Genomic DNA, 275,402 nt, shown 5'->3' on the forward strand with positions numbered 1-275,402 from the left:
ATAGATTTGAGTATCATTCTTATATAAATAATAACCCAGTCCAAAGTTATGAATAATATGGTCAAGGGGAAGCATGTAGATACAGAAGAGCAGAGGGCCAAGGACAGAACTTTGAGGAACTCCTTATGTGACTGGTGTTGAGTTGGACCTGCTGTTGCCAAGACTAACAAACTCTTGACTATCGGTCAGATAGAACTTAAACCACTGGAGGGAAGTGCCAAAGACATCAAGAATGTTCTCTGTTATGAAAAGTAAAATATCATGATTCAAAGTATCAAATGCTGCAATATGATCCAGCAGAATTGATATGCTGATTTGCCCAGAGTTTGCTGCCATTAGCAAATCACTAGTTACTCAAAGCAGAGCAGATAACATAAAAGTGCTTACCAGTACACTGTAATTACTTATTTATCTTATTAAATAAAGAAATGTAATGTAAATACATAATTTTTTCAAACCCATTTAATCCACTTCATTGACATCGTGGCATTGGAGCCCACCTTGGCAGCACTTGGGTCCAAATCAATTGAGGGGCGTATGCACACACCTCCATACACACACTTGGGACAATTTTGAATCACCAGTTTATCTAATATTTATGTCATCATGTTTTATAATATCTCAGTCTAATCAGCCATAAAACAGACAAAATGGAAAAAACTATTTGGAATAGACATCCATCAGGTAATCTGCAGTCTCTGAGAGACACATTTCCATTTACATGGGAGCTAATCCCTATGTTCCACTTTTGATAACTTGTTGTCCATGCCAAGGATAATGCAGTCTCTTCTGAAAGCGGATGGAGGGTATTATGTATATTAGGTAGGAGGACCTGATAAAACCCCTTCTCCATGTTAACATGGATCCATAAAAATCAGTGCATATCGACTCATATGATCTTGTTGCAGTTAAATTCTTTGCTGCCCATTAGATATTTTGATCATGTTTAAACTTTATTTGCTCCTTGTGTTGCTAATTTTTTTATGTTTTCCAAATAAAAAGGTTAATCACATATTTCCTCTCAGGCCAAAAAATGTTGCTTGACCACATATCCTCTTGAGAAAGGTCAGTTCTCATCATACTGGATGGCCGGAGGAGAAAACTGTGTCAGGAATGCCATTGATATTTATGCCTAGTCCTTTGATTTTAGTACTTGATAAGTTGATTAGATATTCTTTCTAAATAATCCCTTATTTCACTTACACTGAAAAAAAACTGTTTTCCATGCATTTGCATACAATGCGCAAAGCAGCTATTGTTATAGCCATGTCTGTCTATCTCTCTATTCGTCTGCCTTTGCACATGAAACAACCTTGCCCTCAAGTAGACCAATTTTGTTGAAATGTGGCATACTTACTCTTGAAGGAAATTGTAGAGACAGTTAAGTTTTCAGTGAGATTTCTTGAACAAATTGTGCTGCACAAAATATTTGAAATTTCAAAATCTTCCATTGCATTGTATTGGCAAATCTGCCAATGTGTCCATCTTAAAACTGAGAAACATTTTGTGCAACGTCAACTACGGATTGCTTTACTGTTTCAATTTTACCTTGACAGTACTTATATCAGTTAGTATCTTTTGTATATTTTCCTCTTTTTCCACCTCTGATAGTTGCTGCTGTCACAAACAGGTCCCCAATACAAGTTAATGAAACACCAGCAGACCGTGTGTCCAAGGTAGGAAGTTACTTGATGTCATGAGCAGCTTGTTTTGAGCAATTCTACATCCTCAAGTCCAGCTCCTTTCACTTCTCCTAATGCTTTACATTGTAACAGGTGAATTAAATGATCTTCCTAACCTAAAGTATAAAATGTAAGCTAGGGAAACACAGGGTTATCTAGATATGAAAGTACCCATTAATTTATTACTCAGTGTTTACCTTACACTAAATCAACCTCACCACTCTGTTTTCTGCAGTTTATAATAATTTACTATTTCACTGTCACTACAATTAACTAGGGTTGTCCTGGTTGTAACAGGCTATCCATCTAATTAATATTTTAAGTCCCTTGAACATTGCTTAACCAACACAAACATAATCACAATGTATTTGGAACAGTGTGCTCAAAAATCCAAGGGGCAACCCTGTTTGATTAACAACTTTCGTTAAATGTGAACAACATCATGAGGAGGAATAAGAACCACACAGAAACAGAGTACCTCCTTTGATTTGTTTACTCTTCAAGCACTTTGTAGAATCCTATGTGTTTATTTGTGAAAATATTTTTTTTTCCCATGCCCTGGACCCTTGCTGTTGATGATGTCATAAAACCAACATTAAACAAATAACAATGAGCTTTACAAGGGTTTGGGTGCCACATTTGCCTGATATCTGTAATGGTTAGTTGATGTACGGTAATATAGTTTGCCTTTCACTTTTGTTATTCCCTAACATTTGCAAAAACTGAATAGCTTTGCAAGTCCCATTTCATTAAAATCACAATGACCAGACATGCTCAAGCAAAGAAGTAGTTTTGTTTTTTTTTTTAATTTTGGTTGTTAATTGGCAAGTGCAAACTGTCACTGTGTGTGAATATGGTGTGTATGTTTATGTGCATGTGTGAGTAAGAGTGGTCCATGTGATGCACTAGTGTTCTGTGCAGGCCTGTTTTCATCTTTTTGCCCAGTCCCAGTAGGATAGCCATTGGCCCCCACAACCCTGAAATGGATTGAGATGGTTCTAGAACCTATATCTACTCAGACCATTTACTGATATACAGTACCTACACAGCCCTCAGACACACCTGAATGTAACCCCATGTGTACATTTTCTTATTTGCTTCTTAAGCAGGAGCAGTAATAGTGGTTTGAACACAGCATTAAGAATGTCTTGGTTTAGGTGTACAATGCCTGTCCTTCACAGAGAACTGCTGAAAATATACATTGGTTTTGTATCCAATTGCATTTTGATGCCATTTATTAAAACAAACGGAAACTTTTCATTAAGCTGCATTAATCATTTTTTATATTTTGTTTTACTGTTTGCTTATAATTTTGTCATTATTATGGTTACATTATCTTTAAAAAGTTCCCTTTGGGGTTTAACAAAGTATGTCAAAATCAAAATAAAAAACAAATTAGTGCCAATTTGCAGGATGATTTTTTCTTTGGCACTGCCATGTTGTGTTTTTATTTGTATGGGTCCTATCATTTTACAGTATGTGTTTGGTCATTATGATGCCAAGTGGTTGCTAGGCACATAATGTATATGCCACATGACCGATGACATCATGGTGGGCATCTTATATAAAGTGGCCATGTGCTTAAAAAGGTGCCCAAATGTAGGAAAATAAATAATATACCTTGAGAGAAAAAGTTAGTTAGTTCCTATTTAGTTTTTTTTCTTGAACAACAACAACAACACATATTATATAACACATTTTCATACAAGCAATGTAGCACAAAGTGCTTTACAAGACGACACAAAGATAGTTATATGAAAGAAGAAAAAAAGATTAGGCAATAATATTAAAGAATAAGTAATAAAGAAAAAAGGTAAGGTCAGATGAACTTGACGTCTAACTTATGGTCTCCTCACATCCTTACTCTGTAATATCATACACATTTCCCACTGATTTTATCATTTTGGGTTTGGGCCAGGAAAAAAAATGTGTTTCTGAGATACAAAGCCTAAATTCAGAAGTATCAGTTCTGCAAAATAAGATCAGCAACTTGGTGGCATAGGACTGGGTGTCTTCTAACAGAATATGTGTGCTGATTAATGATCAAGCAAACAATAAAACAAAATATGAAAAATAACTAATGTGCTCATGACACCTTCTATGCAGCTTATTGAAAAGCTTCACTTTATTTCATGAATTGCTGCTGCTGCCTCTGCTACTACACCAGCACTGGTAGCTGTTATTAGAGAGCTTTAGATACCATAACTTTAATATTATTTAGGGGACCCTAGTGGTTTCAGAGGGTTTTGTAACCAATGTAAATTATTTTTTGAACTACAGCCAAGCCATTTGCAACAGAAAAACAGAACATATGTAGTGGAAAAACATTTTTAATGGACAGCTCCTCTCTAGGACGGTAATTACTCTTGTAGTGAAAGTCCAGATAGTTTTCTTAGAGAGTTTCAGTCTATTTTGGAAGCAAAGCAGTAGTAATTAGAAGGCTGTTGAATTTAGAACAAGGGACTCATTCAGTTAATGAATACATCATTATTTTAAAAGCATGTTTGGCAGAATCAGATTGGATCAACAATGTCCTAAACACTGCTTACAGATATGAGCTCTCAGAAGAGCTACACGATGACTTGGTCTGCCTAGGCACTGGGGGAAACCTTAATGGATTTTATCGATCTAATTCTAAAGTTTGGCACATGGTTTATTTGAGAGAAAAACAGGCTTTGGGAGTATTTTTGCCCATACTCCTAACAGAAAGCAAAGATCCTGAAACACAGACACCGAGAGGGGGCTCAAGATACAAGATGGGTTGTGCATTTATTGAGCAGGAGCAGGACTTTTAGAAAATTTGTGTCCTAATTTACAGGAACACTGACAAGCTGACCATTTTTAGAAGTTCTCATGATGATTAGAGTTCTTAAACCTTAAAGCCTTTGTTGGTCCGCCATCTTAGAACTGACTGAAAGCAACAGCCTTGGTAGTGTTGGAGGCTGCAAAAATGTATTGGTTGAGCATTGGTGCACCATTAATACTTTGACACTCACCTAACAAAACATAAAATAAAATTTCCATTAATGGGAATCAGACTGGTACCAGATTTATCAAGCATCTTACTGTACCACTGAAAATGATTACTGTGTAAGGATACCATCTCATTCTAACTGATACATTCTGAAAGCCCCAAACCAATATTTTGGGGTCCCTTTACTAATTCTACATAACTCAAAATAGATTGGGAATCTAATTAAGTTAAATCTTTGCAGAAAAGGATGCTTTTCTGAATGTATTTCTAAAATAAACAAAAACATTTTTCTTTCTTAAAAAAAGAGATTCTACAGAATAGTTTGATCAATTCTAACCAGTCTAGTTTCACAAGGGACCATTCCACCCAGGAGGTTCTGTTGACTGTTACTGACACACTCTGCCCAGCTACAGCTACCATCATGTCATCAATTCTTATCGTCCTTGATTTTTCTTTTGCCTTTGATACAGTTAATCATCAGATAACTATTGCCACCTTTTCTAACCTAAGCATCATTGGGGCTGCTCTCAAATGGACTGAATTCTACCTCCGAGGCAGATCCTTCTAATTGTCTGGAGAGGAGAGATGTCAAAATAATGCCAAAAGTTGCAAAGCACAGGGATGCCTCTAGGATTGGTGCTGGGTTCTCTCCTCTTTTCAGGGTGTTCTGAGTGCACAGGTAGAGACCCATGACAGAAAGGAGTCTTTTCACCAAAAACTCCATACTCAATTAAATGATGATGTACCCATTCTCAATAATGATCAAGGGGTACCCTCCACCAAGCTAGATGAAACAATTAAGTCTCGCAGCAAAAGAGTGAGAAATACCACATTGCATTAACCAACCCAGTGTTCATGTGCTGCATTGTTGACATATAATCAACTCTGTTAAGGAGCTAAGTCTCCCAGTTGGATGTGGGGAGTCTTAATTTGGCTTTGCATCTTCTCCTTGTACAGTACCTTACTAGGCCCAATCAACCAGTCCCATGGTTTTTCATATCACTGCTATACCAATTTAATTCATCTGAACGTGTCATTTGCTTCAGAGGACCATGTGATCTCAGCTTGAATCTTGTATATCTCACTAATATCTCTACTTGGATGAAGAAACAACATTTCCATCTAAATTCATCAAAGACTGAACTCCTTATTACCGTTGCAAGTCGATCTATTCAATAAACTATTTTCATAAAGCTCAGTTTATTTTCACTAACACCTACAAAGTTAATACTTATCTTCAGGATGAATGATGATCAGCTATCCTTCACTGACCACACTGCAACTATTCGCCATTCACGTAGATTCAATCTGTAAAACATCTGCAAGACCAGGCCATATCTTATATAGTATGCAGCACAAGTTCTGGCCCTGGCATTAGTACTGTCTTATCCTGACTACTGAAAGTCCTTACTGGAAAGGGTACCTACATATGCTGTGAAGCCGCTGCAGATGATTCTGAACTCAACAGAATACATTGTTTTCAACTAGCCAAAAATAGTCACAGTTTACACACCTCTTTACTTTTGATTGTCAATTTTGTAACCTTGTCCTGTAGCACTTCAAAGCAATCTCCAAACTGATATTTAGTTGATTATGTTGACCTCTTCTGTAAGCTGCTTCAGATAAAAATGTCTCCTATATGACTAAATATGAATGTAAAATGTAAATGTCTGAATTGTTTCCCAGTCTGTGTCATTCCACATGCCTAATTGGGCTGTGCATACACCATGGGTTATTCAGTGCAGATTGATTGGTAAAAATGGCAAATGTATCCATTAAAAATTAAGCGTTCAACATAATAAAGTCTATAGAAAATGAGGGCACTGAATATTTACTAAATCCACTGTATTTAATTAACAGAAGTGGCTGGGGCAAGCTTTCCCCTCACTACGATAGAGTTGTTTCCTTAAGTCTCCTTGCCAAAACATACATTATATCCATTGTAGAGACCTGAAAAAAGGAAAATAGAAGAGTATATTAAATAAAATTTAGGAAATAATTCCATTGTCAATCCAACAGTCCTATTTTGACAGGTTTGTTTTTGGCTTAGAAAAAGCCCATACACTAACTATAGAGTAGTTAGTAAGGTTACTAAAGAATGACTACCCACTGTAGTTGATTTGAACTCTCCTTAGTCAAATAAGTAATTAAATTGCATTTAGAAACTGTATTCAGAAACATATTTGGACCACCTACAACCTCACACAAATCACAAACTGTGTTGAACAACTTGTATGGACACAATGAATAATTTGCTGATGACATATCCTGAAGTCTTGCGATCATTGGTTAATTATGTACTTTAGGATTATATCACAATATATGTACTAGATCAGAGGTCCCAAACTCCAGTCCTGGAGGACCACAGTGGCTGCAGGTTTTCATTCTAACCCCTTTTTTAATTAGTGACCTGTTTTTTCTGCTAATTAACTTCTTTTGAATTAATTTTAATTGACTTGTTTATTTTTTAAGACTAGGGGGCTCTGCCCCTGCTCGCTTTCCTCACCAGCCCCCGGGAGGGCGCTACATGCTAGCTACTTCATGGCTTTGCCGCTCGCATATGGGGAAGCGGATGTACAATTTAAACAGATTGTTATTTTCATGGGAATTGTTACATATGCATAATATACCTAACTATTTTACATTACATTAAAGTGAATAATTAACCATAGTAAAACATAATAAATTGAAAGAAAATTATGTTTCATGTTGCGTTAGAGGTATTCGTTGCATTATACGCTTTCGTTCTGTTTGGCTTTGAAATTAACAAGTGTAAATAAGAAGACAACACTGTCATAAAGGTTTGGGATTTCCGGCCCCGTATACTGTAAATATTCAAAAGAAATTATGGTCAGTTTGCTGACTATCGTCCAAAACAAAGACAATCATCCCTTCGCAGATGGGAACATAAATAAGGTGGGACCGGAAACTGGTGACTGGAATGCTGGGAGGAACCGAAGTGATTTATGGGGCCATGATGTCAACAGGGTGAGACCAGAGGAAGGGGTGGAATGTGGAAGTGACAGTGGGTGGTTTGGTAGAGTCCTGAGAGCGTTTAAGGCGGCGTTGCGTCTGGTTTTCTGTGGGAACAAGAGAAAGAAAGGTTAGTGTGCCATCTCCATCCCCTGTCAGGATGCTGTACACTGCTCGTCGGGTCTTTTCGCAGCTCCCTAAGCACGTGTGTGTGACATGACCCACCCTTGAGCCCAGGCCCATTGGGTCGGGTGGCCCAAACCAAGAGGTCGTGAACCCGGGAGAGAGCGTCAGCATTGGCTTGCAGGTTACCTCAACGATAAGTGATGGCAAACTTGTAGGGCTGAAGGTCCAAAAACCACCTGGTGACTCAGGGGTTCGACTCCTTGTGGACAGCCATCCACTGGAGAGCGGCATGGTCCGTCATCAGGGTAAATTCCTAACCCAACAGGTAGTACCTCAGATGCGTTACCGCCCACTTGATGGCCAAAGCTTCCTGCTCCACCGCAGCATATCTGGTCTCCCGGTCCAGCAGTTTCTGGCTCAGGTAACTTACAGGGTGCTCGACACCGTCGATGCTTTGGCTCAGCACGGCACCTAGACCTGTGTCCGAAGCATCGGTCTGGAGGATAAAAGGTCGCGTAATCCACCATGAGTAAAATGTATTTATAGCCACGGGTCGAAGGCAGCAGGGGCCTACAAGATCGACTCCGATCCTCTCAAAAGGAATATCAATAAGAGGAATCGGAACGAGAGGAGCACGGTCCCTCCTGGGTATCTTGACGTAACTGACAATCCGGACAGGATTGGCAGAAACAATGGACCTCCTCATTAATTCCGGGCAAATAAAACCGGAGTTTGATCCTCTCCAGCATTTTTTCTGCCCCGAGGTTGGTGCCAAGGAGGTGGACGTGTGCCAGTTCACAGACCTCCCGCCGGTAGGTTCGTGGCACTAGCAACAACTTCCACACCTCGCCTTCGTGATCAGCGACTCGATACAACAGATCATTCTCTAAAACAAAGTAGGGTCCCGGTGGTATGGGAGCAAGCGGCGTATTGCCGTCAATCTAAACAATAGCATTCCGGGCAAACTTTAGAGAGTCATCACTCCACTGCTCTCTTTTGAATGATGCCGGTGTGGATTTAAACTGGTTGTCCACACGGCTCAAGGGATCCAGAGGGCTGATGCTGACCTGCCTTGTTTGTACTTCCGGGCCAGGGTCCGTCACCAAAATGTCTCCCCCTCTGGATTCCACGTCATCAGCAGTCGCCGAAGTACACGGCGTGGGAGTCGCGGGGATGGTGCCCTGTCCGTCCATAATAAGACCCAACCCGGTGGTGGGAGTGGTGAAGTTCTTACTGCAGTTGTTTTTAAACCAGTCCTGTCCCAAAATAACTGAAAAGGGTTGGTTCAGGAAGCACGGCAACTCTGAGCCATCTCGGTTCACCCTTCCATGTGATGAAGCAGTTAGCGGACCTGGATGACTTGGTCTTTCCGTGCACACAAGTAACCCTCACATACTGGGATACCCACTGTCACGGTAATACAAAACAGCGAGCAACACTCCATATGTGCAAAGCATAGAATTATTCAACTAAAAATGATATATCGAGCTCATCTGTCTCGCTTAAAACTGTCCAAAATGTTTCCAGGGCAAGATCCAACCTGCGAACTCTGCAACCAAGCTCCTGCCTCACTGGGTCACATGTTTTGGGCCTGCACCAAACTAACATCATTTTGGACCAAAATTTTTAAGTGCCTTTCAGACAGCATTGGGGTCACAATCCCTCCTAACCCATTAACAGCTGTGTTCGGTGTTCTTCCAGCCCAGGTTGAAGTGGAGAAGAACAAGCATACAGTGATTGCATTCACTACACTTTTGGCATGCGGACTTGTTTTGTTAAATTGGAAGAATCCTAACTCTCCTCTGATAAGTCAGTGGGAAACCGATGTTTTATATTATTTGAAATTGGAAAAAATCAAATTCTCAGTTAGAGAATCTGTACAGAATTTTTTCAAAACCTGGCAGGATCTAATCAATATTATTTTAGAATAAGAGAAATAACTATTATCGCATTTATTTTCCTTCTCCATTTTTTATTTACCTATATATATTTCTTCCTTTCTTTTGTTTATTTTTGCCTTATTAAAAAGCCCTAAGCAATTCTCCTTTGGCTAAGCTCTCCTTCTCAGGGGTGGGGTTTGATTTGTCTTCAATTTTTTTTTGTTATAAATTGATCTATTTGTATGGAATGATTACAATAAAATTAATAAGTAAAAAAAAAAAAAAAAAAAAAACGGCAAGCAACAATAGTAATGTTGCTCCCAGAATCGAACAATGCCACCACCGAGTGCCCATTAATTAACACCACTCCCGTGTTCGGAACAGCCAAGGGATTAGACAGAGCACAATACCTCTATCCTTTGACCCGGGTGCAGTCCATGGGTTCCACATTTTGAGGACAGGCGGGCAGGGTGTGCCCGACTTCGCCATACTTGAAACAGCATGGCAAAGCCGGGGCTCTCTCCTTCTGCTTACCTAGAGTCTCTGCATTGCAACGGAAGGGCTCAGGGGTAGTGACACGTCCCTGTCGGGCACCACAAGCAGACCTCTCCACTGCCCCGACTCGGTTCACCGCCAGTTGACGCTCCAATACGCCCAGGAGGCTTTTCATATCTGTAAAGGGGTGTCGCCGGACCTGCTGGGAGAGATAATCTGGCATACCATTGATAAAGCCTTCACAGGCTACCTGCTTGACAATATGCCGAGCCTGGTTGACATCTGGCCTTAGAAATACAAACAAGGCAGGTCAGCGTCAGCCCTCTGGATCTATCCTTGAGCTGTGTGGACAACCAGTTTAAATCCACACCGGCATCATTCAAAAGAGAGCAGTGGAATGATGACTCTCTAAAGTTTGCCCGGAATGCTATTGTTTCGATTGACAGCAATACGCCGCTTGCTCCCATACCACCGGGACCCTACTAAGGCCTTAGTCCCAAAACTCAAAACCCTGAGCTCGGCTGGGGAGATCGGGGTCATACCTCCATTGCCTCCACTCACTCACCTGCTGGTCCGACGTAATGCCGTAGCGACTCAATATCTCAGCCTTGAGGAGGTCATACTGGGCGGCTTCCTTGACGGGTAGGTCGTGATAGGCCTTCTGCGCGATCCCTTTCATTTACGGAGCCAGTATAAACAGCAATTCCGCGCGCGGCCATTGATTACAAGAGGCAGTCCTCTCGAATGTAGAGAGGTACACCTTGATGTCATCCGCATCCGTAAGCAGCACAATAGGAGGAGGGGGAGGCCGCGTGGGCTCCGGTCTAGCAGCTTCGGCTGCTGCGAGCCGGTTTTTGGTCTCCGCCAACTCTTGCTTGGTGGTGGCTTGCTCCAGCTGAAGGTCCTGCAGCTGGCCCGCCAAACTGGTCAACACGCTGTTGAGGTCCTGTCCTTCGCTCATTTTCGGACAATGTATCCTGCTGACTACGCCACTGTAAATAAGAAGACAACACTGTCATAAAGGTTTGGGATGTCCGACCCCGTATACTGTAAATATCCATCCATCCATCCATTTTCCAACCCGCTGAATCCGAACACAGGGTCACGGGGGTCTGCTGGAGCCAATCCCAGCCAACACAGGGCACAAGGCAGGAAACAATCCTGGGCAGGGTGCCAACCCACCGCAGGACACACACAAACACACCCACACACCAAGCCCACACTAGGGCCAATTTAGAATCGCCAATCCACCTAACCTGCATGTCTTTGGAATGTGGGAGGAAACCGGAGCGCCCGGAGGAAACCCACACAGACACGGGGAGAACATGCAAACTCCACGCAGGGAGGACCCGGGAATCGAACCCAGGTCCCCAGATCTCCCAACTGCGAGGCAGCAGCGCTACCCACTGCGCCACCGTGCCGCCTACTGTAAATATTCAAAAGAAATTATGGTCAGTTTGCTGACTATCGTCCGAAACAAAGACAATCATCCCTTCGCAGAGGGGAACATAAATAAGGTGGGACCGGAAACTGGTGACTGGAATGCTGGGTGGAACCGAAGTGATTTATGGGGCCATGATGTCATCAGGGTGAGACCAGAGGAAGGGATGGAATGCGGAAGTGACAATGGGTGGTTTGGTAGAGTCCTGAGAGCGTTTAAGGCGGCGTTGCGTTTGGTTTTCTGCGGGAACAAGAGAAAGAAAGGTTAGTGCGCCGTCTCCATCCCCTGGCAGGATGCTGTACACTGCTCGTCGGGTCTTTTCGCGGCTCCCTAAGCGCGCGTGCGTGACACAAGCAAATACTTTTTAAACTTACACTTTTACTGTAAAACTTCAATAAAAACAATATTTGGAATTAACTTTTCGTCAATATCGCATTGAATTTTGATTCCGTGTTTGGAGTTACATCATGAAAATGCAACATATAACTGCCCATGAGTGAATATTGTTCCTTTCTCTTAAATAAATAAACCGACTTTTTCGAATGTTTGTCCCTGTGATTTGTTAATTGTCATAGCAAAAGCTATTCTAACGGTAAACTGTAACCATTTTAACACGAATGGCATATCAAGATCTCCTTTGGTGTCTAATGTTATCCGCGGAAGTTGTACTACATTACGTTTCTTGTCGCATGTTAAAATTTTACGTGTCAGAATTGTTCGACCAATTTTGATTACAACTAATCTTGTCCTATTGCATAGCCCATCACTCATACATAAATTAAGAGTAACTTGGCTGGTGGAAGACCGGACAGTATTAACGGTTTTAGATATTCGACGGCATATTAAGTTGATGTTTTTATCTTCCACACCTTCACCACCAACTGTTTCAGCATAGTCTATTGATACGCATTTAACCAATTTGCGGTGTAACCATTCAACAATTTTCATGTTAATTCATTTGAATTCATCGTTTCTCTGTGCTAGGATTGTCTGTGTACTCATTTCTTCTGTTGATAACCCTTCGGGATGAAATTCTTCAATAAGATTCGGACATAATAAGTCTTCTTTTATTGGGAACTTAAAGTGAGGAAAACATAAAAATTTATAACAGCCGAGAGCACAGGAACTGTGTCTGACAAAATCATTCACACAAATGAAAGGTGAGATGACCGTGGGCATCGGCTGTTAACTGTATATGGTTGAGAGAAGGGTGGGACTTAAAAAATCTCTTGGCAAAAATCTCGTCTTGTGGAACTTGAAAAAATCTCTTGCCAATAGTTTCGTCTTGTTTCAAGATTTTCTTTTATAATAGAGAGATTTGTTCCCCTGAATTTTTTCATCCTTCCTCTGAATTGCTTAATTTCTTTCCTTAAATGGAACCCAAACAGAAATGAAATGTGAAATGAATGAGCCTACAGAAGGCAAACTAAGTCATGGCCCAAAACTCCAACCAATTTCACTCCAGTTTCCTAATTAGGTGCAGAGTCTTCTCGTTAATTAGACTCATTCTAATTCCATGGCTTGTTCCTGCTCTCATTGTGCAATAGCAAACATTTACAAAATTGTTGATTTTCTTTTTTCTAAGAGCACTGTTAAAATGTTTTGGGGACCTAAGCAGATCAACATTCCTGAGACTTTCATCTTTCTTTATTTTCAGATATTGCATGACGGACACAGTTTGCTGGTCATGTTTTGGCTCATTTTGTATCTCATTATTGTTTGGCAGCTAATTAAGGAAAAAGAAACAATTAAGGAGTCTGAGTCTTCAAGAGCGAGTCAATAAAAATTAATTCAAAAGAAGTTAATTAGCAGCGAAAACAGGTCACTAATTAAGAAAAGGGTTTGAATGAAAACCTGCAGCCACTGTGGTCCTCCAGGAATGGAGCTGGGGACTCCGGTATTAGATTATATCAATGCTATACAAAAGTTCTTCACCTGACATGAATACACACCTAACTTGTGTGCAAGAGGTACTTTTTTGACTGAATTTCATTAGCACTCGGTTCTGTTTCTTGATTATCAAATTTCCTGGCAGGGATTAAAGATAAAGAGTGTACCAAAGTTCAAGTTGTTATGAAATGGCTAGTGTCTAATATATAATTAGTTTAGCGCTTTTTTGACCTTGCTAAATACTACACATGCTTTACTAAGAATGTTAGTATAATAATAGCTCTGATCAGAAATTTGAAAACAAAGGCGCAAAAGAAATTTTTATGGACTAAGAAGGCCAGTAACGCTTTCAAGATGGTTGGGTAGCCCTTAATTCCCCCTTAAAAATGTTTAGCAACATTAGGACTGAATACTTTGACTGACATCAAACCTGCATATTTGAAGGCACTGGAAACACATCCTCTCCAAAGAAGGTGAGCAATTGGTTACTATTTGTACCTAACTCAGTACATTCAATAGTTTTTTGTTTTTATTGCGGACATAATGCACTGCTCTCTGAACATCCGGGAATTCAAAAGACTAAAGAATTAATTTCCCAATACCTATGGCAGCCATTTCTTTGACAGGATAATTAAGATTGTGTCAAAGCATGCACAAAATGCACTTGGCCAAAGTTATGAAATACACATCTAACTGCTCTTCTTCAAACATTGCCATCATCATATGGATCGTGACAGCACATTTCTATGCATTTTGTTATTGTGCTCTCTCCCTTGTAAGGTTACGCCACAATTTTTGTGGTAGCTGATAGATTTTCTAACATTTAATATTTTGTGCCTTTATAGAAACTTCCATTTGCTCAGAAGATTGGCCAAAATCATAGTTCATTTGGTTGGATTATCAAAATCCAGTAAACCAAACTGAGGTGCCCAGTTTGTTTCCAATTTCTTGCAAAGTTTTGTTTCTGAAACTTGGGGTACAATTAAATTCAACTTCTGTTTTTTTTTCATCCAAAGACTAACGTATAGACAGAAAAGGTCAATCAGGAGTTAGAAAAGTACAGTATCTAAGATGAACTATAGACAATCTTCAGTTGAACTGGACAGCCATCTTTCCATTATCTAAATTCTTCAGGAATATACACAGTTCAAGGGCTACTGCAATTTCTCCCATTTCTGTAAAAATAGTGTCATCCTTCAAATGAGATGTAAAACTGAGGTCTTGAATCTCTGTGGTCGTAAAAGAACCCTTTACATCCTTCACAAAGAGAAAGGTTTATCCCAATGTCTTGGCTACATTTCCTATCAAGGCTTGATCATTATGGCCCCCTAATCAATCCCTGTCCCTTACTGGCTATCTATCTTTCTCATCCTTTTACCACCTAATAGCTAATGTGTGTGAGAGTGCTGCCATAAGAAAGGCTGCTGTCACATCATCCAGGTGGGTTCTACATATTGTTTGTGGTTGAAGTGAATTCTCTATGTAAAGGGCTTTGAGTAGTGAGAAAAGTATTAAATAAATGTGATGTCTTCTTCTTCTTCTGCACTTTTTCTTGGTAATCTGAACAGCAAGTGTTTGAAGGTATGCTATTATAAGAAGTTATTTTTAATTCATCAAATTTGCATTTGCTTATTTTTTTCCAAATTTGGCATAACTCTTAAACTTCAGGCAACTATCCTTCTAAGCCTGTTAATAAGTTATCATTTACTTCAGTTGTGAGATATCCTCTCAGTTTCTAAATCTGTTTAATTCAAAGTTAGGGAAGCTAAGGGACTGGGGTTTATACCAGTGGCATTGGGCACAACACAAACAATAACTAGTTATTCAGTGTCTATCTATTAAAGGACATCAAATTTGTTATAATGAAAATAATTATACAAATAACCCCTGTATAAACCCACAATAAAACTAAAACTGATGTTGGTCATCCCCTCATCTCTCACTACACAACTCTTAGGAAATGATAATTTACTTTTGTAACTTCTAATCTATGGAACTCTCCTTCCGAAGTCTGTTACTGAAATGCTCCCAACTATAGTTGCTAATGGGTGACACTCAGTTCACTTTTATTAATAAACTGTTCTTCATACGTTAACTCTGTTATTTTTAATTGAGTCTACTGTCTCACATTTTTTTATTTATAACGTGAAATGTCCACTATTCCCTACTACTCTCCACCCCAATACTCATTTCTTTTTATATTATTGTTATTTTAAAATTGAATTTTGTTAATAAGTGTGAAATCTGTTACAGTATTATAATGTTCTGCTTATGACGTTTTACAGTTAATGAATGCTTTTATAGAACATGAAGACTGATTGACTGATAATATGTTCAGTTGTTTCCACTGCTGACTCCAGCTGCTAGAGCACCTCAAGGTGGCCCACACGCACACTTACTTTGAGATTATTTGGTTTTGTGATCACACTGCTATAAGACATCATAATTGCAATGCACTATTCAATGATCCTCAAGAATATAGCCACCACTAGTGAACCCTCTTTCTGTCTTGTCTTGCCCATTTTCTCCCTCAATATTTTAGTAAGACTTTTTATATTTTAGCACTGAAACCTGACTCTTCACTATCTGGCAATCTGATTGATGAATCTGAGTTTTACAGATGTCAAGAGACACCAGGTCCATACAAACATGGTTTGATGTGTTTGGTGTGGAGGACTTCAAGTGGCCGTCACAGAGCCCTGACCTCAGTCTCACTGAGCACCTTTGGGATGAATTAGAAAGCTGATTGTGAGCTAGGTCTTCTCGTTCAACATCAGTACCTGACCTTTCAAATGCTCCTTTGCGTGAATGAACACAAACTAACACACATACATTTCAAACTCTTGTAGAAAGTCTTCCTAAAAGAGTGGAGGCTGTAATAGTTGCACAGGGGGTTATTCCCAGCTCTAAATTAATCTCCATGGTTTTGGAATGGGATGTCCAAAATGCTCATATAGGTGTGATGGTCTGGACAAACTGTTGGTCATATGGTGTATTAGTATTGTAGGTAACAGAGTGGATGGGCTGGCATCTCAGCCAGGAATGAGGGTGGTTCCTTGCTAAAATAGGAGGCCGTAATGAAAGGCCGAGGATGGACAGGCATCCGGCTGGGTTTGTTGTTGGTGCCTTTCCTATCTGGGACACCATAGTGGATGAACAAGGAGAGATTGTCTATCCAGAACAATTCCTTCCCCAGTACACTAGGTGGCAGCATACCCAAGGTGGATCTCCATGGTTCAGGATCACATAGGAGTTGTAGTAGCAATGGGCATCCCTGCAAGGTGCCTTGTGGGCTGCCAGGGGATGCTGCAGAAAGGATGAGTCCTTAGTTTAAATGGGTTTCGCCTGACCTGCAAATGCTTCCTGAATTCAGTATGGTGGCACCAAATGTACTCTAGGATCAGGCACAAGAGAACCTGCTCAACCTCAGAGTTAGAGTCGCTCACGTGGAGGAGGGGAAAGAGCGATATATTATCTGCAGTTGTGGAGCGGAAAGAGGGTAAAAACTGTAATTCTGGCCACTCTTCTTCCCAGGGGTCGAGCTCCTGGAGGCAGCTTTAAGTCCCTTCTCAACCCCAGAATGACTTTCAAGATCAATAATGCCCTATATTATTCCAGGGACACCAAGTTAGATCTAATTTCTGAGCCACTGAGCTGACTCTTTTTCATCACAGGCCATGTGTAAATGTTAGCACCCATGAATCTTAGTCCCATATGTTTCCAACTGGGAACATGTGACCTCAATCAGTCTGAAGTTGTTACCACTTTAGCTTATCTTTCACATTGATGCTAGGGCTCCTGCTTGGAGCCATTTCAAGGGACTCCTTGCACCCATATATGGTGTGCCAATCCTGGTGGCGTCCATACTATTGTACTAGTATAGTTTTTTGTGTTGCCAATTGCCTGCAAAGTTTAGGCCTTGTATGGCCCTGTCCCATTCAATCTTGTTCCCAACTACATCCCTTCTAATCCATGACAACCCCGATAATACTGAATGTATGCAATTTCATCTCTCCACTTTTTGAATATATTCTGCCCAATACAGAATCACAGGGAGCCTAAGCCTATAACCAACAGGTGCATTAACAACAACCAGCCGTGGACACGATGCAGTTAATTGCAGAGTACACTCATTCACACTGACCTAGTTTAGTAAAACTGACAGCTTGTCTTTGGAATGTAAAATGTAGTTCATATAACATCTACAGAGAGTTGAACCAGGATTACAAAAGCTAAGATATGAAAATCCAATTCCCTGAAATGTAATTACTGCATATGATAAGGACGGAGCTTTGTGATGGATTTGTGCCATATTAGGGTTACTTCCTACCTTGCATTCCAGAATGCTGGATATCTGCAATGCTAATTGGATTAAGCAAATCTAGAAAATCAATGTAGGAGGACCACCCCGACTCCAGTCTCCTCGGGATAGCAAGTTTTGTTAAAAAAATTAGACTTTTGCATTTTTTTACTACAACTAAAAACAATAAAATGTAAACGTGCAGATGATAAATTGAACTGATGTCCCCTGACTGAAAGAATCCTTGCGTAAACCAGCTCCAACCATCAGCTCACTCAAACAAAACATCAAAAGTAATGTTAGATGTTCTACACTTTTTTAAATCAGTTTTCTATGTGGCCTGTAGGGGCTCTCAGGTTACCAAACTCCAGACACAACTTCACCACAACAGTCGTGAGTTCAAATAAACTGTTTTTTAAACAAAATAATTTCCCACGGGCTTCCTTACAATAGACAATTCTCCTCTTCTTCCTTTGCTCCTTTCTTTTCTCCTCCAGTCCTCCCAGGTGAGCATTGTCCTCCTCTCCCAACCCTTTTGAACCCGGACTCGGGAGTACTTCTGGTGCATCAACTCTATAGTGAGAAGCCACTTATGGGTCAAGCAGAATTTCCATTTGACAAGGGGAAACTGGGGAAAACACATAGTGCCGGGAGGTAGACACCCCTGTCCTTCCATTATATCTCCCTGACCTGGGAAGGGGACACCAACCATCCTGGCCAGGACATGCATCTACCAACATTCTCCATCCATTATGAGGGGCTCCCATCCAGGTAACCAATCATCTGTTCCACCCAGGAGGACAGCCCATCTTGAGTTCCATCATAACTGTAATGTGACAGATGAAGCAAGTCTGACTGGTGACATCAGACAGACAATTACACTCTAGCTTAGCCAGGGAAAGGCTTGTTAGTGTTAAAGTTGACACTGAATGTGTACCCAAAAGGAAAAGAAAAGAAGAAATGATGGTGTCAAATTTTAAAGTGCTGCCCAGGGGCAGATTTACCATAAAACTAATGAATCCTGGAGAAGCCCCAAAAATGACTTAAGTCCACATTGCTTCAACATTTTGGGTGTCTACTGTATGAGAAGGGGTTTAAAAAATAATTTTAATAATACAGTATAATTCATAATACAAAATAATAGTTAAAGGTAAAAAGGTTATTAAAGCATCGTGTAGAATAGCTGTAAACGAAAAAACTTTCAAATTTAGGATGTTTCATTCTAAATATATTTAATATAAAAGTATTAGAAATAATTTAAAATACTATTAAGACTTAAGACAGATATAAAAATTAGGCTAGCATCAAATAATAAAAAAATATTTTATTGCTTATGATCATTATAAAGGACAACATTTCAATAACTTTCAATTTACACAAATAACCTTATAAAACCTTATACTTATAATATACTAAATAATATAATATACATATATATATATACTTATAATATACTAAACATATAATACTATTACAACAAATAATAAAAAAATTACCTATGTACAATTAAAATACAGTAAAATATTAAAAGGTAATAAAAATATCTTCTTTGGTAGACAGAAATGGAAGATGACATGTCACACCAAAAAACATGAGCCATTGAAAGGGTAATCACAATGCTAACTAACAGGAATCATGTTAGCACTGTGATTGCCTTTTCAACATGATAGTCATAATGGCAATCTTGACAAGAACATTGTTCAATAAAGTGTTCATAAGGATACAATATTTTATTTACCCTACACAAAAATAAATGTTACATTTAGAAAAACAAGGTATGTAATAAAGGTGAAATAGTGTTAGATTAGGTTAAGCCTATTGTTACTATGAACAGTGGTTACCCAGACCTCATTGCTGGTTGTGAAGGGCCCCCATAACAGTTCAAGCTTCAAGGCTCCAAAAATGTAGGACAGCCATTGGTGCTGCCCTCCAATGGGCTTTAGATTCAATCTGTACAGTGCATTGAGGAGCAGATCTTGAGACTGCCAACCTAGTCAGAATGCGAAGACTATACATGTCAAAGTTAGCACTAACAATAGACTACACTGAAAACAGGTGTGACAATTCAATGACAGAATTAAAAAAACTATTAAGAATTCCTTCTGGCTTTAATATTAGAATATTGTGTGGGATTTGTAACTGCACATATACTGAGTTTGAGAGAGATTTTTCATTTTCATTTGCGTACTTTATGGACAGAATAATGAGTTCAAAGGTCAGAGGTTCTTTAATGTGTATTTAAAGTGTTGCTAAAGAACTAGTGGAAAAAAAGTAATTTATGACCTGTTAAGCTGCAGTGATCATTGTTGGTGATTTTGATATATGTAAACATGCAGATGAAGATTCAGATGCAGCAGGCTTCATTTCTGGAAGGTCCAATTAGTCTGTCTTCTGCCTATCTTTACCAAGCAATAATTGGACCGACCTTCAAAATGTTGCAACATAGTTGGAAATAATTTTAATTTTCACTTTGTCTAAATCTATAAATGCTACCCAAGGGAACATTTACTCTCTGTTAGGTTTAATGGATTAACATTGAATTTATTTCCACAATAATGCATTATTAATAAATATAGCTTTGATTGCACCCTAGAATAATTTAAGATGATACTTAAAGCCATTCCAGTTGCTGTTATTAACCTGAGGAGATTAATACAGTGTGAGACTGGTATGGGATGTAAGGTATATTTGGACATATGTGCAGGGCTTGCAAATGACCCTGCATTTTCTTCTGTCTTAATTATTTTATTTTACTAAATCTTTAACAAGAAAGTCTTTATTGTGGGTTGTTAGGGAGTCTCGTTTTATCTACTTTTAATCCCTCAGGAAGTGTGGGTATTAGGGTGTAGTAAATAAATCTGCCAGCAGGTGGTGATATGATTCCATCACAGCCAAGTATAAAAAAACACACGGAATCAAGCGCAGCAGACATGCACTCTGGAAAAGTCCAAATGTCTGCCAGCTGCCTACCCATCACTTTTCTGTCAAACACTGCAGGACAAGACTATTGCTTCAAGAGCCCAAATGCATTAAATAAAATCCACTCTGCTTCCATCAAAGCTTTGCCTGTAAGGTGGTTTTCTGACATGCTCTGTTGTCCTTTTATAAATCCCTGAGCCTACTAAGTTTATCTGTGCACTAGTTTCAGAAATGGAACATGATATTTCTTCTTTGTGTGGCTCTCTCTTTACAGAAGTGTTTGTCTAATGTTTAAGGCTCTAAAACTAGATGGGGGTTCCTAGAAAAACCTTGCCATCTTTTTTTACCACAATCTGACCTTTAAGATATTCTGTCACAAAGTCCTGGGGTACCACATTAGCAGGGAGGATTGATACAGTCAGTATGTGAATGAAAGAGGTACTTTTAGAGCATTGTGATGAAACCCATGGCCTCTTTATTTAGTCCTGCATGTGGAAGAAACCAGTAAAGGGAAATGTAGCATTATCTGATGTAGCATTGTTTTGGAGATTACAGAATGGTATTTACCCTGTCCAGATTCAGGATGACCACATTAAAGGAAGAATCCTACTGAGAAGTGGACACCATTGTCATAAGTGGGTACTGCTTGACACATCTAACATAACATAACACAACGTACAGGGGATATGCAAAGCCACCAGCTTGCACTCTCATCCCAATTCTGTTGATTAAAAGAAGTATTTGAGAAAGAAGCACTTCAGCCACAACTGAGAGAAAAAAGAGCGAAGTCATAATGTGAACAACTATAGAAGTCTGCTAATCATTTTTTAAAAATACAACGGTTTCATTTGCATTGTTAAAAGAAGTCTCTGATTATTGGTTTACAGGGAATAAATCCTGACAGTCATGGTGACCCTTAAGAAGAGATTTTGATCTCTGAGTAATTATAGAGCATCCTCTAGCCCCTGGCACTTTGGTTTGATTTCTGCCTTGCATGCTGCCACAACAAGCTCCACTCTCTCCAATGCTAAATTTGAATAATTACATTTAGAAAAAGAATGGATGGATGTATACTAGCATGTGGTTCATTGGTTAGTGCTGCTGTCTGATGGATCCAGCATCCTGGGTGTAAATGCCATGTTTTGTGACTATCTATGCAGTGTATGCATGTTCCTCTTATATCTGCATGTGCTTTCTTTAAGTAGTTCAGTTCAACCCTCACATGCCAAAGAAGTGTACTTAGTTAATTGGCAACTACTATATGGTGTGGTAAGAGGGAGTGTATGAGTGAGGGTACTCTGTGGTGGATCACAGTATCATCCAGAGATGGTTTCTACTTGAGCCCAGTGCCACCTGCAATGGGCTCCAGCCTGCTGAGATCTTGTATTAGACTCATAGGTTAAGGAAAAGGGTGGCTAGATATTTGTGATAAAACAGAAAGCCATGTGATTTACCATCCTGAGTTGGTTCCTGTCCTGCATCTATTGGCACGAAAATAGGCTGGAGCATCTATTACACTAAATTAAATTTGGTGGGCATGAAGATGAATTTATGGATTTATATGATGTGAATTTGACAAAGGCAAGGGAGAGGGCAGAGGGTAGTCCAACAAAAAGCTTATGGCATATGCCAGTGTGCAAAGGCAGTAGAACTTGTCATGCATGGTGCATTGAAAGTGGTGCATTGTTTTCTAAGATGTTACAGAGCAGCTGGCCCAGCAGAGATCATAGGCATTCTCCTTAAAAAGAGAAGAAAAGAAAGAAATAGAGAGAGAGAGAGAGAGAGAGAGAGAGAGAGAGAGAGAGAGACCATGTTGGACTAGACCTCCAAAGATAATAGGCATAAAGAAAGTCAGACAGAATACCAGAGAACCTCCAGGTCACTAGAGGGAACTAAGTGGAATAGAAAGTACTGTGCTGTTCCTTTAAGACAAGATGAAGAAGATATGGTGCTCCCTTGAAGACATTGCTCATTATAGGTTATAAAGTCTCAGAACTGTATGGAAACCATGAAACATAATAGTATTTTCAGCCTAGTATGCCTGTAGCCAAAGAAGGGCAAGTTATGGTCCAAGAATTGACCTTAGCAGGGATATTAAAGCCAATTCATGCACATGGGAAGCTGGGCAGATAGCTTGTTGCATGGTTTCACCAGTTGCAGGAAAGGAAGTCAAGGTTCTGAAGAAGTGAGAGAGAGAAAGACTTGGGTAAGAAACAAGAGTGTTTTGATGGTACCAGAGAGGTAGGTAATGGGCAAGTCAGTCCATCTTGTGGACAGGGGCTCAACATACCTTTATACAGTAGGTAAGTCTTTTCTAGTCTCCCTTTTGTGCTTTGTTTAAATTTTGATACCTGTGTCTTTGAAGCTACACAAGATATAGAGAGCCCCTATGAGCATGCCTTTTTTTCTGTACGCTTTTTTTTTAACAAATTGTCTCACCTTCAAAATGACTAGAATTTATTCCAAAAATGACCAAATCTGGCTATTCCACAGCTGGAAGGTCCTAACAGAAATACTAGCAAGTTAAAAAGTGTTATACTAAAATGAAGCATCTCTCTCTGTGTGGAACTAGACATCCATTACGCTCAGGTAAGGAATTTCCTCACACAACAATGTGGAAAATATGTTTGATGATGTTTGAGCAGTCTGAGCAAAATATGTTTTCTCAGCGAGATATTCTTTTTGCATTGTCACCTTCTATAAAAGAAGAATGGGTTGCAAGACAGGGCATTACAAATGTGGACAGTAATGATCCATTCTTACAGACCTGCTTAATCAAATCTGAGTCATGGGGTCTATCTCAGGAGCACAGGGCACAACCTCAGTTGGAGGTGGCCAGTCAACTACTGGTTACACTTACTCACACGGGGCCAATTCTGGAATGAGCTAAGTAGGAGTGAGTAAATGTACATGTACATACATTTTTGAGTGTTACCGAATTTATATAAAAGGTGGACATGTGTGTACATGCCTGTGAATAAGTCTGAGATAAGCTGCACTGATCAATGCCATTTTATTTCAGTTTCAGCTGCACACAGTCAAACTGGCAGCAATTTTATATGGTCATTTCCATCATTAATAATTCACCATTTAATTAAAACACAATAGTCTTTGTGTTGTGCATTGAGCAATTGCCATTGGTGGTGATCCACTTCTCGCTTGGACTGCCTTACAATGATTCAGTGTAAATTCCCTCATAGTTGTGCAGAAAGAATGACTCCAGAATGCTAAAAAGACAGATTTATGAAGGCACAGGCTCCACTAAAGAGTTGGTCAGTACTGGAACAGACTGCAGTTTGCAGGTCATGGGTTCATTGATTTTGTGAGAATGAGGGAACAGCTGATAGACCTGCTGTAGACCCTTAGCCCATCACCCTGAAGATGTCCTCATACCAACTCCTCATCTGCTAACGTTCCTTCAGTGCCGTGTGCTCCTGGATTGCCTATAATGAGCTATTTGGGCATGCCCTGAGCTAAAATATCTCAGGGTCAGCACTGTCAGAGACAAGGAATTATGTTGACAGTTCATTTTGAGGCCTGGGTACAGCACACCTGTCATCAGGAGCTCAGTCAGATCAGAGGTGGCGACTTATGGAATGATGCCTCTAGTCTCACTCCTTCTAACCAAGCAGTCACGCAGGCTCGAGGACACAGACAAAAAAATGTCAAATGTCAAAGAAGTCCCCCAAAGTGCCACATGACACCAGGGCGAGTTTCTAGAGACTTTGAAGATTGTACAGTCTCACATGTGCTACTGTGATAAGAGCACACAGGTTTTGGTTCTTCAAGATACAGTGAACGTGTCAGAAAAGACGTGACCCACACAGAGTTTTGTCAGAGCTCATGTGGCTTTGAGAGATAGGAGCAAGGAGGGGCAGCACTTTATGTGGGCAACTCAGAAATGAAAGATTAAAGACATTTCCAGCAGGTTTACAGGTAGGAACAGAGCCAGGTTTGTACAGAGGTTAATAACTTATTCTGCATCACCAGTTCACTAGTGGTGGGCAAAGTTAGTGTTGGTGGGTGCGGTTGTGTAGGTTTTCATTCCAGCCCAACTGATTGTAATGGGGTCAGTTGGAATGAGTTCATTCTTGTTCTCAGAAGTCTTGCTAGTCACTTGAACTAAGGCAGCTGTTTATTGGCTCATGCTGCCTAGTGTGCGGACTCATGTCATTCCCAGTGTGAACAGTCTGTGAGTGGAGCACTAAGTGAAGAGAACCTGGTTACATAGTGCTCTATCTTTTTTATTCATACTCAATCATTTATTTTTTAATTCACTCCTTTATTCCAATATGGAATGATGGGATGCCAGAGTCTATTCCAGCAGAATCAGGCAAAAGGTAGGAACCAGAACCAAGCCTGCATACTGTATATGGTGGTCCTTCATAAGGCATGCCTCTGCACACACTCTCTTGTGAATCAGATTAGAACTCAGTTCAGAGCCACACACAAATCACCTCAAGAGCACACCTCTGAGATGTGGCAGAAAACTCAGTGTACTTGGAGAAAAAAGACATGCAGATACCAAGTGAATGTGCATATGTCTCATGGGCATTAACTCCAAATGCCTGAACCTGCAAGGAAGCAGTGCTAACTAACCATGGTGCCATCATGCCACCCTCTTACAGAACTATACGTAGTGACCAGGCCAGTCACTGACCCCATATCCTTGGAGCTGTGTGTAAATAATCGGATAATTAGATGCTATACCTGTTACGGACAAAGTCTGCCCTCCCATGCGTCACAAAGGAATCCCCCTACAGGACATTTAAGTGCATTACCATAGACACATCACCATGTTTTTACAACACTAACCACATACTCACAAAACAAATATTTGCCATAAGGCATCTCTTAAATAACTTTTTTTTCCGTGTACAGAAGTAGGTCAGACCATACACTTCATAAATTCTATTTTTAAGTGTCTGTGGTAAACAACAGAATGGGCACACCAGAAGACATTTGCAAACCACAATCATAATAATATCAGCAACACCTAATGTTCTGTGAGGACTCCAAAGATGGAAACCCCATCCAAACCTCAACTCCCTTTTACCTCACACATCTGTGTCTGGCTATGGTACAATATTACCCATGTTTACAGATTCCATTTATTTAACCGGATATGCGTGTTCATATATGTAAATGCTGTACTGTTGATATGTTATATTTGTAAATCTGTGTAAGCGCTCTGAGCCTGCCCACAGTGAAGAGTGTTTTGCAAAAATACACTAAATGGGAACTGGCTTGTTCTTAACTTAAAGCTGGCTTGCATTAACTTGAACTGACACTCTATATCTTATTACCTATCCTGCCATCACTGAGTTGATATTCTTATCTAAACAATTCATAAATCACCTGTAGCTACTCTCACAGCCCAAATAAAGACAAAAAGGTTGATTTTAGCAAATTTATATTGCCTTGATGTGAGTATTCCCTATGCCTAGGACATACCTGCAGTGTTTCATCAGCACGGTGTGATAAAGTTGATATCACTCTGTTCAAAATACATAAGGACCTCAGGTTTCTGCAGTTTTTCATAATTTAATGAGAAAGTAGCTGTGGCTGCTAATTTGACATACTGTAGGTTACAATGTTCTATCTTCTTCATGATGTGTGCACCACAATCTCATGCAACTGTGACATTAAAATGTAGGCATGATTGAGTGAGCATCATGGAAAAGTGTGTGGGGACAAAATTCACTATTTTACAACACAATGTATTACACCAAAGTTACATTTATTGTAGCATGGCAGTAGGGGAGGGTGGATAGCTTGCTAATGATTCAGGCAGGAGCCCCCATTACATTTTGTTTCTCTGGAGAAGCTGAATGTTTTTGTTTTCCTCTACTCCACTGCAAACTGTTGGGTTCTGATATATTTTAGCCAAGGTTTACAGCTGTCTCTATAACTATTCATTTAATTAAATTGGGGCTATTCCCTTTAAAAGCTGCACAGCTAAGTACTTTGTATTTGTTAATCTGTGTAAGACTGTTTTTAATTAAGTTGAGCTGAATATCCATATATGGTGGCTCAGTGTTTTGCACTTCTACCTCACATCTCCTGAGCCACTAGTTCAAATTCCGGCCCAGTGTGTTAACTTTGTATGTTCTGCATGTATATTGTGTGTTTTTCTCCATGTGCTCATGTTTTTTTTTTTTCTTTTACATTTACAGTTATGGACATGTTAAGTTAATTGTCACCTCTAAATTGGCAACTTGTGAATGTATGAGTGAATGAATGTGCACTGAGATGGACTGGCATGCTATTCAGGAATGGGTTCCACCTTCCATTCAATGCAGCTGGGATACTCTCTGTGAGTCTGAGTCAGGTAATCAGGTTAGAAAACACCTAGATGGAAGGATTAGAATTTGATTGGGCTTTAAACCATCTTTGTAATCTAACATGCACTTCCATAGCTATAACCACCCCAAGGTATTTTATGTCTTGTCTGATTTTGGAAAAAAGGAGGTTTCAGATTGTTGTGTCCAGGGTTGGTCACTGCCTTGATGATATGTCTGACTTTGTCTTTGAATTTCTTTCTTACAATTGACCCTCCAGATATTTAGTTCCTTCAGGGATGCTGCTGATGGGAGTTTCTTGTTTTCCTCTCCTCCATTGTAAACTGGCCATACTTCAATTATAATGTTCATGGGCAGATTGTTGGTTTTATATGAGTACATTTGTAAAAAATTTGTTTTCCAGTTCATTTAAACAAATCTGAGGTTTGTAACAAATTTGTTTTCCAGTTCATTTAAACAAATCTGTGTCTTTATGTGTACTAACTCTGTATTTAGTAATTTATAACATTTATCCTTGCGTTTTACTTTGTCTCTGCACTCTGTATCTGCACTCAGTGACGAGCACTAGACAAAAAATAAACTGAATGAGACAAGGATAGGCTCTTACTCTGTGCCACCCTGAATTGGCTTAAGCAGATTTAGGAAATAGATGGGTGACTGCAATTTGAAATTACTTGTTCAAGATGTTGGTGGCACAGGGAAAGTGTTGCTGCCGCAAAGGTCCAAAGTCATTCACTTGGTGTTAGTCTGGGTTTTCCTCCTACATTCCCAAACATGTTAGTTAGGTTGATTAGTAGTTTCAAAATGGAACGGTGTGATTGTATGTCTGAGATGGCTCAGGGTATCATGTCTTAGCCAGGGTTCCTCTCCAAGCTGGAGTTCAAATTCATGTTCTGCGTCTCTTTTCTTCTTTTTTGATTCTTTTATTTATGTTGATAATGTACATCATTCCTTATTTTTAGTTTTGTCTGTGTATATCAGTTGCTTTTGCTATGTTCTTTGTGTTCTGTGGGTGGTCCCCCAAGGGGTGTGGCCACCTGTCAATCACTGCCATCCACCCTATAAATCCAGAGGGTCTTTCTCAGTTCCTTGTAGTTTACTTGTGCCTTTTTCTGTGCTTTTTCTGAATTACTAGATCTTTGACCTGTTCGCTCTGTTTTTGACCTTGTTTTGGATTGCTGTTTTGAGATTTGGATTGCCATTGTTGACAACTGATTTTTGCTTAGTGTGCTCTATGGAGCTTCATGTACATGCATAGCTTTTTGTGAAATAAACCTTTTTATTTCACAAAGATTTGGTGCTTTTGGAACTTATTGGGATTTATGTGCTTTGGAACTCCAAATTCATGACACGGATAAGCTAGTGTCCTGTCTAGGAGTGTTTCCTGCTTTGCATCCATTGCCACCGGAATACATTTTTTCCCTCATTGTCCATGTTTGTGTGGATTTTAATGTAGATTTCTTGTTTTTTTCCATTTTCTACTATGAAGTGCAGGTTAAGTTGATTGTTATCCTTAAATTGACCCCAGTGTAACTGTGGATGTTTGCATGCCTGTTCATGGATGTTTTCTGCCTTGTACCCAAGTGCTGCTAGGTTAGATACTGACCCTGTGATCCTGAATTGGATTAATTAGGTTTGAGAAAGTCATGCTTGTTTAGGGTCAGTCAGTACGTTATTGGTGGCAGCTGAACTGGTGACCTACTACTATGAATTATGCTATTATTATAGTATTAGTTTTTATTTATTGGACTCTTTAACTCAAAGGTGAGTTAAAAATCAGGGTTACATACAAAACATATGAGTGCTTGATAAGCCAGTACAAATATAACAGAATGGCAGACACAATTTCACCACTATAGTACTATTGTTTAGATACATTTCTGGTGGACAGATAAAATGGATAACTGTTCACGATCATAAAGTGAGTCAGTGGTGGGAATGTATCACCCAAGCTTATGCTCCAGACCACACTGTTGTGCAGATACTGTAGCAACCGGACTAAATAGTAAGGGGGGAAGCCATAAACAAGAGCATGGTTAAATGTGACAGTGCTGTTGGAAATGAAGTGGAGGTCCAAGTGGCACAAAGCATCACAGGAGGAAGCTAGCCATTAACTGTTGTCTGAATGCAAGGACTCTAAGCAGTTCTGCTGGTGAGAAAAGGAGAAGTTCATTCCACATATTTAGAACAGAAAGTGACTAGAAGACATTCATGGAGCTCTAGGTCACATCAGAGTTTTGAACTGAACTTGCAGGAAAGGAGTCGTGTGAATGTGACAATGGATAGAAAGCTTCTTGTGGCGGACGGTCAGGGTCCATGCCCGGCTGGGATGCCCCTTTAGTATATGTTCAGGGGGAGCCTTGGAATTTTCAATACCTCCCCCTGGATGCTAGATGGCAACCCCCCTGGGTTGGAGTGGTGCCACGGTTTCCCGAAAGAGGCTCCATGGGAATTGGAGTTGGGTGGAGCCCTGTTGGGTCCCACTAGCGCCGCCAGGGGGTGCTGCAGCTGGGACTCCTGAGCCCTTATGGGCAGTGTTTTCGCCAAACCCAGAAGTGCAGCCGGAACTCGGCAGTCAACCACCTGGAGCACTTCCAGGTGGACTATAAAAGGGGCCAGCAGCCACCACTCAAAGAGCCTGAGTCAGGAGGAGGAGGTCTACGCTTGCCAGGAGGAGTGGTGGTGAAAGAAAAGAAGAGTCTTTGTGCTTGTGTGCTTTACTTGTGGGTTTTGGAACTGTGTTGTGCCTGTGGGTCATGGGGAAGATGTGCCTCACAGGTGAAGAAAATAAAATCAGTTTGGTTTATTTTAATGTGCCTCCGGTTTGAGTCTGTGTCGGGTCATATGCCAATATATAGCACCTTTTGTTACATTCTGCAATAGTGTCCTTAATTAATAGTGACAGTGAATTAAAAAGAATGGATGGATGAGTACTACTTGTCTCTGAATACAGAAAAAACAGAGGAGTTACTTATTGGGAGGAATGATCCAGGTAGCAGCAATATTCTGTCACTGTTTAATTCATATGGACTACTAGCCACTCCTTTTAATGACTCATCACATAATATAGATAGATAGATAGATAGATAGATAGATAGATAGATAGATAGATAGATAGATAGATAGATAGATAGATAGATAGATAGATAGATAGATAGATAGATAGATAGATAGATAGATAGATAGATAGATAGATAACTTTCTTAATCCCACAGGGGAAAATCACATACTCAAGCAGAAGCATACTGATAAAAAACAAAATTAAATTAAAGAGTGATAAAAATGCAGGTATAACAGACAGTAACTTTGTATAATGTTAATGTTTACTCCCCCGGGTGGAATTGAAGAGTCGCATAGTGTGGGGGAGGAACTATCTCCTCAGTCTGTCAGTGGAGCAGGACAGTGACAATTTAAGTGTTATATTTGACACCAGTATGTCTTTTAAAGCACACATTTCAAAACTGTGGGGCTGCTTCACAGTAAGGAGACCAGGGTTCACATTGTGGGTCCTCCCTGCATGGAGTTTGCATGTTCTCCCCATGCCTGCATGGGTTTCCTCCAGGAGATCCGGATTTCTCCAACTGTCCAAAGAAATGCATGTTAAGTGATTTGGCAACACTAAATTGTCAATAGTGTGTGTAGATTTGTGTGTTTGCCCTGCAATGTACTGGTGTCCTGTAAAGGGTTTGTTCCTGCCCTGTGTCTTATGCTGGCTGGGATAGGGTCCTGCCTCCCCCTGCAACTTTGATCTGGACTAACTTGGTTAGATCAAGATATGACATTACAGAATTATCCAAAAATTTTTTTCCATCTTAAAAACATTAGAAAATTAAGATGGTTTCTAAATATGGATGATATTGAGAAATTATTAATTTTATTTCTGGTGGAAGTGACTACTGCAATGCGTTATTGACATGCTGTTCACATTGCAGCTTTAAGTTAATAGAAAATGCTGCTGCAAGAATATTACAAGAATTTGAAAGAATGTCACAATACTCCTGTTCTTAAGTATTACACTGGCTTAGGGCTGATTTCAAAATCCCCCTGCATACATATAAAGCTTTAAACGGTTAAAGCCCTGCTTTACTTATCTGAACTTTTCATTACTTACAAACCAGAGCACACATTGACATCTCAAGATGCTGGCCTACTAAAGATTAAACGGATTAATACAATTACAATGTAGATGACTTGCCCATCATAGGCTGCATTTATAATGGAGATGTGTCAGAGTACAGGAAAGTCATGGAGGACTTTATCTTGTGCTGCAGGGACAACAACCTGCAAATTCAACATTAGCAAAACTAAAGAACTAGTGGTGGACTTCGGATGTGCCATGAAGACTCTGAGACCAGTCACCATTCAGGGGATGTGGAAGTGGCACAGAGCTACAAGTACCTGGGGATTCACATAAACAACAAACTGGACTGGTTTGACAACACAGTTGCACTGTATAAGAAGGACTAGAGTATACTGGCCTTGTTTAGGAGACTCAGGTCTTTTGATGTGTGCAGCAAGTTGCTGGAAATGTTGTACTAGCTTTTAAGTCCAGGCTGAAGACTCACTATTTCGATCTAGAAAAACCCTAATTAGACCTGATTAGCTATACATATTTCACCTGCTTGGTAGTCATTTGTACGAAAATATAAGCATTATAATGATTATGAACTGCTATTAACCTCCTCTGTCCTGTTTCTCTTCTTATTATCCTGCTCTAGCACTAGGTGCCTCTGCGCTACATCCAAGTTGTTTTCCTGCCCATGGAAAGACATCTGGGATACTGAGAGCCTTATAATCAATGGACAGAAAGATTCTCACGTTCTGGTTGACAACTCAACACAGCCTCTACTGTAAAATGCTCAGTATGGGGTGTGTGGCCAGTAGGTCTCAGTCTCTAGGAATGTGACTGTGTCTGACTCTGTCTTTGACTTTGTTATAACTGACCATGGACCCCCCAGAGGTTTATTTTCTCCAGCAATGCTGCTAAATGGAGTTTTTTTTTTCCTCTCTTCTGTTGTCATTTGGCCTTAGTTCAACAATTAATTAATGGACAGATAATGCTGGGCTCCCTTAATGTTAATCATTTTTAAACTGTTTTGTTTTCTGTGTGTTTAAACAAATCTTGTGTCTTTATGTATGCTCATTATGTAATTAGTAATTTGTAAAGTCTGCATTTGTATCTATTTGTGATCTTGTCACAGCACTCTGAGTCAGCACTTGGTGAAGAGCGCTATACAAAAATAAACTGAATTGAATTGAAAGTACTAGAATCTTTAATAAGAACAGACTGATAGCAGCAGCTGGGAGCCATGAACTGCAATAAGACAACAATCTGGATCTTAAGGATTCGTAAAAGAAAGAGAAGCAGGGCCACATCAATGTTCTTGGTTATAACAACACAGCACTGTCAGTAAGGGATGACTAAGCCAGCATGTAGTGTGTGACGTACTGAATTCCAAGACTCATGTAACTGTCTTACTATTATTATAATATGAGGGGTGTTTAAGTGTGTAGCGTCTACCTATATACATGTTGTTTGGAGGTAGAAATTGTACTTTAAATTTGTATTTTTTTAACCTGACACTTTAAACTATACCAATAATGAAAATAACTTGATTCCACAGCTTAAAATAGTTCTACAGCTAGAGTAGTGCCCATCAGTGGGACACGTGTGCTCAGTAAAAAAGCAACTAACAAGAATGTTTTATTTTAAGAACAAAAATAGAAAAATTTTTGCCTCAAATTCAGAAAAGTCTAATGAGGCCGCATCAATATGGTTTCTTTTCCTGTTCCAAGACAAGTAGTTCTTTAAAAAAGTAAATTAAAACTTAATTGCCTTGAATGTGCAAAATAATATTCAGTATGCAAATGTGTGTGTTAAACCCAAAAAGAAGGGATAATTTTCAAAGACTTAGTAAATTTAATTTATTTACATTTAGCTCCACCAAGACAAAGTCCTTATTTCTCCTTTTTTTACCATAAATGAGATGAGGGGAGGTTTTTATGCCCAAACGTGGTCTCTAGACCAATGACATTTGAACGGCTAAACCATTTTACCTCAAAGGTGACTCATAACTTCTTTTCAAAAAACATGAAAAAAATATGTGTATATAACACAAACCTAATTTTAAAGTAATTGGTTTCTCTTCATTTAGGGTGACAGGAAATATCTTATTTCCATCTATATTCCAAAATCAGGTACACATTACCAAGCTTCCCTTCCAATTTTAAGGTATCTTTCCCTAATCCCTACATTTAATGACGATGAGAAGGGAGTTCAAAGAATATCCCCCCAGGGTGAAGATATTTACATGATTGCATGCTCATGCATGAACACGTGTGCACACATGCACAACAGTAATGAAAGCACACTTGATCGATTTGAGCTTAGCTCACTTGTTCAGAACATTAGAAAATTATGTTACAACAATTTTGACGAAAAACAGCTTGGGCAAGGAAACTCTATAAACTGAAACTTGGTAAAATGTATTTCTAGCCAGTTTTCCACCAATGTTATAATAAAATTATTCCTTTTTCACACAGCAACCCATAAAGTGTGGAGTTGCATGTGCATGGATAGGTAGTGTGCAGCACCACAGTCACACAGAGAGTCAGTGGTGGGGTTTGAACTGGCATGTGCATCACCATAGTACCTTAGCACACCAGCCATCACTATCAGGGATGCCCATGCAGTTATAGCTATGGTCTTTTGATGTAGGCACAAATGCCTTGGATGGATTTTCCCATTGTCTCTTTTATGGTAATGAATGAAGAATAGTGAGACTGAGGCTCATCTTATTACAAACTAATGTTTTTCCATTGTGAAGTATACCTTTAAGACACCTATGCCAAGACCCCAAGGACAGTTAATTGGCCTTCTGCTCCCTGGCAGTTTAATTTTCCAAATAAAATAGTATGGAGTGAATGTTATCTCCAGCAGATCACTTACACCCCGCTACACTATACTGACTAAATGTTAGCAATTCTGCTTGTTTTACTGAATTAACATTAATACTACACAAAGATTTGGCTAGATTAGCATGGACACTACACAATAGTGGACTGTACTAGCACTAACAGAAGGTAAAGCTTCACTGCATTATCGACATGTCACAGCGATATTCTGGATTAGTGCTGACACCAGACACATGTTCACTAGATTGATAGTAAGTCTAACAATACTTTTCAGATTATCATGGACATAGTGGATTAGCATTATATTAAACAATGCCTCATTGGTTAATTGTATACACTACACAATGCCTTCCTGGATATGCTGACACCACACAATGCCTTGAAGCGTTTGATCTATGCAAAGCAATTCTGGATTAGCATTACCCTGCTTGCCAATTTACTGCATCAATTTGACACCACTCACTGCCTTGTTTTATCAGGCCTGACACTGTTTAAATCTTTTCTACTTTAGTGCTAGGTCAATTATAATATTCTGTACTCAATTGAATTTGTTTATTTTTCCCATTTTTTTCTATTTATAAAAACACATGAATGATGAGAAAAAGCCATTCAGCCCAACATAGCTCATTGTTCCTTTTTCACATAGTGTTTCCAGCCAAGATGAGAAAGTCACCACAGTGCTATTCTTAACTACGCTACTTGGTAACTTGTTCCATGCATGCACAATTCTCTGTCTAAGGAAATATTTCCTAACATTTCTTGTGAAATTTAGCTTTAACCCCATTCTCTATGAGCCTGTGCATGTCCTTGCTAAGTACAGTTTAAAGTAACTGCTGGCAGCCACCCTACACCCTACGTTCCTCCATAATTTTAACCACTTTTATAATTTCAAAAATATAAACCTCCATTTGTAATATGATCTTTAAACTCAATAAAATTATAAAAGAACAAAAAACCCTTCAGTCTTTTTTCATAACTCTTACTTTTACAAGCTATTAAAACAGCAGGCCCAACATGTCACAGAGTTGGGGTACCATATGGTTGTATAGATGGTGAATGCTGCATTAGACAACCATAAGGTCACTGCTAATGCCATTGTAATAGTTTCAGGTATTTAAATGTGGTTGGGTCTGAAGGAGCTAGAGACAGAGGCAGGTTAGCAACAGGTCTATGTGCCCTCTTCCTGGTTAGGCTCATTCTGGCAGCTGCTTTGCTGTGGTTTTATGTCCTAATCCTTCCCTCTGGACTCTCATACCACATTCACACATAATAAAATCCTAAAATCCTGGAAAATGCTTCATAGCTGTTCTCAGTCTCAGCCATCAATCCATTACAATATCACAAGGAGTTGAAACCTAACATAGCACCAAACATGGCATGAACCCTGGCAATTTTTCTATCACACGGTGCATTCATCCACACACCCACAGTTATTTATACTAGACTAAACAAGATAAGAGATGGAAATTTGCCTGTAATGCAGTGGTTCTCAACCTGTGGGGCGGGCCCCCCTAGGGGGGCGCGAAGTAACAAAAAGGGGTGCACTAAGATGTGAAAAAAAGAAAACAAGAATTGAAAATATGAAAAATACATCTACTGAAACCAAAACAAATTAACTTAAACTACATTCTGATGCTAGAAAAATAAATATAGAGTTAAATAAATGTCGATAAAAGTTAGGTAGGTATAATAAAATATGCATCTATGATATATCATTAATTAAAAAAGAACAAATTGGTATTAGTGGGCTCCTTTCAAAAAAACGTTAGGGGGGTGCGATTAAAACTATTATGAAAACTCGGGTCGCAAATACTTAAAGGTTGAGAAACGCTGCTGTAATGATCACCATTCTGATGTGAAAAGAAAAGAGAACCCCTCACAAATATATTGACTGCCACAGGCCCAGCGAATGAACCCCAGAAACATGGAGCTGTGAGGCAGCAGAGCTAACTATTGTGCCACCACAATCACTGTTAACCAAGCTTTGTTTTGTATAGCACCTAATACAGAAGATGTTTTAGTAGCAGTAGGAGTGGAATTATTGGCATGTGTACACAGTACAGAGAAATTCTTACTATCATGTTTGAGCAACATGTCGATACTCAGTGGTGCCATGATAAACAAGAATGTAGAATCCATATTAAAATCAAATGTCTCAGTTTGGACATTGATGGCTATAATAGAATGATTATCTTTAATACTTTGAAAATGCATTCATTGTTAAGACATAAACATCAGCAAGACGCTTAACTAAGTCAAGTCAGATGTAATTCAGGTACATTTCCAGACTCCTCCTTGTATCCTGTCTACCAGTGTGACATTTTGTGTTTTGTTTGCATTTATATTCACTGTATGGATAGTATTGTAATAACTAGTTTGTATATGTAATGCTGTATGGTAACCTTTTTTTGGTCTGTGAAAAGCCTTATGGTTGTACATGCTGTAATTGTTGCTGTATAAAATACAAACTGATTGATTGATAGATTATTTATTACAAACAGAAAAGTGGACATTAAAACACTGGGATGAAACAGATAATGTCTTGGTACTGACAAAGGACAAACCAAAATTATGAACTCAGTATTAAAAAGAGTTTACTGCTTTTAAAATGAAAAGACTATATACGTCTGTCATCAGCCATTCAAGAAAGAGGAAATAATCATTTAAAAGAAATCGTACATACCCCCTTTTGTTGAATAAACCCATTTAGTCCAGTTCATTATCACAGAGAGACCAGAGCCAATCCTGAGAGCATAAAGCACAATGCAGAAAAACGTAGTGGAATGGACATCAGCCCATCATGTAAATCAATCCACCAATTTATGATCTTGTATTGGGAGTTGTAGAGAGTTGGAGACTAATTAGAACTGGTTTGCAAGGATGCCAATTATATGACCCTAAATTAGTTAATTTTCATCACTGAATTAGCACTAAGCAAAGGAGCACCCAAACCGTTTGATTAGAAGATGGCGTAGCGTTGTACTTTTATAATTCTTTGATAGTACAAAGTGCCCTAATGGATTAAGATTGGCCTTGCTAACTTACAATGATCCACCATTTTCAACTAGATGGGCTTTAACTGCATATGTTTGCATTTGATATGCACAGTTGATTCATACTAAGAGGACAATTAAATAGGACCAACACTCACACCTTGATATTATCTGCGCTGCTGTGAATAAGCTACTCAGTTGCCATAATAGTGCTGTTTTCCAAGCAATGTTTTACTGGAATAACACTTTAAAACACAACAACACTATGCAGAAATTCAAATGATATTAGAAAAATCACTAAGATTTAATTCCCAGGCTGCTGATGCTCATATGTGTGTGCTCACTGCCAGTCAAAGAGCTAAAGGATGCTTGCATCATTGTAGACAAAAGAGACCTCTTGCCTGGGCAGTATTACCCAAGAGGAAGAATGTTAAAGGTTAAAGCTAAAAATAAAAGCAGACAACTTCTGCATCTTTTCCATTTTCAGTGCTGGCTGACTCAATGGCTTTTGCAAAAAAAACATTGTTGTCTGGCAGCAGCCTTCCAATAAATGAGAGAGCAACCAGCTTTCTTCCCACCTTCAGATAAGTCTGGGCTTTGTCAGCACTTAGATACATGGCTTTAGTGATTGTCTTGATGAACTAGAGAAGATGAGGTGACAAGGCTTGCACTTCAGAACAATTAACCTGTACTGGCTGGCATTTGGACAAGTGCTTGACAGAACAATGCACAAAAGAACTTTGCCTACTTACCTCTTCCTGCTCCTTCAGAGACACTGCAAAAACAAAAGGCAAAATTATTATTTCCTGACTTTTATAAACATGCAGCAAACAACAGCCCGAAAGGTCAGGTGAGGCCAGCCTTCTTGCTTTGGGATCTTGAAACATGCAGAAGACAAACTTATGGTGTACAAAGAAATTGTGGAGATGTCTGTTGATATTGAAAGGCAATGTCTCAGACAAACAGCAAGGTGGACCAATAATAGAACTTCTAACCCCAAAGACTACAGAATTTATGACAGGACAAGAGCTAAATTTCGAATTCACAAATTGAGCACTCAGATGGGTAAACAAGAAGTTAAATTAAACTAGAGCTTAAAATGAAGACCTGCTGTCTTAGAGACCCTGGAAGGCAAAGGTGGAGAAACAAACTCCAGGATATTTGGGATAAGTTGTTCGGCACTGCATATAATAGTGGTTATACCTTGAGGTATTTATAATCCATTCATTCTTCCATTTTCTAATTTTCTTCCTCACCAGTTACATAATAGCAGGTAACCCTGGAAGGGACAGTTATTCATCACAGTGTGCCAATTAACCTAACATGCATGTCCCTGGGATGTGAAATGAAACTTGGATTTGCTAGGTGAAAACTCACAAAGACATTGGGAAAATGTACACGTTTTTATGGTCAGTAATGTATTCAAACCCATGACTCTGGGACTGTGTGGGAGCAGTGCTACCCTCTGTGCCAGTCCAGTATTTATAGTGCATAGTAAAATGACTAACATACATTTAGACATCTTCTTCCAGGAATTCTATGTAGTTCATGGTAGGAATGGACTTTCCATAGCCTCAGCCTTCAGAATCACCACCGTGTCCAAATTTTGGACATGGAAGCCTTCAATAAAAAGTTAGCAAAACAATGGCAGCTCATCTTTGTTTTACTGTATGTACAGTGACTTCATAAAGTATATATACCATCATGGATTTTTTCATTTTCTATCTATCTATCTATCTATAAAAGTATATATGTTTTTAATATTTATTTTATATATTGATATAAAAAATGAAAGCATAATTGATCAATACAAAAATACTTTATAAGTTAAACTGAAAGAATAATTTCATAGACATGTATCTATTTTCAAAACCAGCTAATGCATTTCAGGGTGATGGCACGCCAGATTATCTTGGCAATACCATGTGCCACACAGCAACCATCCCTGCATGGTGATGTCATTTAATTACAACAACACTCCAAGACATGCTCACTCACTTATATGCTACGAATCTAAGTCACAAATGTATTTCCTTCAGATACTGGTGGAAAAACAGAGTATTACAGAAAACTCCCACAGGAGACATTTAGGACATACAAACTTCACACACCAGTGATTTAAGAGATTTAATCCCAGGGCTCTAGGCCATCCCAAAAATTGTAATAGTCTGTCAAAATTAGTTCAAATTATGAATCTAAAAAAAATGATTCTATATGTGATTACCTTTCCTAATCATTCTTTGGTAGAAACGGCTTTGAAAGAGTATATAACCGGCAGTCTTTCAAAGTAGGTCTCCACCAGTTTCACACATCTGGACTCCTTAATTCTTGCCAAGTTTTTTCTGTTTCTGAGTAGCCCTCTGCAGGGTTACCATATTTCCTGAGCCAAAATAGTGGAATAGGGGACACAAATATTTAAAAAGGGGTTCTATCAGCACATGCTCCCAACCTCCTCCTTGGAGTTTTTTTCCATGTCAGAACCTTGTGGGGTCGCGTCCTTGTAGTTTCACTCCATGTAAATGTGAGGCGGGGGATATCCCATGTAGTTTTTCTCCATATACAGTAAGAGATGAGATGGGAGAAGCCTTTGTCATTACTGCATATTGTGTGCAGCACATCATTTGAGAACCACTCATCTATGGTATCGCTGTTGCAGGTTCATGTCATATTTGTTAAAACTTAAATGGCAAGTAAAACTTAAGCAAAATTTTGTGAATTGAAAAAAAAGTAAACCTTGTTGGGAATGATGGGCCATAGAGTGAAAAACTCAGACAAATGACAATTTTGTAAGATCCATTTAGATAGGTGCCTAAAATGATTTCTGGACATATGCTAACCCTAGCCCAATCTAAAGTATTGACTTTGTTGTTTTTAAAGCCACAACATTGTTTTCTTGGCCATATTATTTGGGTTTTGTTTTACTGGAAGATTAATTTTTTCTGAAGATCTTGGCCTCTTATAGGCTGCTGCCAGAATTTGCTACTTTTTTTTGTCTTGTGCCTTCCAAAATCACCCAGGCTGTGATCAGAAATGCTTCACCAGATCTCATTGCTGACACTAATATGGGATTTGTTCAACCTTTTGTTCTTCACCTTCTATGAAACAACTTCAATTGTATATATTTAGACCCTTCTACCTTACATATGAAAGACTTTCACTGCTTTAAAGTTACTGTTGCCCTCTTAGTGGACTCCTTTACTCAAGTGCTTCTTAATACATTTTGAAGTCTCCTTTTTAGTACCTTTTCATTATCACATCTTGAAACTTTTCATGGTGACACAGAGGTTAACGCAACTGCTTCACATCTCCAGAGTTTTGGTTTTTAATTTCACTCTGCATTAAGTATGTATATTCTTTATGCATGTATTAGTAATAGTAGCGCCACTGCCTTGCAATAAAGGAGGGCATGGGTTCATGTCCCTGGTACTTCATTGGTGAAGTTTGAAAAGGACTTTGGGCAGCGAGTAAAGTGCTATATAAAGAAAAGAATTATTATTATAGCATGTACAGGTTAAGGCTTCAAACCCTGAGGTTTTGGGTTCAAATCCCACCACTGCCACTGCGTGACCCCCGAGCAAGTCACTTCACTTGTCTGTGCTCCAATTGGAAAAAGAAAAGAAATGTAACCAATTGTATTTCAAATATTGTAAGTTGCTTTGGATAAAGACATCAAACAAATAAATAAATGTAAAACTGGGAGCAATCCTGGCTGGGCTGCACTTCCATCCATGTGCTCCATCTATTATGGCCCCCCAGTGGGTGAGCAAGTGCACTCCATCCCATTCAGGACAACTGTCCAGCTGTTACAGCATCTGCAATATATTGTCAGTACTCTGCAAGATATTGTAACATATTCATCCCTGAAGTATATTGTATCATTCAGGTGGCTGTTGCACATTGGTGGTGGTTGAAGTGGCTACGCCTCTCTATGTAAAGCACTTTGAATGTTTTGAAAAATGCTATATAAATGCAATGTCTTCTTCTTCTACTTCATCTTACTGTAACATTTTAAACTATATTCATATTATTAGCAAAAAATTCTTTAAAAGTGTATTTACATATATTTAATTTTTGAATGAGACAGCAGTAACTTCCACCTTCTCTAAACCTCATGCTCTCTTCCAGTTACCAGGACTTAAAAGACTTGTGAGATGCCATTAAGGTGTATTTGTTTGTAGACAATCACAGAGTATGTGCTGAAGGGAGCAGCCCTGTTGGCCCAATGCATCACCTTTATTATTTTCTTAAAGATCTCTGCTCTTCACTGCAATAAAAAAAGTTTTTTTTCCATTTGGGACCCCACAATTTTGATGTCTCTTCATGTCACTTTTCAGAACTAGGAAACTCTTGGACCTCTGGTCCTTGAAGAAAGGTTGTTCAAGGGCTTCTTAAAAACTCAGCACCCATGGGAGGGATCCCGAAGCCTAAGGAAGCCCACAAAACCAAATCTTTGGTCATTATGACTTTCAGTCAGCTTTTGCAATGTGTCTCACTGTCACAGTGGCGTGCACTCTCAAACTTTTCCTTTTAGCGGTTGACGTTGATATGCTGTTTCTGTCAGCCATGGCACACGTCTACATCACTGCTTGCCGTGAGGTGCACAGACGCATTAATGCCTGCTGTGAGAAGGACTCAAAGCAGAATTTTGAGATGGAGGTAGCCTACATGTCCAATTTATGGGTTGTGTTATGTGTATCAAAGCATAAGCTGTTGATTGAGATAAAGCTCAAGGCTCAAGGGTTCACATGTTTTTGCTTGATAGACAAATAGTCCTTAACATTTTATATACAGTATATAGAAGCAGCTTGTAAAGATAGTTACACCAGAGCCTATTTAAGTCTTTCATAACAGTACATAACTAGTAAGATTCTATTTTTTATTTAAGTATAATTTAGAAGGGGTGGCACAATGATTAGAGCCTCACTGATTCAGTATACTTATCTTTCTGGACTGTGCAAGTTCTCCTATTGTCTGCAAATGTCTTTCTCTAAATAAGTCACATTTTAAAAAGGTACAGATTAATCCAGTTGGAACAAAAGTAATGTAGTTTGTACCTGAAACTTTAAGTCTTTTCTTCTGAATCAATACATATAACAAAAGTGACCTAAAACAGGTGAGAGGTGGACTTCTTGATGTCAGTGTTATCAGTCTGCAGCTGTCATGTGAACAGCTGGTCTTTTTTTCACTTATCGAGACCCCCCTGCCAGTGTGAGGCAGGATACAGCGTATTGCTTCTTATCAGCTGGGCCTTCTTGTACTTCTGCAAGAGAAGACAAGTGCTTATCCAGCAGAAGTTCCTAGGAAGAGGAAGATACTACTGCTAGCAGTAGCAACAAGACTTGCATTTAATACTTCTATCAGAAAAGATCTTCTCCTTTCTGTAACATGTTTTACAAAGGCACCATATAGAAAAGTCAACTTCTCTTAGTGGGGTGATCAGACAAGAACAAAGTCTCTAGATAACCCCTATTCTTCCACGTTTCCCAGGCTGTGGCACAGAGAAGCATCTCAGTTACTAAGATGCCCTTTTCTTAGTGGGCTGGTCAGAGAATGACATGCATTATATGACAAAGGCTAGCCGTCCACCATACTGGTGTTAGGCAATCTTCCTATCAGTAAACTTATTTTGAGGCAGTTTTATCTATTGATATTATGTTTGCATTTGTTCTTATTGTCTTGTTCTTGGGTGGTAGAGATCCCTGCTCTCATATCAAAAGACGTTCCTGTTATATCACACTTTCAGAAATGTACAGTAATATATGAAATTTGTGTAAAGGTTGCAAGTGAGTTGGAGCAGTGAGGTGAATTGAAATTGGCTAAAAATAATTTTAAAAGCTAGAAGAGGATTAAACTTATAGTATATTTGTTATTTGTTTGGTTTTGTTGAAGTTTTGAAGGTCAGGCACAAGTATTTAGTTGATGAAGTGAAACAGAGTAACATGACTTAAGTCTTTCCTTGGTGGAATGAGATGGAATGGAGCAGGGGTAGATTTTATAAGAGAAGACATTGAGAAGAAGCAATGGTTGATTACTGAGGAAAGCAAGGAGACTTGGCAGGAATACTGAGAGGATGCTAAAGGAGTAAACTAGTGTCAGGTTTGGTAAGCAGGGTGTGTGAAAGGCTTGGACCAGATCAAACAGAATAAAACAGTGGCCGACACAAGGCAACTTCAGCTCATTCAAAAGGACAGAAGCCAGTCTGTTTTAAAACTTCCAACCCATTCATAAAGATATTTACATAGATTAATGATTACTGTAATGATCTTTTTGGTATCCTTCAGCCTGTTTTATGTTGTCTTGTTGGTAAAGGAAATAATTGTTTAAAACAAAAAGGATGTTAATAGCCCAACTAGCAAATGATAAGCTTATAAAGGGACAACCAAAAGAGTCAAAGTTGAGGCTGATTCACTAGAATATTCTAAAGAGCCATTTAACCAAAATTGTGACATAAAGTCAAAAGAAGGTAAGTTTGAAATCCAAACCACTAACTGGTTTCTCTTTCCCTAATTAACTCTTTCCAAATGCAGAATGGATGAATGTCCTTTAGTTTAAAGTCTGGGTGTGTGTTACCATCATAATTAAGACTGCAGGAACATCACATATTGCATTAGATGTCATTGCATTAGATATCAGCAACAGATAGCACTGCTATCAACAATATGATGGTGCCTATGAAAGATACCCAGAAAATGGCACCACACGATAAGAAATGTATTACCAAAATGGTCACTTAATGATGTCTAGATAAAAATAAACAATAAATAAAAAATAACAATGATCATTAAGTTCATGTTTGATTGGAGCCAGTTTCAAGTGGATTTGTAAATTAATAGAGTAACAGAGAAGAACATCAAAACTTAAAAAGTGGTTCACGAGAATCAGGAGTCAGATTGAAACACACACTCCATTTAGCATTAATCAAACATACGGCAAAATCCAAAACTGTTATCAAAACTGAAACAACATCAAAAACCAAACAAAACCATAAATGCTGTGATCTGCTTTGGGTCCCCCCTGTACTTTTGTTTTTTGCAGTTTTTGTATTTTTCTTTCTCACTTTTTCTTCAAGATTTATTTCAGTTCTTTGTATTGTAATTATTAATTGGTTTTCAATTACTTTTGTCAATTTTGTTAATTTTCTTTTGGACATGATCAATTATGGTATGTTATGGCATGTTATTTCTTATTAAACTGTGAGATGAAACCCCAGATTAGTAAATTGCCATCAAGTCCCATCATTAAGTCTTTTTGGCAGTACCTGAGGGCTATATCAATCACCTTGTGCCACTGTCTTGTGCTCTCTTCTCCTGCTCTCTTTTTGCTCTTCTCACTTTTGCTTTTTTGCATTGAGTTCTTGTGGCCATTAGTTTTGAATTTACATGTGATTTTATTTCAGTTCAGTTTAGTTTCTTTCTCTTTTCTATTGTTTTTAAATCTTGCATCTTCGATTTTGTTGTTTTGAGTTCATTTGTTTTAATTGTAGTTTTTTTATGTTTTTTTGAAAAAAGTTCAAGGCACGCCACACATTATCATGGTGACCGGAAATACAAACAAGCAGTGAACATGCAACCAAAAAAATCAAAATTGCAGAGTTCATAAAGTCTTAGAATGGCAATGTGATGATGTCAACAAATGGTGATAGACTTTATAAACAAATAATGAGAAAATATTTAATACCTATAGAAAATTAAATAGTGTAAAATAGTAATATGTTTTTAAGTAATACCGTATATGCAAGTCTAATGTTTAATACCCATGAGGACACAGCCTGAATGTTAAGAAGTGTTATGAAATAGTTATATTTTTATTTTTTCTAAAGTTATGTTATCCTTGATGTTTTGCACCCTGTAGAGATTTTGACGCATGTAGACTACAAATGTTATATGGATTTTTATATTGATATTTGAGATGGTGAGAAGTATTTGGTGTCGTTTTCACTGGTGCTGCCATTTCAGAGCATTTGTTTCATTGTTGCTTGGGAAAACAGTTGGAGGAGTGTGGTGAAAGACATTGTAGCAGCGATGAGTTAAAAGGTCAGTGTTTCTTCCTCATTTGAGATTGTGGATAAAACCTTGACTGTGCATGTGACTGGTAATGAAAATGTCCTATTACAAAGACATGTTACTGTTTTTCTTCACTATGATTTCTGGTTATGATTCTGAATTTGGTGACAGTATTTTTGATAACTTGGTTTCAAACCTTGCTTTTGTTACCTGACTTTGTCTCATCTTCTGGTAATTGCTTTTCCTTTCATGCTATTTTTTAATGTAGTACACCAAGTAGAAAGCACAACAAAGATTTAATTCGAAAGCTGTCTATCAATTACAACTAAGGAGCTCATCCATCTTAAATTTTTTGGCAGTATCAATAATATGTCTGTCACATGATAGGAGTACTGGGAAAATAAAAATGGATTACAACCATTACAACCAGAGTGTGCACCAACTTTGTGCCTAACCACCTCTGTTAAAACTTTTAGTACTTTCTTTTCATTCTTTCCTCCATCTTTTCTCCAAATACAAGAGTCATGGTTACTCTGGCAGGAGATGGCCTTTAAACCCCATTCTGTGGATGCTTCTTGGCTACGTCCTGGAATCAAAAATGTTCTATGCATTTCCAGGGGTGACAGCTTACTGTTGCACTTTGCACACCTTTAAGAAATTCCATCCCTGACTTCCATTTGTATTTCTTATGGGCTCAGCATGCAGGACACCTTCTGCGCTTACCTGATCTCTTTATTGGAAGGGAGGCTTCTACTTGTCCCTCATGTGATAACCATACTGTCTTCTGTCAGCTTGAAGGAATTGCATTTCTTTCTCACCAGTCCTCTATGACTTTGATTTGTTAGAGGATCATATGCCCAGAATGTGAGCCCTCTAGTGTCCAAGGGGAATATTGCAGACTTATTTCAAGAACAATACAAGCTCACCATTTGAGAAGAATCTCCCCAAAAGAACAGCCTAAAGTTACAGATCTAAGCACCTTCTAGTGGTAGTTTTCTGTTCATGCTAACACGTAGAAGGCTTTTTCTTTTGCCATAGTGAATTTTCCTTTCACATAGGTTGTTTATAGTCACTTCCCCATTCCATGACATTCTGGTGCCACTTCTGCATTTGATAACTTCTTGTCAGTCTGCTAGCTATGATTATTACCCTACCTTCATAGTCTCATTTGTCTTATATATTTATACCATTGCCCTTCTGACTGTATCTTTGCTCTCTTAATCTGCATGTTACATAATTTCAGGTCTATAAAAACAAGGCTGTAAAATACATTTTCTGCTAAAGTTGTTCTCAATTGTTTTGGCTCATTTCTCCAGGCAGACTTCCACTTCTCAAAACTCTGTCTCTAAACTCCCACACCATTAAGATATTTTGTCCCAACTGAGTATCATTTCCCAAAGCTTTCGTACAAAAGCAGATGCATTTGGGCATCATTCAAATGGCTACATTATATAATCACTGTGTTATTCCTAAAATCAGACGTTCTAGCCACTTATTTTACACTGAGTTAGTTCTACTCTTGACTACATATAGGTGCTTTGTCATTGTGTGAGTCATCTTAAGCAAAATGACTAGCTGATTTCTCAAAACATATAAAACATATACAATTCCATATGAATGTAAAAATAGATTTTCATCTAATCATTTTGAACAACACCTTACAAAAATTAGTTTATTATTCTCAGATGATTCCTCAATGGGCTATTTAAAGAAAAGTTTTCTCAATATAAGATCAACAAATGTGACCATTGAGAAATATACTGTAGCTCACAGGTGCCTTTCACACAAGTGTAACACTTACAAATCTGTTTATTTCTCAGATGAATGTGGTAATTATTTTGGTAAAAATGGAACAACCTGCTAATGCTGATGGAAATGCAAAAGCGCTACAAAGCCAATTGGCTGTCAATGAAAGAGGAAGAAGAGTCAGAATGTGTGGTGGTATGAGAGAAAGACAACTAGACAGAGACATGTGCCTGTTGAAATACAAGCCTCAATTGTGGACCTTGTCATTGTCCTACTATTGAGGAAGCTGGCCAAATAGTGCAGCCAAATGTAGAATGTTTGATCCATAGCTCAAACTTTTTAGAAGTGAAAACAGGTGTGTTGTATTATACAAAATAATGTGTTTTTTTGTTGTTGTATTGTATTGCTACTCTAATTTTGTCCTGAAAATTTTCCTGGAAATAAAAACCTTGTTTTACATAACATTAGAGAATGTCCATAGTAAAAACAATTGATTTTACACAGTTCTCCTAAAAATTGCTCTATACTACTGTAATGCTGTAAAATAAAAATGTAAAAAATTATATACATTGTTTTTACAATAGGACTCCATACCAACCCAATGCTGTTGGCAGAAGAGTGGTTTTGACTCCACAACAGGAGCAAGAAGTCTGCAACATTTTAATTGCAAATAATGCAATTACACTATGAGAGATTTAAAGTACAATTCTAGCAGACAATGATATTTTTCTAAGCATCGCCTTAGAAAGTCTCTCAACAACAGACAGAGTGCACCTACAAGGCACCTTTTGCAAGAAACAGAGATAGGGTGAAGGAGCTGAGGTATCAGTATGCAGAGGTATTTTTTCTTCTTTACAGTAAAATATTTTATTACAGCATTATTTTTGTTTGGTTTTTTTCCATTTTCACTTGTGGATTACTTAGACACTGGCGACTGTGATGCACACACTTATGTCGAACAATAAACCAGCTATTTATGTGTAAGAAGAAGAAGAAGATATATTTTTTAGAGAACAGTGGATTTGGAAGGAAATGAAAAGCCTTGTATCCTTGTGTTTGTTGATGAAGCTGAGTTTAATTTGTCTAAAAGGTGATGATGCAACATCAAAGGAGAAAGAGCTACGATTGTTGTTCCAGGGCAGCATGGGTACAACATTCCAATATGTGCCATTTCTTCTGAAAATGGAGTGAGTACACATATTCCTATCATTCTTTTGTATAACAGCCAACCTCTCCTAAACTTTTTAGACACCCTCTACAGGGATCTTATTTCTGAACATGAAGAAGGCCTGGTAGGGCTTAACCTGCAGCATTACCTACATCTCGTTGTGTGAGACAATGTCAGTTTTCACTGCACCAGCATAGTAGGGGAATGGTTTGCAGCCCCCAACAAATCATGATGGAATTCCTCCCTTCATATTCGCCATCCCTAAATCCAGCCTGGAGGAAGAAAGTATACAACTGCCAACCACACAACCAAGTTTCTCTAATCAATGCCATAAATGATGGCTGTAATAACATCATAGTTTAGTCCTTTATGTAGAAAATGGTTGCAGCCTTCAAGAAGATTCTACCCATAATGCATAGCTAGAGAAAGTACAAGGTGTGAAGCAGATGAAAAACTATGGCCAGATGAACATGAAAGAATAGATGAGCAGTGAAATCACAGTTTTTGTGCTGGCCCATTTTACAGTTCTCTGTAGTAAAATATTTATTTACTATTGAACCAGTATCACTTTATATGATGAAAAAGTAGTTTTTTGTTACAGATTTCAAATATTCTGATGGTTGTGACTTTGCCCTCTTCTATTGTAAATAACTGTTTGTAGTGTTTCAAATAAATCAAATAACTATTTCAAATTTCTAGATTTTATACATTTTATAATTAGTATATTTTTGTAACTAAAAATGGTACTATTGCACTGAAACCCTTTAAATTTTATTTTGACAAGATCACTACAAATTTTGACTACCAAGGCTTACACAATAGTGTGACTTTTTACTTTGGTGCCATTGATTAACAGGGTGACCAAAATATTACCTTTAAAAAAAGTGTTGTGGGGGAAAACCTAATTTGGCTGGAAAAACTAAATGTTTTGCTGCAGCATGTTTTTTGAATTGCACAAAAAACTGCGAGAAGTGCAAGAATGCTTTGAGAAATGAGCCGAGGCAATTGAGAGAAACTGTGACAAAAATTCTGACACACTCAAAAAACTGCTAGATGCTTAACTCATGGTAAACAAATGCATTATAAGTGAATATTTCCAAAAATCAGTATTTGGATCTCTTTGATTTAACGAAGAAAGCTTTAACATATGCTGCAGTAAAAAGAGGAATCAAGATTTTGAATTAAACATGTTCAGAATATTCAAAAAAACATGCAGTGTCACTGAAAAATGTAAATGACAGAATGCATTATGCATTTTGTTTGAAATAACAGTAATTCAATTTATGACAAGGTCATCTGATGATTAAAAAGACAAGACGAGCCAAAGGAACAACACTCAAGGTATAACAATGATTGAATGATTTCTAGGTGTGCAACATGGAATACTTTCCAGAATAAACAACAGATGAAGATCAAGGTCAGTGAGCTTCTTTCCTCAATAGGAGGTAGGATCAGATGCAGTATGTCTCACTTTTAGATCAAAGCATACCTGCTGTGTAATGTTATATCTACATTCAGACTTGATTATTACAGTTTGTCATTGCAGGGGACTGGTGCCTGTCCTGGCATCATAAAAGTTAACCGTGGCATTACACCAATCCATTGCAGGGCACGTCCAGTCAAACTAGAATAATTTAGTGTCACCAGTTAATTTGGCTTGTATATTTTTGGGATGTGGAAGGAGAAATGGAGGAAAATCTACAAAGATATGGAGAGAATTAGCATACTACACATTGTCAATGACCAAGCCAGGATTTGAACCCAGTCTCCCGGAACTGTGTCACTAGTTATTTATTAAGTATTTTTTAATTATCTGAATATAGCACTCATTAAAACTCCCATAGCTACAGAAGCAGTTGCACATATGAAATCTATCTTTGCTAGGCTTGGCCTACTTACAACATTGGAGTCTGACTATCAGACTCAGTATACCAATAAGGAATTTGCCTGGTTCCCCATTATCATTTCTCATCTGGATTACTGCTGTTCATTTTTAATGATCATGCTGCTTGAAATATGAACTGCCTGCAACACATTCAAAATGTAGCTACCAGAATTCTGACATGAACAAAACTCCATGAGCATATTTCCTTTTACCTGGCTAATTGGATAGATAGATAGATAGATAGATAGATAGATAGATAGATAGATAGATAGATAGATAGATAGATAGATAGATAGATAGATAGATAGATAGATAGATAGATAGATAGATAGATAGATAGATAGATAGATAGATAGATAGATACTACTTTATTGATCCTCAGGGGAAAGTCAAATGCTCAAGCAATCATGGGCATAGTGCAAAACAGTAAAAACAAAATGCAAACCAGAACATGAGTGTAAGACTAACAGTACAACTGTATACAAAATATAATTAAACAATAACAGAAAAACATTGTCCCTATACAAATCTTTCTGTTATAACTACCTAGGATAAAGATAGGAATGATGAGAAGAAGCAACATATAGTCTGATGACCGTAGACTAAAAAAGCCCCTGCAGCATCTGTTAACACACCATGATGGAATAAGGCAGTGACTTTAGGATAACATATCACAGAAGATGAAGAAGATGAATGGAGAAGATGAATAGTATTAGCTATGATGGCCTCTAATTTTAGCCAATGTCATTTCTGTATACAGCTAGCTTTGCTGATCAGTTTCTTTGGCCATTTGGCATCCCCTAAGCTGGTATTACTACCCCAGCAGGCCATAGTGCAGAACATTACACTGGCCACATTTCTTCTGGTGAATTCATTTGCAGGCTTCAAATTTATTTTCAATAATGTTTAAAATTTGTTTTCTAAGTTATAAAGTTGATAGCTTCAACACTCTAGATTACATGTAATTGGCGAATATAAATGAGCCTAGTATTTGACCCTGAATTGGATTAAAAGTGTTATCATGTGAAAGTATGAGTGAAGGTGCCCTGTGATGGACTGGTGTCTCTTTCAAGAACAATTGGTACATGGTACCAAATTTCAAAAAACAGCTTCAGAAACTGAACAGCTAGGTATAAAGGTGTGTTTAAATAAGAGAGATGAAAGGACATATAAACAGATAATTTACTATTGAGATTCATGTGGGTCTCTGTAATTATGCTTGCTTGTAGTAAAAGAAAAATGAACAATCAAGGTCTGATTATAAAGCTGTAACATGGTGGACAATCCTAAATTCTAAGCTTTACATGAGATCTCCTTATTCTGGCTGCCACTTACAGCTTGCCATAAATTCAAAATCCAAGTGCTTGCTTCCTTAGCCTTTAGATTCTGTCTGCTGTATATGCAGAGCACCATCACAACATCTGCCTGCCTGATAACTATAGGTGGTCTACGATGGCCACAAAATGATAATGACCATCTACCTCACGCTGTTTCCCAGGTCTAATTGTGTAGTGATAGTCAACCAGTACTGCAGCACACTAAGGGCTGTTATTTCAAGTGTTGCAGTTGTTAGTGCTGCTGTCTATTACTCCCAGAATTCTGTGTCCATATCCTGGCCTGGTCACTACCTGTGTGGAATCGATTTCACATATTTCTCTTTATATTTCCTTTGGGATTAATAAAGTTTCCTGATTCTGATTCTGATATGCATAGATTTACTTCACACATCTCTAAGAAGGGAATAATTGGTGACACTAATTTGACCCCATGCGAGTGAAGGTAAGTGAGTTCATGAGTGTGCCCGATCTGGTTTGACCCATCCTGGGATTGGCACTGTGTCCTCATAACCTTCAACTGAGTTATGTGAGGTTTCATTATGGACTGAATGGCAATTTCACTAAGGACTGAAGGGTCATCCCTTTAGACATTATTTAACCTTTTAGGTCAAACATACTGATGCCTCTGTGATTATCTAATTCTGTGCCCTCACATTCTGAATGTCAATTCTTTTCATTTACTTGAGATTTCTTTATCCACTTTAAGTTGTGGTACTTAAAGCATGGCACTTAATAGCTCAGTGCTGGTGTGCTTCCCTCACATTGTATGTCACTTTGGATAAACATATCTGTAACATAAATATACTTCAAGATAAATTTAATTGAGTGGACAAGCAGGACATTTTTAAGAAGTAAAGGCAGATCAGTTTGGGTTGATGTGTGATGCATAAACTGGGGGCCTGAACTAACACTGCACTGGGTGCAATGAAAGTGGGATATGCTGATCAGATGAGGAAAGCTGGCATGGCACAATACAAGTTGTCAATTGAGCAATTGGACTTCGGCCAGAAAAAGCTTAATGTGGGGTGTATTTGGATTGTCTGGAAGTGAACTAGTACTGGACCTGGTGAGTGACGAGAGTAGGGATGATAAGCAGGAGAAAGTGACCACAAAGATCTGGTGTTGCAAATTTAATGAGTAGAAACTGTATGATAATGGTACACTAGTATAAAAAAAAATGGAGTGCCACACAGGTGGTGAATGACATGACTGCATACACATTCCTCCGCAGACCCCCACCCGGCAGGCACTGCATTTCTGTGCCTATGAAGGAGGACTTTATCTGGCAGCCGCAGCCGTGGCTTTGTCCTACCACACGTGGGAGGCGCCCTATATTCTAAATATAGAGAATTATTGTAGGAAGTGAGACAGAAAATGATGTGCAGCTCCCTTAATGATAAATGTTCCAAAATGGCACATTTAATCAAACTGGACAGACAGAACTGGGAGTCATGTTCTGCTTGATAAGAGCCTTGACATCAGGAAGCAATTGGTGATAAAGGCAAGAGAATGAAATGAATACACAGAGCCATGGTCGTCATTGTGATTGTAAGAACTGAGGCCCAGTTTTTACGAGAGACCCTAGGGAATCACAGCAGAATGGCTGTGATGGTCTTAAAAGTGGAGGAAGTCCAGAAAGAACCTGAGAAAAATAGTCACTATAGCAAAGTGTGCCTCAAACGGTCCAGAGTCAAGGCCACGAAAGTAATAGATGACCTTCAGAGCCTCAGGCAGTCAAATGCTAGGTTCAAAAACACTTGCAGAGGGCAAGAAAAAGATCTTCTCAGAACAGGGCATGTGGAAAAGGTTGGGTTTATCTTCAGGAAGTGTGTGTGCAATGTGGGCACCTCCTGAGAGTAGTAGGTGAGGATGTATTTATTGTTCTGGTTGTATTGTATTCATCCTCATATTTTCTAGTATATCCATTACTAAGCGATACATCCATGTTATTATCTAATGCAAGGCCACTTAGGATCCAACATGGAGGAAGTGGGATGGAGCCCATTCGGAGTCACCAAGTACTCTGCACACAGTTGAAATGTGGAAAGAAGTAACTCACACAGGCACACAGGGAACATGAAAGCTCCACACAGTCTAGCATTCAAATCTGACTTCCTTGAGCTGTGAGTCAGAAGTGTAGTCAGTTGCACCACTCATGAATGTATCATTATGAGGACATAATATTCTCAGACCTGCTTAATCCAATTTAGGGTTGTGGAAAACATTGGGTACAACCCTGGAGGTGCTGCCAGTATATCACAGGATTCACTCAAGCACACACCAACATGGAGCCAAGTTAGTATCATCAGTCGATACATTTGTTTTGGATATGGGAGGAAAACTGAAGTGCCCGAAACAGACACAAAAAGACTATACAAACTCAATGCAGACAAAGGCTGGACACTACATTGGAATCCAGGGTGCTAGATCTGTGCTGCAGCAACACTAAGTGCTATGCCACCATTTTACTTGGACATTAACCAATCATGGGGACACAAACGTAACATGTAACACAGAATAATTTTTTTACACAAATCAAATAAACGTTCATCAGAAGCTACATGTAATTACATCAAATATAGTAAAGTATGGAGGGCACTTGGAAGAGCTTGAGTGAGCTAAAGGAATCGCCACAAGGTAGATGTCAAAGCTTCAAAACCCACATGACCCAGCCATCTTTAGGCAGTGAGCACATCAAGCTTGTTGGGGATGAACTATAATGTTGGCAAGGTGGCTTAATAGCTAGGGTGTTGGACTTTAAATCACAAGGTTGTCATTTCACTGCCTTCTTTAGAATACCTTCCCATACCCCTGAGCAAATCACTTAAGCTTCCTGGACTACAATTGCAATCACAAGGAGTTAGTGCCATTCTCTTCTAACGGATGCCCTGTTTTCATCTATGCATCTGTTTTCCAAACTGTGTATCCAGTTCAGACTGGTGGGAAACCATTACATATCCTAACACCACTGAGCACTAATGATTAACAGAAATCACTTTATACTGCATATCCAAAAAGACTATAAACCACATAGCTGTCTGGTTAAAGTCCACATCCAGTGAACTAATGGATGTAAGTATGCAATTATTTTGCAGATTAGGAATGATGTTCACTCTAAAAAGTTGCTATAAAAATAGACAGTTTAATTACAAAGTGTTAAGTATCTTCTTACTCATATTAACAAAATCTTAAAGTGTTTCTCAGGTATTAAACCACCTGAAGCCGAAAAATGTTAAGTGCCTTGTTTAGAATGACACAGTGGATCTGTGGTGAGGATTGAATTGGCAGCCGTGTGATTCACAGTCCAGCAGTGAAACCACTATGCCAAACTGCTGGCCTTGGCTCCATCACCTCAACCCCAGCCATCCATTCAAGTAACGATGCTTTATTCTGCAAGTGTGTGGCTGCCATTGTTGCTCTTTTCTTTTGGTACAGAGGTATCACTTCCATCCTCTTGATATAGATTTGTCACTCCTTGGAGGCTCTGTGACAGATGTTTATTCTGTTTCATTGGTGTTGTGGATCATTTTCTTGTGATATGATGTAATTAAGTTTGCCCCTAATTTGACCAAGGGCTAAAATCTGAAACTAATTTGTACTAAAAGAAAACAGTGGATATATTATTATTTATAAAGGTACATGGAGCTTTTATGTTCAGCATTACATTTTTTGATGCCTATAACTTTCTGTCTTATCTTTACTATGCAGGACTTTAGTACTAGGGTGTTGTATCGTGTTAGCCATTATGGATGTACTGAGACAAGAGGCCTGAATTTCCTCGAAAGCTTGCATATTGTAATCTTTCTAGTTAGCCAATTAAAAGGTTAAAAGATATCATTTAGCACTGATACCCCTCTAAAGTCGAAGCCTTCAATAACTGTTTCTTACAAGAATCACAAAGGATTTTGCAGCAAAGAACACAGAAATAAAAAGCTTATGAATAGAGGGAAATGCATTTACAGTTGTGCTGTTTTATGCTATGTATTCCCCTAAGGTGTTGTGGATGTTGTTGCTTGACAGGCCAGAGAACAGAAGACTGCTGTGTACACTGGTGGAAGTGACGTTATTGCTCAGCTGATTCTCACTGCTTATTAATTCAGCCACTGTTGCTGATGTAATATGGTTAGTCTAAAAGCCAGAGTGGTGTTTCATCGAACACATTTGTATGGCCTGTAAGATATTGTTACATTAGTATGTTAAAAGAAATGTATGCATTACATGAAACACTGTGATTTGAAACACTGTTATGAATCACTACCTGAAGGTAAGGTACAGAGAGACAGTATGTTTTTTATTAATAGGAAGATCATGTGGGGCCAAAGCTGGGCTCAGGTTAGGTGCCCCCAATTATTTAATCCGCCTCTGCATATTTTGTGACTATTGTCTCATAACTAGGGATACTGATTTGGCTTTTTTTAAGAAAGGCCTGGAGTGTGCCTTTGAAGTGCTTCATTTGGCCACTCCATGTACTTTGATCTGTGTTCAGGAGTGAGGAGAGAGATTGTCTGAGGAGCCAATTCAATTCAGTTCATTTTATTTTTGTATAACGCTCTTGACTGAGTGCAGGCACAGAGTGCTGTAACAAGTTCACAGGTAAACACAATTACAAAATTTACAAAATACTAACTAATAATGAATACCCATAAAGACACAAATTTGTTTAAACAGACAGGAAAACAAAGCAGTTTGAAACTGATTTACATAAACCTAACAATATCTGTCCATTACTAAAGTTGTTAAACTAGGGATAGTTGACAACAGAGGCGAGGAAAACAAAAACTCCAGACAGCAGAATCCCTGGACAAAATGAACCTCTGGATGGGGCCATGGCCCATTATAACAGACAAAGTCAAAGATAGTATCATTCGCACAGTCACAGACTTTGACACCTAGGCCAGATGGCCGCATATCCCGTCCTGGGCACTCTATAGTAGACTCTATGCTGGGTTGTCTATACCAACAACATAACCTTTCCATCAATTGATTCCAATGTTCTCCATATCAAAGATGCCATCTCATGGGCATTAAAATACAGTAAACTCTTTGCTCTGAGGAAAAGCACCCCTTACAGGGTTGTCAGTGTGCTGCTGCCAAGGTTGTCAGTGCATTTTGCACATTTCAAATGTGAATGAAATACTGCACAGTGAGTTTTTAAGTCAAAATATGTCAAAAAGTCTTTTGAAAAGCTCTGATGATTGAGCAATGGCCTCTCTCCAAAAATCTATGTCAATGCAGTGCAGCACCTCTGGCCCTGAAGACTCTAAAGAGCAGCTCACTTTATGTCATACTGCCCATTTTTTACAGCTCTAAGGAATTTTCCCAAAATAAACACTCCTAAATATTAAATTGTAAAGATGTTCAAGTCTAAATGTCAGTAGGTAGTACAAGACTTGCAGGTCTCAAGAGAGCAATTCTGCGTCGCTAATGCAATTTAAGCTGATCATCTTTAATGGGACAAACAATTGAAACTGTCATCCCTCACATAAACTTGTTTACTGCTTCTTTTTCATTTTGATGGCTCTCCTGTTAAGTGTTATAAATATTAAGTCTAGCATTGTCCCTGGTACATAAAGAAAAGCCACTCTAACACTCCTATGGCTAGCCTTAGTAAGGTCAGAAACTGAACTTTTCATTTGTAATGTTCATCTTCAGGATGAGTAGATCTCTAAAGACTAACTTTCTGGACAATGGAGGATGCACCCACTTTCCCTCACTCAGTCCTAACCCTTTGGTTCACAATGACAAGAGACTCTGGTTCACAATGACAAGAGACTCAGTGAAGACGCAGATATAACAGGACTGCAGCTCAGCCAGTGGAGGGGGCACAGTCTCTCTAGTTAAATAATTTAACACAAAGATGCTGAGGAAGGCAACCCAATAATGAAACAGTAAATCACGACAACAACCCAGAATGTTATGGTGGCGGCTTTCCAGCTGAATTTCAAATCAATTTCCCATAAATGGGAGGTTTTAACCGGACACTTCACCTCATTCAAAGGTCCCTCAACAGGACAGGCTGCCATGCACGCTCACTATGCAAATTCCCCACTCTCGATTTCTGGCTCCCAAGTCCTGGAACACAATGACTCACACTGGCAGGAAGCAGCTCCCATTCCTTCCTTTACATCTGAGCTCTTTCATCTCTTTACCCCTTCACGCTGCCACTGAGTTAAGGACAACTTCTCAGAATGCCACCATTAGGTACTGCCAATAGTTGCATACCTCATCCCATGGCATGTAAGGGCAGCCTTTTTTCTAAAACGTGATTTCAAAAATGCACTCATGTTGTAGCACTATAAATGGTGAGCGACCTGGGCTGCAGTTGTTGATTGATGCCAGTATGTCTAAAATGTCTGTCCCTAATTGAGCAAGAAGGGCAAACCATATCTCACACATACTAGCAAGAACACAGAACAGCAAAGAGGCCTGGAATGGACAACGTGGACTAGGATTTAAGGATCTAGATAAGAAACACATGGTTTGCAGGTTCAAATCTCACTAGTGAATCACAGCATTTAGGTTCCAGTATCATAATGTTCAATAAAAAGCATTAAGGAGTGCCTAGCTCACAAGAGTTTGCTCGAGAAAAGAGCATCACCAATGTAACAAAGGGAAAAGGATGGTCCCTCATTAATTTGTCAAAAAAGAGAAATATGCACACATTGGGGGCAACACTGAATGCTAGTCTGGGACAGAAGTAAAACTCATAGGGAAATTGCTACAAAAGATAAGACAGTAAAATCTGAGAAGATGTCTGAACAATGCTCCTAGAATGCTGAATAGCAGACAACCCACTAAATACGAGGTGTGCCTGACCTTCTGTTAAGATGGAGTGAAGGTGGCTATAGACAGCTGGTAATGGAGTATAAGATCAACTTTTTAACAGGTGACTGCATTAAATGAGGCCTAGGAGGATTGTCAGAGGCCCAGTCATTATCTCTTTCCCCTTTAATTAGGAGTATATCAGCTTTAAATAGAAGAAGTGTTAACTTTTTAATGCAAACAACTATATAGATGCATTTATACTGGAAATTCTAGAAAAAGCTCTTTGTCTGCTTTCCATGTACAGTAGTTATCAAAAATGGCATCCTGACCCTGAAAGTCTCCTGAGATTGGTTTTAAAGCACTGAGTCAAGAGATGTTCTGAATCTCAGGATTGCAAAACTCAAGACTAAGGCTTACCTCCAGGAGTAGACCCTAAATGCTCCAATGAGGTCTATAATGAAAAGCAGATTAACTCCTGACTCAAGATGCTTTAATCATAAAAAAAAAAAAAAAAAACTGAGAACAACCAAAGAAAACAAAAAAACCTCTGACACACAATATACAAACAATGTTCCTTAAAATATTAAAAGATTTATTTTCAAAAATATTATAAAAAGAACATATCAAAGAGGCACAAAGGAGCGGCTAAAAGTAAATTCTCCAATACAAAGTCAGTCCACAATTCAGAAATCAAAAATCAAAAACAGACGCAAAAACGTCAAACACCAGAAAATTAAAAAAAATTCTTACAAATAAATTAGAAACACAGCCTAACATGAGGTCTGAGGGTGGTCCCTCGGCTACTGCATCAGGGGGTTTACCTCCAGAGGTTCAATATAAAGGGGAAACAAGGCATACCACAAAAATAAATTAATAACATCAGCCATCCATTTTCTAGCCCAATTATCCCGGACAGGGTCACAGGGATTATTAACATAATGTTGTGAATTTGGAGTTGCAAATCTCTTAAGTCCCAAAAAGCACTTCAAGTAATGCCCACTAGAGGGGTAAAACTGGTAAGAACCCAGCTACTAATAGGGCAATACAGAATCTTTATTAATAAAATATTTGCTGTCCAAAATCCTTCTGTAGCAAGAATAAAGGTCAGTGGAGCACAAAGGCAAAGGAAGGCTGCCCAAACAATAAGCCAATCCAAAGCACACACTGTCCCAAAACAAAATTCAGAAAATAGTTGAAAAAACAGAACAGAAGGTTGAGAAATCCAAAATTAAAAAGGTACAAAGCACAGAGAAACACAAGAACTCACCAGCTCCAGAGCGCATTCACAATAACCGCCAGGAATTGTGGAAGACCCTCCGGATTTATAGGGTGGTGATTAGCAGGTGGCCTCACTCCTTGAGGTAACACCCACAAAATGCATGGACAATAATCGAGGCATTGAAACACAAGCAATGGCAAAAACACACAAATATAATTACAACAGAATCAAAAATGAACAAAGACAACATAAAACAAGAACTTGAACCCTGGATGAGATGTAACAAATAATACAGAAGTAAAAAAACAAACAAATCAATATTCAATAAATAAGATATATAAAGAAATAAAACTATAATCAATAGAAATATAGTATTTGCAAAATACTGTTTAGAAAACTACAAAAAACATCAAAATAAAAATTAAACACACCTGGGTCAGGACTGAGACCCTGGCTGAAATAAGAGTTAGCAGAAGAGCTGGAGATACTGTAAGATTCAATAGCTGGAGGAATGAAAGGCCACGCTGGTGAAACAGGTCCAGGAAGGGAGAAGAGGACTTGGGGCAGGACCTGAGAGGCTGGCAGGTAAACCCAACAGTAAGACAAGTTTAGGAAAGCCCAGAAGGGAAACTAGATTTCTTACTTTGTCATTCTTTTCTACATGATGTTCCTCTTTAATGTCCCATTTTTGGTATTTATGGCACTCATTATTCTGGGTATATGGAGACAGCACAATCTCTGTTAGGTGCAGTGGGGGATTGGTGGCTTGTCCATAGAAGATGCATAAAATATTACAACACTGATGATAACACATGTGTTAGTCAAGGGCAAAGATTGAATTCTTAAATTACATCAAACCTTACCTATCATTTCATAGGAAAGAGGCAGATCAAATGGGAGTTTAATTCTCCATTGGCCACAGTAGCACTATATGGAAGCTGATTGGGAATGCTTGTTATACGGATACAGAACGCTGGTATGTCTAATAAGCATGCTTTGAAAATATAAAAAATAAATAAATAAATACATTTAAAGAAACATTTTAAATATGGAGCTGAGTTAACCTGACAGACAAGAAAAGCCAGCAGTGTAAACTTAGTAATTATGAGCTTGTTGCTTTTACTTTATGATTCTACTAATTAGATATGCATATCGTTAGACATGCAATGTGACCTAGTGATTAAGGTACGGGACTATTAGGTACAAAGATTTGTATTAAGCCACTACAATTGACTCTAATGCTCACTGCATATTCCTGAGCAAGTCTCTTTGATTGTTCTGTGCTCCAACTAGTTTATATATACAGTATGTGGGGTATAAAATTATACTATAGAACTATACTTGTACCTGTATGTGGAATAGTGTTTCTAACAGAAAAGTATTATATAAAATTAAGTTTGTTAACATGTGTATGTAAGCTATTATACTGTAGTCTTGTATTTATAATACAATTTGGGATATTTACTATAGAAAGGTGCTATAAAGACTAATTTTGTGTTTAATCTGTTTAGGTGATCTATTACATTATAGTTTTGTACTTGTAATGCATAGTATGATGATTTTTACTGTATAGGGGTGCTGTAAGTATTATGAGCTTGGACCCTATCCATTGTTGGCATCTATCTTTTGCCCACAGCTGCTGGGATAGGTTTCAGCTCCCCAAAAATGTTTGGAAAATTCTCAAAATAATGAATTTTGGCAACAATTTTCAAAATAAAATATTTGACATTATGAAGGCAGGGTGGTGCAGTGATTAGTGTTTTACATTATGAATCCAGTGTCATGGAATCAAATCCCACACCTGGTCTTTATCTGCATGGTGTCTGCATGTTCTCCCCATGTCTACATGGCTTTTCCTCACACATAACAAAAGACATGCAGGTTACAATAATTAGAAACTCTAAACAGGTGCCAGTGAGAGTGTGGATGTCTGCATGAGTGGGCCTTACTATGGACTGGCATCATGTCCAGGGTTCTTTCCTGCCTTGTGTCCAGTGCTGCTACAAGGCTCCAGGCCCCTGTGAAATTACTTTGAATTAAGCAGTTTTGAAAATGTTATGTTATGTTATGTTATGTTAGGTTAGGTTATGCTATTTTTTTTATTTAGGCTCTTCTTTGGCAATAAAATTTCTATAAACATAATAATTAATGACAGCTATAGAAGAATTAGACAACAGTTCGTCCTAACCTATAGTATTTCATTCAAACCTGCTTTTTGCTTTCTTTGTTTTTTTCCATGTGGAATAGAGCACACAACACCACTATATTGTCCTCAGATGCCACGGTTTAAAGATTGGCAAGTCACAGATTGATTGTGACATGACCAGTTGATTGACTGTTGCACACTGTGAAGGCCCTGACGTTGTGAGCCTAACCACTCTTCCTACATGCTACTGCCAAGACTAATCAATTGTTACACAATTAAGGGTTCTCAGCATATTCAAGGAGGTAAAATAATTTAAAGAACTAAATCTGAATGCATCTCCTTAAATTTAATTCTTCAAATGGTACAAATTTTTACTTCTTTCACTATTTCTTTGGTAATCATTTTTTTTCACTTCCAGGAACATTAAAAAGAAATCTGCAAACTGCAAATGAATTTAAGACAAGCAAAAAGGACAATAAATGACAATACGTGTGGTACTGTACCTGCTCTAAATGTAACAAGAACACTTACTCTTTATGCAGCTCTGGGTGTAGAACAACTCTTGTATGGGCTAATCACCCATGATCTAGTGATGGCAACAACCTTTGTGTAATAACTACAGCGTGATTTAATGGCCCTTACCTTCTGTACTAGAAGGGCAATAAGCATAAAGATATGAATTCAAATCCAAGACTAAAATGACATGCTATTGACCACTATAAGAATGAATAGGTCTGTTCTGTTCATCGCTGTGAATCATTTACACTTGGTCAACTTATCACCTGCTGTATTTACTCATATTTATTAAATCAGAACTTAAGGAACAGTCACAGTAAGCCAGTTCAGTATATTGCACTGCACTTGTCAGAGATGACTCTCTGAATAATAAAGTTAAGGGATATGAGATTCCCATACATACAGCTTGACTACTTTCTCCCTGTTAGTCACTGAACTGAAACACCTCACCTCTTATGGTCTACAAAGACAACTGTGAAGCAAAGAGGAAGCTGCTAGTTTAAAATCCAGATACTTTGTGTCAGACCAATGATGCTTCACCTTTTTGTGTCTTTCATTGGAGTCCATTGATAAGTGAAAAAAATTAAGTTGAACAAATACAAAAATGAGGAACATAAATTTCACTGAAAGTAAGCATCGTCAAGGTCAATGTGCCTGAATGGCAGATTCAGTTAGTCATGGGTGTAACAGATTCTATAATTGAGATGATTAAGAAATTTATATCCAGTCACGGATTTCACGGTGAAGATATGACTAGCACAGATAACAGATTAGACAATCTGGGTTCAAATTGTGTGTTCAGTTGTCCATATGTAGTTTGCACAGTCTTCTTATGCCTGTTTTGGTTTTCCTCCTACATCCCAAAGACATGCATGTTAGGTTACTGTGGGTGAGTGGGCCACATGACATACAGCCACCCTTGTCCAGGCTTGGTTCCTTCCTTTCATCTTATGGTGCCATTCTTGATGATGTTATGGATATTTTATCATATTCTATCATACATAAGGTCAGATATAAAAAAAAATCTGGGGAAAGCCAGATACTGATTATGTTGGCTGCCGTGAGACTTTGAGATAGGGCTGATTGCTCAGACAATGTTGGCAGAAGCTACAGTGACAAACACGTTTCAACTTGTTGACGTTTCACAAAGAGCAGGTGATTTTGGCATTGACATCTAAGGGATAAACATTTGCTAAGGACAGTTGAGGGAAAATGTGCAAAAGTCTTGCTTAAATTGTCCACACATTGATTAAAATAATTTTAAAAAATGAGAAACGTTTAATGGCAAACATCAAACTTAGATGACAGAAGGAACTTTCATCACCAACAGTACATCAAGAACTTCAGGGAAAGAGAGATTGGTGCATAAACTACCCCCCCCCAATACTTTTAAAATTCACATTTACAGGAAAGTGAAACAAAGAATAGTGACACTGTCATCTAGGTCATCCTTTTCCTTGTTCTCAACAAGCACATGAGGACATGTGTGATGCACATCAGAAGAAAAATATTCTATAAGCTGTGGCAAACAGCTGGGGGCGGTACCCAGCCAGGATGCCTGGAAAGACCGGAAGAGGAACTACGCTTCCTCCGGGCCATGAGGGGGCAGCCACTCTGGTTGTTATGGGGATCACGGGAACAGAGCATGGAAGCTCAACCCTATAGGGGCCCATGGTCACTGCCAGGAGGCGCTCAGATGCCTGAAAAGCCCTGGACGTCAGCACTTCTGCCACACCCGGAGGTGCTGGCGGAAGGATTACCAGGGACACCCGGAGTGCTTCCAGGTGCTCAGCCAGCACTTCCGCCACACCAGGAAGTGCCAGCGGAAGTTCATCAAGGGGCACCTGGAGCATATCCGGGGCAGCATAAGAGGGGCCACCTCCCTCCATTCATCAGCTGGAGTCGGGTAGAAGAGAACAGAGCTCGGAGGAGAGGAGTGGAGGCGGTAAAGAGAGGCATTGTGAGAGGCCTGGACTTAAGGGTGCTTGGTGCAGGGGCACTGGGTTGTGCGTGATATTGTAAATAGTTGGAGTTATGTATAATAAACGTGTGTGTGGTTTGAAACCATCGGTGTCTGCCTGTCCGGGCAGCTCTCAACAAAGTTCAAGTGGTAATTTCCCACAGTGAAAGGCTCTGGTGGCCCTTTAATGGGTTGCAATCCGTTTACCTGACGTTTAATTCCAGTGACTCATATACAAGCAAATTTAACTGTCAATAAATTAAAAACAATTCCAAAGGACCACATACTGTCCATCTTCTGGTGTGGCATCTTCCAGGATGCCAATTCCCCTCCACTATGGCATCAATAAATGTTTCATGAGCATCACAATGATGTAATCATAAACGTTGGCTACATTATTCCCCAGATCTCAACCCCGCTGAGCACTAATGAGAGATACAAAGCAGCTTCTTAGTATGTTGCTTCCCTAACACCATAAATAAAATACCAAATGGGATCTCTCAGACATATTATACTTCTAGACACTTTTACACTGTGCGCCAAGGTACACTGAAACTCTTCTACACTCGTAAAAATATAGGTGCCACAGTGCTTCTTCAGAGCAATGCCATAGGGGACCCATCTTTGGTTTCCAAGGGACCCATCCACATGAAGGTTACAGAAAGAAGCTTTTATTTATTTAGATCTGTAACAGGCTCCATACAGTAAATAATCATGAACAGATGGTAACAGATATGTGAATATCAATGGCTAATGATTTTAAAAGGACTCTTGCTGCATACTATAAAAGTCCAGGTTTGCTTACCTGTTAGTGTCCTGCCAGGTAGCCTACAGAACATTAAAGATATCATTTTTTTCTACACATTAGGACTTTTTTTTAAAGCACCAAGTCCTACTGTATATGTGGAGAACCCTTCCCAGAATGAAATGATGCTTAGCCAACCAATAGTTCTATGCAGAACCACACAATCCAGTAAAGAACCATAAAGTGCCATTAAAGAACCAGTATATGCGGACAACAATTTTGGATGATCCGCTGTGGCAACCTCTAACTGGAGCAGACGAAAGAAGAGGAACATTTTTAAGAGTGTAGTAGCTCATGCTAACACAGAAACCTATTAAGAAAACTTACAAAGGTACTTAGTTTACTGTTTTGGTTACCTGTGAGTCCCATGTGGGTAAAGGGTATAAAATTGAGGGGATTCTCGTTTGTCAGTTTATCAGCACCAGAACTGACTTGGGATAATCTCAATTTTATATGTTATGATAACAAGGATGGAGGCTACACCACATTACTCAATATTATTTTAGTCAATATTATTTTGGTTTAGCCGCAGTTTTGACTCTAAACCTACTTTTTCTCTCTTTTCTGAATGTTTTCCCTTCACGGTTCTTATGTTTGTTAATTATTATCTCCAGTTCTAAGAAGCTGTCCTAAAGAGGCGGGGCCTCGGATTATCACTAATTCATCAGGTGTGTTGTCAATTATGGCAGCTACATGAGGACTTATAAAAATGACACTCAGAACTTACCTTTGTAGCAACCTTCCTCCTAAGCCTTGTTCTCTTATTTTTCTGATTTTCTCCTCTAGTTTTCAGTTTTGGCAGTTCCTTGTAATTTGTTCTATAAGATTTGTTTGCATATTGCTATATTTAGGTTCTAGTTCATTGTACTGTTTAGTATTGTTTGGTATTATAGCTTGTAGTTGTATTTTGGTGTTTTTATGTATTTCTGTTTTGTCTATTTGTAGTAATTGGTATTTCTTTGGTTTAATGTTGAAGTATTAATATTTCCTTAGTATTTTGCTTTTAACTTTTCTCCAAATAAAGATTTATCAATGAATTAAATCATTATCTTTTAGTTGTCAATTGGGAAATTATTTGTGGGGATGGTCTTTTTATGGCTACAGGTTTTCATAGTCTAGGTGGATTGTTTCAGAGAAAATCATGACAAGTCTAGGTTTTATATTGCACATCAATGGTATTTTAACTTTGCAGCTGGCTCAACAGCCATACCACATGCGCTTTAGAAGAGGTCATGTACCTGAAGCTAAGTGTGTTTGGGCCCGGGTACTACTTTGATGGGAGACCATCTAGGAAAAGCTTGGGTTGCTGCTGGAAGAGGTGTTGGTAAGGCCAGTAGGAGGTGCTTATTCTGTGGTCTGAACATGGATCCCAATGCACTAGTGCAGTGATGGGGACACTGTGCTGTAAAAATGGCAATGTCATTTGGATGAGATGTAAAACTGAGGCCCTATTCTCTGTGGTCATAAAAGATCCCTGGGCATCCTTCGTAAAGAGCAAATTGTATCCTGATGTCCAGGCTAAATTGTCCACCTCAGCCTAGTCATTCTGGCCCACTAATCATCCCCTGTCTTTAATTTGCTATTTCTCTCACCACTTCACTACCTAACAGCTAATGTGTGGTGAGCGTAGTGGTGCAAAGATGGCAGCCGTTGCATCATCCAGGTGGATGCTACACATTAGTGGTGGTTGAAGTGGCTCCCCACACAGTATGAAAAAGCATTTTGAGTAGTAAGAAAAGTGCTATATAAATGTAAAGAGCTGCCAAAAAATTCCAGAAATATATCAGCATAAACATGAGATATTACATATGAAGTATAAAAGAGAAATAAAAGAAGTCCAAGATCATAGTCCATGCGTTAAGGGAAGGGCACTTCCACAGAAGTCTATTCAACTCATTTCACAGAAAAAAAAACCAAAACTATATTGTCACCATTTTAAAAGGCTGAGGCAGGGAGGGGTCTAAAAGAAAAGGAAAGACTGCTATTTGTACTATTTGTACATTCAATGTCATAAAAGAAAAGATACCACAAGGAGTCACTGAGGGAAAGTCACTCAGTTGAAACAACAAACCAGTTTCTGTTTTTTTTTTTAAAGCTTCTTTTCAGACTGAACAATATGCCTTTTCCTGGTAGCCAAGTGCACACATGAAGTATAAGGGGGACTCACTATTTCCAGTGCCTTCCCCAACTATTCAGGCTTTGTGTTCAGGAAACACTAGCTTTCAGCAAACAGGCTTTGGTCCTCTGCACCACCTCTTTTCCACAGGTATACCTGGCTTAGCCAAAGGAACATGCCAACTAGCCCTGTGAAATCATCAAAATTTGTATGCCACAAGACTACAACCGATACACACATAGATTCCTCCTGAGATGCTACCAAAGTAAGAGGTGAATGACACACACGCTGCTTTGTGATAGTGAGCTGGTGAAAATGGTGAAAAGCAGACCTTATGGCATGTGACCTTCCACCAGGTGGCCCTACATTGTCACTATGGCAGCAGTGAACCCATTCTAGAATCTCTAGCATTCCATCTCTATTTCTGAAAACCCACCAAAGTTTAATCAGAGAAAAACATTCAGGCAACCTGACCACCAGCTATGTTCAGTAAGAATAAAAGCCTTGCCCTGACACCTCACTAATCAGAACCCATCCCTTATTCTTCATTAGTTGAATTCCTCTTGCGGGCAAAATGCCACTGCCAGGGTTGTTGTGTAAAACTGAGAAAATGAAAACAGACCAGCAATGAGAAGAATCCACCTGAGGGAAGTATTAGCCCTCCCCCCCACCTATACAACTAAAGGATTACTAGCAACCATTGTTCTGTGTAATAAGACTAGACGGTTACAAACCACACTTGCTGCATCACTTCTCCTTCCAGGTTTTATTATTGTTCCAAGGATATATTCTAGCATCCCCGCTGTAAGAAGCAACGGAATCAATATGCCATTAATCAGAGTGTCATGGCCTGCCACCATAATCACTTGAACAAGCTGGTGCAGTGAGCAGAGTTGAAGGACTTACAACAAAACAGAGTTGCTCTGGATTAATGTCCATGTTAGTTTCAAGAAATTTAAACCAATGAGATGCCATGTTACCTAACACAAAAAATGGGAGCATGCATACAATCATCCATTTTCTAAAATGTTTAACCCACACAGAGAGTCAGCGAGAGCTATATTTCTCAACCACTGGGTTGGGTTATGAGTTGCTATTGTCTATAATGGTAGTGGCTTCAATAGTGAACCCCTCCAATTTATGATCACACACAATTCACAAAGCGAGACAACCTGATCATTCACCCTCTAAAGATCACTCTTGATTCTTGGGAAGAACACTCTCCCTGCCCCCCTGACAATCATGCAGGGATTTCGAAGACACTTACATGGGAAAAAGCGGGTTGTGACACCAGAAAGGTTGAGAAACACTGAGCTAGAGCGCAGACACAAAGCAGACACCATCCCTGGAAAGGGTGCCAGGTCCTTGTAGGGCACTTTTGAGTGAACATCCTCACTCATTAACACCAAGCCAATTTAGAGTGACAGATTAACCTAAAGCACACATCTTTGGAGTGTAGCACAAAGCTCAAGCAGTATGGGAACTGGGAGAAAGTACAAATTTACAACAAAGAATGACTGGGATGGGATTTGCAACCAGAACCCTGAAGCTCTAAAAGCGGGATGCTCCATCTATTAAAGCCTCTAGAGAAAAACAATCATTTCTGGGGAGTCTTCTAGTACTTTGAACTGAGATGAACTGTGAAGAGGCTGAGTCTTTGAAAAACATCCCTGAGCCACCAGTGTAACCTGAACTGGAGAAAAGATCAACGCCTTGTGACAAGCCCTGGATTCATTTCTAGGGTGATTTCCATTTTCTCCAAGGACATCAGGTTATATCCCATATGTATGTTAGTTCTGATGGCCTTAAAGCTTTCTAAGGCACCTCAACAGCATGGTCCCATACATTCAATTCTGGAACAAACATGTGGCCTTCAGTAGATGGGAGTTGTTGTGTCTCTCTCTCTCTCTCCACCTTCTACACATGAAAGTGGCAATGTCTATTGCCCTTCTGGGTCCCTTAGCACATACTCAGATTTCATTGTCCCTACTCCCCCACCCCCAGTACTTTCTGCATTCAAACATTAGTGTATACAGGTTCTCTTCTACTACTGGTGGGGCTCACTTTCATTTCCCTGGAGGCCATCTTTGGCACCTAGATGTGTCTGCATCATTCTGTTGGTGCCCTTGCCTCAGCTGGACAATGACTTACTTCTGTAAACATCTGTGAAGAGCACAGGCCAATTAACAGGCCTTGTGATCCCTTTCCACTACTAACATATTGTTAGACTCTTCAGAATTTCACATGAATTATTTTAGGAATTTGATTAACCCCCTAACATGTCAATCCAACCATCTGAAACCTGAACCAAGAAGAGGTTAGTCATGACCTTTCCCCTTCTCTATCTCAATTATCTCAGGGATCAATCCTGAATATTTTCAGTTCAAATTCGCGCCCTCAAGCCACACAATAATTTTTTGAGTCTCAATGGAACTGACATTCAGCATGTACTGGACTAAACTGCCCATTTGCTCAGTCAGTTGCAGAACCCTGATCACTACTCTTTCAACTGCTCCAGGTTTTTCATTTAAAGGGAAATATACAGTAAGAGGCTTGTGCCTTCTAGAAAAGCTTATCTCAACTGAAAGGAAACTTACAAAAGTGACAGCTGTGAACAGATAAAAGATTGCACACTTCCAAAGAGTGAACATTCTTTGTATTTTAAATAAATCCCAAACACTTTAAATTTGTGCAGAACTGGTAGTTCCTGCAGCTGCCCAATCACACGCACACAAGACAAGGAGAACAAAGATAAGACCCTCAAATGAGTTGTCTCACAGATGCATTAAGTGTCGTACATTTTCTGTTGATCTGTAGCTATGGGAAAGAATCCATGTTTCTGCCACACTTCACTTACCAACAAGGGAGAAGTACTTGGTCGTACACATCAACAAATACTGGACAGGTTTGCAAGTTACTGTCCATTCTGCTGATAAAGACTGACCTGCACAAAGCAAGACTACAATTCTAAGATGCTGTTAAGAGTAGACTGAAACAGGTGGCATGCATAGTACTTCCACTAATGTCACAAAATTGCTGTCTGACGTGGCTGGAAAGTTGCACCTCCTGAATGCTTCACACACCCTGCTCAGGGGAAGTGTTACATTAAGGTGCCATTCATGTAGCTCATATGACCTTTAACTTATTTAGCGTATTTTTGTCGCACTTGGAAATGAAAGAGGTATGCTTGAGTTATTTTGTCATAAAGCAGGAGATGTGAGAGGCTGGGCTATAATTGGATGCTTGAAATAGTTACAAAGAATTATATGGTGATAACCAAAGAAACTCTTTTATCTAGTATCTTAAAAAGGTTAATGGCTTATCGGGCAAAATATCAATTGTTTTTCCAGTAAGATGAAGAAGGAACAAATAACTGGAGGTTCAATTTGCAATACATGTAGTATGCAAGTCTGGAGATGGATGAACCCCTGAGTCAGATGTTATTGGGTCTCCAAATCCTTCAGTGCTTTTGCAGCAACACATAGGTCATCTGTAGTGATGTCCTGTAATAAAATGTGATGGAAGATTAATTCCTGTTTTCACTCTGTCCAGCAAAGCATTCTGCTCAGTGCTTATTAGGAAAGATACTACAGATCTGTACCATGAGGAGGTCTTGTTCATCTACAAGAACTCTAGTAGCTACCTAATTAACTTGTGAGAGATGGGAGGGCTTCTTTCAATACCAAAGCCTCACCACTCACTTTTCAGGTGCTTTCTTAACATTTTCTCTATAAAACTCTCAATCTCATTAATTTTTGATTATTAGATCTTCTCTTTTATTGATTGTGCTTTAAAAATCCATTTATTTGTTAAGAAGATTCTCATAATCCAGTTTAAGGTCGTGAGAGCCAGAGCTCATCTGGAGCAATGGACACAAGGTATGAGTCAAGTCCACATAGAATGACAGTCTATCATAGGCCATACTCTCACACTACAACCCCAGATAACACACACTCATTCACAAACATTCCCAATTAGCCTAATAAGCACTTAATATGAAATGTACTTGAACGCCTCAAAACAATGTGTTTATTTTTTTGAGTTAAGTGTTGCTTTGTGTTGTTTAACTTTTATTGTTGTGTTTGATTCTACTGTTGGACCTCAAACTGAAAGTTGTTGATAGTCAAGGAAGCAAACACCAACCTGCAAGTATGTTTATGAAAACATGGAAATTAATCTTTTTGTGTCACCAGGAATATGCTGATCAGCTGTTTACCACTATGCAAAATATCTTCAGGAAATACAAAATTGCAAAGACAAAAAATCTGATTAGTAACAAGATAAAAAAGATGAGATGTGAAGATGAAATAAATGCCAGTTGGGTTCTGGGTTCAAAATTAGGGTTAGGATTAGGCGGATAGAAGGATGGATAGATAGATGGATGCAAAATATCTAGTAGAACACATGAACAAACATTCAAATATACTTAATGAATAATAGTAATAGATGCTGGAAGTGATCAAAAAAGTACATTGTACAGTATTACAAGAAAGTGCTTGCGCAGTATGTGTGATCGTTGTGTTAATGAAACAGTAAACATTCCAGTTTGAACATTGTGGCATATAAATCTGCACAACAGACCTAGTTGCCCTTTTTATGGCTAATCTAGAGAGTCTGAGAGACCTAAAACATTTTCAAAAATAGTTGATTGTTTCAGGAATAACTTTGATTGTGAAGTGTGAATTTCCCAGTGTCTCATTGGGTTCCTGAGATGATCTTGACATGTAACTCTGAGGTAAGGACATCATCAGTGAAGGTTACCTGTGGTCAGAAGTGCATTGTCTTTAATCATAATCTCTGTACATTAGTTCAACATGTAAAGGAGAGCAACACTAAATGAACTGACTAAAAATTTGAGACTAGGGAGTGAGTAAGCAGTTTCAAAAAGAATGGAACAGGATATTATAGTGACATTCCAGAGCTCATATCAGTTGTTACACGAAACAATGCATCAATGCAGAGAGATGGACCAGCAATTCACTGAAAAAGGCAGTCTGGATAGAAAATTAAAGAATCCTAGAGGGAAAAGACAGAATTCTGGAAGATATCTTGAAGCCTCGGAAGATTTAAAGGGTTATGCTTTTGTGGTGGTCATCAACTGGTCATATTTAATACTTTTAAATTTAGGAGCAAGTGGGGAGAAACTTGTTAATTACTTCCATTTCAAACAATCAGAATGAGCAAACAATGTAAGAGGGTTGGGGAACCACAGGCAACCCCAGTGAATAGCCCTGAAAAGTTAGGCTGAGGTGAAAAAGTAAACCATAGTGTAGAGACAGAAGTGTTCCTTTCTGTGTCTTGATCACAACTAAAAAGAAATTCCTGTAGCAAAGAATATTAAAGGCATTGGACAGAAAGAGGTGTGGTCAGACACAGGGTCACTGGTCATCATCAGAGTCATTTTCTGCTGCTCTGATGGTAGAAGAGTAAAAGTGGCCGTGTTACATCTAAATATTCCTCCCACGCACTCTTCAAATCAGTCCCCAAAAATGATGCTTAATGCCCATGCAAGTGACAATGTTCAACCCAATCAACTCAATGCCTTCACCTCATTAGCAGATAATCCATCCCCCTTTAAGAGCTATGAGGCCTTTGTATAACATGGAATGATTAAAATGTCTAGTGTGGGTCGTACACCCAGAATATCAGGAGACATGATCTAAAGGTGACTAAGCTGATTGGGGCAAAAAGAATAACAGATGAGGACATAATCAAAAACATAGGCATCAAGGTTATATTGTAAATAAGCTACATGTAAACAAAAGCATTGGACATTAGAATAGCTTTTATGAGAACAGGCTATTTAGCCCAACAAAGTCTGCCAATCATATTCATGCAATTTTTCCAATTTAATATTGAGTAGGGTTTTAAACATCCCTCGTGTCCTATTGTCTACCATATTACACGGTAATTTGTTCTATGTGTCTATGGCTCTCTGCATCAAGAAAAACTTCCTAACATTGTGCAAAATCTACCCTTAACAAGTTTCCATCTGTAACTCATGTACTGTACTTGTTGAAGAAACAATTAAGTGGGATCTGTGTGTTAATTCCTTGAATTATTTTCAGAACTTCAATCATTGCAATTTTTTTCACTTAAACTAAAAAAGTTTAACTCCATTAATATCTCCTAAATGTTCATATCGTGCAGATCTGTTATCAGATTAGTTGCTCCTCTCTAGATTTTCTCAAACACTGTTTGTGCCTTCTTCATAATATACAGACTTATAAAAAAAGGTTTGAAAACACATAAATGCACACATTCTGTGATTAACAAAATGTAGTGAAACTAATCCTTAATAAATAAGTATGTTGAGCAGCCTGTTTGAATAATGCCATAGGTGAGCTCTCATCAGTTTCAGGTGACTGATGTTTAACTGAAAGTGGAAAGTGTGGTGTAAGCATGTCACTAAGTATGTCACAGGCAGTGATTCAACTGGACATCTGAAAAGTAGGCAGCTAAAAACAAAGAATAAAATATTATGGAGAGACTCTACCCCCAACGCCCCCAGGTTTCTCTTCTGCAAAGTACAGACTCTGCCTGCTTTTTCATCAGACATGCTGTGCTCTTCTCTCCCATTCAGCAATGGATATGAAACAAAAAAACCCATCTGGTGCCTTAATGAAAAAAGGCACTCTACACAAATTACAGGCACTGGGTCAATGAAAGTGATCAGTAAGACATGCTAAGGGGAACAGGTTCTGATTACGTAAATATCTCTTTGTGATGGTAATGTGGTTTATATATGTATCTTGTTCATCTTTATGAACATCTCTTTTACACTAAATCTATTGAATTCCTAAAGGATAGGACAGAACATATTTAAGTGTTATCAGAATGAGAAGAGTTCAGGTTTTCCAGTTATGTTCGATAACTTCTAAAGTTACACAGCCTCACTACTCTTAACTATTTTAAAAATATATAAAAAAACAGTCATAAAACTTTGAATTTGAAATTCTTATTCAGGGTAATTTTTTCTTTATATGACCATAAAATGTTACAGCTTATCTATCCATGATTCAAGTGCCTAAATTCAATACACAGTCATGGGGAACTCAAGCCTGTTTCAGCCGCATGAGGAATAAGGCAAGAATAAGCCATAGATCAAGCATCAGTTCACCACAGGACACACTTGGAATCCCGAAATACCTTAACCTGCACATCTTTGGCATGTAGGAGAAAAAATGACGCAGACACAAGGAAAATGTGCAGACTCCATACAGACATTGCCTGGATGCTAGTTTGAAACTCAGATGCCTGGTGCTGTGAGTAAGCAGCACTAACCACTGCTACACCCTGTTATCCTATGTTAAAGATCAATAAATACTGAATGAGATTTTGTATTAAAGTGTTGATGAAACTTTAATTTTGTCTGTACCTTACTAGATGTCTCTGTCAAATATGAATGCACGTGTGTCACCAAACTGTTATAGAGGCTAAGTTTGGGATGTTACCCTGCAGTAATTGCCCAGAGGTCCACATCTACAACCCCAATTCCAATGAAGCTGGGACGTTGTGTAAAACGTAAATAAAAACAGAATACAATGATTTGCAAATCCTTTTCAACCTATATTCAATTGAATACACTACAAAGACAAGATATCGAATGTTCAAACTAATAGCAAACTTTATTGTTGTTTTGCAAATCCTCACTCATTTTGAATTTGATGCCTGCAACACGTTTCAAAAAAGCTGGGACAGGGGCATGTTTACCACTATGTTATATCACCTTTCCTTTTAACAACACTCAATAAGCGTTTGGGAACTGAGGGCACTAATTGTTGAAGCCGTGTAGGTGGAATTCTTTCCTATTCTTGCTTGATGTACAACTTCAGTTGCTCAACAGTCCGGGGTCTCCGTTGTCGTATTTTGTGCTTCATAATGCGCCACACATTTTCAATGGGAGACAGGTCTGGACTGCAGGCAGGCCAGTCTAATACCTGCACTCTTTTACTACGAAGCCACGCTATTGTAACACATGCAGAATGTGGCTTCGCATTGTCCTGCTGAAATAAGCAGGGACGTCCCTGAAAAAGACATCGCTTGGATGACAGCATATGTTGCTCCAAAGCCTGTATGTACCTTTCAGCATTAATGGTGCCTTCACAGATGTGCAAGTTACCCATGCCATGGGCACTAACACTCCCCCATACCATCACAGATGCTGGCTTTTGAACTTTGCGCTGATAACAATCCGGATGGTCCTTTTCCTCTTTGGCCCAGAGGACACGACGTCCATGATTTCCAAAAACAATTTGAAATGTGGATTCGTCAGACCACAGCACACGTTTCCACTTTGCGTCAGTCCATCTCAGATGAGCTCGGGCCCAGAGAAGCCGGCAGTGTTTCTGGGTGTTGTTGATATATGGCTTTCGCTTTGCATGGTAGAGTTTTAACTTGTACTTGTAGATGTAGCGACGAACTGTGTTAACTGACAATGGTTTTCTGAAGTATTCCTGAGCCCACGTGGTAATATCCTTTACAGAATGATGTTGGTTTTTAAAGCAGTGCCGCCTGAGGGACCGAAGGTCACGGCATCCAGTGTTGGTATTCGGCCTTGCTGCTTACGTGCAGAGATTTCTCCAGATTCTCTGAATCTTTTGATGATATTATGGACAGTAGATGATGAAATCCCTAGATTCCTTGCAACTGTACGTTGAGAAACGTTGTTCTTAAACTGCTGGACTATTTGCCCGCACAGTTGTTCACAAAGTGGTGAACCTCGTCCCATCCTTGCTTGTGAACGACTGAGCCTTTTGGGGATGCTCCTTTTATACCCAATCATGACAAACACCTGTTTCCAATTAACCTTCTTCACCCGTGGAATGTTCAAAACAGGTGTTTTTTAAACATTCCTCAACTTTCCCAGTCTTTTGCTGCCCCTGTCCCAGCTTTTTTGGAACGTGTTGCAGGCATCAAATTCAAAATGAGTGAAGATTTGCAAAACAACAATAAAGTTTATCAGTTTGAACATTCGATATCTTGTCTTCATAGTGTATTCAGTTGAATATAGGTTGAAAAGGATTTGCAAATCATTGTATTCTGTTTTTATTTACGTTTTACACAATGTCCCAACTTCATTGGAATTGGGGTTGTAACACTTCCACCATCATTCTTATAGTAATATGTGAAAAACAGCATGCACATAGCCAAAAGAGACTGGGATTTGAACCATCAATGAGTGGGAAGAGAGGCATTGTAGTTACCAGCACACTAGATTAAACTGAAAAGAAAGAAACAAAACATTGTTCTGATGTCCACCATGGTATGGATGGCACTTTTAAGGAGAATTATTTACTGGTATTTCCTCTTCATTTTCATTAAAACAATTTTGTTTCAAGATTAAGTTCAAGTTCAGTATTTATGAGGCTAAACAGTTCAAAGTAGTTCCACTCTCTGAGAGACATTTTTTTTTTAAATGTAGGTGCTTTTACACCTCCAGGAGAAGAAAGATGAAATAGAACTTGAGAATGATGTAAAATGTATATTAGACAATTAAAACAACTAAGACATTCTGTATGATTATCAGAGAAACATTGATCAAATCAATGAAGCACCATACTAATTAGCTGCCTGTAACTCTAAACTGGATCAGGCAGACTTGGACATGGATGGATGGATGGGTGGATGAATGGATGGATGGACATATTGTTCTTGTTCCTCCTGATGTAAATATAAGATAACACAACATTGTCAAGCCCTTGATAATCCAACTCAGGGTCTGGAGATCCTGGTGCCTATCACAACAACATTGAACACAAGGCAGGGACAATCCCTACATGGGGTGCTATTCCATCAGACGGCCTACTCATCCACACACCTACACTCACATCATCAACATATCACAGGGTCAAACAACTAAATAAATATGATTATACCGTTCAGAAATTTATTTATAACATTTACAACTTTGTTTTGGCCCTGCACAAACAAAATAATTTCAAGAACAGAAATGTATTGTAAAAATGATACATTGAATACCCATACAAAAGGAATGATACATAAAAATGGCATCTTAGAGTAAAACAGACTTTTACATTCCTGGCAGTCTGGTAGGGTGTATTACCATATTGCCCATCTACCAAGTACAACAAAGATACTCCCTTTTTCATTTTTCATCTCTGTTTCTTCAGACCCCAGCCTTTTAATCCAAAACTCACTTCCCAATTCTAGACTCAGAAACCACTCTGTCCCAAGTCAACTTTAAACCCATTTTTAGGTTACTTTCAATTAACCTTTAGAATGACCTCTAGGTTCAAGGATCCCTAAATTTTAAGAAGGCTCTAGCTGCAAGCTTTGAAGGCTCCTCGATTCAGGAGCTCTTCTGAACAGCCAATTGGATTGCACATTTATGTTGCTTGGTTTACTTAAATTGAGTCAGATGACTCCTCACATAATCCTAATCTTAACCATAGTGTAATCAGGCAGTTGGTATCTTCTGTCACCTGTTTAGTCTGTCCTTAAGGCTTCATAAAGTCCCACTGCTGTGGAAAACATTATACACTGTTCCTGTTCCAAAGACAGCAGGCACCTCTTCGCCTAATGACTAAAGATCAGTGGTACTTACATCTCACATCATGAAGACCTTTGAGAGACTGGTCCTGGACTATATGAGTCCTCTCATGGTAGACCACTTGCATCCACTGTAGTTTGCCTGTAGGACAAAGACTGGAATGGAGGATGCAATTATCTATCTGCTCCACAAGGTTTATTCTAATGTGGCCAAATCTGGCAGTACGGTGAGGGTTTTGTTTTTTGATTTCTCTAGCACCTTCAATACCATCCAACCATCCCTATTAAGGAGTAAGCTCAGAGATATGCAGGTGGATGAGCCTATGGTGTCCTGGATAATGGACTATTTGTCGGGCAGACTGCAGTTTGTGAGACTCAAGGAATGTGTTTTTTATATGGATGTAAGCAACACTGGAGCACCACAAGAAGCAGTACTGTCTCCTTTTCTCTAGTACACCTCAGACTATACCTATAATACAAAGTCATGTCATTTGCAGAAATTCTCAGATGATTCTGCACTTATGGGGTGTATTGATAAAGGGATGAGGCAGAGTATAGGAGTCAGAAGGAAAAGTTTGTTTTGTTGTGCAAGAATAATTGTCTGCATCTTAACTTCAGCGAAACCAAGGAACTGGTCATTGACTTTCGTTACACAAAAGAGCCTCTATTTTTGGTCATTATTCAAGGAGTGGATGTAGAGGTGGTCCATTTCTACAAGTATATGGGGTCCATATTAATGACAAATTGGACTGGTCTAGGAACACAGAGGAACTATATAAGCAGACTGTGTTCCTTTAATTTGGAAAGTGACATCCTTCGCCTCTTCTATAACTCTGTATTGGCCAGTATGATTTTCTACTCTGTGGTGTGCTAGGCTGGTACAACCACTTCAAGAGAGGTCCTCCGAATCAATGAAACAAACACTGAGGACTTTTAGCCAACAAATTATTCAGCAATTATTATCTATCTATCTATCTTTCTATCTATCTATCTACAAAGAAAAGCACACCCTCCTTAATGGAGCGGAGGTCTGGAGATCCACAGCTAGACTCTATTGGGGGCTTTTTCTACAGAAACACAGAACTAGACCTCCCCCTAGAGGTTCCTGGTGTCCAGTACACCATCAGCATTACAGGGCCAGGTCTCTAAAGCAACCCGTCTACTTCTCTTTTCCTTAAAGGGACAAAAGTAGGTGGATGGGTGGAAGAATACTGGCCTCCTGTTACTTGTCCCCAGATTATCACTAAAATGTTCAATCTGGTCCCTGTTTCCTCAGCTAGTAGCCACATGCTTCCCTTGTTGACTGGGGGTTTGAATTTGCAGTCTCCTGCTTGTTCCCTCCAGACAGAAGGATAGGCATCCCTGTGCACTGCTGAATAACCAACACTCTAGTGTTCTGGGGAAATATGGCATACTTCTATCTGGTTGCATCTCTTTCTAACAATTAATGGTGACCCTGCCTATTTTACTGTGTACCACCCTGAAGTGCCCTCTGCCTTTCCACATAGGCATATAATGGACTCTTTCATGGCCAGTTTGGTTCTCTCTCATTTTCTCTTCTTGAGGTCTCCTATAGAAATTCCTTGTTCCACTGTAATACTTAATGGTGTTCTTGCTCTTCACTCCCTTGGCTGCTGAGCACCCCTTCGCATGGTACTTATTTCCCAAACTATTCTGCTACTTTGCAAGAGTCTGAACTTTGGACTCTTTGAGGTATATCTGAGTATTTTGTTGAAAACAGCATATGAAAGAATAAGTGGGTAAATAAGGATTATTTTGCACTGTAGTATTGATCTGCTCCAAATTTATCATGACAAGGGCCATGCATGCTGTGCATATCCACTTAGTTAACCACTTTTTCCATCATGGTGTCATGAAAAGTGAGCATTAGAAGGGAATCAGTTTTGAAAAGGATGTCAGTGATCAAAGATAACAATTGCTCGACATGTATGTGGCATGTGTAACAACAGAGGTGCCCTCAGAGAAAGTCTGAGAATAAACTCTGCATAGACAGTGACTGTGCCGGAGACTGAATTTACATATCAGGTGCTGTAAAGCAGAAACACTGACCAGTACGCTGTTGTATCATCTGGGATACAACTAGTTTTCTGTTAAATAAACTGCAATGCAATGATTTGCAAATCTCATAAACCCATATTTTATTCACAATAGAACACAGAAAACATATCAAATGTTTAAACTGAAGAAATGTACCATTTTAAGAAAAGAATAAGGTCATTTTGAATTTGATGGGAGCAACACGTCTCAAAATATTTGGGACAGGACCATGTTTACCACTGTATAGCATCCCCTCGTCTTTTAACAACAATTCATAAACATCTGGGACCTTAGGAGACCAGTTGCTGGACTTTTGGGAGAGGAATTTTGTCCCATTATTGTCTTATATAGGATTCTAACTGATCAACAGATTTGGGTCTTCTTAGTCTTATTTTTCATTTCATGATGCACCAAATGTTTTCAATTGATGAAAGGTCTGGACAGCAAGCAGGCCAGATCAGCACCCACACTCCTCTATTATGAAGCCATGCTGTTGTAATAGATGGAGTATGCAGATTAGCATTGTCTTGATGAAATATTAAAGGCCTTTCCTGAAAAAGATGTTGCCTGGATGGGAGCATATGTTGCTCTAAAACCTGTATATACCTTTCATCATTGATGGTGCCTTTCCAGATGTGAAAGCTACCAATTACATAGGCACTAATGCACCCCCATACCATCAGAGATGCAGGCTGTTGAACTGAGTGCTGGTAACAAAACAGGTTAGTCCCTCTCCTCTTTAGTCCAGAGGACGCAGCGTCCATGTTTTTCAAGAAGAATTTCAAATTTAGATTTTTCTGACCACAGAACAGTTTTCCACATTGCCTTAGTCCATTTTAAATGAGCTTTGGCCCCGAAAAGATGGCGGCATTTCTGGATCATGTTCACATATGGCTTCTTCTTTGCATGATAGAGCTTTAACCTGCATTTGTGAATGGCACTGCAAACTGTATTCACAGACACTGATTTCTGGAAATGTTCCTGAGCCCATGCAGTGATTTCCATGACAGAATCATGACTGTTTGTAATGCAGTGCCACTGGAGGGCACGAAGATCATTGGCATCCAATACTGATTTTTGGCCTTGTCCCTTGCACAGAGAGATTTCTCCAGATTCTCAGAATCTTTTCATGATATTATGTGCAGTAGATGATGAGATATTCAAAGTCTTTGCAATTTTACATTGAGGAACATTATTCTGAAAGTTTTCCACATTTTGTAGATGCAGTTTTTGCCCATCTTTACTTTTGAGAGACTGCCTCTCTGTGATGCTCTTTTTATACTCAATCATGTTACTGACCTGTTGCCAATTAACCTAATTAGTTGCAAAGTGTTCCTCTAGCTGTTTCTTTGAAGCACCATTAACTTTTCCAGCCTTTGGTTGCCCCCATCCTAAACTTTTTTGAGATGTGCTGCTGCCATCAAATTCAAAATGAGCTAATATTTTTCATGAAATAGTAAAATGTCTCACTTTTAACATTTAATATGTTTTCTATGTTATACTGTGAATAAACTATGGGTTTATGAGTTTTGAAAATCATTGCATTCCGTTTTTATTCACATTTTACACAGCATCCCAACTTTTTTTGGAACTGGGGTTGTATCTCATAATACAAAAATATGCAATATAGCAGATCAAAATAAAAAAAATATGCTGTTGCACCAATTTATTCTCCAAGCCATTTTCTGAGCTTGCTGTATCCAAAACAAAACGTTGTGGAGAACTGACATTTATTGCAGGGATTAAACCAGTCTTGGATGGGATGCCAGTTTAGAGTCACCCATTAATCTGACATCTATATACAGTAGTATCTTTAGAACATGGGAGGAAACTAGAGAACATGGAGAAAACCAAAGCTATGGGCACAGTCAAGGAACCAACCATGGACTGGATACCAATCCATCAAAAGACATTCAAACCAAATCTATTGTTGCCCACTAATTTAGTATGCATATACAGTATTTGGAAACGTCAGGTAAGGCGAGTGCCCACTAAATTCCCATGAGAACATGGAGACGTTGGAAACACAGAGCATGAAGTTATTGGGTTCAGAATCGAAGCTAATTCCCTGAAGCTATTAGACAGCAATGGTAATCTCTGTATCACGGTGTCGCTCTGCATTGTTCCAACATAAAATACTTAATATTTCTTTATAAAATATATGTATTTTTCATGGGTTATTGGCCTCCTTAATACTTATAAAGCACAACAATTTTAGGCTAAAATAATTGTCGCGCTTAAAGCCTCTTTCTGCTGATTGGCTCCCATTTCAGTCTCTGTCGAGAGACAGGTGGAGACTTCGTCCCCATATTTCATCTTCTCACCTTCAGTAAGCAGACAACCTCCAATTATATGCTATTGCATGCATTCAGTTTGTTTTTGACACCCCCCCCCCCCCCCCCTCCCCTCTACGTTCAGCCCCCCAGCACAAATAATACACCCCGCCCCTCATTCCAGTAGACGCCGCAGGGATAGAGAAAGAGAGGAGAGGCATTCTGTACTTAGACCACGCCTCCTTCGAGCTGACAGCATTGAGTGAAGCTTGAGGAAAGGCACAAACCGACCGAACGAACGGAGACCAACAGCCATGAGATTAGCCTGGAGATCCCGTGGCGCGCCCTCCTAAAATCTGAATTGATCCTGCGCGCAACTCGACTCTCGGTTCATTGTTCCTTCTGCTCCTTGGCGACTGTCTTCTGGTCTAGCCGGTGTGCAGCATGTGTGTGGATAGCGATGGCTGTGAGATTGAGGGCTGCAGCAGCTCGGACGAGGTACACACGCTGTCTGGGACAATGAGCCCAGGAATAAAATCGAGTCCGGACCTGCATCCTTGCAAACCGGGACACAAGTTCAGGGCAGCTCTTCTGGGCTGCAGGACTCCGGCGGCGGCGGCGGGAATACTCAGTTTTGGCAACGTCCTCAACTACATGGACAGATACACCGTGGCAGGTAAGAGACGGCCAGTTGAGATGGGGGTGGGTTCTGGCAGGTAGGGGAAGAGCAATGCACTGCCGTGCCTACAAGAGGGCCAGACTCCGGCGACTCTGTATCTCGACTGGGGACAGGCTTCGAGAGATCAATAGAGAGAGAATCAGTGCTGTGCTGCGAAGGCTAAAAGAGGAAGGATCGACTTCCCAAGTTAAAAATAAAAGCACGATGGACAGGATGACTTTTTTTTCCTCCTTGACATCTGATGTGCAGACACCTGCAGGGTGAGATCTGCAGTGCATTCCGAAAAAGAAACACCTGTGCAGTGGGCTACCTATATTCAGTAATCTTGGACGACAGCTAAATGCAAATACCCGCATTCTTTCATTTTCAGAGGCAGGATAATACAGAAAGACAGGGGCATTCAGCTGAATAAATAAAGTAGCGTGAGACTGACACCTGTATATTGACAATGATGCACGATGCCCCGAGAAGGAAGCTCTTTGGAAATAATTTAGGTTCAATAATGAAAACGAACGCAGTATTATTTGTTGCCTTTTTATAACACGTTAAATTCATCATCGGCCCAATCTGACGTACTGTAAAGCATAGTGCGTCTGTGTTACGTGTATTTATTTATTTATTTTGTAATTAGAGAACAATCGAGTCACAGCATATTTCCATCAGAGCTGCGCCCGGACCCTAGAGATGTCTTATTTGATCATATATTATGGGACCGCAACTGAACTGTGGGAATAGTGACGCCAAGCAATGATTACCACTCTGCACCGCAACTGCATCCTTAAATGGAGGATTCCAGCTTATCCTAGTGAAGAAAAGAGTCCGTTATTTCTAAAGGGGAAACCGATGCAATAAGTGGGCAGGGGTGTGCACAGCGAGGCATTGAATGCAGGTACTCTGCGCTTTTTGGGGTATTCGTTACTAGGTGTCTTGTGAATTTGTTAGTTACATCCGTTTTTCCGCAAGTGAAATGTATCAGCCTAGTAATTGGCAAACAAATTGTGTTCAGTAGGACGAAGCGGTCGCATCCATAGAATTGCCGCATGTTGAGGTGTACGCACTGTAAGCCGCAACGCCTCCTCCCCCCACCACATCGTGCCTCTCCACTCATCCCCGGCAGGAACTGCTTCTGTTTTTTTTTTTTCAAAGAGAACACAACGAAACGGAAACCACGAAATTTTTATTCTGACCAAATCTACGAAAGATCTGAGCATCCATTGTGCCAGGAACTGCTTTTTTGCTCCTAGGATCATACGGCGTTAGTTTCCATAGAAACAAAATGCGGCTAATCATTTACTTTTTTCATTAGCATCATATAAACTTGTGATTTCTGCCATAGCAACGAATGGCATGTCTTCAGTGGTAGTCCTGTGGCACGTGCAACACACCGTATGACTGACAGCAACGAAGAATTCGGCAACCTCGTGGCTCCAGCTAAACTGACAAGGCTCAGTAAGATCTTATGTGATTTTAAACGTGAGTGTCAAACCACAAGAAATCAAACCCCGGAGAATTCTGCATACTCGAATCGCCGTGGTCACCGACACTGTATTGCATAAGCGGGGGTTTAGGTTATTCATCTGGAGGTTGCAAAGCGCTGCTATTGGAATTAATCAAATTAACACAACAGATAAACGATTGTCAGTGCGTCTGTGTGCATTTGTCTTATTTGCTAGTGTAACTACTACCCTTCACCTTAGCTCATTCGGGGTCACCCTGCCTCTCTCATGTTTATCAATATTTTTACGGTGGCAATGGCCATGAATACAGAAACAACTACACACTCAGAAATACAAACCTCTTGTTGGGTAACCCCTTGATACAGACAGTTCTTCGCAATATGCGTCTGAGGGTCTATAAAGACGCAATTACTCCCTCCCCATCCTCTGCACCTCTTCTCCTCCACCAATGGCTCTTCCTTTATTTTTGAAGGAAGACAAAACCACGACTTCAGGAAAAGTGTGCTTCTCGCGAGAGTGTCTGCGGCAGCCAAATTATTTTGCAGTTTTTTGTTGTTTTACCGATTGTCATTTCGTCTTAGTCGGCATTAGCGCTAGAGGATGAGTCAAGTATGCGCGTGCGCCAGCGCGCGGCAAAGTCGGCAGTCTTTACCTTACACTGCTTCGTGCACAAACAGAACTAAGGCTAAATAAAGTCAGATCAGAAACCAGTAAGGGTTCGGGAAAGACAGCCCAGTCTCCCAGTACAGTTATGTGGACACAAAAGCTGTAAATATTATAGTGCCCATATTCTGTGGACAGCATTATGCTTTTGATGCAATCTTGTCACTACCCATATTGACAATGAATAGTGCACTCTTAAAAATAGTGGTTCTTTACTGGGTTGTGTACTTCCTCGTAGAACTATTCCTTGACAAAGCATCTCTTTATTCTGAGAAGGGATCTTTGCACATTAAGTTGGTTCTTTGAAAATCGTCCTAATATGAAGAAGAAATCAGAAATCTTTCATGTATGGTAGGCTATCCAGCAGGAAACCAACAGGTTAACAAAACCTAAACGTGGCCTGTTTTACTATATGTATGCAAAGAGAGTCCTTTTAAATTTATAACCCATTGGTATTTCACAAATCTGTACCTATCAGTTCATGGATATTTACTTTATTAAGTGTGTTACAGATCTAAATAAATAAAGGTTGTTTCTGGAACCTTCAGTAGGTGGGATTTTTTGGAGCCAAAAATGATCTATGGCTCTGAAGAACCATTCTAGTATCTTTAGTTTTAAGAGTGTGTGAGACTCCTATTAGGTCTGGTGTGAGTGCACGTGGGTTTGTGTGTGAATGTGATGGACTGACATCTCGTATACTGATGATTATGCTTTGTGTCTAATGCTGCTAGAACAGTGTAAGATTATCTGAGGCACACAGACAATATAATGTCTAGTGTATAGTGTCTTTCTTACATGTCTTTCTTATCTGTCTTTCAAACATAGATTATTTGTTCACAGTACGGCATAAAATATTACATTATCTATCTATCTATCTATCTATCTATCTATCTATCTATCTATCTATCTATCTATCTATCTATCTATCTACCTACCAGTTTTCTCAGATCTGCCCTTCCCTACTGAATACATTCTTGAGGACCTGGTCTGACTACATTCCCAATGCTTTCTCTTTCGATTGGTTTATTTGAGTCAGAACAGAATGAGTCAAGGAATGTCACCTAAAAGCTGAAACCGCCTTTTGTGAAGAGCCCACAGGTGCTCTCCTGGAGTTTTAAGTGATATGTACACAAAACAAGTCCCTGTAATTGTGTGACAAACACAACAATAATATTAGATAGGGAAGTCCAACATTAGGCACTTGACTTTCTTTTCAGAGCCCAGTTTGCTATTCAAGGTAAAAGAGTCTTAAGTATTGGGGTCACTCCAGGCCTATGTTTGAGTTAGGGTACCATGGTGTTGGTAAAGAAAAGGTCACACTGACCAGGTCTGTGCTTTGAAACTATTTAGTCTTATTACAGTATAAATGTGGTGAATTCATTATGAAGATTAGGATTTAGATAATAGATGCTATTTCTTCTGGGGTAAAGAGACCACATTCTCACCAGTTTCTAATAATTACCAAATTGACATTACTGATTAATAAATTCCTTTAATTTTCTTTAGTTTGTCCTGAAAAGAATCCTATTCAGTGGGTAAAATATAGCAATTATCTTGGACCATAAGGATGAATATAAACCAAAATTTTTTTTTTTTTTTTTACGTGAACACCTGTTACTAATACAGTAGATATTCGGTAGAAGGAGTAACAAATACACTTGTAATGAGTATTACACCCCTGATCCAGAGGTTTTGATCATAGTGATTGAAATTTTCAGCATTATCAGTTTGGAATAAGTTCAGACCAGTGTTAGGGCAATTCAGTATATTACTGTAACCATTATTAATGAGTAGACTTGATTTTCAGAGTGGAGTCGGGTCAGGGTACTGAGCTCATAATATTGAAACACTATACATTGAAAATGAATTGGAATTCACAGTTCACAGGGTTGACCAAAGTAAACTTAAGTAGGGGATGTGGCCTATAGTGGGTTGGTGACGCAAGACATGGTGCTGGTCGTGTGTTAGTACAGGGTCTCAGGTCAGATTTCGGTCAAAGTGCTGTGTGTGTCTGAGCAGAGATGTGTTTTCTTGGCATCTGCACTTCAAAAGCTTTTCTTTTTCTTTCCCAGGAGTAGTGGTTTAATCCAAGGGAAATAAGTCATCGAAAGCAAACTAAGTCCATCTGTATGTGGCAGAATGTGTGAGATGAGAATGCTGAGCTTTTAGCTATCATCTGAAAAGGCACATGTGGTGCGTGTATGGCTCTGTCTAGGCAGTTATCACTCAGCAACCTTCCTTTTGTAGGCGGGGGTGTGTGTGGCACACATTTGAATTTAGCAGCAAATGCAACCTGCGCATCATTTTCCAAACAAAGAAAAACATCGCCCTGCAGAAGACATGTACATCAGCTCCTCAAAGATCTCCCTCACATACACAGATGTCAACTCTTATTTATTTTTCCTTACATAAGATAGCAAATGTTCAAATAGGATGGTGTAGTCTGATTTCTCCCTAAGGGTCAGTCTGATGTGTTTCTAGAGTTGCTTATTCCTCCAACAAATGTCAGTTAGGATTTTGCTCTCCAACCTCAAAATTTTTTAGTAAGTACAATAGTGAGTATTGTGAAGCAAGCAAAAGTACAGAACACATAGCAGACACAATGTGTAGTAAACAAGTGCTTCTTCTCAGTTTGTCTGTTTCCACACTGAGACTCAAGAAGTTTGTACATTGACCAGATTAGATGGCCACCAGCTTCTGTACACCTCTTGGACCATGTTGGACCTTTTTGCTTTTTGGCATGGCACTGGCAGTTCCGCAGATTTACGATGACAATTAAAATTTTAGCAAGGGCACACATGATATAGTTATGGTTCACTATTCAGATGTTTTTAGCACATCATTCAGTAGCTTGCAGAGGTGTGAAGCAGGCACAGGTTATCAGCCTAACTACACTTATAGGTATGTCTTCAATGAGGTAGGATGTGATCTACATATTTCTTAGAATGGTGTCAGTCAGGGGTAATGCAATTATTTGTGGGGTGTGGAGGGTGGGGTGGGGTTTTTGGATTGTGGACATGGAGGGCTGTTTTTAAATTCCACCCCAAGTTGCCATAGAGATGTGTCATTTTCCCCCAGGACCAGTAGATCTGCTAATAAACTTTTACAAGAAGCCTAAAGGTATCACATATGGAAGGGTAGTCACTACTTCATCATAGGAAGAACCTTAAGAACCCCTGAATTCAGAGGAGTATCAGTATCTCCTTCTTGGTAGAAAGTGCCTGTTTTAAGAGATTTTGCTATCTATTTATCACCAAACCTTTTTTATCTTTGAGTTACATTCACACCTCCTTTTTTGTAATAGCTGCTGAGCTGAAAATGGCAGGAGCCTCCTGTTTGCTGGATAAGCATTATTCTGCAGCCCTCTTCAGTGATGAAGTGTAAGGTCAAAGGGCCATGGGCTAGCAATCATCTTGCATACACCAACAACAGAACTGTTGGCCATTAGCTTCTGTGTTCACTGGCTGCTGAGGGCTGCCTATAAGATGTTGCACACTTCATCTGGTGTTTAACCTTTTTTGAAATGTGTTTCTCTGACTTTTTATTTTTATATGGGGACATTAAAATATGATACTATAGAAGATCCTTTACCAACAGACTCTACCCACAAAGTCCAAAATATAACCAGAAGAGTTTAAAAAAATTCGATATTAGTTGACGGCCTGCAGCAGGTCTATAACTGTCCTGATGTCCTCACAAGCCAAAATTATGAATTGGAATATGACTGTCATAACTGTTTTATTCTGTTGGATTATTGTTTGCTCTTATAAAGCAATTCTGACAGAAGACTGTGACAGACTGCCACCTTTTCCAGATATGGTTCCCCTTGCTACTACCAATGATGCCAGAATGGGTACTGGCTACCTTTGACCATGAAATGGATTAGCTATTAAAACAAAAGTGGTGTGGATGAATTTTACAAAAGGTGCTGTTAATAAAATTATAATCACTTAAGTGTAGTGCACAGTCTGAAACAGTTAGCCATCAATGCAGAATCACTTCACTCAGCCTGTCTTGACTGCCATTGTTCATTGTGAGATGAAAGGGGTATTGCCAGTAACAGCAGGCCCTAATTGACTAGGACCGCCGACTCACAAATAAAGGCATTTAAAATGCAAGGCCCCCCATGTCCTACAGCAGTAAGCAGAAACCCCCAAAAAATGTGTTTCCAATTTGTTGAATTGCAAGCGGACTTAAACATGCAGTTAGTGCGCAGCCTCGCTATAATCACTGCCCTCAAAATAGTCTGTGGGATCTGTTTTTAGCCAACCCGTCCCATGTGAGGCGCGTCCTCCACGTCCAACCATGTGCTTCCTAAACCACAGCAGCATGCAGGACAACTCAAGGTTCATTGTGCAGTTTCTCCACCTCCCAGAGGCTTACTTGACAACAATCGTAGTCAGCTACACTGACAATCGAGTAGTGCAGTTCTGCAGCATGTGGTGCAAGTGGTAGCCAGGAAGAGGAAGCTTTGACTTGGCCAAAAGGGAGCCCATGACCACACCTTCATTGTGATATGTCTTACTGTAGATGTAAGTGGGAAATCAAGTGCCACCTAAAAATGTATGGGGGAAGCAAAGTTTTTGTTGCAGAAAAATGTCAAAGTCTGGGCAAAGTGGCCAGCATCATAGTGCTAGTAGGAATTCAGGGTGCAGTATCTGGCTGTTAAGCAATCTTCCACATGCAGGGCATTGACCATTCTTATGCTATGTAGCAATCTTGTTTATGCCATGGAGCTGTTTTCTGAGTACTATGCTATGTGGTTTTCTTGGTGCTGTTTAGCACACTTCTGAGTGCTATGGAATAGTCTGAGCGATGTGCAAGAGTGTTCTAGATGTTGGATAGCAGTTTGTAGGTCTTATATGAATGCAATGGAGTGGTCTTCTGAGAGCTGTGGATGTTTCCTTTCTGCTGTGCAATAGTTATTTAAATACTGTGTTGTAAATCTTCTCAGTGCTGTTCTATGGTCTTCTGAGTATAATTGAGCTGTCTTTCAAGTCATGTGCAGCTAATGTTCTAGATGCAGTCTTTTGGGTGCTATAGAATAGTCTCTTAATTGCTTTGCAGTAGTCTTTCCATGTGCTTTTATAGCTGTGTTCTGGCTGTTGCATTGCAGACTGTAGAAGTTGTACATCAGACCCCAAGTGCAACAGACCAGTCTTTTGGGTGCTATTATTCAATGTCCTGGGTTTTTTTTTATCACAATATAATACACTTTTTACTCTGTGTTGTCTCTTGGGGGCTTCACAGTAGTTTTTCAGGTGATGTGCAGTGATCTTGTGGAGGATGTTTGGGTGCTATACATCAGCCTTCAATCTGAGGTGGAGGTTTTCTCTAAGTGCTGTCCAGTGATGCTCTGTATGTCGTTAAAAGATCTTCTACAAGCTACACAGTGGTGTTCTTGGTGAAGTTCAAGGTTGGAACCAAGAAAAAATCTGTTGTGTGGGTGTGAGAAGTTCTAAAATGTATAGGTTTATAGAGACATGATTGTCATGTGTTCAGAGTACACCTATTTTAGGGCACATGTAAGTAAAAGTATTCAAAAATCTTTTCATCCAAAACTGATTGGGAAAGTTCACTTGAGGGTGACACTTCCTTTTGCTCCACTGCTTCACCTGTGGTGCCAGGCCCGGTGATGTGCAGCAGCCCTCTGGATACTGTGTTTAGTCTTTCAGGTGATGTGGAGCTTTCTTGTCAGTGCTGTGCAGCAGTGTTCTGTGTGCTGTTTAGTGACCTTATGAAAATCCTCAGTGTTCTGTGTGCTGTTTAGTGACCTTATGAAAATCCTCAGAAGTGTTCCAGGTCATACTAAGGTTAATTTGTAGGGATAATGGGCAGATGTGTGATGTTAGCTGAACTTCCAAGTAAGTCCGGCTGTGCAGGTTACATTTCGATACTTCAACTAATTATCCAGAGAATGGCCAGCTATATAAATACCGTGCAGGGCTGCAGGATCAGCTGCTTGTTAATAACAGCGTGGCTAAGATGAGCAGTAATTAGACATCATGGCCAAATCTCAGATTAGTCTTGGCTGCATTTCTGCTAATTTGGACAAAATTACACGAACAGCTTGCCTGTGTTAGGAGGAGACCCTGGCTGCCCTTTTTGCATGCTAATCCCAGGAGTGTGTGGAGCTGGAAATCCCTACTCTCCCGTCTGTCCATTAGGGCTGCTGTAGCCAGGATAGCCACAGTCCAGGGTCAACTTGTTTCTGTCAGATCTGTGGGCACCCTTGGGATTTCCTCATTTATGGATAGTGTGGTATCCCCAATTAGTGTGTTTCCAGTAATGTCGAACTGCAAGTGTTGTGTGCTCTAATTGTTATCCAGTGATAACTGAGGAGCATAGGATCAGAGTGATGAGAGTCAAATTAGGCATCTGGCTGCCTTTTCAGTAACTTACTCTATGACCTGTTACAATGCAGCTTAGATTCATCTCCTAATTTTAGTCTGAAAATGTAAGTGCGATGGTTTCAAGGTAAAAAGGCGCTTCACTAAGATCCTGAAAAAGTGCATCCTGAATGTTTGGTGAAAGTGGGGGAAAGAGTTTGCAGTATTTATTGGGAATCTTTTCAGAAGGGCTAGCAATGGCATTGACGTCTAGCTGTCTGGTAATTCTGCTGCTGAGCATCTGTCCTGTGACATTCAGTTCCAACAGGCAGAGCAAAGGCCTTTCATTTTTAGCCTGTGATATGTGTACATAACCATCCTTTACATACTGTAAAGTGTTTCACACAATTCAGTGAGGTGCACTTTCCACATGAAGTGAACTTATAGATGATTCAACAAAAAATGTGGACATCTTGGCATGACCATTCAGTCTATAAACATGACTCATTCTTAGTAGAGGAATGTTTATCATTAGTTTAACATGTACACACGCAAGTACCATGTGAGTAAGAAAGAGCCTTCAGTCAACTTACACAAGAAGATGATGGGAGGAAAGTGAAGCTTCTTCCTAAAGTCAACATGGACCTTGAGGGAACACATGAACTTGCATTCCAGGATTGAGCCAAAGACAGCAGAACTAACTTCCCACATACCAGTTCTCTTTCATATCCAATATTTTAACTTTCCTGCAGACATGCAGTATCACGCAGAGAATTTCTTGTCACAAAGTCATGTGGCTTCTGGAAGTATGTGCCGGTTGCTTGTGAAGAGCTTTACACACTGTATCTACTATTCCAGTTGTTGCTTAACCATGCCTCCTCATTTACCCACTCTCTCCCACAGTGGTTCTTGGACTGATCCACTAGGAATTTCTCATCTCATAATGCCAACACTAAGCTGCCTAGGCAACTCCGACCCTGAGAGAAGAGCATTTAGAAGCAGCAGCCTACTTGTTAACAGGGAGTAGGGAGGCAACAGGAAACCCACACAACCCTTTCTAAACCACAAGAAGGCATTCATGTGGTGACTCCTTCCCGGGCCTCAACCACAATTCTAACTCCACCAAGCTAAAGGAGATTGGTATATGGCATTCTCAAAAAAGGCACCCAACAGAAGCCACTCCATGCAGCCCTTCCCCATTGCTCCAGTTTTTTTCTCACCTTTCTTCATGAAGGTATGCAGGCAGATACTGTAGGTGAATTTCTGCCATCCTCAAGTCATCCCTGTATAGACAATTTACCTAGCAAGCAGATATGTGTAGCATGAGCACTTACCACACTTAATGAGGAGTTTGGATGAGCTGGCTAGCTTTAACTTCACAAAGGCTTATATCTGAAAAAGTTACTCTACAATTAGGCGGCTCCCGTGTACCAAATATAACTGAAGGGAGACACAGTCAGTAGATGACTCTAGTGTTTAAAGTGGAAAAGTCGGGGACAGGAGGTCTGTAGCTCAAAACATTTTCATAAGGGGTCTCTAGTTATTAAATCATAATTAAGTGATCCCAGCTAAATGAAAAACTAGTCCACTAAAAAACGATAATGGAATGCCACTAAAATAGAAGTGTATTATATTGTGATAAAAAATACAGCTTAATGAAGAAAAAGCACAATATATTTTAATGAAGCAATTCCAAACTATAATGTGAAAAAAGAAGTCCAATTAAAGTCAAAAGTCAATCATTATATCTTTATATAGTATCTGTGAATAAACAGAAGAAAAGTCCACTATACTATGATAAAGGATGTCTGGACCAACGTAACACAGGTCAGGTATATGCTGACAAAGTTATTCCAGTTAAATAAAATAGAAAACCACTATATCATGATAAAGAAACTTCAAGAAAATACAAGAAATATTTGCTACTAATGCAACGCTAACTAAATACAAAACAATATGTTCTTAATGTAGGAACTTTGGCTTAATAGAAGAGAATCCTACTATATCATTATAAAGTAATTGTAGTTAACTGTGACAGTAAACCAGTGTATTATGATAATGGAATCTCAACTAAATACAAGAGAAATCTAATATATCTTGATTGTGGTTTCCAACTCAATAGAAGAGAATTTCACTTTGAATCCACAAAGGAATTATAGATAAATACATGAGAAGTCAAGTATATTATGACAAGTAAACTTGAGGTATATATAAGGGAAGTCCACATTATTGTGATAAAGGAGGCTTTCACAGATGGGGCTCCAGAGAGGTGGCTGCTTCTGATATAAGTCATGCTTGTATGAAATATACTTTCCCAAGACGTGCCCAAGGGAAATGGTTTGATGACTAGAGAATATCCTAGATATCCATATAGGAGTGTAGCTGAAATGAATAGACTCTGTCCTTTTCATGTTCTGTGTGCTGCATATGAGTCTTTTTCTTGTAATTCTGTCCTGAAATTCTCATATCCAGAGTCAAGATTTCACATTCTTTCAGGTTTTAGTAACTAAACATGGCATGTTTATCTCCATGATTGTCCTGTTTTGAGGTAAGTTAGAGGTGTGGCACTTTACAGTCATTTTGACATAGTTACTGTTATTATAGTCTCTTGAGAGAAGGCTTACCAGTCTAATAATCTGGCGACAGCTCGAAAAGCTCAGCCCATTGGGACCCTTTTCACATTCTGTAATAAAAACCTGATGTTTGTGTGTAAATAAGGCCAGCTTTGATGTGTAGCGCACATCCATGACCATATAATTACAGTATCTATTTGGCACACCCAGGATTCATCATTCAAAGACCTGAAACCTTCAGAGTGACAAAACTGTTGCTACGTATTAGGCCATGAAAGAGTTGCACTATCATAATATCTCCTCTACACCAAGGTTTATCTTAAATATAAATATTTCAGTAAGGAAACAAGAAACTATATTCTGTACAGAACAAGAAAATATATGTGACCTTAAAGGGACATCCAAAACAGAACCAAAATAAACTAAACAAAAATAACCGAGGGGGGGGGGACAAAGCAAAATCCTGCCATTTTATGAAGTCCATTTCCCCACTGATGTCACTGACTGGTTTATTTAGCCCTGATGTAGAATACCTGTATGAAATGTCTACTGATTTTAGTTTTTAGCTACTCCTTGGAAGCATTACTATCTTTCTAGAAAAGCTGGTACCTGGGGAATTTTTGTTAAATATTTGTAATCTCCTGGTGGCCTTGTGGGATTAATATAATACAGCCTATTCTCTATTTTAATCTGGCATTTTATTCAATACAAAATATTGTATTATAAACTTTTGAACAAAGGCAATAATACTAAATGATGTCATAATTTAGAGTAATCCATTTGATTTTTATAGAACACTTTGTGAAATGTACTTTCAGTTGACTTATCTGGTGTGGCTGGGTTGATAAGAAAATGGACTAGTGATCACAAGGATTCCATTTCAATTGCTAGCCCTGCCTCATCTTGCAACACTGAGTGAATCATTTTAACTACCTATGTTCTAAATGTAGAACATATCTGTACTATAACCTTGTGCAGTGGTATTCTGTTCACTATTGAAAGGTGCTATATAATATGAACATTGTTCTTTAAAATTGGCCTGAGGTCTGACATCCTTACAATTTTAAAGTGTTAGTTGCACAGATGGAGAACTTGTTGTACACACAAGTTCTGAGTCTGTTTGTTATAAAACAGAGAAAAATATAAGAAGCATTTTGGTTATTGTCAGTTGCCACATGTGAAAAACTTTATCATTTAGATGTCATTCCTTTAGCAAATTCCTAAAACACAGTGGCCATTATGATTATTGGTAGAACTGACGCATGCTCCACCTTGTTTGACATCACGTTATGATTAAGCTTTCTGCTTGGTTCAGTGATATGAATTATTAATTGCTTTGTAGTGGGGGTGGGGAGCTTAATTGCCTTTTTGAATCTTCACATCCACCTGGTATAGATAAGATCTGTCAGAAGTGAGGCATTTCACCATCTGGCATAGACATCTCTTCTCAGCAGGAACACCCAGTTGATCTGTAACATGAGTTTTTACTCAAATATGCCATTGGTTTTTAGTCAATTGCATGAATAATTGGCCCCACTTGTAACATAGCTTGCACACTTGTTTTGGTTGCTTTGTCAAACTATGCACTTCCAACAACAGTTTGCCTAATGTAATACCTTGACCCAGTAGATAATGAACAACCTGGAATGACCCACACCCTTTCAAAACCTGAGCACACCCACGCTTGGAAGAAATATTTAACTACTTCAAAATGGGCACTGACAACACATCCAACAGCTAGTCCTGCTATGGAATGATTACGAGAGGCTACTCTGTAATAAGCACTGCTGAGGGACGAGTACAGAAAAGTGCCGCTGCATTAAGCTCTCTGCCCAGTGGGAGCCGTTTGTGGCCCAGCAGCCCACTGTAATTATATGTGCATTTCTGGACAGTGAGGCAGAACAACCACTTCTGCTGACTTTGAAGTGCTGGGTGGAAATTTTTAATTAGAGATACTTGACAGAGGCTGTGCTCTGACAATTCTTCTCTGAGAGGCCCTGTGCCTGAAGATCTGTTTCTACCCACTGCTTTTTTTGTTTTAACTAGTTTTCCAAATCATTTGGGTGCCCCAGATGAAGTGCTGATGGATCTATCCAGCTCCTTGAAAGACATTATTAATCCAATCTTTGAGTTTTTCATCATACTTAAAAAAAAGAAGAAGGTGACTAACAGAAGGTGGCCAACATCATTGACTCTAGTCTTTCCTCTGTCCCTCTCTCACATATGAAGTTCTTCTTTATCTCAAGTTTAATCTGTCACAGTGGTTCATCTCTGCTGCTTTATTAATCTGACATTGAGCTCGGCTTTTCTCTTTTAATCTCCCACACTGGGATCAGCTTTACGTCTTACCAAAACTCATGCATGAAGCTTGATTTGAGTCTTTCTTTTTTTTTTTTTTTTTTTTTTTTTGCTAAGCTCTCCCGTCAAGTTCAACTGATCCTCTGTTGTAAACCAACACTCTGAGCTTAGATTTTTTTTTCTCTCTTGGAACTTTTAAATTAAACTTCCGTTAACTAATCTTATGTCAATCACACAAAGCAGTTGTGCTATCCAGGGCCTTATTGCATCATATAGATGCTCTGCACTATGAAAATAATTATAGCAGAGAGTACGTGAAACTGCCTAATGTTCTGTGAAAGATAATTTCTCTATGACAAAATACTGCTGTAATTATTTTTACTTCACAGTTCAGAGCTTCCGTGTCACTGTGTTGGTTTGATATTAGGAGTTAAATTAACTCCCACGTCTTCTTAAGTGCTTTACAAAAAAAACTGGCATGGAGCTGAAGCCTGCTTAGTTTACCAGCAGACATAGCTGGCGTGGCAAAGATCCAGAGCTGAGGGTTCAAATCCCAACTTTAGCTGAGTTCTGTCTGTTTAGAGTGTATGTGTGTGTTTTCCCTAGGTCCTTAGTTGTCATTCCATTTACCAGTTAAATTAATTGTCAGCTCTAAATTTTTCCTATTTGTGTGAATGAACCCTGTGGTGGCCTGGTGGTTTCTGTCTTGTGCCCAGTGATTCCAGAATAAACACCAGCTCCCTGCAGCTCTGAATTGGATAAATTGGATAGAATATGAATGGATGGATATACTGTTTATGGGAGTACTTTTTCAATTCAACTTTTTATTTTTTATTTCTCAGGTGTTCTGCTTGACATCAAACAGCATTTCGAAGTGAATGACAGTAATGCCGGCTTGCTGCAGACAGGTAATGCCACCAGTGATTTTGAATGCTGAATGTACATTAGTTGCATAACTGATGCTTTAGAGCAGATTTAAAAGGGCACCCCAAACCTGGACAGGCAAGGCTCTCCTACCCTAACGTACTGTAATGTGTATGACATTACTATATGGTCTTTCACGGTGAAAGCCACTTTGAGCTTACACTGATGCCATATGCAGCAACTACAGTGAAGGGAGGGGTGTATGAAGCCCAGCTCCAACATTTGTAATCCTGATTGTGTCCCCACCAACCAGAGACCCCACCCTTCTTTGTGTATAATTTAAGAGATGTTATTCAAAATCTGCATAGTTCTGACCTTTGTAAGGAGAGCATTATGGGAGAGTTTTTTAAAACACAAGTGAACAACGAACTGCTTGTTTTTAATCCACGGCAATTGTTAATCTGTGGTTCAGAGGCCAGGTTAAAAAAATCATACTTTGACAGAGGCACTAATGAAAACATAAGGGTTAAGAAAGGTGATAGTAGTACTTTTGAATTATTCCAGTTCTGAATTAAGCGAGTTTTTAGTTGGCTTTGTTCTGTATTGGTTAAAGATCTGAATAGCTCTCCACTCCACTCTCTAGTTTGCTCATTTGTGGATGTCAGCTGCAGAAGTGCACCTTCTCCTGTTAAGTGATTTTCTGGTTCCTTAGCACATGACAGAAGGACTTGATATCTGTTCACCGGTGTTTAAATACATACTTTATGATGTCTGTTAAACATGGTAATTTGCTTTATTTTTATTTGGATTAGCACATATTAGTGCGTATTTCACAAAAATTAACTTAAATTTCTTATCTGACCTATCAAAAAAGTAATATCTTTCATATTTTAAGTATGCCTGAATTTTTTATTGTTAATTTCTGTTAAAGTCATATATTAATTATAACACATATTTTTTAGTTGTATTAAATTTTAGTAATCATGTCATACATGTAACGTCAATGTCAAATTACACAACTTCTAGGTATGGAGAATTTCAGATTTGTTGAACACAGCTGCTTATCTGACCGCCACACCATGTGAATTTAAATGACTGAAAATCACTGGGCATGTTTACTTTACCGACCACATGGCAATCTTTCGATATAGACATACTCACCCCTTTTTGTGGAACCAAATAGCACTCTACCTGACAGAGCCCATGCTGTACGAAGTGTTAACAAGTACAATGTGTTAAGCCACAATTTTGGTCTTTTTCTTCCTTCTCCATTCTGTCATGGTGCGTAAAACATGAGACGTCAGACAGAAACGTTTTTCTTATGCTTGCAAGGTCCAAAACACCTACACTCCTTATTCATCTGTCGACACATTCTATGCATTGCATGTCTGGATGAACATTCAATGGTTGTCAGATTTCATACACACAGAGCCTGCCCTTACAATTAAAGATAAAATCAGGAGCAAGAACCAGACTAGTTGTTGTGAGTCACTGTGCATGCAACAATACTTGACAGCTTTCATTGGAGCCTGCTGCCAACTGCCTCTGCTTCGTTAAGATTGTGTAAATGAAGGCTACAACTAAAAATTGCTGAAGAAGTTGTGTAATGTGACATAGCCTTTAGGTTGATTGGCAGCTCTACACGGGTCCTCTGTAAGACATCCAATTCAGAATTTAGGTCCTGACTCAAGGAAATGCTATGTCTCATAATAGCATAATTTAAACATAATGACCACTCATTTAAATTACATTTTATATATAATTACACATAAGATATCGATATGGAAACTCACCAGCTTATAAAGGTTTGGTTTTCCAAAGATTATAGGTGTCAGTGGCAATGGTCCCTAAATCACAGAAAAGGAAGCCTTTAACCAGAATCCTGACCCTGACTATGAAACCTTAGTGATGACATAATCTTGTAATACATTGACTTAATTAACAGTAGGTTAATGAGCAGAAGAAATTAGACCAGTTCACCTTTTAAAGGCTCATTAGTAATAAACAGGCTAAAGGCAGTGTAAGCAAGTTAAATAAATCTAGAAAACACAAAGAAGGTTAGACTTGCATATGCCAATTCTAAAACCTAACTACTGAGAAATTCAGGATTATCCAAAGTAATTAATTGAACAGAAACATTAAATCCCATAAAGGAAACCCCAATTATCAATTAATTAAATTATTCTTCATTTATCTATCCATCCATTTTCCAACCCGCTGAATCCGAACACAGGGTCACGGGGTCTGCTGGAGCCAATCCCAGCCAACACTGGGCACAAGGCAGGAACCAATCCCGGGCAGGGTGCCAACCCACCGCAGGACACACACAAACACACCAGGGCCAATTTAGAATCGCCAATCCACCTAACCTGCATGTCTTTGGACTGTGGGAGGAAACCGGAGCACCCGGAGGAAACCCACACAGACACAGGGAGAACATGCAAACTCCACGCAGGGAGAACCCGGGAAGCGAACCCAGGTCCCCAGGTCTCCCAACTGCGAGGCAGCAGCGCTACCCACTGCACCACCGTGCCGCCTATTCTTCATTTAGTACCATGAAAACATACATCTCTCTAGAAAGAAGTTCTTAATTTTAATTAACAGAATTAAAAATATCTTATAAACAATATTTAAGATTTGAAAAAAAGAGTTCCAATAATCAATTATTTTAACTCAAGTAGCTTATCTTTACCAAAAATTAATTAATAGTTTATTAAATGGAATCCATATTACTAACCGAGAATGGTAAACCGGATGGCATGGACGCAGGTACACGGCGATGGGACCATGAGACGTACTGCGCAGGCGCGTACAGCTCAACTAATGGAAATAGCAAATAAAACAACCGCCATATTGTGAGTGGCACTACTGCGGAGTGAAGTTATGAATAATGTGCTGCTTGGGATTGTACAAACCGCTGAACGCTTTACACCAAATTCAAACACAATACAGCTCAACGATACACACACGAGCCCACCTGGATAAGATCAATGAACGCAGGCGCCTACAACGCGCGTCAGAAACTGCAGAAGCAAAGCAGGCATGGTTTAAGACACGACGGGGTCCGCAAAGGTCCATAAAGATAGTACGGAATATATAAGAGCACACCGATCAAATAAAAATCAATCGTGTAAAAGCACATAGTATACACAAATCATGTGCTCTCAGCGCATAGAAAGCGTATAAGGACAATACGGAGAATAGAGACCCAAAGGCATTGGAGACAAAAAAAGGCAGATAAGAGATTATGAAAGCAGTGGAATTCGAAAGGCTCAAACAAACGATGGCGCGATACACATGCAGACAAAGGTACAGAATATGAAAGCAGTAAAATTCGAAAGTATTGTAGCGTCCCACCCAGGTTGAGGGCTTTTTGGTTTTAAGTGACTGTTAGGTCCGATTGAGGGAAGGCGGAGTACAGCATGGAGGACTGATAGCGGGGTATTGATTTCATGCGGTAATAAGGGGGGCGTTGGAGAGGGTGCTAGAAAGTTGTGTTTGGGGTTAGGCAGTCAGCGATTGTTCAGGTAAAACTTTTGTGACACTTTGTCATGTCAGTCACTACAGTATCAAAGAAAAGATAGAAACGATTGCATTACCGCAAACAAAAGGTGATTAATCATCAGAACCAGGTGTAATTGAAAAAATATAAGGACAAATTGAGGTCTGAAAAAAAGAGTAGACAACAAAGTCTTTTCGCATTCGCATCATTCAATGGACAAAACATGAATTTACACAATAATGGACCATATGCTATGAGAATCTGTGGTCCCACAACAGTTAAAGGAACGACAAGTTAAATTTCAGAGTACACAATTCGGTCGGGTGTATATTGATGATCTCGGAGAAGCGATGCAAATTTTAACAGGCAAAAAGAAAGGTGATGTATATATTCCGCGAGTAACATTACACACCAAAGGAGATCGTGATATGCCATTCGTAGTAAAATGTTTACAGTTTACCGTGAGAATAGCTTTTGCTTTGACAATCAATAAATCACAGGGACAAACAGAAAAACTCGGATTATTTATTACAAAAACAGAAACAATATTCACTCACGGGCAGTTATACATTGCGTTGTCACAATGTGTCTCCAAAAAATATTGTTTTTAATGAAGCTTTAAAGTAAAAGTGAAAATAATGAAATTGAAACAATTCCAAAAAAAACATGTAAAAATCAATCGTGTAAAAACACATAGTACACACAAATCATGTGCTCTCAGCGCATAGAAAGCGTATAAGGACAATATGGAGAATAGAGACCCAAAGGCATTGGAGGGAAAAAAAGGCAGATAGATTATGAAAGCAGTGGAATTCGAAAGGCTCAAACAAACGATGGCGCAATTCACATGCAGACAAAGGTACACAATATGAAAGCAGTAAAATTCGAAAGTATTGTAGCGTCCCACCCAGGTTGAGGGCTTTTTGGTTTTAAGTGCGTCCACTATTAATGAACATTCATTAGGATTAATGAATATCATTTGCTGTCATTGTCATTCACTTAACTTCCCTCAAGAAACAACTGGCAATACAACTAATGAGTTTACACATTGTTGTCAAAGGGGTCAGGTTAGACTGCCTCCTTTAGATGAATATCCTGAATATCTACGGATGTTTCTAACTAACAATGTTCCCGGAAGTAAAAACATTATGGACTGCATTAGATCCTACAATAGTTCATTTGCTTTTGCATCTACTGGGGTAAATATCAGGCCACCAGCTGACAATGGCCCATACTGCTTTTGCGTATGTGGACAAATATTACATCGGATTGGAACAGTGCACCCTGAGCCAAATCACGAACGCGAATATGCACAGATCTACGTGTTAGATCCAGATGACGCAATCTATCAACGATTTTACTACAAATGTTGTGTATAAAGAAGTATTCCAATAGATGCTTCTAATGTGCCATGCTATGGGTTCTTTACTTCCTTTGTTCGTCATCTACACCTTTACACTCCAATATATCTCATACATTCATCAATGTATTTCGGGTTACCCAACCGCGGGGGTAGGCGAGCGAAGCGAGCAGGGGGCGGAGCCCCCTTGTATGTGCTAAATAGAGCAAACTACTAGACTTACAGTACCAAAATCACCTTTTTGCTAACAGAAAATAAGCCAAACAGAAAAAACAAAACAACTCACCATAACAACAAATGCTAAGATCATGACAGCAGGATATGCCAGCATTATTAAAAAAGAAAAAACAAAAAACACCCCACCCTTTATTTAAATGTGCTGAAGTTCCTGTTAATATGCAGACATGAAAAGGGAAAGGTAATGAGAAGGCACAACACTAAACTAGGCTCCCATTTAGACTTGGCTTCTGACAAAACAAGAAGCAGAATTTTGAAGGCCTCCTGCAGAAACAGAAGGAGAGAATGAGAAAACACCAAATATTTAAGTTCATGGGCAGAACCCAGGTCAAAGTGTGTGACAACTGAAAGGTATTCGCACAGACGATATGGACAGTTTAAGGGCTGTCAGTTGAGCATCTACTCAAGTTGAAAATACGTGCATGTCCAAAATCTAAGCAGGTAATATCATTAGTATTAGTATTAGTACTACATTAATATATTAATACTACATTAGTATTAGCACAGTAACTGTGGGAAGCACAAAGGAGGAGGACTCGCTCTCTATGTTAATACACGGTGGTGTAACTCTGGACATGTTAACGTTAAAATCTCCACTTGCTGCAGGGACATCGAACTGTTGGCCGTAAGTTTGCATCCCTATTACTTGCCCAGAGAGTTTGGACACGTCATTGTTGTCATCGTGTACATCCCTCTTCGGGAGGATGTGGAGACAGCGAGTGACATCATCCATTCTGCTGTTGCTAAGTTACAAACGCAGCACCCTGAGGCGCTTGTGCTAATCGCTGGAGACTTTAACCATGTGACGCTGGACAAAACATTACCTGCCTTCTCCCAGTATGTGGACTGTAACACCTGGGGAAATAAGACTATTGATTTACTGTATGCAAACGTTAAAGACGCATACAGCGCCACCCCGCTGCCTGCGCTTGGGAAAGCAGATCATAACCTGATTCTGCTTCAGCCTCACTACAAACCAAAAGTGAGGGTCTTACCTACAACCACACGATCATTCAGGAAGTGGACCCCGGAGGCAGAGAAGGCTCTGAGAGAATGTTTTGGAACTACAGACTGGGATATCCTGCAGGGATCACGTAGTGAGAACATTGAGGAAGTTGTTGACTGCACTACTGACTACATCAACTTCTGTATGGACATTGTAGTTCCAGTAAGAACTGTACGCTGCTCAGCTAACAACAAGCCATGGATTACAAGTGACATCAAGGGCCTTTTGAACCAGAAGAAAAGGGCCTTTAAAGGCGGTGATCAGCATGAGCTCAAGCGCGTGCAGAAGGAACTCAGAGTCCAGCTCAGGGCGGCGAAGGAGCAGTACAGGAGAAAGCTGGAGCAGAAGTTGCAGAATAACAGCATGAAGGAAGTGTGGGATGGGATGAAGATCATCACTGGCTGCAGCTCGAAGTGGGGTAACTCCATCGAGAGAGACGTGAAGAGAGCAAACCAGATGAACAACTTCTTTAACAGGTTTGACCACCCTAAACCACTCTCACTTTCACCTCGGAGTACTGCACCCTCCACACATCCTTCTGCTGATACCAGCATAGGAGAGACATCCCCACCCATAATTACAACAGCGCAAGTGAGCAGAGAGCTGAGGAGACTTCGTGCCAGCAAAGCAGCGGGTCCAGATGGAGTATCGCCACGACTGCTGAAGGTCTGTGCATTGGAGCTGGGGGGTCCTCTACAGCGCATCTTCAACCTGAGCCTGGAACAGGGGAGAGTCCCGAGGCTTTGGAAGACATCTTGCATCACCCCAGTCCCAAAGGTATCACGTCCTAGTGAGCTGAATGACTTCCGGCCTGTTGCTCTGACATCACATGTAATGAAGACCATGGAGAGGCTGCTGCTTCACCACCTGAGGCCACAGGTTCAACACGCCCTCGACCCTCTGCAGTTTGCATATCAGGAGAAGGTGGGAGCGGAGGATGCCATCATTTATATGCTACATCGATCCTTCTCCCACTTGGACAGAGGCAGGGCTGCTGTAAGAATTATGTTTCTAGACTTCTCCAGCGCCTTCAACACAATCTAACCTCTGCTCCTTAGGGACAAGCTGCAGAGATGGGAGTAGATTCATACCTGGTGGCATGGATCGTGGACTATCTTAAAGACAGACCTCAGTATGTGCGTCTTGGGAACTGCACGTCTGACATTGTGGTCAGCAACACAGGAGCGCCACAAGGGACTGTACTTTCTCCGGTCCTTTTCAGCCTATATACATCGGACTTCCAATACAATTCGAAGTCCTGCCACGTGCAAAAGTTCGGTGATGACACTGCTATCGTGGGCTGCATCAGGAGTGGGCAGGAGGAGTATAGGAACCTAATCAATGACTTTGTTAAATGGTGCGACGCAAACCACCTACACCTGAACACCAGCAAAACCAAGGAGCTGGTGGTGGATTTTAGGAGGCCCAGACCCCTCATGGACCCCGTGATCATCAGAGGTGACTGTGTGCAGATGGTGCAGACCTATAAATACCTGGGAGTGCACCTGGATGATAAATTAGACTGGACTGCCAATACTGATGCTCTGTGTAAGAAAGGACAGAGCCGGTTATACTTCCTTTGAAGGCTGGCGTCCTTCAACATCTGCAATAAGATGCTGCAGATGTTCTATCAGACGGTTGTGGCGAGCGCCCTCTTCTACGCGGTGGTGTGCTGGGGAGGCAGCATTAAGGAGTAAGACGCCTCACGCCTGGACAAACTGGTGAGGAAAGCAGGTTCTATTGTTGGCATGGAGCTGGACAGTTTGACATCTGTGGCAGAGCGACGGGCGCTCAGCAGGCTCCTATCAATTATGGAAAATCCACTGCATCCACTAAACAGTGTCATCTCCAGACAGAAGAGCAGCTTCAGCGACAGACTTCTGTCACTGTCCTGCTCCACTGACAGACTGAGAAGATCGTTCCTCCCCCAAACTATGCGACTCTTCAATTCCACCCAGGGGGGTAAACATTAACATCATATAAAGTTATTGTCTGTTTTTACCTGCATTATTATCAATCTTTAATTTAATATTGTTTTTTGTATCAGTAAGATGCTGCTGGAGTATGTGAATTTCCCCTTGGGATTAATAAAGTATCTCTCTATCTATCTATTAGTATTAGTATTGTTTGTCCAGCCATCCTTTATAAGTCCTGTTTTATCCATTTCTGGGTCACAAGGTCTGAGGACTGTTTCAGAAGCATTGAATATTATTATTATTATTATTAGTAGTAGTAGTAGTAGTAGTAGTAGTAGTAGTAGTAGTAGTAGTAGTAGTATTGCTATTCATGTTCTTGTTCTTGTTATTACTATTATTATGATTGACTGTAGTAATATTACTGCGGTGGGCTGGCGCCCTGCCCGGGGTTTGTTTCCTGCCTTGCGCCCTGTGTTGGTTGGGATTGGCTCCAGCAGGCCTCCGTGACCCTGTAGTTAGGATATAGCGGGATGGATAATGGATGGATGGATGGATGTAGTAATATTAATATTAGTATTTTGATTATATTGATCAACTCCCAATTCAGGGTTAGGTTAAGCCTTGAGCGCATTGCTACAGGATTTGGTTTATCACATGACCCTAAATAGCGTTAGGCGGGTTAAATAATAAAAATTTGAATGTATAACAGTAATTTGATAATGTGATTATACTAAATGCCTTATATGTATGAATCTTAAGAAATACCATTTAGGTTGCAAACACCTCAAGGGAAATGTGTTAAAATTTCAAGTTTGGATGGATTAAAATTTACTTTTTTACATGTTATATTTTAAATGCTATTGATATTTTAACATTTTAAAAGTTTAAGTTTATTCACATATGAAAAATATAAAATGATTAACAAATAAATAAATACTTGATGCAAATAATAGACTCTGCATGGTGCAAAATAATGGCAACTACAGGCCTACTTACAGGAGACCTCACCACAATAATGTGATTTTTATATGAGCTTTGATAATAACCTAATAAACTAGCAAGTCTGACAGATTTTAATAAATTCGAGAGGTGTGACTGTCCAAAGTGTTTGCATAATGTTAAATGTTTAACACGTTGAAATTAGCATATGCATGTTTATCACATCTCAAGCCATGTAAAATACCAGTGTTAAGATGTGTAAGTATCACATTTTATTATTATTCTATACTTGGCTACAACCTTTGCCTAAGGTAACGTATAAAATCTGTGCAAGCTGCAACTGTTTATGTGTATATTTTTTACAGATTGAATGACTAAACCGACAGATTAAATGACTTGTTCAGGGTCGTGGATTGGGGCAGAGGCAGAAAATGAACTGCCATCCTTGTGATTAACAGACCCATGCCGTAATCACCACACAATACTGCCCATCAATGTCTCACAAGCCCTGAAATATTTTATAAGACAAGTGAGTTCCATACTGCACTCTCTGGGAAATGCCTCCTCTGTACATTATAAGTAAATATTTGTCAACATCATCAAAATTTCACCCTGAGTATGTGTTCATTTAGAGATGTAGACAGAAACCGCGCCATTTTGCATACAGACTAAAGTCTGGTTTACAGCATACAAGCCTTTCAGAGCTCTGTATGCTTAGTTAAAGAGAGTAAATCCTCCCGTATTGCACTTGAGTGTTTAGTCTCATGCATAAAAATGTTTTTATCAAATTCAGGTGTATTTATTTTAGTGCTACAGATTGCATCAATAAAGCAGCAGTTTCAAATAATTTTAATTTTATGAATGGCTACTTTGCCCAGCATAGAAAATTGACTACAAGTCAAAGCAGTCTGAATCCCTAATGATTTGGCAGAGAAAAGCTGAATCACAGATACCACATTTGTATGCAGTGTTTTATTAGATGAATCTAGCTATATTTTTCAGTTGAAAAATGAAGATATGCAATGCGTTAGAAAAGATCTATCAAATAGACTTAAAAAGGAAGACATCCCTATAAAATATTGATGACATTAAAAAAAAGGCCTTGGAACAATACTAATTTTTTAGTGGATTTCATTAATAGTCTGAATGTGGAATGTCTCTATGCCTTCTGAAATTTAAATTCCAAAGATTACACATGAAGCAAAACCTCCTTGATTGAACCAGGCAAACAGTGAACCCTTAAACAATATTTAATGAAATTTTAACAGGGCCAGCAAAAAGCAAACTACTGTTATTTTTTTTTTGCCCCTTATAAATTTAAATCACATTGACACTGAAATGTCTTTCTAGTTTAAATGAATAGAGTTCAATGTTAGTGTAGTATGAGCAATGATAATAAGCCAAAAGGAGGACTCCAGACCGAGTTTATTTTTAATAGTTGTTTTTTTAACCATGGTCAGCATTTCCCTAAATGTTTCAGAGTGAAATCAAAATCTTGATTTCAAGGTTAAGAACTTATTAATAGATCAAGGAATTAAATTCAGGAACAGATTAGTTTTATACAACAAATAGTGTCTACAAACAGGTTTTGATATGTGCCTTTTACTATCACAAAAGTGGCATTAATAGAAATGCAGAATATTTCAATGGTTGAAATGTTGGGTAAATACAAGATAAGACAGGCAGTAGAAATACTGAACAAGGTACCAAGTGATGTAGCTGAAAGTAACCTTAGAATCTTGACTGTACAATGTATTAGGTAAACATTAAAAGATTAACTATGAGAGGCTGGAATAAGACCAAAATTTTCCTTAAATTTGGTATTTCGTACACTCTATTAATCCCTGAGGGGAAACTGGCTTTTCACATGACCTTTATATATAATAATTATAATAATTATTAAATATATATATATAATTATGTAAATCTGAGCATTTTAGTGATCATGCTTCTTGATTATATAGCTAAGAAAGCAGGGATATGACACAAAATCACAGTTTCATTATAAGCCTGTTATGATGTACCTGATCAAAGGCTTTCTGAAAGGTAAGGTAAATAGCATTGCATGCCACACTATAATCAAACACTTTTGTTGCCTCTTCATTAAACTCTGGCATAATACTGAAACACTATCCCACCCACCTAAATCCCATGTTTGCCTGTCTGCTATGCTGATACACCTGTACTGGATAACTTGTTGTCTGCTTTATCCTTTATCATTTCCAATTGTTATTTTCTTATTGACTTTAGGGAGTTTCCTTGTCTTTGTTAAACAGTTAAAGCATATCAAGGTAAAATGACATACCACTCACTAAAATTCTGCTGTTACTGCTTATGCCATCATGCAGCTAATTTTAAGCACCATAAACTGGTGACTGAAATGGAGACACATAAGTGCCAGTATCCACAGTTTAAGCCTAATTTCCTAATAGTTCCCCCTTGGAGTTTCGAGCACCTAGATACACTGGCATTAGAATGGAGAGCATGTCTTGGTGCTCCTATGCAAGCCAGTACAATAAAAAGCACTTCTAGTACACAGTTGTTAAAAAATGACTGGCACGTGCCAACCCACTTCAAGCACTGCCACAAATAATAAGCTGACCTGATGGTACCGGGCTACGCTATACAGAGCTGTAAAGTATTTAAGTGTTTTGCCCATTGCAGTTTGAACGACACAGACCTCAAGTGGAAAAATGTAAAAACACTTATTATCCTGAGTCCTAATAGCGCAGCCCACCATTTCTGAAAGCTGGGAGAAATACTTCCATTTACTAATAAGGAGAAGAAGTGAAAAGGGTGCATGGAAACAGGGCTAACATCCTTATAGTCTCATGGACTATGGTTCAAGCTTCAAATCCCACTGTCACAGTATCTGAAGATTTCTGATTTTAATTCCATAGTATATTGAAATCATGTTTGCTTTGTGAAATGTTTGCTGATAATGAAGCTAGATAAAATAAAGATTAATTAACTGATTTGAAAATCACCTATCCTGGATGTGCCTTAAACAGCCACACTTATTGCAAGTCACAAATGGTAAGCTTTAAAATAAATGTGGTGTTCTGATTTAGCAGTAGAAAGGGTAAAAATAATCAAGCCTGATGTAAAAGATTTCTGACATCTTTTGTAAGTGTACAGTATATGAGTTAGGATGAAGTCTTTCTAAGCTGACATGTAAACCTCCTTCATTATGTCTGTATATCCAGTTTCGCAAACCGTTTAGTGCCAAAGTTGGGTTGTGACCTTGTACCAGGAGCATCAGGTGCAAGTTAGGAAGTCTCTCAGGATGTGATGCTGACCCACGTTGGGACACACCACAGACCTTAAATGCTTACTGCCAGAAATGAATCTGGCCTCCAATGATACAATGCAAAATGCAATTTTGTGTAATTCAGGTGCATGGATGGTTAAGTCACAGGCTTTGGGGTTTGATGGTAAATTCATTGACTGTTGATTAGAAAAAATAGGTTATTGATTTCCTGGAGGTCAACTTGGTAACATATAACTTGGAATTGGGTGCGAGGATTGGGGTACAATCCCAACAGTCTCCTGTTAATTTTATTACTCAGATTACAAAAGGCAAAACAAAAGGAAGCTATAATCGCCTTCATTACTTCTTTTGATTACATCTCTCTCTTAACTTTGGGTCTCAGTCCTTCACCCATTAACGGGTCTGTGGGAATGACCCCCTCCTCAATACTAGAACTAGATGTATAGTGGTACGGAACTTGCAGAGCCTGGGGCGCCATCACAGGTTATCTGAGTTTTGCCTTTTAGAGCTGTAGACAAAGGGGAAGACAAGGTTAACAGTAGTGCCCCCCTCTCGTCCACATAGTGGAACACCATACCTATGTAGAGCTTTAAAGGGTCCCCCAGAAGTGCGTGACAAGCTCTATTAAATTATTGACTGATTGTTCTTATGGCTCTGTTATCCCCTGTAAGATTCCCAATCAACATGCATATAAATAAACATGCCAAAGTGTAGTTAGGATATAGCGGGTTGGATAATGGATGGATGGATAAATGCCAAAGTGGTTCTTCAGAGCAAAGCCATAGGGGAACCATTTTTGGTTTCCAATAGAGCCATCCATATGAAAGTTCCAGAAAGAACTTTTTATTTAGATCTGTAACAGACTCCATAAATACAGTAAATATGAATAGATAACAGTTGGAATACCCAACAAGTTTCTAATTTTAAACGACTCTTTCAACATACAATCACATAGGCTATAGGTCTATAATACAGGACAGTTATTACCGTAGCAGGCTGCAATTGTTTAATATTTGGAGTTTTTTTTAATGTGCAGCTGCATGTGCTCCTTTGTAACACCTAAATATTTTGACTTTGATAAATTGATCGTTTTATTTAACTTGTATTTTGTCCACTTGCTTATTTCATTGCCTGTGATGTGCTTTTCTTTTTCCTTTTGTCTCGCCATTGAGGTTCAACTGCCAAATAAAACTAACGCACGCAAACGACTGGTCGTGAAGTGTTTGGGTGTTTTGCAGTTAAGTGCATCTTTTTCTTTGAAGATTTATCGGTTTGGAGTCTGGAGGTGTTTGTTTCAGGCGTGACGCCAGTTCACCTGAGGGTGAGTTCTCAAAAGGCCCCTCGTGCCAGGACGATTTTAGATCCGGCTGTTACCTTGATCGCGAAAGTTTAGAGCTCAGTAGGAGACGAGAGGCTGGAGCGTGGGCCCATGCTTACCCTGGCAGGAACATGCAAACACATAGGCACTAGAGGTTTCTGTAAACACAATGCACATGTGTTTTGTAAATATATAGTCTTGCGTTGCATTAGATAGACAACGATGCGAAAATCATTGTCGGGATGAAGCATCACGACATCGTGTTTCTATTTCGTCCATTGGCTAACTTTCTGGAACTTTGTCTTGACCGGATGCATAATTCATACTGCTTTCCCTGATGTCAATATGCGCTAACGATTTTTGCACAAATCACACAATCTATTTAAAACTGAAGCGATCGACGATAACATTGCCCTCCGTTTTTCACCCTGCAGTGCACTGCATATTGATTTTGTTTCTATACTGCAGTTACAACAAGTTTTAAAAAACGGTACGTGGTCAAATCCCGGAAAGGCGCTCCAGCACCCGCGCAAGACTGGAAGTATCCTTACCCCTAGAAACACTGTCAAATTTAACAAAACTAACCTTATAAAAAAAACTAGGGAAATTTTATTTGTTTGATTTTTACAATACATTGGGTTGTGCGAATTTGAAAATTTAATTTATGTTAGTTGTTTAAAATCATTAAATATCAACCGCGGTATTTATTTTGTAACTTTTTGAAAGTATTCATAAAGCTAGTGGTTGTTAACAATAGGAAAAACGAGTGACTTGGGATTCATCGCCCAGGTCCTGGTGAGAATGTCGCATCAGTGACTAAGTACGTCTCGTCAATATTGTCTTCTTTCCCTTGCACTATTGTTGCCACGGCTGGCAGCGGTTCCAAACGTATGGAGTGGGTCACGAATTATATGGTCGGAATGGATAATGTGATTTAACATCTCAAAACGCCGCAGGTTAGTTAGAGTTTATCATTAAAGGTGTAATTTCTCATGGCTGAAGCATGGTCATCCATTTCAAGTATTAATAAGTATTCTATAAAGATGTGACAACACCGATACCTGAAACCACTCTATGTTTCAAGACTTTGAAAAAAGACGATAGGCGCTGGGACAGTGGCTCCACACAGAAGGCAACCCGTACTGGAATTAACTAAGTTGGGAGCTGGCATTGATACCATCTGTCCACGTGTTTACTGAAATTGACCAGTTTTGTTGTCATGAGAGCTCAAGCCTATTCCTGTACCACCAAGAGCATTGCAATAATGAGCCCTGACCAGGGTGCTATACTCACACATAGAGGGCCAGTTTAGTGTCACCAGTTATCCTAACATGCATGTCTTTTGTATGTGGCTGAAAAAACAGATAAACCAGAGACATGGTGAGGACATGCAAAGTCAACACAGCTGTTAGTCTACTGGTGCCGTGATTAACAGCACTAATCACTGCACTACCAAGCCATGCCAAGATGAAAGCATAACATAGCATTCTCAAACTCCTTTGATTCAATTCTGGGTCGTTGGAGAGCTGGACTCTACCCTCACAGCACTGAGTCAAAAGTAAATTCAGGACAAAATTGCCAGTGTTAAATCAACTCTTATAGTGGACAAGTAATTCTATGTGTATGTTTGTATTTATGGTGATCATGTTTCCATATATACCCTTTAAGTGTTAATTTAACACTGACAATTTTGCTGTGCTCAAATAAAGCATTGAATTGCATGTACGCTTTTGGTGAGGAGTTTGCTGACGATGCTGTTGCACGAAGGTCACAGTCTAACATTCACAGAACAGGCCCAGGGGACATGAGGGTTATAGTACACCAGGAGTTACAGACCAGTCAAATGCCTTCACTTCACTTTGTCCATTCACCCAACATCCTCCCACCTCCCACATCTTCGACCTTGAAGTTGTGCTGCAATGCCTCCTTTGCATGCTTGCAGTAGCGAGATAGACAGGAAGATTTAATGCTGTGCCATTCTTTTAAGCAATAATGGGTAAACAGGGTAAGGGACATGTTGGTGCCCATAGTCTCTGTATGAATTAGTCTGTATTTGCTTTAAAGATCTTTGAGCCAACTCTGCATACTGCTAGAGGCTGACAGATGTTTCAGCACAGAGGGTACGATGAGGGTTTGGGCATCCTCAGACTGCAAAAATGGGTAGTTTTCGTTGCACCACAGAATGAAAAACAGAGAGAGAGGAAGAAGAGGGACATTGTTTAAAGGTCTTACAGATATAAGGGCATCTAAATATGTACAGTATGTACTCTGGACACCTACACCCATTCCCTCAGCTAGAAGAGTTTCAAAGATGACCATTGGTAATGCTAGACCTGGAGATTGTGCATGATTAAAGGACTGTTGCATGAAAAACATATATGTGGGTGGGGGGCTATGTGTGAGTGTGCTAATAAAAGATGTTTGCTTTGTACCTGGTGTTCAGCATGGGGGCTGGAGGTGCATGGCTTCCTGTTGCAACATTTGAAAACACAGGAACTTTGAAAGTCTACTGTATAAAGAAAGCAACAGCCTGGCAGAACAGCATTTGTTTTTAGCTTCTGACGTCTGCGACAGAGGGTTCACACCTAGAGCAAGTGTGCATGTGTGTGTGTGAAGATTACCATTTAGAGGAGGACAGATGAGATCATTTTCTTGAAAGAATATAAATTATGTCACTTGCACACTACTCTGCATTATTTAACAAAACAGTGCACATGGAGGCTTTGGTTATGGACACAGCAGTCATTCTAGTACTGGATGATAACTGTGACCCTGACACTTCTTGTCTTGTCTTATCTGCTGGGGTCAGTAGAAGTGGTCACTTTGCTCTGTGTGTGTCCACTTGTGCACAAGCTGGCAATGATGTGGGTGGCCATTGGACTGGCAGATGCTGTTCTAGCAGTGGGTGCTTCTACGTATTCTTGCTATAATGGGTGTAAAGCAATTCAGATTGTAAGGTCATGATGCTGCCCACCCAATGATGTGTCAGTTTCACTGAGAGAGGCAGGCATTCTTTTAGGTTATATGTAGCAAACATCTTGTGTGCCACTCCCTGCTCTGGAATGACTCCAAAACTGCGATTTTGTTTCTGCCATTACTTTAGTCACCTCAGTGGGACAAAGGCAGGTTGACGTTGATGCCACAGGCATGATGATGTCACCTTCCGTCTTACTGGTGTCACGTTCAGCAACAGACAATCCCAGCCCAACACAATAGCAACAGGACAGGATAAAGCCTCACTGTCCCGGGCTGTGCCGCCCTCCCACATAAGTGTAAGCAGAACATTGTGGGGTGCAGCAGGGATTCAGGTAGGATTTCAGCTGACTTAATTTCCCCAGAGAGCCTTCAACTCAGCGAATGCTTTTATTTTGTCGGCTGTCAAGTCAGAAGTTAGGAGAGGTGTGATCCGACAGGCCAACAGTAGTGATTGTGTTTCTCTCCTCCAGGCTCATCAGACTTGAGCCACTGTGCTGGTGTAGCCAGCTGCCCGCCAATCATCCTGGCTCGTGTGTCAGTCAGACGTCTGAGTGCGAGCCAAGAGAGAAACGTGAGAACAGAGAAGGTTGTGAGGTCAGCCATGGATCCCACTGGCAATTTCTCCACATTCCTGCCTTGTTTAAATTTATGGGCTTCTCTTTCTAGGTTCTGGTGGAGTTTGGGGAGTATAACCTGCCCCATTCCATGTGACCCGATATTAGTCATATGTGGACCTGGGTACTCCAAGTTGATGCAGCATGCTTGTTTATCTTAGACCTTCTCAACTAGTGCCACTTACCTCAATGAAGGTCCCTTAAACAGCTGGCATGAAGTATGTTCTAGGCTTCAGCACACTTGATGACCAGTTTCATCACCACTGCTACAAAGCCTTGTTGCTGATAGTGTTGGTGGTGTCCTTTGAGGAGAGGTTTTGAGAGCCTCCAATTCTGCTGTAGTTTGGGATCATCTAAAAGCTCATTGGACCTCCTACCTGCCTTTCTGAAGGCTTGTGACCATCCTTGTGCCTCCCAGAATATTTCCTCTAATTCCCAGTAGTAATTTTTCCCTATAAGTAACTGGTTTTTTACATCCAGAGAGCTCCTGTAGACCACCTGGTCTTAGCGCTCACTCATCAAAGCTTCCTGACCTAGTGACATGAGGATCAAAGGATAGTATGACAGTTCCCCTTTTGAGGCAGAAAAACGAAAGGAAAATGTAGCCATCAACTAGATGACAAATTGAAAATTAAACTTTTAAAGGAGAATGAAGGAAGGAAGGAAGGTTAGAAAAGAGGAAGGAAGGTGGCTGCCTGAATACCCAGAGATTCTGCAAACAGAAAAAAGCAATCCCTCTACACTGTATACAGCCAGCACCATGGACAACATGGCTCCCATTCACCAGATGATAGGTAAATCGCGCGAGTACATTATGCAGGACCTGGTCGTTCAAGGTCACACACTAGCCTTCATGACTAAAGCAGCTACCCTGTCATCAAGAAAAATTACTTTTTGAGGGCAGTTGGAGATGGACTGGAGTCCTGTTCATGGTTACTTTGTGTCAGATGCTTCTAGGTTAGGCTCTGAGACATGATATGGATTAAGTACATAAGGAAATAAATAGATGCCATGTAGAGCAACTTCACGATGTGGAGACACCTTGCACCTACGGTGGCAATCATTCTTTCTGGCATAGTATTAGCTAACCATTACATCTACACTAGGATATCAGGAATGCGATCTTCAGGAGATACACAGTATGAGCCAAATCAAGATGGATGGCACAGAGAGTTAAATTACTTTATCTAGGTGATGCCCAGCATAGTCCCCTTATTTACCAAATGGTACTCAGTCCTACAACAAGTAAGTTGGCATACATGTCAGCACTCACTGCTAATCAGAAAGTCATAACCCTTGCTAAGATAGCCAGGCACACAAGGACGCCGGTCCTAAGCTCTGCTTCCACCCCGATAAGGCAGATAGTATAGGCCCCCTTAACAAAAGTAGCACAGGACACTGGACAGTGCTGGCCACACATTTCCTATTGTTCCTTTCTATGCAGTCCCGGCTTCCTGTGAAAAACAAGAAAGGAGCACGGCAGGCTCTTCCTCGGCGAGGGTTTGTGGCGCTGGGGCGGCTCCTTGTTTTTCTAACATTTTTAAACTCCATTGTTTGTTCACGGCCCCATTTCTCTCCACACTCCATCCCCTTGTTGTGTTCGCCTTTGACAAGACTGGAATTTCCTGGACCTAGGATTTCAGAGGAAATGCTCTCCTGACCCCAGGTTTTTCTCTGCCAGGCTCATTTTAAGGCTAATAGGGGATTTTTTCAGAGCTCTTGCAGGTGCCAGCTGACGCAGGTGGGCCACAGAGACATGCCATACCTTCCATTTCGCAGCTCAGGGTGGTTTCCATGGAAACTGTAAAAGTTGCAAATTGCACTCCTCTTTGCTTACTTGTATGAGACTCTTGTGTTCTGCTTTGATTGCAATCGTACCAAACAGTAACTGTAAAATTAGTTGTGTCAGTCATGGTTCTTCAGTTTTGAAAAATGGGTTCTAGTAGCGAAAGCACAAGGTTCAATTCCAGTATCTTACTCACCATGCAGCATTACTCAATGTCAACAATTCTGTTCTAGGTTAATACTTACAGGCAGTATTTAAAATGAAAGACTGTTTCCTCATTCTTCACTGTTCTGTTAAAGTCTAGTGGTGTAGCACAATTTCATAACCTGAAACAAACTTCATTGACCTATTTTTTTGGTGATTTAACACATTTCTTTAAGACATGAAAAGGAGCGATATTGCTTATTTTACCCAATGCACACCAAGGATGCAAATGATAGCAAGATTAGCATTTCCACTTTAAGTAGTAATGAAAGATACATTTAATTTCAAATCAATATGTATGTCAAGCAAGCAATCTAAACAATAAAGGAGATGTATAAGTGATTACATTTCCTGGTAATCTACCCTGGTGTATTGTTTTTAAGTTATCTTGTGTCATTTTGGATCCATAGTGTGAAGAAAGTAGTAGGTTATTAGTATGAGCTACTTCTGCATGATGGGTCTGTATTGATCCATTTTCATTTATTCTGTACTCCTGTCCAATAGCTCATCTTAGTATGTGCAGATTGTTAATGCAATAATTTAATAATGCTGCTTTATTTTAGTCAACACCTCTTTGCATTTCTTCGTTTGTCTATGTATTAGTAAACACTATCCTATATTTACCTGTCTTGAACATTGTTCTTCCTATTAATTGGAAATGCCTGTCATATTTTTGTACTTTTGTTTTAGTCTATAAAGCTGAATATGGTTCAGTATTAGTCTGTACTGTTCACTGTGGGTGTGGCGCTGCATTCTCATAGCACTAGAGTCCAGGACCAATAACTGTCTGTTTGTAAAATACTTTATCTCCTTGTGTCTCTGTTGGTTTTCTCCAGGTATTCTTGTTTACTGCAGAGACATGAAGATTTGTTAAAATAGTGATTCTAAATGATTTGTTAAAATAGTGATTCTAAATGGGTGACGTACAGGATATGGGAGTCTTTGTGAGTTGGTATCGGCACCCCACCTGGGACTGGTTCCTGCTTTGTGCTCAATTCTGCCAGGATGAGCTGTACTGGAATAAGCAGGTTGTAAATACTGTACATACGGTGTGTTGCCTATGCTAAGGCAGCCAGGTACATTATGACACTGATCCTTCTGCACTGCCTCCACTTCAATAAGGCAGATGGGCAAAGGCCACCCTAACAAAAGCTCTACAGGATGCTGGAGAGTATTGGCCACACCCTTCTAATTGTTTCTATCTCTTCAGTTGTCTTTTATTATTTAAACTAATCAACATAGATGGGTTATTATGAATTAGCTCATACTGCTTTTTTTAGCTGGACTACAATGGCTTGTTTTCACCTGCAGTGCTGTATATTATCTATAACACACTATAATATATATGTGGATTCTTCATGTTCTCCATTTGCATTGTTTTTTTTCCCCATGTTCCGAAAACTTGGTTCACTAGCCACTCTAAACTGATTGTGGATTTATATGCATGTGATGGAGTGGCGCTTCATAGAGGATTGATTCCAACATGTACCAAATGTTGTTAGGATAATGAATTTGAGAAATGAATGGACTGGAGCTTTATACTAATCTTTAATGTAAAATAATCACAATGCATGTTCTCTATATTAGTACATACTGATATGTAACAGTCTAAACAATATACAGTATATTAAAATATATACAATTATCCTGAATTTCATAGTGAACACCATCCCAAGGCACTTTACAAGTACAGGTACATAAAATGACTGTTTACATAAAGTACACATGATCTATAATTGCAGGCTCATACAGTCTTTCAGTCCAGTGTCTTAATCACCACACTAAATGCCCAATATGTGTATATTTAATACAATATGTAATGGTACACATTGTAAATATTATTCCCATGCTGAAAAGAAAAGAACACAATATATGCAACTTTTGGCTGAGTAGCCTTCATCAGGTGTGTGCAGAACGCTTTGCTGACAAAATGTGTTTCTCACTTTTTTTTCTTTTCAGCATGGCAATATTATTTACCATTTTTACATTTTACATTTACACCTTGCATAGCCATTCAATAACTTTATTTAATGTGTATATACTTTTACACAAATTTTGTGTCAGGGTGCACTATGATGGATAGGTGTCCCCTTCATGATTGGTTAAAAACCTATGTACATATTTACGCACCATCTCCTTGCATGACAGGTGTGTGTAGTATATATCCTGATTTAGCTAGTATGTTTATTTTATTTTTTAATTAAAATGTCCTGTTATGCATTCACCCATGGTGCTCTCCATTACTTGCTGTACTCTATGCACCTTGGCATAGTGCCTGAGACACTGGATTGTAAAACTCAATGTCACAATTTCAATCCCTATCACTGACTTGCTCTGTGACCCTCAACAAGTCGTTTTATCTGTCAGTTTTAGGTGCACATAGACACACACTGCTGTGCTTTGGGCTTGTAAGTTACAAGTCACATTGGATGAAGTCTCATTTGAATAAATAAATATAAATGTTTACTCTATTTGCTGCTGGGAAGTATTCCGTGATGCTCCACACTGTAGTAGTCTGGATATTAGTGAATGCTATTCTAGCCCCCACAATGCTGAACTGGATAAAATGGGCTTAATAATGGAATAATGGATGCTTTGCCTAATGTTAAGATGTAGTATGTTGACCTATGCTTTTTTGTGTGAGTCTGTAATACTGTGGATTAAGTAGGTTTGATAATGTATGTATTTATACAATATTGTGTGTTGACTCCTGCTTCCTTTATTATTTTTTTACTATTTATTAATCTGCATTAATTTGTGCTGATGTTTGTAGGCCCATAGTCATGGTCATTTTTAATGCATGTTATGAATTAATTCATGCTGATAAGTATTTGATTTAGAAGTCTGATTTGTCTTGTGCTTTCATAGCCTCAGGGGTAATAAACTAGTGCAGAACTATCTCACAGAGCTGTGCTAAGCTTCGGGACTCAGTTTTACCAACAAGATAACAATTACCCCTGCACACTACACCTCCAGAGAACTGATCACTAAGTCCATCTCAGTTCACTCCCTGCATGCCTTAAGCCCTAATTCTTAGAGGGCAAAGTCACCTGGTTTGCTGGGAGACTGGCTGAGCACATTTCCTTGAGTATGCACCCATTCGTGTGATGATCGTCATACTTTTGACTTAATTGAGTTCTAATTTAAGAAACCTGATTGTTTCTTTCCCGGTAATTGCACGTCCGATTAGATGGGCTGGTGCTGTAAAGGGGCGGAAGTGTCTGAGTAATTATTAAAGCAGCAGCACAGTACACAAGCCAGTAGTCACACTAAAGTAGGAGACTGTGCTGCATGGGTGGCAAGCTTCTTCGTAGTAATGAAGCTTCTCAATCAGACTATCCTACTAGCTTGGCTAATTCAGTATTTTATGGAGCTTCATTTCCAGGGTGCTGGCACTATGAACCACCCACTGTCCATCTGGGTCTACCTTGACTTTCCACATTTTGCAAACTGAAATTAAGAAATTAGAAAGCGCCTTAAACATAATTTGTACTGCATTTGATTAGCCCAGTGGCAAAGACTGTTGTTAAATAAACTGGGTGCTGAAATACCAACACCCAGCATCTGGTCAGCAAAATCTGCCTGGAAGCAAATTGGTTTTATCTATGACAGCTGCATCAAAAGTCTGAGGTAGTCATCACTAATGCAAACGAGTTGGCACAGATCCAGTTGTAAAAGTTGGATCAGCAGCATTTGGGCGCTCCAAGGACCCTCAGTTAATGAATATCACAAAATGTAGCTGTAGTAAGGAATCTGGCTCTCCTTAAGAGGGCTGAAAGTGTCCCATTCTAAGAGGGCTGAAAGTGTCCCATTCATGTACTCCGTCTGTTAGCACAATTATCAGGCTACATTGACCATTCTGAGAGCCATCTTGTTATTTCTGCACATCCTAAATCCCGCCATACTACTCATTTCAGTTTGCCCAAATTAATTTATTTGTATTCCACAAATTAAGAAAATGGGTTAGATATTTCAGTCCCATTATAACCAACACAAGTGCAGCACAATAATTTGGATCAATTAAGTCTTGTTTAAATTCATTTACAACATATACAAAAAGAAAAAAAGAAAAACGGTAAATGAGATCATGAGCAATGCTACAATTTTTCGACAGAACTAACATAATGGCCAACTAGGTCACCAGAGATATGTAATCCAAGCATCCTGAATGAGTCAGACATTTTGTTAACTTCACTGACTGTCAATTAGGAAAAAAAATCTTTACAGAGGTCCACATCAGGTTCCTCCATGAGCAAGTCAACTGAGTGATTCAATCATATTATAGGGAACCACTTATTCCATATTTGTCATCAAGGTAGGACCTTATCTTGGTTTGTGGCATCAATCTAAATGAAACAGAGCAAATTCTGCCCAAACTATATCGCTGTGAGCGAATGTGCATGGTGAAAACTTTAGTGTTACAGGGTACTTCACTTTCCATCTTTGCAATCAATAATGGTAAGCCCTCCTTCTTGTCCACAGCTGTTATTTTAGTCAATTAAACACAATTCTGCATATCTGTTGTCTGGTATGAGCAAAAATGCAAGTAGAAGGCCTCAGTATCATGTTTAAGGCCACTTCTTCTTCCATCATTGGTTCTTTCACACATAGTCCCACCTCTTGGCGCAACTCTATTATGTCAATCTATAAAGAAAATTACTCCAATTTTCTTCTGTTAATATACGAGCCTGGAGAGGATGGTCATGTCATTTTCAAGGTGACCAAGGTGGAGGCTCACAGCAACCACACCCCCACCTCTTTCCCCCACCAAAAAACAAAGCTCTGCTTCTCTGCATACATATCCATAGCTCAATAATCATTTGACAAGCCCACTGGAGTATGCATGTACAGTATTTCTAATGTATTATTAGACATAAGACAGAAAAAAGGCAGACAAAAATTAGCAACAAGGAAATTAGATATGATAGGGCAGAGTTCTTTAAATTTATAATCAGCTCAGGCCAGTGTGTCGTATCTTGTTGGCCAACACACCCTTGTCTAACAATACCCAGTCCGGCCAAATGCAAGACAACATTCAGTACATTTCATCTAAGGTCCTTTCCCTGTTGCCCTTTCATTGCAGTCTTAGCCTGGTCATGACCCTGTCCACCCTTGTTCACTCCAGGCCAGCAAGTGGTTTCTTTATTATGGTGTGTGTGGTTTGAAGAAGGGGCTATCACTAAGGGGCCCTCATGCACATCACAGCAGAGTAACCTCTTACTACTCTTTTTCAGCTCCTCTGGCCCTTTCAGCACTTTAGGCCAATATGGGTCCTTGCATTGAGTCTGCTGAAGCCTCAAAGCCTTTTCACAATGGGCTTGCCAATATGGGTGCTAAAAGTGTAGGGTGACTCTGTACCTGCCTGTGGAGCATCCATGGGTTTGAGCAGCACCTTGAGGGGGCAGGTATTAGAACTAAAAACTCCAATCTATGAGATGTGCTTAATACCAGTTTCCTGCGCCTGAGGCCGGTATGCCACTACCCCATTTCTCCTACTATTAACCCACAATAAAGACAGGCTTCTTAAGAGGCCAGACACAGCTCCAGGCCATTTTGTATGATTTTTCAAGAAAGCTTGTTCACTGGCAACTTTATTGATTGAGATGTCGGTCAACTTTTGTTGAAGCAGTTATCCAATCTCAGCCATTAAATTCTCTTTTAATCTTTTAGGGAGTCTGCTTCAGGAGCTGTGTTCCTGACCCAATGTGGCCATCTAGACCATTAGCCTGTAGGAAACTAGGCACAAAATCAACAGGGCTATAAAAAACTGGTGCAGTAACACTGGTAAAAAGTAGCCAGACTAAGTGTCTCCTTTTTTATTTCATGTACCCCACCTTCAATATTTATATGTACTTCTGTTTGAGTGGTGAGCATTATATCATTGATGGTACAGTTTTGGTGTAGGGTAAGGCAGAAGAAACCAAGGATGATGGCCTATCTCAAGGGACCCCTTGGAAGAATAGATTGAGGGAGAAGTGGTCCAGGACTGTATTTTATATCTCTTATGAGGGAATGCTTAGAATAAGCAGTGTCAACTATTTGGAATGTTCTGTGTGCTGGACTGGAGCTCACAACAGAATGCCTGGATGCAAGTGAACACAGATGCTGACATCCTTAGGGTCCAAAGACACACACATCTAGAAAGTTCTGGGCGGCAGGCCAGTTTCAGGCAACTCCTAATTATTAACTGTCCCAGCTTCTCTTTATCAGGTTTTGCAAGACTTCTCAGCAAGACCTGGTTGGTAAATCCCCTTACCAATTTGACTTTTGCTTAGAGTACCAGGTTTATCAGACACACGATGACCATTTCTCAATTTCAGACTAAACTTGACAGCTCCATGTTAGCTAGTTATCTTTCTCAAATTTATGATAGTATAGCATACGGTTGTCAGGCCTGTTGTCATTAATACGCTTAGGCTGGTAGGTCTATGCTCTTTTACTTTCACTGGCTCAGATGATATCAGGTTCTAATTCAGGTTGAGATATACAGTAAATGGTTCTGGTTGCCTGTTCTGTGTTGCTTCCTTCAGGTTACTTCTCCTCATTTCTGCAACAATTTCCCTGAGATGGTACTGTAACTGGAATTTCTCTCTTTTTCATATGACTGTGTCTATTCTGTACTGGAAGCTGGCCAGTTGTCAGTTTGGGCAGGAAAAACACTCCCTTGTCTGACCCCAGGGGACAGAGACATAGAAAAAATCCTGCAATGCTAAACCTTTCAGCAAAAAAAGGACAAAACAAGCGGTGCGTCAAATTCTGAACTACCTGGTTATTAATATCTCTTGACAGTGACGCACTTAGCCACGTAAGTAGTGCGCTGCCCACATAATGGACCCTTGGACACCTGGTGTTATTTGCCTCACTAGTTTATTCCTAAGGTTTCCAAGGCTACATAATTATACTCAAGCTTTTCTTCTCATACTGTATATTTCCCATATGAGTATTGTTATATTTGTGTTGGGTGCAATTGGTGAAGATTTTCATAAACACTGCCATGAGATGATAATATATAGCAGACATGATATCCTTACATGACACATCTGAAGCACATGATGAACAGACACTCAAATAAAAGCATTAATTATGGAATAATGAAGCTAAGCTAAGCTAAGCTAAGCCAAATGGTTTGGGACAATAACCTCCCAACAAAGAGATCTAATACCTTATAGTTGCTGAGACGATATGCCACAGTGAGTCATACTGCAGGTTGTACCAAGAGTTCCATCCATCCATCCATTATCCAACCCACTATATCCTAACTACAGGGTCACGGGGGTCTGCTGGAGCCAATCCCAGCCAACACGGGGCGCAAGGCAGGAAACGAACCCCAGGCAGGGTGCCAGCCCAACGCAGGGCACACACACACACACACCAAACACATAGTAGGGACAATTACCTAACCTGCATGTCTTTGGACTGTGGGAGGAAACCCACGCAGACACGGGGAAAACATGCAAATGTCACGCAGGGAGGACCCGGGAAGCGAACCCGGGTCTTCTAACTGCGAGGCAGCAGCGCTATCCACTGCACTACCGTGCCACCCTGTACCAAGATTTACACCTCACAATTTTGTATGATTAACTTATTTGTGTAAAATGTCTTCTACACAATCCTCTTTTTTTGGCATAATTTCCAAAATTAGTGGAAGCACATTTAGAACTTAAGCAAGGAAGCGCTTCTTTACTCAAAGAGTTGTGCAAATCTGGAACAAGCTATTAAGATATGTAGTTGAAGAATAAACTTTGACAACCTTTAAGAAGTATCTGGATGAGATATTGGGACAGTTTAGCTATTAGTTAAACAAACAAACTTGATGGACTGAATAGTCTCCTCTCGTTTGTGAAATTGTTTATGTCCAAAATCCATTTAGAAATTACACACTGTACTGAACATACTCTGCCTCAAGTATTTCCATTCTAAGTATCCACCAGTACAATGGTTTTTTATACAAGAATGTCCCTGAAATCTGCATCCTGTTCTGGCAGATGCCAACCCTTGGAAGAATACCAGTCTATTGGAGGGTGTACATGACCATAAAGCAAGCTTGCCATCACTATATCAGCAATCCCTGGCTATGGCCTAAACCTGGAGTTGAGAGGCACCTATATTCACCATTACTGTGCTACCTTAGCTACTGAAATAATCATTTAACTTAAATATTAGTTTTTGTATTCAATCAGTAAGATTAAATTGGACTGTAAAGGGATGAAGAGTCTTGTAGAAGGTAGTACTATAAATTCCTTAAGAATTTTTATGGAATAACTACTAAAAAAGTTTTTAAGTATGTTTCTTGTAAACAAAATTTGTTTATAATTGTATTTTCAGATTATATGAACTAAGCACAGCAAGTGTCATTGTGGTCTCACAGCACTTTGTACTCAAAACTGATTCTTGGTTCCTAGGATACCTATTGTTTAGAGATTCCATGTTCATATCAATGTTAGTCTGAGTGGAAACACTAAATTAGTGAGCGAGCAAGTGTGCCCTGCTATTGACTAGCATCAACCCATGATTTGTTACTGCCCTTCACTAATTAGACTCCCCTGTACAAGGAACAAAAAGTAGGTTCATATCATGAGTAAATAGATGGATGAATGTAGTGTTTATATTTGCTGTTGATACTATGCATGGCTAACACTCGTACTATATGAATGGGGGATAGGAGGGGTCCTCTCAGTCTTTTACTACCCCTTATGTCTATGTGCTATGTTCAAATTCTGCAGTGGATGACAGGTTGAGAACCTGTCATTATTATACAATATTACATTCTGTAAATTATTCTTTATTACTGGATAGTAGGCTGTGGTTTTTTAGTCATTTGAAAACAGGCAGCTACCAATATTATTATCACTACCCCTGTTTACCACTGCTTATTTGTTCTCCTTGTTCTGCTCTTCCTTTCAGTCTTTATCTGCAGTTTCATGGTGGCAGCTCCCATCTTTGGCTACCTTGGTGACCGCTTTAACAGGAAGATCATCCTGAGTTGTGGAATTTTCTTTTGGGCCACTGTCACTTTATCCAGCTCCTTCATCACAAAAGAGGTAAGATGAGACAGCACAGAATTCTGAAATGCTGGCTTCTATTCCACATTGTGGAGATGACCAAGTAGGGCAGATATCTTATTACCTATTAAAATTTTTGTTAAATGTATACTGCCAAACCACAAGCACGAGACTACTGCAGAAGCACATAAAAATACTGGTGTGTACATCAGGGTTCTGAAGGCAAAGTTTTGCCCACCATACTGAAGAAAACAATAAAGCTGGCACCTGCAGGTCTCTTGAGGATTATCTCAGATTTCCAGACATGGCTGTTTACAGCTGGCAGAATATCTCTGGGGAAACATTAATCTGGAAATGTGCAAGCTGATTTTAGAAGGCAGGGAGCTGATGTGGACAATGAGCCACAGTAAGATGGACAGGTAGTTGGGCATGCAGCAAAAGACAACTGGACACTACATTGCTCTTACTCCATACAAGGGGACCAATAGAAAGTAGAAATCTGAACAGACAGAAGTACATGCAGCAATAAGAAATTAGAGGACCTGAAGTAGAGGCAGACTGACCAGCAGTGAAAGGTATTAGGGCAAGATGACCAATAGGACACAGTAAGTTTAGATGGTAGAAGCAATGAATAATTTAAAAGGATGGTCAATAGGAAACAGAAGTTTGGAGTATCAGAAGGACATGCAGCAACAGGCAATAGAATACTGCTGTCAATTGAGGCAAACATTCAGTAATGAAAACTGGCAAAAGGCTGGCCAATTGGACATGGTAGTTAGGCCAAGAGAGGGACATACCATAATAAAGAATGGGGTAAACCTGGGGAACTAGACATGGCATTCTAGAAAATAAGAAGGGCATGAAGCGGTGCATAATGTGTGAGGGCTGGTCAATGGGACACAACTTTGTAAAGTGTCAGGAGTAAATAAAAAAATATGCAACAGGTGAAAGGTGGCCAGTAGGACACTGTAATCAGACAGGTAAGAGGAACCTCCAAGCATGAGCAACAGGGCAAGGTGATTAATAGGACACAGTGATCTTGACTGACAGAACAACATGCATCAACAGTTAATGGGATACTGCAATGTGGATAGATGGACATATAGTTATGGGTAAAGCTGCATTGGTGAGTAGAAAGCCATGCAGTAAAGAGGAATGTAGCAAGGCCAGCCAATGGGCACCGCATTTTGGACAGACAGAACACCATACAATGGAAGTTAATGAAACAAATCTAACTTTTAGCACTCTGCAGTCCAAACAGTCTGGAGGGTATGCAGTAATGGGCAGACAGGCTCAGCTGACCAAAGTGGTATAGTATTCTGAGTCATCCAGCAATAGGTAATGCGACAAGCCTAGCCAAATGGATACGGCTGTTTGGACCAGCAGAAAGACATACAGAGGGATGAGGTTACCCGTCGGGTAGACGGTAAGTATGGAGAGCCTTTGTAAGACCCTCAGGATTACTCAATTGAGTTCAAAGACATTTCAATCAGGTCCTGTCCATTTCTAATCGCAGTCCAGATAGTGACCTTTACTCGCATGACCTGCAAATATCCCAGATGCTGAGATGTCCATTTAAGACTCCAATTGACAAATTCAGTTCTCAGTGTCTCCATGGTACATTTTAGTTCTGTAAAGTAGTGGAATGGCTCAATAGAAACAAATCTCTTCCAGTTATTTCTGAGCCATATGGTCAAACCTCCTTGAGGCCAGTAATGAGGTCATCATTTGCAGCAGGTAATAGGTTGTCAAGATGCATGCAGGCGCTGCTGACACGTGCTGCCCGTTGAACACATATGCATGTGCACGCGCGCACACACACACATACACTTACACACATTTTTTGATGACTTTAATTTTTTCCGCAAATCTGCTTACCTTTTAACTTTAAACAGCTCTCTGCTTGTCAGATACAGCACAGAATAGTATTAAGCTGCAGAGTTCGACATAGCATGAAGCTTGCAGAGAATGAGGGGGTGGGGGATTATTCAGTTTGCCACCCAGCGGCTCATGTTGTCACTTTCTGATCTTTCATTGCTCTTTTTCCTGCCATCACACATGTGGAGAGACAGCACCACATGCCCTTTGTCCTCATGTCTGCCTGGCAGCCATTTCATACAGTGTCAGGAGGCTAACATTCCAAACATCATTCCACGAGACCCTCACTCTCTCCAGACCTAGTACACTTCGACCACCCAGCTGCTACAAGCAAAAGCACTTGGTGAAAGTGGAGAGAAAACAAGCTGAATCTTCAGACATATACTATAACTATTCTGCTCATCTTTCTTGTGGCTCATACTGCATATAATGTGACCAATCATTCTCCAAATTTAAGTAAAATGCTTGAAGCTCCTAGACTTCTTGCAATGAATTTCCTTCCTTCCATCCAAAATCCCAAAGATGTGCAGGTTATCTTAGGTTAATTAGTGATTTTAAACTGGCTCATTGGAATGGGAGAGTTCTGAGATAAACTTCTGTTTTATGCAACCAGAGTTTACACCCATTTAGAGTGATGTGCTCATTGCTGCATGCCTGTTTTTTTGTTTTTTTTTGCATATTCCTATTCCACTCTTCATATTTTGCATGGCCTGGACTATGCCAGGTGCAGCGTAATTTGTTTCATATGCTGACTTTTTCAGATTAACAAAAAAAGGACAACAGCTCTACATTACCAAAAAAAAAAACCAAGATATAACAGTGCAATAATCTAGGAAGACAGGGTGGTGCAGAGGGTAGCAACTAATTGCTATCTGTGTGGAGTCTGCATATCCTCTGCATGTCTATTAGAACTCTCCCCCAGGGACTCCGATTTTCCTCCAACATCTCAAAGAACTAAATTGTAGAATGTTTTGTTTATGCAATAATCTATTCATCAATTTTGTGAACCTACTTATTTACATTATAGGATCACATACAATGGAGGCATAGACAGAACCAGTTCATCAGAGGACATCTTCATTCAAACTCCTATGCTTGGCCATGCTGTCGGTTAACTTGGCACACACATGTTTAAAATGTGGAAGGAAACTAAAGTACAGTACCTAGAGAAAACTCACATGAACACAAAGAGACCATGCAAACTTCAAAAAATCTGTGACCAGACCAATAACTGGATCCAGGTCCCTGGATCTGTGAGGAAATAGCACTAACCAATGTACCACAATAATAATTATTTATTAACAGAAAAAATAAACAATACAAAAAGAACATGATCCCTCTTGTTGGCAGTAGGCATTTCTCTACCTCCCACTATCCCTCATGTGTGACAGACGCTGTTGTTTTATTTATTCATGTTTATTCTGCATTGTTTAGCTAGTAATATACAAATTCCTATTTTTCCATTCATTCATAAGTGTCTGAACCTGCTTAGTACACTTAAAGAGTAATAGAACCCACTATTTAAATTCTTGGTTGTGTCAAAAATCCTAGTCGCAAATTCCATCAGTTATTTGTCCATGCCTTTTCTGAACATGTTTACTGTATTTCAAAACAGGCATGTGGGGACAGGCCAAAGACCACATCAGGACCAAGCAAGGAACCAACCCTGAAAGGGACACCATTCACATCATAGGTGCAAAGGTGCTGGAGTCAACATATGTCCACAGCAAAGCAAGTACATGACAGCATGCAGACTCCACACTTAGAGATGCCATGCTGTTACAAGCCTAGTCAGCAAGGCTAAAAAACTGTGCCACATCAACGCTTACTCTTATTTGGGCAGATAGATCCTTTTCTGTTAATACTTCTCTTGGCATCTCAGCCCAAATAAAATGCATTTCGGTCTCCTTCTCTAACAGCTCAAAGTGACCACAGACCCTGGTTGTGGCAGACACTTTTGATGGCCAAGCTGTATTTTGTAGGCATTTTCTTTTCTCGTTTGGTTAGGCACATTCCATTTTTATTGTAGCCTGATTTATTTCATTTTTTAATTTTAATTATCATGTGTTCTATGTAGTTGGTTCTCCTTTGTTGTTTCGGTGTTTCTGTCAGTTTCTTCTGAGATTCTGTCCTAGTGCGCGAAATAAAGGAATCTAGGACAGAATAAACTGCGGAGGAGGACAGGTTCTCGTTTGTGTGTTTGCTTTTCCTTAAAAGAACTTATCTTCAGCGTGGCCCATTGATAAAAATAATATTTCTATAAAAAATCTCATTTAAATGGGAAGCGAGCGGGATTATTCTAAAGTTAAACTTCCATCTGCCGTCGAATCCCTTGGGAGAAGGCGAGTGGCCCTGAAAACGGTGCGTTACGCGGAAAGCAAGTGATGTGGGCGGCTGAGGCCGATTAGCCTGTTGGTGAGTGGGTTGCTCTAAGGCGGAGACGCGGTCTAGTTTGTGGGGACGACCGCGAGAAGAGCTGCTGAGAGGGAGAAGAGTGAGCAGCGGGGGGAGTCCTCGCAGTCCCGTTGGGATTATATAACACTCTGAGTAATAACTTCCTAGAAATGAGCCGCTCTAAGAATGGCCACCCATCCTCCCTCCAGCAAGCTCGCTGATGCCGCTCTATTTTCTATTTATAGTCGGCCTGTCTTATAGAATGTGCTCCCAAGCTTTACGCTGAGCTCCCCGAGGAGGTTCGGCAGACGCACTAGAGTTCATACGGTGCTGTCAGTTCCAATCGGTGGCACGGCGCTTTCTGAACTGACGTACCCAGATGAAACGAGCGGCATACAGAGCTCTTTTCTTCAAGACAAGCGGCATCTGTGACTGAAGTAGCGCACAGTAGTTCTGAAGGGGCACAGATCACGAGTGGATACGCACATATAAGTCAGACCTAAACGCAAATGTACATGTATTCATTCTGTCTCACATGTATACGCGTACATCTTTTACATAAGCGCGTGTGGACCTAATGCATTTCGCAGTTAGAAAAGCACACCTGCGCACAAATCAGATCACATGAACATAGTTGTCATAATCATATTTTCACACGTATGCGTGCACATATACTTAAACAAAATTGTGTGTGTGTGCAAACATTAACATGTACAGTATATGAAAGCTATTACATACAAATATATCTATACCATAGGCACACATGAAATACCTGTAACTGCTTGCAAATCAAGGCAAAATAGTGGCATGGTGATTAGTATTAGTAGTAGTTGTGTGTACAGAGGCTGGTGAAAATTTTTATTTGCATGTCCATCTAACATGCAACATGCTGGAACTCCCAAATGATAAATAAGAATTTACAAAAATAAAGGGCTTCATTGTAAGTAACAGAAAACACAAATCAGATTACCTGATGAGCTGGCCCCTGGCCCCATGTAATTTCATAGATTCAGTTTCTTGGGTACAAGTCCTATGTCTGGACATTGTCCATGAGGAGTCTGAAAGTTCTACTTTTGACTTTTCTTCTGAATACTCCCAACTTTCCTCTCACATTTGCAAAGATAAGTAGGCTAGGTTATCTAGTGATTCCAAATTATTTGGGTTTGGACATGTCCACGATTTGGCCCTGCAATGAAATGTCAATCTTTTTCCCAGTATTGTCAGGATTGGCTTCAACTCCCAGTGACCCTGAACTTGATTAAACAGATCTGAGAACATTATGTAATGTTATGCATGCATCTATCTCATAGGCATACTGCACACAGACATCTTTTACACATCTCAAATGTATACCAACACCAGTTTATATTCATTTACGTAGAACGCATAGATGTGCAGGTATCTTACAGGGCTACCCAAATACAAGCAGCATATATCTCATTTGGATACACACACAAGTATCCAGAAACATTAATGTTCACATATCCAACCTAACACCTGAGCAGGCATGTATCTGACAATATTACTCCGATACATACAGTACATCTGACATAAATATGCAAACAAATGTGTAACTAATGATCACACCTCTTACATTCATACCAACAATCATAAGCACATCTCACATCTATTCTCTTGCTCATGTGTGCATACATTACATTTCACATGAATATGCAAACTTACAAATGTGGGGCCAATTAATACATATGGAAAGGTATAAACATATCTTATATGCATATAAACACACGTCACATGCATGGAAAAACAAAGGTGTATAGGCATGTCAGAAATGCAAGTGCTATACAAAACATAAATGTTCAGACATCTTACGTATTTAGATGTGCTAGTATGCTCATGTGTCTACACGGACCAGATTGTGCAGGTACCTCCTACGCATACCACACAAGAGATGCTGACATCTCAGACCGTTTGTGAAAAACAGGTGATCCATCACAAGTGTTCGGACTTCTCCCATGCACTTATAAGCATGTAAGTGTACACATCTCAAACTGCTGTGCCTCACAAGTCAAACATACTTATCACACCAACTACACACATGCACAGACACACATCCCTGAACCCCCAGTGACATGATGGTATCTGCCATGAAGCGGCTGGCTGTGAGCTGTAGAGGAAGGGGGAGAGGCTCCCTGGAGATATAGCCATGTGTTACGTGGGGCAGTAATGTTTTTAGTCATCTTTCCAGTTCATCGATCTGTAAATAATGGGGACATTTTATTGAGAAAAATAAAATGACTGGAGTGGGGAAAAAATTACTCTTGGTGACCACTCAGCATACATAAATAAAAAAAGGGTTACTAGAGGCTGTTGGGAATTTTTAAAATGACAAGACAAGAAATAGCTCATGTGGGCTCATTTCTTTTAACAGAGTGGCTGTTTAACTGGAAAATTGGCTTTCTCTCCAGTCTGTAGAGGTCTGGAGCTGAGTCTCCATATGAAGTGGTTAATGTTGTGTTTTGAAGATGGGGTGGGGGGGAATCAAACTGCTAAAACTTACTGTTTTAAAATCACACAGAAAGTAACTATTTTTTTCTTTCTCTGCAGTACTATTGGGCATTTGTTCTGTCAAGAGGCCTGGTTGGTATTGGGGAGTCCAGCTACTCATCTATTGCTCCCACAATCATTGGAGACCTATTCACCAACAATACCAGGACAATGATGCTGTCCATCTTTTACTTTGCCATACCACTGGGCAGGTGAGTACTGTAGCATGTTGCTTTATTACTCCTTTTCTGACTCTGTGACCTGTTCTGCCTCACCTGATGTTCTCTGACCTTTTATAGTTTTGTCTCCTACTCTTTCTTAGGTCACATCTGCTGCTTGGACTCTTATCCACCCACCCCATCTCTCTGTTTTATTACTTAATTTCTTCTATACTAACCGGATTTGTTTCCATCTTTCTTTAGCCTTATTTATTTCTTCCCTCACTTCTCCTTTGGCACCCCACCTTTACCCCCATCTTATTCATTCCTAGGCCACTATGCCTAAACCCTTATCTCCTCTTTTCAGCCTTCTATCTGCTGATCTATGGATGGATTAGTGTTCATTTTCCTGCTTCCCAATTTAGGACTTGTTTACTTAAAAGAAAAAGTCCAGAACAATAAGGAGGGGTCAATCAGGCCTGCACAGGAACCCCCCTGCACACTCCCACCATCACAACTGCACTTCTGTTTGTTGTTGTAGGGTTAGTATGACCTGTAACCAGGAAGTGATCTCAGACAGAGACAATCTGCTCAGGAAATGCGGCACAATTGTGCACTGGGTGTCTGGAGACTGACCAGTTGGGGTCAATCACCTAGCAATGTAATGGGGTGTGGTGTTCGGGGGGAGTTTTGTTGTTTCTGCAGGACATTTACTGCCCCATGTTTAAAGATGTACCTTAATTTCCTTGTTTTCAACTGGATGCTTCTCTTTGCTACAGAGATTTTGTAATGATTTTGTAAACAGGCTGCTGCCACCTGCCCTATGACTTTCACATGCAGATAGAAAATAATATAAATGGAAGTGCATTGACAGGGGTGTCATTTTGACTGTGTTCATTTTTTGACAGTCTTCCTCACATTCAGACTGTAATTTTGTTTTAAGAGTTGGACTTTTGAGTTATCCTTTACAAACCTAACCTAACTAATAAAATAAAAAACATTGCTAGTCTGTCTACAACTCTGTGTTGATTCTTTGAACAGTCTCAGATTTGATGCAAGTCTCCTTAGTACTGTAGAGAATATTAGTCCAGCTCCATATGACAGAAAGTGTAGATGGTAACCCTAGAATAAATTTGAATTAATGAGTCCTCAAAGACATAACAGTAAGCTTTTCAACCAACATCAGTCCACACTGAGAAAAGCCAGTCACTTCCAGCCTGCTAGTCACACTTTCCTAGTAATTTTAAAATGAAATTTACAATGGGAGTACTGTTTCGTTCCAGAAAGGCATGATGGCTGTTTGGTTAAAAGATTAGCACTGCTGTCTCATGATTCCAGGAGATAGGGTTCACCACCCAGGGTAGACACTATTTGTTTCACAATCTCTATGTGTCAGTGTGTTTCCTCTTACCTGTCAAATGGTTACTCTAAACTATCATTGCAAGCTGATGCTTCATACTGGGTTTAGACCCAGTTCTACCAGGTAGGCCCCAGTTTCTACAGCTTTAAATGTGTATTAAATGGGTTTAAAAACAGATGGATTAATCATTCCAGTATACTGTGTTTCATGCACCTATTTTATTTTCTGAAACCATTTAATCCAGTATAGGGTAATTAGGAGCTGGGGCTTAATGGGCACTGGAACAATACATGATCATATATATCCATACACACACACTCACACCAGGGACAATTACCATCCTTAATACAGATTCTTTGGACTGCTGGGGAAAAGCCACATCAACATGCAAATTCTACATGAAAGGCACCCCATTTGGGGATCATGCTGGTAATGTGTGAATTTCCCCTTGGGATTAATAAAGTATCTATCTAATGCCATCATGTGGTTGTCTTTCACTCCATTCAGTTTTATTTTACTCACACCCATCTGTTCATTCAATCATCATCCTTTCTGAACTTATTTTATCCAGTATAAGGTCAGACAGAGAAGAACATTACCCTAGCAACATCAGGGCTGAGGCCCACAGTACATTCAATTATACATACATTGAGCCAATATAGAGGTGCCAGTCATACCTGGAAAAAAATGGAGTCCCAGGGAGAAAACTACACATACTTGAAGAGGACAGCTATATATCCAACTGTTGTGAGATGGCAATGCTCTCTGCTGTGCCTAGCCCATTACCAGCTCTGTTCAACTCTATTAGGTTTAACTTTTCTTCAGTGGGCTCCTTCAGTATAGTTGGTCTATCCAACTCTACCAGTGCATTATTTTACTGCAGGACTCATTTTATTCCCCTGGGTTTTTCTGCTAGGTAGGGTTTTCTTGAGTGCCACATGCCCATTTAACTCCAAAGGGCCCTGTTTCAAGTCCAACATAATTGTTCTCTGTTTACAGAAGTGTATCCTATTTCACTCCACAAAGATTTATTTGACACCAGTGTGTCATATGTTACCCTCATGAGTACTGCCTCAGTCCAACACTTATACTACTGCAAATGCCGTTTCATTCTGATTTGACTTCAGTGGATCCAGTATTGAACACTAGTCTCTGTTTCCCTTATCTCGCAACAATCAAAGTAATTTCTTGGTCCCAGGTTGGCTACTTAGTGCTTGCACTAAGTATTTAGTTGTCACTTAATTACTCTATTAACTTGTTGCAGTGGGCACTCCCCTGGGAGTAGTCAGACTTTGTGTGGGCAGTGCCAATAGAATAGTCAAAATGTCTATCCACATAACCTTCTAATTCATGGATAGGAAATGCTTTGCAGTGTTGGTTGAAGGGAAAATGTGTCAGCACTAAAAAAAACATGTGGGTTATCACAAAGTGTCACTATCAACCAATGGGTCCTTCAAATAAGTCCATCTGGGGCATTATAGCTAAGTAAAACCGTGGATGGACTTGAAGTCACAAAACCATTGGCTTAAATGCAACAGTTACTTGCCTGTGTAAATAACACTGACTAATTTATATTACATGTATTGTTTTTTCAAGTATATGGCTTTGTTAACCATTAAATGAAAGACTGGAGTATTTTAAAATTTTCTTAACTAATATATTTCTTTTTACTTTTCTCTGTTTGTTTTTATGTTTCTTTGTATGATGTCCAGCGGTCTTGGCTATATCCTGGGTTCAAGTGCTAAACAGGCAGCTGGAGACTGGCATTGGGCTCTAAGGGTGAGTTTTACATATTAGTGGAGTATTTACATTACATTGGATGGGGTGGTGTAGGGGCTTAAGTTGCATTATGCACAAAATGAGCAGGTGCCTGAGCAATATATTACATCATCTTGAACTTCCAGCACTCCTCACAAATACTATCAATTGTTATCTTGGAGGATTCTGTCAGAAATTAAGGTATTTTTCAAAGGTCTGTCAATTCCAAATGAAAGACATAACCTCACCAGATCAAAATCAGAGCGAGCAAGGCATGTGAGTAGAAAAAATATTATAGGACCCTTCTGGCATTGGTTTCCCTTTTCTTTCCTTATTTTGTTTAGTCCATCTCTGTTTTTTCATGGTATCCTCAGGGGCTGATGACACACACAGTGTCTGTAAACTCTTCACTAGCCAGCAAACGCGCTAATTGTGTAATTAGACTAGCAGGCACTATCCCCTAAGGACCCCATTCATACAGAGAGTCTGTCTTTGTCAGCTATAAAAAAATATAGAAAATGCTTACTTTATAACCAAGGAAAACAGTTTTACATTGAACGTAAAAAGTCTGCACACCAAAAAATCACAGATTTTGGGTAATAAAAGAATAAAACCTAGGTAAATCCTCTCAGCATTTATTAAAAAAAATCAAAAAACAAATCCTATAAAAACCTGGTTTCAGTAGTGTGAACAGTCTTTAATAATCAAGGATGTGGCTGCGTTCAGAATCAACCAAACACAGCAAGTCTCATCACAAACTGTAGTTATTATACACCTAACATCAATTAAAGTAGCTCTTCCATTGTCTCCCGCTTATCCGAGGTCGGGTCGCGGGGGCAGCAGCTTGAGCAGAGATGCCCAGACTTCCCTCTCCCCGGCCACTTCTTCTAGCTCTTCCAGGAGAATCCCAAGGCGTTCCCAGGCCAGTCGAGAGACATAGTCCCTCCAGCGTGTCCTGGGTCTTCCCCGGGGCCTCCTCCCGGTTGGACGTGCCCGGAACACCTCACCAGGGAGGCGTCCAGGAGGCATCTTGATCAGATGCCCGAGCCACCTCATCTGACTCCTCTCGATGCGGAGGAGCAGCGGCTCTACTCTGAGCCCCTCCCGGATGACTGAGCTTCTCACCCTATCTTTAAGGGAAAGCCCAGACACCCTGCGGAGGAAACTCATTTCAGCTGCTTGTATTCGCGATCTCGTTCTTTCGGTCACTACCCATAGCTCATGACCATAGGTGAGGGTAGGAACATAGATCGACTGGTAAATTGAGAGCTTCGCCTTGCGGCTCAGCTCCTTTTTCACCACGACAGACCGATGCAATGCCCGCATTACTGCGGATGCCGCACCAATCCGCCTGTCGATCTCACGCTCCATTCTTCCCTCACTCGTGAACAAGACCCCGAGATACTTGAACTCCTCCACTTGGGGCAGGATCTCGCTACCAACCCTGAGAGGGCACTCCACCCTTTTCCGGCTGAGGACCATGGTCTCGGATTTGGAGGTGCTGATTCTCATCCCAGCCGCTTCACACTCGGCTGCGAACCGATCCAGAGAGAGCTGAAGATCACGGCCTGATGAAGCAAACAGGACAACATCATCTGCAAAAAGCAGTGACCCAATCCTGAGCCCACCAAACTGGACCCTCTCAACACCCTGGCTGCGCCTAGAAATTCTGTCCATAAAAGATATGAACAGAATCGGTGACAAAGGGCAGCCCTGGCAGAGTCCAACTCTCACTGGAAACGGGTTCGACTTACTGCCGGCAATGCGGACCAAGCTCTGGCACCGATCGTACAGGGACTGAACAGCCCTTATCAGGGGGGCCGGTACCCCATACTCTCGGAGTACCCCCCACAGGATTCCCCGAGGGACACGGTCGAATGCCTTTTCTAAGTCCACAAAACACATGTAGACTGGTTGGGCAAACTCCCATGCACCCTCCAGGACCCTGCTAAGGGTATAGAGCTGGTCCACTGTTCCGCGACCAGGACGAAAACCACACTGTTCCTCCTGAATCCGAGGCTCGACTATCTGACGGACCCTCCTCTCCAGGACCCCTGAATAGACTTTTCCAGGGAGGCTGAGGAGTGTGATCCCTCTGTAGTTGGAACACACCCTTCGATCCCCCTTCTTAAAGAGGGGGACCACCACCCCGGTCTGCCAATCCAGAGGCACTGTCCCTGATGTCCATGCGATGTTGCAGAGGCGTGTCAGCCAAGACAGTCCTACAACATCCAGAGCCTTGAGGAACTCCGGGCGTATCTCATCCACCCCCGGGGCCCTACCACCAAGGACTTTTTTGACCACCTCGGTGACCTCAGTCCCAGAGATGGGGGAGCCCACCTCTGAGTCCCCAGGCTCTGCTTCCTCATTGGAAGGCATGTTAATGGGATTGAGGAGGTCTTCGAAGTATTCCCCCCACCGACCCACAACATCCCGAGTCGAGGTCAGCAGCGCACCATCCCCACCATATACAGTGTTGACACTGCACTGCTTCCCCTTCCTGAGACGCCGGATGGTGGACCAGAATCTCCTCGAAGCCGTCCAAAAGTCATTCTCCATGGCCTCCCCAAACTCCTCCCACGCCCGAGTTTTTGCCTCAGCAACCACCAAAGCTGCATTCCGCTTGGCCTGCCGGTACCTATCAGCTGCCTCCGGGGTCCCACAGGACAAAAGGGTCCTGTAGGACTCCTTCTTCAGCTTGACGGCATCCTTCACCGCCGGTGTCCACCAGCGGGTTCGGGGATTGCCGCCACGACAGGCACCGACCACCTTACGGCCACAGCTCCGGTCAGCTGCCTCAACAATAGAGGCACGGAACATGGCCCATTCGGACTCAACGTCCCCCACCTCCCTCGGGATGTGGTTGAAGTTCTGCCGGAGGTGGGAGTTGAAGCTACTTCTGACAGGGGGCTCTGCCAGACGTTCCCAGCAGACCCTCACAACACGTTTGGGCCTACCACGCCTGACCGGCATCCTCCCCCACCATCGAAGCCAACTCACCACCAGGTGGTGATCAGTTGACAGCTCCGCCCCTCTCTTCACCCGAGTGTCCAAGACATGTGGCCGCAAGTCCGACGACACGACCACAAAGTCGATCATCGAACTGAGGCCTAGGGTGTCCTGGTGCCAAGTGCACATATGAACACCCCTATGCTTGAACATGGTGTTCGTTATGGACAATCCGTGACGAGCACAGAAGTCCAATAACAAAACACCGCTCGGGTTCAGATCAGGGGGGCCATTCCTCCCAATCACGCCCTTCCAGGTCTCACTGTCATTGCCCACGTGAGCATTGAAGTCTCCCAGCAGAACGAGGGAGTCCCCAGAAGGTATGCCCTCTAGCACCCCCTCCAGGGACTCCAAAAAGGGTGGGTACTCCGAACTGCTGTTCGGTGCATACGCACAAACAACAGTTAGGACCCGTCCCCCCACCCAAAGGCGAAGGGAGGCTACGCTCTCGTCCACCGGGGTAAACCCCAATGTACAGGCTCCAAGTTGGGGGGCAATAAGTATACCCACACCTGCTCGGCGCCTCTCACCAGGGGCAACTCCAGAGTGGTAGAGAGTCCAGCCCCTCTCAAGGAGATTGGTTCCAGAGTCCAAGCTGTGCGTCGAGGTGAGTCCAACTATATCTAGCCGGAACCTCTCAACTTCGCGCACTAGCTCAGGCTCCTTCCCCTTCAGAGAGGTGACATTCCACGTCCCAAGAGCCAGTTTCTGTAGCCGAGGATCGGACCGCCAAGGTCCCCGCCTTCGGCCACCACCCAACTCACACTGCACCCGACCTCCTTGGCCCCTCCCATAGGTGGTGAGCCCATGGGAAGTAAAGTAGCTCTTATTGAACTCAAATAAAGTTTGGGTGTAGCTGTAGGATTATTCTGACACCCTCTTGATTACAACATACTCCAAAAGCCATGGTCCACAAAAAGTTTTTAAAACATGAATTGAATCTTATCATTGACAGGTATCAATCAGGACAGGGGTACAAAAAGGTTTCCAAAGCATTAAACATTCCATGGTACATGGTGAAGACAGTCATCAACAAGTTGAGAAAATATGTCTCAACAGTGACTCTACAAAGATCAGGATTTCCCTACAGGATTGATAAGAAAACAAGGAGAAAACTGGTCAGGGAGGCCATATGTCAAGGTTATGGGGTAAGATAGCAAGACAAAAGCCTTTTCTCAGAATGAAAAACAACCAAGCCTGCCTAAACTTTACAAAAAGGTATACACAGTCTCCCACAACCAGGTGGAAAAATGTATTATGGTCTGATTGAACTATATGGCCATAATTCCAAAAAAACATCAACAAAAGAACACCTTACCCACAGGGAAGCATGCTGGAGACAGCATCATGCTTTGGGGCTGCTTTTTTTCAGCTGGAACTGGGTCTTTAGTCAAGGTGGACAGAATCATGAATGGCTCCAAGTATCAGTCTATTTTAGCATAAAACCTTCAAGCATCTGCTAGAAAGCTGAAGATGAAGAGAAACTTCACCTTTAAGCAAGACAATGATACAAAGCATACATCAAAACCAACAAAGCAGTAGCTTCATTAAAGGAAGAGGATCAATGTTTTAAAATGGCCCCGCCAGAGCCCAGACCTTAATCCAAATGAAAATTTGTGGAGTGACCTGAAGAGAGCTGCGCACAGTAGATGCTCTCGTAATTTGACAGATCCAGAAATTTTTTGCAAGGAGATTGGGCACAGATTGTCAAGTCCAGACATGCCAAACTGATAGACTCCTACCCAAAAAGACTGCTGTAATAAAATCTAAACGTGCTTCAATTAAGTGTTAGTTTCAGGGGTGTGCAAACTAATGCAACCAGGTTTTTGTATGAATTTTTTTTCCTTTTTTCACTGAACCGTTTGATTTGATTTCACCTTCTTTTTGTATAGATATCACTTTTGCAGTTAAGGTGGAATAAGTTCTGACAGGATTTATCTTGGTTTCAATTTTTTATTACACAAAATCTGTGATATTGGCAGGGGTGTGTAGACCTTATTCCCAAAACAATGCAATTACAGGTTAAGGGCTTTGCTCAAGGGCCCAACAGAGTAGAGTCACTTCTGGTGTTTACGGGATTCGAACCAGAAACCTTCCAATTGCTAGCATAGATCTGTAGCCTCAGAGCCACCACTCACCCCATGTTAGAGAAAGATAAAGAAATCAATTAGTCTACCAATGTACTGTATCTAAGAAATGGTTAGTGACAGTTAAACTCATGCATACTGTTTGTAGATTTCTGTATCTTTAATCTGTACTCAATATTTACAGATAGATAGGTTTCTGAATCTGTTTCTGACCCACCCATCCAAAAATACATAGATACGTCTTGTGCTTTGACTTCCAAAATATTATAAACTGTATCTGGTGCAGTTGCTCCCATCAGTTAAGAAAATAAAACTTGGCACGATAACTGGCATAGTTCAAATGCCTTAATCAGCTCTCCTCTTCAAAATGCTGAACAGCCAACACCCTTGTGCCAGAAACTGCAGAGGCTTATAAATCAAGTATGTGGCTCTTATTCCCACGCACTCTGATTCACGCATACACTTATGTGGACTCCAAAGAATGCCACTCTACTGCTCTTCATTGCTCCTGTGTTACTGTCTTGTATTTATTTGTAGACAGACACTTAGTTGCAGCTCATTGGTGTGTATGAAACATGTACCATACATAATGACTCTATACAATGAGCTTACAAATGACTTTTAATAGTAAGGCCAGTTTCTCTTTAAAGCACCATATTGATAAATGTATAATAATAATAACAATAATACACACAAAAATCATATTTTATATAGAGCCATTCAATGGCAAACAAAAACCTGTATATATTATAGGTGTATATCTCTTCAACAAATGTTCTCTTGTATTTTTTACATTTTTCACACAAGCAGCCTATGTGACTTGTTCAGGATAACATACTGAAAGGTGGGGACTGTACTGGCAATTCTATGGGTTAGAATTAAGTTCTTTAGATGCTATGCAATATTGTTTGGCTGCCTAATACTAATGGGAGCCATGGTAATGCAATAATGCAATGTTTAGCACTGCTGCCTCACAATTAGAATTTCAAGTCCTGCTTCTCAACCTAATCATTGTCTATAAGAACCTGCATGTTATCCTTTGTCCACATGTGTTTTCTCTGGGTACTCCTAACCTCCCATATTCCAAAGAGATTCATATTATTCTGAAGGGAACTTAAAATAGTGTTTAGTTTGGTTCATACCTTTTACCCACTGTTTTAATCACAGGCTCTGTCACCCTGCACCCTTCAATTAAACAAATTTGAATTATAGATGAATAGTGATACAAATATAATGAATTAATGGGTTGAAAATAAATGCATGGATATACTGCCATTATTATTATTATTATTATTATTTTTTTTTTTATTATTATTATTATTATTTTGCATCCATTTGATTTCAGCCTCACTCAAGTGAATACTTGTTTCCAAATCTGATAGATTTTTCAAAATAGAATTCAGATCTATTATTTGTTAAAACACAAAAATAAAAATCTAGATCAAAGTGTTCTGGTAATAAAAAATACAGTGAGCACTTCCAAAGGTAAAGTTAAGCACAGAATATCAGTTATAGTACACTCTTCAATACCTAACTTTGTAGGTAACTGTTTTTATTTTTTCTAAATTTGTTGCATTACTTATGAATCATTAGTTACTAATACATTAAAATAATCCTGGAGTCTATTCTTTACTCTGATTTTTCTTTTCAGCATGTTATAACTCCTCATTTTTTATTATTTTACAGAATATGGGAGTTATGCATTTTGTCAAATTACTGAACATACATTTTTAAAGCAAAACATCAATGCATTTGATTAAATTTAAACATCTTTGCTTCATGGAACATAAATAGAGTGCATTTCCATTTAAGTCATTTGGTCAATCATGTTAGTAAAAATGGTCTCATAAAGAAGAAGGGAAAAAAATATTACAGTCTTTTGCTTTAGTTTATTTATCATTTAATTGATGTTAACCTTATATAGCACCTTTCACTGAAAGCACATTCAAAAATGCAATAGATGGCAGCCTTTATAAATCTATTTTTTAAAAGAATCATGGAACCTTTTGGTGACAGTAACATTATGAACCTTGAGTCTTGAATTAAGCCACTAGTTAATAATGCTTATTAATTATTTAAATTATTCCTAATTGAATTCATGTTGTTTTTTTAGTAGTCTAAGAATAATACAAAATTCTGTATTATTTTTATATATATGGTGCATTGTAAGCTTCCTCTCTTTGTCACATCAGGAGGAAACTCTGTAGTGTATATATCCGGTATTTCAAAAAAAGACAAAGCTGTCTGTAGGGTGCACTGGGCCAGTTCAGAGTGTCACCAATTAAATGAACATACAAGCCTTTAATATTGTAGGAGGAAAAAAAGAGTATCTGAAAGAAAGAAAAAAAAAAAATAAATAAAATATATAATACACACACACATACAGTATATTATATATTAATTTGTATAATATGTATATGCATATACAGTACACAGAGAGAATATGCAAAACTCACATGCATAGTGATAGGGCCAGGACACTGGAGACAATGACTGCACCATTATGTTGTGTTGTACGCATATGAAATTCCTCTATAATAACTGAGTATTCCTATCTCATCCCAGTGGGTTCACAATCTATTAGAGTATCTAAATTCCTCACAACAATTTGGCATTCCTGTGGTGCCTCCCTTGGCTCTTGTCTCACAGTCCTATTTAAATTTCTGAGAAACAGCATCATATTTTTATGATGTTCAAGAAGCTCACAAGCAATTACCCATTTGATAATTTTGAGGCATACTAGTAATACCATAAGCATTTTTGATTGTCCAGTTTCTCCTGTAATGGACCATTATTTTTGCCCCTCCACAGAAGGCACGTAAAGATCTATCCATTTATTGTAAAGGCCAGCACTGACACAGAGAGATGTAGGACACAGGTTCAAAGCACACGTCTTTTATTTTCTTTTTCCCCCTTCTGGAAACGGCTTCCCACAAGCACAACAACACAGTCCCAAACACCAAAACACAATTCTTTTCTCTTTCTTTTTTTCTCCTCCAGCACTCATCCTGGCAAGCTTTGTCTCCCTCCTCCCGACTCTGGCTCTCGGAGTAGTGGGTGCTGGCTCCTTTTATAAGGCACCCGGATATGCTCCAGGTGCTTGATTGCTCGTTTACGTCTGCACTTCTGGGTGTGGTGGAAGAACTGCCCACACAGGCTCAGGAGCCACTGCAGCGCCCCCTTGTGGCACCCCCAGACCCCAACAGGGCCGAAGAGAACACCATCCCCCTTGGCTATCCGAGGCACCACTGCCATCCAGCATCCCGGGGGAGGTATTGTGCAACCCATGCCTGTTCCCCCGGACCATATGCAGAAGAGGCGTCCCGGCCAGGCATGGGCCCCGGCCATCCACCACACTATCTATCTATCTATCTATCTATCGGTTGGTCGGTCAGTCGGTCATTCGGTCGGTCAGTCAGTCTGTCTGTCTGTCCATTTTTCTAACCCAATCTAACTTTTATGGATTCACAGAATACTGGAACCTATCCTAGTAATAAATAGATGTAATTCCAGTCAATTACAGGGCACACTCTCATCAATCCACCTTAAGTATATATTTTTGGAATGTGAGAGCAAGTCAGAGCAACAAGCAAAATCACCACACAGACCGAGACAAAAAATGCTTACAGTGAGTGAGTCAGGAAATTAACCCAGGTACCTGTAGTTGTGGGACAGTAGCACACACCACAATGCTGTCCTACAAAAAAACTACACCTTTTCAGCTGTTCTCTCCTTCTCCATTAACTTAAAAAATGTAAAACATGTACTCTCTGCATACAGCAGCCTGGAGCAGATGATCAGAGAAGCAGCTAACAGTGCTGACAACATATCTCGCCTCAAGACTGGCTCACCATTGCAAATGAGTGCTGACACAGAGTAGTGTCACCACTGAACAATTTTCACACATGATAAATAATGCTTAGGTGTAAATAGCTGTCTGTCAGCCTAAAGCCATTCTTACACAGTCACACTAAACGATTCAAAGCAGAAAAAACACTGAGTACAGTATATCAACCAAGAATCTCAGAATGCCTAAGCACTGAGGAGCATCCTTACAACTATGTGAATTAATAAGTCAACTTTTTTTAAATGAAATACTTTTCATAGTGAACACTGTCCTAATGTGTAATACAGGGCACATCATGGAATTATTGTCACTGTTCATTCTTGTCCATGCCTTTGGTCACACATACTCACTAATATTTGTGTTTTTCACCACAACTTCCAAATGCTTTTGCTGACATTTTGCTATAACCAGCTGCATTAGTCAAAGCTAGACTCATTGCACTGATTCAGTTTAATTTTATTTAGTCAAACATCCTATGTACCCCTAGTACATAATTCACAGATTTGCAGATGCAGATGCCAATAACAAGGTCTAGAACGTTCCTAAGGAGTAACTCAGTGTCGGGAACTCCTGTTTTGAATATCATTTGCTTCTGATGTGGGGTTTTATAGCCTTCAGTGTTTATTGGGTTAATTTATATTTGAAATATAGTTATAGTTTTCATTTTGATTTATGATTTGGGTCAGTACATTGCTGCCATTCTGATAGCACTATTGTTGCTAGGACAATCCTGGAGTGGGCATGTCATCAGAGGTCATGAACTGTAAATCACGACGTGACAGGATAAAGGGTCATTCCTAAACCATTCAAACCTTTTCGAAAAAGAATTCTTTGTTTTATCTTGGGGTTTTTGAACTCTTTGCACACTTCATATTTTGTATCATGATTATTAGCTTAGATTACTAATAGTTCTCCTAGTTCTGACCTTCGGTACATTGTTTTTGACTTAACTACTTGTCTTCCGGTTGCCCTCTGAATTCTTATGCCTGCTGGGTATAAAACTCAATCAGTCATAGGAATTCGTCTTAGCTTTTTTAATGTTTGAAAACCTCTCAATTTCTTTTAACCTTGCTTCAGTTCTGGATCTTTAGTTTTTGGTAGATTTCCTGCCATAGTTCTCGTCTCAATTTGACTTGATCTGTAGTTACCTACTCCTTGGTTTCTATTTTGCATGTACATAGTACGGACCTTTTTCACCAGATCTTGTCTCACTTACTGAATTAATAATAGTAAACCAATATCACTGTAATCCTGCACTGGCTAGCTCATTCATGATAATTCTTTTTTGTTGAGCAGCAGCATCACTCAGTGGAAGGTGCCTCATAGAGAGGTTTTAATTCCTGGCGTGGTGACAGCCAGTACTATTAACGTTAGCAATAGTTACAAGGACATATATAACATGACAACTTTACAAAAGGAAAAATTCAGGTTGTCAAGAAAAACTTTCAGTGCAATAAATTAAATGATTACATGCAGGCAGAGCAGGAAAAAGAGTGGAGATTCATGAAATGATGTAACATTTGTCAGGACCTTGGAGCTAAGGACAAGTAATAAATGTTCAGTGTAAAATAAGGTCTACTGGTGAATGGACAACATGAGTAGCTTATGGCAGTTTAGACTCTAAATTCAGGGAATCTTGGGTTTTCAACTCATTCATTCAGTTATCCTTGGTTTTTTAAATTTGTGGTTTAGTAAAAATGAGTTTCTGAACAGACAGGAAGCCAGTGCTTTGGAGCCAATTCAGGGGTAAAATAATGTAATGTGAACATATTACCAGTCTTTCAACATGTACACATATAGTCATAATGTGAAAGAGGTGAAGAAAAAACAAACAACTTAGTGGAGCCTACTCAGAGATTAAATTTTGTTTAGCCTGTGTCAGCAACAGCATTTCCAACCAACTGGAATCTGTGGGAAAAGTACTTAGGAGTTAGTGTTGAGGTAATCTAGGCACGTGCTAGCAGATGTATAGAAAGTAATTTCTGTGTCTAAGGGAGAGTGACAAGAGTGGGCTCAAAAATATTGAATCATCAGACGTTCTTCACATAAAGAAACACTTTCAATTGTGAAGAAAGCAAGTGTAGTAGAGCCTGTTCAAGGGCAACATGCTTGTGATTTTTAATATGTCTCAGACTCTAGTAGCATTTTCAGCTTGTTAAAACCAGCAGGAAGACAACCAGAGTAAGTGATGCAGTAAAATAAATAGCAGTAACTTCTGTTTCTATTGTGGAGACGCTAACAGTGAACACATAAATACTGAATCATTAATTTGTGGAAAAATAAACAGAATCCACATGGCTAGCCAAATCCCTTTTTAAACAAGTTCATGTAACACATTATCGGTAAATATATGGTAAAATTCTGAATAATATAAAACATAAAGGCCACCAGTAAAGTAAAAGTGCCTGCTGGTTGCAAAGCAAACTTTGAGACTTTCATTTAGTACATTGTAATTTGAGATGTAAGAGTAAAGAATTTTGACTTGTGTGTGCATTCATGTTTGCCTGCATGTGTGCATTTGGTAAGTCAGATGTCTCATAGCAACTTCTACTTATATGAATTTAAGTCTGTCACACTTTCAATTTCTTTTCAGGTTTCTCCACTGCTAGGCATGACAGCTGGGACTCTCATCCTGCTCTTTGTCCCTGAACCAAAAAGAGGTAATGTTGACCAGCCAGGTGGAAGGCTGAAGACTAGAACATCCTGGACATGTGACATGAAGGCGCTTGCAAAAAAGTAAGTTGATGACTTTGTCTCAGGAGCAGGGAAATGAAATGTGAGGTTAAGGATTTTTTATCGTACACTTCTTTAAACATGACAGACCCCTAAGCTGTCAATCACTGAATAGGCAGTTAATCAATGGATTGAGATTAAGTTATGCCTAATTTGCAAGCCAAGACTAGCTAGCGTCCCATCACTAACCAATTTCATTATCTTCCACAGCCGCAGTTATGTCTTCTCATCTCTGGCATCAGCGGCAGTATCATTTGCCACCGGTGCCTTTGGAATGTGGATCCCTCTGTACCTTTTTAGGGCCCAAGTGGTACAGAAGACAGAAAAGCCCTGCAATAAGGAGCTGTGCAGCATCAAGGACAGGTAGGAGGGATTCTTTCTAAATTTTGTGTGTTTGAGGGAGTGTTAGAAGGCACTGCATTATCTGAATGCATCCATTAGAAAAAGGTAGGGAAACACCAAGCCAAACCTTCCTGTAGAAATCTTGCAAAATGAGAAATAGAAGGCAGCCTTCTTAAATTAAAAAATTGGTTTCTTATTAATACCTTGCATTCTTTAAGAGATAACAGCATCTCCAGTGCCACTTTTGGAGTAGTGGTGAGCACCAGATTGAGAAAAACTCGCCCATTCCAATATCTGTAGTGCTTCTATTAGGCTGATAGGACATAATGTAACTGAGAGACAGCCTTGCTTGGTTGTAAATTCACAGTTTTCATAATGTTTGTTTTATACCCTTTTCACTGATTTTTCCATCTGCCTCGTTCAGGATAAGAGGGTGTGGATTGGATAGAAATTCCAAATATTCAGAAACCTCAAGTATCTTGTTTTCCTCCATTATTTGAGAAAGATGTAAACAAATCCCACCTTTCTAAGTGAAGTCATATTTATTGTACACTTACAGGTCAGCTGCACCATAGAAAACCTGCCTCTCAACCTATTCTAAAAGGTGGGATGGTCAAAGAAGGTTGCACTTAATGAGGGGGCTAATATATTATTTCTCTTCTTCAATCTCATAGTCTGATATTTGGAGTCATTACCTGTGTGACTGGATTCCTCGGTGTGATCATTGGGGCAGCTGCTACACGATTATGCCGCCTCAAGACACAGCGTGCCGACCCTTTGGTCTGTGCTATAAGCATGCTGGGTTCATCCATCTTTATCTGCCTCATCTTTGTTGCTGCCAAAAACTCCATTGTGGGTGCCTATGTGAGTATTTCATTGACAATCGTTGTGGAATGGGTAGAGGTTAATTTTGTGAGTCTCACAAGCTAATCTGAATCCTCTCCAGTTTGAACGTCTATGTCATTTGCATTCTCTAATGAGTCATGGTAATCTGCTGCTATGAGACAGTCTGCACTGCTATGGGCATTGTATATGCAGAACATGTGTTTTTAAAGTTTTTTTTTTTTTTAATTACGGTACCATCACTGTGTCAGAACTTTGACTGGAGCAATTCTGTCAGTCTTATTTTATTTATTTTTTGTTTTTTCTAAAGATAACCATGCTGTTGATTTACATAAGAAACATTTATTATTGTTTTATTTATTTTTAGTGAGTATCAGGGACCTGGAACACTGTATTGACTAGGAGTCCCAAGAAAAATTTGGTAGAGGGATGTTTTTTGTTTTGTACAGCATACCATATGGTGCTATTTTTGTTATTTCACTTGCCATATATGTCCATTTTAATGATTCTGATTATTTTGTAAAAACCTTTTCCTTATCTTTGTTCCCTCAGTTTATCCCCATGCTTGTTTAACAACAAAATTCTGGATAAGTTGATGCATTTTCTTTATCTGTGACACACAAGAGAAATCTTTGTGATTAAGCAAATCAAAACAATTTTTTAATGTTTGTCCATCCTCCAGATTATGACAATGTTATTTTGTTCTAGATGCTACCTAGGGTAGCATTTTCCTAAATTTTGACTAGTCTGCGCCATTTACATATATACTTGTATTGTCCAGTGTAGTACACACAGTCTTGTTCCAGTCAACCTAGAGATTTACATGACTCAGTGTGGTTGTACCAGCACTGAGTAACAGACCAGTGACTTCCCACTCTTTTGTTACCTTAAAGTATAATAACATGACCTTGATGACACTGATTTATGTTATTGTCTCTCTTTGTTTCTACCACAGATTTGTATTTTTATTGGGGAGACTCTGCTCTTTTTAAACTGGGCAATCACAGCAGATATTTTAATGGTGAGTTGTTATATGTGCCCTCTGTGACTTCTTTGTTTCAGTCTGTTCAGCCTTTGTCTAACTCCTGAATGCTACATGTCTGCACTCATAAGTTCAACAATTAGAATTGTTTCAGCTTTCCCAAAATACAAATCTAAAGAAAATTATATCTGCAGGGCGGCACGGTGGCGCAGTGGGTAGCGCTGCTGCCTCGCAGTTGGGAGACCTGGGGACCTGGGTTTGCTTCCGGGTCCTCCCTGCGTGGAGTTTGCATGTTCTCCCCGTGTCTGCGTGGGTTTCCTCCGGGCACTCCGGTTTCCTCCCACAGTCCAAAGACATGCAGGTTAGGTGGATTGGCGATTCTAAATTGCCCCTAGTGTGTGCTTGGTGTGTGGGTGTGTTTGTGTGTGTCCTGCGGTAGGTTGGCACCCTGCCCGGGATTGGTTCCCACCTTGTGCCCTGTATTGGCTGGGATTGGCTCCTGCAGACCCCTGTGACCCTGTGTTCGGATTCAGCGGGTTGGAAAATGGATGGGTTATATCTGCAGTTGAATGCAGAAATGGTGTGATACTTTGTCTACCAGAACAAAATCAAAATACCAATCAATTTAGATATGAGACAAATCAAACCACCAATACTGCTTTTAATAGTTTATAGAAGCTCTGGTTCAGTCTGCCCTCTCTCCTGCGATATCCTAGGCACCAGTTGGTGAGCTTTGAGAATGTCTGTCATCTGCTTAGTAGTTAAGCCATGCCAAAGCATATTTGCACATCCTGAATAACCATTAGACATATTCTGGATGTTACACAATAGTACTTAAAAGTAGTACTCCATATGAAACAATTCTAACTGCATGGGGAGTACCCCACTTTCTGAACCACATTTTTCTTCTTTCTCTAGTATGTGGTGATACCAACTCGCCGTGCCACTGCTGTGGCTCTTCAGAGCTTTACATCACATATCTTGGGAGATGCAGGCAGCCCCTACCTGATCGGACTGGTAAGTACACCACCATCTTCTTGTAAACTTCGTGATGTAACCTTCTATGCTGTTTATTTTAGGTGTACTGTTACCCTTCATTCTTCACTTTTTATGCATTAGCATCTTTGCTCTAAATAACACACTTTACAACAAGTACTATCACAGACCACTTTGCAAATCAATGAAGAGTAGAACAGAAAAGACAAAAGGGCCTTGCCATTTTCAAGATGATGCCTAGGTCTGTGTCATGTGTTCAACCTAATCAGCCCCAGTAGGGATTTGGAGGTTGTTCTGGCCATTTGTCTTTAACAAGGGCTAACAACACCACTAGAGACAATGTAAAATTGTGAAAGCAAATGGTCTGGCCTTGTCCTACATAGCTCAAGATCCAGGAAGAGCTGCTGACCCTCTACATATGTAGTCAGTACTTGATCGATGTGCTTTTTTCCAGATCTCAGATGCCATTCGGCAAAGAAACTCTGATTCCATATTGTGGGAGTTCCTCAGCCTAGGCTATGCCCTGATGCTCTGCCCTTTCGTCATTGTATTAGGAGGGATGTTCTTTCTAGCTACAGCACTTTTCTTCCTAGATGACCGAGACAAGGCAGAAAAACAGTGAGTATGGACTGAAACATTGATGGTCTGTTGTGAGTGAGCAGAAAGAACTGGGTTATGAGGAAGTTTAGAGTTGTTAAGTGTTATATTAAATGAGTGTCCATTTTGCCAGAAATATGGATCAGAAGTACAAGTCTGTAAAGGTTGCAAAACTTTGTGGCATCTCATTCAAAATTATCTACTCTGGAGCCATCTGCAGCTAAGCACTAAATAACCTAAGCCAGTCAACTTGGTCTATTGGTCTTCATTCCTACAAAGAAGTAATGACCATGCAAGTGTAGGGGTCTTACTACTGACTTCACTGTCATGTATGTAACTGTGCAAAATTCTGTAACCAACAGCGATCCTTAAACATAAAAAGGCATTCAGTCTGTTTGTCTCCAAACTCCCCCCCCCCCCCCTTTCCCTTCAAAACAACTTTCTTCCTGTTTTCAGATGGGACGCTATTAAGCAAGAGATCCCCAGCATCTCTCTCGCTCCTTATAAGGTACTCTGCCCTGCAATCAGCATTCCTAGCTGCCCTATGGGCAGAAAAAAATGTTCTTATCAAGTGCAAGCTACCTGCTTTCTTCTTACAGATTGACTCCCCTAATGGAAGACCAGTCATTGATACACACAGAGGAGCAAAGAAGTAAGAGTCTAGTCCTGTTAGCAACTGTTAATTCACAGAGTGCCATTTAAGTAAGAAGGCCGCTTGCTGAGCTGTAATCATAAAGGGGCTTAGTGAATAAATACAGTAATGATGGCAGAAACACATCAACAGGTGTCCTAGACCTACAATACAGGTTAAATCATATCTCCATGATTTCCACACAAATGCACGTCACACAGTAGTCTATGTATACACAGGTACAAGAACTCATCATGCCTACACCCATTGCTCATGGAAGTATTTCTGTGACCACATTTATTGATGAAAATCACACCAAAAGGCACAAAGAGATAATTGTGTTACAAGTATTCATCTCTTGTGTGTTGTGTTCTTATGTGTCTCATAATATAATAAATGCAAGGCCATGTAAACACTTACATTCAAATACAAAGAAAATGAATAAGCACCAAGAATGTCATATAATACAATTACTTTGACATTCCCTGGTGAAAAAAAAAAAATGTACAGACATGCAAATGATGTGTGACACCAGATGTACTCACTAAAAATGTGTTTGTCGTAAGCACCCAGTGTAAGCATATGCATGCCTGTTGGTGTTACAAAGATATAAATATATAATAGGTATATGTACGCACACAGGTTCTGACATATTATAGAGAAAACATGCCTATTTAATCCCTCATAATGAAATTTGAAGTGACAGTTGAACCAACTGATGTACAGTATTTCAGGAGTGCATCTGTCACCGACACATGCAGATGAACGCAAGTCACTTAATGACAGACCTGCTCCACTGGTGAATGGTATAAGTAGGCAAAATCACAGTCACATGTCCTCAAGACAGACATACACATGTTAATTATTAGTGTGTATTTGGATGACACGTTTATCTGAGGGAAGCTTAGATGATTAGGGTACAATCCAGCTATTCACTTCATTTAAAAAAAAAAAACAGAGCCCATCTAGGTAAGCGACTTGCTCAGGGTCACACAGTGGCTCACTGATGGGAATTAAACAGTCCAGTGCCTTCAACAAAGCATCAAACTGCCTACTGTTAGTGGAAGATGTGTCTGTCACAATGTGGCATAAACACAAACATGTTGCAGAAGTAAATATATTACACATTTACATGAGACACATGTCAAAACCTCCACATGTGCATACACTGCATATTGTAGACAAACATATCATCTCACTTAACTCACCGGACCTGCTCCACCTGTGAAAGCAAGTTTGTCATACAGGCATATGCACAGGCCACGTGAAGAACATGTACATGTTAAAACATGCTGTATGTGCCTGAGCCTGAACACCGACTATATTTTAATACAAGGTCTTTTCCCACAACCACATATCCAAAAGAGTTTGTGTCTACAAGATACAGGAGTGCGCACAGGCATTTATGCCACTCACTGGGGCAAGCAGGACAACATGCACATAACAGCAGTCATCACAGACATGTCACATCCCATTTCTCCGTTCAAGAGGTCTCATGTTATTATCGAGCTGGAGTTAATGCTTGTGTCCCAGGGACACTTTCTTCTTGACAAAAGACTGCTGCCACTCACATACTTGTATTGTACACTTTGAGAATCCTGAGATACCACAATGATTGATGTCTTCAGTAAATTACGCTGCTGACTGAGACAGACTGAGCCATATTTGCATGACTGTGTTTCTGAGCGAGTACAGCCTTATTCACATGATCTCTTCTTCTGTTTCAGGCTGAATCACCTTGCCATCTCACCCTCTTCCATGAAGGTCTGAAAAGGTAAATGCTTTTACCAAAAATAACTTCCAAATGCTAAGTGTCAGCAAAAGTGACATAGTTTACTCAAGCCATCTTTGATCTTAAAGGCTTCATTTGCTCACTTCCAACCTATATGTGTCCAAACACCCCCTTCTATATGATAAGGCTACCCTCTCTTTGATTATCATCTCTTTATGATATACTTATTCACCAGTATCTGAGTCTGGAGGCTGTAGAGTAAGCCTCTAGTCCCACCTGGCTATGCTCTGTCTACATGGGTTCAAACTGCACAGTTGCTTATTTTGTTCTTAATTTAATAATAATCATGTGCTTTTTACCCCCTTCCTCCCCAAAGAAATGGTCAATGTAAGCAGCCCAACTCTCCAGTGTCATTTTCTAAATGCCTTCTTTCTTCCATTTTCAGGTATACGGACTACAACATAAAGCCAGAAAGACTCAAAAGAAGATGACCATCTGGACGCTAAACTGTGTTTTCCAGTGACTGGCCTTGAACAACTGGGAAAGTGTACTTCCTGACCATTCCAAAGAGTCTAGTCCACTACGGCATGGCAGCCACTGTGAACATGACTACCTTATACTACTGAAGGAAGCACAGTGCCAGAGACATGGCCTGCTCTGAGAAAACCATGTGTTCAAGGTGAAAATGATCTAATTTCCCAATGGACACTTCCGTGGCATCATGAAGATACTTGGCCAAAGAGCCCACCTCCCATGCCCAAATGGGGCCACTATCCCAAGCACTTCCTCTCTTCTAACGCTTTATGTAATAAGCTACATGATGTACATTGTTGTGCTTCTACCTGAAGATGAGGCCCTCTTTATTTTTAGAGTGATAATTTGCACCTTATGTTTTTGCACGCTCAGCTAGTAGCTTCTATCAGACCATTTCCTCAGTTCTCCTCCGTGTTATTTACAATGCGTGTCAAAGACTGGTGGGCCTCAGGCAGACTGTCATAAAAGGAAGCCTCACCAATCCCAGTGACCTTACCAGGCCAGGGTGCCGAAGCAAGCATCTACTTTGTACTTACAAGTTGTACGTTTGCCTTCCTTAGCATTGGAGACACCTTTTGTTTAGATGAGACCGCTACACACCTGCATCTTATTTTGCCCACAGCTGTACCGTACTGGACTGGTCACTCTATCCAAGCTGTACTGTTCTGTAAGATTAGGAAAGTGTTTAACAAATACTGTTCAGGCAGAAACCTTAAATGTTTAAATGCCCAGAAGAACAAAATGACCACCGGCTGAACTAAGGGATCTGGCAAGGCAGTGGATTTGTCCAAATTGAGCTGAAGCTAGCCATACATAAAATTCACTGGGAAAAGCTTAATTCAATGGGTGGGGAGAGGCTGGTTGGCTTCAAGAGTACTGCATTCTAAAATCTGGGCATTCAGACAGGTGTCCAGAAGACCCTGGGAGCCTCCCTGCCTTGCCTGGCAAGCACTCTGAGCCTCATTGTATCAGACAACTGCTTCTTGTCATTCAACGTGTCAGCAAAGCTGCATTGTGCTTCTTGTCATACAAGAATTCTGTAAAAAGTATTTTTTTTTTCTGCTCAGTCAGAAAAGAGAGACAATTTTATTTTTCCGAACTACCTTGAATAAAATAGAAGGCAATTGTTTTGCTCCACTTGGAGCTGAAGGAGCAACTGATGCTTGATATGTAAATTATGAAATAAAACTTATTTAATCCATCCTTGAGTTCTCATTCTGTCTTGGTATGAAGCAGAGAGGTGGTGAGGTAAGGTACAAGAGGTGAAAGGCAGAGGTGGGAAGTAACGAATTACAAATACTTCATTACTGTACTTAGGTAGAATTTTGAGGTATCTGTACTTTACTTGAGTATTTATTTTTCAGACGGCTTTTTACTTTTACACCTTACATTTTAACACAGATATTTGTACTTTTTACTCCTTACATTGTAAAAACAAGCCCGTTACTTTAGTTTTAATGCATTTGTGGGGAATTAAGTATTTTTCATCTTTTCACATTCTCGGCATAAAGACCGATTTCAACCTAAATGAATGAGCCAGTGGTACCGTATATAGGAAAGACAATCCCAATAGAGTATCAATCAGCGCAAATCACGCATGATGGACGTAACAAGACGGAAACGACGTAACAAGAAAGAAGAACAGAGCGGGGACTCGACTGTGAAAACAAGGCGGACATGTGTCTATCGAAAGTGATTCCCATTCCCAGCAATATGCAAGTTGTTTCTGAAGCTCGACACTCCATTACCTGCCTCGGCTTCCTGTGAGAGGCTTTTTAGCACTGCAGGACTGATTTTTACACCCAAAAGGGCAGGTCTTGATTCAGAGAACTTTGAGAACCAGCTTCTACTGAAGTTGAATAAAAGACTTTGGTAGTTTTGTAAAAATAAAGGAATTTCTGACAAAATTGGCATGCTGATATTGAAAAGTGAGCACTGCAGCAATGTGAATGTTCATTATCAGTTTACTGTTTGTGTTGTGTTGGTAATTTGAAGTTACAGTGATTTGATATTTTTCAAGCTGTATTAATATACTGTGAGTTTTCAGTCAGCATTGAACAGAAACTGCTTGTACAATCGTTATTGAAGAGGCTACTTTTTACTTTTATATTTTGAGTATATTTCAGAGCCTGTACTTTTTTACTTTACTTAAGAAAAAAAGTTGAATGAGTACATGTACTTTTACCAGAGTCTTTTTTTATTTAAGTATACTTTTACTTGAGTAAAGAACTTGTGTACTTTTGCCACCTCTGGTGAAAGGACACAACATCCATGGCTCTGGGGCACACAAGTGTATTTGTAACAAACCACCTCCATCGAACACTGGGCGCTCAAGTCAATGGGGAAAAACTGAATGATTGGAAAATGGTCCATCAGTTGTCCATTAAATCAATTACTGAATGGTAAGGAATGGGTAAGAAGTTATAAGGGAATGGCAACTGTTTATTATATACAGTATATATATATAACATACCACAAAACCATTACAAGTTCAAAAACTTACACATTGTAAACCAGCCTGTATATCTATCTACCAGTCCAGAAGGGTTCTTCATAATGTTTCACACTTTCAAAAAAGTTAACCAAGTGGTTCGGGAATGGGGCTGTTGTTGACCTTGCAGTAAACTGTAGAGAGATCAGCACTGTTGTGCGTTCATCATTTCGTATCTAGAAGAACAGTGAATTGTTGTGCCATTTTTGTATGTTGAAGGTGTAAAAACAATGGCCATTTTGATGCGTTCATGCCTTCAGTATAGGTGTACATGTGGCTAGAGATGTTTAAAACTGGTGGGAAATGTGTGAGCACACAGGACTGCTTTCTATCCACCAGCATCTTGTAAATACAGTGGTGTGAAAAACTATTTGCCCCCTTCCTGATTTCTTATTCTTTTGCATGTTTGTCACACAAAATGTTTCTGATCATCAAACACATTTAACCATTAGTCAAATATAACACAAGTAAACACAAAATGCAGTTTGTAAATGGTGGTTTTTATTATTTAGGGAGAAAAAAAAATCCAAACCTACATGGCCCTGTGTGAAAAAGTAATTGCCCCCTGAACCTAATAACTGGTTGGGCCACCCTTAGCAGCAATAACTGCAATCAAGTGTTTACGATAACTTGCAATGAGTCTATTACAGCGCTCTGGAGGAATTTTGGCCCACTCATCTTTGCAAAATTGTTGTAATTCAGCTTTATTTGAGGGTTTTCTAGCATGAACCGCCTTTTTAAGGTCATGCCATAGCATCTCAATTGGATTCAGGTCAGGACTTTGACTAGGCCACTCCAAAGTCTTCATTTTGTTTTTCTTCAGCCATTCAGAGGTGGATTTGCTGGTGTGTTTTGGGTCATTGTCCTGTTGCAGCACCCAAGATCGCTTCAGCTTGAGTTGACGAACAGATGGCCGGACATTCTCCTTCAGGATTTTTTGGTAGACAGTAGAATTCATGGTTCCATCTATCACAGCAAGCCTTCCAGGTCCTGAAGCAGCAAAACAACCCCAGACCATCACACTACCACCACCATATTTTACTGTTGGTATGATGTTCTTTTTCTGAAATGCTGTGTTCCTTTTACGCCAGATGTAACGGGACATTTGCCTTCCAAAAAGTTCAACTTTTGTCTCATCAGTCCACAAGGTATTTTCCCAAAAGTCTTGGCAATCATTGAGATGTTTCTTAGCAAAATTGAGACGAGCCCTAATGTTCTTTTTGCTTAACAGTGGTTTGCGTCTTGGAAATCTGCCATGCAGGCCGTTTTTGCCCAGTCTCTTTCTTATGGTGGAGTCGTGAACACTGACCTTAATTGAGGCAAGTGAGGCCTGCAGTTCTTTAGACGTTGTCCTGGGGTCTTTTGTGACGTCTCGGATGAGTCGTCTCTGCGCTCTTGGGGTAATTTTGGTCGGCCGGCCACTCCTGGGAAGGTTCACCACTGTTCCATGTTTTTGCCATTTGTGGATAATGGCTCTCACTGTGGTTCGCTGGAGTCCCAAAGCTTTAGAAATGGCTTTATAACCTTTACCAGACTGATAGATCTCAATTACATCTGTTCTCATTTGTTCCTGAATTTCTTTGGATCTTGGCATGATGTCTAGCTTTTGAGGTGCTTTTGGTCTACTTCTCTGTGTCAGGCAGCTCCTATTTAAGTGATTTCTTGATTGAAACAGGTGTGGCAGTAATCAGGCCTGGGGGTGGCTACGGAAATTGAACTCAGGTGTGATACACCACAGTTAGGTTATTTTTTAACAAGGGGGCAATTACTTTTTCACACAGGGCCATGTAGGTTTGGAGTTTTTTTCTCCCTAAATAATAAAAACCATCATTTAAAAACTGCATTTTGTGTTTACTTGTGTTATATTTGACTAATGGTTAAATGTGTTTGATGATCAGAAACATTTTGTGTGACAAACATGCAAAAGAATAAGAAATCAGGAAGGGGGCAAATAGTTTTTCACACCACTGTATGCTATATGAAGCCTCCGAAACCGACAGAACTTCAGCGATAGAAGGAACCGCATTATAACTATGGATTATAATTCGCCGATGATGAAGAGGTGAAAGAAATAGTGCTGACCTGATTTCGCCTTTGAGCCAAACATGTTTTTCTTAAAAATGTATTCAGAAGCTTGTGAATCGGAGGGTAGTGGGGACGCAGAGAGACTACATTGAGAACTGGTCATTTTAAAGTGTCTTTAAGATAAGCAAACTTTTTAAATAATCTTTGTATATACAATAATCCATAATACTGAAATAGGGGTAAACTGCAACGAGAAAAACAAAAATATTGTCGCGAAGCGCCGTTCCAGCCTGCGGGGGCCTCACGTATTAAAGAGCTTTAAAAAACCTCTTACCTTGTTTTCCTGACGAGGACAGATGGCTCATTCAGGCTATGATGGTGACCGCCTGGCTGTAGCGAGATCGGCTTTTTATAGACGTCTCCCTCAGAAAGCTCTGAAGATGCTAATTGTAATACCGGTACGCCAGCTCAGGCCGCTGTGTCTTCCCGCCTTGGCGCTGCCATTGCGGTTTTGCCGCTTCCCCGCTGCTGCTGCACTAGTGCTGTGCTGTTACAACATTTACAGCGTAAACCATTAAACATAGTCTCACTTTCTTGTGCCAAACAGAAAAAGAAATGAGCCAGCTTTTATTTCAGATATGCATTAATGAATACATGTGAAATTTGCGACACACCCCTCCAGTTTGGAAGTCTTCTGGTAGGGATGGCTTCACTTTCGTGGGTAAGGGCTGCTGAAGCTCAACAATCTGTATTAATTTTACCATCTTAGTTTCCTTTGTAATCCACATTGAATAAGGCCTCTCTTTAATTAAGAATGAATGCTTGTTTGTAGTGTTCTGTTTCTCCCATGTTCCTACATGGTTCTCTTCTGTCTGTTTCTCTCAGGCTTACCTTTATTAAATTCGGCATTGTTATCGTTAAGTTGCTCAGAGCGAAGGAGATCCCTGCCGACCATTTGAGAAAAGCACAGATGTATACAGTACAAAGTACTTGCGAATATTACGATTTATTGGAGAATGCACATGCATATATTTAAATAATACAAGATTTATGCAAGGATTATTTTCTCAAGTACAGATAGTACTGTATATATTATCATTCCAGCATATGTACACACGTGAGTTCTTGATTAGATACACCTGCTCATTAATGCAAATGACCTGCCCCTCCAAGCAGCCAATAATGTGGCTGCACCTTAATATATATATATATATAACAGGCAGACACTGTGATGGTTTAGTTGTTGTTCAGCCATGCATTAGAATAAGCAAAACATGCACATCTAAACAGCGCTGGTACTAGGTTATTGTGCGCCCTAGGCCAAGCTTATTAGTGTGGCAACTGACTGTTCGGTAGCTAACCCATGCAGCTGGATTTTTACCCCCTTATGATCTGCACCCTAGGCAAATGCCTAATTCACCTGGTGGCACCAGCCCTGTATTTAAGTGTTTTGACTGGGTCTCAGAAACAGCAGGCATCCTGGGATGCTTCCACACAACAGTCTCCACAGTTCACACAGAAAGTCAGTCAATAACAAAAATCATTCAGTGAGCCACAATGCAGTATGTTGAAACACCAGGAGAATGGCCAGACTTGTAAAGAGCAGTTAATTGAAGATTTCTGATAGCTTGAACAAACAGATGCATGCATAATGACATCTCTATAGAGCACAACACAGTAAACCTTGAAGCAGATGACTTACAGCATCAGAAGATGCTGGATTTACTTATGTCAGCTAAGACAAAATGAGGCTACAGTGCTTATAAACATGACCGAAACTAGACAGGTGTCAATTTGAAGAATAATGACAGTGTATGACAGCTATCGATTGTGATTTGCTGTGACATGCAGTTGCTACAGACTTGTAAACAGCATGAATTAATGGCTCTCTCCTGTCATGTGTTAATATTACAGCCTGGTGGCAATAGTGTAATGGTATGAAGTGTTTTCTTAGCGTACATTAGGCTTCTTAATATTAAAATGAGTGTTATTTAAAGGCCACTGCATACCTAACCTCTGTTGCCAAATCATTTATGTCCCGTTATGGCCACAATCTTCGCTTTTTTTAAATAACAACTGCAGCAAGATAATGTTCCCTATCACAAACAACATATCTACTCATACTGATTACACAAAAATGAGATTGACTTCAGTGTACACCAAGGGACTGTACAGTCCTCACATCTCAATCCAATGCAGCACCTTTTCAGTTAAGTAGAATGGGTGTTTTACATTGGTCTTCTTCTTTTGGTTGCTCCCATTAGGGGTTGCCACAGCAGATCATCTTGTTCCATATCTTCCTGTACTCTACATCTTGCTCTCTCACCACATCCATAAACCTTCTCTTAGGCCTTCCTCTTTTCCTCTTTCCTGGCAGTTCTAACTTTAACATCCTTCTCCTAATATACCCAACATCACTCCTCTGCACATGCACAACACAATCTTGCCTCTCTGACTTTGTCTCCCAACCATCCAACCTGAGCCGACCCTCTAATGTACTCATTTCTAATCCTGTCCATCCTCATCACACCCAATGCAAATCTTAGCATCTTTAACTCTGCCACCTCCAGCTCGGTCTCCTTTCTGGTCAGTGACACCGTCTCCAACCCATATAACAAAGCTGGTCTCACTACCGTTCAGTAGACCTTCCCTTTCCCGTCTGTCACAAATTACTCCCGACACTTTTCTCCGCCCATTCCACCCTGCCTGCACTCTCTTTTTCACCTCTCTTCCACAATCCCTGTTACTCTGAACTGTTGATGCCAAGTACGTAAACTCATCCACCTTCAACAACTCTACTCCCTGCATCCTCACCATTCCACTGACCTCTCTTATTTACACACATTTATTCTGTCTTGTTCCTACTGACGTTCATTCCTCTCCTCTATAGAGCATATCTCCACCTCTCCAGGGTCTCCTCAACCTGCTCTCTACTATCGCTACAGATCACAATGTCATCAGCAAGCATCATAGTCCACGAGGACTCCTGTCTAATCACGTCTGTCAACCTGTCCATCACCACTGCAAATAAGAAAGGACTCAGAGCCAATCCCTCATGTGATCCCACCTCCATGATGAATGCGTCAGTCACTCCTACTGCAGACCTCACCACTGTCACACTTCCCTCGTACATATCCAGTACAACTCTTACGTACTTCTCTGACACTCATTTACATTGCTAATGTGGAAGTAAAACATTTACAGGAACTGTGTGATGCTCTCATGTAAGCATGAACCAAAAATCCCTAAGGATATTTCCAACACCTTTACAGAATTCAGGCTGTTCTGGAGGCAAAACTGGGTCCTAATAGGTACTAGATAATGGTGACCTTATTTTGTAAACCTTAAGTGGATAATACAGAGTTATATATTGATATTCCACCTTCAAACGGGTAGTGTATGTTAAATACTTCGGAAATATGTGGACTACATGCAGAAGTCAAACCAATATTCAAATCTGACACATAACTAATGAGGGATATAGCTTTGTTTCGCCCATTTGACTTTATTAGCAGTGAAGAATGAACAGTAGTCTCAGTTATCACAGTGGCTAACACACAGTATTTTAGAGCTTTGTTTGTTTGTACCAAAACCTTGGCAATGAAACTCAGATACACATTTTTGTAAGCCCTGATCATTTCTGTCTTAAATGCAGTTAATGCCAGAGCTTCACTGGGAGTAGGAAATCCGAGTCTCTGATATTTATTTTAGCCTCACATACACGCCTACACAAATCCCTTTCACCTAGACCACCTATGCCTAATTCCCAGTGATTGAAGTGCAGAAGACAAAACGTAGAAGGCAGGGGAAGAGAGACAACCCGTCAGTAAAGTCATTTGTCATTCCATAGCTGATCTTATTCATCTTACTATGTGCACGACAATAAACCTGAACTTGAGTTTTTATCAATGGGGCATCTAGACGCCTGATTACAGATAAGCACTATGTTGGACTAAACTCGTTTTCTGTGCTCTCCTGTGGCCATACACCTATTTTAAGGATGTAAACATAGTTTTTTGGTTTGTAAATCATTATGAGAGAAGCACAGTTAACACAGTGGTTAGCACCTTCTGCCTCACAGCTCTATAGTCTCAGCCCAGTCACAGTCTTTCTGAAGTTTGTATGCTTTTCCCATTATCTGTGAGGGCTCCTGGTGTCCCAGTACTAGACAACCAAACCTAATCCCCTGCACCATGTGTGGTAAAGACAACCCTGGTCGGTTAGTTGGTCACTCTAAATGGACCCACATGAAAATGTATTGGTGTACATAAGTGTGCCCTGTGATGAATTGGCATCCCCTGCAGGGTTGGTTCCCATTTTGCACCTACTGCTTCCAGGACAGGCACATGCTCCCTGGATTCCTTAAGTGGATAAGCAGGCTAGAATATGGATCGACAGGCATGGCTATGTGCTTTGGCCACATTTAGACATTTAGAGTATCTGCACTCCTTTGCTGAAAACTTTACAAATACAATCTTTTAAAGTTGTTAATCCATACCTGTTGGCTAGACATGATAGAGCTACCCCCTACCGATTAGCTTTTTATTGGTCATCCATTTATTACAAAAACATTAAGCTAAACTTACCTTAATGCACTCTGAATTGTCTTTTAATACTACAGAAAAGTAAAAATACCTATTCACATTCAGAAAAGCCAGCTTATGTATTCTTACACCTGAACCACCCCTTTGATGAGGTTTTATCAGTCAGCTCTGTCAAAGTTTCAGAATCACATTAAAATTGAAATGGAATGAGCCAGAGTAGGGCATTCAATAGTAAAGACATTTTAAAAAGGTGAAAATCACATCAGACATCTCACTGAGGACTAGCTCCCCAATGATCAGGGTAGCACGAGCCATACACTAAGATCTGTTGGTGCAAAACATTTCTATTATCGTTCTTTCTGCCTTGTTGCATATGAAGGGCAACAATTCTCCAGTTGTGAAACAGGATTCTGGAACTGCACTCCATACATTACGAGACAAATAAAAAGTACTACATTTCAAAACGTCTCAAGTTTACATGACAGCTGTAATGATTAATACATTTTTACAGAACCATATTGTTCAAAAGTATTAGGTAATTTAATCACATTAGTCATTCTTTTCCTAACAAAGTGAAAAATAGCACTTCTGATTTTCTTACCTATGGAAGTAGTTCCCTGCCCAACTGTGACACTGAAATTAGACTTGCATTTCACAGCAGGTTAAACACAAATTAAGTGCTCCATCTACCTGAGACTTTTAAAAATAACGGCATTTGATCCTTAACGTTTAAGATTTCTCCCTATTTTTCTTCTTTGGAAGGATTTTTTTTTTTTGCATCTTTAGCCAATATTCAATCAGGTTTTCAGACCTGCTCCTCAACGAGACTCATGGCTAGTGCTTTTCTTTTCAACTAACATATCAAATGGAGGCAGACTACAGTTAAATAGAACTTCTTTTTTATTAAGACATATATCTGTCTACATTTGTTAGGGAAGTAATATTGCAGCACCTCCCTGACTTCACAGAGTAAACGAATATCATTTAAAAAAAATAAACATCATTATCTTCAGTTTCATCCAAAATTTTAAAAAGCAAAAAAGAATCAGATACAAGTGGAACAAACATCCTATTGCAGTTCATGAATACTGTGTCAATATTTTCTCTTACAGAGACTACAGACAGATAAATAATATCCGTGTCTAACCAGCCTTACATACATGAATGCAAACACACATATACACACATAGACATGCACATGTGAGTCTGTGTTCCCTGGCATTTCTGGCCATGGACTAGCAATGATTAGATGCACACCTAAGCATCTTGCTGTATTACAGGTAGGATTTGACTTTCACTTAAAAAATGGTTGTTGCGAAAATCAGCACCCACAGGCATGTAAGAGGGAGAGTACTGAAAAATCCTGGATAGTTGAGTACTAAATTATTTAGAACTAGCCAACCCGCGGCGTAGCATACGCCGCATAATTATGTATTGATGGGTGAACACTTCCTGAACAACACAGTTGTCCAAATGGGGTGGGTTTGTGGATACCACTGTGAGTGAATGAAAAGATAGACCTCTGGAGAGAGCAACATATAATTGTCTGTGACTGAAAGCGGGATCGTCTGTGACGAAGAAGGCCACGCTGGTGAAAGTTACTTCGTCGGTAGGGCTAAGTGTCAGCACTTATAGATTAAGGTGTAGCGAGTCTTCGTTGTTGACGCTTAATATAGCTTGCATACTGAGATGTTCCGGAGTCACAGTTGAGAAACACTTTTTTAATGTCTTTTAAGCACAGGGGAAAAAATGAACATGTGAAACATCCGTAATGTAATAAGCCACCAAGAAAAGTAACATTGCAACAATGCTATCTACGACCCGATCTCTGTAAACAGAAGTGTAAACAAAATCGAGCCCAGTGTATTCTTTAACTGCCTTGTGGCGCTGTAGTAGTGCTGCTGCTTTGCAGTAAGGAGACTGTGGAAGATTGTGGTTTCACTTCCTGGTTCCTCCTTGTGTGGATAGCGCTTTGAATACTGAGAACACCGCTATATCAATGTAACGAAGTATTAACAGGAAATTGTCTTCGTGTAATAGTAAAAGACAAATTATCTGCGACAAGCTGTTTTACACGCTGCATACCAATCCGCGGCGTAGTATACGCCGCATAATCACGCCGCTTTTTAAATGTTTTTTAAGCAGAGGGAAAAAAATGAACATTTGCAAAATCCGTAACGCTGCTTTCAGTAAGTACAATGCACACGCATTTAATTTATCAGCCACTTTTTGCCAGCCGTGTTTTCTGGTTTGGGCTGCTTTTGCAGTGTTACCGCTTCTGCATATTAAATCTTGAAATCCTTTGAGTAACTAATTAACTAACTAACACCAACCCACCCACACACACAGCTTGTGTGAAACAAATGTGCCCGTACTTTCATAATTTTGTTGCAGCCTATAGTGGAGTCAGGCACAGAGAAGGTCAGCTGCTGAGAGAGCGTCTCGACTGTTGCAGGGCCTGCATCGGTGAAGCAGGTGAGACGCTAATGAAACAGAGGCACAGGGCTTATTGGTTTTTAAAGACTGCTTCCTTCATTGTGTTTTAACCTCAGTTTTAAAGGATTGTTTTAAGGATCCCATGGGATACCCCTCGCAAACTGTTTTAGACGCTGCATTCAGCAATTCACATCCGCGACAAACATGCCTCTTCTTACATGGTCCTGCTTTGGTGGGCAGGGAAACGTTTTCCGTGTTCCTGCAGGACCATCTAAGAAGACGCATGTTTGTCGCGGATGCGAATTGCTGTATGTAGCGTATAAAACAGTTTGCGATGTTGCACGCGGTCATGCGTCGTAACTGAAAAGTCAACGTGGCTCAAAGCTGCATGCGGACTGTAGCACAGACAAACAGAAATGACGGGGTGTTTTCCGAGGCATCGTGTCCGAGTTGGTGGGCGTGGCTCTGTGAGTTTTCGTCGTATCCAATGGTCTTAGAGTTGGTGGGCGTGGCTCCTTCCTGCGTGCTTTCATGGGTGTGGGCGTGGCTCCTTCCTGCGTGCTTTCATGGGTGTCATACCGCTCTGGCGGCGGCTTAGAGAATTATATATATAGATATTCATCAATCATTTGCACATGTATGGACAATATGCATAAATTACTGATAGAATGTTTGAACCAGTAAAACAACCCTGGTGTCATCTGGTAGTTTGTTGAGAAAGGGAAAAATAACATCCTGGCTTCAGTGAAATGTGTATTGGAATGGCTTAGTAACTACTAACAAATGTATAACCAACAGCAACATGCCGTATTCAACCACATGAGAATGACATTCTCAGAGGACAGTTAAAATGGAGTACACATTCCATCATTAATACATTGTACCAAATACCATATAAAGTGTATCAGCGCCCAACACTAAAAATAAATCATTTGTCTACATTGAAACATACAGCCAGTCTATCTGGTTTCTAACTCACTAATCTAATTCAGGGTTGTGGCCTAAACTCATGCTGGTAACACTGGGAACAAGACAGGAACCAACCTTACACAGCATGCCAGTCTATCTGTCTCAGGGTGCATGCATTCATACCAGATGGTGTTTAAAATTGACTCATGTCTGCTCATATCACATTATTTTGCTGTTAAAAATGTGTCAAGTGATAACAATTTAGCTATTATAAAAAAAAAAACAATCTGAATATATAAATTCATTTAGTATATATGCAATCAGTGGTCATTCCCCAGAAAATGTTGTTTTCTTACTTTATGCTGTTGCACCATACAGATTAATGTTACCTTAAATACTGATCTGTTGATCTTGATCAAAAATGGTAATCTATGCCCAAATGACAAAACAGATATCTTGATTTTTAATTTTTTCTACAGTTTTTACTTCTAAATCCAAAGTGCAAATCACTGAATTCCTCTCAATAAAGTTGTCCACTATTGCTTCTTTCTATTAGGCAAATTAGGAAATGAACTCAACCTTAAACAATAAAGTGGACACTTCAAAGGAAAACATAAAATTGTGAATCTCTACACTCCTACCTTATACACTTTTAATAACCTTTATCCTTGCTTTTTCATAAATGTAACTAATTTATTGCTTTTAAGTACTTCCATCCTTAAAAATTTATCAAGTGAATGATAAAAAAATTAATCTTCAACTTGTTGATCAACATATCATGTCTCTAACTCACCACAAATACTTTTTTGTTTGTATCCTTGATCTGTGCAAAAGTATAAAATCCACTGACACATCATTAGACCCTGATTCATCACTCTACATTAAATTGTGGCCAAACAGAGTGAATTAGGAAGTGAAGTTGGGTTAGAAGGGAATCCCAAGAAAGCAGGCTTGTGTTTTGTACACATTGATCATTTATCAATAAAATATAGAGATTACATTGAACAGTTCAGTTCTATTAAATAATAGACAATAATGGTAAAAGTGAACCTGTATCATAGAAAATTAGTTTCGGCATATTTACTCGGAAGGCAGTTTATTTCACTTGGTATTTCCAGGCTTCTGCTTTGCTTTCTTTTGTCTGTGTTTCTTATCATTGGTACCTTTGATCTTCTTAGATGGAGTAGCACTTTGTTCATCTAATGCTTTTCTCTTTGATTTCTTTTGTTTTCTGATGTTTTTCTTTCCATCTTCCTCTGTTATTTTGTCATCCTCTGTGCTCAATTTAGACATCATATTTACCTCCTCCACAGTCTGCTTCTTCCGATTCTTGCGTTTTTTCGTGTCTGGAAGAAAGCCTTTCTTTTTCTTCTTTTGTGAGTTCTGTTTAGACTGTTCTTCCTCAGCAACCTTCACTTTTTCCTTTTTTGGTTTACTGCAAATACAAGAGAAGCCAAAATGATAAATTTAGATTATAAATGAGAAAATGCTTTTATACACCATATTTTTTCTACCATGATATTAAGCATGAATCTTCTGTTATGGTACAGGAATTGCCAGTTCCTCTGCCAACTGCTTTTCTTACCAATTATTCACTACTTTATATAGCATAGAAACAATTAAGGGTTTAAAAATATTCATTTACTTTAATTGCAGTCCAGGTACAACAGATTATGATTCTCTCAGAATCATACAAGTTAAGAGTGGCACTAACACCAGTGTTGTTTCTGTTTTAGTACTGAGTCTTTAGTTGTAGTCACATCACATGCCTAAGTGGTGCCCCCATCTAAGGTTGATGCTTCACTTTAATTTTGTCTCCACACAATGCCTGTATTGGATAAGATGTTTTGAACAGGTGAATGGATGAAAATTAAATTTTGTGTAGTATTTAACTATCTAAAACAGTGTTTCTTAAACTTTTTTTTTTCCTTATAGAGACCCAAGTCTGCCTTCTTTGTGTCTTCAAGACCCAGAATTGCCGGAGACAGTTATCCACTTTCCCCTTGGAGAATCATCACAGGTCATAACAAAGCAATGTAATTTGCTTAAACTGCCCATGGAGAACCATCACAAGACACTCCGCAAAACGTATACAACCCTTTCCCACTGAATACAATTGTGAACCACAACTCGGCATGAAAAACAAATTCAGAAAACATGTGACTCATCCTTTAAGAACCTATGATCTAAAAAACTGAACCATAAAGTCAATGGACATTTATCTAGTAGTTGGCAGTATGTTCTTGAATAAGGTGCATAATTCTGTTAAAATAATCAGTTAAACAATGCTAAATCAGTAAAGATAAAATTTATTTAATTAGACCATGTATTACATTAATAAATTATTAGATTAAAAAATATACATTTACTTTGCTTCTAAATGTTAGTTTATTCGTGTTATTCACAAAGATAAGTACATTTTATGTCTCTGCAGTGATGTGAGAACTAATATTGCACTGATGTGCCCATCTCCCACATCACTGAATTGGATTAAACAGAAATGGGAATATTATGTTATACAGTAACCCCTCCTCCATCGCGGGGGTTGCGTTCCAGAGCCACCCGCGAAATAAGAAAATCCGCGAAGTAGAAACCATATGTTTATATGGTTATTTTTATATTGTCATGCTTGGGTCACAGATTTGCGCAGAAACACAGGAAGTTGTAGAGAGACAGGAACGTTATTCAAACACTGCAAACAAACATTTGTCTCTTTTTCAAAAGTTTAAACTGTGCTCCATGACAAGACAGAGATGACAGTTCCGTCTCACAATTAAAAGAATGCAAACATATCTTCCTTTTCAAAGGAGTGTGTGTCAGGAGCACAGAATGTCACATAGATAGAGAAAACAATCTCTGGCAAACAAATCAATAGGGCTGTTTGGCTTAAGTATGTGAAGCACCGCGGCACAAAGCTGTTGAAGGCGGCAGCTCACACCCCCTCCGTCAGGAGCAGACAGAGAGAGAGAGAGAGAGAGAGAGAGAGAGAGAGAGAGAGAGAGAGAGATAGAGAGAGACAGAGTGTGTTTTTCAAGCAAAAATCAATACGTGCCCTTCGAGCTTTTAAGTATGCGAAGCACCGTGCAGCTGCACAAAAGATAGCAACGTGAAGATAATCTTTCAGCATTTTTAGACGAGCGTCCGTATCGTCTAGGTGTGCGAACAGCCCCCCTGCTCAATCCCCCTACGTCAGGATCAGAGAAAGTCAGCGCAAGAGAAAGAGAAAAGTAAGCTGGGTAGCTTCTCAGCCATCTGCCAATAGCGTCCCTTGTATGAAATCAACTGGGCAAACCAACTGAGGAAGCATGTACCAGAAATTAAAAGACCCATTGTCCGCAGAAACCCGCGAAGCAGCGAAAAATCCGCGATATATATTTAAATATGCTTACATATAAAATCCGTGATGGAGTGAAGCCGCGAAAGGCGAAGCGCGATATAGCGAGGGATTACTGTACACTTTAGGGATGCACCGATACCACTTTTTTGGAAAACGAGTATGAGTACGAGTACTTGCATTTCAGTACTCGCCGATACCGAGTACTTGCCGATACCGAGTACTTAATAAAAACATGATTTAAATTTACATGTAACAGCTGTAGTCATATAATTTAACAAAAAAAACAAGAAACTCTCGTCTATCCACTGGGAGGTTAGGCTAATTAGCGACACGGGGCTAACACTGCTTGTCCAAATATCCGTGTTGAAACTAAACGCAGAGGAGGCTTGCAGTAGGCTGTGGATATGTTTTTTCACAGAGTCATGTAGTTTAGGCAGCTCCGTGTCAGTCATGTAGCGGCGGCTTGGGACATCATATCTGGGCTCCAGAACATGGAGGAGACGCAGGAATCCCACATTTTCTACCTCCGAGAGTGGCTGGTCACTCAATGCAATGTACTCGATAATTGCCTGTGTTATTTTCACAGCACGTGGATTGTCTCTGGACATTTTCTCTCGTCTTGCAAGAGTTTGCTGCAGCGTGGGTTGTGTTGGTTTAGAAGTGTGGGTAAATTCTTTGTACTCGTTGTCGTGTTGGGATTTTAGGTGCTTGATTAAATTACTTGTGTTAAATGCGCTACCTTTTGAGCCTCCTCTGGACAATTTCGCTGAGCACAATTTGCAGTCCGCCTTTGTTTTGTCGTCTTCAATCACTTTGAAATAGTTCCACACGGCTGACATGTCTTGCCTCGCCTTCTCCCCGCTCTGAGCTGCAGCCGGGGCCTGGGGGCGGGCACTCGGCGCCTGTGATTAACCCCTTACATGCCGCTCAAACATAGACATTTCTCAGACCGTGGTATCGGTCCCCGGTATCGGGGGACTTTTAACGAGTACGAGTACTTTAGAAAATGTGGTATCGAGGCCGATACCAGATACCCGTTTCGGTATCTGTGCATCCCTAGTACACTTAAACAATATTTCCATGCAACTCCTTCAGTGAAAATCATAACATTTTAAAAAATATATCATAATTAAGAATTTGCGATTTAACTATTGCAATACAGTGCTGCCCACAAGAAAAAGTGTTGCAACATTTTTTTTTTATAATTGTTCTAATTTAGTTCCATTTTGATTATAGTATATAATTTGTAAACTTAACATCTTCTAGATCCAATGTGATAGTCATTAGGCTGATTTTTTTCATGGAAGATTCTCCAATCAAAAACTACTTACAAAATGCCAAATAGCTTCATTACACTCCAGTACGTATCACTTTGTTGCAAAGACCGGTGAAAGTCCTGCAATTGGTCCAGGGACTGTAACACAGGCAAGATGTCCTTCAGACTGATTGGTAGTTTCTGGGGATAAAAAATATAATAGAATTAGCAGCATGAAACAGTAATAGTACTGTATACAGAATACAGACACAGGGCTGATAGCACATACCAAATTTAAATGAAGGGTGAGCTGATATTGTACACCTTAAATCAGAAGCTTTGTTCTTTACAGTCCTAACATTTATTTTCTCAGCCTCACTCAATACCACTCCTCCATTAATTTTCTAAACCCTATTTTTACATGACAGAGCAATAGGCAGTTTATCCAGATATTCATACAAATGTCAACTTTAATGTCATTTCGGTCCATCAGAGGTCCCAAATTAGAACAGCTCTAACATTTTATATCATCAGGCTCAACTTGCTCCTTTTACATACCTGCCTCCTAACATTCTAACAGAGCCAAACTCACATTCTCTGTATTGCTGTTAATGATTTTCTACAATGAAATGTAAGTAATAACCCACACATTCTTCCTGCTGGCACTGACCTTCCACCAAATAAACTGACAATGACCACTTTACTTGGGTCAATCTTTCCACCAATAAGCAAGGCGCTTAATGATTTCTATCCACCCTTTTTTCAACTGAACCCATTATCAAGTAAAATAGCACAGCTGGCTCCTTGGCTGGTTATATTTATTAGTCAACAAGCCACTAAAAACAAATAGTCTGTGATTAAATATTTCTTTCTTTAGTTTTAGATCCCTAAACTATATTAGATAAAAACAATCAAAAACCTATCCTACTTACAAAGCCAGCCATTCTACTCTTTCCGTCAAAAAAATGGGAATAAATGCATTGTTTCAGGGAACAGGCATGCTCACCTCTAGGTTTCAACAGAACACCAATGAGGTAATTAAAGATTTTAAACATTTCAAGCAGACTGAATAATTTTAGAATGATTATAAAATGAGTCTTGTGGAAAATGCATTAGTTTGCAAATGTGAGACAAAGACTGACCTGTTTTTGGATTGTAGTGATGAGAAATCGGGTCAACTCCAAACACTTAACCACTTTCTCGTGATCTACTTTCACTCGGAATACAGATATCGACTTCAGGCACTGAAAGTCAGAAGAAGCACATAAGACACTATGAACTTACACAATTTTACAGTTTTTCAAAGTTGTGTATGTGCACACACATGTAAAACGTCTCTCTCACCATGTTACCAATACAGACCTGTATAACTTGAGCTAACACCTGTTCAATCAAATCACTCCAAGCAACTTCAGTCAAGGACTGACAGACCTCCCGTGTTTGGAGAACTTTGAGCACCAGAGAACAAGCTTGGCCCTAAAGTACAACAGTGGAAGAGAGTAATGAGTAAAATTCAACACCTTTCATTTAATTTTTAGATGGTCCCATTCATGATAAGCTTGGCCAAGTGTGCTGAAGATACAGGGTGAGCCAAAAAAAAAAAAAAGTACCACATTTCAAAGTTTTATTCTACATTAACGCTACAAGATAAAATAAATTTCATTACGACACAAGAAAGGGTATATAAAATACTGTACAAAATGTGTTTTAAAAATGTCTTCAAGGTGGTGGCCATCATTAGCGATACAGTGTTCGAAACAATTACTGAACGTTCACATGACTCATTCTGCCATTTCAAGGGGAATAGAGGCAATTTTGTGGTGAATAGTACCCTTGAGGGCTTCAAGGATTTGAGGTAGGTATGTGTATACCTTCGACTTGAGACAGCCCCACAAGAAGAAATCTCACAGAGCGAGATCAGGCAATATCACGCAGGGAGATCAGCCTCCACAGAAACATCTCCTGCAAAACTTGCATGAATCTCTGCGTCGTTTGAGCTGTTGTTCCATCCAGTTGAAACCAGGCATCCACCACATCCATTTCTTCCAGTTGGACCTGCAAAAAGTTCTCTAGCATTTCAATGTAACGTTCTGAAGTGATGGTGACTGTTGCTTCTTCCCCCAACCCTCAAAAAAGTAAGGGCCTAGAATGCCAAATTCTGCAATGTTGCACCAAACTGTAACATGCTTACTGTGCAGGGGTCTCTGATTAAGTTCACTAGAGTTGGTTTCAGCCCAATAGCAAAAGTTTTGCTTATTTATGCAACCATTAAAATGGAAATGTGTCTCATCGCTGCACAAGACGATGGTATCTTGATTAACAGTTTGCAGAATGTTCGCGCACAGTTCTCTACGGCTCTCCCAGCCTCTCTCAATGAGTTCCTGCACTACCATCATTTTGTAGGGATGGAAATTAAGGTCTTCATGCAAAATCCTCCTCAAAGACGTGTTAGAAATCCCTAAGGCAGAAGCATGTTTGTGCGCTGAACGTCTAGGAGACTGCAAAACTGATGCCCTTACAGCTTGGATGTTTTCGGGCGTTCGTACAGTCTGAGGACAGCCTGGAGATTTTCTGTTCAATGTTATACCCGTCTGTCTGAATGTAGCCACCCACTGAAGAACTGTTTTCTGATTTGGGACATCACCATTAGGAGGAATGCTGAACTATGTTCAGAAGGCACGTTGCGTAGTGATGATGGATTCGTTGTTTTTGAAGAACGCTTCAAAAGGGAAAAAACAGTGCACACTGGACCAAGGCATGATGCCGACTGAAAACTACAAGGGATCACCTATCAAAGGACCCCCATCCCAACCCACTCGGCTGCCTCTACCTTGTGCAATGACCTTGAGAAATATGGTACGTCATTTTGGCTCACCCTGTAGTTATGATGAATAGCTAGGAACATAAATGTGTAAATTGCAAAAATACAGACAGTGGTAAATACTATAAGTCAATTTACCAGTAAAACATGTACCGCTTAGTCCTATAAAATTACATAACATAACATTAAGAAATCTGCTCAATGTAATTGATGCCCCAGAAAGGATGGAGCCTATCCTGACAGCAGCCAGACAGAGTTCATGGCAGAACCGAAACCTGGACAAAAACATCTTTGGGGTTTGAGAGAAGAACATGCAGACACTACACAGGCACAACTGTGCTGCCACGCAAAACAAAAAAAAATCAATTTACATTTATCTGGTATCTCAAAAGTAAACATTTGCAGCTAATGTTACCTTTACTGTCAATTTCAACCATAATGTGATGTATAATGCTAGAAGGCAACAAAAGAGAAACAAAACAAAAACTTCAGGATGAAAACAAATTTTGAAATAATTTTCCTGAGGGTCCAGAGTAGTCCACACATGTCACACACTGTTTTAAAACTACTTAGCCTCTTGATATTCTGCCGCATTTTCTCCAGAATCTTTCTGCATTATTATAATTTTACTTTTGAATATGAGGCTGCTTAAATGCCAGCTCTGAGAAGGAGGCACATTTAATAACATAGTGACTAATGCAGTGAAGGTCCTGTTCACTTTTATGTGCATAAAATTAACATTTTACTTGACACTTAAAAAGAGCTTTGTCCTCTTATCTGTTTTCACAAACAGTTTGTTTCCTGACACCATTATCAGCATTTGCACAGTATAAAAGACAACAACTAGAAAAGTGCATACAACATCTGCTTATTACCATAAACCTCATTCAGACACTCTCATTGCTGATTTTGAAATAATTAGTCATATTCAGATAAATGTACATTTTGAAAATTAATATTATATCTGCTCATTGGAAACCAAATCCCTCCATTGAGATCACATACGCCTACAAAATAATCATGTTAAAGAAAAGGTTCTGAAATTAAGAGCCTATCCAACATATTTTTTTCCGCTTCACAACTCATTTTCCATTTTCCTACATGTTTGTTTAAAAAAACCCTGCCTGACTCTCTCAAAGCCACTCATTTTCGGTTATCGCAAGCAGCATCCTAACAGCTTAATTTTTGTTCCCAGTTTGAAGGTCGGTTGGGAAGAGGGATGTGGGTTTGGGCAGAATGTGGAAGAAGTGCCACGCCAATGAGGTAAACTAGCCAGCAGTGGAGAGGAGGCCAGCCAGGAAATATCTCAACGGCCACACAATGGCAGGGTAAAAGGAAAAAGTTCCATTAAACAAACAGCTACATTCCACACATATTTCTCTGGATCTTTCATACTTCCTTCCTCAGTTTTACCGTAAAGACTGTTTTCCAATCTAGACCAACCACCTCCTTTGAGGACAATATCCTCAGGAGCAGAGGCAGGTCCCAGTGGCAATCCAAAAGTGGCCAGTAGAAGAGGGATACTGCATTGACCTTAGGTTAACAGGAATGAGCTAATTTTCCTGTTGTCTGCTTTCCTAAATGCCACTATTACCATACTTGAGCAAGGATAAGTGGGTGAGGTGCTTATGAGCTGTGCTAAGTAAATAAGAATGATACAATGTATTCCAGGTCACAAATAATAACTAACCCCAGCCACTACACAATGCTGTTGTATTTCTTTACTGATAAAAGAAAGGCAAAAAACAACTCCCCATCCCAAGCCCCTTCTGATCCTTTCACTTGTCAACAAACACTTCTGTTCAAATCACAGAACTACTTAAAATGGATTTGTGGATTTCAGATTATCATTAAAACCTGCAGGAAAATATTTGACACCAGGTGTTATTTATTAAATTTACATAACATTCTCAAATATGCTTAACCCAATTCAGAATCACAAGACGCTATAATCTATCCCAGCAACCTCAGGCACAAGGAAAGAAAGGACCTTGGATGGCCTGTTGCTCTACTACTGGGCTCACACACACACTGACAGAATCGCCAGTTAACCTAACACACACATCTTTGGGATAAGAGAGAAAAACCTATGCAGACAAAGAGACAGCATGCAAATTCCATACAGACAGCAACCAAGCATGAAATGTGATATTGCATATGTGAATCAGCAGCAGTACACACTTTGCAAAAATGCTGCCTAATAACAATTTCAATAGGCTGTATTTATATAACGTATCTAAATATAAATATAATCTCAAGGTGAATCACAATTTAAAAAAAAAAAAGTAATGTAAAACACAGAAGACTTTCTTAGAGCTAAACATGCTTAATTTGCAATTTAGTCTGCCAAACCTTTTTCCTAACACAGAGACACATCTGGGAGCTTTTGTAAATGCTGCTATTTCGAGTAAACTGCACACCTCAGCATTTCTGAACTGAGGATTTGCAATAGGTACTGATACTCAAGGAAGGTATAAGATAATAATACAACTTAACCTGCATATGAGAGTAAAAGTGAAATATTTAAGCAAAAAAAAAATCCACATAAAGCAAATCATTGCAAAACAGTCTCATAAAAGGGTTAAACATTCCAACAATCCATCTCTCCAGATAATCAACTGAAAGATTTTTAAATGTCTTAGGAATAACACAAATTTTACAGCTAAAACACCAGTAATGTTCTACTTACTACTAATGTCCTGCACATGCTATCGACCTAAGCAAATCCACACCATACCAGAGTGCAAGCTGTACACTCTGCATAGATAACGGGTTATCTTTACCTTGCCCAGTCTTTGCAATTCAATTTACTGTAGAGGTGTTATTATATAACAGGCTCACAAGGAGAAAAGGTACACATTTTACCCTTGAAATATCTCCCTTTGGGAACAGTTTTGAGTGTAAATGTAATAATATTTAGTCAATGTCCATCACAAACTGTTCTTGGCGTGATGAAGTCACAACAGATCAAACTGAGAAACATGTCCACTCAATTAGGGGGAAAGCCTGATACTCTTGGGGTTTTTATTCTGCTTAACACTAACATCACCTCAGTTCTTCTAATAGGCCCAAGCTGCACTCTCTTACAACATAATGTGCCCAAGAGCGATTATTTTGCAGTATAACAGACCTCCAGTGTACCAGCTGATTCTCACATAATACAGCCTGTAATTAGTGGATGCCTGTTCTGGTCTGATTTAAGCACTCCACTTGCATTGTGCTGTTAAACAAGTGGTATTAAAGCCAAAACATTTTTCTAATAGACAGCTTGCTTGGCTATGTTTAAATACAAATTGAAAAATATGGTCTGCACTGATGACAAAGAAGCATTCACAACACAATTCAGACAATGAATGACAGAGATGCCTCCAAAACCCATTAAGATTCCAACTTGTAAGCCCCCTGTACATGTGGCCATATGTACAGCTATGTGTTTAATATCAGATTACCCAGACTTTAGTCTCCTATGAATGCCATTTTACAGATAATTTAGCAATTCTGTGGGCAATGTAAGCCAAACCACACTTCTTATGATCCTCAAAAATATTAAAGAAATACTCCACCCAAAATTGATAAACAATGTTTAAATGTCACTTACCCCACATGCATTGTAATGAAGGCCGAGAAAAAAATTTAATTTCATGCCTTCATGTAGAACGAATGAAAATTGTTTATGACATAATAGAACAGTGAAGGTGACCAGTTCTGTCCAACGACAAACAATGTGATAAACATCCAAGGGTAAAATCTTTGAATTTCTAACGTAATCTGTGTCACATAATCCATATGATCGTTAACCATTTGTATGGTCAAAATAAGCATAATGTGTGCATTTTTTTGATAAACTTTTATTAACTATTAACAGTTGTGTTTGAATTGAAGACAGGACTCTTGACTAATGAGTGAGGGAGAGAGGTGAATCTTCAAGTCAAACACACTGTATAGTGGGAAAGACATCCTTCTGGTTGACATTTAATGCAGACTTTTCAGGAATTAACTGTTAATATGTTGACCAAAAATGCACACATTTTGCATGTTTTAACCATACGAATTGAAAAAGAACATGTGGATTATGTGACGTGAATTAAGTGAGAATCATTTTTTCCATGGACTTTTTCACATTGTCATTAAATGGAACTGGTCACTATTACAGTTCTATTATGTCATAGATATTTTTCTCTCGTTCTGCATGACAACATAAGATTAAGCACTTTTTCAGCCATCACTACAAACCACATTGGGTAAGTAACATTTAAACAAAATATCCTTTTTGGTGGAGTATTCTATAATCACCACAAAGTTCTAGGGATGCAATACTTGCTTGTCAAATGCACTGCTTACCCATTTAGTGGAATAAATAAAAAAAAACATTTCAAGAAAGAAAAACGGTTTGCTAAATATCTATAGCCAACCACCCTACTAGCTGTTACACCCAAATAAGCCAATACAGAGTCAAACAGAGCTGATGTCTGTCACTCTAGCCAACAACAGGCTCAAAGGAGAACCCGGCTATCGATGAGATGCTGCTCCTAATTTGGGCACTCACAAATGTAGCAAAGCATGTTTACAATAAAGTCAGAAAATTAAATCTTCCCAACAATTTGCTTTTGGAAGGAAACCCGCACCAGCACATGCTAACTCTAAAGATTTACAGTTTTTAATTAAAGTAGGGCCCAAGAGCTGCAAGACAAACAGTGCTACCTGTTGTGCTAGGGTTACTCATAAATAAGTTTAACAATATTAAGTCAGATGACAATTTTTACTCTCCAACCTAGGTATTTCTTTTCCATATACTAGGAGCCCATGCAATGAAAGTACTGGTGCCCCATTCCCTTTGTGTGTTAGTGATTCATCATTTCTTTTACTTTTCTTCTTCTTAACTCTGAATTTTAGAAGTACAATAAATCACATATTGAGTTCGATATTGAGCTTTTTTCTTTGAGCATTTAGCTTTAATTTTCATTTGAATTTAAAACAATTTCACTCACATACTAAGTATTAAAGCTGTGCCACAGTATAAGGTCTGGTATTCGTATCCAACCCTTTCATGCTATATGTCATTGCTAATAACAGAAACATCAATGGGTAACTAACTGGCCACCCCTTGATCTGGAGATGCAATGCCTTTCCAACTATACTAATCTTAACGCTGTAATTTCCTGATTTCACTCACTGTCTAGTGTTCGTAACCTTAATTGAGTTTGGGGGTCTAGGCTGACCAGTAAATTAAAACATTAACCATTACATTTAGTAAATAATTAATAAATCACTGGAACTGAGTCTTAAAAAAAAAAGAATTATATTTGAAATTGTTTTTAACTGTTAGCTGTGAAACATATAGCACAAATGTTTAATAAATCTTTTAGGTTGAATTAAATTAGTATACTATAACTAATATATAACTAGTAAAAAGTTATATATTACTGGTTGGAACACACAGTATTGTTTTTTGATCCTAAAATTCACTTCTTTTACTTTACAGTTTAGATTCAACAGCATTCTGGGTGGTTTGTGTGTATATCTGACTATCATAAATGCCTGCTCACAGTATAAATTGCTTACATGTTTCTAGTTTAAGTTACCACTATTACAAAGTCATTTTCACTACCTTAAAATGAACAGTGTGCATCTGTAAAAATTTCTTGGGAGAGACCTTCATTTAAAGAGAACTTCTGATATTACTTATGCAGCACTGACCCCTAGAGGTTCTCAGTGGTACTTTAGACTACATGAGTAATACAATTCAACTTGTATGCTAAATAATAGTAGATAGATAGATAGATAGATAGATAGATAGATAGATAGATAGATAGATAGATAGATAGATAGATAGATAGATAGATACTTTATTAATCCCGATGGGAAATTCACATATATATATATATATATATATATATATATATATATATATATATATATATATATATATATATATATATATATATATATATAAATAGTACACAGCTTTGTTAAAATTCCCCAGTCACTTCTCCAATTGGAGGTGAAAAAAAGTAGCATCACTACATCTGCATACAGTACATTAAAGAAACTAGACTTCCATGAACCCATATAAAAATTTATAAATAAAAATTAAATATAATTTTTTACATGTAGTTCCTTATAATCCAAGATGCAATGTTGCTATCAAGCATCCAAGAGCTTGAAACATAAGCAACATCAAGACCATTACCTTTAAACAATAAGAACAAAAAGACCTGAAATGGCTTTTAAAATTAAAGCCCAAATGAGACAAGCTTGACAACTACTGATGTGATAAAGACAAAAAAAAATTAAAATACTTAATGTAATAAAAGAGAAAAAAAAACTTTTTGGAGTCCATTGGACCGTTCTGTAAAATACATAGCAACTCAAATGGCAGATGTGCCCTTAGGCTTATGAAAGGCTACAATAAGGTGCTTATCCAAAAATCACCCAAAACAGACGTATAAAGGCTCTTTACCTGCTGGTGCGACCGAACCCCTTCTGTGATATACTTCATAGTTGTATCTAGTAGAGCACCACTGATAATCTGTAGAAATTAGCAGAAATGGGTTATGGTTCAGTTATAGAAATCTGCAAAAAAAGTTAATCTGATTAGTTAATAGCTAAGCTGTCCCAATTTCACAATCAGGTATTTTTTAAAATAAGTCAAGGTTTCTGCATCAATTGCTTTACTTTGTAATTAATGGGAAATCCTCACAACCTTTTGCGTGAAGAACTGCTTCCTAGCTTCAGTCTTATGTGCAGTTATGCACACCAAGTGTAAGAATTTCTATTTAAGTGTATTAAACATTATTAGTAATAATAATAATAATAATAATAACTCTGAGAAATCTATTTTTATGCATTGAATTTTGAAGATCTGAGTGTGGTGCCCATGCATATTTAACTGCTCAATACTGAAGAGGATAAGTTTGTCAGAGCAGAAAATTCTCCATAGTCTAGTGATGCACTTGATTATTCTATTCTGCAAAACCTTTAGAGTTGCTATATTTGTTTAGTAGCGTAATGACCAAAGGTGCACTCCATTTGTAGTCTTCCTTTCACCTGCACCTCAATCATTTGGATGTGGTCATAAAGATTCCTATATCTCACATGTAAATAAACAGTCACATGGAGATAATGTGAAACAGGAGCCAGAGAGAAGTACCACCCTCTAGCACTCACAGGAAAGCGGATAAAGAGGTCCATGAACATGTTGCCAGTGAAGACGCTTTTCCTCTTAGTCATGAAGTGCTTCAGTGCATCACTAAACAAAGTCAAAACTCGCGTGAGGTCCAGACAGCCAAGATCCATGGCCTAAAAAATACAAAGCACAAACACTTAAAGTGACATTTCATCAAATCACAATAGTCTCTGTTACATGCATAAGATGGACTAATCAATGCCATCAATACATTACCAGTCACAGAGCTCTGGATCTAAGAGAGGAGGTATGCTCTTATGGCAATGGCAAATGAACAGTCTGAAGAGAGCTGGAGTTTCTTTCTTACACTGGAAATTCCTAAAATCAGGGTGTTAATTGTATGGGGTAAAGGTAATAGAAAGAAATCTTTTTAATACCTGCTTTGATGGTGTTACTTCCACTTTATCCTCTGTATGCTTCTTCTTGCATTTCCCAACAGCAGGCGTGGCAGAATCGTCACAAAGCCCTCCTTTCAGCACACGCACCAGATATAGCACAGCACTGCAAACGAGAGAGAAAGAGGAGAGGTTATAATCCTATTTGCTTAAAAGTTGGACATCTGTACTTAGAGTTGATTGAAAAAGTAATACACAGGAAAGAAAAAAAAAACAAAAGCAGATATCCCTTCAAAAGGCACTGCTTAACTGAGTCTCAAGAAAATCTTTGATCAAAATGTTCCCACTGTAAGTCGTTATGTATATTGTTGTGACCTAATTGATTCAATTTTTCTAGATGAAAAATAAAATGAGAAAAATACTAAAGCATCTGTAATTCCAACATTAATTTGACAAAATATATTTATGAAAAAAATTCAAAAGCGGTGGACACCATCAGACTATTGTTAAAAAAGATGTTTGGGGAACCAAGAGAGATTTCCAAGGATTTCTTAAAATGATTTATTAATCATTTTATGCAGTTAGAAAAGCTAAAGAAACCAGTTTTTGAAATTGTGAACCTCAGCAATCAACAGTCATGGACAATGTACAAATGGAAGGAAAAAAAAAAAAAAAAATCAGCATTATTACAATGGTTCAATAGAGGATGTATCCAGCAACACTTATTGTGAAAGGCAGGACAACATTTCTTGCAGTCACAAAGAACCCCAGTCTAACAGCTATGGATTTTGGAACCTTACTTTTATTGGCTTCTGTCAGTGTTTATAAGTTTAACACAAATGCACAGAAGTATATCCAACAAGAGGTTGTCTATTTCAGGTTGGCCAGCCCAGAAGCGTTTCAGACGTCAACGGCAAAAATGTTGTTTTGCTTGATTAAGCTGAATTGGAAAATTCAGCCATAAAATTAAAAATTCCATTTGGAGAAAAAAATAAATTTTCAAGACAAATGCTTCACACAACCATTAAACATGGCAGTGTGATCATAATGGTTTGTGGCTATTTTGCAGTGTCACGACCTGAAAGTTTAAAAGACTTTGAATAAACAAGTAAATCTTCATTGTACGAACAAACTTCTACATTGTCTTTATTTGTGACCTGGTATTTAAATTAAAGTGTGTCACAAGTTACAACACACAGGTAAATCAGAATGGCCAAAGCAGAAAAAAGAAGTTAAATTTTGGAATCAAGGAATCTAAATTCTGACATTAACCACAATGAAAAGTCCTGCAATGGCTGAAAAACAGTTAACGAAAGTCAACCCAGAAATATCAAATGGCTTTGAAAAGTGTAATGAGTTAAAATATCATCGAGGAAATGTGTGGCACAGGTTCAAGAAACATTTTGCTGAAGTCACATCCCTAATGTTGACTGTTGAGGGAATACATATTTTCAGCAACAAAGTCAGTGACTGTTGGAACAATGTGTTAAATGAAGATATAACAAAGTACATTGTTAATGCGCCTTTATAGCTTTATCAGGTTTACAAATCACTCTAAAGAGCTCACAAGCATTTTTGAACACACCAGAAGAGTGACAGAAACATCCGGGAGTGACAGTAAGGACTTATAAAGACTTAAATAAAGCCAGGCTCTTAATCTTACGCTGCATGTAGAGACGTACTATCAAAGACTCAGGGTGCTTGAGAAAATCCATGAAACAATTAAATGTCAACGTTTTCCATTGGGCTTCACCAATGTGTTCTGAGGCAGGAAATTCCAAGAAAAGAGTTTTGGAATTCTACTGGACGTGTATGAGAAGTAGGCAGAACATGTTTAGGATATTTAAGCACTAATTGGGCTTGTTTTAATGTTCACCTGTCTTGTTTTATGTGTATACTATGGTCTTGTGTCATTGTGTTCACAGTACTTAATGTTATTTTTCATAATATAAGTAAAAGTGAAAACAGAAAAATGAAAGACCTGAAGAATATTCACAAATGTATTTTTAGAATTTGCATATTCCAAACTTAAGCACATAAATTGTGAATTTCAAATTGGGATTTTTCATAATATAAGTAAAAGTGAAAACAGAAAAATGAAAGACCTGAAGAATATTCACAAATGTATTTTTAGAATTTGCATATTCCAAACTTAAGCACATAAATTGTGAATTTCAAATTGGGATTAATAAAGTATCTATCTATCTATAAACATTCAATTACCCTGAGGCAACTTAGAATCACCAATTAACCCACCATGCCAGAAATACCTACATCATTTTTTTTAACAGCATTGGTCCATTAAATAACAATTTCAAAATTTCATTACACAGATTTTATTAGTGTCTTAAGCTGTATGGTTAGTATATGATATTCCCATTTGCTGACTGGGAAATTCACCCATTTACTATTCTGATGATGGTGGTAATAAGAAGTCAAGCAAAATGACACCTTTTATTAGCTAAGCAAAAAGATTATGATTAGGCAAGCTTTCAAGGCAACTTAGGCCACTTCTTCAGGGCTGAGTTGTCTCAAAAGCTTGCATATTGTAATCTTTTTAGTTAGCCAATAAAAGGTGTTATTTTGCTTGACTTCTCATTACATCCATAATGGCTAACACGGCACAACACCTACTACTATAGATGATGGTGGAAGAAAATGTTAGTACATTAAAGAATCCTACATCAGTGCTCAAATGAGTTGAGGTCTAGCAACTAAGATCAGGGCCAAAGATTTACATTGTTATCATGCTTATCAAACCATTGATTCAATGACCACGTATGCAATATAAAGTAGACAGGGTCACTGTCATCCTGGAAGGTTTTGTAATGCTTTACCACAGGATGAACATTATCACTAAAATTGTTTTGCAATTTTTGGTATTTGTCTTGTCCTCTGAGGGAATCGGTGGATCTAAATCACACCTGTAAAATGCATCTTACACAATAATGTGTTCCTTGAATCATTTCAGTAGTATAAGTGTATTTTAAGCATAACGTTAGGTGTATGCACTGTGTACTGACAATAATATCCCTCACTGAGAAGTCCTGAATGAACTGTTCATGATTAACATTCCTGCTCCAGCCATAGTGTGACATGCAGTCAAGTTATCCATAGTTTCTTGCCGTCTTTTCCTTGCTGTTAATGCACAGATATCACAATCAAGAACTTTATTCTTTCACTCAGTTATTCCTGTCTGAAGATGTCTTTTTCCTTGAACTTCCAGTTTAGCAACAGCTTAGCTACTATTTCTTATGAAATACACGCAAGATTATTACTCTCAAGTCATTGAAACTCTTCCTGAACATTCCCAAATAATCTTCTCTCTCACACCTGAAACCACGTCTGTGAGCCATGGCAATAAATATAATTAGCGACTGGTCTATCCAGCCTTTTTTGCTCCGTCTGGCACAAGATGCCTTGAGTCTGTGCAGGGAACAATGAAATCACAAGACTATCGATACATTCTGGAATGAAACATAATGCCCAATGTCAGAAAGCTATGTCTCAGCCGCAGGTCATGGATCCTCCAAGAAGATAATGATTCAAAACACAAAGCTAAAGAACCCAAGAATGGCTAAGAACAAAACATTGAACAAATTCTGAAGTGGCCTTCTGTGGGCTTGATATTTTTGACAACATTTTGCAGTAAAACAAGACAAGGAATATGGAAACTGAGTTGTTGGCACATTTCAAAACACACTAAGTGCCTGGAAATAAGTGATATGGTAACATTTTTCAAAGGTACAATGTCCAAGCTGTATTTGATTATATTAATCAGCATGAATTCAAATTTGAAGCAGATGCCGTTGACCAATTTATTGATAACGCAAACTCACGTGTACTATGTACAATACATGGAAAGTACAGAAATTTTTAAAATAATGCCTTTTATTAAATTAGTTCTAATAAATCTGGTTGTAGAAGGAATTGCATATACAGAAAGTTTAAAAAACATATAAATACTGAGAAAATAATAACACAAAAAATTGCCATTTACTCATTAAAACCAAATATCTCTTGAACAGTCTTACGGTATTGCACCCTTTTAAATAAAACAAATCACCCTAAAGAGTACCATACTGCCGTGTCATTTCCGTACCCCATCTTGGTAGACAGTGCAAACTCAAAATTCTATTGAAAACAGAATTTGGAAATACAGTGTTTTAACAAGCAGTATGAATGCAAGTTAAGTTTTTGGTGAAAGTTTCTGGCTAATAAGTAAGGGATAAGTAGAACGGTGACCAAACAAGAGAATGGCTAATTATTTATAACATTCTAAAAGTACCAAATTAACTTCTGCAAAATAGTTCTTGTAAGACTTAAACCAACCCAATAGGATAAAATCAGCTATGATTGAATTTCACTATCATACCACTCCCAAATATAACAAAATGCACAAAGTTCAAACCTGAAATAATAAGCAGCAACAGAAGATTCCTTAAGCTTCCGAGTCCTGGTCAGGAGCCTTTCCATGAGGCCATGTAGCTCTTCTTTCATGGCAGACACATTTTTGTAATATCGTTTGGCTCTACACAGTTTATTCCTGAGAGGAAATTGAAAGAGAAATAAACAGATTTATGTATAAAGTTAAAACTCACTGCTTTAGGAGCTCTTTTCGCAGAATACATAAGTCAAAACGAATATGCAGGTAAATTAAGGGATTGTGACTAAAATATCTAATGGATAGGCCTCTATGTATTAAATGTCAAATGATTACCAGTATTATGGTAGATGTGCCAAAGAGCTTAGCCACAACAAAAACCAGTACACACAATAACTCAAAATGACCAACTGAATTTGAATAACAGTGCCATCTAGCATCTAAGCATCGGAGCAGCATAAATGTGACAACATGAGACTTACTTCACATTACAATTCACTCCATCCATAGTGTCAATTGTCTTCTTTCAACCCAGGTACATACTACACCTCAGAAGAGCTAATTATGATGTTCAGATTATATTTTGGTTCCCTTTCAAAAGGATTAGTGCTGCGTATTTGCACCGAAGTATGTTTTTGGTTTTTCATCAGATTACATAGCCTACCTGTTGTCGCTTCTCAGGGAACTGGTCAACAGGTTAGAACTATCTCAGACAAGGTTCACTTCCTTATGCTTGCTGTGCTGGAAGTCATTAACCGAACGTGAGGCACTAAATCCAATTTCTGAATGTTGCTGGTGTACATATATAACATGTAAACATCTAACATGTTTTTGCCAACATTACAAAGGCAATTATCAGGAGTATATGGATCTCCTAACGTAATCGGAGCACTTTACTACACCCATAGTGAGAATGAAGCTGCTTTTGTTAACTGTAAGCAGTTACATTCCATTAAACACAAGCCATCTGTGATGCTAAAATGAGACTGACATAAAATATGACACAGTGGCATGGGTCAAATCGTAATTCATTTAATTTGTGGAAAAGTAGCTTTGGCAGACATGATGGTACCTTATGTGATGGCTGGCTTGTTGGTAAGGTAAATGACAGAACTCTCAGTTTTTCATATTAGATTAGATTAGATAATCTTTATTAATCTCAATTCACAAGCGTACAGCAGCAGAGACATAAGAACAAGGATATAGACTCAGGACAAATAATACAGCCAATCAATTGATATATAAAAATAAACAAATAAATAAATGTATATTGTTCAGATATTTCAAAATGATATTTTAAAATAAACTTAAAAAGTGCCCTGGGAGGAAGCACTAAAATGCCCGATAGCAGTGAGCAGAAAAGACCCCCAGAGGCACTTCTTAGTGCATATGGCCTGTACTATTCATTGTAACAGCAAACATGTCATTACATGTGCCAGGTAATAGCAACTACGCACCTAGATGCTGGTGCATTACACATTTCCTTGAAACCAGAATGCAGAAGAGAGGCAATATAAGGCCACACATGACCATGCGTGGTCAGTTGCGGAGCACAGCCAGATATTCTTGAATGTAGGTTGCATGGTCTCAAGAGAGGCTGCTCTGCTAGCCAATGAAGTTATGTATGGTTGCTTCAGGGTGGCAACCAGGCAAAGTTCAAGGCACATTCACATACACACATTTACAAGATGATTGTGATTTATAAAGGTAAATTACATAGAAATGAGTGTACACTAGGTTTAATATCAAAATTTTTGGCAAATTAAATTTTCCTATTTTTCAGAGCTTCCATATTTTCACACTCAAATCGACACAAAGGTTTATAAATGAGACTGCTAAACAGGTGCTTCCATAGTGAGAAAGGTTGCAGAATTGGAGTTGTAGAAAGAAGGGACCTCTGCACTGTAAACTGCATATAATCCATGTCCCTTTTTCCCTGAAAAATCCAACAAAACAGAAAAAGTCAAAACAAACCTGAAAATGTCTGCAGTCTTGCGGAGAAAATCCTGTTCCTGCTTGCCTGACTCGGAGTTCATGCTGTATTCAATAACACTCAGCAAGGGCTCAATAATACCAAATACTAATGGACTTTCCTGCTGCTTCATCAAAAAGATTTCAATGAGATCCAGCACCTGTCAGACAGACCAAATAAGAACTATGAAGAGGAAACCAACATTAATAATAATTAGGATTGTCAACCGATTAAGGTTTTTAACCATGACGAATAGCAAAATGGCACACACTTAATCGTCTTTCACATAAAAATCATTGATACGTGAAGACGGTGTGTAAGACTTGTCAGACCTCACTGAATAGTGTCTCTCAGCTCTGCATCTTCAATTATGTTTTGAGGTCTGATGAAAAATAATTTTCAATGAAATATTGGTAGTTAATATTTTAGATTTTGTTTCATTCATGGACATGAGTCGAGTTATACATTCAAAAACTGCATTCTGCTGTAGACTTTACTGCTTAAGTTTTTAAACAGCGGCATCATGCATGTTTTGCTCTTAGGTGGCAAGCCAAGGATATTGTACTTCTGTGATATGTAAGTTTGTCTGCACAAAGATCACGGGTATTGACAGTTTTGTTGTTTAAACTATCAAATGAAAAGCAACCATGAAAAATATTATTCTCAGCCATTATTAAAAGAACAGATTAGATCAGGGATTCCCAAACCTTAGGTCAAGGCCCCATAAAATGTTATACCATGTAGTCAGGGTGCCCACTAATATAATGCCAAGGTGGCTAAGTAGAGCGCGATCCTGGATCTCAGTTACTGCTAACAGTAGTCACACTAAATGATTTTGTGGAATGTTAGACCTATTAATCAAAGTAAATGCAGGCTTTTGACAAATATGGGAATAAATGTCACACAGTATCTCCAGGCCAGGTATTTTCAACCTTTTTTCTTGATGCGATGCTGAACTCTGTCTAACTAGGCTTAACTAAAAATGAGATTTCTTAACTCCCACCCACCCCCAATATTGCATTTAGAGATTTTAATGAGAAGTTACAGAAAGTGTTTCATATGGTTGTATATTTCTCTTAGTTTTTCTTATGCACATCAAATATTTTTTTAATTATAATAGTTGTTTTTAATGCAAGAACAGTAGCATAGTTTGATAAGTAATAAAAATCAGAAATGCTAAATGTTCCATATATTTAACTAACAAAAATTATAGTTACATATTAATTCAGATTTAAAAAAAAACAATAACTACAACAGAAAAATAACTCCAATAACATATACAGTACCTCCAGACCAAAAAAACAGGAAAATCGTTCAAAGTCAGTTATGAAGACTGTGTATCTTTGTTTTATGCGGTCCTTACAGTTAATGAAGGGTTCCAGTTTTGATAACCTTAAGCACAATTCAGCTCCTAACTTCAACCTATTCCTGTATTTATTTTTAAAGGAAGATTATTATTAATAATTTTAAAATTAAATTCTTGACACATGTATTTTAGTATTAATAATTGTTAAAATTCATTCTTGGGGCGGCACGGTGGCGCAGTGGGTAGCGCTGCTGCCTTGCAGTTGGGAGACCTGGGGACCTGGGTTCGCTTCCCGGGTCCTCCCTGCGTGGAGTTTGCATGTTCTCCCCCTGTCTGCGTGGGTTTCCTCCGGGCGCTCCGGTTTCCTCCCACAGTCCAAAGACATGCAGGTTAGGTGGATTGGCGATTCTAAATTGGCCCTAGTGTGTGCTTGGTGTGTGGGTGTGTTTGTGTGTGTCCTGCGATGGGTTGGCACCCTGCCCGGGATTGGTTCCTGCCTTGTGCCCTGTGTTGGCTGGGATTGGCTCCAGCAGACCCCCCGTGACCCTGTGTTCGGATTCAGCGGGTTGGAAAATGGATGGATGGATGGAAATTTCTATGGAGAAAGAGGTTGGGATGTTTGAAATAGTTTCTGTATATCATTGCACGTTTCAGAGACCAGTGGGGTTGGGGTTATTTGTCCACCTTGGAGAACCCTGTATTGAATCAGGCAAGCTTATCGAAAAGTGAATGTATACATCAACTGCTGGTTAACATACAAGTAACCTGTGCTTCAGGTGTTTACCTGTATGTTTATTTAAAACCTAGGCAATGAAAACACATTTTTTTAAATTGGAATTGATTTTTTTTTTTTTTTTTTTTTAAAATAGTGCCAACCCTCCTGGGACCATAGTCCCCAATGTGAAAATCACTGGCTTAGAAAGCAAGGGATGTTGATTAACACTATTAAGGAAAAATAACACGTTATAATACCAATGAAAATGAATTGCATGTGTTAACTTTGACAGTCCCCATGGAAATACAGTGCATCAACAAATAGCCTGTCTGTAGTGGTTGAGTAGGGTTAATTACAAATCAAATATTAAATAACATACATAAATGGCATACAATACACTAAAGAGAAAGACAATGATAAAATGAGACATCTAGTGCTAACAGTTCATTGATCTTTGCTATTACCTTAATTTTGAAGTCTCTGACCAAAGTGTTCTCCTTGCGCATCCTTTCTTTCTCATCTTTTTTGGCCTGCAGGCGCTTCTTCTGTTCAGAAAACAAGGCTGAGATTCTTTCATCCAGTTGCATCATAGCTTCATCACTGACCTCCTCCTCATCGCTCTTGTCCTCTTCTGTTGCCTACAGTAAAATAATCAATAATTATTATATTAAACAAACAGTGAGAAGGAACTGGTAACTCTTGTGTGTGACATGAAGAAACATTGGGGATCATAAACTGACCAGAGCACTTTGACCCATGAGGACGTTCATCAGTTCCAAGCGCAAATTCTCATCCACCTCACCCTCCTCCTCAGACAGATCATCATCTTCATCCTCATCCTCATCACTGTCGGAGTCATCTTCTGAAGAGGTGCTTTTATTTTCACTCTGTCAAAAACAGGAAACATTCAGTGGAAAAAGACATTAAAATAATAATTTAAAAAAAATCACAAAAATAACCCTGTAACTTACATGCTCATCCTCTTCTTCTCCTTTATGCTTAGTAGACTTCTTCTTTATTGAATGTTTCTCATCCACCACAACCACAGCACTCTCCTCCTCATCATCATTAATGTTTTCCGGCTGCAGCAACTGAAATCAACAGATTTTGATTGAGTGCTTCAATTAACTTATTTGTTGTTGTCACTCTGGTATCTCCAGGAAAGATATCTCCCTTAATATTTTTTCCATTCTGCTTGCACCAAATAAAGTGGAAAATATCATTATTTTGTGTGCCTTTTGTTTTTTTATTCTTTTTTTTATCATATTGCCAGAAAACTACATTTGAAGAATTTGCTTTCAAACTTGGTAATTATTACAAGAAACTAGTCAGTCAGTCAGTCATTATCCAACCAGCTATATCCTAACACAGGGTCACGGGGGTCTGCTGGAGCCAATCCCAGCCAGCACAGGGTGCAAGGCAGGAACAAATTCCAGGCAGGGCGCTATCCCACCGCAGGGAACACACACACACACTAGGGACAATTTAGGATCACCAATTCACCTAACCTACATGTCTCTGGACTGTGGGAGGAAACCGGAGGAAACCAACACAGGGAGAACCCAGGAAGTGAACCCAGGTCTCCTTACTGCGAGGCACCAGCGCCACCGCACCGCTCTAGCAACTAGTACTATATACAATTTCTTTCCTCAAGCTGAATGCATTTTCAATAAAGATCCATAACATATCAGCCTTAGCACTGATACTGGCTGATAACGGTCAGGTTCTACAGATGTTTGGTGTGGTTTTTATAAATTTTCCATGGCCCACATTTTCTGTAATTATTAAGAATGATTAATTATTTTATGTTTTGATATTTATTCTTCTTGTTCATTACATTAAAATTCTATGATGTCACTTTTCCTGGTAGTTGTGCTTTATATTTGCTTGGTTACTGTCAAAAACAAATAAAAATGCATTAATTGATTGCAGTAATGTATTAAAAAACACAACATCAGATATACAGAGAATTTTCCTTCTGTATAACACATTTTTTAAGATGTTCAAAATATCGTGAATCTGACTTCTGGATATACCTCTAATGGAAACTATTATAAGTATCCCAGGTGAAAAACATTCACAGACTGTGCACTTTGATATTCTTGCGGCACAAGAAAAAACCTGACTAAACAAATCAAACAGACAGGAAGGTGGTCTTAATCGGTTAGTAAAGCAAATATAAAACATAAGCAAGGAGACAATGGCTGCTACCTGCTCTTTGTTCAACCATGAAAAGTGAGAAACACACTATAACGCCAGTAGTGATGGAGCTGTGGCTGCTCTTTGTACTATAAAAAAAGCACAGTTCCGGCTCTTGGTGACAAAGTAGCATTACTGAAAATAAGACTGAAATCCTTCTTTTTTTACACCAAAATAATGCTTTATAATTGTTCTGCTATTTTAGGTGAGCACTAATTAAACTGCATAATAAAACCACTCAGACATTTAACCTTATGGACTGATCCTGCCACTGTACTTATAAGTTACATTACAAGTTGTTAAAGATTGTGTTGGTTTAACATTCAGGCTCGCTAGCTGATTTATACTTTCATTGCTATGTAAAATTAGTGATGGTTTAGGTTATGGTTATTCCTTTTCAGGATCAGATTTTACTGTGTAAATAATACTACATAACTGAATTTTTGTAATTAGAAATTTTGGCTCCATTAGCAGCTACAGTTGAACTGTTACATGTTCCTTACACATAAATAATGACAGTAGAGCCGACAGCTGATGAAATGCAGTTAGATAAAGAGTGCACATTTTATATGAAACAATAATAAGCTTATTTGTCTTCGGACAATTATTGGGACTATCATAGGTCTTAATGGCTTTTCCAATTATAAGTCATTTTACGAATAAAGAGTAGTAAAACAGCTTTGACATTACTATAATAATAAATGTAGACAATGTCTTCAATGAAAAAAAAATGTAATCTTATAACTTTTGTGTTGGAAGATCACTGCGGTAATGTATAAAACACTTCAGTTTTATCTGCTTTTAGTTTTTGAAAATCCTGTTTGTCCAGTGGTAGAAATGAAAGCATTTCAGTTAAAGGCCACATTTGACAATTTTTCCATCGATTTTCAGTTATAACCTTTATTTACATAATCTTAACAAGTCAGAGGCAGATGGCGGCATGCTCCCATGATGTCAGTCAGATAATATGACGTGACCAGCAACTCACTCCAACTGGTCCACAACTCGCTCAGACAAAATTAAACAGGTTTGATTTAATCTTTTGTTGTGGGATGGGCTTGTGTTCGTAAGAGCTGACAACCAATGAATACTCATCCAGAAGTACAGTTCATATAATGCAGCAACAAGGAATAAGGAACTTGGTGTTTTGTACCTAAATTAACAGAAGAGAAGCTTGTCTGTCTGATATCTCATGTTTTACATGCCACGAGAGAATGGAAAAAGGAAAAAAGGAAGAGACTGCAGCTGAACTCAGAATAGCTGTTAATCTTTCACACACCACCAGATCCATTAGGCAGCACATTATTGGCTGTCACAAAAAGGGGTGAGCACGACTGTGCTGGAAAACGGGCAGGCGACATGTCCAACAAATTTCAGTCGTGTAGGCAAAAAGATCAAAGACAACAATCAATAAGTCTGACATACCCAGTGAAAAGAAGTAGCTTAATGTGACATTAGCTTGGCAGCAGAAGGATTTTTGGATTGATGTTAATGTTATTTCAGTGACATCCCACAATTTGTCTCATTTATAAGCAAAGACTTAGTTTGATTCTGAATGCTCAACAATGGACTTAGGAAAGTGAGTCGTGGCTGTCTGACATGTGAAAGCTGTGTTGTTATTTTGTTTCTTGTAGCAGTTTTGCAATTTGAATCTTCATTGCATTTTAGATGGAGTTCTAAAAGTGATAATGCACTGTTCCTAGATGCTATGACTTCATTGTTGAAATCAAATTACAGACAAAATCAAACATTTTGTGGGTTTAATTTTTGAAATGTTGTATTTCCATAAGAAAGCACTCCATAGGACTTGCAATAGCTTGTCCATGAAGAGGTACAAGCTATACCTATGGAGATGTGTTATTGAAAAGTTAAATATTAGTTCTGTCTTCAAATATCTTCAATCTTTTCCATTCTGTATCCTGTAATTTGTAATGATAATTATGTACCCATGTTTTTCAGTCTGCACAAAGCCATTCAAAGTACCTTGCAATTTTCATGTCCAATGGTGCTATAATAGGTAAGCTTTTTGTAAACTAGAACTCAAATAAGAAGAAAATACTACTTAAGCACACAAAAACAAACTTTTATATCCTAAATCCAAGAATGCTGTAATCATTCCACAAACCAAGTGTCCAATGGAAAAGGTATAATAATAATAATAAAGAACTGTGATATTCACTATTTTTTACATTTAAAACAGCATTCTTGCAGCTAGATTGCATACTGGGCATGATTTCAAAACATGGCTTGCAAACAGTTTTCATCTGCTTTTAAACAAAACTAGCTGTACCCCATGGCTGCGCTCACATAGTAATGAAACAGGACAAACTTTAAAAATCAATAGATGTTGGCACTATATCTGATCGTGTTCAGCTCTGACGGGAGAGCATTCCCCGCTTGGGGAGAAAAGTACATGGCCATAATATCTCTGGCAATCAACAGCTACCATGTAAAACACATGGAGTTCTGATCTCTCTCTCAAAAATGTCAAACGTTACTCCTTTACAATCTGTAGATGATAATGTCTGTTGAACAAACAGGTATCGCTAGCTAAGCGGAGGCAAGGTGCACTCCAACATGTGGCAAGAGGTAGACTGACTCGAACAGAGGCTGACGAGTGAATGAGGAAGGCCCTGCCCTGCCCTACCTACTCTCAGCTCACTGCCACTCTCTTGGATTTGCATAAATACATCTGTACCGCAAGCGAACTATGGTACTTAGCGTGATGAAAGAAGTCGCAAAATCAACCAGAAAGTTCAAACAAATTATAGGAAACAAGCAGATCTAAATCTGTTAAGTAATTCTCTCATGAAAAGCGGACAGACATACAGACAGACCACGCTTGGACCGTTTCTTAGCGAGCACCTATGGGCCAAGGGTAACCTATATTCCAAATGTCAAGTCCTAAGTCCTCATGGTTCGGGAGATTTTGTGATGAGTGAGTCAGTGGTATTTGGCTTTTATTTATATATATATATATATATATATATATATATATATATATATATATATATATATATATATATATATATATGAATATATGAGAGAGAGAGAGAGAGAGAGAGAGAGAGAGAGAGAGAGAGAGAGAGAGATTACAGCTCTCTCTCTCTCACGGGGATATTTTCATTCTAACTCTGCACTTTCTTCAGTACCCTGCAAAGATGCCACAACAGCAGCAGTTGCGAAGACTGCATACCATCATTTGTGCAACAAAAGTGAAATATACAGGTGAACCTGACAATTTCAAAACAGCTTCTATCCAAGTTTGTGAATAATGTGTGCTTTAAATGACATTATAAAAGGATACATCTGTATCTGTCAATTTCACAATCTTTGGTTGGCAATATGACAAAACTAAAACTGCACAGTAAACAAAAATCCTAACACAGTTATGTTTAAACACAATCTCTGAGAAACCACTGTCACACACATGCGCATAGGAGGCAGTTAAAGGGCTTAACTCAGGGTAAGACACCAAGTCGGGGATTGATGAAGTGCACTAATGTCTTTTCTCCCTCTTCTACAGATCATCAGAAGGGAAACCCAGCTAGACCTCGATCAGTTTCTGCATCCCCTTCCAGACCACACCCCTCCTACAGACCTCACTTCCATCAGTTCTCTCATGCACACGCCTCTTCGTGCCTGCCCACTGCCTATAAAAGTCCAACCACCTCACCTTTCCTTTAGTCCCATTTTGGACTCCGTGCTATGCACTACTCTGGTGCTGTTCACTGTTGTGATAAATCTGTGTTTCAATATACAGGGTGGATCCCCAAACCTTTTTTATGTTTTTGTCTCCCTTCTTACACAATACATGATTGCTTTGCCTCCAACTAACTGAGAGATAACAGCTACCTCTAAGCCTATGGCTGTGTAAATGTCCCAAATAATATTTGTTTTTGTATACATGAAGCATTTAAATGTCCTCTGAATATCATTTATAATATCTGATTACATATTTGAAAAGCCCATTGCTATCTGCTAGATGAATTCATGTTATTGTTTAAGAATGAATATGAATGTGAGGAAGCAGATTTAAGCCAAGAATGTAAAACTGGTGGAGTTTGGTTTGAATTCTTACACTTTCAGAACCTTTCAAAATAGCTGCTATAAACCACACATCCCAAAGCAATATAATAAAGTTATAAGAAACTGTAATATTTAGGTATCACACCCAGAATGCAGCACTCTGGCCACCAGACCCAATAGAATAAATACATTGCCATGTAACAGCCATGTCCATAAGACCAAATGTCACAATCTGCATTTCTGTGCAGTACAAATATCAACAACACTTACATCCAAACCTCTACAAGCAAACTCTGACTTCCCCATGTCAGCTCACATTTTAAACACATAAAAATTAGCTTCACTCTAAAAGGAGCTGGTATAGGTCAGTACACAAGTGTCAGATCTATATTCCAAAACTGATTCTTTCCAAAGATGTCAAGGACCACTAGACAAAACAAACAATGAAAATAGAATCTCTATAGTTCTGGTTCTAGGTATCCTAAAAATTTTTACTTACTTGCAGGATTGAGTTCAAAGACTTCTGCGTAACATGAGGACAAATATGCTTGAAGACCACATTGGCAACATTTCTCATAAGTCGACTGGGCTGAGACAACAGAGACAGTAGGATATCCACCAAGACATCAAACCACTGTGGCTCAGAGTCCTCTTTCGCTAGAATCAAAGTCAAAATAGTAAGGGTGATGGTTTCCTCAAGTTTAAGAACCTCCCATTTCACCTACCAAATATGTATATATGCATATTACCTGACTTTTTCTGTTTTTTCTGTTGTGACTTAGCCAGGCAGTTGTGGAGATCCTCCAACAAGTCCAGGCTCTCTTCTGGGGCCTAAGCAATGAAACACTTCCAACATTATCTAAACTTCTACTCCGAAAAAGACATCTTGCAAGTTTCTTGCTAGAGCACATAGCTCAAGCATCACATTCTTACAATGTAACAAAAGAGGAAGAAAATAATCATTACCTTGAACAAATTTATGCCTAATAGCAAGAAAAGTTGTTGAAATGCCATTGTCTCTGCACTGTGAGTCTTGTTCCCCTTCTTACGAAGATCTTCTACAGATTCCAGTACCCTGTTAATTATACACAAGCTGTCTGTAATGAATGTTGGACACTCTTGATAGAAAAAATGCAAGAACATCATGCTAGAAATAAAAACCACAACATTTCAGATAAAAAAATATAAGAAAAAGAAACAACGAAGGACACATACAAGGTACTGAAAGGTTGCACTGAAGATGTTGTAGGAGACATGAAAATGGTGACACTTGATAAAGTGCCCATATGTTGGTTACTCTGTTAAAAACTTCCCACCCAACACTATTCAGTATGGAGTGCTGGGCCACCATACTGGTCATCTCACCTATTCCAAGCACTTCTCTGTTCCTCAGTGAAAGGCCGGACTTGATGGACTTGCACACTTGCATTCAGTAAACGATCAGCATATTGGACAAGGCAAGAAATCCACAAGGAGCCATTAGAGGTGACACCACGGATATGTTTCTCATTCAAGCTGGCTGCCTCTGGGGATTCGCCTATTACAGGGAGATGGCTGAGCTGCAGTAGAAGTCTATCAGACAGCACAAAAGAACAATTGAGAAATACACACGACAGAAACTCCTAGGTCAATTTAGACTGCATACTTCAGATGTCTGTGCAAACAGCCAGACAAAACACTCACCCAAAGAAAGAGCTGCCAATCACATTCCGCATGGAATCATCTAGTGGCACTGACAGTTGAGACTGTGTCTCTGGAATCTTGATGGTGGGTTTCTTGGAATCAAAGAATGAATGGAAAAAGATAAACCTTGAAAAGAAATAAAAGATTCAAAGTGGGAACCTGTTTAGGAAAACATAAGAAGCATACTGCACAAAGGCAACACAATGTTGTTAGCATGATTGTACATTGTACATAGTATCGTATGGTGCTGTAAGAATTATGTTTCTAGACTTCTCTAGCGCCTTCAACACAATCCAACCTCTGCTCCTTAGGGACAAGCTGACAGAGATGGGATTAGATTCATACCTAGTGGCATGGATCGTGGACTATCTTAAAGACAGACCTCAGTATGTGCGTCTTGGGAACTGCACGTCTGACACTGTGGTCAGCAACACAGGAGCGCCACAGGGGACCGTACTTTCTCCGGTCCTGTTCAGCCTATATACAATCGGACTTCCAATACAACTCGGAGTCCTGCCATGTGCAAAAGTTCGCTGATGACACTGCTATCATGGGCTGCATCAGGAATGGGCTGGAGGAGGAGTATAGGGACCTAATCAATGACTTTGTTAAATGGTGCGACTCAAACCACCTACACCTGAACACCAACAAAACCAAAGAGCTGGTGGTGGATTTTAGGAGGCCCAGACCCCTCATAGACCCAGTGATCATCAAAGGTGACTGTGTGCAGATGGTGCAGACCTATAAATATCTGGGAGTGCAGCTGGATGATAAATTAGACTGGACTGCCAATACTGATGCGCTGTGCAAGAAAGGACAGAGCCGGTTATACTACCTTAGAAGGCTGGTGTCCTTCAACATCTGCAATAAGATGCTGCAGATGTTCTATCAGACAGTTGTGGCGAGCGCCCTCTTCTACGCAGTGGTGTGCTGGGGAGGCAGCATTAAGAGGAAAGACGCCTCACGTCTGGACAAACTGGTGAGGAAGGCAAGCTCTATTGTTGGCATGGAGCTGGACAGTTTAACATCTGTGGCAGAGCGAAGGGCGCTCAGCAGGCTCCTATCAATTATGGAGAATCCACTGTATCCACTTAATAGTATCATCTCCAGACAGAAGAGCAGCTTCAGCGACAGACTGCTGTCACTGTCCTGCTCCACTGACAGATTGAGGAGATTGTTCCTCCCCCAAACTATGCGACTCTTTAATTCCATCTGGGGGGGTAAACGTTAACATTATACATAGTTATTGTCTGTTTTTCACCTGCATTATTATCATTCTTTAATTTAATATTATTTATTGTATCAGTATGCTGCTGCTGTGAATTTCCCATTGGGATTAATAAAGTATCTATCTATCTATCTATCGGCCTATTTAACATTGTATTTAAAAAATACTGGACTGAAAACAATGCTATAAAGGGGCATGGGTCTGCTTAAAAGAGGAAAAGCAGGATACAATTCCATTGTAAATAGTAACTCCACATTAAGAAGATTTGCATTTTCAAATGGCCATAGATGATCATTGTTTTAAGGACTGCATGGACAAATACGTTCACTAAAAATCTATCTTATAGGAAAAAAAGTCTGTGTAGATATATATATTGGTACTGTTTCTGGAAACACTAGCAACTATTACATTTTGTTAGTATTGTGTTTCTTCTTCCCAGAGCAATTATTCAATTCAAGTAAAATAGTTCTCAGTGATCTCTTAAAGTTTAATACAATGGCAAATATTTGACTCTGCTTTCTGAACCCTACCTGGCTATGCCCATAACAAGATCCTCCTCCTTCTTCACCTGAGGATTTTCAGCTATAGATGCAAGGCGTGCAATGATCCACTGGCGCAGACGTTGAACACAATTCTTACTCCTACATATAGAATTCATGTCAGGGTAAAAAAAAATGTTCCCATCAGCTTGTATTTCATAAACTTGAGAAAAAAAGTCCTCATGAGACCAGCAGCTGTTTTTACCAATAAACTGAATATGGAGACAGCAGTCTAGACCTAACGCAGTAATTTGATAGAGCTTATGAGATTTCAATTCAGTTGACTCAGGCAATAAGTACCACAAACTGTTGAAGAGCTAGAGCCAGCATATCCCCTTATTAAAAATGAAACAGCCCAGAGATTAGAAAAATTTAAATCTACTTACATGTAGATAGCAAAATGAACAAAAAAATGTAAGCACTTTCACCTGCATAATTATGCCCTCAGTGTAAACATGGAACAAAAAGCAGCCACACAGATAGCATGTGCACATTCATCCATTATAGTTAATTTCACCTTGGCGGTCTCTATCCAAATTCTATAAACCTCACGTTAATTTATGCTACAGAGATCATCAACATGGTTCCTTCATTACTGCATTTATATGTTACTCACCAGTTCTTGCCATCAAAATTCTCCTGCTGTCGTTTAGTACTAAAATCTAGACACAGATCCATCTTGGGGCAGCAGAACATGTCCTTGAGCCAGTCTACATAGCGTAATACAACTGATGGTTGTAGGTTTTGAACCACAGTCCACATACTTGGCACTACTGGATTTCCATGGTTAGTCAGGCAAGTAAAGCCTGTGATGACTGCAAACTGCTTGTCTGGATCACAGCAGGACTCAAGGAAAGAAGAAACATATTGCTGCATCTCTGGAGCAAATTTGAACTTAGCTGGGACCTGATTGAATAAACACATTATAATCATGTATGACAGCTTTCCAAGCAGGGATGGTAGACTTCTAAAATCACAGATCAGGATAGCCTCCATTTCAAGCAGAAAAAAAAGACAATTTTAATTAAACTGTAATTATAGCTATATAAAAATTTATAACCTAAACATATAAGTATATTAAATAACTACATATATAGAATAGAACATATATAAAGTGATCACAGAAATGATGAAATGTTTTTACAATCAAATTTTAGATAACTTTTATATAAAATGAAAAATTGCTTATCATCATAACAACATTAAAAAATCTTGATTTTTACTTATTTTAATTGCACAAGCTCTTAGTACAATTAGTAATGCAATATTTCAATGCATACTAAAACATAAATACGAATATGTGGTAAACATTTTGTACGGTTTTGTATATAGCCTTAAACTTATTTCTTTTCATTCAAAATTTAGGTATGAGTATACCTAATATAACTTGTAATATGTTTTATGTTTCATATAATATGAACATGATATATGTAAATAGAATACAGATATATAGATATGACCTACCTTGTTAGTTGAAAAGTCTTTATCAGTATAACTTCACTTTCAAAATAAATGACACAAGAGCACGAGCACTCATGATGAGAACAAGAAACATACAACAACACGAGCACACCACATAAAACACAAACACACATGATTCAAACACTCCGACTCAGCTGACAGATACAAATTTTATTCATAAAAGGTGGTACTCCAGGCGGTCTACAAAAATTTAGTGAGCCTCTTTAACCAGATATTCAATATAAAAATTGAATTAAGATTTTTTTTCTACATACAATTCTTGTTTAATCTGGATTTTCAGAGGCAACGCAGGACTCGGGATTTGTCTATTGAACTCGGAACATTCCAGCTGAAATCGGGATGTCTGGCAACCCTGTTTCTAAGTATTACTAATCTAAATAAAATCTACTAATACACATCAGTCTTTCTTAATTCACAATCAAATATCTTTTCTATGCAGGCCATAATGATCTTAGCATAGTCGGAGAAAGCTGATCATTTGTAGTGTGTTATGAATATTTATCAATTGTCTTGAACACAAGTTTAGCCTGCAAACATGAAATCTGACAGTTAAGAATTCAGAAAATTCACAAATAACTAGACTTGGACAAGAATAGAAAAACATAACCAGCAGTTTTTTTCTCACCTGTGCTGATACAACATGTGCCCCATAGTGCTTTAAGACGTCGCCTCTAAGAACATAGCCTATCTGCCCTAGTGACAGGAGGGGCAGGGCACTACCAAGGAGACGGTAGCACAGGAAACTGAGGAGGGAAGAGCAAAACAATTAGTCTTTTATAGTGACTGCCTGCCAAAAAACTTAAGAATTATTTTATGGATACATTTTGATATAACACTAAAGAATAAACCGACTAGGTGACTTTGTCCTACAGTGAAACTGCAGTGTGAACGAGAATTTGTAGTTCTGTGACCAAGTATACCTACTACAATAAATTGTTAGGATACACTTCTCTTAAGGCATATTACATCAAATTATGAGGCATCAAGGATCTCATAAACAAGACAGAAGAGCTGCAGAAAAAGGTGGTAGAAAAAAATATGAAGAAAAATATAACATAATAACCACAAACACCACCACTGCTATCCCACTGTCCCTAATAGTGAAAAAGTCCAGAAAGTTCAGCAACTGATACTGTACATATGAATAAGCTAAACAAACATGCAAAATGTATACTACTGTAGAGTTCCCCACATAAACATAGTTTTACATTAAGGGTATCAGGATCTCAGTCTGGTGAGGACTGTTAGGAAGAATATTCCTGTACACAGTGCCAGTGTTAGGTTATTTTGCACCCTACAGCAAGTTTATTAGTGCACCAAACAACTGTTCAGTGGGCTAACCCATGTGGCTGGGTCCCCTAATCCACATAAAGACCCCCCCCCCCCCCCCCGTCATCTTAGTCCTAGGCGAAATCTTAATTCACATTAATGGTGGTGCCGCTCCTGCCTGTATAACATCTTGCACTGACAATGGACATAGATGACACTGCCATCACAAACATAATGTGGTAGTGGTGCAGGGTTGGGGGATTTCCTTTCAACATTTCAAGCCCAACTGCTTAATAAATAAGCAGAAAACTCTGACTCTTGAATATATCACTGCTTACAATCCATGGTACAAGTAAGTTGCATTCTATAGTACAGTAATCCCTCGCTATATCGCACTTCACCTTTCGCGGCTTCACTCCATCGCAGATTTTATATGTAAGCATATTTAAATATATATCGCGGATTTTTCGCTGCTTCGCGGGTTTCTGAGGACAATGGGTCTTTTAATTTCTGGTACATGCTTCCTCAGTTGGTTTGCCCAGTTGATTTCATACAAGGGACGCTATTGGCAGATGGCTGAGAAGCTACCCAGCTTACTTTTCTCTTTCTCTTGAGCTGACTTTCTCTGATCCTGACGTAGGGGGATTGAGCAGGGGGGCTGTTCGCACACCTAGACGATACGGACGCTCGTCTAAAAATGCTGAAAGATTATCTTCACGTTGCTATCTTTTGTGCAGCTGCTTCCTGAAACGACATGCTGCACGGTGCTTCGCATACTTAAAAGCTCGAAGGGCACGTATTGATTTTTTGCTTGCTTGTTTTTCTCTGTCTCTCTCTCTCTTTCTGTGCTCTTGACGGAGGGGGTGTGAGCTGCCGCCTTCAACAGCTTTGTGCCGCGGTGCTTCGCATACTTAAAAGCCAAACAGCCCTATTGATTTTCCTCTGCCTTTATGACAGTCTCTGCTCCTGACTCCTTTGAAGAGGAAGATATGTTTGCATTCTTTTAATTGTGAGACGGAACTGTCATCTCTGTCTTGTCATGGAGCACAGTTTAAACTTTTGAAAAAGAGACAAATGTTTGTTTGCAGTGTTTGAATAACGTTCCTGTCTCTCTACAACCTCCTGTGTTTCTGCGCAAATCTGTGACCCAAGCATGACAATATAAAAATAACCATATAAACATATGGTTTCTACTTCGCGGATTTTCTTATTTCGCAGGTGGCTCTGGAACACAACCCCCCGCGATGGAGGAGGGATTACTGTACTTAGAGTGTTAAGAGTGTTAAGTTAATTTTAAAGTACAGAGCTGGTGATTCAATCCTCATCTGCACCTCACTGCCCTCCAAAAATATTTATGCAAACATAATACAGTCTGCGAAATATAATAAAGCACTATACTTAAAAAAACAAATAGAATAGAACAAATATGGATTTTTTAAATTCAAATTTTAATTATCTTCCTTCAACCACCATTACCTGCAAGGTGCTGCCTGATCCTTCAGAAGTTTATTGATCACCACTTCATCCCAGAATATTTCAAAGGACTCTTCTTGGACAGCCACCCGCATTAAATCCCGGGCAACTGGAGGCAACATATTGTCCTTTTTCACAGACTTTGCAGCAGTCTTCAATATTTCAGTCAGCCTACAGACATTAACAGTGACAACATGGGATAAGCAAACAAGACTCACATTTCCTTTTTGCTGCCAAGTTACTCCTAATGAATGTATACTCAGCTGTAATTATTTTCAAGCGAACCTATTTATATACTGTACATAAACACACACACAATTAGTGGCCATTTCATGCAAATGGACTGCACCATTAAACAACTAATCATGTGGCTACTACTTAGTATATAAATATAGCATGCAGTCATGGACACTGAATTGGTCAGACATGCTCTCTGGGCAACTTTGATGCTGGTATCATTTTTCGTGATGGTGTATGAAAGAGAGTGCTGTAGACATCTGACCTTATCTTCATACTCATCTTTACAGACATAAAATACAATATTATATTTAAGGACTCTATTTTTCTACTAATTTTATATTTACAATTATTTGTACCACTGGTAAAGATGAGTAAAAGAGGTTACAAAAAAATCACCTTTTGATGAATTACCTTAATCTCACACATAAAAAAAAGAGAAGTTTAACAATGAATTTATTCAGAGAAAAATTATTTCTCTTTTTTTTTTGCCTTTATTACCATCCTGCTCATGGTTCTTGGGGCAAAATAAACTTGGGTCCTCTTCTAGGCAAGTTAGTAACACTTCCAGTTGATTTGAACCCCTTAATTATTGCCATAACTATATATATGTGCATTTTCAGACAAGCAGCAATTTTTTTTACACCCATTCCCTGACTTATGAAGGTGAACTCCTTTTTCTGTATTTTGAATTCTATGATCTCTCACCTTACCCATGCTAATGAATGAATAAGGAAATTTGGCCTTTGTTTCACCTCATATTGACACTCCAGAGGAAAAGGTCATGGATTAATGTTTGAAAATTCCCACACATTCTGATCAACTTAAAAAAGTCAAATACAAATGGAAAAAGTGCTTCAAGTTACACTTTGTTCTTAAGACTTTCTAGGGATGGAACATGTGATTTTGTTAAAAATAATTATTTCTTGATGAGAGATCATTTTTTTTACAGAATAAATTTAATTAAAGGTTGGATTTCTCTCATTTTTTTCAATGCAAGATTAAGGTAATTCACTAAAAGGTGATTTTTTGTAAACTCTTTTACTTATCTTTACCAGGGGTGCTAATAATTGTGAGGGGGATGTATATTATTTAAGCCAGTGCTGCTTTATTTTCAGTTAATCTTTCATAATTATTTTACCATATTTAAGTTGCTCTTCTTTTCTTGTAAATGCTTCTTCAATATTTTATAAACTACTTTGAAAGCTACATTCTGTGTCTGAAAACATGTTATTGAAATAAATGTTGTTGCTCTTACAAAAGAGTGGGAAAGTAAAGAGCTGGTAAAAATTTAACATAATTCATCTTTGGTAATTGTCACTTAAACTCAAAGTAGTAACAGCACACAAAAGCAGAAAACTGTTAATATATTTAAAAAGGATACAAGATAAATGGATTAATTTACACTCAAACCAAAGCACTAAAGGAGACATTATCCTAGACACAACTGTGAACAAAAGCACAAATCAAGAGTTTTTAGCAAGCAGGAAAGGGATATTCATTGTGTATATATAAAGTTTTGGATTGATACTAAAATATTGACTTCAATGCCAATACTAGCTTTCACACCTCAGTACTGGTACCAAAACGATGCCAAAAAATAACAGATGACTTTCGCCAAACACCTTCCCAAATACACGATTCTAAGCTGCTTTATTCCTCCCATTCCTGCACATATGCATGCTAACCGGCTCTGCCGCACTCCATTCACCCAGGATCAGGGCCAACCCAGCTACCATACTACCCCTCGGTTCCACAAATTGACGCAAAGCTAGAATCCCTCCTAAGCTCACAGGCCAATAGGCCTCAGCAGCAGAGAGATGCATAATAAAGTGCTTCTAACAGCATTTAGAAGCATTTCATGGTTTCCTGGTTAATGTGCCCTCTCAGGTCCAGACCCAGGCACACTACAGAATTATTAGTGAAACACATATTAATTAAAAAAGCATATGCAATACACCAATAACACTGTGGATTAATGCTATTTAGCACTATGTTTTGCATCACACTCTACAGAATCACGGCAGTTAGGCTTGAACTAGTTTGTGGTTGTTTCTGTTCATCAAACAAGCTTGCAATATTATTCTTTGTGAACTCGTGTGAAAATTCTGTACGTGTTAACTAATTGAAACACATTAATCTTAACTTTTCTTATTTTTTGGTGTAAATACCATTTCACACCTTTTTTGTTCTGAGCTTCTGGAAAGGATTGGTATGAGCAAGGGATACATTCAGGGAAAATTCAATGTGTTGCTTTGTTTGGCAGGACAAGTATTGTAACACCACAAACATTTCAGTTTCTTTACCACATGGTACCTTTCCAAGATTTACAGTTAATAAAGGTGTCAAACAAAAGGTTGTCAGATTTCTTCCTTTACTCTATATAACTTCAGCAGAATTGCTTTCAATTGCAACCAGTCACTATAATATCCTCAGGTTCAACTTTTTCATTTACCTTATAAACAAAGTATTTCCATATCACTGACTGGCTTGTTTATGCTCTCTGCGCCTATTTTTTTTTAAAGTGGCAGCACTTACTTTTCAATAAAGGCAGCATAAAGCAATTTCAGTCACATTTTCATGTAGTCAGATTACCAAATTTTGCATAATTCTGGTACAGTAGCACTTTAAAAATGTGGTACTTTTTTTTAGAACTGCCATCAGGAGACTGCTCAGGATGTCTAATTATTATCTTTTCATATTTAAAATAATAGATAGTGACCAGGAAGGATTTTTAAAAAATTAATACAAAACATACAAATAGGCTGTCAACTTGTTCAGCACAAAGTGTGAAGTACAGTTTGAGGGGTTTATAATTATGCTGTGTAATGTTTGAGACATTTTTGACTACTATGTTCGACTGTGACTTCTACACTTAACATATAACAATACAGTGTTCAAGAAAGATGAAAGAAAAGCTATCAAACTTATTCCAGGGCTACAGTGTGTTAACAGAAGAAAGACTGAAGAAAGGTAATATTTTCATTTGAATCAAATGGAGAAATATAGTGCTTATGTTCATTAACAGAATGAATATCAACAAAAAGGGTTAACTCGTATCAGCTTTCAGAACAGATTAACTCTTTGTCTAAAGAGTACAAGGGCACAAATAAATAATGAACTGTCCAAAATGTTAGGAAGTATTTCTCCTTATATAAAAGGTAATATGTGGATGTATGTAGCAAATAATCAAGTAGTGTATCTGAAAGGAGCACTTCAACACATTTAGACCTTAATTCAATGATAATTTTCTATGAATCAGTCAAACCAGAAGTACCACATTACACTGTGCCAAATGGCCTTTACCTACAACTTAATTATACATGCTCTCTGCCATTTATATAAGAAAGATGGCACTGTGGTATGGTAGATAGCACTGCTGTCTCAAACCCCACTCAGTCATGTTCACCATTGAGTTTACACATTCTTGTACGTGTCTGCATACATTTTTCTCTGGCTACTCCATTTTTTCTACAACATCCATTAGACACAGACTGGCCTGGTGCGAGTGTGTATAGACTGAGGTTTAGAATGCACTGGTGTCTTCTTGTGTTGTGGTTCCTATCCTGTACCTGTTGCTGTTGGGAATACCTCCAACCTAAACATAGTGACATTCACCAATGGAGATAATTATTTTTATCTCATACTATCCAACTGTCCACCCATTTTCTCATTCATTTTCAGAAACCATTTAATTATTTCAGGCAGGATAAGTTTAAAAGGCTCAATGCCTATATTGTCAATATTGGCCGCAAGGTACAGTTGACCTTGGACTGGAACGAATCCATTGCAGGCATCTCATGCACAAATCCAGATTCATCTCGTGCATCCAGACTCACCACTTCACTCAACAAGTACATCTTTGGGATAAAAAAAAAAAAGGAAAACCATAGCACTCAGGCCAAAAAAAAAAAAACAACCAGGGCAGGGAGCACATCAGATCACAACTCTTCCCTACCCCAAATAAGAGGAAATCTGTCACATACAGATTTTACATATTTTACTTGACGCCTCTCACAATATGCTATTTTTACAAACATACAGTATGTCTTTAAAAGGTCAGGGTGTTTAATCTACAGTATATGATTCTGCATATTATGAAACATGCCCTTTTTGTAGGACTTACTTGGATAAATTTTCCTTGGTGACCACTTTGGAGGATCCCAGCAGTTTCTTCATCTTCTTTGATTTCAAGACTGCAGGAAATTTTTGCATGGCCACTAGGAGGAGGTGTAACTGTTCTGGGGTGCTGAATGCAGACGTCAAGTCATTTTGCAGAGCATCAAATAGCACTTCTTCAAACACAGCTTCAGGAGTCTGCAAGTTAATATGCTAGTATGAAATCTATTTACAACAATAAACAGCCAAGACATCCTTGTAAAAACCTTCTTCAACCAAGTGAACCATGTCAACACTCCATCCTATCCACCCATCAACAACTTTACTGCAGGCACTATTCTAACATCTCACTAGAATCATGGGCACTGTTAAATTTTACTTTTGGAACATGGTAGGTTATCTGTTTATACATGGTGTGTACTAGAATCCCTTTTCAGACAGTTGCAAAGTTCTTTAGTTTTTCATTTTTTACCTGAACTATGTTGTACAGATGCACCCCCAAGACTGCAGTCCCATTCAAAATTAGATCTTGGTATCTCAAGAGTAAACACTTAGAATGAATGAAATCTACTTATCTTTTTTGATACGCTCAAAACTTAACCTAAATTAAAGTGTGATAGATAAAATACCAATTACTGCCTTAAAAAGAGGTCTCATTTGCATCCTCAGAAAAGACCAGCCTTTAGCAGAAGCCATAAAACCTATGAATACACGAATGACAAACCTACACTAAATGAATAAATGTTACTGGTAAAAAAAAAAAAATTTACATAATCAACAGTCTGTGGAAAAATACAGCCATAAACTATGTCAATCGCAAGCTAGCTCTCGGAGAATTTTAATTACAAGAAAAATCATGTAATACACAGTTTTGTTTATACACACAGATCATACTAAATAATGTCCTCAATAGCACCAGCAGCATTTTTGCCCAGGAATTTGACCTTAACTTCTATGTGGTTTCCTTTATTTTCTTCACACTTAATTACACACCATGACAGCAGTGGACTTTCTGACCTTGTAGCTTTGTTTTTTAATATAAATCTTCAATCCCTAGGCTTGGGTAAGACAAATATCCCCAGATCAGTCACTAACCTCTGTTAAAATGTCCACTATTGTTTTCTGGGGCAAATCTTTGACATGCATCCTGAAAGCAGCAAGAGACTGCAGAAGCTGAACTGCCTCTAAAATCACCCTGGGCTCCTATAACAAAACACAATGAGGTCAAGGACAATATTTGATGTCTTTCAAACATGATCACAAACTTCCATGTGTTTAAGCTATGCTTAAATACACCAGAAAACATTGCAAACTGAAGTACTAAGATTTTTACACAGTATGCATAAAGGCTTTAAAATATTCATATATGATTTGCACAGTAATTTTTGTACCTTTGAAAGACGTCCAGATTGAGACAACGCCAACACTCCAAATAGATTTCCAAATGCAGCATTTCTTTTCTGCTTCTATTTGATTGAAAACCAAATTCAGTAAAGATCAAGAAAATAGTCTAACAATGATAGAAAAGAAAAAAGAAAGAATCATCGGAGTGGATGGGGGTGATACACTGCTCAACTATAACTCTTACCTTACTTGCTTTCTGTAGATTGTGCCTTTCCTTTATCTGGTCTAGAACTGTCTGAAGCGGAATCTCTTCAAATGTTTGCAGCACCTGAACATTATAAGCAGGAAATAGTTAGTCTATGTGCTTTTGCAGAAATATGGAAAAAAGATTCTAAAATTAGTCAATATTTATTCAATATCTAAGACATGATTCTACTGTGTGCCAAATGTTGCCAGTAGAGGTTTTGCTCCAACCCCATTCCATTAGCCCGTAACATGACCCTGAACTCCAATAAACAAGTTAAAAATATGGAGGGAGTGTTCATTTTCAGCCGCACACATAAAGACCAACCTGTGACAAAGCTAGGCTGAATCCTGGACGAGAAGCCTCTCGGGTCGCAGCTAGTCCTTCCACCAGTCGTTTCAAAGTATATTTCAGCTCGTCATCCTGAAAAACAGTATGCAGATATTAGTGCTGGGAGGTATACCGGTTCATACCGAAAACCGTTTTTTATTTTTGTTATGATATGGATTTTTCTTATACCGCAATACCAGTTTAAATAGCCTAAACAACGTTCGGAACATGGCGCAGCGGGAAACTGTTTAAGGGGGGGACTTTTTTCACTGCTACACCGCTAAACACACATGCAATGGAGTACATGCGTTAGTGGAGATATTGAGTGGTGAAAATTGACAGAGAACATTCAGAAACTGAAGCTGTAGCAGACGATAAAGTTGAACATGATAACATAGAAGAACTTTTGCCGAAAAAAGGAGCTGCGTCTGTTGTCTGGAGATTTTGGTTTTAAAAGGTCGGATGTGGACCAAACAACTATTTACTGCAAATGCTGTCGAGCTAAAGTTGTCGCCGGAGGCGGTAACACAAGCAATTTCCTGCACCACCTTAGCCGCAAACATGCTTTGGAGTACCATGAATCTATGGAACTAAGATTGGCACCCTCCACGTCCTCGGGTAAAACTGAAAAAGCCAGAGGACACTGTAGGACTGCCTACAACAAAAAAAAGCAAGTGGTGGATCGAGATAACCAACGCCATTACAATCCATATAGCTAACGTTTCAGTGGACAGAGATTGTTAACATTAACAGAAAGTGTAGTTGGTTTACAAAAATATTTACTCTTCCTTTTCTAAGACATGTTCAGTGCAATAAAACTTTTGATAAGCACCTCTGGATATTTTACTAAGTCTAAATGCCTCTTTGGATGGTTGAAAATATGTTGTCAAAATTATAGTTTAAGTTGTTTAAGTTGTTTGCAAAATTTGTTCAATAAAATGGTTCTATATTTTAACTGCAACTGTAATGCAATGTGATTCCTTCTCTTCAGTAGTGCCACCCCCTTGAAAACTATCACTTTATGGAGTCATGCAAACCTGTATTAATATTTGTGTGCCCACATTAAAAAAATTTTTGTACAGTATAAAATTCTCATGAAAGTGGAATTATTATTCTTGGTTATTCTTAGCCAGTCTACTGCAGTAATTGCAGTGGAAAATGTGGTTAACATCCACTCATGCATGGGGAAAAAAATACAGCTGAATACGGTGAAACTGGTATAATTTTGAAAAACACTGTGATATAGAATTTTGGTCATACCGCCCAGCCCTAGCAGACAGAAAACATAAACTCATCAACCTTTTAATGAAATTAAATAAAGATGGACATCCAGCCATCTAACACAGCCTTACAACAAGTAGAATTCTTAGACTGACATTAAATATTTGCCACTAGTTATTTCTCTACCTTAAACCTACAACTTTTGTACTATTTGTTGCTATCCTACTTAACCACCATAAGCTGCATTTTTATGTGAATGATCTACCTACTATATAATAAAACACTAAGGTCTGTGTGTCCAGTCCCTCTGAGCAATCTGACTGGTCAAGTTGGCATTGATGACATGAAGAAAGAGGTACTGCAGGGCTGAGATGCACGAAGAGGTGTACAGTAAAGCTGTATGAGGCATACCAAGAAAGTCACCTTCAAAAAGAAGCAAGTATAAAACTGGACAGGAGGGGAAAAAAGTGCCTTGAAAATAACGACAGAATCTGAGAAGCAGGCCTTAAAGGAACACACTCAAGAGTGGGGTCTCCAGTTAAGAGACATTCATACATGCAAATACAGAGGAAAGGTGCTGAAGGTACATGTAGGGCAACCAATAGAATAATTAAAAAATATTTGCTATTACCTGTCTTCAACAGGTACCATGCCTGGTATTTTAAGAGATTGTTAAATGACAGTCATGAGAGTTTATACCTATCAAATAAATGTAGATGCAGTGTACAAATTACAAGATGTTTGAGTGCAGCACGCAAATAACTGCAGACATGGGGCGTACAGTTATAATCACTGAGCCAGTACATTCAAGTTAGAAAGGAAAAGACCATGAATAGTAAATTACACAGACTAAATACAACAATGTACACTTCCAAATATAAAAGAGACCAAAAACAAAAGTTTAAGTTCAAGACATGTAAACGCGAGTCCAGCCAGTTTGCCAAGTTGTAGCACCTTGTAGTATGTGATGGAACGTCTAGTTCACTTAAGAGTAACTATTCTTAAATTGAAATGACCCTGTTAAGGTGAATTTCTGCATTGTTAAAAATATCAACTCAGATTAACGTTTCTGAAATTACACAACTGCATTTACTCAGCTCAGTTTTATTGCATCATTAACTCACTTACCTTCTAACATTACGTTAATCGAAATCATTATATACTGTTCATCAGAAAATAATTGTATGACCACTTAGAAGAATAATCTGAACTAAAACTGAAGTCATAAGGAGGTACACCCATCACAACAAAAATGAGTCCAATGGGGCAAAATCAAGTTATTTGCCAGGTGTAATGCACTTTCAAGATGCACATGATCACGCTTGAGCTCCACTAATGTAAACTAATAAAGGGGGTTTCAGTTTGATGGTACTGTATTTCTAAGAATAATTTACTTAATTTAACTGGGGTCTTAATACAGTCTCATCAGGCTCTGAAGCGCGAACAATATTGATCACCTTGTCACGATGCTGTGCCCATTCCATGATAAAAATCCTCCTTCATACTTTTGGAAAGCTGTTTCTTTATTAAGACGTGGGACATTTAACTATCTTGTGTTTATATTTCAACACGGGGAGCCGTCGACATAAAAGGTGCTATATAAAAGATTAAGCGTGACAGTGATGACACCGTTTGTCTTTTTATAAACTACAGAAACATTAACAGCAACAAACTCTTTGCACTTCCAAAATTAGGACTGCGTAATATTCAATTCATCCGAGATTGCTTCTGAAAAATTAGTTGCAATAAAAGCTCGCCGACTGCTACATAACTCCGAACTTCACGATCGTAGAATATCAGGGGCACACGCGAGATTCCAATCAACAACAAACCTTCTTGCTTTCCCGCAGGTAACGGACAAGATTCTCGATTGCGGTCACTCTGGTATCCTGATCTGGTTTTGCAATATCCCAAAAGAAGTCGAGGAATTCGCGATTCTGCTTCAGAATGCCTTTAGTGTCGCTCAGCTCTCTTCGAGTCGGTTTAGTTTCCATCTCTCTCATATCGGTATGCACTTTTGCCATGCTGTTCGCACGCACCATGCTGCTCCCTCGAAACCCCACCTCTTCCGGGTCACGTGTGACGTATAGAGCCACGGAGAAACGATACGTAAATTAAGTTTTTAGGGGCAAACGACCCAGGTTAGAGTAGACAACTGTTGAGATTCAGGTAGTTACAGATCCTTCTTGGGACGTCCGTGGGCGAATGCAGTGCCACCTACCAGTGTCAAGAAAAAAAAGAAACACCTTTGGTTGTAGAGTAGCGGTTTTTAAACGTGACACAGTGTACATACCAAGATATCTAAGGGTAATTTCATCTAACTTATTAATTTATTGACAACGCTCTTTGTATAAACACATTTAACAAAGAGCAAATCATTTTATGTACCCTAACTTTTTCAGTACAAAGTAGAATAGAAACTAATACCACTTTCCAACTAACACCAAGAACCCGCGAACGTCTATTAAGTCAGTTGCTTGGTTCCAGGTGTTTTTATGTTGACAGGCAGGACTATAAAAGATATGTTACTTGTACATTGATAAAAACCAAAGTAAGCTACAGACATTTGTGAACTTACGCATACAAGTATATGCAGTTCTTTGTTATCCATCAAACTCTAGAAATTCTGATGATTATTGTCAATACATGCTTGCAATTCATCAGTGGTCCATTATGGCCATTTTTCATAAAATGTAAGAACTACAGCAAATTAGACAAATTTAAATGACAAAATGTTTTTAAAACAGTGCACAGAGCAATGGTGCTTTGAGTACTGGCTTTTGGAATTAACGCTTTTGCTGTCTTTATTTCACACTTTGTTGTATTCATAGAATTTCCAGTAGGCATTTTAAGAGAATTGAGAAGATACTGCTGATTTTCTACTTGGACCACAAATATGCTATTAAAAATAAGCTTTATCTGTTATGAAAATAAAATGTAAACCAAACACACTGAATATATATCACATCCCACCAAATACAATTCAACAATAAAAATTCAATTTCTGACTGACCTGGTGATTATTTTTGATTTTATATTGATAAATGAAATGAACAGTCAACATCACATCACAACTCAGGTAGTACTGTTTTATACAAATTGCCTCACAAGGAACTACTCCTTCAAAGCATTTCCACTTGAAATGTCCCACTGAGAAACTTATTTCCCACTGCCCCAATAAGGTTAATGGAGAACTCTTATCTGCCTTTAGACACACAATGAACTCAACCAGTAACTGTGATGTCAGCACTGCGTTCTTGATGTGTTAGCATGTATTCAATACAGAATAAAAATCAAATCAACATAGCATCAAATTTTTACATCAATACAGAATAAAAATCAAATCAACATAGCATCAAATTTTTACAATTACTGCCAAGAAACATTGAAATAAACATAATGGAAACAAACAGCAACCAAGTTGGCCTTATCCAGTTAGGAAAGCAGGGACCAAGAGAGGATGCAAATCTACCACTTACAATGACATGGTTATATTTAATGCACACCTTTAGCTCTCAGGTACTCACACACACTTTCATACACACATATATAAAGAATCAATCATTCAATGGGATTTTCAAGTCTTAAAAGTCTTAGACACAAAATGTAATTATTTTAGAAACATGAAACCTGATGTAATCGTACAGAAATGTCATGATGGTAAAATTAAATGGAAAAGTCCACACTAAGTACATCTGAGTTTGTACGTTGAAGCAGGCTACTTATAAACGCTGATCAGTCACTTACCTGTCAGCCTAACCAGCAGCCTACTGTGACAGTCGCAGCAAAATAATAATCTTAACAAAGCAGCCCCCTAAACATATATATTTGGTTTAGGTTCATGAAATAAACCGATTAGCACAAAAGAATCACACAATTTGATGCAATTAATATATTATCTATTACATTCATGTATATATTCTCAGACCTACTTTATTCAAATCCAGACTTACAGGAGCATAAATAAATGTCCTTCCTTTTAAATAGTAACATTTCACACTGTACTGGTTAGCACTGCAGTTTCATGACTCCAGGAATCTAGGTTCAGCTCCTAGCTGGGACATTATGTATGCACATGTGGAGTGTGCACCATCCCACAGTATTCAAATGCTTTTCTAAAGGTATTTCACTTTCTTGAATTATTTCAATTGGTGTCTCTAAATCAGACTGGTGGGAATGAATGAATGAATGTATGCTTGTGTCCCGTCCTAGACTGCTAATTATAGTTCATTTTTTCCTTTTACCTGATGCAAATAGGATTGGTTCTGACATCTCATGATACTGTTAAGGAAAACCAGTAAAAGGAGAGTTACAAAATGTATGGAGCTTTTTTTATTAATTTAACTATAGAATTGTTTCAGTAGTTTTTACAATTTTCTGCCTTAACAAACAGCACTTTGCTTTTATGCAAAAACTCTTCTCTTTGTCATTTGTTGTTCATCTGAATAGTAAATTTATTTTTAAAAATGACTTTCAAAATGAGCCTCAACACAAATAACATAGTACACTGTATATATATATATAACTTCCTGAAACTCAATTGATTCTATTTGGGTATTGGTGCCTTCTCTGGCAGCAGTGAGCACAAGGCAGGAAACATCATTGAACAAAGTGCCAGTACATTGTTGTACACATTTAAATGGCAAGTCTGTAAATGTCGAGTCACCTAACTCACAAATGTTCCGGAAGAAAAATTTTATTAGCCAGATAAAAACAAACTGTGAGAGTATGTAAAACCCACACAGAGAATATCTGAGCACATAATTGTTTTTGGGACAATAGAGCAATGAGGAGGCAATGCTAACTACTGTACTACTTTGTTGCCCTTCCATATAGATGAGATTATAACAAATATCAGAAAATAAAATTAAGGACATAACAAATGTACAGTGCATAGACAGTACAGTATACATTCAGTAGAATAGTGTATTATATGGAAAAGATAACTGATTAAAGCTGAATTACATATTCATGTAAGAATATCTATTTTAAAAAGCAAGAGGAAGGAACATTACAGCCAAAAGAGCGTGTTCAATATACTGTCGGGTAAGATATCTAGAAACAGAGTGAGTATCTAACAAAGGTACCATAATGCTTTTCAATGATAGTGAGAAGCTGTCATCAAATGATCCCAGTTGTTAAGTTTCATTTTAACTGATGACATTTCATATCTTATGTTAATAGGTACCTATTTTAACACAACTTTATTTATATTATAATCAATTACACTAATATCTGTTTTATAGCTTGATAGATTTGATATGTGTGTTGTGGAAAGCATACCCCCGACACAGACAGACAGACACCAGAATGTCTTAAACACACTTCCTTTTATTTTCCTACAGCACCACAATGCCTTCCTTCACCAACTCTTTCTTCTTCTCTTTCTCTTTCTCTCTTCTTCTTCTCTTCTCACCTTCAACCTCCTCTCTTTCACTCTTCTTCTTCTTCTCCTCTTTCTCTTTCTCTTTCATCTTCGACCTCCTCTCACCCTCCTCACAAGCTTCGTCTTCTTCCTCCCAACTCTGGCTCTCTTAGTGGAGGGAGGCGGCCCCTTTTATTATGACCCGGATGAGCCCCAGGTGCTCCCCCTGACATCCCTTCCTGGTGTGGCGGAAGTGTCAGGAGAGCACCTGGAAGCACATCGGGTGCCCTTGGGATTACTTTCGGCAGCACTTCCTGGTGTGGCGGAAATGCTGCCATCCAGGACTCCCTAACTGTCCGGGCGCCCCCTGGCGGTGGCCACGTCTTCTCACAGTGGTGAGTGTCCTGGCTCCATTCCTGTGGCCCCCAATTAGGCCCGGGCGGCTGCCCTCTCGTGGCCGTGGAGAAGTATCGTCCAACTCGGGGACTGTCCAGGCGTCCCAGCCGGGCAGTGTCCCCGCTCATCCGTGACACTGTATATGTATGTACAGTAAATGTTTTAAGATTATTCACATTACTTTTACTATATTATACTGTAAATCCATATCAATGATGATAAAATATTTTCCTTAGCAGGATTTCGAAACATTTTTCAAGAAGAATATTTTAATGATCTTGAATTCAGTTTGCAATTTTTATATTTTCCCTTACTTAAAAGATGTTAGTGGAAAATAGTTTGTGTAACTATCTCACAGGTCCAAGATACAGGGTTTGATTTTTGGTCTATATGCTATTTGATTGGAACTAACACATTCTCTTTTTGATTAAGGCTTTGTCTGTGTGGGCTTCCCACAAGGTACTGCTCTTTTTCTCCCTCTTCCCAGAAATGTGTAGTTTAGGTTAGTTAGCAGCTTTGAACCGGCCTGATGTGATTAGATAGGCAGTGTGCATACATGTGTCCTACAATGGAGAGGTGTACTGTCCAAATATGATCTCTGTCTTAAGCCCACAATTGCTGGGATAGGCTTCAGCTCTACATGCTCCTAAAGTTGAATTAAGTGAGTTCTGAATATGAAATTAAATAAAATATATTTTTCCTGTTATATAAGTCTGTGACTTAATTCTTTTAATTTTATATGATAGGCTTTTTGCATTTTAGTCAGCATGCACTGCAGTATAAAATAACAAAGCTAAATATATTTAAACAGTTTCACTCTGACTGTGGATCCTACAAATATGACATTGGTTGCAAAATTGAGACATATAGACTGAATTTTTATATTACAAGCAATATGTACATTTAGAAATCTATTTGTTTTATATGATTCTGTATACATATTGTACTACTTAGTCATATTTTATTTGATTTCCTTCTTTACTACATTAATTATATTATGACTTGGTCGATTCTGATTAGTAATTAACTGATAAAGAATGTCTTACTGTGTTCTTGTATTACAATATTTATTGTATTATGCTCTTTTTTTGATTAGCTTCGTTATTGAACTTTAGAATGTTATGACTTTTTTGTCCCCAGGGGGAAATCTGGGTTTTTACAGAATACATAAATAGGTAGATAAGTAAGTAAATAAATAAACACACACACTATTTGGTCCAAGCACATACCAGAATATCTACAAAGAAAGAAAATTAAAAAGAAAGAAAACTTCCTACTTGGCTGTCACAGTCACAGTGAGGTATTAATGGAGCCCCAGTAGCATTTCTTGACAAACTTCTGCTGAGTGATTCATTGGCTGAAATTCCTCAGTGTTAGTGGTCAGAGAGAGGATGTGCAGCATTATTCATAATAGCACTCAGTTTTGTTTTAATTCTCTCATTTGCTACCTCCAGGGGGTCCAGAATGTGTCCTATAACTGATTTTGCCCTTTTGATTAGCTTATTGATTCAGTGGGCCTCTCTTGAAGTGATGTTACCAGCCCAGCACACAACAGCATTGAAAATCACACTGGCCATCACAGAGTTGTAAAAGATGTGAAGAATGCCACTTTCCACATTAAAGGAACACAGTCCCCTAAGGAAAAACAGCCTAGTCTGCCCTTTCATATGTAGTTTCTCTGTGTTCCAAGAGGAACACTCTTTTAAATCATTAGCATGCTATTATTGGGATAATTAGCATCTCTACTTTTTTTTTTACTATCTTTATGATTTTTCCAGTAATAGTGGATGCATGAGAGTGCCCTGCAATGAAATGGCAAACATTCCATACTTGAATACTGCCAGGTTAAAGTCCAATCATGCTGACCCTGTGCTGAGTTAAGCGGAATGGGCAGATAGATGAAACAATGGTCCAATGTATGACTATCCTTATTTTTAATAATTTGTAAAATTGTTATACATTTCTATATTAAAATTATGCTATGAAATGGCAAACATTCCATACTTGACTATTGCATTACACCCAATACTGCCAGGTTAAAGTCCAATCATGCTGACCCTGTGCTGAGTTAAGCGGAATGGGCAGATAGTTGAAACAATGGTTCAACGTATGACTATCCTTATTTTTAATAATTTGTAAAATTGTTATACATTTCTTTATTAAAATTATGCTACAAACTTTCAGACAATTAGTAGGCAGATGGAGTGTGAATGACAAATAAAACACACCACCAGTCATTCATCACAAGTTAACTGTTTAACAGAAAAAAAAATTATAAAAAAAATATATAAATGATATTTCAGTAAAACAGTACTTTAACCAGGCAGACTTGTGGAAATTGTGATTATAATATTGACAAGAAAAAAAATCACTTAATAGGTTCAGTAAAACAGGGTCTTCATTTACTGGTGTCATCAAGGCACTTAGCTTCAGACAAATGGACAGTTTGCTCACTGCTCGAGTTTTATCTCTGGAATACATTATGCTATTCAAATGCTAACAAAGCAAACCTTGTGCTCCCACTCAAATTGCATCTTTCCTAATGCCATTTACATCATTATCAATCTGTGCATCCTCTCGTTAAGAATTACTTAAAAATTGAATTTGTATTATCTTCCCTCTGTGTCATGCTGTTTTGATGTACCTTATATTTTCACCGTTTTTAAGTTTCATAGTCTTGCCAATAAAGTTCGATTGAATTGAAGTGATTGCGTGTTGTGCATTTGTGTGTGCTTGCTGACTTTTTCCGCTCAGGCACTCCCTGGACAGCCCAGCCGCTGTATATCGCGGGTCCTCGTGCGGCTGCCTGCTTTCTTTTGCACGAACTGCAATGGCGGATTACGACAACTACGATGACCGGGATCGGGCTTACGGGAGCTTTGGTGGAGGACGAGGGTGAGAAAACAGCCAGTGGCATAGATCCGAGCGTTGGTGGAGCAGGGTTTGCCCCGGGCTCTGCCCACCTCAGCTCGGTTTGGGATAAGGGTGCCAACCATAGCTACGGAGTTACTGGCGCAACACCTACGGGCCTGCAGGAGAGGGCACCGGGTAGATTAGTTGGATGCAGTGGGGTGACTAGCGTTGCTACGCAGTAAGGGGGTGGACGATGAAACAAGGCCACGTAGATCGATCTGGCCTTCTGGCGGGATGAAGAGATGCGATGTGGCCCGGCTGAGTTCCAGATGCCCCGCAGCTTCATATGGCCGCTCTCTCCCGCCCGAATGCCATGGCGTGATGAGTGGGTTGCACCTGCCAGAAGGCACTTCGGGATTTCGTAGACAACCAGTCCAACGTTTCTTTTAGCTCCCTGTCACAGGGAGCTTAAAATCGGCTGAATGGGGCGCATTGTGATGAACACGTGTGCACATGGCACAGATAATGTGACGGTGAAATCGAATAGAGGATTCGTTTCTGCAAGAAAATCGGAAAGAAATAGAGGTTTTTATTGGGGAACGACAACAGGACTTCTCGATCATTGAAGTGTTATCATTTAGGCTGGTTGGTTGGAAAAACACCACAGGCAGAGAAAAGTTTCACACAATCAGTCAACAGGGTTGTGGAATATTATCTTGCATTGTGTGCACAGTTAACAAGAAAATGTCAGATGGACTGCCTGGATAGATGCACACCACGTAACATTTTAATGCTTGTTAATGCAGGGATTTTTCTCTGTTGTGTTCATTTTATGGAATGAAAGAAACTGATACAAATAACTGCACTAGGCAGTTTATTTTATTAAAGCATTCTGTTAGAGAAATATGTAAATGTTGAGAATCAGTTCAGGGTTTTCTAATGCACGCCCAAACTCTTTCAGCAGTGAACAAGATAGCTGCATTCTGATTTAATTATTTACTGAGGTTACATGTTAATTTGCAAAGAATAGTGGATGGGATCTATGAAATAGAAAATAGTGTCGTTCGTCAAGCAGGACAATAAAATTTAAATGTAGAGTGAAGACACTGTCTCTAGTGGTTTTTACATCCCAAAGAGACTTGCAAGTAGTAGAAGAAGATGTTTGTAATAGCAAATTCAATATTCCTCCTTGGGTCATGTAAGAAAGTAGACTTAACTGCGTTTATGTTAGTCATGAGTTCATAAACACTTAATATTTTGGGTAATGTTTTCTTGCTTGTCATGATCAGTGGTGTACTTGTGAGGCCTTACCATTTGTTCTGGAGTCCGATAAAAGAGTTGTGACCCCACAATTTTAGTGATGCTCAGTCTTTGTTCTTTACTAATGCAAGGCTTTTTTGAACAGAAGGCCTCGAGGTGGCAGTGGTTCAGGAGGACCCCGCAGACAGAAGGAGTTACCCATGGAGCCCCCATACACAGCATATGTTGGAAACCTGCCCTTCAACACAGTGCAGGGAGACATAGATGCCATTTTTAAAGATCTGAATGTAAGGAGTGTCCGGCTTGTCAGAGACAAAGAAACAGATAAGTTCAAAGGTACTTTATATACGAGCTGCCAAAATGGTTCCATAATCAAAACCTACCATTAGCTCTCATCTTTGTGAAAAATTACTGCCTTTTCAGATTATTATTCCAAAATTATTTTAGTCACATGTGGTGCATATCAGTTTTTTCTCGTTTTCAAGAGCTTTATAATCTGAGTCAGAACTGGAATTTACATAAATATGTTTTTAAGCATTTTGGAAGTACATAGTAATTTATTGGCTGTATTGGAAATGGAGTTGAGAAGGTTTGAGTTTAAGATGCTTTAGCGGTTAGAACTTGAGGATTCAACCGTAGTTGAACATGTTCAAAGTGCACAAATATGAATACACAGCCATATTTTCAATTGGAGGACAACTTGTTAGTGATATTTTTTAGCAATAAGTGTGCACTCAAAGTACAGGTACTGCTTCATTTCCTTTTAACAGTTTTATATAATTTATATGTTACTTGAATTTTTTTCACACAATGGTTAAGGTGACCAGTAAACCACAAGTTACCAGTTCAATACCCAGCCCTAATGATTTACTCTGAAACTTTAAGTGGAGCTTTGCAGTTTATATTAATAGAGAAACCTGCCCAAACTACCAATGAAAAAATAATCTTGGGATTGTGTTCATTAAAGATTATCTTATTGTATGTCTCTTTTGTCCATGTGCCATTATTTTGACAGTTGTATAAATCAAACTACTCTTGGATTGTTATCTTTTCTCCATCATTAATTCATCATTAATTGCTTTTACTTGACAGTATACTTGAAAGGATGCTTACAAGTGACATAATTTTAGCATGGATATACTTGGAAATAGACAGCATGTTGTTGCCAATGTTTTGTGTTAATCATGTGTTTCTGTAGCTATGGAGCACCCTGTTAGTTCTCTAGGAAAATGTGTGTTGTTTATACTACATACTAGTGACTGGGGTGTGCGTAGCTGAATGTGTGACTGGTATGTCTATGACAGAACCCTCTCCCACAGTGGTTTTTATACGGGGATAGGAGGAATCCGAAGCATGTGACTCAGATATGTTATATTTCTCATTCACTGCCCCCAAAAAGTGTGACTACCTATGTTTGTAGCGGCCCTTGGTCATGGAGGGGTTATTGCCATGTATTGCATTTCATTATAGGGTAGATCAAATTTCCATCTTGCAGTGAGGCAGTGGCCTTTCTGTATTCCAGAAGGCTGATGAATGTAACAAATGTTAGTGTGAGGTTTGTTTGCGGTCACTGGTTTGATGACAAACTTTGCATTTTTTCAGGTTTTTGTTATGTTGAATTTGATGATTTGGAATCCTTAAAAGAAGCACTGACATATGATGGAGCTGTAAGTATTCTGCTGTTAAATTTGCATAAAATGTGCGTTTTGTTTTTATTATGCACTAACAGAAAAATGGCCAGTGTTTTGGAGGTGGGGGAGTGCTTGGCATGTGGTTTAAGGCACAGTAGTCAAACAGGCTTTTGTTAAGTGGTGTTATACATTTGTAATGCACAGTGACACATGTTCAAAAATTTTAATTCTCTGAATGTTTTCGAATAAGAAAGGGACCCCACTGTTACACATTGATTTAACTTGAGTGCTTGCAATGACACACCTTATAAACTGGTAAGGTTTTTTTTTGTTTTTAAACTTTGTTGTTTTATTCAGGTGAATCAGATAATCAAAGAGCAGATACAAGTAACCTAATAACATTACTAAAACCTCTTTGCATTTGTTGTTTTTTTTTAAAGTTACAACATGAAAGGTTGATTTGTTTAAATGGAATTTTTATGCTGTTGTGTGAGCGTAGAAAGCTCTAAGTTTGGATTATAATTATAAGAAGTTTATAAATAAGTGAAATTGTTAAGTTAGGTAGCAAGAGTATTTCAAAAGGTAAGGTAACATGACTTTGTACACTTGTACGTTTATTCTAAGGCGTGTTCATTTAAAAGCAAAATAAATATAAAAAAAAAAAAAAAAACTACTTTCCTACATAGTATCTAAGAAGCCCAGGTATTTTTTCCCAGCCATGACAGTAAGATCACTATCTCTGTCTGGAACTTGTTAGTGTCAAGGTATTGCTGCTAAGACATTTCTGTATTGTGTGCATCACCATCAGGTTCAAAAGTGATAATTTCCAAAGTGCCAAGCAGGTGGAAGTCACTTAGTGAGAAGTTTATCCTGTAAGATGGATGGTCCAGCGATCTGTGTTTAAAGTACTGTAACCATTCCTGAGTAGTATTCACAGAAAATTGTCTTGCATGACTGAGAAGCAAGATAACTTCTCATTGGAGCAGTCCAGACCATTTTTGTTGAATGGATTGCTCCAGCTGCCGTAATCTATAACAATAGTGCTTAGCAGTCAATGTATTTTCTTGTAAAGAAATTTACAAAAAGCTCTGCTTTGTTTTTAACATTTTGTCCATAATTTACATTGCTGGTGGACTTCCTTTAACATCTTTGTGGGAGTAGTCAATGGGTGGACTTTTTTCAGTTATGAAAAAAAAATATGGTGCACCCTAAATTTGGTCCCTTGTACTGAAGTGCTGCTGGAATGACACACCACCTTCATATTAATGCACTAACTTATGGAAAAAAGTCCTATCAAAGTTAATTTGATCTTTTGTAAATTGCTTGGGTATGCTGTGCCTCCAGTTGCCCATGGGCAGATTTGCTAACACTAATGGTTTAGATTTTAGGTTAATTATGCACTCAACACGAAACTCCTTGTCTTCTGTTAAGAAAATGATTGAGTGCTTTGATTGTGCTTCATCTGTAACCCGTGTCCTTCCATTGTCAAAAGCATTACATCAGAACTACATCTGCTTTCATGAAATACACCTGCTGGACCATACACCTGTGTTATGAAGTAATTTGATGACACAACATGTCTGTGTGTAACACTTTTTTTGTAAGATCATTTTGGAGTGGCTCCAGTTAAAGCCTGCATCTAAATCCAGTTTGAAATAAGAGGCACTAGTTGAAAGTTGTTTTGGGTCGTATATAGATGTGCATGTGTGTGCAAAATATTATATGGAAAGTACTGTATCAGGTTCAAGTGTTTGTTTTCAATGTTTTCAACATAGTTGCATTTTAGACACTCATAAATGTCTGATCACTGTAAGACTTGTGTTTGTATTCTAGAATTTGAGTTCCTGGACTCAGAAACAAATCACTTAGTCTAAGTGGAGCTTGGAACCGTTGTTAGTAATGTAAAATGCTAAAAGCATGTTGATTTTGGGGGAAAAAATGTTCCAGTAGGTTTTACTCCATTGAAATAATGATGGAAAGTTATTCTGGATGAATTTATTTATATTTAACTGTAATTTGTTACCCTTGATTTAAAATAAATAATGTTAAGATTTTAAGTTTCAGCATAATTAAAGGCAATAATGTATTAAAACTATTTGGAATATCAATTTCCCTATATGCACTTTTATATTAGTACTTCAGTCTAGGTTGTGACTTAACTATTTTCAATCCATGCACTACAATATAAAGGTTTTTGCCTACTTTTGTACAATGTATTGTGAATTTAAAATCCCTTGATTCAGTGATAAGAACACATTGTGCAGGCTCCCAAAGATATGTAGGTGGCACCATGTAGTTATGATGCATTTCATGATAAACAGTTTTCAATATTTTAACATGTTTAGTTGTCATTCGATCTGATTTATTGGGCAGGAAAGTGCTATAAAGTATAAACAAATGGTGAGTTGTATGTTAAATGTTTTTTTGTTTTGCAGTCTTGATTTATTTTTTCTTTGTTCATTTCTTGTGCTTTGTCAATTTATTTGTCTATTTTACGTAAGGGAACATTCTCAAAACTGCCAAAGGGTTGCAAGGGCTGGAGCTTGTTCACAGCGTTATGTCCAAGGTAGGAGAAATCTCTGGACAGTAACAGTGGATTAGAGGCCCCACTCGTGGACAGACACACATGGGGTCAATAACATGTACATGTTTAGAAGCTGGGTGTAAAACCCTGAAAAACATAAGAATATAACATAAGAATATACAAACTCTATGCAGTCATCAACCAGGTCTGTCCTACTTGTGACACTCCACCTACAGATAGGTGCTGTTCTACTATGCTAAATTACAACTTGAGTAGGAGTGTATAGTGGACGGATAGTGATATTTCAAGATTAGTCCCTGGGACTGTTGAGACTACTGGAGTCTTCATTTCATAATGAATACTCTCTTCATTATTTATTTTGACTCCTTTTTCCTTACTGGCAAATATACTTTAGTTAGGGCACTGTAATGTGATATAATTTTAGAATATTACAGACACTTGTAAATTTTGCTGTAACTTTTAATACATGATTCGGTCTATTTTCCATTTATTTTTTTCATTCAGTTGAGTTTTTGATTCATCCAAAGAGCAGAGCATTAATATGATGCTTTAACACTAGAATCCCTGAAACCTATGAAAATATTTGTAATGCCGGGCCACCTTAAATTCCCTCACACCTCCTTATCAATGTCTTTGTTATGCAAATGTATCAATCAGCACAGGCAGCAGGCAGCCTGCTCACTCATCCCCCACCGAGGCAGCTGAAGTCAGATGCAAAATACTAAGCTGAAGTCTCTTTATGTGGGAGTGAGGTGTCTGGAATTGTATAGGGTAAATAATATATTATTATTTGGAATACATGCATCTCGTGTGTTCTGTGTCTACAGTGATCTGTGTAAATGTAGGATGACGGGAAATGCAAGACAAGAAATGTTGAACACATAACTAAAACATTTTTTTCATGTTATAGTAATAATTGACAAAATGTTGACGTGAAGACTGAAGTCCAAATTTCAAGTAAACACTTTCACAAAAGGTATAGCAAAACAAGTGCGCTTTTATTCAAAAATATAACCGAAGAAGAAAATTTTTACAAGTTACTGTAAATGTGTAAAAACTGAAGCCCAACTGTCAATCGATACAAAGTAGACATGTCCGCTTGGTTGGTGCAGAAGTAAGGACTTCTGTCTCACAATCAAGAGGTTGTGGGTTGGGTCCCGGGTTTTTCTCACATTTACTGTTGTAAGTAGTGAGCTGCTATTATCTTTACTAGTATATAATTAATACATACATTTGATTTGAGTCTGTAACATCTGATGTAAATTTATGGTACTTGTAAAAGTTAGCGCTGAAGAACTAAAAGCAGACACGCAAATGCAGCTGAATCATTTTTTCTTGGTGTCTTGTTGAGCAAACAGATACCGCAGTGTCTATGGTGGATGTTACTTTTCCTCGCACATGGACAGTCACATCAACATGTCATTTGAACAATTTTTTTTATCCAAGATTAAAAATGAAAAAAAAAAAAAAATTCAGTTTTATTCAAGAATCTAAGAATAAAACAATAAAAAATTTTCATATGACATGTTGATATGAATGTCCATGTGCGAGGAAAAGTAACATCTTTTACAAGTACCATAAATATACACAGGATATTATAGACTCGCATCAAATGTATGTTTTTATTATATGATAATAATATTAGCAGTTCACTACTCCATATGCAAAAGCCGATGCAGGATTCGAACCTATTGCCTCCCGGTTACTAAATATGGCAGCTTATCCACTGCGCCATTTGTGTAGATCCATGACCAACCCACATTACCACTAACAACTGGTTGAAAATGAAATGTGCAAACACACACATATGCGAACGTCTTTTTCTTTTACCGACTGAAAGTGGGGCTTCAGCATCATGTCAGTTGAGCAATTTCTTTTTCTTTCGGTTGTATTCTTGAATAAAAGCATACTTGTTTTGTTACACCTTTTGTGAAAGTGTTTATTGGATATTTGGGCTTCAGTCTTCACACATCCTATACTTCACGTCAAAATGATGTCGTTATTACTACAGCATATGAAGACATCTTCTATTTTAGCCATATGTTCAGCATTTCTTGCCTCACATTTCCTCTGTGATTCTATATTTACACAGATCGTTGTAGACACGAAGCACACATAAAATATATTTAATTTCACGATATTTCATTACCCATATAATTCCTTACAAACGCTTCACCAGATAAAAACAGACTTGAACTGTGAAGATTGCAGCAGGGCAATGCCTTCATCTGACTGAATGGGGGGTGAAGGTCAGGGACAATGGGGGGCGGGGGGGGGGAGTTGGGGAATCATAAGCTTCAGGGATTCTAGTGTTAATATTTTTAATTGGGAGTTTATGCTGTTGTTTGGGCATAGATAGCTCTAAATGCAATGAATACGTAAAATGAATATTTACTACAGTGTTATATCCACCTGTGTACTCACTTACAGACAATGGCTAAATTAAGCAATAATGAGAAAGGTGCATTCAATCTAATGCATAAAACGTGCAAATAATTGTTAAATTCTTAATACAAAGAGAACAAAATATGAATTAACAAACTAAAATTAGATAACTGTTTAAGGCAGGGTCCCAATTGTAAAGCAGAAATTGGTTGGTGCAAAACATGCTGCCCCATGGGGCCTGAGTTTGAAAATTACTTCAAACAGTAATGTTGCATCACCATTGTTGTATCAAAAGCAATGTTGCATAGCCAGGCTCCGTGACATCATTTACTTGTCTGTTGCCTCACAGTTTAGGTGATATGAAGTTGTCAGACATGATGGTTTCCCTTCATGATCAGTTAGTTTTATATAAGTAGCCTGAACTTTGATCATGTTATATCTCTTGTTCTTTAGTCTTAGCTTTTGGACAGTTGTAAATGGGATACCCACAGTGATTTCAGTTGGTGGTAGAATGCTGCAATTTTACATTCTAGATGTTGTTCATCTGTGCAATATGGTCTACTAAACATTTCTGACGTTTGAATGGTCAGAGTTGGCTTAAGGGAGACCTATTTTTCATGATATTGCATGTTTTAGTATAAGAGCTTTGAATCATTAGAATTCATAACTAATTTTACCAACATAAAAATGCCTTCTTCCACTGAGATGAATAACCTATCTACTGATGCTTTATAAGCGTAATTAAGACCAAAGGACAATTTTGCTAAGGACTTGTTACATAGGAATAAATGTGTAATGGATGCATTTTTGCACTACCTAATGTGTTACAAAGTTTTTAATATCTTTGACCAAGGTAGCCCAACTCCTAATTTCCTGTGCAATTGCAGTTTAAAGGCGCCAGCTGTAGTTGAGCTGAATGAGGATCATGGGACCACCAATTAAGAGTGTGATTGTTTTCCCACAGCTTTTGGGTGACCGGTCATTGCGAGTCGACATAGCAGAAGGCCGTAAGCAGGAAAAAGGTGCAGGTGGCTTTGGCTTTCGAAAAGGTGGAGCAGATGAGAGAGGTACATTTAAATTTTTTTGGACGTGTGACCTGCTGCTTTTAAAGTTTTATATACTGTTAAGGTTTTGCTCAAGGACTAATTTCATTCTTGTCAACACTAGAGCTCTCTAAAGGATATTTAAATTGAATGTCTACCTCCACAAACAGTTCCTGTGCTTGTTTCAGTATGTGAACAATCAACTAGTTCTGTTTAACAAAGGAGAAATTAACTTTTTCTCTATCACCCCACTTGGAATAACAAAATTGTGTGCCGATATCCTTCTATTAAACTTTATATATGGCATCACAAATTTAAATGTTGTGCTAAAAGAGAAAACAAACACTTAACCTTTTATTTTGTATTACTCTCATGCATTGTCCTTCCATATTTTCATTCTTTGTATTTTTTTTCCATTTATTTTTTATTAAGAAAAATTAGTTTTTACAAAAGTGTTGGTATGGAATTGTAATGCAGCAGCAATTGTTCCATGTCCTATGGCAAGGTTTCAATGACCATTCTGCTCCTAAATGCCATATTTTTGTAGATTGTCCCCCCCAGAAATCTTTCTTCCTTCCACAAAGAAATGCATCATTCAGTTGGCAACTCTGAACTAATTTTGTTTGGGTGCACTTTGTAGAGTTCTGACATCCCATCCATTGTTTGTTCTTTTCTTGTGTCTAGTGTTGAGTGTATATTTTGTGCATTGTTGCTGCTGGGATAGGTTCTGGTTTGCCAGATTTGACTTATGAAAATGGATGGATGGCAGCATGTTATGGTAGAGTAAGCAAATAAGTTTTGCTATACAAAAGTAGCATTTCAATGTTTGTTTCCAAATTAAAGATTTAAGTTTTCCTGAAGCAGGTTTGTGTGACAAGTGGTATATGAATGTAGAGCTGGGGTCTCATTTATAAAACTGTGCATGGATTTTAGTGTAAAAATATGTGAATGCCAGAAAACAGAAAAATGCATGAGTCAAAAAAAAATTGATTTATAATTGATTTTATATTATATGTTTCTACACAGTTTACCTTTATAAGTCTCAGTCATGTTGTAAATGTGCATTTATGAATGCACCTCGAACTCTGACTGGTTGCTGCCCTGAAACAACCATACACAGACTATGTTAATTGACCTCATACATATATAATCACAATGCTGCAGAACATATTTGGCTGGTAGAGCAACCACCCTCCTGATGCATCAAAACTCTGCCACCTGCATATTCAAGAGTATCTAGCTATGCTTTGCAACTGACCACAGGATTCTACGTGGCATTAAAGCTCCTCTCCTCTGCATTATTCATATCAAGGTAAGGCTCCAGAGCCTCAGTGGGTAGGTAGTATTACTTGGAGCATGTGATGATATGATTGTTGTTACAGTGAATAGTACAGACCACTGAAAAACTGAGGATTGAGCCAGTTACTTTGCCAACAAGCCAGCCACCACGTATAGTATCGTTATGCCTGCCAAAGCTATTTTCTCGTAAAATAAATGAATCCTGATGTTTGTTATTCTCACTTTGGCATCACAGATGGCTTGTGCATTAATGGAATGGAACTGCTTTTGTTTAACAAAAGCAGTTTTCATTTTCAGTAGGTGCCCTTATTGCAATATAATACTCTTTTACATTAGGAGAACCAGACACTGATGCAAATTTGTCTTTTTATGTTGGCAAAAACATGTTTTATATGTGTACATCCACACCATCCAAAAACTGAATGTAGCACCTTGTAGGTTGGTTAATGGTTTCCAGCAGGCATGATGGAGTGAAGCTTGGCTGAGATATTCCTGACCTGCCAGCTAGTTCCCTGAAATGTAACAACAGGTAGGCTATATAAACTGACGAAAAAACAAAAAAACTTGGTTGGTGCAAATATGCATCTTTAACCTTTTCAAAAAGGAACTAAAATCCGTTCTGCACGTCTTAATTATCTCTTTTAAGGTGTAATATGTTTGTCACATTGATGCACATTCTGATAACGCTTTGGTGATAATGAATTATTATACAAGACTCATTATACCTTGTTTGGCTGCATTTCCCTGCTTGATCAAGTTAGGACATTTCACCAGCTTCTCTGAAATGTTGCATGCGAATGGGTTACATTTGAAATAAATACATACATGTTCTTCTGTAAAGTTTTATTATGTTGATAAAACGCAAGGTTTGTGTAGAAAGCTGCATTTGCCCATTTGAGTCTGTTTTTGTGTGAATGCAAGTTTTATAAATCTGACCCCTGATATATGCATGATACATAGATGTACTTACACATCCCAAAGACATGTTGGTGAATTTGATTGAGTTTACTCAATTTTTTTTTTTTTTTTTGGACTCTCATGACATCCTTGGACTGATTACTTGGTTCTATGGGCGTGATGCTGCTAGATGTGCTTCTTTTTTTTTCTTTTTCTTCTTAAGGCTAAAAATGTTAATTTACTGAACATAGCTAGTGATTTTCTTTCTTATTATCAAAAAAGTTAGGATCTGGGGAGGTATGGAAGAAGATTTGTTTAAAAGTAGTAGTAGTAGAGTGCAGTTTAAGAAAAATGTTTTTAAAAAATAATTACTGTAAGATTCATTTCTCACTGAGAATACATGAGTACTTGTCATCACAGAAAATATTCTTAATCTAATATAAAATTAATGATTTAAACAGTACTTGAGAATTACTGTTTTGTTTTTCACATTGATAGAATGAATTGGGTGTGCCATTTGCACTGCTATTCCAAGAGAATGATTTCATAAATCTGTTTTCTTTTCACTGAAGCAGGAGTCTACCACTCATTAACTCCCAATGCTGTCAAAAATTTGTAGAGCAATAGAAAGTAACATTTTTCTTTCTCTTTTAGGTAGATTCCACGATATAATTGTTGGTTTCTTAAGTTGTGTGTTTGTAATGGTGGCTATAATTGTTCCCATTGGATCTGGATCTATATAATTGACAAGGGACTTTGCTTCCTAACTTGATTTCCAAGCCATTATAAGCAGCATAATCCCAAATGCCTTTTGGTTGCACATATTCTAACTTCAAAATGCTAATAATTAGTGTGTTATTCAACACAGTATGTGGACATGAAGCCCTTCATGTCTGTCTTGTGGTACAAGTTCAGGGGCAATTCACTGTGGTGCTTGAGAGGACAAGCAAGTCCAGGTCTCCAGTAAAACTGCAAGTACATCCTCAGGCCTTGCAGTGTTCGTCACCAATTTAGCAGTGTGCCCCATCACTGAAATCTGTGCTGCTTGTTTCGCTGCAGGCCGTGCAGGTTCCAGAGGTCCCCGTGGAGGAGGGCGGGATTCCGGAGAAGACTACAGCCCATCTGGAGGTGGTCAGCAGTGTTTTCATTATATATGTATTCAATTTCTTTTGTTTGATATGTTGAATATAGTACATGCCATTCTTAGTCAGAACTGTGCAAGTTATCTTCCTGATGCTTTCAGATATTTTAATTGGAAGATTCCCTTGCTTTTAGGCCCATTTTTGTATTCTTGGCAGTGTTTTTGCTGATTCCTCTACATCCTACCCAAAGGTACTGAATATTACTCATCACATGATCTACTGGGAATAGTCTGCCACACAGTTAACTAATATTTAAGCTGAATTTCTTTTTCCAGCTACTCTTCAGGTTGGTGGTACTTTCGACTAAAAACCAGAGGAAATTGTTTCTCAAAGATGACTTTGGTTTATTTCTCTGAAGGTTTTCGAGATGATGACTTCCTAGGTGGGAGGAGTCGAGGTGGTCGCCCTGGTGACAGACGAGGAGGAGGAGGAGGAGGAGGAGGTGCTTCTGTGGGAATGAGTCGGTACAGAGATGGACCACCTAGGGGGTCCTCAATGGACTTCAGAGAGCCTTCAGAAGGTATATAATTATCTTGATATCATTAATAGTAAGCTTAAGAAGAGAAGCTGACCAGGTAGCCATTATTCTGGAATGTTCAGCTAGTGATGTGGACCTTAAAGCGCACCTTAATCACATTTTCATTGAGGCTTTTTAAAATCTATGTATGACCTCTGGTTAAATATTATGCTTACATTCACTGTAAATCCAATGTTTGATAATAAAGTTGGACCAAACGGAGCTACAAAATAAATAAAGTTAAAAGTCATGTTTTGAATATGTTTAAGTAAAGGCAGTGAAGTAAAGGTACATTGTGCCAGTAGCAGTAAAGAAAAAAAAAATGATGAAAATGGAAGCCAAGGATAATAGATCTAGTTCTTTTTCCTCACAGTGGCAAGTTGACTGGGTTTGAATTCTGGCCCAGTCACTCTGTGAAATCTGGAACACTTTCTTATGCTGTGTTATATACGTATTTGTGTTTGTATTTTTTTTAACGCTCCAGTTTTCAGACTACAGCTGAAAGGTGTGTGTGTGTGTTTAGTTTAAGCTCTAAATTGGCATTATAGGAGTGAATTTGTCTTAAGATGGACTGATACCTTGTCCATAGTTAGTTCCTGTCTTATGGATTTTGTTACTTTTCATAAACTCTGGCTCACAACAACTCTGAGAACTTTACTAAGCATGTTTTGGATTGGAAGATGGATTGAAAGGAACATTGAATTGATTAATCGCAAATAGTTACCAGTAGCACAGAAAGCGATCAGTGTTAATTATAAAGCCGTAGCAATGCAAAAAACCCTGTCAAGTTTAGCTTAGTTGCTCAATTTGGACTGATATTTGAATAGCTGCTATAATTAGCCTACAGTTCCAAAAGATGGACTTCTTGGAATAATAAGTTTCTATTGCTTTTAAAATTGTTTAAGAGATGGGTTGGATGAATCATGTTTAAAATATTGTTGATGCCTGGCTACATGATTATGAGTAAGTAAAGCTCTTACTTTAAATGCTCAAAATCAAACTTATTTAGACTAACTTTACATTAGTTTCTGTATCAGACCCCCATAAATAGTCATAATGTAATCCTAAAATTCTCAGTATTTCTTTATATTTTATTTTCACTATGCTGATGTTTATTTAATTATGTCTTTTGGATGTTTTGCAACATATGTCATAAGCCCCTTAGCATATGACAAAATGGAAGATCATCTGTGATAAGTCAAATGTAGAGAATGAAAAGCTAATTTGATAAAAGTGGAGGACAAAAGCTTTAATTTAAACCACTACATGACAATTTCAAATGAATTCAAACAGGACAACACAGTCAAGGGTGGAAAAGTACAACAGTGATGTTGTATTTATATTTAAAATTTGTTAAACCAGTTCTGTTGCTTCACACAGGTGGTGATTAGAACTGGAGTGTAAGCCTTTATTGGAAATATTACAACTTGGGTAAATCATAGAGAGAGAGAGAGAAATATTGGCAGAAAGTAGAAATCATTTCCATACAAGTGTGTATATATCAGAATACCATTTATGATAATAGAGGGCAGTACTGGGACACAGTAGTTAGAACTACTTCCTTACAGATCCAGTGTCCTGAGTTGAAATCCCAGACAGTTTTTTTTGGGGGGATTGGGGGCCTGGTCCTGAGAAGATACACATCTTCCTTGGTTCTCACATATCTCTTCCAGAATTCGAATGAAAGGGTGTAGCCCACCCAGTTATAAGGAACCAAAAGGAACTTACTGATTTACCTCTCTATTACATTAATAAAAAGTTTTCCATCATGTCCACCTTATGCAGCCTTGACCACTCCCTTCCACACAGCTCGCCCAATCATTACTCCTACTGTGCACATCCTCTTTCAGTACCACACCATGACACTCTTCGCGCAAACTTGCTTTTCAACACAATTGGTTATAATGGCAAGGAGAAAAGCAAATTATCTAGTCAAGAATGTCGAATTGTAGATCATGATAGAAAAAGAGTGGCAAGAGCTGATGATGAACATCGAAAAAAGGGGTGCATGTAATAAAAATCAAGAACAAAGAAAATCGTCCACTAAATGAAAAAGAGAAAAATATCCTGAACAATATGCGAACAGAAATGCAAAAAAGCAACATTTTTAGAATGCAAGTTAGAGGATAAAGTAATTCATAATATTGTTTTTGGCAAGGCGTTAATTAAATTTTTTATTTACTTTTTATTACGTTTTATTAAGTTTTACTCTTCTTTTTACCATGTTTTACTATTCACTTTTATTTAAAACAGACAGTTGTACTGAAATATTCAAGTAACTGATTTTCTGTCTAATAACTAAGGACCAAACCATCTTCCTCCTGCACCCTGAATACTCTTCTATATTGCTATCTCTTTAAATACAGTCGCTTTCTGTAACGGAGGAGCACCCTTGACACCCTTTGAGATAGTGGGTGCCTATCGCTCTCCCCCAGGGGTTGGCAAGCGAAGCGAGCAGGGAGCAGAGCCCCCTAGTTATCTATAAATAATTGAACAAACTAATATCTTAAATAAAATTGTCATATTTACTAAATGGTTGCAAATCCTTGCCTGTCAATGACTGTCTGAAGTCTGGAACCTGTGGACATCACCAGGCACTGGGTTTCTTCCCTGGTGATGCTCTACTAGACGTGTACTGTAGCCATCTTTAGTTCCCGCTTATTTTGGGGGCTTTTTGAATTTTTTTGTCTTCCACAAGTGAAATGCATGCGGGTGTTGCTGTGCTCTGCTTAGCTTATAGGGATGTGTTGGTCATCATTATCACTTTGATCAGAAGGTTCTTTTAACCAATAAGATGACATTGCAGAACTGCTGTGTTTACCTGAATTTGGTGTGGTGTACCTGGAACTTCACACTGCTGCTCATTTTAATGTGTGTGCTTTTCTTCCAGAGGAAAGAGCACAGAGACCAAGACTCCAGCTAAAACCTCGAACAGTCGATGCTCCTCTAAACCAAGTCGCCAACCCACATTCTGCCATATTCGGTGGGGCTAAGCCCCGTGAGGAGGTCATTCCCAAAGAAAAGGACTAAAGTGACCAGGAAACTTGCAGCAAAGCCACAGAGAACTGGGGAGGGGCTTGGAACTGTAGCAAGAATCCTGCCAGTGGAAATGCCACCTTCCTACCAGTAGGCAAGTCTGCCCCTCCTCTTCTGAAGCTGATCAAGAAAATCTGTATTAAACGAGCCACACACACACGTGCGCGTGCGCGCACACACAAAGAGCAGCTTGTGAATGCATGTCGGCTGTTAACAAGTGGTTTTTACGTACACCTCTGCTTCCCTGTATTTAGTGCCTGCTTTGTACTGTAGTTACCGGGGTGGGAGGGGGGCAGACTGTTTACCTGCTGGTTTTAAACATGTAAGTAAAGCTGATACTGAAAAAGCTGATAAAGAAATACTGTATATAAACGTAAATGAGGAAAAAATGTTTAATCCAAACTGGCATTTTTGTCTCCCAAATCTTTTTTTTTTTTTTTTTTTTTTTTTTTTTTTTTTTGTTTGTTTTACTGTCAAAATAAATCTGTTGCTTTTGTGCTGCCATCATCTGTTCTTTGAGCATTGGTTCTCTGAATTGTACTTGTGAGTTTACAATGTATCATCCCTGTTTTATTTCAATATATATTTTTAAGATAATAAAATTCTAAAAAGGCTGCATTATTCTGAAAAGCTAAAGTTTGGATATTTTGGCAGATTCATTTTGAAAATCTTTCAGACATCATTGAAGAAAATGAGTTCTGAAGCTGTGTTTGGGAACTCTGCTTCAGGCTGGTAGGAATGTGTTTTTGGAACTTTAAAAGAAGTGATAGGAACAGGTTCATTAAACCAATGTCAATTTTATGTTTCTTTTAGAGAACATTCAGCTGTCTGAAATGAACATGTGTGTCTAACATGTCATGACTCAGAATGTCTGAAAGATTTTTGATGTTATCCCCACCTTGCTTTCCTCCTTTTTTGTTTTGTTTTTACAACCCCAGCTAACATGCTTAGAAGTGACAGCAGGTGCAGTACTGTACAACAGGGTATTGTTAGGGGCTTTATGGCAGGTTACCAGTCTTGCTTCTCTTGGTCAATTTCACCCTGTTCTGTTGAATGTTCTTTGCAATAACTTGTGATTACATTGCTGAGCGTGATAACTATCACAGGCCGATCCATCCTGGGTGCCATTGGCAGTGGATCCTCATTTAAAAATAGCATTCACATCCCTCATCCAGTGCTCTGGCAGCTGGGATTCTTTGGCCCGCTATCATACTCCCCTCATCGTGTCAAATGTGATTATTGGATGAAGTGTTAGGTAATTTAAGCTTCCACAGTTAGTGTTTCCTTTATTAGGTAGGGGTTATCTGCTTTTCAGCATTAGTCAATTGAATTTTACACAGCAATGCTAGCAATACTAAACAAGTGCTTGCATCAAAGGTGGCACTACAGGTGTCTTGGCTGCTAGCTAGGCCTTGAACCGCAGGCCAGGCTCCCTGCTGCTGTGCAGTTTTGCATTGTTGGAGGTGGCATAGCCAATCTGCTTAGCAGCACAGAGGACCGAGGCATTCAGCAGCAAGGTGTTTGTGCTATATCTGTGGCAGAGGAGTACAGCTACTTCATTGTCCTTATGTCATGGAATGATTTCTCCTCATTTTATTCCAACTATAGAACAATGAATTAGCTTTTTGCTTATGCACGAGTTGGTCTTGGCTAGCTGAGGAGCCTGGGTCCTGTGGCTGTTTTAATACTACCAAGCACATGAAATTGTATTTGCATCTGACATTTATAGAGCCCAATTGAAGTAATGTCTTGCCGACCCTCTCCTACAGCCACCTGGGCTTTGAGGGGGTGATGATTAGCATTCAGTAAGCACTCCAGCTAAACACACGCTGTGCTGTCTCTTTTTAATGCAAACTCCCACACACTTGTGATCACCTATAGGAACCATTTGTCAAACACTCATCACATAGGACATGCAATGCTTGTATTTCTTCTGTGTGAATTTTGCTGATTTAACCCTTACAGGGGTGAGGGGTGGGCATTTTTTTCTTTGGTTTAATACTTTGCTTTGTAAGTAATGTTTCACATTCTGGTCAACTGTGTTGGCTTTTAAATGTAAGAGAACAACTCCCCAATACATAAAACACACTGCTTCATAAATAAAATATTTAAAAATACAGAAAAAACTGAAAACTCCAGAGATACAAAAAATTGGTATTTTGTGAATGATCTTTTAAATAAAATAAGATGTTAAATAACACTGAAGTTGTAGTATTCTTTGTGTCTCCTGGGATGGTAGCTAGCTTTTTATGCCTGACTTTCTGGTGCCTTCTTGTTGAAAGACTTTGGTCTAGGAGGTCCGCAGTGGGTGCAGGATTACATTCCAACCAGTTTTGTAATTAGAAGTCAGGCCTAGCAGATAATGAAGCTTGGTATTTAATTATATGACTTATTGGTGCTTTAATTTTTCATTAAAGTCAAATCTTTACCACATTGTAGATTTTTTTTTATTTTCTGAGAACATTATGCATATGATTTATGATCCAGAACAGATTTGTACTTCTTGGGCCTTCTCTCGCATTTGTTTCAAAACATTGTATGTTCATCATGAAATATCATTGTTAATGCACAGGTATAAATGGAAGCACATTACCTGGAGAGCTGCTGGTTCCGTTGTCATTTGCAGCTCATTATTAACTAATGACTGGTTAATAACAACAATTACTGTCTTGTACAGCCCAAATTCACACATGGAATGCCTCAATGGGGAATGTTGTTTTTGACAGCCTTTCAGCCTTGACGCTCTAATAAGACAAAAAGTTCCCAAAAAAAACTGTAGGAAAACAAAATGGAAGAAATTTTGCGTAGGACAATAAAACCTTAATGCAGCAGTTTAAAAATGAATTGGCAATTAAGGACTATGAATTGTAACAAGTCCAAAAAAGGCTGCTTTATTGGTAAATAAATGGGCTCTAATTAAAAATTTGGTTAAAGCAAAAACCTGCAGCCACTGTGGACCTCCAGGACCGGAGTTTTTGAGTACAGTACCTCTGTTTTAGGTAGTCCAGAATCTTAAACTGGCTTCCCACAATACCTGTTCCCTTAATTGATAATAATTTATAAAGTGGGGTGAAAATATTAGAAGTTCACTCTTGTTTTCATGCTGTTATTTTTCATTTGCGTTTCTTACTAACTTTAATTTTTTACCAGAAGTTGGAAAAACAGAGTACTGAATGAACACTGATCATCTTGCTAGGAACTGGGATCACACACTCCATCACCAAGGGGATTAATTAGTGGACAGCAGATTGACGGTGCATCCAGCTACTGTATTTGAAATTGGCAGATTTCTGCACGACTTGGCTATAGTCATATTGACCTGGTGTCCATGTAAGTGTTTTGTTTTACTTTTTTTTGTGCCTATTGCCCTTACAGATTATTTTTGTTCATACAAGGTTGGAATGGCAACTTGGTGGGGTGTATGGGATTAGGTAATGTAAGGTATGTGTTTTTATTATTCTAAAAACATGGCAATTTACAATTGCTTGTAATTATAGTTTGTGTTTTTCATTTATCTAATAGTTTTTGTAGTAATTTTTAAAGATTAAATATGCAGTTAATGCTGCTCTCTGTGACTCTTGACAAGATAAGCAAGTTCACAAAATACGTGACTGGCAAAACTAAAGTAAGATTAATTGTATTCAATACTTTTATTTCCTCTAGGGGGTAGTATGTGTTAACCTGTAGTCAACACCTAGCTTGATATGTTCATGGCAATTGTTTTTAAGATCCTACACCAATTTGGTGAGCATCTGTAATCCATAATCCTGGTCATTGTGCACAGGCCACAATCACTCATATGTGGTCAATTAATCTGTTATAGTCTGCGTTAGGGTCCTGCAGATTTTGGATAAGTATCTCAATCCCTTACTCTATAGACCCTCTTGTGATTGCTAGTCTTCCATAAAACACAAGTGACATAATACCAAACCTTTATGTAAATATACACTTGTGTGTTTATTGGCAGAGCATCACCAGAGAAGATACTCAGCATCTGGTGATGTCCATGAATCACAGACTTCAAGCAGTCATTGGGATGATGCCAGTCTCCCAAATGGAAGCAAAGATTGCTTGCAATGCCAGGAGGACAGCCTTACCATCAGCCTGGGGAAGTTCACCCCGGATACCACAGATCCCTGCAGCCTTCCCTACTCTCAGCTGGTTCACCACCTGTGCAATCTCAGTGAGACTGGGTGGTTCACAGCTAACTGGGGGATCAGCCTGAAAAACCATGGACCCAGAGATATCCAATGTCCTAGCTGGAGGATCAGCTTTAAATAGCTGCTCAAAGTAGCCAGCCCAGTGGGTCACAACTGCAGCGTCATCCATAAGGACCATTCCATCACACACCCTGAGGAACAGATTTGGATGTGTGTAATGCTTCAATTCCTCTGTAAGCAGGATGTGGGTCACTTGACCTGTGAGATAAAAAACTCCTTCTGGGAATACTGGCAACACCAGCACAACCCTCAGAATCATTCAGGGCCTTGTCAAGGAAGGTGTCTCACATCACATTAGGATTGGCTGTCATACCCAAGTCTGTAAGTTCCTTACACAAACTGCATGCAAACTCATTAGAAACAGCCTGATCTCCCTGTCTGGCCAGGTCCAGCCTCATTCTCCTAGTAGGATGACCGCTTGCAGGGCCAGATGCATCTTTAATGCCATGGGGGACCATGTAGATAATGTGTTGTCATTTCTACATGGTGTAACTGAAATGTAGGCAAATACCATTAAGATGAAAGTCTGCAATGTGCACTTTAATCACCTCTGAACTGTTTAATTTGTAATTTTAAACTGTGAAGCAGAGGGGTAAATCAAGGAAAAATGTGTCTTTGTCCTAAGCACCATGGAGGGTGCTGTATATGAAAATGTTCTGTAAAATGCCTAGTTTCTGTTCTTTTAGACTTCCTGTCTATTTTTTATCTTGAAATGTATTTTAAAGAGCTGGAACTGTGAAAGGAGGCACAAGAAAGCTGTTTTGAAATATCTGGAAATGTACTTGAGATATCTTAAATCATATTGTAGATAGCTGAAAATGCTATTTAAGTACAGTATATTGTAATAATTTAATGACTTTTTAAAGATATCTTGAAATAAATTTCAAGATATCCTGAAATATATTTTAAGATATCTGAAGTGGAGCAGAGATGCATTTTAAGATATTATGAAATGAATTTGAGATATTTAAAAATGTGTTGTAGATATCTGAAACAATAATGAATTTCAAAATATGCTACTTTTTTTAAGTTACTTTGTTATATTTCAAGATATCTTAAAATAATTTCCTGCACATTTCAAGATACCTTGGATATGAAACATTATTTTGGTATTCAACACAAAGATTAGTAAATGTGAGCACAAAGTGTCACTTGATGGCAAATTATTCTGGCAATAAAGTGAAAGTCGCAAAACATTTCACAAAACCCCCTACATTGTTACAGAAGTAGGCGTATTTGACATAGTTCTTCTAACAGTGAATGCCACACCAAAGCACTTTACAAGCAGACCGCACAGATCTGATAACTGCCCCACTCATTACCACAACTGTAAGAGTCAATGCTGGGGGCTAAGCCTGGGCTTTATGGACCACTGCTTTTCAAAATCATCCTTGAAGACCCCATGTGGCTGCAGGTATTTGCTCTGACCAGCTTGTTCTTTTAATTGGACTCCAAGCCTAATTAAGCAAGTAGTGATTTTCTAGTTTCTGTGTTTTGAGATATGACCACTAGAGGGCGACCCAGACTCATGCACAGACACAGTCAAGGATTCAAAGGAAATATATTTATATTATACACAGTACCTCTTACAGGCTTTTCCTTCAAAAGCACGGGTACAATCACAATTACGGTTCTTTTTAGGTAGTCACTGGGCACTGGGGAGATTCTGAAGGACTGGAACATGGCAAATATTATCCCGTTATATGAAAAGGGTGACCGGGCAGATCAAGCAACTATAGGCCAGTAAGTTTAACATGCATCACAGGAAAATTAATGGAAGGAATTATTAAGGATAAGTACAGGCAAGTGGCAAGTACAGGTTTTTTTTTCTGAACAGTCAGCATGAGTTCAGAGGTCATGTTTTACTAATATGCTGGAATTCTATGAGGAAGCAACACAAGGATATGATCAAAGTGGAGAATATGATATTATTTATCTTGACTTTCTTTCAGAAAGCATTTGATAAGGTGCCACATGAGAGGTTGGGCATCAAACAAAGTTTTCAGATGGGTGCAGAATTGGCTCAGACACAGGAAGCAGAGGGTGATGGTGCAAGGAACTTCATCAGAATTGGCTGATGTTAAGAGTGGTGTTCCACAGGGGTCAGTGCTAGGCCCACTCTATTTTTAATATATACAGTGCATCACTTTTTCCACATTTTGTTATGTTACAGCCTTATTCCAAAATGAATTAAATTCATTTTTTTCCTCAGAATTCTACACACAACACCCCATAATGACAACATGAAAAAGGTTTACTTGAGATTTTTGCAAATTTATTAAAAATAAAAATTGAGAAAGCACATGTACATAAGTATTCACAGCCTTTGCTCAATACATTGTCGGTGCACCTTTGGCAGCAATTACAGCCTCAAGTCTTGTTGAATATGATGCCACAAGCTTGGCACACCTATCCTTGGCCAGTTTCGCAGATAGATAGATAGATAGATAGATAGATACTTTATTAATCCAGAATACAGAAAAAAATTCTGCTGCTTTGAAGGTCCCAATGAGCACAGTGGCCTCCATCATCCGTAAGTGGAAGAAGTTCGAAACCACCAGGACTCTTCCTAGAGCTGGCCGGCCATCTAAACTGAGCGATCAGGGGAGAAGGGCCTTAGTCAGGGAGGTGACCAAGAACCTCTGTGGAGAGAAGAGAACCTTCCAGAAGGACAACCATCTCTGCAGCAATCCACCAATCAGGCCTGTATAGTAGAGTGGCCAGACGGAAGCCACTCGTTAGTAAAAGGCACATGGCAGCCCGCCTGGAGTTTGCCAAAAGGCACCTGAAGGACTCTCAGACCATGAGAAAGAAAATTCTCTGGTCTGATGAGACAAAGATTGAACTCTTTGGTGTGAATGCCAGGCGTCACGTTTGGAGGAAACCAGGCCAATACCATCCCTACAGTGAGGCATGGTGGTGGCAGCATCATGCTGTGGGGATGTTTTTCAGCGGCAGGAACTGGGAGACTAGTCAGGATAAAGGGAAAGATGACTGCAGCAATGTACAGAGACATCCTGGATGAAAACCTGCTCCAGAGCGCTCTTGACCTCAGACTGGGGTGACGGTTCATCTTTCAGCAGGACAACGACCCTAAGCACACAGCCAAGATACCAAAGGAGTGGCTTCAGGACAACTCTGTGAATGTCCTTGAGTGGCCCAGCCAGAGCCCAGACTTGAATCCGATTGAACATCTCTGGAGAGATCTTAAAATGGCTGTGCACCAACGCTTCCCATCCAACCTGATGGAGCTTGAGAGGTGCTGCAAAGAGGAATGTGCGAAATTGGCCAAGGATAGGTGTGCCAAGCTTGTGGCATCATATTCAACAAGACTTGAGGCTGTAATTGCTGCCAAAGGTGCATCGACAAAGTATTGAGCAAAGGCTGTGAATACTTATGTACATGTGATTTCTCAGTTTTTTTATTTTTAATAAATTTGCAAAAACCTCAAGTAAACTTTTTTCACATTGTCATTATGGGGTGTTGTGTGTAGAATTCTGAGGAAAAAAATGAATTTAATCCATTTTGGAATAAGGCTGTAACATAACAAAATGTGGAAAAAGTGATGCGCTGTGAATACTTTCTGGATGCACTGTAAATGATCTGTATAGGAATATAAGTAACAAGCTGGTTAAGTTTGCAGATGATGCCAAAATAGGTGGACTGGCAGATAATTTGGAGTCCATTAAATCATTACAGAGGGACTTGGACAGCATACAGGTTTGGGCAGATGAAATGTCAGTAAATGCAAAGTATAACACATAGGAAGTAAAAATGTTAGGTTTGAATGCACAATGGACAGTCGGGTAATCAAGAGTATACCTTATGAGAAGGATTTAGGAGTCATAGTGGACTCTATGCTATCAACTTCCAGACTGTTCAGAAGCCATTAAGAAGGTAAATAGAATGTCAGGTTATATAGCACAGTGTGGAGTACCAGTCCAAGGAGGTTATGCTCAACCTTTATAATGCACTGGTGAGGCCTCATCTTGAGTACTGTGTGCAGGTTTGGTCTCCAAGCTACATAAAGGACATAGCAGCACTAGAAAAGGTCCAGAGAAGAGCGACTAGGCTGATTCCAGGGATATAGGGATTGAATTATGAGGAAAGATTAAAAGAGCTGAGCCTATACAGTTTAAGCAAAAGATGATGAAGAGGTGACATTATTGAAGTGGATTGAGACTGTTATTTTAAAATGAGTTCATCAAGAACACAGGGACACAGTTGGAAACTTGGTAAGGGTAAATTTTGCACTAACATTAGGATGTTTTTCTTTACACTGAGAACCATATACACTTGGAATAAGCTACCAAATAGTGTGGTAGACAGTATGACGTTAGGGACTTTCAAAACTCGACTTGATGTTTTTTAGAAGAATTAAGCAGATAGATCTGGTGAGCTTTGTTGGCCTGAATGGCCTTTTCTTGTCTACATTGTTCTAATGTTCTTTTCCTCCATTCTCCTCCAGGTGAGCCTTGTCCACCACCTCCTGACTATAACTTCTAGAGTGAAAACAGATGCCTCCTTCTATGTTAGACTTGAGAGTACTTCAGGTGCCACGGATTTGCACAAAGGAAGCACCTTGAGCAATATGGAATCTGCACAAAACAGGGAGGCCTTCTCCTGGCATCACCCTCTGCCTGTACCCAAGGAGCCAAACAAGGCTGCCCTTTCGCAATCCTGTGTGTATCCCGATTGAAACTAAGCCACTCTCTGAGCTCTGCAACTTCTTGTACTGGGGGATGAATTGTTCTTAATATAATGTCTCCCCAAGTCCACCAATAATCCTTTTACCCTGACTGAGATAAGAAATGAAAACTATCCCAACTGGGTTGCACCTCCATCTCTGTTGTCCTTCCATTATGGCCTACCAGTCCAGCAGGAACTCACCCTCCATCCCAGTCTGGATGCCATTCCATCCATTATGACATTCACAGGGGCCAATGTAGAAATTACAAAGCAAAGCTTGGTAAATTTTTATTAGACTGTACCAAGTACACATGTATGTTACATAGGGATAATTTAAAGTGCTTTTTTTTCGTTAAACTTGATTTTAAAATTATTAAATTAAACTAAAACATATACAATAAAGATAGATATAAAATATTAAAAGGTACAGATTGAGTTATAATAATTGTGAAATAATAAATCCTTAAAAGTATAAGTGATGACTATTTTTACAATATTGAGGGATACCTTGACAAGATGCCCATCAGTTATTTTTGAAGCTGTTTCTCAGTCTTTGTGTTTTTCATTTGAGGCAATGCGAGTGCCTGCCAGATCTTAACCATTTAAACTGGCTGCAGAAAGGGTGACATGAGTCCTTCACAATCCTTTGTAGTGCACTTTTTCTTATAGACGTAGCTCCTGTAGGGATGGTAGTGATATCCCATGATGCACTCAGTCAAGCACACAACTCTCTGAAGCACTCAGTATTTTGGTTATTTAACACATCACGATTTAATAATGAGCACCTTAATGGGGTCTGTTTCAGCATTCAGTGTCATTTAGCCGTGCGTTTGCTCTGTTCATTGTAAATGATCATTAACAGGAAACCAATGCGGGAGCAAACAACACAGAGGAATTGCAAATTATAGAGAAACAACAAAAGGGAGTTAAAACATTTACGACTAGAGCAAAAACACCTCTATATGTGTTCTCTCTATTATAAAAGGATATCCTGGGACGAGACTTTCTTGGAGACAATTTAAGACTTTTTGCCAAGAGATTTTGACAAGCCCCGCCCTCCTCTCAAACATTTACAACCACACCCACAGTCCACTCACTTCTCATTTGTGTGAATGCTATTGTCAGACACAGTTCCTGCGCTCTCTGCTCCAAGTGGGGTCAGAAATAAAAGACAAAGAGTGGAAGACAAAGTAGAACATCGTAAAGAGGTTCAAAAACGTTGGTGCGATACACATGCAGAGCAGGTTAGAGATTAGGAAAGTACTAAAAATCAAAAGTCTCAAAGAAATGATAGTAAAGATCGCATGAGCGCTAACAAACGGAAATTATTACTCGGTGAAATAATGGAACAGCGAAAAGAGATTGAATATATGGACATCGGTGATATGACAGAAGTATGTAGATTTTATTCGTCTTTAAACTTTAAGTTGGAGACTTGTAGATCGTCTAATTCGTGTTTCCATCATGCAAAAGTAGTGTTTCTTCCCAATGAAGAGGCCTATCCGCGAGAATTAAAAGATTTCTTGTTTGGTGAAAGTGAAATCCACATATGCGAACATCAGAGACGTGAAGTGGCTGGCGCATAGTGCAGGGGGTTGGCGAGCAAAGTGAGCAGGGGGAGAAGCTCCCTAGTAAATGTAAAAAATGAGATTGTTGTGTTTTTTTGAATGCAAAGAAAGACCAGCTAGTTAAATGAGATTAATTAAAGGGAAAATGTCTCAGCGATTGTGAAACTGGTGGGAACAAAACCCCGCAGCCGCAGGGGGTTACCAGGAGTGAGCTTCACAAACATTGGTCAAGACCATGGCTTTTCAATTTCAGTCCTGGGGCCTTATTTATAAAGCTCGAGAATGTACAAAAAGAGGTTTGAAATGTGCGGATGCAACTTCTCATGCAAATGTTGCAATTTATGAAAAAAAAAAAACCTGATGGAGGATCGTTCGTGTGTATATTTACGGAAACTATTGACCCATGCATATGCAACATTTCGGAGACAATGGGAAATGACGACACCCTCGATCAAGTAGGGAAATGCAACCAATCTGGCTAAATGATGATTCACAGGCATTATTATAGTAAAATTATAATGCATATTACATGACAAACATATTAAACTCCAAATGTGTTGAATATGATGTGCAGACTCCATTTTAGTTCCTATTTAAGAGGACCAATTCTGCGTATTTTCACTGAAGTACTTTTTTGGTTTTTCATCAGTATATTGGCTACCTGTCGTCACTTCTCAGGGAACTGGCCAACAGGTCAGGAATATCTCAGGTAAGCTTTACTCCATCATGCCGCTCTACTGAAAACCGTTAGCTGACTGAGAAGACGATAGATTCAGTTTTCGTACAGTGTGAGTGTACATGCATAAAGCATTTTTGCCAACATAAAAGGGAATTTGCAGCAGTGTCTGGTTCTCCTTGTGTAATCAGATCACTTTACTGCACTCATATTTCAATAAGGGCACCCAACGAGAATGAAGCTGCTTTTGTTAACTGTAAGCTGTCATATTATATTAATGCATAAGTCGAATGTGATGCCAAGAAGAGGCTGACAAACATCAAGTCTCTGTGGCCTCAGTCAACCCATGATTCATTTATTTTGACACAAGCTAGCTATGGCAGACCTCAGTTTTTCATGTTCTATACCAATAGATTACATGTGCCAAGTAATAGTAGTCTCCCGCTCTGACGCTTGTGTGTTACACCTTTCCCAGAATACAGAACAGAGGCACTATAATGCTGCAGATGACCTTCTGTATGCAGTTGTGCAGCACAGCCACATAAGACGCTCTTGAATGCAGGATGGCTGCTCTACCAGCCAATGAACGTCTGCAGCATCAAGCTTACAAATGTATGAGGCTGATTAGCATCAAGACACATTTACTAGGTGACTGCAATTTATAAAGTAGAAATGTGCATACGTCAAGGTTGTATAAATCTGATTTTGTTTCGTTTTTTTGCGCCTGTTTATTTCCATGCTATAATCCACACAGTTTTATAAATTGGCCCCTGGGGAATCCTATGGCTTCAGATTTTCTTATTGCAAACAGTTTTAAAATCAGTGCATCATTCTTAATTTTAATAGATCTTGTTCTTTTGTTTTCAGGCCTACACATTTTTCCGAGAAATTCATAAGTATTTGTATTCTTTGTTACAGCTTTAAGTACTTACATTTCTTTTACCTGTTCTGTAGAGTATCTTTCCTAAATTGTATCTAAATGCTTATCCGAATCAGAGTAATTTTTGTTCACCAGTACTAAATGCACAGGAATTTGATTTGGTAGCTTTGGAGCCGCTTATAGCACAACCCAATATCACAAACAAATAACATAAATAACAACTTTAACAATGTACATTATAAACAGTTGCAGTATAGTGCATTTATAAAGAAGGTGTGCAAATGATAGTCTGTGCATGTATAGTGTGTATATACACACACACACTCACAAATAAGCGATGAAGACAGCCAAATTACTGGTTTGTGAGGGCTATGGCTCTGGGAAAGAAATGGTTTAGCTGTTTGTTCGTTTTGACTTTCACTTGACCAAAAGTGTTTACCAGAAGGAACTTCTAGGAACAAGTGATGACCTGAGACGAGGCAGTGATGACCCTTTTGCCGTGATTTATGACACAAGATGCAGACAGGTCTGCAACAGGAGGAAGAGCATGGCCAATTATTTTCTCAGCAGACCTTACAACACGCTGTCATTTATTTTTGGAGTAGACCGCTGATGAATCAAACCAGATAAAAATTTGGAATGTGATCACACTTTCAACTGTGGCTTTGTAGAATTGTGCTAGGATGGGTTGGGAAATATTTAATTGCTTTAGTTGGCGTAAAAAGTACACCCGGTGCTGAGGTGCCTTAGTGGTGTTAATGTCCAAGGTGAGAATGTTGGTGAAAGCTGAGCTCAAGAATTCCAAAGATTTCACCATATTGACTGCAGAATCATTCATTTCTAGAGGAAAAGGTTGGAACTGTTGTTTGCAAAAGGCAATTATCATTTCCACTGTCTCGGTGGTATTGAATAGCAACTTATTGGTAGCACACCGAGACAAAAGATGAGTCACTCCTTCTAAATATTGTTTCGTTTTCATGAGTAATTAGTCCAATAATGGAGGTGTCATCAGTAAACATAATGATTGTTACTGAGTAGGTAGGAAATACACCGCCTCGATGATTAAATAATGAAGAATGAAGACACTGGTGCAAATCACACTGAATGCCAAAGGGGGCAATTAACTTCACTGCAACTTTCTCTTGTCTGCTCATTAGGAAATGCTTCTTACAAATAAACAGACAAGTGAGATAATGGCACTGTTTAACATTCTGTATTGTTAGCATCTGGATATAATGAAATGAGCAAACTTTATAGAAAGGGTGAATTAAAATGAAAAGAGAAAAGAAAACCTAAAAAATACAAACATTTCAGAATTTCTTTGAATAAGCAAAAAAAAGGTCAACACGCTAAACAACGTGATTAACTAAAAGTAGGAATGATGCACAAATTTTGAAAGTGGTTGGAATAATATTTCAAATTCGGCTCATAAAGAAGTGTATTTTGAACGATGGGGATTTCCAAGGTTATCCTGGTACACAATACTATTTTATCAGGTGAACCTTTACAAACTGTTCATGGTAGGGGCAACTGCTGCTAATTATTTTATTTGTTTTGTGTCTACTATAAATATTCTGCAGGAATGCCAAGTGGTAGGATGCAAGGCACTGCCACCACTTGGCACAAGGCATGAAGCCACTGGGGCCCAACTGAACTCACATCACATTTAGCCAAAGAAGCTATTCATGTTTGGACCGGTGACCTGTAGACCCCCCTTTAAACCAAAAGAAAATGCATGTTATATTGTTTTAATTTACAGAAAGAATTTTCAAGAGAACAGAGGCTCCCATGGTAAATTAATGTATACCATGATTTTGGAAAAAAAAAAAAAGTCATGCACATTGCAAAACCAAGCCCTGTCCCTGGAGCGATAAGGCAGCAGCACTAACCATTGCACCACTCTTTATTTCTATTTTCAAAAGCTTTTTTGACTTACTTTTTATTGAAACTTGTGCCTTTTGGTTTTTATTTTGTGAAAAATGTTTAAAATAAAAACTGCTGCATTATATACAATTGATAAGAGAAATCAACACATTTCTGGATTTACTTCATACTAAACAGTCTACTGGCCTCTTTAAGCAAGCCTGTGGGATCTGAGCAGAACAGGTTAAAGAAAACAGCTTTCTCTTACTAAATATTATACAAGGTGTTGCTTCTGCCACATAATAAATTAATGCGACACAAATGTGGATACATTCTTGGCATCTTGGAGGACATTAGAAGATGGCCAAATAATTTTGGAATATAAGATAAACACTGACAAAATGTGGAAATAAACCCCATTATTGCTTGTATTGCTCATATTTTCATAAAAAAGTGCAAATTCTACTTTGAACATTTAGACTAATTAAAGAAAGAAAAAAAATCAGGAATTGTAAGTAATTATTTAAGCAACAATGACATATTCATAAAATATTCTCAGTCAGACAAATAACAGTAAAATAGAACTTGACAGGACACACAGCAGTTTAAAAGGCAGCGTGGGTTATACTCCTCCTCCCTGGTTTGGTGCTTTTTATATTTTAAGTGAACTCCACAAATTAGGCAGCTTTTCTGACAGTCTGTGAAAAACAGAATCCAAAGTACCAGATAATCCGAGCCAAGTGAGTACCCTGGTCCTCAAGCCTTTTGGGAACAAACCCTCATCACAAGTGTCCAGGCAGTGTGGCCCCAGTAGCCTCCTGATCTGTGTGCATTCTCTGATGTTCTATCAGGTTGTCCATTTGATTTTCACACTCGGTACATCTGTTTAGTGTCTCTTCATTGTGAACATGGCTGTGAATTTTAATATTCATTAATGTCCCAAACGACTTTCCGCATTCGATACAACTGTGCGATTTCTCAACTGTGTGGATCTTCTGATGTCTCTTAAGGTTGGCTAACTGGGTGAAACTGCTTTTGCAAACAAGACAGGTGTATGGCTTCTCACCTGTATGGATCCTTTGGTGTGCCTGCAGAATACTATGCTGACCAAACGTTTTTCCACATTCCGAACAGATGTAAGGCTTCTCCTCAGAATTAACTCTTCGGTGGACTTTAAGGTTACTTAGATGGGCAAATGCTGGGCTGCTTTCAGTGCCGCCAGTTGTACCATTTCGTCTGCAATTATAATGAGCCTTATGGACATTTTCTCTTTTATTCAACTTCCTTCCATGCTCTGTACATCCAAGTTGTAAGACAAAGTCATCCTTGGAGTTCTCTTCACTTGAAAGTGTCAGCACAGATTCATTGTTATTTTGATCGCCACTAATGAAAGATACTTGAAGAGTTTCCTTAACACGTTCAGAGGCTGATGTATTTTCAGAAGAAGGTTGTGAAGAAGATCCCCCTGCTTTCAGCGGCAATGTGGCAATGTCCATTTCACACACCTCAGTTTGGACAGTTTGTTTGCAAATGTCTGGTGATGTCTGGTCAAAATACACCTCATGTACCTCCTCTTTAACAGGGCATATGTTCTGTGTATTGATCTCAGAATTATGTACTGAGCTTTGCTCATCGCTCTCCTCTTTAATATGAACAGAATATTGCTGGTGATCTTCATATAAAACATTAACAGGTTCCGGTTTGTGTTTCTCAGATTCTGCTCCCTGTGGTGCCTGAGGCCTGCAGAGTGGTGACCCGACTTCCTCATCAATACTGTTGTCCATCACCCCTCTTGGCAAAGAGGCTGACTGGCAGTGAGAAAGTGAGAACATCGCTACTCCTCTCCCCTCTTTTTCAGACCACTGTTGCAGGGACTGTCCATAAGATTTCTTCATTTTCTCAACTGCTTCGTCTTGTCGCCTTGTCTGCTGGGGCATCCAGTTGCTGTGCTGGTTCCAGAGACAATTTTCCAGTGGAATGCTGCTCCGGCGACAGTCTTCTCTACTACCGTCCAAATAAATCTGTGTATCCCCTTGTGATTCCAACCGGGTTGACAGGTTCTCGTCTACGGATATCTTAATCTGGAGATCTGCAAGGCTGTTGCTGACTGCGCGCGCAAACTCGCACACTGCCGCGTCGATTGTCGCCCTGAAAGAAGCCAAGTGCAGAGCGAGGCTGTCCGCTCTGAGCCCGCTTTCAGACGTCTTCTTAGCCGCTTGTACGTCTGGGCCAGCGGCGGAACCCACTTGGGCCGCAAAGCGTGCCGCATTCCTGCGGTGTTTCTCGGTGCCCATGTGTTTAATAAGATCGGTGTGGTGCGCTCGAATCTCGCAGCGGCAATACAAACAGGCGGCTTTTCTCTCATCGCCTTGCACCGCACGCAGCCACTCGCGCAATGGCTCCTCCATCTCCCACTCCGCGCAGTATTTTTTAACATATTTTGCCCACTTTGACATATCTGTTTATCTCCAGCCTTTGTACCCAGAGTTGAAGCTTTCAACGATCTCGCGAGGAGGATAAACAAGCAAAACGGACGGGAAGGCTCAATTGGACAGCGTCTTGCGGGTGGGGTGTGCGGAAATAACGAGCCAATGGTTTGGAGGGGGAGGTCCGAAGGAGGTCCCGTCGTAGACGTTGACCACGCCTCTACCAAGGTTAAAGGCGACCTCAAATGCAAGGCGGTAGGCTTATTAAATGCTGGGGAAATACGATTTGATTTACAACTCTTAAGTAGTTTTGCTAAGTGTGTACAGTACATTGTGTTTCTTAGTGAAGTTCTTATTTGCATGTTCGGTCAACATGCAACAAGCTGTCACTCAAGTCACCATAATAAAGAAGACAACAGTGACATCTGATTAAATTTCACTAAAGTATTTTAGTCCTGGTTTATTTCTTACTTCTTTAAGATTTATTGGCGCAGCAACTAGCACTAAAGTCGGTTTTACAAGCAACTTCTGGAAATAAAACTTTTAAACGAAGGAACAGTACTTTTTAAAGTATGAACTTCGTTATTTCAATGCTAGGCTTTGGGACTGACGGAGATGGAACGGTGTGGTGGAATGGAGACATAATAAGGAATGGTTTGTAACCCAGTCAGACATGGCAAGTACTGCTGCCTGACCACTTCTTGTTGCCACTGTTAATGAGGAGGTTGCATGTTCTCTACGTGATTGTGCTTGGGTTTTCATCTGAAATCCCAAAGAAGTGCATGTTAATTTAAATGAGTCCTTTAAATTGACCCAGTACAGGTGTGTTCCCCGAGATGGGCTGGCACCCTGCCTAGAGTTTCGCGCCGCATTATGCCAAATGCTGCCGAGATGGGTATTGTCACCCCCAACCCCTCCCTCATCCATTTTGAGTAGATGAATCTTGTAAGTACACAAATATTTTTCTACTACTGTATGAAGATAATTAAACAATTTATATTAGAAATAAACCATGTTTGTATAAGTCGACAGTATGTTTTAAATGGCAGTGTCACAACGCTTTAAAACCAAAGGTTGTTGCTTCAGTCTTCACGACTGTCTCAAAGAACCTGTAACAAGTAAACTGCAGCAAAAGATATATGCTGAATAATATATATTTAAAAATAATAGATCACCAGTAAAGTGCCTTGTGGAAGTGTTCTCTTTTGGAAGGTGCTATATACTGTAAAATAAAGTGTGTCTCTGTAAATTTAGAATTGAGTGGAACGAAAACGAGAAGCAGCCTTCAGAAAATCTTGCAAGTTCCTCCAAATAGATAATGGAAAGATAAAGCGAACACTTTAAAAGTTATTTTTATTAATTTAAATTGTTAAGTAACAATGCTATTCATCCAATAGCAATATGTTTATTTTATTGAAATATTACAAGAACAGCAGGGTGAGGTTGAGAAAAAGATAGATAGATAGATAGATAGATAGATAGATAGATAGATAGATAGATAGATAGATAGATAGATAGTGCATTATTTGCCCTTAGGGGAAATTTAGCATTTTACAGAAGCTTAACAAATATCATAACAAACAAAAACAACTCCCTTCAAATACATAAAAGAATTAAAAAAAGAAAGAAAAACCCCTTATGAGGCATTATAAAGTTGTATTTCTGTAGGTATAAAGGAGCCCCAGTACTTTCTTTGACACAGTTGTGCTGAATAATTTGTTGCCTAAAAGTCCTCAATGCTAGTGTGTCAGAATGGTTTATAATGGCATTCAGTTATCTTCATTCTCTAATTCACTACTACCTTCAATGGTCAAGAGTGCATCCCATAATTGAGCGTGCCATTTTAATCAGCTTGTTGATTCGGTGGGCGTCTCTTGAAGTGATGTTACCAGCACAGCACAGAAAGTCACATTGATCATCACAGTGTTACAGAATTTGTAATAGGTGTCACTACTAACATTAAAGGAATGCAGTCACCTAAAAAATAAAGTTCATTCAGAAACTTGCACAAGTTAAAAGAGTGCAATCCCTTCTCATAACTTTTCATTCTCCTAAGTCCATACAAATATTTTGCAAACTCTGCAAAGTAGATACCCCAGTCAGGGCTTGTTCAGTGCCCAGTTTTTCATTGTAGTCCATCATTCATGTCTATATAAACAGTACTTGCGGATTCTTATTTCTGATGCTTCCAGGTCTGACTTATGCTTTCATCAGTTCATTTTCCTCTCCTGTATTCTGGATCTGCTTATTCCATTACAAATTCACAGATATCCAAACGCCTGTTTTGCTAGCATTGGCCACAAGGCACCAACCTACTCAGATTGGGATGCCTATCCAAATTTGGTGGATTTTAATGATTATTTTTTCTTTAGGCTGCAGTTGTTTTTCAATTTTATTATCCAGAGTCTGTGACTTTTTGTTTTTCAAAAGAAAGCAAGGTGTGGGTTGGCATCCAACACAAAGAAGGTCCCTACACCACACACATTGTTGTTGTGATAAGCTGTGGTTCCCTACTACTGTTATCTGGAAAAAGATGGTTTACAAAACTTATGGGATTATGGATTTAATATTAAAATCTCTACAAAACACTATTTTCTAGATTAACCACAATTTCTGTGCTTATTTGGATTCTATCTCAACATCCCACATTTTTTATAATGCAGTGAGACACAATTTACTATGAGAGTTTATTCATCCATACATCCTTTATTCAACCTGCCTAATCCATAGTGTATGTCGATCACACACCACATTCATGCATTTCCTGGAGAAAAACCTGTGATGACACAGAAAAAAAACACAAACTCCAGGATTTGAACATATGACTCTGTTGATGCAAAGGAGCCATGTTGACTTCTAGGCCAGCCCACAAAACTTGAAATATTCTAGATAATTTAATCAAATTTAAAAATGGCTTAGTGTGCCTGTTGATAATTTCGAATTGATTCCTTTAGTCCGGCTTGTACAGAATTGTGACCAACTGCACCACAAGGGTGTCACATGAATCAGGCCTCTTGTAAACCTTTTCTTGTGGTCATATATGTGCTTATGCTGACTCCATCCCCTTTTTTAAAGAGAGGTTGACTTTGATGGAGACGTTCAACCAACAGACGCTTCATGTGTAACAACACATGAGTGAATGTGATTGCAGAAGGTTTGAACCTTTTTATTTCATGCTGCAACATAATCATATGGAAGGTTTCCTTGGGGCAGGTTTATCATCTGAGTTCTCACGTTTACTTTTGTTACTCTTCAGCTGCCATGCTGTTTGACCTAAAAAATACGTAAAGAGATAGAGAACAATTTTTTAGTCTTGAGACAACATTTCTTCTCCACGTCATATTCAACATGGTAGTGTTGGGAATAGCTCTGTGGGTGGAGGGGCCTGCCTGGTGTAATTAAAATCATTTGTGCACAACTGGAAATAGGGGAATTGGAGGCTAGTATATACGGTAAGAATTCTTCCCATTTGACGTTTTTTTCATTTCCTTGAAAAGAACATATACTTTTGCATTTCGCCTAGAATATTGACATAATGCTTAAGATAAACATAAAAACAAAAAATAAGTATTTATAAATATTTTTAATACAAATCATTTCTTAAAACCATGTTACGAGCAGGAACAGGAAAAATACTGTATAGTGAAAAACGCATAAACATTAGTGTCTCAAGACAAAATATAATTAATGCTGCCTTAGAGTCTTGGCAATACACCTTGTTAAGATATACAGAATTAATCAAAACAAGAAAAAATACACTGTAGATCTCTCTCGCTGCTTGCAGTTGTGCAGTTTTCAAAGAAGTCTGTCCCAGAAATAAACCAAACCAAATGAAGCAGGCTCTGGGGAATCTTCAGTGCTTTCAGGAGCCTGCTTGAGCAGTTACATTACCCTCCTGAGACAGAAGAAGTGGTGCAAAAACAGAGAGGCCTTCATCCATGTCACTGCTCTGCAAAGAATCAGTAACAAGTGATAAAGACTTCTACATAAAGCAAAACTGGCCTTAACCCCTCGATGAAAGTCACCCGATTGTCTTCTTGCTAACCACTGGAAATCCTCCTTTTACAATTTAGATTTTTTGAAACTGTTGGCACCCAGATCAACAAAAGGTCATCCAATACCACTATGGATGAGTAGTCAGCCGCTGCACAGTTGGTGGGTGACTGGATGGCCGTTTTTCCCTCCACATTCTTACTCACAGTATTGTGTGTACTGGGGAATTGGGTGTCATACAGGGGATTGTTCTGGGTTTCTATTTAATTTCTGATTTATGCTCCATTAGATTTGTTTAGGGTGGCACGGTGGCGCAGTGGGTAGTGCTGCTGCCTTGCAGTTAGGAGACCTGAGTTTGCTTCCCAGGTCCTCCCTGTGTGGAGTTTGCATGTTCTCCCCGTGTCTGCGTGGGTTTCCTCCGGGTACTCCGGTTTCCTCCCACAGTCCAAAGACATGCAGGTTAGGTGCATTGGCGATCCTAAATTGTCCCTAGTGTGTGTGTGTGTGTGTGTGCCCTGCGGTGGGCTGGCGCCCTGCCTGGGCTTTGTTTCCTGCCTTGTGCCCTGAGATTGGCTCCAGCAGACCCCCGTGACCCTGTAGTTAGGATATAGCGGGTTGGATAATGGATGGATAGATAGTTTAATATTTGATTATCTATTTTTCTAATAAAACTATTACAAAAAAAGTGTTCCATATTGAAACAGTACGCTTACATTCTAGAAGACGTGTCTGGATGTATTGAGTGGACTCAACAGCTGTCTCATTGGTCAAATTCATTACTGTTTAATTTTAAAATGAGTTAAATGTCCCCATTCTAGCAGTCAGAAGTCAAGCAAAATGACACCTTTTATTAGCTAACTAAAAAGATTATAATATGTAAGTTTTCGAGGCAACTCGGGCCCCTTCTTCAGACCTGAGCTGCCTTGAAAGCTTGCATATTGTAATTATTTTAGTTAGCCAGTAAAAGGTGTCATTTTGCTTGACTTCTCAGTACGTCCAAAATGGCTAACATGGTAGAACACCCTAGTACTACAGCCATACAAGACCCTTTCTAGCACAAAGATAACCAATATTTAAAAGGCTTTACTGAAATTTCTTTTCAAACATTCTTCTTTCAATATCTTGTAATCTCATAAAGAATTTCTTAAAGTGTCTTGTCCAATCTGCAATCTCTGAAACAGCTAATTATACCACAAATGTTCCCTTAAGCAGACTTATTTTCCTAGTTATTGGAAATTGGGTTCACTGAAGAAATAATAAAAGAAGTCACGCTGCAGTCTTAGCTGCCAGCACGTTTTATGCGTTATCCTCTGCCTTAGGCATATATGCTTTTCATTAACAAGAATAACTAGACACATTCCCAGTATTATTTTAAAAGTTTATATTTCCAGCACATCCAAATTTGAAAAATAGTGTTTCACGGAGGAAAAGAGTGGATAACTTCCGACTTTGTAAGAATAGATGAGTATTCAGTTGCTGCCAGAAACTACCACAAGTCATTCTAAACAAATCTATAAATTATTTCGTTTCACCGTTGTTCGTTTTCTAAATCAGCTTCACCCATTACAAGTTCTAGAGAGCCAAGGGTTATATGATGGGTGCAAGGCAGAAATGAACTCCTGCAATAGAAGTTCAGCTACACTGCCATGATGACACAGTGGTTATCATTACTGCCTCAGTGTTCCAGGAATTTGGGGTTTATTTTATGGGATGTGTACAGTATGTGATTATTAAATTGCACTTCGAATTAAATAGAAAGATCAGCAGATCAAAACAACACTGTAATGGAAAGACATACACACTTGCTGCTTAATTTCAAAGATATAGTTGAACTCCACCATCTTCATCATCACTGTTAATATTTTGAAATTCAAAGCTAATAGCGCTGGATTGGCTTTTTCACATTACTGTTGAATCAGATGAGCAGCACAGTGGCGCAGTGGTTAGTCCTATGGAGTCTTGGCTTGGGAACCCCAGATCAGTAGCTTCATAAAGTTTGCACATTCTTTCTTTGCTTCATGTGGATCCTCTCAATATCCTGGTTTCCTCCTACCACCCAAGTGCACTTTACTTGGTGATATTGAGAGTGGTCTATGATTGTCAAGGGATGATGGTTCTATATCCCCAAAACTCTGAAATGGGAAATACATGCTTTAAAAATAGATAAATGAAATGGAATTAGGTGGCATTCCACCTCTCCTCACATTTTGCACACTGAAAGCTGCTTGTTTCTTAGTAACAAATATCCATCCATTCATCCATTTTCCAACCCGCTGAATCCAAACACAGGGTCACGGGGGTCTGCTGGAGCCAATCCCAGCCAACACAGGGCACAAGGCAGGAACCAATCCCGGGCAGGGTGCCAACCCACCGCACAGTAACAAATATGTTTTGAGAAAATAACCAGTAATGTTCACAGAGATGTAGCCTCCTGTCATATCCACATCATTCACTTGGCCACATGACTTGTAGCCCTTGGTTTGCACATAGGCCATTACAGAGGACAATCTGAGACATACTTTGTCATCATCAAAGAGTTGTTGCACTTAATCATTTGTGGGGGAAAAAAAAACTTCACAATTTTTTAGAGTGGCATCATATGAGGAGCATCTTGGAGCAACTGTACCAATTCTGAGTTAGACTGCTTATTGTGGGGGGACTCCATGTTCCCACTGTGTTTACATGTGAGTCCAACAAAAGTTATGACGTTAAATGGCTTAGAGTCTCAAAACTGGCAGAGTGCATGAATGAGTGTATGGATGGGAAGGTATGCATGTTTTCTGTAACCAATGAAAGTGAATGGTGCTGTAAAAAGTCAGTCAGTCATTCTCCAACCCGCTATATCCTACCACAGGGTCACGGGGGTCTGCTGGAGCCAATCCCAGCCCACCGCAGGGCGCGCACACACACCAAGCACACACTTGGGACAATTTAGGATCGCCAAAGCACCTAACCTGCATGTCTTTGGACTGTGGGAGGAAACCGGAGCACCCACAGGAAATCCACGCGGATATGGGGAGAACATGCAAACTCCATGCAGAGAGGACCCAGGAAGCGAACCCGGGTCTCCTTACTGTGAGGCAGCAGCACTACCACTGCGCCACCGTGCTGCCCTGCTGTAAAAAGTGATACATATATAACTCACTCAATTCTTATTGCCTGAACCTGACTTGGCTCCTGATGTGAACACCTCAACCTGTGTAAGGCACTTTCAATTTAGCAAAAATAAACAAATAAATATGGGATGATCCACACAGCACTTCTATGTAAATTTCACTTCAGTGGTACCACAGGAAATCACACAATGTAAGACTTTACAATATCCATATTACTAACCGAGAATGGTAAACCGGATGGCATGGACGCAGGTACACGGTGATGGGACCATGAGACATACTGCACAGGCGCGTACAGCGCGCGTCTCATAAACCGCAAGCGAAGTCGTATCCACCGCGAACGAAGGAGTCACGGCCCAAAAACGAAAGAGCTCAACTGACGTGAATGAGAAATGAAGCAACAACGCACCCATAGCTAACGACTAACGACACAGCCACACAAAAAAGAGGATTCTGCGCTGCAGCCCAGATTCAAACGGAAGAGGCTACGGAGGCCCCACAGGTCCACAAAGATAGTACGGAAGGCGCGGGAAAGTCGCCTACACAGCATAGTGAAACCCGACATAGTACGGAAGGCGCAGGCGTCACCGCCATATTGTGAGTGGCACTACTGCGGAGTGAAGTTAGGAATAATGTGCTGCTTGGGATTGTACAAACCGCTGAACGCTTTACACCAAATTCAAACACAATACAGCTCAACGATACAAACACGAGCCCACCTGGATAAGATCAATGAACGCAGGTGCCTACAACGCGCGTCTGAAACTGTGGAAGCAAAGCAGGCACGGGTTCAAAACGAACGAGCTAAACTGACGGATATACAAACATGAGCCCGCCTGGATAAAATCAATGAACGCAGGCGCCTACAACGTGCGTCTGAAATGCCGCGGGCAAAGCGGGCACAGCTCCAAAACAAACGAGCTTGACTAATGTATTTCAGGATACCCAATGCCAGGGGTAGGCGAGCAAAGCGAGCAGAGGGCAGAGCCCCCTTGTAATACAATAAATCGTACTGCACAGCAATATACAATCATGTACATTAACTTATATTTATTTTGTACACAAATATATGTAGAATAAAATGGACAGGAAAGTGAATGACGTGAACAGTGTCAATAATATTTCGTTTGAACCTAAAGACACTCAGATCATCGGCTGCTCTTTACCCTCTCTGGATGAACTGCACAGCTCTCGCTGCCTCAGGAAAGCAGAAAACATCTTAAAAGACTCCTCACACCCCGCTCATGACATGTTCTAACTGTTGCCATCAGGCAAAAGATATAAGAGCATCAAAACAAAGACTAATAGACTGAATAACAGTTTCTACCCTGTTGCTATTTGGGCACTGAATGCCACCTAATCACCTCCAATGCAGCAGTGCAATAGATGACATCTTGTGCAATAGTGTTCATGTGCAATTAAGGTCTTATGTTGAATGTTTGTGTTCTACCTTATTTCTTCTTATCCTTTCTTTTCCTTTTTTTAAATTATAGTTTATTTATGTTTTGACACCGCAAGGACTGCACATAAGTCGTTGTATTTGTACAATGGCAATAAAGATATTCTGATTCTGATTTGGTCCATTGAAGTAAACAAGCTTCATAAATAGGACAGATTGGTACAGGGCTGCCTCACTGTCTCTGTGCACGCTAGTCTTCACATATATGTTGTGATATGTATATGTGAGTGTGTGTGTGTGTGTTCATTTCTTTCTCTTCATCATCTAGGATATGCTCTGGCAGGGAAAACATGCTGTCAGCTATCTTCACTTATACATTTCTTTGAGCGTGTGAGCCTCTGTTTGTGCGTTTGTGTGCATTTAAAAAAAAATGATACATCTCAAGTGCATTTAAAAAAAAAGAAACATCTCAAAAGCTAACCATGCAAAAATGTTGCAAATCAATAGATTCAACTAAGCAGACTGCAAAAATCCCAGTTGAATTAAAACAATTTCTGTATCGGTTATTGTTGTACATAGGTCAAACTTTTTTTAAAGGATATTATGATAAGTACTGGACCAAACTGAACCAACAATATGTATGGAGCCTGCGACAAAACAAATATGATAGATAGATAGATAGATACTTTATTAATCCCAATGGGAAATTCACATTCTTCAGCAGCAGCATACACGGAGCTGCTGAACTGATGCACCTTATCTCAAGAAAATAGGGCAATTGTTTTGGAAGTTACCATTGTGCATAGGTTTCTACATACGCGCAAAGACAGACACCATATTAAAATCAAATTTTCTAAACATTTTGAACATTGTTAAAACTACTTAATAATTTTTTGACCCCATCACCAAACTTCCAGTCCCACAGAAGTAAAAAAGATTCACAGGCATTGCACCCTGGTCAAAAATATGAGGAGTCAAAGCCTTTACCAAAAGTTGCCTAACCTTCTTCCTTTCTTTGGGGATGCAATGGGTAAACCTATGCGGACTTAAGGAGAACATGCAAACTACACATAGAAGGCTGAGAGTGGGATTCAAACCCAGGCTGCCAAGGCCATGAAGCAGCCTAAAATACTGACATTACTTAAATTAGTAGAGATAACCCGTAGTATTAGAAAGTTATGGACAGGACTCTGTTTAACGGATGACAGTAATAAAAACCAGGTGGCACATATACCCCCCGCCACCCCCCTAAAAAAGTACTAGGGTTGTGAATCCACTGTGCAAAAAAAATCTTAACCGCACACTTTGGGAACGAAGCCTTACCAGTTTCATGTCTGCCAGAGCATACCGTGCATTTAACTGTCTGCCTTCCACAGTCCTAAACTGGACTATGCAAGTGTTTAAGTGGACTAATGGATGGAACGAGTCTCATGTTTTTGTGCCAGATACTGTTTAAAAAAAAAAGAAAAGAAAAATATTAACCACTAACCACGATCGCGTAAACTAATTCTATATCCCTTACCTTTTTCACTCAGTTAGACGTTTTGGGTTTACACTTGTTCTTCTCAAAAATGGCCCATGCCTCTTTAAACTCACTTGGTCTGGAAACTTGGCTTAATGTTCTGAGATGACTAAACGGATTTTCCATCTGGCAGGGGCTCTTACATTTATATTTAAGGGAAACGTGAAACCGAATTTACCGTGCTCACTATGTCTATCTAAACGTTCGTATAAAGGTTTCCTATCACCCGTTACTGTTTTCGTTGTTCCACAGTGACAGAACTGCAGCTTCACTGCCGCATCCATAACTCAATTTAACTGTCGCTCTGCCGAGCCAGGTAGAGTAGACAACGGCACCCTATTGGTTAGCTGCAGCTACCGCAATCCAATCATAAGGTGTTGCTATGCCAGACTGAAACCGCCGTTGGTGAACTCACCTGTCTATCAAGCTATAGGCGGGTGTAAAAAAAAAAAGCTGCCGTGATAATCGGAGACTGAAAAGCTACGCTTTGCGTCTGGCGCTATCGCGGGGGCGACCCCGAGAGGGCACGAGAGACGACCCTCGAGGGGGTATTGTTGGTGGAATTCCGAGCATAATTAAAGCAGAGGACAGGGATTACGGAGACGGACCTGAGAAGTCATCGGTGGCGTGTATTCTCAGGTAGGTTGCAGATCTGGAGTTCCACGTAATACCATTAAAATAGCAGACATCTCCTAGAATGAAGAGGGTGTTTTCCCCTGACATATGGCTCTAGATGTCTAAAAACGCCCACAGGCAGGTGTTATTAGGAGTTAAATTCCCAAAGGGCCCCTTAGGTCCTTGGATGCATCAGCTTGAGGGATCTATAGGATGCTCCCAATTCTTATGCATGCAGATCCTTTCCTATGCCGGTTATCCTTAAGTGATATGATACTTTTTGACAGAAGGATTCACAGAGGTCATGACACCCACTGTTCCATTCTGCTTTAAACAGGAGGGTGTGTCGTTTCAGTGGCCTAAAGATCAGCATGTCTGCGCCTTCTTTGGCAGACATGTACCTGCTGCCCAGTGTTTGGTTTGATTAATATGATTTCATTACTGGCAGGCAACCAAAGTGTGAAAGCATGAGTGAAAGGCATTGCTTTTTTATTTTTTGCTACAGCTGAAATATAGTAAAATGCTAACAGCTTAAGGTGTTCAGGCTGTAATCACAGGTGGTTTAACATTTGTTTTTTGTTTTTTTGTTTTACTATAGGGTTACATGACGGATGTGTGGTGGTGTTGCATGCTGATCAAATGAGCTCCAGGTGACCATTCTGTGTATGCATTATTATGTAGGCACCAGTCTCTCCTACTCTCACCTGCTTGTTGGTCAAGTGAAACCTTGTCTGTCACTGATCATTTCTGACGTCTTTCTCCTTCTGCTTTATGTTATCTCCGTCTGCCTAAATTGTATTGTGAATGGCCATAGGGGCCTATTTGTGGACAGACACACTTCTTTAATGTGTTGCCTCATAATAAGCTGATGGAAAAGGATTAAGAAGAGAGGAGAACATTACTGCAAGGTCTTGTAACATAGAATAAAATAGTATTATGTTTTATAGTACTAAGTTTTTTGGGGGGATTTGAGCTGATTTGTGTGTTGTGGGAGATTATACCAGCTACTAAGGAACATCCCTTTCATACAATAATTGACTCTACATAAGGTTATTAATATTTTCAAAGTTTGGTTAGGCAGAGCGCTGAATTATGGTTGTCAGCTGATTTTTACATGGGTGAAATAAGAAGTGTGGAGGCCGTGGCATGTTTTTAAGTGTCATAAAGTAATGGGTGAAACACATTTTCTGTTGCAGGTTTATGTGGGCTCCCTCTCTTCCTCCCATCACGGCCCTAACCTGTGTACTGCGGTGCTTTCCTTGTGAGCCGTCGTGGGCCGGCATCCCATTTGTGCACCGCCCTCACTCTCCGCCCATGGTGAGAATGACACGCTCAAAGACATTCCAGGCCTATCTTCCGAGCTGCCATCGGACTTACAGCTGTATCCACTGCAGAGCACACCTTGCCAACCACGATGAGCTCATATCTAAGGTAGAAGGATGATAGGAGTGGAGAGTGGGAATGTGGCTTGAAAGTAGCACGTGAGAACTGGGAAGCAAGTGAAGTGAAATCATTGTGTTCTGAGCTATAATAGCAGGAGGGAGTGAATGAACCATGCTGCAGCAGAATAATATTCAATAAAGTAGCTTTACATTATATGTGTGCAAATATTCTGTATCTTTTTGGTGGTGGTGCTGCATGCTTTCTCTATGCATTATATTAATTAGGATGTAGACACTTTGTTGGGGTAAAGTAAGGTGCAGAGATTAAGTACTCGTGTGCCCAGGGAGCTCACTGGCTTTCTTTCTGTCTCTGTTGCAGTCCTTCCAAGGGAGCCAGGGCCGAGCATACCTGTTTAATTCTGTGTGAGTGTCAACCATCCTGAAATCACAGCTCTGATTAAGAAATGAAGAATCTATGAGAGCAAACAGGGAGCCCACAAGAAGCTGCTCAGGATTACTTAAAATATACTTTAGCCATACATCATGTGGGAACTTGAGAAATATGGTCAACAAATAATGCTGTTCTTTGTTTTGGACCCTCTGGCACCAACAGAAATGTGTGCTTGCTTAACTTAGTAAGCCGTTTCTTGTGCTGAGGGGCTGATGCTTATGAGGTTATATAGACAATGTCTTGGAAAATCCTTTATTTGAAACCTAAAGGCCAGTAAGGAGGAAACTGGGGGACAATTTCAGTTGGCTGTCTCCACTCCTGTTTTTTGTTGTACCCTTTCTATGGTCTGTGCTTTTTATAGCAAACAGCCACATATTTTCATGTTTTTTTTTTGGTATGTCTGGTGGATTGCCAGGTGCTGACTTGCAGTTTGACCACTTTCTTCTTTCAGAGTCAATGTTGGATGTGGCCCAGCAGAAGAGAGAGTCCTACTTACGGGCCTGCATGCTGTTGCAGATATTTATTGTGAGAACTGCAAAACCACGCTGGGCTGGAAATATGTAAGTATGGAAATGCGCCACACAGTTCAGTTTATTTTTATACAGTGGGCTTACTAGCTTAGGTTGATGCACAACATTTTTAGAATAACACAGAATGACATACAAAAGCGTGGCGAATACAATATGTACAGTGTTTAGAAATGAGCACATTTAGCTCCCTTTACACCTGGCATAAGCATACAGTGATCCCATCACAATCGGAAAGCACTTGACCACATTTAAAACCAGAGGTAAACATATCTGTGATCCAAATATTAGCTGTTCCCTCCTGTAAGTGCTACATGTCAACACATAGAAACTATCATTCCAAAGCAAACCATATATACAGGGTATATGTAATTCTAAAATATATTAAATAAAGACATTTGAAAATAACCAATTGTCTCCATTTGAGACTAGTTAAAAAACAGTCTAAAGTAAAAATTTCAAGGAATTTTGAAAGCTGACACCAGTTGTAGCCATCTGCACACTATATCTTTTTGCCCTTTGATTTTTTGCAAAGTTTTCCATCTAGAACTTTGTCTTGTACTTCATGGTGCCCATTCTGACTGTACTCTTTACAAGTCTTCTAATAGTATGAAACATGGTATGGCATTCTCACCGTGATGTACATTGTAACATTTCTTTTCTGCAGTTTCAGTCTCATCAGTCCATCTATTATTCCAGCACTTAATAATTTTTTTTTCGGACAACAGCTTAAGTTTAGTCATTGACACATGAAGCCTAGTTTTCTGGAGCAAAAAGATCATTATTGTTAATTAAAATTGAGCTGTATAAATTGTTTTTATTATGATATTATAAACTTGATTATTGAGAAAATGTTCCACGTTAACAGACCTAGATTCCAGTTTGTAACACATTAAAATCCAAAACTGCAACAAAAGAGTTTATTTCTATTGCACATTTTCATACACAGGATGTAGCTCAAAATGCCGTACAGCAGGGGTAGGCAACGTCGGTCCTGGAGGGCCGCATTGGCTGCAGGTCTTTGTTCCAACCCAGTTGTTTAAACAGAAACCAATGCCTGCCAATCTGAGATCTTATTTAATTTTATGGCATGTTAGTCTGCAATGTAATGTAGTTATATATCATATCATTTTTTTCTTCTCAATGAAATCATCCAAATGATTTGAAGCCTAAAATGGATAATTTTCAGTCTGTCACAGTGTTTAATTAAATCACTAGGGGGCTTTGCCCCCTGCACACTTTGCTCGCCAACCCCCCGTTCTGTGCTACGCACCAGCCACTTTGCGTCTCTGCCGCTCGCCTATGTGGATTTCACTTTCACCTAACAACAAATCTTTTAATTCTCGTGGATACGCCTCTTCATTGGGAACAAATACTACTTTTCCCTGATGGCAACACGAATTAGATCAGGGGTAGGCAACGTCGGTCCTGGAGTGCCACAGTATGTGCAGGTTTTTGTTCCAACCCAGTTCCTTAACGAGAACTCAATTATTGCTGATGAAGCACATATTGCTTAAGTGACATTTTGATGCTTCATTTTAGTGGTCTCGCTTGTTAAGGTTCTCCAACCTTAATTGCTTATTTCAATCTTAAACTGCTGCATTCAGTGTTTTAATTGCTCCTTATTAGCAATAAGATGTAAAACAGGGGTAGGCAACGTCGGTCCTGGTGAGCCGCAGTGGCTACAGGTTTTCATTCAACCCAATTGCTTAATTAGAAACCAATCATTGCCAATCTCAGACCTTATTTAATTTTATGGCTTGTTAGTCTGTGCAATGTAAGGCTCTTATATCGTAGATTTTTTTCCTTTCCAAGGATATCATCCAAATGATTTGAAGCCTAAAACAGATCATTTTCAGTCTGTCACATTTTTCTATTAAGTGTTTTATTAAATCAAACTGTGCATGATGAACACACACAGATGTAATTGGAAAAAAGCTAGCTGGAGAACTGCTGGCTGCTTTGTCTTTTACATCTTATTGCTAATAAGGAGCAATTAAAACACTGAATGCAGCAGTTTAAGATTGAAATAAGCAATTAAGGTTGAAGAACCTTAACAAGCGAGACCACTAAAATGAAGCATTAAAATGTCACTTAAGCAAAATGTGCTTCATCAGCAATAATTGAGTTCTCGTTAAGGAACTGGGTTGGAACAAAAACCTGCACATACTGTGGCACTCCAGGACCGACGTTGCCTACCCCTGAATTCGATGATCTACAAGTCTCCGACTTAAAGTTTAAATCTGAACAATATATTCAATCTCTTTTCGCTGTTCCGTTATTTCACCGAGTAATAATTTCCATTTGTTTGCGCTAATGCGATCTTTACTATCATTTTATTGCGACTTTCGAATTTTAGTACTTCCATTATCTCTAACCTGCTCTGCATGTGTATCGCGCCAACGTTTTTTGAACCTCTTTACGACGTTCTACTTTGTCATCTACTCTTTGTCTTTTATTTCCAGCCCCAGGCGTAGTTAAATCTCTTGGCACAAAGTCTCATCTCACGGGACATGAAAGTATCTTTCTGAAAAAGTCACGTCTCTTCCCAGGATTTTTTTATATAATAGAGAGAAATAGTGCATGATGAATCCACACAGGTGTAAATGGAAAAAAGTTAAATAGAGTACTGCTGACTCCTTTGTCATTTGCATCTCATTGCTGATAAGGAGCCATTAAAAACAGAGACTACAGCTGTTTACGACTGAAATAAGTTATTAAGGGTGGGGAACCTTAAAAAGTGAGACCACTAAAATGAAGCATCAGAATGTCACTTGAGCAGTAAGTGCTTCATTAGCAATAATTGACTTCTCATTGAGAAACTGGATTGGAACAAAAAACCTGCAGCCACTGCAGCCCTCGAGGACCGACATTGCCTACCCCAGCTTTATAAGAAAATCCAACAGAAGTGTAACAAGAAAAGATAAACAAATTAAGTTAAGAATAATAATAAATGAATAACAAAATATAAATCAATAAAGGCTTACATAAAATACAGTATAATTAATAGAAAGAAAGAATCTTTATATAATATAGTATTATTTTTAAAGTCTCTAAAGTTGAGCATGATGAAGTCAGATGGCAAACAGAAAAAATTAGAAAAATTTGCCAGGGTTCCTTGGCCAAAACACCACCCAAACTTCAATGGGCATTCTACCTAAGTTAAATGTTTTTTTAAGTAGTTCCTTGTTGTTTCCCAGCTTCGTCCCAGATGATTCAATGCAGTGCCTAAGCTACCATACCCTTGCGTTGGCCCCTCATAGAACACACCGTACTATGAGAGGAAATCTTACTTGGCTTCGTCTTCCATTTATCTTTAGTACAGCTCTGAATCTAATTGGGATGCTGGCCCACGTTGATGCCTTTGTGTCCCATAGTTGTTGAAACTGAATCATCGGTATGTATTGAATTTGGTTATTTATCGTGGTGACCGAGAGTGACAAGTGTTACATGTTAGCCAGACACAAAAATAAGAATTTCACTGTATGCTGTACACGTGACAGTACACTACTACTGCTATTACTACATTTCTTGAAAAGCAAAGAAATAATTTGTTAATTCACACTTGACTGACTTCAGTCTCAATGTAAAGAAATAATTAACTGGAAAACATCTGTCTCCCAAGAACCAGATCACACAAATTCAGCTCTAAATCTGTTGGATGCTGTTATGATTCCATTATTTTGTCAGTTTTTCCTTTTGTTACAATTTTTTTTGGTGAACTATTGGTCTGTTTTCTACATTTTTGAACAGAAGGATTTCAAATATTTGCTTATTTTTGTTATGAATTATTGTTAAAGCCTTATAGAAATTATATATCTGTTCTCATTTAATTACTGCATTGTCATGTTGTTTTGGTTGTGGACACTGCCATTTTGGGCACCAGTGGTAAGGGGCTTTACAAGTTATTGTCACCCAGAAATCGCACCAAGTGACGTCATTGGCACAACGGCATAAAAGCTAGCTTCACAAATCACTTGTTGTATAAGTTTGTGGATAATATGCAAAAGTAGTTGGTGTGTTTATGATTAGGGTTTTCTGGTAAATGACTTAACAATTCTTTTTCTGACTTTGGCTTTGGATTATGTTCAGCTTTTGAGAGAGGAGAGACTTGATATACTGATTTTCTTTTAGGTACATTTATGACCACATTTCATCTTCTGAAATCGTCAGTAATTTGCCCTTGTGGAGTGCTACGTCTCCATCTTGGCAGTGCAGATTTGAAGGTTTGAAACGTGAAAATACAGCATTTCAGAAGGACCTAGGAGTCATAATGACTTGTCACTATAAGAAGCCATTAAAAATGTTAGATCTGGGGTCTCCAACATGACGCTCGCAACCCCTTTCCAAGTAGCTCACCAAAGGGTTAATGAATCCTACATAAATTTGAAAACTTGATTAGTCAAGTTAGGGGTGGGCGATCTTTCCAAAAAATTATATCACGATCCTTTTAACACAAAGTTATGATCCACAATCTGAATTGCAATCTATCTTTTCAATGTGGCATACACTTAAGAGAATATCTGGAATCAAACTCATCAAGACCTAAGTAACACTTTATTTTAAATATCAAACAAAGTTGAATTCAATTGTTCTCTCGTTCGCTAGGTACGCGGGGGTGAGGTACAGACCCCAAGGCTGCAGCGTGAGTGAGGAAAGCCCCGCCCCCTCCCCTCTGCCCATTGCATGTTTCGTGGATTCGGGCAAATAAATCGTTAACGCAAGCGAACTATGATACATAGCAAAATGAGAGAATCCGCAAAATCAGTTGGAACGTTCAAGCAAATTATAGAAAAAAATCCAGTCTAAATCCGTTAAGTAGTTCTTTTGTGAAAAGCAGACAGACAGACAGACATTGGATTTTATATATTATATATTAGTAAACCTTCAAAATAATGTGCAGTTAAAGTCTCAACAGCATTCTCAGCATTTCTGAAGCTTAGTAGAGCAAGATAACTATAAGAATCTTCACCAAGCAGCGCTGAAAATGTCTTCTTTGTTTGGGTCTACATACCTCTGTGAGTCTGCCATTTCTGACATGAAATCAAAGTTCAGAACAAGACTGACAGATGAACATTTAAATGACTCCATAAGAGTGAACCAAAGTGGCTACACTCCACCATACACCTTTCTTGTCGACTCCATGCAGTGCCAGTCATCTCACTAACTAAAAAACACATCACACATGCAATTGGACATGTGAATACTCTTGTGAAGTGAAACAGTGACATGTAATAAAGTGACAAATGAATAAGTAATATCTCTGTATTTGTAATTGCATTGTTTTGTTTTGACAGCATTCATGTTTTAATTCAGTAGTGTGAGATACACCAGAAAATGCATACAGACATACAAAATGCACTTGCAGGTGAACTAAATATTATTTTGTGATGTTTTAATGCAAAATGTGAGTAGTGGACACCAACATTTTGTAAATGTTCAGGCAAAAACAAGCTTATTCAGTTTGTTTGGGTTGAAATAAGCTATGATAATAAAAGAAAGCAAGAGTAGCTCGCGGCCATTTTCATTTTATAAAAGTAGTTCTCAGGGGAAAAAAGGTTGGAGACCCCTGGGTTAGATATATCTCAATGTGTAGAGTACAAGTCAAAGGAAGCTATGCTTAAGCTGTGTAACACACTAGTAGGGCCTGATCTGGAGTACTGAGTACAGATGTTAGTCTCCAGAATTACCAAAAAGATGTAGCAGCACTAGAGAAAGTTCAGAGAAATGCGACTTAGGCTGATTTCAGACCTGCAAGGTACAAGGTAGGAGGAAAGATTGAAAGCACTAAAACGCTGAAGATGCCAAATGTTTTCAGTTTAAGGAAGTGGAGATTAAGAGGTGACTTGATTGAATTCTTCAAAATTATGAAGGGAATTGATACATGTTTTGTTTCAAACCAGGTTTCCTCCCCTGGCTGGGGTTTAGATTCTCATTTAGTGGCTGTTTAGTTCAATTTTGATTCTTTTGTCCATATTAATATTGTTATTTACTTCTGTATATCTATGTAGCTTGTTTTTTGTGGGTGGTTCCCCTAGAGGTGGGACCACCTTTCCATCACCTCCAGAAACGGCATTCAGCTCTATAAAGGCAAAGGTTGGAAATTAGTGAGTATATTATTCTATGCCTGTGTTTGTGCTTATTGTGTTTTTCTGGATTTTTGACCATCTGCTTTGGTTTTTGACCTTGCCTTGGATTATGGTCTTGGGACTGTTGTTTACCTTGGATTGCCTTTTTGTTCTCCTCGAAGCTTCATGTTATTTCAGAGCAGTTTCATAAAGAAGAATATTTTTAAAAGATAGCCCTCTGGCTTACTAGCCTGGGTTTTGTGAATGGATGTCCCCCTCTAGTGTGCTTTTTTGGAACTGTATGGGAATTACAGTATGTGCTTGGGAACTCTTGAGTGTCATAACAAACACAGTGCCTGTTACTTTAAAATAAATTCCTGGCTATTTAAAGTAAAATTTTCAGCAAGAACTTGGAAACACAGTTGGAAACTCATTAAGGATACATTTCATGCACAAACAGTAGGAAGTTTTTCTTCACACAGAGAACCATAGACATATGGAATAAGTTACCTAATAGTGTGATAGACAATAACACTTTATATACCCTCAAAACTTAATTTGATTTCATTTTTCAGAAATGGGATGAATGGGATTAACAAACTTTGTTGGGTTAAATGGCCCATTCTCGTCAAAAATGTTTCAATCTACGCTCTCTCTATTTATGAAATCCTATGCCTAAAAGTGCAATGATTTTATGTGACTTTTTATGTTACTTTTTTGTCACGCTTTAAATCTGGCTTATTTTAAAACCTACATATATGTTTTTGGTATTATTCTCTTCAGGATTTATCGAACTTTAATGTGATGTTGTTAGATTTTCAGATTCTTATTCCGTTTTTAAATTCTAAACTAAAAAATATCAAGAACTCCCGTCCCTCGAGACGAGATTTAACCAAGAGTGCCAAGAGATTTAACCACGCCTGGGGCCGGAAATAAAACACAAACAGTAGGACAGCTGCTGTACAGGCTTTTAAATGTTCAAAGTGCCACACGAGACGCAGATCACACGGCACGGTAGCAAGCCAGCAGCTGATCGAGCAAAGAGGAGGTAAAATAAACTATTTGTTTCCCATGGTATCACTGTTTAAGAGGGGGTTTTGGAGGAGCCCCCCTCTTCACAACACAAGTGGCAGAGACGCAAAGTGGCTGGCGCGTAGTGTAGGCCAGTGGGGTTGGCGAGCGAAGCGAGCAGGGGGTAACCCCCTAGCATTCTATAGTTAATAAGGTAGCTCAGATTCCTCAGGATCCAGTGATGCCCATATTATTAGCTATTCTAACAATGATAAAAAATTGCTGTAATTTGTTTTATGAATGAATCAGGAAAAAAGACATATTCAAAAACAGAGGTGAAGATCAGAACCAAAAGTCTTTTCTGTCTGCCTTCAAGCCTAAATATTATTCTTTATTACAGTCAAAAATTCAAAGCAGATATTTTTTTAATCACAGACACTGTTGAATTGAAGCAAAAACTAATAAAGGTTTGAGGTGTAACCTGTTGAGGACACGTACTGTGGTTGAAGAATATTGCAAGAAAGAGGTGACCAGGAGATGAAAAGAAATCATGGCCAATAATAATAGCAAGCGTAAAAAAACAACAAAAGCAAAAAGAGATTGAGCAACCAGATCAAGGGGTAAAAAAACTAAGTTGTAAATTGAAGTCAGAAATGGGCAAAACCAAAAAAAAAAAAAAAAAAAAAAACCCAAACCTAGCACTAGAGCCTACTTGAATTAGAAACTAACTGGAAAATGAAAAGTATTTTTGTATCCACCAAGGGATAGCCCACTACACGAGTCATCTAATTTAGAGAAACATCCGGTACTGGCACAAGCTCACTGACCACAATCACACGATCACAGCAGATAGCGCCCCGTAATTATGAGAAAACAGGACAGTAGTATATTACACACAAAAAAAAAATCTTGTTTGCATCTCTCGGACTGACACAGACAACCTGTCTACAGACCCACATTGTATTGAAAAACTCATCAGAAACTTCAAAAGACTTTGCTGGACAGTTATCTTCTCAAATGATCTTGACTAGACATTGTTCTCCATCCATCCATCCATTATCCAACTCGCTATATCCTAACTACAGGGTCACAGGGGTCTGCTGGAGCCAATCCCAGCCAACACAGGGCGCAAGGCAGGAACCAATCCTGGGCAGGGTGCCAACCCACCACAGGGTGCACACACACACACACCAAGCACACACTAGGGACAATTTAGGATCGCCAATGCACCTACCCTGCATGTCTTTGGACTGTGGGAGGAAACCGGAGCACCCGGAGGAAACCCACGCAGACACAGGGAGAACATGCAAACTCCATGCAGGGAGGACCTGGGAAGCGAACCCGGGTTTCCTAACTGCGAGGCAGCAGCGCTACCACTGCGCCACTATACCGCCCACATTTTTCTCCTCTCTTGCTAAACGAATCTTAGCCTGAAGAGGTGTATTAATTTTTTACATGTAAGATGTCTCACTTAAAGGTTTTCCAATGCTGTCACTGTCCTGGTGTCTATATAAACACAGGGAACTGCAGTTTCTGTATTACATCTTGCCTGAAGAGGGAGCCTGAGTTGCCTCGAAAGCTTGCATAGTGTAATCTTTTTAGTTAGCCAATGAAAGGTGTCATTTTGCTTGACTTCTCACTACAAAAAAACAAAAAAAAAACACACACACACAAAACAAATGAGAGATTTGTCCAACTTCAAATATAGACAATATGGCATGTCATGGGCAGGGGTTGTAATGGAGGGGGAGGGCAACCCAAAAACCAACCATCGGGCAGAGATGATGGGAGGACACTATTATCAGCGCACACAAAGCTTTGTGCTGGCCAAAGCGGGATCTCATCTAAAAGCACAGGCAGAACGCTAATTTAGATAGCACTTTCACTGCCCGGCTGGATTATGGCTTTTGTCTAAGAGGATGTCATTTTGTCTTATTGTGAGTTGTGTTTAGTTATTATTAATTTCCAAATGACAGTTTTCCTCATTTACTTTTGATCCAGGCCCTTTTCTGATAAATACATGGGTTTAAAAGATGTGTATGATGTTGCCAAACCTTTCAAGAGCAGTATGCTCCCTCCTTTCCACCCTCAAAAACTCCAAAACATCCACTTTAGGGTGTTTTACATTAGCAAAATCACATGTGAAATGAGGTTTAGCAACAATTTCGTGAAACTGTACTTGAAAGAAAATTCAAGTGTTTTGCTCACAGCTAACAGAAAATTCCAACTGTTTTGCTCACAATTGTTTTCTGATGTTATATTGTGCATAACCTATGGAACAAGAATCAGGTCACCAAGGAAGGGCAATGGCGGCTCACACCGGGTTGGTTTGGTGTGCAGATAGCAATTTCATTGCATTGTGTAGACTTGACAGCAACTCTGAAATGGAGCTGAGGACACCACATTTTTTATCAAAGTAACACTGTACATTTTTGAAAAAGCCAACACTATCAATTGTATGCATTCCATTACAAAAGTACAGTACGATGAAATTGAATGAGCTCGAGCCGAGTTGCTTTTTAGAATATGACAGAAAGAAAATGACTGAGGGTGGTGTTAGTATTTTTTTACTGTTGATGGTAGACATTTATTCAAGTCCATTATAATGAGGGGGTTCTAATTGTAGGCTTTAATACCAATAGAGTGCCATTTATAGCAATATTAAATCAATGTGGAATGAATCATCTTTATAACATAATCAAATACCACAATTGGTGCTGTATCTTGTAATATGGGGGCCTGCAGTGAGTAATGGATTCCATTATTCAACAAGCCATCCAGTTTATGAATGTGGGATTAAACTTCTGTTCCTTAAATCACACTAAACTAGTCAATACAAAGAAGTAACATTCATGGTTCCATCCCAGCGAGAATTTACAATTATGGAATCCATAATTAATTAATTAATTAATTAAATATAGATAAATGATTTAGATAGGAATATAAGTAACAAGCTGGTTAAGCTTGCAGATGATACCAAGATAGGTGGATTAGCAGATAACCTGGAGTCCATTAAATCATTACAGAAGGACTTGGATAGCATACAGGCTTGGGCAGATGAAATTTAATGTCAGTAAATGTAAGGTATTACACATAGGAAGTAAAAATGTTACGTTTGAATACACAATGGGAGGTCTGAAAATCAAGAGTACACCTTATGAGAAGGATTTAGGAGTCATAGAGGACTCTTAAGTTATTGACTTCCCAACAGTGTTCAGAAGCCATTAAGAAGGCAAACAGAATGTTAGGTTATGTAGCACGATGTGTCCAAGGAGGTTATGTTCAACCTTTATAACACACTGGTGAGGCCTCATCTGGAGTACTACGTGCAGTTTTGGTCTCCAGGCTACAAAAAGGACATAGCAGCACTAGAAAAGGTCCAGAGAAGAGCGACTAGGCTGATTTCAGGGCTACAGGGGATGAATTATGAGGAAAGATTAAAAGACCTGAGCCTATACAGTTTAAGTAAAAGAAGATTGAGAGGTGACATGATTGAAGTGTTTAAAATTATGAAGGGAATTAGTACAGTGGATTGAGGCTGATATTTTAAAATGAGTTCATCAAGAACACGGGGACACAGTTGGAAACTTGTTAGGGTATATTTTGCACAAACACTAGGAAGTTTTCTTTACACAGAGAACCATAAACACTTGGAATAAGCTACCAAATAGAGTGGTAGACAGTAAGAATTTAGGGACTTTCAAAACTCGACTTGATGTTTTTTTGGAAGGCTAGGGGGCTCTGCCCCCTGCTCGCTTCGCTCACCCACACCTGGGTTTGGTTTACCGGTTATACAATTTAAAGAGATTGTTATTTTCATGGGAATTGTTACATATGCATTATTTTCACTTTTACTTTAAAACTTTTGTAAAAACAATACTTATCCTTTATTTCCACACCTGGGCGTGGTTAAATCTCTTGCAGGATGTATAATGCTGCTCACGTGGTGAAGGGGGGGGGGCGGCTGAACGCACGCTAAGGAGAAGCAGTTGGATCATCTGCTGGCCTGTTGCTGCTGCTGCTGGCGAGCTGCGTTTTCTGCTTGTCGCGATCATTTCAAAGACTGTACAGTAGCTGTCCTTTTGCCACTTCGTGTCTCTGCCGCTCGCGTTGTGAAGGGGGGGGGGGGGGGGGATGAACGCACGCTAAGCAAATGCGGTTGGATCATCAGCTGCATGTTCTGCTTGTCATTGTTTTAAGAGCTGGGAGCACATGAAATGCGTCTGCCAAAAGCATTCCAACAACTGCTAGGTTAGATGTCCGTGAGCTTGTTTTAAATGTCTCACTGCCTTGTCTCGCGGAACGTCAAATTGTCTTCCAAGAAGATCACATCTCGTCTCCCTAGTCTCCCTCCCAAGATTTTTTTTATAATAGAGAGAAATAAGTGGATAGGACTGGCAAGCTTTGTTGGGCTGAATGGCCTGTTCTCATCTAGAGAGTTCTAATGTTCAGTGATACACAAAGAGAAGACAAACGGATAGAGAGGTAAATGTAGATGGGACAGATGGGACACTAGCATGTCAGCCAGCAATGACAAAAAGGTCACCAATTTAATAAACACAGAAAATATGTGCTTTCTTAACATAACCCATTATACAGATGAGCCCAGGCAGTGCTGGGTACTGTGGCTAGTTATTTGTAACTCTTACAAATACTGTTGGAATGCAAAAATATTATTACTGTATTTTCAAATTCCTCATAGTAAAATTAAAATCAACAAGAGCAAAAGTAATGG

At 39.1% G+C, this 275,402-nt stretch overlaps 4 protein-coding genes across 12 annotated transcripts in view; 3 read left to right on the forward strand and 1 right to left on the reverse strand.

Annotated features, from left to right (window-relative positions):
* The first annotated feature begins 81,628 nt into the window (after positions 1-81,628).
* On the forward strand, positions 81,629-153,980 carry LOC114655726 (sphingosine-1-phosphate transporter SPNS2-like). The gene is made up of 13 exons (XM_028806924.2): positions 81,629-82,075; positions 96,241-96,306; positions 124,296-124,432; positions 131,231-131,382; positions 134,401-134,467; positions 145,983-146,125; positions 146,333-146,485; positions 147,139-147,328; positions 148,263-148,328; positions 149,208-149,306; positions 149,740-149,903; positions 152,241-152,287; positions 152,691-153,980. Exons 1-12 carry the CDS (start codon positions 81,844-81,846, stop codon positions 152,281-152,283), a joined length of 1,512 nt encoding a protein of 503 aa, XP_028662757.1. The 5' UTR covers positions 81,629-81,843; the 3' UTR covers positions 152,284-152,287; positions 152,691-153,980.
* A 12,155-nt stretch (positions 153,981-166,135) lies between these two features.
* mybbp1a (MYB binding protein (P160) 1a) lies at positions 166,136-211,963 on the reverse strand. The gene is made up of 27 exons (XM_028806925.2): positions 211,725-211,963; positions 208,669-208,764; positions 208,342-208,425; positions 208,145-208,219; positions 207,849-207,956; positions 206,761-206,951; positions 202,401-202,568; positions 200,281-200,398; positions 198,790-199,079; positions 198,165-198,275; positions 196,407-196,532; positions 196,089-196,295; positions 195,690-195,798; positions 195,473-195,554; positions 195,223-195,380; positions 189,467-189,586; positions 189,236-189,382; positions 188,960-189,133; positions 186,477-186,634; positions 184,530-184,664; positions 180,161-180,284; positions 179,765-179,896; positions 179,058-179,126; positions 171,139-171,252; positions 170,919-171,020; positions 169,853-169,977; positions 166,136-166,619 (listed from the first exon to the last, which is right to left on the reverse strand). Exons 1-27 carry the CDS (start codon positions 211,932-211,934, stop codon positions 166,286-166,288), a joined length of 3,867 nt encoding a protein of 1,288 aa, XP_028662758.1. The 5' UTR covers positions 211,935-211,963; the 3' UTR covers positions 166,136-166,285.
* Positions 211,964-218,389: 6,426 nt separating this feature from the next.
* Positions 218,390-236,461, forward strand: eif4h (eukaryotic translation initiation factor 4h). Of its 6 annotated transcripts, none has more exons than XM_028806927.2 (7): positions 218,390-218,548; positions 219,915-220,102; positions 221,369-221,433; positions 227,292-227,394; positions 230,626-230,697; positions 231,067-231,228; positions 234,116-236,461. In XM_028806927.2, the coding sequence occupies exons 1-7, from the start codon at positions 218,484-218,486 to the stop codon at positions 234,253-234,255; spliced, it is 795 nt and encodes a 264-aa protein (XP_028662760.1). In that variant the 5' UTR covers positions 218,390-218,483; the 3' UTR covers positions 234,256-236,461. The 6 variants fall into 6 exon arrangements, with proteins under 6 accessions (XP_028662760.1, XP_028662763.1, XP_028662759.1 ...); XM_028806926.2 differs by having other exon boundaries at positions 218,403-218,548; positions 219,912-220,102; XM_028806928.2 differs by having other exon boundaries at positions 218,403-218,548; positions 219,912-220,102; positions 230,626-230,694.
* Positions 236,462-261,042: 24,581 nt separating this feature from the next.
* ypel2a (yippee-like 2a) overlaps positions 261,043-275,402 on the forward strand; it is a 17,047-nt gene continuing 2,687 nt past the window's right edge. The window contains exons 1-5 of one of the 4 annotated variants that reach the window (XM_028806932.2): positions 261,043-261,252; positions 261,827-261,905; positions 262,425-262,659; positions 262,990-263,033; positions 263,513-263,621. In XM_028806932.2, coding sequence (XP_028662765.1) covers positions 261,904-261,905; positions 262,425-262,659; positions 262,990-263,033; positions 263,513-263,621 — 390 coding nt within the window. In that variant the 5' untranslated portion in view covers positions 261,043-261,252; positions 261,827-261,903. The remainder of the gene's footprint in view (positions 261,253-261,826; positions 261,906-262,424; positions 262,660-262,989; positions 263,034-263,512; positions 263,622-275,402) is intronic. The other 3 variants (XM_028806933.2, XM_028806931.2, XM_028806934.2) reach the window with 3 other exon arrangements.

The sequence above is a fragment of the Erpetoichthys calabaricus genome, chromosome 8, assembly GCF_900747795.2.
Source record: "Erpetoichthys calabaricus chromosome 8, fErpCal1.3, whole genome shotgun sequence".
Taxonomy (NCBI): domain Eukaryota; kingdom Metazoa; phylum Chordata; class Cladistia; order Polypteriformes; family Polypteridae; genus Erpetoichthys; species Erpetoichthys calabaricus.

What these genes read in the sequence shown, in the direction of transcription:
- mybbp1a (XM_028806925.2), bottom strand. Translation starts at nt 211,934, where the DNA reads ATGGTGCGTGCGAACAGCATGGCAAAAGTGCATACCGATATGAGAGAG. An exon ending in CTTTGAACTCAATCCTGCAA is followed by an intron (nt 189,587 to 195,222) that starts GTAAGTAAAAAT and finishes TGTTGATTTCAG; the next exon opens with TTGCTGCAGCCGGAAAACAT. An exon ending in AAGTAACACCATCAAAGCAG is followed by an intron (nt 179,897 to 180,160) that starts GTATTAAAAAGA and finishes TGTATTTTTTAG; the next exon opens with GCCATGGATCTTGGCTGTCT.
- eif4h (XM_028806926.2), top strand. Translation starts at nt 218,484, where the DNA reads ATGGCGGATTACGACAACTACGATGACCGGGATCGGGCTTACGGGAGC. An exon ending in AGCTTTGGTGGAGGACGAGG is followed by an intron (nt 218,549 to 219,911) that starts GTGAGAAAACAG and finishes TTTTTTGAACAG; the next exon opens with AAGGCCTCGAGGTGGCAGTG. An exon ending in CACTGACATATGATGGAGCT is followed by an intron (nt 221,434 to 227,291) that starts GTAAGTATTCTG and finishes GTTTTCCCACAG; the next exon opens with CTTTTGGGTGACCGGTCATT.
- LOC114655726 (XM_028806924.2), top strand. Translation starts at nt 81,844, where the DNA reads ATGTGTGTGGATAGCGATGGCTGTGAGATTGAGGGCTGCAGCAGCTCG. An exon ending in GGACAGATACACCGTGGCAG is followed by an intron (nt 82,076 to 96,240) that starts GTAAGAGACGGC and finishes TTTATTTCTCAG; the next exon opens with GTGTTCTGCTTGACATCAAA. An exon ending in CTGTGCAGCATCAAGGACAG is followed by an intron (nt 146,486 to 147,138) that starts GTAGGAGGGATT and finishes TCAATCTCATAG; the next exon opens with TCTGATATTTGGAGTCATTA.